This window comes from Molossus molossus, unplaced genomic scaffold, assembly GCF_014108415.1.
Source record: "Molossus molossus isolate mMolMol1 unplaced genomic scaffold, mMolMol1.p scaffold_m16_p_9, whole genome shotgun sequence".
NCBI classification, from domain to species: Eukaryota; Metazoa; Chordata; class Mammalia; order Chiroptera; family Molossidae; genus Molossus; species Molossus molossus.
This window is the reverse complement of record NW_023425403.1, coordinates 90,497,915-90,743,820: the sequence shown is the minus strand read 5'-3', so window position 1 is coordinate 90,743,820 and position 245,906 is coordinate 90,497,915. Positions and strand designations below refer to the sequence as shown.

Below are 245,906 nucleotides of genomic sequence, written 5' to 3'. Positions count from 1 at the left end.
AGGGACTACCCTTTAATTTAGTCAACTCTTTAATTTAGCATTCTATTAATGAGATCAATGTTTTATAGACAGCCACTGTATGTATTTATAATGATTCTTGGGTACTGTAAAAATCCTTTTGGTTTTATAAATGATCAATAATTAAATTACATTCAAGGAAGTTTTAAAATTAAGTATATATTACTGCATTCAAGAGCTTTAAAAATTGGAAATCCATAGAGAGTCTACATGGCAACAATGAATGAAATGGAGTATTGTGAATGACTGCAACACCGAGCTGACTTCATCCCCCACGGCACTGTAGCAGTCTGCCTTCTGTATTGCCCACCGGTCTGCAGACGTCTCATGCCTAGTGCTTCTGTATCCAGTGCCTGGACTATATTCATGGCCAATAAATATTTGCCAAAGAAACAGCCATCATGTTCCATAATCCCAGATCAAAGTTTTTAGTCCAGCAACATATACTTTTGGTGTACTTCCATTTCCACAAAACAATAAAAAACTTGTATCTTCTTAAGACCTTATAAACACAAATTTCAACATTTAAAAATATGGTATACTTTAAGGAAATAATTCTTTAAAACCCTAAAATTTAAGGCTAAGTGACTTTACAGAATCTACTTTAAACTGTAAGCTAAAGCATCTAAAAAGTCCTTCTTAATTTAAACAATTTCTAACAAAATCAGATAAAAGCTGTTAATTTTTTGTTGTGGTTCATCCTCACCCAAGGATATTTTCCCACTGGTTTTCAGATAGAGTGGAAGGGAGGAGGGATGAGAAAAGAAGGGTGGGAGGGAGAAAGGTGGACAGAGAAAGAAACATCAGTGCGAGAGGGACACATCAATTATTGGTTGCCTCCCACATGACTCCGACCAGGGCCAGGGATCAAACTTGCAACCCAGGTAAGTGCCCTGACCGGGAATCGAACCTGGGACTCTTGAGTCCAAGGGCCGATACTCCAATTGCTGAGCCAAATTGGCCAGGGATATTAATTTAAATTTTAAAAAAAAGTTTGATTTTATTAGAGAAACATTGATGTGGGAACATAACATGGACTGGCCTACCAGGGATCAAGCCCGCAACCTAGGCATGTGCCCTGACCAGGAATCAAACCAGCAACCAACTAACTGAGCCGCACTGGCCAGGGCAAAAGGCTGTTAATATTTTAATTTTATTATTATTTTAAAGTAGGTTTTTATTGATTTTATTTTTTTTAATCCTCACCTGAGGATATTTTTCTATTTCTTTTCAGATAGTGTGGGAGAGAGGGAGAGAGAGAAACATCAATGTGAGGGAGACACATCAACCAGGCATCTCCTGCATGACCCCGACCAGGGCCGGGGACAAACCGCAAGTGAGGTACGTGCCCTTAGCAGGAACCGAACCCGGGACTCCCTGGTCCACAAACCAACTCTCTAACCGCTGAGCCGGTTAATTTTAAAAATAATAAACCCTTAAAGGCTTATACTGCTCGTCTGTCAGATGTCACATCATACTACTGTACTATGGATGGTGGCACCTGCTCAAAGAAAAGGAAGTAGGAAGAACTAATGGGAGTATGTACAGAAAGGTCAGGTTCAGAAGCAATCTCTGATATCTTCCCTTACACATTATGAGATGATACCCGGCTCAGGAACCTGCTCTGGTCACATCAGAAAGAAAACTCAATAAAAAAGAGAAGCAGCCTATCATCCCCTGGACTCTTACATAAATGACAGGGAACACAGCCAATGTGTGGAGGCAAAAGGGGCGTCCGCAGCAAGTGAAGCTGGAACATAAGGCAACGCCCCTTCAGCTCAGTGCCCCAGCCCTGTCCCACTCCAGTGGGCTCCTCGGGTCCTATGGAGGTGTACAAGTCCACTCTAAAGTCACACACCCTACCTGAGTACTTGAAGTATACTAGGAATTCACATTTTAGCACAAGGATCTTGACTTTAAAGGGGGGAGGTTAATCTTCATCTGGTGGGGGACAAACCGCAACCGAGGTACGTGCCCTTAGCGGGAACCGAACCCGGGTCTCTCTGGACCGCAGGCCAACGCTCTAACCGCTGAGCCAAACCGGCCAGGGCCCTGTTTTCTTTTTAAAGATACATCACTTTAGAAGTTACTGTGGCAACATGTAATTTCAAATCTTTCCAATGCCCAGCAACCATCATGTTATTACATTGTGACTGTTAAAACCGGCCCTAAGTGTGTGTACTGGCTGAGTTTAACAATCTCGGCTATTAAATGTGGCCTCCCGTCCTCTCTTGATGGGACATCTGACGTGTGTGTCGGCCTTCCTCTCGATCTCACAGCGGCTTAGAGGGTTTGGACTCCTACTTCCTGACTTTGGGCTGTCAAAGCATGTTTATCAGAGCAAGAGAATCCTGAAATAAAAGAATGTGGAAACCCAGGTGGAACAGTCTCTTCTACGACCAACAGCCACATTTTAGTATTAAATAAAAAAGCCATTCCAAATAATCAGGAATGACAGCAATCTACCACATACATCAGATATCCTGCTGAAAAGGGAACAAGTGTTTAAGAGACTCGAACTAAGTGTTTAAAAGACCCAAGCAGATACTGTCAGGTGTGATGAGGTATAAGGTAACTAAAATAATCGGAAAAAATCAGGTTTGTAGTCATACCAAAGGACAGCTTCAAATGACATACAGCTCTGCCCTGGAGACGCTACTAGCAGCCACTGAGTTCCGGATGGCAGGCATGTTACCATGAAAGCAAAAGGTAGGGGGAGAAGACACAGGTGTGTTTTAGGGCAGTCCATACACAAAAAGACAAGGTTTTAGGGAAAATATATGCTACCAACCAAGCATGACAGGCATCCAGAATTCTCAGTTCTATACAGATTTGTCACACCATTATCCATCTGCTTCTAGACACTGAGCCTCACATACTTCGGGACCGGAAGGCGATGGGGAAATGAGACTGGTTCCTGCACCAGAGCCCTGCAGGGTAAGACAGCTGGAGGTAAGGTGGGAAACGGGAGCGCCTTCCTTAATCAGAATTTGACTTCACAATGGGAGTACAAGGATAAAAATTTTCGTAGTGCAGTAGTATTCAACCCCAGCATTCTGGTGTACTGTTAAAAAATCAGATAATACAGAAAAATATTTATCTCAATGGATAATTATTTCCTTGGTTTGCTTTAATTACAGAACCTCTTTAACCCCCAAACCCTAACCCCATCACAAATAATCTGGTTTAATACAAGTTAAGTCTATAAATAAATTTGTTATTTCCCCTAAAACAAAACAAAACACGTAAGTAACTTTTCAAGAATTATTGTTTAAAAAATTTACCTAGACAAATTAAAGTATCAGTCATTTTACCCCTATAACAGATGGTGCTCAAGTTCAAGTATCATTGCCGTATGCCTAACACATCTCCCTTTAGTTGTTCTGTTAGCATGTTGGCTTAGACTCTTCTTAATCACTCTTTTCTTCTCCTTGATAATGTCTATACTCTGGCTTCAGCTCCCATGTGTTTTTGTGGATCCCTTTTACATTCTGAATACCAATTTCTTTTAAGATTTCCTTCAGGTACACCTGAAAAACAAAACAAAAACCCCCCCAGAAATAAAATTATGAGGGCAGAAAACAAAACTTAACATAAAATGATACCTCAAACCACATTTGTGAGTACTAAAAATTTCGATCCTGAAAGCACAAGATTTCTCTATAAAGAGGTTCAATAAACTGCCTTGTGATTCCACACATACACTATATGAAAACTACAGTCAATATATCATCATCTGCATTAAAGGGGCTGGAAGTCCTAAATGCCAACAACCTGAGAACTAGAAGCCTAGATGAAAGGACACTGGAAAATTACTGGTGCCTGGTGTTTATTAAGATGACACTGCAGACCAAGTGTCACCTGCCCCTGAGTTGAGTGGCCTCACTCAGTTCAGTTAGAGAGGGTTAGTCTTAAACCTGTCACTTCAGATGCATATACAAAAAGTGACAAATACTTTTGGAACAATACTAGTCTATGAGGCATACGCATGACAGGTGTCCAGCATTCTCAGTTCTAAGGTGAGTTTTCAAACTTGCTATCAGGACACTTATTTTTTTTTTTTCCTGTGTAATAAGGAAAGTCACTATGTTTACTATTGTACCTTGGCCAACCTCGTCAAGACAGGGTGAGGGATAAGAAATACAACGGTGTGGTGACTGTCGGGGTGGGAGGAGCAGAAGAGGGAGGGAGGTGAAGGGGGATAAATGAGGATGGACGGAGACTTGACCTGGGGTGGAGAACACACAATAAGTGTACAGATGATGTGTTGTAGAACTGTGCACCTGAAACCTGTATAATTTTGTTAACCAGTGTCACCCCCAATAAATTCAATAAAGAGAAATAAAGAAATAAAGAAGTGATAATAAGAAGGCTAAAAACCATGGGGTTGCAGCTTTCCTCTGCTTGGCTCCTCAGAAGGAAAGAGGTAAGTAATAATGTAGAGCAGAACTCTACATAAATTCATTAGATATTAACCAAATGATTACTATATTCATGGAAATGATGGCTACGATAAATGTAATACTAAATCCTACCTCTGCTTGCCAATGCCCAAGGCCAAAGAGCATCATCCCACTATGAACTGACCAGCATAAATTATAGTACTGTACCTCTTTCTTGGAGAAAAGTTAATTATTTAAAAGTGATTATTTTTTCTGCTATAGAACAAACCAATCCAACCATAATTAGTGTGTGTATGCTTCAAAGAACCAGTTAGAACATTATAGTGACTCATCCCACTGATGAAAGATGTAATACATTTTTATTTATTGAAATGAGGCACTAATTAGGAAAATGGCTGATAAGCTCTCACTGAGATAATGTTTAAGGCAGTGCCCTTCTCGGGTGCTAGACGACCTGTCTCAGAACCTCACGGGGCCCTGGCCTGTGTGGCTCAGAGGTTAGAGTACTGGCCCGCTCACTGAAGGATCTGTGTCTGATTCCTGGTCAAGGGCAGGTACCTGGGTTGCAGGTTTGATACCCGCCCCGGTCAGGGTGCATGCGGGAGGCAACCAGTTGATGTGTCTCTTTCACATCAATGTCTCTCTCTCCCTGCCCTCCTTCCCTTCTACTCTCTCTAAATATCAATAAAAAAAAATAGCCTTGGGTGAGGATTAATAACAACAACAAAACCCCACAAAAACAAACAAACAAAAGAACCTCATGGAAAGCTTGTTAAATAAACAGGCCTACTGAATCAAAATCTCTGGGGCCAGGACTGGGAATCTGCATTTTCAAAAGCCCCCAAGAGACCCATTTAACTAAAGTTCCGTAACGCGTGCTTTAAGGATTCTCCCAACTCTAATACTCTAGGACATTTGAGTCCCTGGAGTGTTTTCCAGAGCCTGACCATTGCTGGAGACTGTGTTAACCAACATGATCTACCACCATCTTACGCTGGTATAGTGCCCTACAGTGTATGGAAAGTCCTTTCATTTAGGGTGGGCTGTCATCTAGAAACAACAGCTGATCAGCACTGGAAGCACACGGGTTCTTTCCCTGGCCCTGGATAGGCCTAGTTCTACCACTTGAGCAGCCTTCCCATGCCAGGGGCCAGGCCCCAGCAGATGGCAGCAATGACTCAGATGAGGCCTGGGTTTCTCTGAGAGGAGGTCTGCTTGTCTCCCACACCTGCAGTAACACACCTGCAGTTGGCTTTGCCAAAGGACCTGTGTGCATGAGCAAGCAAAACGACTTGAGACATTGAGGTCCTGTGCATGTCTGCCACCTGCCACTTCAAATTACATTTAAAAAACGGGACACTTAAGCCCTGGCCGGTTTGGCTCAGCGGGTAAAGCATTGGCCTGCGGTCCAGAGAGACCTGGGTTCGGTTCCAGCTAAGGGCACCTCGGCTGCAGTTTGTTCCCGGCCCTGGTTGGGTCGTGCGGGTGGCAGCTGCTTGACGTGTCCCTTTCACATTGACGTTTCTCTCTCTCTCTCTCTCCCACTCTGTCTGAACAAAAAATGGAAAAATGTCCTCGGGTGAGGATAAAAAAACCAAAACCACAAAACAAAACGGGACACTTCATAACTACGCTCTAATTAAACAGGATTCCTAAATGGAAAATGACAGGTCGGGCACAAATGATTTTCAGTTTGGAATTTTACAAGGGTGTCATTCGAGGCATCTAAAGAATGGTTTCTTGTGAGGCTGGCTAAGACCCTGAGCAGTCACAGCACTGGATGCTCGGCAGGGGGTCGAGTGAGAAGAGCCATCACCAGAGCACCGCGGTGGCCTGTAGAAGCGCTCGACTTCAAGTCTAGTGTGCCCATTGATAATCTAGATAAAGAACATGAAAAGCCTTTAAAAAGGGTCACACACAAAATATTAAGTCTTAAGTGTAAAATTCAGTTGCTTTCATGTGTCGTCCACCTTCATTTTCCTAAACTAGTATATTAAAAGGTTATAAAGTATTTCATTTTTAAAATGAAAATGTCACTCTCTTTTTCTTCTTTACAATAAGAGTGGGATCAGATATTCAGTCTGTCAATTTGTTAGGTGACAAATGGGATTAGAGTTCTTTTTTGGGGGGTTAGGTGGGAAGCAAACCTCTGCAGTTTTAGAATGTTCCCAAATGCAACCTAAGACCATTCAACTCTAACCAAATGAATTAACTTGGCACAAAGCATTAGTAGAGAAAGCAGTAGTAGTGACAGGGTAAAACAAGGTAAAAAAATCCCTGCAGGAAAGACACAAGTAGAGAACAGTGAGATCACATCATTCCTCTGTTTAAAATTTTCAATGACTTCTCCATTGGCCTACAGGTTAAATTCCTAACTTTGGACAGGAATCCATTCAGTTCTGCCTTTTACCTTTGGTCTCATCTTCTACTACTTCCTTCTATATGTACTTGCCATTTCTGTGTCTGCAGGTTTCTAGTTTCTTCCATATGCTGTTTCCTTTTCCTGTAATGCTTGGCCCATTCCCTCAAATCGAAACCCCTCATCCTTAAAGATTTGGTGCAAATGTCACTTTCTCAGAGAAACCTTCTCTAACAGTCCCATGTCTCAACAATGTAGCCCTCATGATCTACTCTTATTTACATGTCTCTCCCCATCAAACCATGCTCCTGTACAGTGCCCGCCTGCACATTACCAGGCTCAGCACACTTGTGCTGAACGGACAGGGTGTGCTAAGAGTAAACAAGGGAGCTAAGAGAACTGGAGAATGGTGTGGTTGAGGGCATCACTCAGAAGGTATAGGAATAAACTAAGCTAACTAGTTCTTTTCATTTTTAGAATTCAGGTTCTGATTAACTTATAAAGCAATGACCCAGCTTGAGAAATAAAAGTTGACTGATGAAATTGTATTATCTGGCTGGCTGGTCTGGCCCAGCAGTTACAGAGCGTCGGCCCACAGACAAGGAGTCATGGGCTCCATTCTGGTTGAGGGCACGTGCTTCAGTTGCCGTTCGGTTCCCGGCCCCAGTCAGGGTCGTGCAGGAGCCACCAGTCAATGTGTCTCTCACACTGTGGTTTCTCTCCCTCCCTCCCTCCTACTAGATCTGAAGATAAATGAAAAAAAATATCCTCAGGTGAGGATTAAAAAAAAAGACTGTATTATCTGAATTTGAATGACATTTTTTACTAAAATCTGTATCATAGTGCTAAAATATTGTTGGAGAGAAAGCCAATTGAGGGAAAAATTTTATTTATTAATAAAATTTTTTCTTTATTGATATTAGAGAGAGCGAAGGGAGAGATAGAAACATCGATGAGAGAGAACATTGATTGGCTGCTCCCTGCACGCCCCCCACTGGGGATCGGGCCCACAACCTGGGCATGTGCCCTGACCGGGAATCGAACCAGTGACCTCTTGGTGCATGGGTCCATTCTCAACCAGTGAGCCACACGGGCCGGGCAATATGATACATTTTAAATTCAGAAATATGATAAAGTGTTGTATGAAGGTAGAGAAGGTTAGCACTCCCCTTGACTTGAATGGAAGAGGCTCTCGGGCCTAATGACACCCATACAGAAATGCAATTTTTTAAAAAGGCTGAAACAAACCATAGAATAAAAGTTAAAAGAGAAAACGTTACTATCCCATAATAAACTTGGTAGTAAATCTATTGGTGATTAGTATATTCTATTCATAAGAAAAATATCAAAATTTCATCCATTTATATTCAACATGGTTAATAATTTATTTAGTATGACATTTCATATTCTAAAACTTTTAATTCAGGTCTCATTTCATAAATGAGCAAATAATTACTTTAAAAAAAGTAACAGGAATCTCACAAAGGTCTGTCATTAACCAATATGGTCTGTTAGAAAACTGCTGGTCTTTTTAGTTTTAATAGTACATTCAAAAATAAAAACTTCCCGATGGAGAAAAAATGGAGGGAGAACTGAAAGGAAATATGTGAACAGAGAGGAAATGATAAAGATTTAGGGGGTAAAAAAGACAGAACGGTGCTTTATTAAGTGGTAAATTTGGGAAAGTTTTCAAACATTTAAAAACACTTATTTTGGCCACCAGAGCGGCCTAGTTGGTTGGGCATCTTCCCGTGCACCAGTGGTTGCCAGTGTGATTCCTGGTCAGGGCACATACCTGGCTTGTGGGTTTGCTCCCTGCACAGGAGCTTGCAGAAGGCTCTCTCTCAAAGCCAGTCCTCGTTGACTTTGGATTAGGACCTAAATGAGCTAAGAAAAAGCTTAAATTCCATTCTCTACATACTTGCTTTAGATCAGCGGTTCTCAACCTGTGGGCTGCGACCCCTTTGGGGGTCAAACGACCCGTTCACAGGGGTCGCCTAAGACCATCGGAAAACACATATTTCCGATGGTGATTCATAACAGTAGCAAAATTACAGTTATGAAGTAGCAATGAAAATAATTTTATGATTGGATATCACCACAACATGAGGAACTGTATTAAAGGGTCGCAGCATTAGGAAGGCTGAGAACCACTGCTTTAGATGAATGATTCTTCTTTTTTGTTATTTCTCACCCGAGGATATTTTTTGCATTGATTTTGAGAGAGTGGAAAGGAGGAAGGGGGTGGGGAGAAACATTGATGTGAAAGAGACACATCAATCAGTTAGCTGCCTCCTGCACATGCCCTGACAGGGCTGGGGATCAGACCTGCAACCCAGGTACGTCACGTGCCCTTGACCAGGCATCATACCTGTGACCCTTCGGTGTGAGGGTGGACGCTCTAACCACTGAAGCACGCTGGCCCGGGTTGATGATTCTTAATAATAGAGAAATGAGAAAGCAGCCTGCCTGAGAGAGAAATTAGTTTTTTGTGTTGTTGTTTTTTTAAATAGAAAAGGGATTCCTATTGTTAGGGGGGGAAATGCACACACACACATACACACATAATTTTAATCCTCATCCGAGGATGTTTTTTATAATTGATTTTTAGAGCGAGAAGGAGGGAGAATCCTCACTGTGAGAAACATCCATCAGTTGCCTGCCATCTGGCCCCAACCAGGGATCGACCCTACAACCTGGGTATGTGCCCGGTCTAGGAATCAAACCCACAACCTTTTGGTGTACAGGACAACGCTCCAAACAAATGAGCCACTTGGCCAGGGCTGTTAGAAAAATATTCTCCGTGCTTGTCTACAGATACTTGTGCACGTGTCTGAACATGGAAGAGGCAGTGTGGAGAGAGTCCTGGACCGCAGTCCGGGCACTGGACTCAAGCCCCCAAGCAACTTCCTTCTCTGGCTTTCTAAATTAGAACAGTTACCTTTACCTTTAAGATCCTGAGTCAAACATACATAGTCATATATAGAAAATAGTTTTATATATATTGAAAGAGAAAATAGGAACATGGGTATCTGGCTTGAGCAACTTGAGGAATGGTGGTGTCACTTTAAATAGAAAAGTCTGGAGGAAGCTTGGAAGGGTGTAGAAATCAAGAGTTCCGTTGTGACCACACTGGACTTGAGATTAAAATAAAATGATTAACAGTGCTTAGGTCTTAACTCTGTACCAGGCCAGGTGGCACAAGGTGGGACAGGCAGTGGGCCCTGGTTGGCAGAGTACTCCTACCCCTTCCTCTAGGTTCAGGAATGGGCATATAACCTCTACCAGGTCAATAACATCTTCCCTGGGGTTTTGATGGGAATAATCAGGATATTCTCCTTTTGCTTAGGGGTTGCTAGCTAAGAGGTGCTTCAGGAGATTATCTGGCCACCACATGGCAAGATACTGCCTAAGAATAAAGACAACACACAAGAAACATAGAGTGATGAGGAGAGATGTGGAGAGATGGAAAGGGGCAGTTCTAACTAGATGATATTCGTGTCTGGATCCAGCCATATTTAAAGTTAGATGCATTCCTGAACTTCCCAGCTACTGGAGCCAATAAATTCTATTTTTGTTTAAGCTAGTTAGTTTGAATTTTTATTCCTAGAGTTCCAACCAATTCACAGATCTATAATAGAATCTATTGGTATTAAATTTTAGTTTTTGACAGAAGAAATTCTCAGTATGTCACATTTCCTAGTCATTTTATCCTTTAAAAAATATATCGTCCTGATGCCAAAGTTTGCTTCAATTACTTCTATTTAAGCCTTTACTCTGGCCTGTCTGAAAACAAACTCTGAGGATAGGTTAACATTTCCTTATTGCTGCATTGCTTTATTAAAAGCCTTCTTTGTGTAAATAAACAACAGCCTCTTGAGCGTTATTTAGTGCTGGGGAACTTGAAATATGGGCACCAAGCTGCCTGAACAGAAAAGCCATGTAAATCTTTGCCTAGTTTTTCATGTTCATTTGAACTTACTTTAATAAAAGCATGCACATTGTTCAATAACATTCTGAATGTTAAAAAGTCCACTGGATGAACATGATTGGAGGTGCTGATTGAGAGGGGATGATCAATAATTAAAGATAAATTTCCCTAAATCTTGACCTGAAATTCACTGGGTGCAGCACAAGGAAATGAAGTGGATCCGTTACAGTCAGAGCTGATTTTGGATGACACTTTTAATAGAAACGTATGGTAAGGAACACTGGTAAAGGGGTCTGTGCTAGGAAAGAATGCTAGTGCTCAAAGTGATCTTGGCAGTTGAATGTTTCAAGGGAGCAATTAGATGAAGTTACTAATAGTTGTATTTTAATTTCTTTACACTTATCTTTCTTGTTGAATGTATTATAGATGTCCCCTCTTTTCCCCACACTGGGCCCCTCCTCCCCAATCCTGTCCCCCTCCTGCCTTCCCTACACTACTGTGTCCATTGGTTATGCACATGTGCATAGAAATTCTTTGGTTTATCTCATCCTGCCCTCCCTCCCCCCTTCCCTTCGAGGTTCATCAGTCTAACAACCAATTTGCACTTAATCCCTTCATCTTTTTCACCCATCCCTGCAGCTCCCTCTCACTTGGCAAGCAACCAAAAGTTCTCTGTATTTATGAGTCTGTTTCTGTTCTGCCTCAGTTCCCGCTGGTTTTTCCAGCCAGAAGTGATGGGGACTTCTCTCCCTGGCACTGGAACCCTTGTTCATTTTGCTTGTAGATTCAATTCTTGACAGATACGCATTTCACTGCCATTTTGTATGTTCATGTATTTTATCTTTTTTTTCAAAAAGACCCTTCAACATTTCATATAATAATGGTTTGGTGGTGATGAACTACTTTTACTTCTTCTTGTCTGGGAAACTCTTTATATGGCCATCGATTCTAAATGACAGCTTTGCAGGGTAGACTAATCTTGGTTGTAGGTTCTTGCTTTTCATCACTCTGAATATTTCTTGCCACTCCCTTCTGGCCTGCAAAGTTTCTTTTGAGAAATCAGCTGACAGTCTTATGGGAACTCCTTTGTAGGTAACAAACTGCTTTTCTCTTGCTGCTTTTAAGATTCTTTCTTTGTCTTTAACCTTTGGCATTTTGATGACGACATGTCTTGGTGTGGACCTCTTTGGGTTCATCTTGTTTGGGACTCTCTGTGCTTCCTGTGCTCATATATCTGTTTCCTTCACCAAATTAGGAAGTTTTCTGTCATTATTGTTTCAAAAAGGTTTTCAATTTCTTGCTCTCTCTCTTCTCCTTCTGGTACTCCTGTGATGCAAATGTTGGCATGCTTGAAGTTGTCCCAGAGACTCCTTACATTATCCTCATTTTTTGGATTCTTTTTTCTTTTTGCTGTTCCGATTGGGTGTTTTTTGCTTCTTTATATACCAAATCGATGGTTTGCTTCTTGGCTTTACCCACTCTACTATTGATTTCCTGTAAATTATTCTTTATCTCAGTTAATGCATCCTTCATTTCTGACTGGTCCTTTTTTATGTTGCTGATGTTCTCACTAAGTTCCTTGGAGGTCTCCTTAAGTTCCTAGAAGATCTCACTAAGTTCCTTCAATGTCTCCCAAGTTCCTTGAGCAACCTTACAACCAGTGTTTTGAACTCTGCATCTGATTGATTGCTTATACAATCAATCCTGGAGTTTTGTTCTTTTCTTTCCTTTGGGACATGTTTGTCTCATTTTGGCTGCTTCCCTGTGTTTGTTTCTATGTATTAGGTAGAATTGCTATGTCTTTTAGTCTTTGTAGGATGGCCTATTGTAGGTGTTTTGTAGGGTCCAGTGGCACAGCCTCCCTGATCACCCCTGTTGGGCCCTCGAGGTGCACCCCTAGTGTGGACCTTATAACCTTCTGTTGTAATTGAGTCTTGATTGCTGATGGCACATCAAAGGGAGGGATTTACTCAGGCTGATCTGCTACAAGGACTGGTTGTGCCCACTGACCACTGACCTCTGATTCTCTTGGAGGATCAGCAGTGTAGGGGCCCAACACACAGAGCAAGGCTTACTTCAGCAGGGCTCTGGTAGCCACTGAGTCCACTCTTTGAGTGTGTTACTTGTGGAGGTGGTTGGGTGGTGGTGTTTCGATGTGGTCTGAAGCTGTCCACTGGGTGTGCTGGCTCTGGGGCAAGGTCAGCCTCTGCCTGTGTTCTACCCCAGGTTCACCAGGCATATACTACAGAGTGATCTGCCAATGGCTGCTTCTTGTGCTGGGCTTGGAGGTGTCGAGGCAAAGCCAAGCTGTGAACCAAGCCTGGCTGCTCCTAGTGCCGGGCCTAGGGCTACTTAACGAGAGGTATGGGACTTGCTGAGACCAGATGCTGCTGGTTTGAGAGATTTTAGGAAAATGTGAAGCAGGATCCAGGACAGGCCAATCATACAGTAAAGCCACTGGAAACAGCTTGGGTGGGCCCAAAGGTTGGGTGGGGCAGAGAATCACCAGGGCGGGGGAATCAGTGTGAGCCAGGTTGCTGGAGTCCCAGATATGGAGGCTGTCTGCCGCCCCAGGGAAGGGCTCACCAAAGGAACAAAGGCCTCTGACAGCACGTTTGTCCCGGAGAAAGCTGACCCTCCAGCTCTCACCCTAATGCTGAACAATTCAGTTCTTCCCCTATGTCTCTGGTGCCTTTCAAGCTGCCACCCCTCCAAGCTGGAGCGAGTTCGAGTAAGTCTGTGTGCGGGCCCTTTAAGAGGAGCTACCTAGGGCTCTAGTAGCCTCAACCTCCCTCAACCTCAGTTCCCACTGGTTTTTCCAGCCAGAAGTGATGGGGACTTCTCTCCCTGGCACTGGAACCCTGAGCCGGGAGCCTGGTGTGGGATAGGGACCCCTCACTCCTCAGGGAGGACCTTCACAGCCGAGGTATCCCCCTGATCTTTATCCGCCACATGTGGATGTGGGACCAGCCCTTCCACGCCTCTGTCCCTCCTACCAGTCTCGATGTGGCTGCTTCTTTAATCTCATAGTTGTAGGACTTCCATTCAGCTTGAAGTCAGGCGGTTCTGAATGATGGCTGTTCTGTAGATTAGCTGTAATTTTGATGTCTAATGATTTGTATTTTTAAAAAATATGTTTTACTGATATCAGGGAGAGGAAGAGAGAGATGAAATATTGATGAGAGAGAGAGGCATCAATAGGCTGTCTCCTGCATGCCCCCTACTGGAGATTGAGCCTGAAACCCGAGCTTTTGCCCTGACCGGGACTCGAATCATGACCTCCTGGTGCATGGGATGGTGCTCAACCAACTGAGCCACACTGGTAAGGCCTCAGGACTAATGGTGTGTATTTCTGAAGGAAATCCTATTTTATATATGCTTCTATTTTAAAGATGTAATAAAACAGAAAGACTAAGTGACAGATCAAAAATTGCCAGGGGACAAATAATAGAATTTCTCTGCTAGTTTACTTTAGAGTGGGGGAAAAGCCAAAATTTAAACTGTATAAAAACACTTTTTTAAATGGTTACTGACTGTGTTTCTGACTTTACATCAGTTACCAGAGACTGGCCTTTTAAATTGGCTTATGTGCCCTTTAACTCTGATTGCTTTGCAAGTCACATCCTGGGGAATGAGAAAGAAAAAATGGCCCTGAGGAGAGTCTCTCTAATTAATAATTTTGTTTGCAGAAGTGAAGGTTTTTAGGAAGAAGAATATAGAAAGGGAGGAATTGGAAAATCAAGAAAATACTTAAAATTCACTCAGAATATGTCAAAAATGACATTCAAAAGGCCAGAATAAGGATGTGTTGAAGTGATACACTTCATGGTTAGAAACTTATCAAAGTTGCACTGGAAGCATCTGAAAATGAGAGAATGTCATTAAATGCAGATACCACAGAAATAATTATTAACGTGAATAAGATCTCTTTTCTTACTTTTACACAGGGCTCAAAAATGTGTTTAATAATAATACTAAAAATAATTATTTGTAAAGTACTTTGCGGTTAACAATGCATCTTTCATAAACATTTATTATTTATAGGGATCCTGTAAACTAGGAATAATTTAAATGTTAAATAAAGAATGCATTATACAGTGAACGTATTTAAGTATCTTGTCCAGGATGATTTGGCTAAATGACAGGGCTGGGACTTAAATTCAGATTCCATAGCTCCAAATCCAGTGTTCTTTCCATCACATCAGGAACCGCCCTCCTGGATCACTGATCTTCATGCTATACTGGGTTCCTTCATTCTCTTGTTGGTGCTCAGACTAAAATCAAATTAATAAGTGTGTGCAGACGACCATTAGAACAGACTCATTTATGTCCTGTGAACCTTTTATTTTTAATTTTTATATGTTCTTATTGATTTTGTTTTAGAGAAAGAAGGGAGAGAGGGATAGAAACAGATGAGAGAGAGAAACATTGATTGGCTGCCTCCTACATGCCCCCTATGGGCATCAAGTCCACAACCCTGGAATGTGCCCTGACTGGGAATCAAACTGGACCCCTCAGGCCACCGCACGACCCTCAATCCACTGAGCCACACCGGCCAGGCTGTCCTGTGAACCTTTGAAAGGGGACAGTTACCTACATGGAGATAAGTTAGGCTTTGGCCACTGTCTTTCTAGGTCAATCAATGGGGCTTTACCAACTCAGTCCAACTGTGAGAGGGAGGTAGAGAGAAGACGATGAAATAGGAGAGGGAGAGAATCCCATATTTAGAGATGGGAGGAATCACAAAGAGAATCTACTCCTGTAATTTTAGAACTGGGAGCGACTTCCCCAGACCCCACTGAGGGAAATGGCAGGGCCGGAACCTATGCTGACCACTTCCTGCCTTCTCCTCCAAGCAAGGATGACCACTGCCTTGGCCTTCTGCACTCTTCAAATTGGCCCTTTGCCCTCCATTCCTGACATAAACGAGACGATCTGAGGAAAATATGGGGGCTCTGGATACTGAGGACGTAACCATTTTCCTCTTTCCAAATTAATTCATCTAATACTTATTAAATTTCTACTGTGTTGTAGAGTGTATGACTATTAAGGGATATGAATATACAGTCTTGCCTTCAAGAAACATATGCTTGCCCTGGCCAGTTTGGCTCAGCGGTTGGAGCATCGGCCTGTGGACCAGAGAGTCCCGGGTTTGGTTCCCGCTAGGGACACGTTCTAAAAAAAAAAAAAAAGGAACCGTATGCTTGCCTGGACAGTGTGGCTCAGTGGACTGAGCGTCCTCCCATGGACTGAAAGGTTCTGGTTGGATTACCGGTCAGGGCACATGCCTGGGTTGCCAGCTTGATCCCCAGCATGGGGCGTGCAGGAGGCAGCCCAATGATGTTTCTCACCTCAATGTTTCTCTCTCTAAAATATCAATAAAAACATATTTTAAAAAAAAGAACCTTATGCTTGCTGAGGCAATTCAGAGTCTAAATAATAAAACTATTACAAAATACTTTAGTTTCTAGATCAGCAGTTCACAAGCTCTTTGAGGGTTCTAGGTCCTCTATGAGAACCTGATATAAACTATGAAATCTGCTCCCTAGAAAAATCTTACCTTTTTGCACATATTCAAGAAATGACTGGATCCTCTAAAGCCCATGACTAAAGGAAGCTCTATTATAAGAGAGTCACTGAGCACCAGCACATAAAAATTATCTGAAGACCCAAAATTGAGAGCACTACTAGTTATCCCTTTCCTTTGATGCAAGATGAATAAACTTTAAAAATGTGTCACTGCATGTTAAGGCAAAAGAACTCTTTTTTTCTTTTTCTAATATGTTTTTATTAATTTTATAGGGAGAGGGAGAGGGAGAGATAGAAACATCAATGAGAAACATCAATTGGCTTCCCCCTGCACTCCCCCTATTGGGGATCCAGCCTGCAACCCAGGCACGTGCACTGACCACTCTTGGTGCATGGGACAACGCTCAACCAACTGAGCCACACTGGCCAGGTGCAAAGAAACTCTTTTGTTAGTACCTTCTGAATGTTCCTCTACAAATGTCTATTTTCTTTTTTTAATCCTCATCAATCATTTTTTTCCATTTATCTTCAGATAGAGCAGGAGGGAGGGAGAGACAGAAACATCAACATGAGAGAGACACATTGATTGGTTGCCACCATCACGACCCCAACTGGGGTCGGGGATGAACCACAACCAAGGTACATGCCCTTGACTGGAATCGAACCCAGGACTCTTTGGTCCGTGGGCTGACGCTCTAACCGCTGAGCCAAACCCACCAGGGCTAAATGTCTATTTTCAAATATATATAATTTGTGTGTGTTATTCTATTAGAATATATTGTTTGAATTCAGAGTTTCTGGATTGACGTGTTCATATTTATATAAAACAGAACGATAAACTTCATTAAAACCAGAAGAAACACAACTTAGCTAATTAATTATTCTATTTCAAATCTCTGTTTCTAGCTTGGAATGCCGTTTCTGAGGCTTTGATGCTGCAGAGAGTGAGGTCATTGAGATGAGCTGATAATAGTGCAACATGAGCACTTTCTTGATGTCTATTAAAAAAACTATTTAGGTCTTTTGGAATTTAATTTCTTAATAAAAAAGTAAAAGATTGAAATACAACAGTAGAGAAATTTCTGCAGAAGTGAGAAACTGTACAATCAATGCTGAAGTTTCATAAATCATTTCCTATAGCTTTGAATAAACTGGAAAACAATGTACCAACCCCTTTAAAAAGCAGTGATTTGGTTATGTTTAAAAGTTTTTTAAAACTGGTTATCTTGTTACATATTCTGAAGCAAACAGAACAGTTAGAATTAACATTCCTTGTGTAAACTGGCAAAGTGGACAAATGCTAAAAGAAACTAGATAAAAGGACAGAAAATAAAAAGGTTTTCCATTTAACTTTGAAAGTTGTAAGTAAATACTGTCATAATTCAATTTGATACTTTGCTAACATTAAGTGTAACAAAGAGAAACAAAAGAAAATGTCAAAGGCTGGAGAAAAGATTTGTATCCCTTTACTTGTCACCAGCATTTAAAATGGATTAGAAGTGCAAATTAGTAGCAAATACGCACAAAAGTCTGGAAAAGGGTTAAAAAATGATTATAAAACAAACAAGATATCGAAAACAATTTATTAAATTTTGCCTTAAAAATGGTGACTGGGCAAAGCTCACTGCAGTCCCAACACGCATCGCGAGGCAGTGCTGCCAGTTAAAAGGACCTAGTGCTAGTGCTAGGGAGATCCTGATTTTTAAAATCCGTAAGAGGATGGCCCACAAGAAGACAGATATAAACTCTCTCACTGTGACAGACCAGTATGACTTTTAGAAGAATTTGATTCTTCTGAGACACATTTTCCAATTATAAAAAGGAGTTGAGCTTTTTTGGAGGGAGCTAGGAGAACAAAAGAAACACTAGAAATGAAAAACAAAGATTTCAGGCGTAATGTTATATCAGTCAAAAGGAGGATAAATCCACTTTTTCTCCATATGAAACTACTAATAGTAAATACACTTAAAATTCAAAATAATGAAGCTGATGTTATACACAAAAAAGAAAGCTGCATTAAGACATCTTTTCAGCCATTACTGTAGGCACCTATGAACTCATTCACATAGGATACACCTCTGCACTGACACACTGTTCATGAAATGGGACACATTTAAAAGATCAATGTGAGCATATACATACCACAGGCTGCTTTGTGATATCTACCAAGTCCTTAACATTATAATACTGATGTTTCTCAAAAGCCGAAAATAGCATGTCTAATACATATTGTTTATCAGCTCGAGCACGTTTTCCATCTTCTTTCTTTTTCCTTTCATATTCAATCTATGTGCAAAAAGTAAAAGAAAAGAAGCATCAATTCAACACGCTCACTCTGAAACACAGGATTTTCTGTTTTAGACATCCGAACAGCGGTCACATTCTCAGCTGCAAGGTGGCAGGTTTAGGAGCAGTGGTTCAGAACCTGGGATCCTCATGGCTCCCAGGGCTCCTCAGATCGTTAAGGCTTGAAGAGCTATTAGATCAGTATCAATGCCGATCCATACACCATTTTCATTGTTTCCTAAATTTAGCTTTATGTACTGTGTCCATTTAGCCCAAAAAAGGCCTTCTTTGCCAAATTCTATCAATTTTGTTTTTGATTACTCCAAATACAGTAAGTTGATAACAAATGCAGTTTAGTAGGTGGCACCTTCCAAAACTGTAGGTTTCAGGGGCAGGCAGAGGGTTAAGAGGCTGGCAGATCACAGAGCAGGTTTTCTAGGATGTGACAAGTCTGGGAAGCTCTGGTAAACAGCCAAGAACGTGGGCAGTGACAGGAGGCTGTTTCTCATCCTGGCTCTGGGCAACCTCCCTGAACTTGTTTCTTCCCCTATAGAATGAAGTATACAATGGCGCTTAGGGAACGTATGGACTTATTTCTAGTGTTACCATCCAAGGACTTGTTCATTTGTAAAAAAATTATCTTTTTATTACAAACATGCAAACTTTCAGTTGATTAAGCTTTTAAATTTTCTTAGAAACACTTCATTTGTAAGGCATCAGGAACTTGTTCAAAGAACTACTCAGAAACTGCAGCAGCCCACCTGGTGATCAAGCATCAGCAGGTGACAGCTGCCAGCAGACAATCTGCTGTGCATCCACTGGGATAACTATACTCCAGGGGCTGGCTCCCAAAGCATTGAAATGCATTGCAAAACTTACAATCAATTACTGCACACATTCTAGCCTGATATAGTAAAGCTTACTCTATTTTAACAATAGAGGTTTGTTATCAGAAAGATAACATTTAGTTTTTTACTGATGTTAAGACTAAAAATGTATCTTATATCTAATCAGAAACTTTCAAATTAGTGGCAAGAGGTACTTATGACAAGGAAGAGTATATGTCTTTCAGTTAAATAAAATCAGAAACTAGACAAGATAAAAGGTCTAACAATCGTCTTAGTATTTTTGATATGTAGACCTTGGAAGTAAAACTCAAAATCTATTCATCTCAGAGGGTAGGGAGATAAGACTGCTGGTGTGGAAGGGTACAAACCTGCAACAGTAGTATATGAGCCACAGAGATCTAGTGCACATTGTAATGAATAAAGATAATACTGTACTTTAATGCTGTAATATGGACATAGACAACATTCTACTATAATTACACATATGATAAATATCACTAGGATAATCATATTACAATATATAACTGTATCAAAATAACACACTATATACCTTAAATTTGCACAATGTTTACTCAAGTTAAAAAAGAAATCCTGCCCTGGCTGGTTTAGGTCAGTGGTTAGAGCGTCAGCCTGCGGACCAAAGGGTCACAGATTCGATTCCTGGTTAAGGGCTTGTACCTAGGTTGCAGGTTGGATTCCCCGCCCCAGTCAGGGTCATGTGGGAGGCAACCAATCAATGTGTCTCTCTCACATCGATGTTTCTCTCCCCACCCCCTTCCACTCTATCTAAAAACCAATGAAAAAATATCCTTGAGGATTAACAGAAAAAAATAAACAAATAAAAAAATAAATCCTGCCCTGGCCAGTTTGGCTCAGCGGTTAGAGCGTCAGCCTGCGGTCCGGAGAGACCCGGGTTCGGTTCCCGCTAAGGGCACGTACTTCGGTTGCAGTTTGTCCCCGGCCCTGGTTGGTCGTGCGGGTGGCAGCCACTCGATGTGTCCCTTCACGTCGATGTTTCTCTCTCTCTCCCTTCCTCTCTCTCCCTCCCAATCTATCTTTACAAAAAATGGAAAAATGTCCTCGGTTGAGGATAAAAAAAAAAAAAATGAAAAATAAATCCAGACCTGGCCAGTTTCTCAATGGTTAGAGCACCAGCATTCAGACCAGAGTGTCATGGGTTTGATCCTTGGTCGGGGTCGGGGTCATGTGGATGGCAACCAATCAATGTATCTCTCTCACAATGATGTTTCTCTCTCTCCCTCCTACTTAAAAAAAAAGAAAAAAAAAAAAAAAAAAATCAATGGAAAAATATCCTCGAGGATTAAAAAAAAATCCATTCATCTCTTTAAAATCTTAAGCATGGGCTGGCCAGTGTGGCTCAGTGGACTGAGCGCTGTCCACATGCCAGGGGTGCGGGCTCCATCCCCAGTGGGGGACATGCAGGAGGCAGCTGACTGATGTTTCTCTCTCTCTTTCCCTTCCTCCCTAAAAAATAAGTAAAAACACATTTTAAAAATCACCTTTAAAAAATGCATTTAAGGACAAAGGCAGAGGACAGAGTCTGCCCCAATTCAGCTAGAAAGGAAGCTGCAAGAGTGCAAAGACCAAAAGAGATGGATCCAAGGTCCATTCAAGGAGTTTTCTTTCTCTAAGATCAAGAGAACATAGAACCAAGAGAATGGTTGCATTGTGCAGAAAGAAAGCATGATAGGGCAAAACCCACAAATCCAAGCACAAGGGTCTCTGCATTTAAGAAAAAGTGGTATCATGGAACGCTTTATGGGATTAATATTTTAAGCCTTGCTTTACTGACCAATGACTAAAATATATCTATTTTCCCTGGTTACGACTGTACTTAGTTTGCACTCTGAAATCCACCCCCCACCCCCCACTGTTGCACTGCACTTGAATTGGTTTATGTTTTTGTATTGTGATGAATAGTCTAGAAAGGGGACCTGCTAAAAAAGTAGGAACAAGTCAGGACCAGGGGATGAAGCTGTTATAATCCTCTATTCTGGTCACGTGTGGGATAACAAATACTTAACTTGGGATCCAGACAAGAGAGGGAGAGAGACTCAGACTAAGGCAGGTGGGGAAGGCCTATTCCTTCCCCACAGGGTTGACTGGGGTGTGGGGTTTCATTTAGCCAAAGGCGGTTAGTCCTCAAGAGAAACAAGAGAGGAAGTGGGAACCTAGCAAGAGACCAGTGTTAGGCGGTTGCATTCTCTGTAGGAAGGCAAAGTTGCATGATATTGTCTGCCCTCCCTTCCCAGCTCTCATTTAGGCTGAAAGAAGAGTTAAATTCAGGGAACAGGAACGAGAAGTGATGATATATTCAACTTCCACCCTTAGAAGTCCCTCTCCTGTGTAAAATGACTGGAGACGCTAGAAAGACTTAATAGAAAAATATTTTCAAATAAAGAGCCCTGCTGATATAGCACTGGGCTCACTTCAGGGAGGGCACACACACTATTCCTCAGCAGGAAGAAAAACTTCGGAAGTGTTTGTTATTAAGTTGTCCCAACCCCAGAGCCATCTGTCAGACCCAAGAAGGCAGGAGTTAAAGGTAAGAATTTAAAGTAAGTCAGAGCCCTGGCCGGTGTGGCTTAGCGGTTGGAGCTTAGGCCTGCAGACCAGAGAGTCCCGGTTCAGTTCCCGCTAGGGGCACGTACCAAATAAAATAAAATAAACAAAGAAAGAAACATTAAAATCAAAACTGAAAGATAAGATTATAAATCAGATTAAGTTGTGATTAACAATGTTAATGAGCAGTGAGAAAACTACCGAATTCTACCCAGATCTTCCTTCTTTTAATCTTGGTTTACACGCTTCAATCTCACAAATATTGCACTAACGTTGGTGTTTTCCTACTTTATTTTTATACTCACCCGAGGACATTTTTACATTTATCTTCAGATAGAGTGGGAGAGAGACAGGGAGGAAGAGAGAGAGAAACCGATGTGAGAGAGACACATCGAGCGGTTGCCACCCACATGACCCCAACCAGGGCCAGGGACAATCTGCAACTGAAGCAGTGCCCTTATCGGGAACCGAACCCGGGGCTCTCTGGTCCGAGGGCCGACGCTCTAACTGGTGAGCCAAACCGGCCAGGGCTGTTTTCCTACTTAAAATGAGGGGAAACAAATCAATACCCAAGGGCTGTGCAGCCTAACTTTACTTTGACCCATGAAATTAAAATACTTAAAAGTATAATCTGAAAACCCAGATATATAAAATAATAACAGCAATGACAAAAATATTCCTCATTAGAGAAACTTAACCTTACACTTATTTAAAAACAAAAAGTAAAGTGGAACATCTCTTTAATGTCTTCAGGGCCTACACTATGAGATAACTTATAAAAGATTGTTCTCAAAAATTTTTTTGTACTGAAAGATTAGTTAAATCTTTTTTGATAATTTCCAAGACAGGCTCATAATCCAAATTCTGCTTTGTGTTACCCAGTAGTTCCAATGTATATGTAATTATAAAAGAGATTTAAATAATTTCCATGGTCATTTAATTACTAATAATTTTATAGTCAGGACAAAACTAATGTTCCTGAGGTAACTTTTCTTTGTAAAACTAAACTGCAGAAATGATAATTAAAAAAAAAAATTTTTATTTAATTGATTTTTAGAGAGAGAGGAAGGGAGAAGGAAAGAGAGAAAGAAACATCGATGAGAGAGAATATGGACTGGCTGCCTCATGCATGCCCCCCACTGGTGATTGGGCTTACAACCTGGGCATGTGCCCTGAACCGAGGACCTCTTGGTGCATGGGTCAACACTCAACCGCTGAGCCACACGGGCTGGGCCAGAAATGATAATCTTTAAAAAAATGTTCTTTTATTGATCTGAGCGAAAAAGAGAGAAAGAGAATCGATTTGTTGTTCCACTTATTTATGCATTCATTGGTTAGTTCTTTTTTTTTTTATCCTCACCTGATGACATTTTTTTTTCAGATAGAGTAGGAGAGAGAGAGAGAGAGAAACATCAACATGAAAGGGACACATCGAGTAGTCACCACCTGCACTACCCAACCAGGGCCGGGTACAAACTGCAACCGAGGCACGTGCCCTCAGCGGGAACCGAACCCAGGTCTCTCTGGACTGCAGGCCGACGCTCTAACCGCTGAGCCAAACTGGCCAGGGCCATTGGTTAGTTCTTGCATATGTCCTGACCAGGACAGAACCTGCAACCTTGGTGCATGGGGATGACGCTTTCACTAACTTATCTACCCGGCCAGGGCAGAAATGATAAATCTAAATATTGTACTTACAACTCTGTATTACAAATAAAATTAATTCTATACATAAACTACAAATGATACAAACTAGTCTATTTAGAAGACTACAGTTTTGAGACAATGTTATTTCTTCTCTTTTTAGCTCTTCTCCCTTTGGGCATCCTGTTTTGTACAGGCTTCCTAAGAAAATAATACTCGAAGCAATCAGATATCTAACTTGTTAGCAGCTACCACAAAATATCAGTAGGACAGTTATTAGACTAGAACAACCTTTATATTATGTGAATTTTCACTACTGAGCTTATGTCTGCCCTCAGTGACCACAGATCACTGCACAACTAGTGGTATAAAAATGTCGATTGAGAAAGAAATTCAAATGTAGTCTCCAGTTACAAATTTTCACAATCCAAAATTGCATCATACACAATTTTACTTTCACAATAGAAAACAAATTATTCAAGACTAAAATGCAACCAAATGTTTACAATCCATTATGAATGTGATATAGAGATGTTCAAACATCATTACTGAAATCTTAATCACTAAAATTATAAATGCTACTCACTGCCAATTAAGATATAATACAAATGTCTATAAATTCTAGATTGTTGTTTGCAGAAATACTCTGATTGCTTTGTCAAGACAGTCTTTGTGGAGGTGTTTAACTTTTGAAGGAAGCATGACAGCCTTGATTATCATGATTTGCATTTTAAATCCTTATGAAAGATTCCTGCCCCCAATGCTTCTATTTCGACCTAGTGTGTCCAAGTTAATTCTTTAGTGTTGGTCAGTCCTTGGAGTGCAAATTCAAACAGACAAAAGCGTGTAGTATACTTAGACTACAGTATAGTAGGCAAATACTGCGGAAAGGCCTTTATGATACAGTCCTGCAGGTATCTATTTTAATCAGCAAAATTCCAAATTTATACATATAACTAAAAAGACAATGATAACCACCCCACCCCAATAACCTTAGTTCTAAAGACTAACACAGTTGGTTGCCACATTAAAGGAATTAGAGTATACATAAAAATGAAGTTTCTCTCTAGTTCTTGGTGACTTACCTCAAGATTTTATGTAATAATTCTGTTCCTTCCAACAATAATTTTCTAGTTAAGTTTTTCCAGGAGAAAGAAATCTTTTTTTTCAGTCTGGGGCAGGGGTGCATGAAGGGAATGATAAAGACAAGAAAATAATTCTGTATAAAAGCCTCAGGTCTGGAGGAAAAAGACTTCCTCCAAGGTATCATTTTGGCCCCCACCCCCAACAGGAGATGGCATACAGACTATAAAAAGGTCCTGTCTCTTTGGATCAGTGGCTGCATGCTACAATTATCCAGGGAGCTTGAAAATTTTAAGACAGCTGGCCTCCACATCATATCAATTACTTCACTCTCTGGACGTATTTTTCTTTTTAAAAAAGCTTTCCAGATGATTCTAGGGTATGGCCAGCATTGAGGACCACTAGCTAGACAACAGAGGACATGATTCCTTGTGAGGAAAGGTCATAAGACTGTGGACTACTTAATAAGAATGCTGTGAATTTACACAGGCCAGATGATAATGTCCACAAAGTCAACCAGAACACATATACAGAAGCCTTACCCTTTCACATGTTTTGATAACATACCTCTGTTGGCAAAAAATTTAAAGCATAAACTATATGTATATCTTTTTTTAAATTGTAAAAATGTACTGTTAATATGCATATACATTATAAAGCATACACAAACAAAAATGAAAGGATGAAATAAAAAAAACATTATTTTAAGAGTAAGTTTTAATTTGTCAAAATTATAAAACTATTGTTTTGCTCTTAAAATACAGTGATCTGTCATGTTTTGGATGCTTAGTTTCTAAATGAGTTGCAAACTGATAGTTTCACACCAACAATAGCCAATATAATTAAGGTACAACACACACACACACACAACCCACCCACCCACCCACCCAAGGGTCACTATGCCAGTTATTTTTGACAACCTTCAGCTTCAGCCTTGGGGGATGGTGGAGTGGGGAACTGCAGGCTCCACTTCCAAGATTCCCTCCCAGCTGGTTTACAGCCGGGTTCTGCCAATGGGAGAATGAAAGCAAGGAGGAAGAGGGACTTTTTTCTTTATTTGTGCTTATGGGAGCACCTCCAATAGCAACAGCTTCCCGATCTCTGGTAACAAACCCTTTTTCAAGTCAAGCCTTTACATTTTGTATTACTATACCATTCATCACCAATTCCCTGTGTGAAATCCTTTTCTGCTTGAAATATTTAGGGTTGTTTTTGTTTCTATGATAGACATTAACTGAATCACCAGTGAAGACAGAGATGACAAGCCATATTTACAGTGATATTGATAACTTCCTTTTTGGAAGGGCAAAGTTCTTATTAGATTGGATTACATCAAAAAGCGACTAATAGAGAGATAATCTTAGAAGTGTCAGTTTTTCTACCTTCTTGTTTACATGTAAGTGCTTTATTAGTATTATCTTAAATCTAGTGATTATTTGCAGAAATCTTTTAAAACCATTTGTTCATTTTTTACATTGAGTTTAGTTAATAAAAGATACTATAATCTGTCAATTCTTGAATTTAGCATCAAAACAAAAAGCTGAAAGCAAAAGTAAATGTGAGGTGCTGAGAGCATCCCTGTCGACCCCTCGCTGTGCAATTCCTACCCTTCTGCTGGGACATGACTCACTAGCATAGGAACTGACTGCATAAGGGGGCCAGGGTCAGTTCACATGGTAAATATTTCTTTTGTTTTCCTTTTAATTTCATTTAATTAATTTATTTTTGTTACAGATGTTTCTCCTTTTCCCCCATTGACACCCTCCTCCCTTTCCCGCCCCCCTCCCCCCAGCACTGTTGTCTATGTCCACTGGTTGTGCATATCTGCATAAATTCTTTGGTTTACCTCTACCCCCTCCCCGAAGTTTGTTAATCTGAACACTACTTCTATGTCTCTGGGTCCATTTTGTTCATCTCCTTATTTTGTTCATTATATTCCACAAATAAGTGAGATCATGGGATACTTTTCTTTCTCTGACTAGCTTATTTTGCTTAGCATAATACTCTCTAGGTCCCGCCATGTCATTTCAAAGGATAAGAGATCTTTCTTTCTGGTTTGGCCAATTTGGCTCAGTGGTTAGAGCATTGGTCTGCGGTCCGGAGAGACCTTGGTTCGGTTCCCGCTAAGGACATGTGCCTCGGTTGCAGTTTGTCCCCGGTCCAGGTTGGGTCATGTGGGTGCCAACCACTTGATGTGTCCCTTTCACATCGATGTTTCTCTCTCTCTCTCCCTCCCACTCTATCTGAACAAAAAAATGGAAAAAGGTCCTTGGGTAAGGATAATTAAAAAAAATAAAAAAAAACCCCAAGAGATCTTTCTTTCTTACAGCTTTATAGTATTCCATGGTGTATATGTACCACAGCTTGTTTATCTACTCATCTACTGATGGACACTTGGGCTGCTTCCAGATCTTAGCTATTGTAAATAGTGCTGCTAGAACATATGATCTTCCTGATTGGTGTTGCAGGCTTCTTAGGTCATATTCCTATAACTGGGATCACTGAGTCAAAAATGGCAGTTCAATTTTTAATTATTTGAGGAAACACTATATTGTTGTTTTCCATAGTGGCTGCACCAGTCTGCATTCCCACATGGTAAATATTTGTAAAGCTCAACTTCTTTCCTTTATTAGGTAAAAAACAAGGTAAACACAAGTTCCAATATTTCCCACGCCCTCATTCACTAGGTCCTCTTGTAAATCCTACTTAGACAACATATTATTCCCCAAAGTTTGTTTCCACTACTTCAAAGAATGGGGGAGGGGAATTTAATATTAAAATGTTTGCAAAGTGCAGGATTAAACAAATTCCTAAAGATTCCCAACATTAATATATTAAAGGCAGTGTCAATTTTGAATGCGGGGGGGGGGCGTATAAGCAGAATCTACATGTTCTTTTAACACAGAATCCTTTTCACTCCCCCGCCCCCCCCAAGAGATTCAAACAAAATTAGTGTTTTAAAACTCTCACTTTGGAAACTGGTGACCTACATGAAGTGGTTCAAGGCTCACAAACTTAATGAAGATTTAATACAGAGGAAAGGCCACTAAGGGAGAAATCTGACAGGTTACATGCTGGTAAGGGGAGAGTTGTCAGGGCCAAGCTTTCAAGGAAGAGGTGAATTAAGATGTAAAGCTAACTGTAGAATTCTTTTGAACCCGATCGATGTTTTCTGAATGGCAAGTATGTAGGTATTATATTCCAGACAGTTCATGAACTAAAGTAGTGGTTCTCAACCTTCCTAATGCTGTGACCCTTTAATACAGTTCCTCATGTTGTGGTGACCCCCAACAAAAAAACTATTTTCGCTGCTACTTCATAACTGTACTCTTGCTACTGTTATGTCTTAGGTGACCCCTGTGAAAGGGTCGTTCAACCCCCAAAGGGGTTGCGAACAACAGGTTGAGAACCGCTGAACTAAAGAGATCAATTTATTTATTTATTATTAATTTTCTTAAATTCTCACCCAAGGATATTTTTCCATTGATCTTTTTTTTTTTTTTTTTTTTATCCTCACCCAAGGACATTTTTGGATTTATCTTCAGATAGAGAGGGAGAGAGGGAGGAACAGAGAGAAACATCGATGTGAGAGAGACACATCGACTGGTTGCCACCCACACAACCCCAACCAGGGCCGGGGACAAACTGCAACTGAGGTACGTGCCCTTAGCGGGAATTGAACCTTGGACTCTCTGGCCTGGAGGCTGATGCTCTAACTGTTGAGCCAAACTGGCCAGGGCTCCATTGATCTTTTATTTCTCTCAGATAGAGTGGGAGGGAGGGAGAGAGAGAGACACACATCAACTGGTTGCCTCCCAAACAACCCCATCCAGGGCCACAGATAGAGATTGCCTGCAACTGAGGTACGTGACCTTGACCTGAATCGAACCTGCGAACCTGCAACTCTCAAATTAGTGAGCCAAACTGGCCAGAACTAAAGAGATCAATTTATTTTTTCTTTATTGATTTTTAGAGAGAGAAAGAGAGAGAGAGGTAGAAACATCGATGAGAGAGAACACTGATTGGCCGCTTCCTGCATGCCCCCCCACTGGGGATTTGGCCCACAACCTGGGCATGTGCCCTGACTGGGAATCGAACCGGCAACCTCTTGGTCCATGGGTTGATGATCAATCCACTGAGCCACACCAGCTGGGCTAAAGAGACCAATTTAATGTAATGCTTAGCTCCGGCCGGGTTGGCTCACTGGTAAGTACTACAGTCTGTGTGAACAGAGCAAGGACATTGGGCCAGGTACAGAGAGTCACCAGGGCAGAAAGTCCAGGGTACCTAGCAACAGGCAGAAATGAAAAAACAAGGACCTCACCCCCAGGCTAATCTTTCCTCCCCTAGCATATTGCGGGCTATGCGTTTGGATCCCTGATCTTTCATAAAACTGGTCATTTGGTTTACACCCCTTGACTTTTCTTCCCTAAAGATAACATCTAGGCCTCAGTTGTATTTCAGCTCCAGGTACAGAAAAGCAGCAAATCCAGACAAGTGACACCATGGCTGCCTCAGGACCAGCTGCACTGACTAAAGACCCCCTGCCCTGGTGCAGACCAATCAGGAGACCAGGACCCTGAAGGAGCACACCCGGGAAGCTGATGAATATTCTATTGAGACCCTCCCCTGAGACCTCCCCTAAGATTCCCACCTGCAAGAGAGAGTTAAATACCATCAACTCAAAGGACCCAGCATGTGCTCTCCCCCAGGGAAGCACGCCTGTGCCATTCCTTTCCCCCTTCTTCTCTCTGAGGGACCCCAGGAGACTTGCAACCAGGGCAGCAATGGGCAGTGGCAGCTCATCCCAGGCAGACCCCCTGAACCTGTCCCCAAGGCCCCTTTCTCTGACTTCTTAGTGAGCCAAAGCAGCCCAGCCTAGGACTCCTGTGGCTTCTTCTATGCTAAGCCCTTCCTTGTTTCGCTGTCCTAAGTGTGTTTTCACTGCGGCCAGTAAATTCTTGCTTGCTTTTCTGCACTTTGTGTCTCTTGATGGAAATCCCTCCTTCAAGAAGAACCGAGATCTCGTCATCTCGCCAGTAACACCATCCCAACAGAAAAGCTTTACTGCCCACTGTGACAGTTCAAACCATATATACTGGGACAATTCAAAACAATTTTATAAAGAAGATTAGGATAAAAACACTCCTATTACCCCAAAATGATGACTGTTAAAGTATTAAACTAATCTTCATTTATGAACACTTGTTTCCAGTCTTCTATCTTAAAGAACAGAAATAGACGCTATTGCATATACATCTTTGGGCAACTTGTCTTTCTTTCCACAATTCTCTTCAGAAAGGTTATATCTCTTTATAGCTTATGGAAAGTGAGGTCATTCTTGTCTTCACTGTGATAAAAACATGGACAGGTCCACATGGAATGGCTCAGTGAACTGAGTGAGCATCATCCCATGGACTTCAGAGGTGCTTGTTTGATTCCCAGTCAGCGCATGTGCCCAGATTTTGGCTCGATCGCCAGTAGGGGACGTGCAGGAGGCAGCGGATCAATGTTTCTCTCTCATATCGATGTTTCTATCTCTCTCTAAAAACATCAGTAAAAACATATTTTTTTAAAAAAACAACCACCACAAACATACACGGGAGTGGAAAGTGTACATAGAAACTTGGCCCATAAGTACAAAAAAATAAGCATAGTCAGGGGCTACCGGAGAAGTACACTAATGAAGAAGGGCAAAGACAATGAAGACCTATAATATTTTACACTTGTATATTTCCACTTGTCTTTAGAAAAGCAGTTGGAGCATCGGCCTGTGGACCAATGAGTTGTGGGTTCGCTTCCAGTCAAGGGCTTGTACCTTGGTAGCGGTAGTCCCTGATCAGGATTGTGCAGGGGGCACCAGTCAATGTGTCTCTCTCAAGTCGATGTTTCTCTGTTTCTCTCTCTCGCTCGCTCGCTCGCTCTCTCTCTCTCCCCCCTTCCTTCCACTCTATCTGAAGATAAACAGAACATTATCCTCGGGTGAGGATTAAAAAAAGAAGAAGAAAATTGCATGTATTACCATTTATAAGTAGAAAAGATGAGAATAGAAGAGGACAAAAAAGTAGACCTTTATCTACTTGTTTCAATCAATAGACAACAGAAAAATACATCTCTTGGATAATCTGACAATATTGTCTCCACTTATTGCTTGTCTTCTTCTTCAGTTTACATTTTTCTTAAAGCAATAACCAAAGGCTGTAAAATTAAAGCCTGGTTGAATGCAACTGAACTCTGACTGGCTTTATTTAATCTACATATAGTGTAGCAATTTTAAAAATTTGAATATCTTTAGAAGGGTCATGTGCATTTCAGTTCATTACAGTCCCTAGGATTTTACCTTCTTCAATTTTAGCATTCTGCTCACTGAGGATGCCTGCCTGTTTCTGCAGACATATGGCACCTCTCTCATATAAAATAACGAAGAAATTCAAGTATCATAAAGTAGTGGTTCAAAAGTAAATAAACACATATAAAAATAAATAAAAGCAGAAGAAAAAAAATGAACTAGTAGTTCAGTTCAGTCTTAGAGTTTACTTCTTCCTAAACTCAGCATCAAGATCTTAAGCAACAAAGTAGGGCACAAGATGTCAACTATTAATTGCTACTTGACTTAACCTAGGCTTCATTTTATTTTCTGTGAACCATCACGTTTTTCCTTCCATTACAGGTATTTCAAGACCCAAAACCCTTCGCTCTGTTAGCAATGCTAATGACCAGCAGTAACATAGCATGTTGGTTAATTAAGAGTAAGGCTCCTATACCAGGCTGCTTAGGTCCAACACCTGGACCAACTAATTACCAGCTGGGTGACTGACCTATAAGCTAACCTCTCTGTGTCTCAGTAACTTCATCTGTAAAATGAGGCTAATACTAGTAGTTACTTCAAAGAGTTAGGTATGACAATTAAATGTGTCACTATGAGACACCCAGGACAGTGCCTGGCACAAAGTATACAGATGTATACAATATATGTGTGTATTGTATATTGTAGAATACAATATATATTGTATATATGATATGCTTCAATAAAAAGGTTTAAAAAACATAAGGGCAGTCCTCACTTTGCATGGTAGTGTGAGATAGTAATAATTATCATTGTTTCGTGATCTTTAAATTTTTGTCAAAACATTAAAAACTCTGGTATAAAGGTATAGAAAAATCAGCACTGGCCTGCACATTGTAGGGTTCTGGGTTCGAGTCCCAGTCAAGGGTATGTATCTGGACTGCAGGTTCATCCCCAGCCTGGATCAGGGCATGTGCGGGAGGCAACTGATCAATGGGTATGTCTCTCTCCCCCATCCCTTCCACTCTCTCTAAAAACCAATGGAAAAATATCCTTGGGTGAGGATTAACTAACTAACTAATTAAAATGAGTATTGAGGAATGTTAGCATTCTTTCAAAGGAAATAAAAAGAAAATGAAAAATAGTATAACTATTATTTATTAAGGACACCATAAATTTAAAACATTAGAAACAATGAAAAGTGAAGTGTTTATTTCTTTGAAAAACTTATCAATAGTAGTTTAAATAGTATAACTTAGAATACAGAGCGACAACTTTTCTAAGCGTGGCATATTGTCATATTCCTTACTAAGCCTGGAGAAACCTGATGGCAAGGTATATGATACAGAAAAGAATCAAGACATAATGTAATGAAGACAGACTTACATTGTATTGATGATTGGCAACAGGTTTGTAATTGGTTGTCACAACTTTGTCTAGTTGTTGTGATAGCCTTACAGGTTTAGAAGATTCTTCTATTTGCAATCTGAAAAATAGAAGACATTATTAACAAATTTACTTGTTTATTAAAGTGAAACCTAGAGTTATTCCTATAATTATTCTTACTCAAGAACTAATACTTCTATAAAAAGTAACCTCAGAAGAAAAATCAACCTTAATATAGTACTTATATGACTATAATGTAGAAACCAGACCATAAGCTAAACATACAATCTCATTATAGTTCTACAACTTTCTTCTAATCCTATCCTATATAGTCAAATCTTTACTAAAACAAAGAAGCTAATCATCTTTAAATTTCTGGGGAAAAAACCTGCATGTAAAAATGAATTACCTTAAATCATATGGCCTAAAACCAATCAAGTTATTAATTTAAAATGTCTATTCACTCAATAAGAGATAAGGGTAAATAAAAAGATAATACGTTGGCACTCAGGGTCTAATGGCTGCTTTATCAAACAGTGCAGGTATAGAACATTTCCATCATCAAAGTAACTTCTATGGGACAGCACTGGTCTGTTGTAGGACTCCATTTAAATTAAAATATAATTTAAAATACCACCCTTGAAAAAAAGCCAATAATAAACATACGACACTATCTACAGCATACTATAGAACATTACACTTGATCACCTCATATATATTCGAGGAGCAATCTTAAGTGATTTTTGTTTTGGACAAAATATTACCATATTTCATGACTCACACTTTACCACTTACTTATTTTAAAAATTACATTAATTCATTTGGTATATCAGCACAGTAAATTTAAAAAATGTTTTAAGGGAGGAAAATACAGTTTTTCAAGGTGACTATTTAAAAAAAAGCAACAAAATTTATCATTATACCTTTAGACTTCTTATCAGCAAGATATCAGAATATAAGAATATATTTAAAGCATTACAAGAATAAAATTGCCAGCTATATCTAGCTAAATTAGAACTGAAGAGTAAGAGTGAAATAAAAGTATTTTTGGACAAAAAAGAAGTCTACCACTGATAGATCCGCAATGAGAGAGCTACTCAAGAATTTTTTTTTTCAGTAAAAAGGAAAATGAATCCAAAAGAAACTAGTGAGATGCAATGGTCATAGCAAAGAAATTGCAAACCATGTTAGAAAATTGCCTACTCAATAAATAGAAAAAAAAGAAAGTGTTTTTAAAGAAGTGCAACTAACACAAAAGGGAAAGAAGAGATTAAGATTAATGCATTTTAAGATTTCTAATTTTTCTGCAATAAGCTGCTATTACATTTAGAATTTTAAAAAGTATAGTTTCTTAAAGAAAGAAGAAATCATTTCTTGGGAGGTTAATTTAAAAGCATAAAAATGCTGGTCATTTAAAAGCAATGTGTGTTCAAGGATCCAAGATGGCAGCAGAGGAGAGGAAATTTGGAGACTGACACATTCAGAGGAAAGACGATGGGAAGACACAGACAGGAGAGGACTCTCTGCAGGGACCGTCAAGGAGAGAGCCTAGAACAACAGACCTTTCCCTCATGGCCCTCAGAAGGAGCTGATCCTGTAGAAACCCTAATCTCAAACTTTTAGTCTCCAGAACTGCGAGAAAATACATTTCTGTTGCTTAAGCCTAAATAAATAAATAAATAAATAAATAAATAAATGCGATACATGTTTGACATCATATATTAGTTTATTTGAGCAGGACTTTAAATTCTTTGGTTCAATAGAACAGGAACTAAAAATAATTTTCACTTAAAATTTCCTTCAAAAGCACAACTTTCGGGTTTTATAACATTCTTATTATTTAATTCCTTGGATGAATTTTACTATCTGTTTGCTTCTGCCTATTAGTCAGAAGATATCTGATATCGACCAATTGCTTTTTTAACGTGAAAGCTATACTATAGGCTTTGTTTTTATTATGAAGCCGAATTCACTATAGTCATTTATTCACTGAAATATAAATATATATATTTTTATCCTCACCCAAGGTAGAGTTGGGTGTGGGGGAGAGAGAGGGGGGGGAGAGAGATAGAGATAGAGATAGAGATAGAGATAGAGATAGAGAGAGAGAGAGAGAGAGAGAGAGAGAGAGAGAGAGAGAAACATCTATGTGAAAGGGACACATCGAGTGGCTGACACCTGCACAATCCAACCAGGGCCGGGGACAAACTAACCGAGGTACGTGCCCTTAGCGGGAACCAAACCTGGGTCTCTCCGGACTGCAGGCCGACAATAACTACTGAGCAAAACCAGCCAGGGCTAAATATAAATATTTTAATTCTTCTCATTATTTATAAATCCACAGCTGTATTTTAAATACATAAAATGATTATTTTATAAAGTGTAAGAAGAGTACTCTGGGAGTGTCTGTAGAAACTTATTGTATATATAACCATAAATCAAATGTTACTTTGCTTTTCATGTGACAAATATCTTTCTATGAACCATGAAGAAAGCACTAGCTAGAGGTCTAGAAGGGAGATGTCCACCCAAAGGTGGACCTGGACTTACAACCCTTCAGTGGCCTCTTTAACTATTCTTAGATGAAACACCAGCTTCTTCACACGACTTCATGTCTCTATGGGATCTAGTCCCTGCTCATCTTCCACATCTGCATCAGGATGTAGCTATGTCATGACCAGATTTTAGTAGGAGTCTCCTGCTGACAATCATCCAACAAGTGTTTCCTGGGTGTCTATTTCTGCCAGGCACTGGGTTAGAGGTCGGGAACGCCCCAGTAAAGAAGACTTGCTCTAGTGGAAGACCAACATTGAACAAATGCTTATCTGTAATTAACTGCGGTCCTGAAGCGTGATGGGTGGCAGCATTATGACAACTGATTGCATGCTGCTATGACATAAAAATTAACTCCAAGGTGTGCACTTGAGGGCAAGCTGGAGCAGGAATGCTCATGCTTATAAGAGGTTAGGTAAGAAGACTGGGTGAAAAATGAGTCCTCCAAGCTGATAGGATGTCTCAAAGTGACTAAGAGATCAACCTTTAGAGGGGAAAAAAGTGGAACCATATAGGAATGTTTACCAAGTGTTAAAGCTAAGCATGTGTAACTCCTTAAGAAAACATACATATATATTGCTATGTGGCAGCCTTTTCCTGAACACCTCTTTGTGTTCTAACCTCAGCCCGATCCCCTAATGTATCTCAGGGCTTTGGCCTCTCTAAATGGTAATCTATCTGTTGTGCTGCCACTAAATCATCTTCCCTGTTTCAATCACCTCACTCCACAATGGAATCTTCTGAGATGCTTAAAGACGGAAGCATGCACTAGCTCCTTCCTTCCTCACTAAATGGTTGTTTCCCTTACTTCACAATTTGGAAATTCTTCAGGGTTTCAGTTTGTGTAGGTGTGTCTTTATAAATGATAGCTTATTCTTGTCATACTCTTATACTTGAGTTTATCTGAAGAATTTATTTGCAGCCACTGCATCCTGATATCAGGTTCACGTGGCATCCTTTCCTTTCTGTTCCAATGCGACAGTTCTAAAAAAGCCAAGGCCATCATCCAAAGACTGCCATGCCATTTTTATCCTCAAGGTATTTCTTAATCTTTGAAGTATATAAAGAAATAACACTGAATTAACTTTTTTAAAAATAAAGAGCTCATATAAAAATTTAACCTTTTCATTATACATTTAAATTTTGTTTTAATTAAAAGAGGGTATCGTATGATTCAAAACTCAAAAGGTTAATCTATGGACTGAAAATGACATATTTTTAGAGAACTAAACCTTAAAATACTTTAATTAACTTGGAATAGTTTAAAATAATTTAGCAGGGTTCTTTACTTAACACTAAATAATTCATTTACATTATTTCATGAAGTGTCAGAACAAGCTGCAACTTCATTTTACCCTGTACAATGCACTAAATTAAACATCACTGACCTCAAAATGCCTTCAAAGTGAAAACAAGGTCTATCTGGGCTTGTACAAAATATAATTTGGAAATATCTTGTTGAACAGCAAACTACATAGTGGACTGTTCTGCTACAAACCGTATAGGCTGGACTGGGAGCAAGCTAAAAGCTTCACTATCCAGACCATTTAAAAAACACGTCTTAACTTTTCCAGAAAAATTTAAAATGTGATGTTATTTTCAAGAAACAGAAATAAAAAATAATATTCTGTGATTATTTCGATGCAGCCAAGACTGTTTTACCTTTGTTTTATAAGCCTTTAAAAAATACACACACACTTGGGCCCTGGCCGGGTGCAGCTCAGTTCCGGGTGCAGCTCAATTGGTTGAGCGGCCTCCTGTGCACTGAAGGGTCGTCATCTCGATTCCTGGTCAGGGCACACCACCGGGTTGCAGGTCTGATCCCCGACCAGGGTCCGTGCAGGAGGCAACCAATCAATGTTTCTCTCTCACATTGACGTTTCTCTCTCTCTCTCTCTCTCAAGCCAATAAAAATCACATTTGAAATAATATTTAGTACTAATAACCACCACCCCTTCAGAAAAATTCATTATATACTTCTACATTCTTAGAAGGCTAGGACTCATTGAATTACTAGTCTTCCTAAAATTATTATTTAAAGAGTCAGTTTTACCTCTTCATCTCAACAAAGAAAAAACTCAAGGGCTACATAACTAAAAGCTTTCTGAAATACTAATAAAATAACAACTATTACAAATGATAACAGACATTTATCCTTGGTTGGTTTGGCTCAGCGGTTAGAGTGTCGGCCCATGAACCAAAGGGTCTCAGGTTCGATTCCCAATCAAGGGCACGTACTTGGGTTGCAGATTTGATCCCCAACCCTGATTGGGGCCTTGTGGGAGGCAACCAATCAATGTGTGTCTCTCACATAGATATCCCCCACCCCCACTTTCTAAAAAGGATTTTTCTATCTAAAAATCAATGGAAAAAATATCCTTGGGTGAGGGTTAACAACAACAACAAAATCAAAAACAGACATTTAAAGAGCACTTACTACATGCTGGAAACTGTGTTAAGAGCTTTACCTACCATCTCGATCTTGCTCTTTCCCCATATTAAGCAAAAACAACCAGAACTCAGATCTTAGTTTTACCTCAAGAGTCAAGAAGTTACTCTATACAGTCCCTAAAAAGTATACAGTCCTTTCTATATAGTCTCCTAAAAGGTCAATGAGCAGAATAAAATCTCTACTTAAAATCTCATTGAGTTTAGTTTGAAAGAAGTAATTCTCCCTAATACTCATCTGCCTGCCACAATCAGCCCAATTTCTCTCTCTCTCTCTCTCTCTCTCTCCCTCTCTCTCTCTCTCTCTCTCTCTCTCTCTTTCTCACACACACACACACACACATACACACACACACGCATGTGCACACGAACACCTTCTCCTTTACTACACTGAAAAACAGATTCCTATTCAGTCAATGTCAGTACCTATTAGGCTATAATCATGGTCCCTAATCACCTTTATCAAAATTACTTAAAGATCTTCATTGTACTTTAAGATTCATGTACTATACTGGGAATTCAAATTATTTAGTATACGTATTTTGGAAATATAAAATTCATGTTAAAAAAAAGGAAGAGTAGCATAAACATCCCCTAAATATTTTAAAGGATGAACACAGCTAAGATCTAACAAAATGGAAAAAAAAGCCAAATTCCATTGCTGTAAGTTGTTGGCAGATTGAGAAAGAGAAGTCTACAAATTTTAGCCAACAGAACTTTCATTTACCTCACTGGCATGTATAGTACTTCTCACATAAAAATAACTCAACGAATATTTGTTAAGCAAATGAACAAGTGATACCTTTACTGGACAATCATATTACAAACAAAAAGGCTAATGCCTGATTTTGTACAAGTAGACTATTTTCATGACTAAGCAGAAAACCCTAAGTAATGCTGCATTACTAGTCTGGTTATAAACTACAGAATTAAACAAGCACAAAAAACACGGAACAAACGTTTCCATGAGCAACTGCCAATGTAGGAATTATTTTGTAATGTAAATATCATTATTTTATTATTTATTTGCCCTTTGTGCTATAGCTGCACTTGACTGTAGTTTATGCTATTCTTTTTTGGGGGGAAGGGAGTACGTGCCCCTAGAGGGAACCGAACCCAGGACTCTAGTCTATAGGCTGACACTCCAACTGCTGAGCCAAACTGGCCAGGGCTAAGCTATTCTTAACATAACACATTTCACAGAAGAATGTGCATTGTCTTAAGATTTTGATTTCATTTTTGAAAGGGAGAGACTAAAGCAGTTAAGGAGGTAAACAGTACCTCCCAAGAGGGAAAAGGAGCTGACATTTGGAGGGTGAGAGAAAGAGAAGTTTCGTGGCAAAGAGAAGCAGGAACACAGTAGAGCACAGGTAGTCTGTGAAAGAGAGCAAATACATGAAGCCCAATCTCAGACAATCAAAAGGGAAATTTCAGGAGAAGATCCAGCTTGGGAGCAGGCAGAAATAAAGCTGGGAGAAAGGCCGGGTCAGGTAATTAATCAAGTGCACACTGAGCTGATTTACTAATGTGAAAAGGTTCTGATGATGCCTAGTTTAAAACCATGAATTTATACAAAGTTTCAATGTTTTTTCACTAAGACAAAGAGAGCTTCTTGGAGAAATTGTTAACAGTAGTACATTTTAATCTATTAGAATGTAGATTTAGCCCTGGCTGGTTTGGCTCAGCGGTTAGACCATCAGCCCGTGGACCAGAGAGTCCCAGGTTTGGTTCCTGCTAAGGGCACATACCTCAGTTGCAGTTTGTCCCTGGCCCCAGTTGAAGTCATATGGGTGGCAACCACTCAATGTGTCTCTCTCACATTGATGTTTCTCTCTCTCTCTTCCTCCTGCTCTATCTGAAGATGAATGCAAAAATGTCCTCGGGTGAGGATAAAAAAAAAAGAATGTAGATTAAAGTGGCATTAAAGAAATTTTAGGGCTTTGCCCTGGCCGGTTTGGATCAGTGGTTAGAATGTCGGCCTGTGGTCCAGAGAGATTCAGGTTCGGTGTCCGCTGGGGGCGCGTACCTTGGTTGCAGTTTGTCCCGGCCCTGGTTGGTTGTGCGGGTGGCAGCCACTTGATGTGTCCCTTTCACGTCAATGTTTCTCTCTCCCTCTCCCACCCCCCCACTCTATCTGAACAAAAAATGGAGAAATGTCCTCAGGTGAGGATTAAAAAACAAAAGAAATTTTAGGGCTTGCAACTGACAAGTAATCGATTTATATCCTTATCTGACAGAGCTACTGGAAGGATTATAGATAATAAATATTAAATTACTTAGACAAGAGTTTCTTACAAATATTTATTATTTGTAGGCTTCATGAAGACAGGGACCCTCCCTATATCCCTAGCGCCTAGACTAGGCATGTGATATAAAGTGTTGAATAGGCAAGGGAAAAAAAGGACAAAAAGAAAATGTTTTAGGCTGTATTTAGTAAGAGATGGTAATTTCGTTGTCAAATCATGCGATTTACAGTAATATATGCTAACATTTAGATTTGACAGTTAAGAAAAGAAAGTGTAAAATGTATTAAGGTTTAATTTTTACTCTCTGAGACATACTCAATAAAGGAAAATACTCCATTATCTCCTTTAACTGTTCAATATGGTAGCCACTAGCAATATGCAACTACTTAAATTAATTAAAATAAAAAACTCGGCTCCTCGGGCACACCAGCTACATTTTAAGTGCTACATGCGGCTAGTCGCCAGCATACTGGACAACAGAGACAGAGAACACTTGTATCACATAGAACACTTGTATCACTGCAGAAGGTCCTACTGGACAGCCCAAGAGAATCACAAACACAGATGTCTACAGGGGCCTGTCAAGTAAAATAGAAAGTAACAGAGAGAGGCAGGGGCTGCAGTGAGCTGCAAATGCTCCATCCCAAGCCCCAGCACCAGATGATAGTGAGTCAAATCAGATTTTTAGGTGAAATCATTTGTTAAATATTGCCAGCTAATTCAATTAAAAAAAACACAGGCAACTCCCTCCACCCAATAAAAACAGAAACCCCTCAAAACCAAAAAACACTCACCAGCTATACCAGGCCACTAGGTGGAAACCCTCTGATCTATATATCTACATCCCAGGGTTTTTTGTTGTTGATTTTTGTTTTAAACAAAGCAGCAGCAAAGAATTAAGAATCATAACTAAAAGTAGGAAAGTCATGACACAATGTGTCATTAACTACTGGCATAAAAACTATAGTTTTGTTGAAGAACCAGCAATTCCCTTCATCTCCAATCCCACGCTCCCAACCAGTGGGACAATCCAAGCTCTGGCTGATAAACTCTCCTAGATTGTGCTCAGACCAAGAATTGAAATATATCTTCTATATAATACAGGAATGTGATAATTTTTGACTTTTTATATAACTAGCAATTTCATATGATTCAACCTGATAGTTCCCTCTTAATGAAAGACTTAATACTGAGTTGAATTCTTCTATATGAGAATAATATAATTCAAATTGCTAATTAAGTCCCATTGTAATAGTGACTTGCCCATGATCATACAGTTTGTTTGAGGCAGAGAGGATAAATAATTCAAGATTCCTTGTCCAGTGCTCTTCACCTATATCATAATTGCATCTTAAATACAATGAGGCAATTCAGACATCTTCTCAAGTTGACGAATGTATACTATCCCAATTTAAAATACTTATAGCTATTTAAGAAGACATTATGTCCAAAATATGTCCAGTATAAGAGCTGTTCAGAAGGGGTCTACACCCAGAGAGAAAACGATGATTCACACTGGACTTGATTTTCTCCTAGATTTTTGTTAGAAACAACAGCCACTCACAGGTTTTTGGTATGGCTGAGTTTTTGTAAAAAAATGACAGTTAGTGTAATGAAGACCTTTATGTAAGTGTTTTGTTTTTGTTTTTCTAACTACTGACTAATTTCTGATTTTCACTAAAACAATGTAAGACTCAGTCCTTTATCAAATTTTGTCTTCTTCAGGAAGAGTATATTGCCAGCATTCCAGAGAGTATCTATTTACCTCTGTTAGCTAAAACACAACAATTCCACTCAACAAGACAATTATATCTTATCTCACAGCCAGAATATTTTTACTAGCTTATGTAGTTCCCTTTTCTCTTATGTTTTTCCTTACATAATCTACTTATGATCTTAAACTTGAAGTCATGTTTAGTGGTATCTTTAACTGAAGTAGTAGCAGAACTTCTAATCACCAGCATTCTGGTTGCATGCAAGTACAATAGAGGCCCAATAGGAGGAAGGGGGCCAGGAAGGCAATACCCACAACAATTGATTCGTTATGAGTCTGGGAAGCAATAGGATATCTAAGGTTTGCACTGCCTGAAGTTTTTGGTCAAATGATTATAAAAATTTTGGTCAACTGTAACTTATCCATTGTAATATTTTTTTCCTTTAGTCTAAGTCAGACTTGATTTCTTACATCATTTCACTTTTAAAAGCAAACTGCTTTTCCCTTGGAGAGTTTGGATTCCAATATAAGTGTGTAAGTGATGGGGAAGGGGAAGAAGGAGAGAAGCAGAAAGAAAAAATATAATTTGATGGAAGAAACCCTTGGCTGATTATGCTTTTCATGTTAATCAAATACTCCAGTCACTATTTTAGTATAGGCATAAATAAAGACAGGAGAAAAAAATGTTTAGTTGATCCCCAATTACTACTTCTCAATACATGACCAAGTAGCTACTCTTTCTATGCTAGAAATGAAATTACCCTAAACTCCAATGAATAATGAATGACAAAAAATACTTCAAGAACCTTTCATTTTATTCCCATCCTCCAAACTCCAAAAAAAAGTAATAAGCCGACATAATTTGCTATGGTTTCCAGGGATGGAAGCAAAAGCTTACCCATCAAAAGGACCAGCAGCCCTGGCCAGTGAGGTTCAGTTGGCTGGACGTCACCCCATGCACTAAAAGGCTGCTGGTTCAATGTCCAGGTTGTGACCTAGATCCCTGGTAGGGGAGAGGGGAGCATGCAGGAGATAGCCAATAGATGTCTCTCTCTCTCCCTCCCTCCCTCCTTTCCACTCTCTAAAAATCAATGGAAAAAATATCCTTGAGTGAGGCTTAACCAAAAACAAACAAAAAAACCCCAAAAAGGGACCAGTAATATTTATAACTTAATATTCAAGAGAAACAAAGTATCTTTTATATTCAGATTCATGCCGATAATTTTACATTCTAAAAAATTAGAGACTAAAGCAAACCTATGGAATACAGAATGGCCTTGATAATGCTTAGTATAGAAAGAATGTCCATCACAGTATGGCAGGATCTGAAACCAGTCTCTGATGTTAAGTTCTAGTTCTACCACTAGGGGTGACCTTGGTCAAGTTAATCAACCTATTTAACATCTTGGTGCCCTCAAGGGAAAAAATGAGGTTTAGAACTGAAATAGGTGAGATAATATTTATAAAACAATTAGTGCATGGCCTGTCCCATAATATGCATTCAGTACATTTTAGCTATTATTGCAGTTATTGTTATCACTCAAGTAGCCACATTGAACAGAAAAGTATGGGAGTTATGTAAATAAACACTTTTAATAATTATCTGGTTTACTAATTAAATTTTAAAACCAAGATTTATGGAATCTGTATTCATCCTTTATTCTGATGGGGGATATTGGGCTACAACAGATTAAAAGTACTTTCTTTGATCTCCTCTGATATTTTCAAGGATAAAAAAATTTCTTTCTACATGCCATTCAGCTGCAGATAAAGTATAAAATACTCATGGAAGTGCTAATTAGAACTAATTAAATTTAATCCACAACACCAAAGGAAATAAAAATATGGTAGCTTACTGTTTTGGGTAAACCATACATTTAATTTTAAAAATTCACTGAGTTTTAGATGTAGGCAAATATTTTGGGATTTAATCCTTAAGGCATTCAAATTAGTATCTCATATATGACTCTCAACCAGTAGTGACTAGAACATGCACCTACTTTTCTACAAAAGTAGAAAAATGCATTTGAACAGAACACGCCCTTAAGTTATGCGGATAACTCATTACTATTTTTATTTTTAAAATAATTTTTATTAATTTTAGAGAGAGAAGGAAGGAGAGGGACAGAGACATCAATCAGAGAAAAAATCGACTGGCTACCTCCTGCCTACCCACCCCTGGGGATTGGGCCCACAACTTGGGCATGTGCCCTGACGGGATCAAACCAGCTACCTCTTGGTGCATGGGTCGATGCTCTACTTCTGATCCCACACCAGCTGGGCACTCGTAACCATTTTTAAACTAATGGTCTCAAAAAATGATCTTTTCCTGTCTTCCTTATCATATTAAAATATGATTCAAGGAGATTATATAATTTTCTTCCTAGAAGACAGGATCACCTTCAGAAAAACTGCATACTAGCTACCCAGCAACTGAATGAAATAACTTTTATTCCTCTCCTTTCCTTTATTGTGAACATCTATTTTACTTTGTCTAGTGTCCCTATTTTACACTTCCTGATCTTTTTAGTTTGTTTTCTCTAGATTTTCTATATAGCTCTGGATTATTTCATATGCATACTTTACCTCAATGGCCAAATACACTTAGGCTCATTTCCACCCAAATCCCTCAGGATTAGTTTAGACTTTTATATCCTCTAAATCAACAGTTCTCAACCTGTGGGTCACAATCCCTTTGGGGGGTCAAACGACCCTTTCACAGGAACCGCCTAAGACATAACAGTAGCAAAATTACAGTTATGAAGTAGCAACAAAAATAATTTTATGGTTGGGGGTGACCACAACATGAGAAACTGTATTAAAGGGTTGCGGCGTTAGGAAGGTTGAGAACCACTGCATACTCTGTCCAGCACTTACCTATACTGACCCTCATATACATTTGTGTGTAGAGTGAGGTAGAGGGGTCAATTTAGACAGCATTTGGAGATCTTCTTGATACGATCATTTCACTATATGCAACTCAGAGTTTACCATCCATTTCTTCTCCAGTTATTTTCATAAACCGAAAATGAGTTTTACTTAAGTAATAATTCTAGGGTCTCTACCCTGCTAAGTAACTGGCTTCTGCCTTCTGCCTCCTTGTGGATTCCCCATGCACAGCAAAATCCCACCACGACGCGTGACTCAGGAAAGACGTCGTGAGAACTGCAGGCCAAGTAATCACTGTGGCAGTTCAGTGTGGGACTGCCAAGCTCTTGAATATTCTCGAATCACATATATAACTTGATCAGAAATACTTAAGAATTGGCTAATTTCTCTAAATAAATTGAAATGAAATCGAGATAGTGCCACTAGGTATAAGTCTGCCACAATATGAGTTCCTTTTAGTACCACTTTTATATTTTTGTAATTTTTAGCTTTATAATTTTTATGGTATACAGTAAAATAAATATTAAAGGCACGAGGCAGATACAGAAATTAAAGTATATAGACATAATCAATTTCATAAAATTCCCATTCAATTTGCTAATTTCACTAGCATTTGAAACTGCTAATACACTTTAGACATAAAAATAAAAATAGATACCCTTTATTTTCCCTCCTAAATTTGTCCTAAGAAGTCAAGAAAACTCAAGTTAGGTCTTTCACTATGCCAAAATGATGAACTCTAATGCATGACTTATAAGATAATCAGAATGCAAAAAACTTTTTCTTTTCATTAAGGACTAAAATGCATTCATAATTTAGGGCCAAAATTTGATTTTGAGAGTATTTTTTATTTAGCCCTGGCTGATTTAGCTCAGTGGTTAGAGCGTCGGCCCACAGTCCAGAGAGACATGGGTTCGGTTCCCGCTAAGGCACGTACCTCGGTTACAGTTTGTCCCCGGTCCCAGTTGGGGTTGTGCAGGAGGCAACCAGTCAATGTGTTCCTCTCATGTTGATGTTTCTCTTTCTCTCCCTCCCACTCTATCTGAAGATAAATAGAAAAATATCCTTCGGTAAGGATTTAAAAAAACAAAAAAGATATATATATATATATATTTTTTTTTTTTTTATCCTCACCAGCGGACATTTTTGCATTTATCTTCAGACAAAGCAGGAGAGAAGGGAGGAAAAGAGAGCGAGAGAGAGAAACATCGATGTGAGAGAGAGATACATTGAGTGGTTGCCACCCACATGACCCCAACTGGGGCAGGGATAAACTGCAACTGAGGTACGTGCCCTTAGCGGGAACAGAACCCGGGACTCTCTGGTCTGCAGGCCAATGCTCTAACTGCTAAGCCAAACTGGCCAGGGCCAAAAAAGATTTTTTTATTGATTTTTAGAGTGAGAGGAAGGAAGAGGGAGAGAGAAAAACATTGATGTGAGAGTGAAACACTGACTGGCTGCTTCCTGCACGCCCCCTACCAGGGATCGAACCCGAAACCAGGCATGTGTCCTGACCAGGAATTAAACTGGCAACCTTTCAGTGTATAGGACTACACCCAACTGAGTGACATGCACCAGGGTAATTTTGAGTTTAGTCTTACACGGATTTTACATTTATGGATAACATTCTTTCTTTTTTTTTAATCCTCACCCAAGGATATTTTTCCATTTATCTTCAGATAGAGTGGGAGGGAGAGAGAGAGAGAGAGAAACATCGATGTGAGAGAGACACACTGACTGGTTGCCTCCTGCACGAGCGGCCGGGGACGAACCACAACTGAGGCACATGCCGGTGATCAAACCCGAGATTCATTGGTCTGTGGGTCAATGCTCTAACCGCTCAGCCAAACCAGCCAGGGCTGAATAACATTATTTCAAATTAAAATAAAATAAATGAAAACTTCTACAAATTACCATTAGTATAATAAAATTAACTCAGTTTTATAATAGAAATACTAATGCTTATATATTTATCATACTGATAAAGTACCAAGAATAATTATTACACTAAGATTTTGTTTCACAATTTTGTCAGTTCATGTTGCCAGCCCTCCCAATAACACTCAACTATAATTACTTTTTTGGAAGCTCCCCAAAGTGTTTATCCACTGACTTATTAATAAATAGGCTTCTGATCTGACATTATTTGGTGGAGTATTATGCAACAGTGACATGAATTTACCTGGCCAATATGGAAATTTTCTCTTACACAGAGCCTATGGATAGATTTGTTAATAACTGAATATATCATTTTATCAATTTAATACTATAATATTCTTGTTAGTAGTAGAGAAAAGAAGGCATTATAGAAACTTTTCAGTTTGATTTTTCTAAGTATATAAAATATTACCTGATTCAATTCAAACCTAAGTTTTTATACTGGTCTTAGTACAAAAACAATAAATGTAGCATATAGAAAAAGTGTTTCTAAAGAAGATCTGGGTAAAAATAGCCCTGTTGCTTTATAGACTCTATGTTAACTTATTTGCATTCCTAGCTCTACTTAAAAGCAGCTTTATCTTTTATTCACTTATTTAATACCCTGTAGCTCCTATAAAATGTTAAGGATATTAGGTTATTTTCTTTATGTACCTCTGCTTAGTCATATAATGACTACCATTATGGGCCAAAAGAAATGTATAAAAATGTATTCTGCATCATCAACATGCACAAATGGTACAAACTGTTATACAGGCTACTTATGGCCATGATGCATATTCAAGAAGTGATGGACAAATCTATTTTATCATGCTAAGCTGTTGATATGATCTGGATCTGGGTCATTTATCTTTGTAAATGATGCTTTTGTGGACATCTCTGATGAGGCTGAATACCACTAAGAAAGCAGATAGTCCCACATTATTTTTTCCAGTTGTGGTAATGGTTTTATACCAAGCTCCTCTCTAGTGTTGCTAGCTAAAAGCAAAGGCAAAGGCAAAGTTTGTGTCTATGGGACAGTCCAAAGTAACATGCTCAGATGGCAACTGATCCTACAATCTTTCTTCTAGCACAATTCACTCAACTGAGGCAGGAACAAATGAGAAATTATTTATATGTACATGTATACATTTGAATAAACACATACTACCTAAAACATGCCCATGTTTCTCCTGGTTCAATATTTAGAGCCAAGGAAGAAATAAATAAGGATCGAAATGAAAATATAGATAACTAAAGGGAAGTAGGCTTTGGGTTTAAAAACATGGAGTGTGTTTGATAAACGCAATTTAAGTGTGAAATAAACTTGGTGGTTTAAAGTGAGCCTCTACATGTTTAAAACAGATGGCACAGAAATAATCTTTACATTATTTAATACTAGATCAGATTCTTGAAACTGAACTCTATCACCATGAAAATACTATCTTTTCCAAATAATTCAAGTTACACTATTTGAAATCTGAAGGAAACACATTTTTTTTTAATGTTTTCTTTTTATTTTTTAGAGCAAGAGGAAGGGAGAGAGAGATAGAAACATCAATGTGAGAGAAAAACATGGATTGGCTGCCTCCTGCACGCCCTCTACTGAGGATCAAGCCCGAAACCCACGCATGTTCTGACTGGGAAACAAACTGGGACCTCTCAGTCCAAGGACGACACTCAATCCACTGAGCCACACTCGCTGGGCATGAAGGAAACACATTTTAACAAATGAAAATAGATTCATTACAATAATCTGGTTATTATTCAATAGGAAAGGAGTTGAAAGGGAGACTAGATAATAGGCATGCCATTTACACAGCCTTGCCAGAAAGCTACAGTGTAACACTCTAGGCCTGTTCCCCACTAATCAATGGGGGAAGGGACTGGATAAACAAAGGCAGTTTGGACGCATGCCCAGTGAAGTCTGAGTGACATGGGAGGTACTTACCTATCAGTCACACCTGGAAACAAGTCAGCGGCCAGAACAGGTGTGGCCACTGCAAGGGCTCGAAACCTGAATATTTAAACTTCTGAACAAAGGAAGTTCACTCTCTTCCTCTCTTTCTCTTGCTGCCCACACTGGACAACCCAGCTTGCGGGGCTTACAAACTCTGTATTTGCCCACATGGCTCAAAGACAATGGACTAAATCTGGTCTGATACTGAACTGGACCTGGCGGAAACATGTAATGGAAACTGGATACTGGCCCCACTTCTAGCTCTGCTAAAACGCCAGCTGCCCCTTTCCCACGGCTGGACTAAGGGACACAGGACTTTATAACCCAAGAAATGTAACTGCACACTAATAAAGTCTTTTACCACTTCTCATTCTCCTGTGGGGGCTTATTTCAGCAGTACCCCAATAACCTCACTCCCACAAGTGATGAGAAAAGCTGGCTCAATGATTTCTCCAGTAACATAACTGTTAGTTTAAGTAGTGAATAAAGGAATTTAAAGTGTGTGTGTGGGAGGGGAAATAAATGTGGTAATATGGGTCAAGGAGGCTGACTTAACAGAAATTAGACAATAAAAGACTAGAAAAATTACTGTGATGAGAAGTAATCTGCAATTTTCATATTATATTATAAATCAAAAGCTTATGATCAGAATTATTTTAAATGGTTTAATGCTAAGCACCTAAGATTATTCAGCAGCCCCAACTGCTAACTTTCACATCATCTCTAACTCCTAAAATATTTAGGTTAGAGATGAAATAAACTGCTTATGGTGACAGAAACAATATTTCCCTAGTCAGCCACTGTGATATACACTACAAGTATAAATCATTTTTCCAAATTAAAATTTCTATGATCCTATGACTATGTGATGGGTACCAACAGAATACAACAGTGAGATTAAACAACTTCTATTCAACAAATTTAAAAATACCATTCTGCAAAATTCCAGTTGCATCTGAGTAAAATCAGAATCATTAGCCGCATATCATGTCAAACTGTAGGAAGCTACTTAGGTGCACACTAACCAAGACACTGTTGCCATGGTAACTAAGCAAACACAGCAAATGGCTACTTCATTAGTGACTCCATGAAACTAGAAATGCTGAATATAGATGAAAATAATCTGGCAGTATGAGGCCACCAATGTGTACTGAAATTCAGAGAGAATTTCTGAAAAGATAAGGTAAATTTAAAAAGTTGTTTTAGCAACGTTCAAAAATTAAGAAGAGAGCTTCTGGTCCTAACTAGAACCAAATCAAGCGAGGGGAGGGAGGTGGATAGGGTTGGGAGGGTGGATGATGATGACTTAAGCAGTGGCTAGGCTCAAGCGAAAGTGCTATTTAGGAGCAGTTGCTGTGGTGCCGATACTGACAGTAAAGATGGAAAGTCATTTAGAGTATCATTCAGAATGGCAAAGAGAGAAGGAAGGCCTCCCTGCTGATTCACTGCTTCAGACTTTCCACTGTAAATGGTCTTTCAGGCCATAGGGTCTCGATTTCTCTCAACCAACAGCATGAAGAGAGGGGTGAGAAAGACTCCTGCACGTGATTTAAATGGGAAGAATTTCAACTTTACATTGAAAAATAAAAGATGGTTATAAACTTAGCTCTGATACAGTGACAAAAATTAATGCTAGAATTAGGAGGAGGAGGAAGAAGAGAGAAAAGAATAAAGAGGGAAGAAGGAAAAAAGGGGAGGGCAGGGGGAGAGGGCAGGACAGTGAAGAACAAGTGGTAAAAAGATAGTTATTCAGGCTATAAAAGCGCATGGATGCCAAACTAAGCTATTACAAGTCAGTTGCTAACACAGGAGAACTACAGGAAAGAGTTCACTTTAAAATAAAGATTAATTCAGCGGCATTAAGGAGAATGAAGCAGGGCAGGGCTGGTGTCAGAACAAGGGATGAAGAGAAGCTACACAGTACCAGCTGAAGGACAGAATAGTGAGTACTGTACATATGATAATAAACTCAAAAGGGTTCTGGAGATCTAATACAAGCCAGATCCAGTGTCAGGTACTATGGGAGAAACCAAAATGGAAAAGCTACAAGCTGGCGGTGGAGTGGGCAAGAAAAAGAGCTTCCTGAACTTCTGAGGACTGCTCACCATTTCTGGAATTTGCCACCTTCTTTTCTAGCTCTTACCACTCCTCCATGGAGGCCGGGCCTGTATAAGGCCCAAGAAATCAATACCAGCTAACATCATACGCTTCACCAAATTAGCCTGACCAAATACAGCAGGCTAATGTTTAAGCTGATCATTTTGTATGGCCCTTGAATGACATTATAAATATCCAAATGGTCCTTGGCAGAAAAAAGGTTCCCCACTCATGCTCTAGGTGGTTGCTTCATTTCCCATGTATTCCCTCATCTATCTTGCAGCTCTCGAGTGTGGATTACAGTACTCCCACAGCCCCTAACAAGTCAGCGTCACAAGGGTCATGTTAAAAAAGGAAAAAATGATCCAATGTTACTCAATTCCATCCCACCTAATACATTATTATCTGTCAGGGGCTGTGTTAACAACTGATTTGCACTCACTTTAAAGTCCATTAGCAAAAACTGTAATGAAATCTTCAATGAAAGCACATGACGACGGAAAGACTACTAGAAAGGAAACCCAACTCAAGCAAACATTTGTGATACTGTTTTCTTAAAACAATTTTGTTGAGGTATATTGGACGGCTGATACTTCAATAAGTTTTCACAAATGTATATGATTGTGAAACCCTGTGATATTTGTTTTAGAAAAATGGCCCAGCCTTACAACCTAGGTTCTTCTGCTGAATTTTGTTTTCCCTGTGGAGAAATCAATAAACCCAAACTTTTTATACACACACACACACATTTTAAGTTATTCACTACTTTTTTATTTTTTTTATCTTCACCCGGGGACATTTTTCAGTATTTTGTTCAGATAGAGTGGGAGGGAGAGAGAGAGAGAGAGAGAGTGAAACATCGACGTGAAAGGGACACATCGAGTGGTTGCCACCCACACGACCCAACCAGGGCCGGGGACAAACTGCAACCGAGGTACGTGCCCTTAGCGGGAACCGAACCCGGGTCTCTCCAGACCGCAGGCCGACGCTCCAACCGCTGAGCCAAACCGGCCAGGGCTGTTATTCACTATTTTTGATGAATAATTTCAGGAAATTAAGGACACTACATTTTTCATAGAATGATAACTATGATTATATATATTTATATCAAACTGCTGCCAGTGGAAGTTGTGTTCACGGGATTGTAAGAGAAGTATTCCACAGGAGATTGTAGTGTGGCAAGATTTATTGGGGTGGAAATAGGAGGTTGCCCGTGTCCCAACTCTGTCCATGCCACCATGAAAAACATTCCGTCTTGTCTTCATCAAGGCCCAAACAAAGGCCAGTGTCCAGAGTTTCTGTTTCATATTAAAGCTCAGTCCTTGGGAGCCCGCGTGGTCTGCCATGGGCCTCAGGTGGCCACTGGACCTGCACAGCTATGTGTGTTACTAGGCAAGAGAAAGGCTTTGTTCCCTGGGATTATATTATCTTGGGAAAGACTAGGCACTTTTTCAAAGTAACCAACCAACTTTCCAAGTTTTCATGGGCTTCTAATGGGTCTACTCCCTAACAAAACCATTCTTTCCCCAGGCTAGACTGACAAGCCTCAATTTTGGCACCCCTATTGTGAATGCCTCAGAGAAACACCCCCCTCTTTATTATTTTCTCTCTTCCCCCAGTGATCTCCGGGAAGCAGATGGGTGGTCACCTAGAGTGTATAAAAGCTGAGGCTTCCTGGTGAAGCAAGCTGGCTCATGCTCCCCAGTTAATCGTACTTAATTATTTCCGATTTCCTTTGCTTTCATCATTACTATCTAGCTACCTATACTAACAAAACTCTTCTAAATTTCATATGCTAATAAAATATTTTAAAAGTCAGTATACAGCCCTGGCCGGTTTGGCTCAGCGGTTAGAGCGTCGGCCTGTGGTCCGGAGAGACCCGGGTTCAGTTCCCGCTAAGGGCATGTACTTCGGTTGCAGTTTGTCCCGGCCCTGGTTGGTCGTGCGGGTGGCAGCCACTCGATGTGTTCCTTTCACGTCGATGTTTCTGTCTCTCTCTCCCTTCCTCTCTTTCCCTCCCACTCTATCTGTACAAAAAATGGAAAAATATCCTTGGGTGAGGATAAAAAAAAAAAGTCAGTATACAGCCCTGACTATTTGGCTCAGTGGTAGAATGTTGGCCCTTGGACCAAAGAGTTGCGGGTTCGATTCCAGTCAAGGGCACGTACATCGGTTGCAGTTTGGTTCCCAGCCCTGGTCAGGATTGTGTGGGAGGCAACCAGTCTGTGTGTCTCTATCATGTCACTGTTTCTCTCTCTTCCCCACTCTATCTGAAGATTAAAATGGAAAAAAGAATATCCTTGGGTGAGAATTAAAAGAAAAAAAAGTCAGTATACATTTTCGGGCAATATAATAATACTTAAACAACTGAACAATGATAGACTAGAACTAGTGCAAATATACAAAAGTAGCTGTCCTGTATTCCAGCTATATAATACTTTTTAAAGGAAAACTTTGCAATAGCAATAAAAATATAAATACAGCCCTGGCTGGTTTGGCTCAGCGGTTGGAGTGTCGACCTGCAGTACAGAGAGACCCGGGTTCGGTTCCCGCTAAGGGCACGTACCTCGGTTGCAGTTTGTCCCCGGCCCTGGTTGGTCGTGCGGGTGGCAGCCACTCGATGTGTCCCTTCACATCGATGTTTCTCTCTCTCTTCCTCTCTCTCCCTCCCGCTCTATCTGAACAAAAAAATGGAAAAATGTCCTCGGGTGAGGATAAAAAATATATATATATATATAAATACACAAAGCAACCCTTCCCAAAAATGTTCAAACCTATAAAAAAGAAAACAACATATTGTTACTAAAAGATATTTTAAAAAGGCTTGAGTAAATGGAGAGAACTACTGTGTTTCTGAATGAGACGATTTAAATATGCCGAGAAACTAATTCTTTCCAAATAATTTTATTAAAAAAATTTTTACTAAAATATTTTAAATTTAAAAAATTGTTCTAAAATTAACATGGAAGATTAAACAGGTAAGAAGAATTAAGAAAAAAATTAAAGAACAATAATAATGGGGATCATAATATTCTAGGCATTAAAATGTTATTAAGCCACAATAATTAAAATGGTGCATTTCTTGTATAAAATAAGAAAGATGAAGTAGAGAGACTGCTTAGAAACAGACCCTATGATGTGTAAGAATGAAATCTGTAACAAATTGGTATCACAAACCTCTGAATAAGGGGAGAGAAATTCAAATAATGTGCTAACAAGAGGAAAAACTCCACCCTCTAGATTCTAGAGTCTAGAATATGCTGATAGGGAAAGGTGTCAAAATTTAAGGCAGGCTTAAGAGATATGAGTGAACAGTAACCAATAGTATACTTTTAGAGCTATGGTTACAACATCATATACATTTGCAAATTTATTTTTGATTGGGTAATGAGGTCACATGGTTTAGAATTTGTACGGTAAAAAAGAATACATGATTAAAAATGTCTCCCCCAGCCCTGGCTGGCATTGCTCAGTGATCAGAGCATCAGCCCTCGCACCAGAGGATCTTGGGTTCAAGTCCAGTCAAGGACACGTACCTGGTTTGCAGGTCTGATCCCTGGCCCTGGTCGGGTGGGTGCAGAGAGGTAACCAATTGATGTGTCTCTCTCACATCGATGTTTCTCTCTCTTCCCCCTTCCCTGCACTCTCTATAAGAATCAATGGAAAAAATATCCTCTGGTGAAGATTAACAACAACAACAAAATCTCCCCCAGAATCCTATCCCTGGCGGCAACCAGTGACATGATTTCTTGTGTACACGTCAACATGTATTTGAGCCTGGCCGGTGTGGCTCAGTGGATTAAGCGTTGTCCCATGGACTGAGAGGTCCTGGTTGGATTCCTAGTCAGGGTATAGGCCCGGACTGTAGGCTCGATCCTCAGTAGGGAGTGTGTAAGAGGCACCTGATCAATGTATCTCTCTCACATCAATGTTTCTCTCTCTCTCGCTCCCTTCCTCTTTCTCTAAGAAATCAATAAATACACACACACACACACACACACACACATATATAAACATTTAAAAATATGCTTTCGATGACACTTTATTTTTTTAACAAGTCATTGGGTGGAAATGTTCTGCCTTTACTCTAGCTTTCTAATAACTGGTCTTTGGGAGACAGCTTGTCACAGGCCAATGTTGTTCTTATAGAAAAGATTAATTGTTGGTAGCATAGGTATTTAAGAGATAAGAAATTACCATAGTTAGATTTAATCACAGTTTTCAGGCATTTTATCTCCACACAAAGTAATAAGTAGAAACACAGCCAGTGATTTAAAAATTACACTTCTGAGATAGCTTTGATGACAGATGAAATGGCAATCAGGTTAAATAGAGCATTATATTGTTCTCGTCCATAAATTATTTGAAAACTGCACCTCCTCATTAAAAATTCCTTATTAACCAGACTAATATTTCTCAAAATATGCACTGAGGACACTTACATCAGAATCATTGGGTTGCCTGTTAACTGCATATTTCTAGTCCCAACTCAAGACCTACTGAGTCAAAAACTCTGGGGGCATGGCCTTGAAATCAATATTTTAAATAACTTTCCCAGGAGATTTGTATACATACATAAAAGTTTGAGAATGACTGGGTATTATATAAGCTCCGTAAAAACAGAAACCCTGTGTTTTCTTATTCATTGTAGACATAGTCCCTAGCACAATACCTGACAAAGAAGGTATTCTATAATGTATGTTGAAGATTTAATGAATGTACACTGGGACTTACTGCAGAATATCTCGATATGTTGTCAACACTTAACTGATTTGGAAACTGCAGGCTTCATCCATAATAGAAATTTGAATAGAGTGCAGAGAAATAAGCTTTGGCAATGAACAGCTTAACAGAGTTCATTTAGTTGTATGACTCAGTTTCACAGCAAAGCACTTGGAAAGATGTCAGGGAATTTAATTAGTAATACTTGATTATATACTAAGTTTCAGATAGATGACAGAAGCATATCATGTTAACAACAAGGACAGAGTGACCCAAAGAAAGGGTTCCTAAAGGAGATAGCCTACATATTTTCTATTTTGTGATACAAGTATATCTGCCCTAACCAGACCAGGAAATTAGCAAAAAAGAGCATCTCAGCAACCAAAACAGATGTCACAAGGCCAAGCATGACAGCCCTGGGCACTTGACTCATAGGCAAGCCCATTAGATCTTCACTCAGTCTATTCAGTCTTCTGTTATACATGTTATTCATTCTAATAGAATTTTAAAACTGGTTTCCTAGTTCACAGGAAATTAAAAACACTAAATCAGAACAAACAGAGGGCTGCAACAGACAGTAACACAATCAACATGACCAAATGATAGCTGCTAAGAGAGGAGTGAAGAACCACATAAAACAATCAAGAACTCACACAGGACAGTAATCTGTGGCCATCTTGTGAAAGGGTAAATAACTCTACTCTTCTTGATAGCATCTGAAGGCAGCCATCACATAATTTAAAAACAAGCGCTCACAAGAAAAAACAAGTTAAAGAGAGTGCTAAATCATGTTCCCAATAAATTCTATATATGAAGTATGTATATAGGCACATTATGTAACCTATTTCAGAAAGATTTTCATTCATTAAAGCCAATTACCGTTTTTTAAAGTTACAAACTTCAAAAAGGAATTTAGTTGCAGCTCTTTGGAACACTATCAGAAACAATTCATTCCTCTAAAGTTCCAGGAAGGAAAAAGAGACTAATGTACCAAACCAGTAGAGGTACTTTCAAAACAAATGTCTTTGAAATAAATACTTTCAGTTATTTCTTTGTTGACATGGTTGGCAACAGTTATTCTTATTTCCTATACTTGAAGGACTATATAGCATATATGCTATCATGTACAGGGCAATCACCATTTAGAATCCACAGGGGGATTATTTCTGGAAAAGTCAGGGTGCTGTGTTCCATGAATCACTTCCACGTTGGAGGATAATTTTTTATAAAAAAAAAATCTAGTTTCTATAAGAAAATAGTGCTACTGAAACGCACTAAGAATAACAAAAATATATGTATATAAACTCCTAGTAATTTAATGAGCTGCAATAAAACGCCATATGGCATTCAATGTAGTTGTGTAATAAGTACTGAAAATTCTGTGAACAATAGCATTTGGCCATCACCACACTCACCCCCTCCATAACTGGTGGTGTGTGTACCAGACAGTACTGGTAAACAACAGATTTGTAAATTAATTTTAAATATTTCACATTCATGTTAGCCTCATAACGTGTATGCACGTGTGTTTCTCTTATACAACTGCATCATTTCGGATTATGCAATAAAGACTTAAAAGTTAAGTGTAGTTCATGAAGCAGATTTAGTATTTTTCTTCTTGAAACTAGATAAAATGTTGCATATCAAAGAACAAATTATCAACTGTGAGCAACTCAAGGGCAGGGAAAATGTCATCTTTTTGTTCCTGAGTGCCTGATACATAATAGGTGTTCAATGTTTACTGAATGAATAGGTTTACATAAATTTGTGAAGCTTGGGCTATGAATGGTGTAAAATATTGATTCTGAGGGGAAAGCTCTAATGACCCTATAGCATTAATTTTATTTATTTACTTAATTTTATAGCATTAACTTTAGTTTCCACAGGTAATAGCATCTTTAATTCCTTGTCCAACCATGTAGTCTGTGTCATACCAAAGAAATGCCATTTTAAAGAGAAAATGATTTGAGATTTTAAAATTAACTTCAAAATATTTGTAAATAATGTTAATTCAGTTTTATGAGAATTCAACAAATAAAGAGGGTCACAGTAACCAGGAGAGGAGAGTCACAGTCACAGGAACCAGGAGAGGCAGAGCCCTGAAGGAGACCTAGGAACCTCCCTCAGAGTGAAATATGCTCAATCAGTAACACACTGGATCATCCATCCGCTTGGTCTAACAGTTAAATACCTACAATCAGCCCTCTGTTTACTCCACCTACCAGGCTGATCTACTACACTTCTAAAACACACCTAGTGCTTTACCCAGGATTATGCTGTGCATTCCTCCCCGAATTCCTTCCTTCCCCTCTTTATCTACTGAAAGTATGACTTCTTTCTCTATCAAATCAGTATTTTCTGAAACCAGGTATCTACTGCTTCTGCCAATCTCTCATACTGCATACAACAATATAATATCCTAAATTATTATTTAATGCCCGTGTATGATCCATTTCTCAAAACAGATAAGCTCTAGTTATTTATTAATGTTACACTACTTAGAATACATTAAATGCTCAAAAAATATCTGAACAAATGAATAAATGACACTTTGAAGCTATAAAATATGGGGAAGTAGATAAGTCAACTTGGCAAGCAACAGCTTTAAAAAAATGACTCATAAAACCTAAGTCTCATACCTTTCACTCCTTCCTTTCTTCATTCAATAAATACAGTCAAATCTCGGTTTTCGAACGTCTCCCATTTCGAACAATTCACTTCTCAACCCAACCACCCTTTCATGATGATACCTGTATGATCAGTCACAAGTCTCTCAGGTGACAAACAAAGGAGAGAATTCTAGAGTATGAGTCAGTATACCGCTGTTAACACCTCAGGAAATTGTGCTGTGAATATTTTTATGGTTTTTTTTTCCTTTGTTGTTGCTTATATTTTTATTAAATTTTCATTTATTACTGTACATTTTTATTTCTTTTTTGTCTTTAAAGTGTTTATTTATAGATTAAACAGACATGGACTGTATATAAGAAGGTTTAAAACAGGGAATTATTTGTGGGTCTAGAATGGTATACTTCAATTTACCATATTTCTAATGGGGAAAAATGCCTCAGTTTTTGAACAGCATTCCGGAATGAATTAAGTTAAAACCAAGGTTCCACCATATTTACTGTGGACCTACGAGGTGCCAGGCTCTCTTCCAGTCATCACAGAAACACCAGTGAATGACACAGACAGAAGCTCTCAGGGAGCTGCCACTGGGAATACCATCACTGGCATGCTTCGCTTTGCATAATCGAAGCAAGCCCACACCTCTCTCTCGTTTTTCCCACATCTACTATTTCTCAGTTTGAAATGTCTCTGTTTTAACATTACTAATTATATCCTTTCAGTTTTCCACAAATTCATAACACTCTACAAGAAAGGGTTTTAGACATTCTGAGGCCTTCAAAGTCACACATACACACAAAAACTCAATATAGTGTGTGACAACTATAATATATTAGGGTATATTAAAGAGAAGTAGATCTTCAAAATGTCACAAGTATTAGTTCATCAAAACTACCCAAAGCATTACAGATTTCACATAAACACAATAATAAAACAACACACTCCACAGGCATGTAAAAATCACCTAATATTCTACCACTCTCCTCTAGATATATAGAGCTTTGAAATTTAACTAAGTTACTATATCAAAGTTTATTTTTAAGTTGTAGGATCTGAAACTTGATACAAAATTTGAAATTGAAACAATAAAGCAATTATATATCTTACATAAATCCTTGCTATCCTCTTTATTTTATAATGTAACAGAATCACGGTATTATTATGTAATATTAATCTAAATTGTGGGGTATTAGGGCAAGAATTATCTAATACAGGAGAGGAGAGAAAGAGTTATTAACAAGTTCCCTTCCATTTCCTACTAATAAACCAGGCAACCTTTGAGACTATTAAGACCTGAAGAAGCAGCTTATTGTTCTTCTAATTCATTGGAATCGATTAGGACTAGGTTCAAATCCTAGTTTTGCCATTTACATACTGTGAGCTTGGGCAAAGCACTTAACTTCACTATGACTCAATTTTCTAATTTGTGAAAATAAAAAAATATTTTTTTAAAAGAAATTAAAATGAATATCTAATTAATGTAATATGAATATCTTTCATTACTTATAAACTGAAGGATTCTCTTTTATAACTCAAGTTCTCTTTTTAATACATCCCATGGCAACTGTGTTAGTCTCATGTAAGAGGGACAGATAAAAGACATCTATGAGTCAAGTATTCTTATACTTCAACTAAATTAGTTCCTCCTAGTAATAAGTTAGAGATTTGATGATTCAATATACTAAATGGGACCCTTGTTCCTCAATAAAGGAACATGTGGTATTTTTCCTTAGTCTTCAAGTGCTTTAGGGAATCATAGACCAAAGGTTGAAAAATTCCAGTGCCTGCAATGAACAGGCAAGCAATTTAAATTTTACAAAAACTGGAGAATGTAGCAACTTCCCAGTTTTGCCCATTTTTCAGTGTGCAATGATGCTATATTGAAGGGGCACATTTATATCAGATACAGTATAGATTTGTATAATTAATGTGACAACTTTCTGAAAGACAGTAATGTCTTCTTTAACAAAATCTGTAAATTACCATGATTTTCTGACAGATAAAAATAAAACTCTCGAGGAAAGATCACTTTTAAAAAGTTTGTACAAAAGCACTAGATAGACTAGTAGTAATGGTTCTGATCCTGCCGAAGGAAATATGGCCACTTATGTGGGTCACATTCAGTAGCAAAGTTTTAAATCCTCCCAAAAGATCTCCAACAAATGCAGCTAGGCCAGATCTCCCCACCAGAGCACAGGAAGCAGAGATGGTCACCCTGGACAAGTCTTCCCACAAACTAAAAGGACTACTCAATTTTGTTTAGGACCAATCTATAAACGGTATGATTTCAATGACTTTTCTTCCTTTCTCATTTAAAAAAAAAAAAAAACAATCTGTCTTCTCAAATACCTTAAACAGGAAATCTAATGGCTATTATTTCACATTTAGTAATAAAAGGCTTAAAATCAAATATCCAACTTGACTTATGCCCATTCATTCTTTTTTTTTTTTTTTAATCCTCTCTCGAGGACATTTTCCCATTTTTTATTCAGACAGAGTGGGAGGGAGAGAGAGAAAGAGAGAGAGAAACATTGACGTGAAAGGGACACATGGAGTGTCTGCCTCCTGCACAAACCAACCAGGGCCAGCAAAGAACTGCAACTGAGGTACGTGCCCTTAATGGGAGCCAAACCCAGGCCTCTCTGGACCTGAGGCTGATGCTCTAACCACTGAGCAAAACCGGCCAGGGCTGCCCATTCATTCTTTTTATTTTATTTTATTTTATATTTTTTATTAATTAATTTTTGTTACAGATGTTTCTCCTTTTTCCCCCACTGATTCCCCCCTCCCTTCCCTCCCTGCCCTTTCCCCAGTTTGTTGTCCATGTCCACTGTTCATGCATATAAGTTCTGTGGTTTATCTCTCCCCCACCACCCCCCTCTTTAGGGGATTGTCAGTCTGTACCCCACTTCCATGTCTCTGGGACTACCCCATTCCTCAGACTGTTATGTTCATTATATTCCACAAATAAGTGAGATCATATGAAACTTTTGTTTCACTTAGGATGATACTTTCCATGTCCCTCCATGTAGTCTCAAAGGATAAGAGATCTTTCTTTCTTACAGCTGTGTAGTACTCCATTACGTAAATGTATCACTGCTTTTTTATCCATTCGTCTACTGATGGGCACTTCGGCTGTTTCCAGAACTTAGCTATTGTAAATAGTGCTGCTACAAATATGGGGGTAGATATATTCTTCCTGATTGGTGTTTCAGGCTTCTTAGGGTATATTCCTAGAAGCGGGATCACTGGGTCAAATGGAAGTTCAATTTTTAATTTTTTGAGGTAACACCATATTGTTTTCCATAGTGGCTGCACCAGTCTGCATTCCCACTACCAGTGCACTAGAGTCCCCTTTTCTCCACACCCTCGCCAACATTGTTGTTTGATGAGTTGTTGATGGCGGCCATTCTGACAGGTGTGAGGTGATACCTCATTGTTGTTTTAATTTGCATCTCTCTGATGATTAGTGATGATGAGCATTTCTTCATATGTCTCTTGGTCATTTGTATGTCCTGTTTGGAGCCGTGTCTATTTAGGTCCTCTGACCATTTTTTAATTGGATTCTTTGTCTTCCTTTTGTGGAGTTGTATGAGCACTCGATATGTATTGGAAATTAACCCCTTACCTGATATATCATTGCCCATTCTTAAATTTATTTAGAATTTATAGAATAAAAAGGATCAGAATGGGATAAAAAGTGATGCCTAAAGATAGACATTACGAAGGGGAAAAGAAGTGAAAACAGGAGATGCCTAGATAATAAAGGTAAACTTTCTATACTTCAGTTTTGCCTATGGGGAGCCCTGTTGACTTTTAACTGGGAGTGAACAAAGAGAAATTGTGTACTGAAGTATTTTTATCCTGTGAAGCTGTGAGACTTTGTAGAAATACCTCCACCTGCCAGTATTGCTTCTCAGGACTTATAATTTGAATATTAAGCACAGCTAAATGCATTTTTAAGAGAGAGTATTAATTCAGAAGAGATTCATTTATAAAAGTATAACTGCAAATCCTTAACTGTAAAACGCTGACTTCTGGTTAATTACTCTACTAGCATTTATTGAACATAAAGCTGTTAGAAGAAAGACAAATGAGACACAGTCCCTATAGACAAAAACAAAAGTAATGAAAGTAAAATAAAAAACAAAATGTAATTAATTAGTAAACTATTAGAAAAAGGATAGCAGGGGCTTGGTGAAGATGATGATTATCCTGTGTGGAGAACAATGGTTGCGGAGATTTCACATTTGAGGTGAACCCTACAGGATAATTTGGAGCCTGACAAGCAGAAAATGAAGAAAAGAACACTGTAGATATGAGACATGACAGCTCATGATGCATTTGGGGAAGAGTGAAAACAACTGGTTTTGATATAGTACGTACTTGAGTTGGAATGGCAGCAGAGTAAGAAGGAGCCAGAACCCTGAGGAACACCAAAAGCATGGGCAGATGAGGTGGGTGGGGAGAGAGAGAAACACATCTATTTGTTGTCTCCCGCAGGTGCCCTGACTGGGGCTGGGGACCAAACCTACAAGCCAGGTAGGTACTCGCCCTCCTTGACTGGGAATCAGACCTGAAACCCTTACTGTGCCGGCCAGTGCTCTAACCACTGAGCACACTGGCCAGAGCCAGACATGTTTGTCTTGGGGGAAAAAAACAAAAAAACATTGGATAAAGCACCTTGCCTCACTTTTTATGGCCATTTTACTCCAGTGGTATTTTTGGACTTTTATTAGCACTGTCTACTTATAATACATTTTTTAAAGTATTGTATTTTAATGAAGACATCCAGCTTCTTTCATATAATCCTTTACATAAAAAGGAGTTCAAGGGAAAAGGATATGACAAGGACACACTATGGCAGAGAAGGCTAGCTGTCTTCTGCGGTTAGCTCTTCAGAAGAACTTCCTGTTCCCAGGTATTTACAAAATCTTTGATTAAAAAAGACTTACAGCCCTGGCCGGTTTGGCTCAGCGGTGGAGCGTCAGCCCGCAGACCACTGAGTCGTGAGTTCAATTCTGGCCAAGGGCATGCACCTTGGTTGTGGTTAGTCCCTGGTCCTGGTTGGTGTCATGCAGAAGGCAACCAGTCGATGTGTCTCTTTCACATCGATGTTTTTTTCTCTTTCTCTCTCTCTCTCCCTCCCTCCTACTCTATCTGAAAATAAATGGAAAAATATCCTCGGATGAGAATTAAAAAATTTAAAAAAAGACATTTCACATAGCGTGATATTCTCAAGATCCATCCATGTTGTCACAAATGACAGTATTTCATCTTTTCTTATGGCTAGGTGGTGTTCCTCTGTATATATGTACCACATCTTATATAATTTTATTGACCACTGTCACCTCAAAATATTTAATTTTAAAAAAGATATAAAGCCCCATGTTTAAAAAAAAACACATATCTGGGTACCTCAGGAGAGTCATCAAAGTATCACTGCAGAAGAAAGGATGATAAGACTGTTTACAAGGACAACCAAGGGAATTTCGAGATTATTATCCTTTGCACTTTCTAGAGAGATTCTGAACATTCAGATTTATAAACTAAAAATCCATTGGGTTTTAAAAATTATATACATGCAAATGATGGTGACCACATCCAAGAGTCCTTGAGGACAGAGAAAAGAGTGGATGGAAAGGCTGTAAAGATAGGAGTAACTGAGCCCTGGCCGGTTTAGCTCAGCGGTTAGAGCGTCGGCCTGCGGTCCGGAGAGACCCGGGTTCGGTTCCCGCTAAGGGCATGTACTTCGGTTGCAGTTTGTCCCCGGCCCTGGTTGGTTGTGCGGGTGGCAACCACTCCATGTGTTCCTTTCGCGTGGATGTTTCTGTCTCTCTCTCTCTTCCTCTCTCTCCCTCCCACTCTATCTGTACAAAAAATAAAAATAAAAAATAAAAAAAAAAGAGAGAAGTAACTCAGCTCCCCAGAAATGAATGTGGATAATATCTAGGTGGTTCTAAACAACAACTTCAGGATTTGTTTTGAAGAGAGGATTATTATCACAGACTCTGTAACAAAATCCTCAGATTCTTTTTCTCAGTTCAATTTTTCTTTCTGCTCTATTTCTAATTTAAACTTTACTAAGTAAATTTATCTACCTCAGGGCAGGGATTCAAAAGGGCCTTATGTGCAAGTCTCTTCTATCATGAGAACTGGATTCCATTAGGAATATCGCCAGGAGAGTTCTAGGACAGGAATTCTTAGGTAATTGTCATAAGCATATTTGTTTAGCGTTTATTTACTGATTATCTACTCTGTGTCAGACACCTCATATATTATATAGTTATTATTTTATTTAATCTTTATCATAACACTGACATAAATAAAGGCACAGAGAGGTCATATACTTTGCCTAAGATCACACAGCCAGTAAATGGGGAAGCCAGTCTTTGAACCCAGGCAGTCTGACTCCAGAGCCCAACCTCTTAACTACCTCAACCTATTATCAAAGCATCTTCGTAGATCCAGAATTGCTTTCTAATAAAAACCTTGATCCCTATATAGGGGAGCAATCAAGGGTGTGAATGTCCCTGATGAGTGTTTCCTATCCTATGATGCTTTCTTGGAAAAAAGGTTTTCCTGTAGATCTTATGATTGCTTCCCTAACATCCACTCCATCCCTTCCCTACTGAGGAGTGGTCACATGCTTTGGATGGGACTGACCCTACCTCCTATACATTTCCACAGATGGGCCCTAATCAGTCCATGTATCCTATCTCCATTGACACATTTATTGGTTCAGGGGCAGACTCAGAGCCCATGTTAGCCCATTGAAGGAAGTGAAGGTTTCTGTTCAATGGCCAGTTAAAGACAAGGTCACTGAACTCCTGGGCCCCATATGAATAAGGAGGCAGATAACCCTGAGAGCTGCATGTAGTGCTCTTGCTACCAGGAGATAAGCCAGCATGAGGACAGTCAAGCTGGAGAAAGACAGACCCAAGAAAATGAGAAACAGAGCTATGGTACTGATGATATTGAGAACTTCTAGATAAAGCCATGGGTGAAGGCCATAGTAGCACTGGATTTGATTAATGTGAGTCAATGAATTCCTTTATTTTTAAGCCATTTTGCTTCGAGTTTTCTGATACTAGCAAATGAAAACACCCTGACACTGGGATATTAACCCTTAACTTTCACATTCTCCAAAAACTCTGTTCAATAAAAACTTTCAAATAAGATTATCAGAAAGCTAAAATCTAATATGATATTTTCCTGGTGATAAAATTATAAAATTCCGAGTTACTGCTATGACCTCTACTCTTATTGAGGATTAACAGAGAAATTTTTTTTTATAAAACTATTTTAGTTTATTATTCATTTTTTTGCTTAATAAACTTGATATAAAAGTTTACATGAGCCCTGGCCGGTTTGGCTCGGTGGTTAGAGTGTTGGCCTGCGGTCCAGAGAGACCCGGGTTTGGTTCCCGCTAAGGGCATATACCTCAGTTGCAGTTTGTCCCCAGCCCTGGTTGGGTCGAGCGAGTGGCAACCACTCGATGTGTCCCTTTCACATCGATGTTTCTCTCTCTCTCTCCCTCCTACTCTATCTGAACAAAAAAGTGGAAAAATGTCCTCGGGTGAGGATAAAAAAAAAGTTTACATGAAAATGTTAACACAGAACTATCATATTTCCAATTTTGTGACTACGGGGAAGCACACAATAGTTTATGTTTAGCTATAATCAGTTTGCTCCAGTCTAGAATTTCTAGTATACATTTCCTGACTGCCAGCACTTTTATTATTAACCCTTCCCTTCAGTTGTTGTTTTAAGAGGTTAGCATTTAGTGTATGCAGGCTATTCACGATAACAGTGATCTTATACCCCACTTTACCTGGGACAATTTATACTGTTGTCTTAGTATGGCATCCTTTCTGGTTAGTACTCACCTTCATTCTCAAAAAGTATCTGGTTCTGAACAATAAATTATATAATCATCATATTTATAATTCATCTTGTATCTTTTTAATATAAAAGGATATAGCTACGCCCTAGCTAGGTAGTTCAGCTAATTAGAGCATCATCCCAACACATCAAGGTTGCAGGTTCAATCCTCAGTCAGGGCACATACAAGAATCAACCAATAAATGAATAAGTGAAACAACAAATCGACATCTCTCTCTCTCTCTCTCAAAAAAAAAAAAAAATCAATTTTTAAAAAAAGGATATAGCTATAAGATAATCATCCTACTATATAAAAATTACTTATAAAATAATTATTCTTTATGAAATTTATATATGGAGAAGAGTCAAAATTACAGCACTAAATATATTCAAATACTAGTTAAATGTGGTGAGAAGAAAATGCTTCAGTGTTGTTACTGTGTTAAACAAAAATTTTATTTGCCATAACTTCTTTTGCTTTTTAAGGGTATTCTGGTGAAAACCGGAAGACCTGCTAGACAAATTCAAAAAGAGCTGTAAGCACTTGCCGTAACTCCTTTAGTCACAATCTGGTTCACCCACATGAATGGTATTGCAGACAAATCATGTAAAGATCAACTGAATGAGGGGGTCCTTTTCCTCCTCCCTTATAATAAGACATGCTGAGACATCTTTTACCACAGTATGGAACATTAGGCAGGTACACCATGGTAACCTCTCCCTAGGAAAGAATGTGAATCACAACTTGCTTCCTACTGTCTGGTGTCTTAGCATAGAAAAGAGACTGATTTTTCTCTTTTCTACCTCTCCACGGCCCATGTTCTGTTCCCAAAAGGAAAGGCTTTTCTTGGGATTTTGAAGAAAACTCACAAACACTGAAAGAAGTAAAAACTTTTAAGACAAGTATTTTTATATGAGTTGGTGACACGAACATGCAGAAGTTAAAGAGTTCTATATTTTCTGACTACTGTGACTTTTCTACAAGAAAACACATATTAGGATGCTTGTCTGATATTTATTCCCTTTATATTTAAAAGCATTAAACATATATTATAAATAGTGTGGTCACATAATTTATCATTCGACTATTAAGAAAAAAACTCAATAACAGTGTCACTGTAGCCCTGGCCGGTTTTGCTCAGTGGTTAGGGTGCCGGCCCGCGGACCAATGAGTCACGGGTTTAATTCCGATCAAGAGCATGTACCTCAGTTGCAGTTCGACCTGGCCCTGGTTGAGGTCATGCAAGAGGCAACCAGTTGATGTGTCTCTCTCACATCGATGCCCCCCCACACACACACACACTTTATCTGAACAAAAGGGAAAAAAAGGAAAAATATCCTCAGGTGAAGATTTTAAAAAACAACAGTGTCACTGTGACTGAGAGTACACTGAGAAGCAGTGGAAAGTGATGACAGCACAGTGGACAGTCTCTGTGACTTTGTCACTGTAGTACATAAAAAGATGAACATGGCTGTGTTCTAATAAAACTTTATTTATGGGTACTATAAAAAGAAAAGAAAAAACTCAAGATGCTTGTACTTAAAAACATAAATTTAAATATTCATATTTATCAATTCAAAATAAATTTCCTAATACATTTAGATCCATCCAAATTTATGTCACATAAACAGAAAGCAAAAGAAGCAGTGAACACTTCTTTTCCTTTTGTTTTTTTAGGTTTTCTTAGTAGTTAAATGGAATGGGATTTTATATTATCATATGGGATCAAACAAAACAAATTTACAGCATAAAATTCTCTTCTTTCTTGACTTGAATTTCATTGATTTAGGGGTTTGTATATTTCTTGGGTTTACTGCAAGTCTAATTTCTACCTTTAAATGAATGACAGAATCTTACAAATGAACAGAATCTTACTTACATTTGATTAACATGGGAGTTATAATTCTCATAATATCTAATTTATCAGCTAAAATTTAATAGCTGTGAGTGATAAGAATTTATTACTAAAATTAAAGTTGTGTTAAAGTAACACTAATCATTCTTAAAGAGCACTATTTATAAATATAAAATATACTTTGTAATATATCCATTTATGTTACTTACACTGTATGTAGTTCAGCTGCTATTTGCTAAAATACAATACAGTAAAAACTCACTGTAACAAAAAGACTGATTTAAGGAAAGAAAAGTCTTTGATAAAGGCTTTTTCTTCTAGTATCTATAAATGGAAGACTATTCAATTATTTTTATATTTTGAAAAACTTCTTAATTGTTGATTAAATATATCTACATTTGTTTTATAATAACTATCCCCTTCTCAAAGCAAGATATGTGTGTGAACATGCACACACATGCATATGTACATGTGTATATAAAGCTGAAAAATCAACTCCAGGTCTCAAGTGCAGTTCTCAGTAAGTAATTAAAGAAGCTGAGTGCTGCTGATTCCTGTGTTTCCATATCCAGAGTTCCACCATTCCTTTCTATTTCAATCCATTTCAACCCAACAAATACTTCTGGATATTTAATATTTGTAATACACTACGCTAAGTGCAGAGAATATTAAAAAGAGGGAGCGAGAGGAAAGAAAGGGAAGAAAAATAAAACTTTCAGTCCTCATTTTTATGAATTTCATAACTTTGTAGAAGATGCAACTATGTACACCTAAATGGAAGAAAGTAGACATTTATATAAACCATTAAAGAAGAATAAATAAGTATGTGCAATGTAGAAAAGGAGGACGGCAAGTCCTAACTGTGGTGGGGAGTAGAAGCTATGAGAAGCTTTCCCTGAATAAGTGACAACTGGGTTGGTTTTAAAGGCTCAGAAGGACCTTGGCAGAGTAGATAAGGCGTTCTAGTAGAATATGCATCATGTAACAAAGGCATTAGATATAAAAGTGCCCAGCATACCTGGGATAACAGCTTCTAGTGTGATACAGCTATCTGGTGTCTATATAAAGGATATTACCTGAAAATGAACTTAGAAAGTGAGACAAGAGCCAGATCATCACAAACTTGGATGTCATTAGAAGCAGGCAGTCAGAGGTTCCTGAGAAACTGAGCATGTGTGGGAAATAAGCTCTGTCCTACAGCTTATCTCAAGTACTGAACTGCCAATTCTGTTCTCAAACACTTCAATCTGATGTCACCTACATCTGTAAATCCGCAATGTTTCTATCCTCACCCTACTCCCACTATACTGTCAGTAAATAGATTTTTTAGATAATCCTGTGTATGTCTTCAGGTTCAAAGACTTAACTCTCTGGAGCAAGAATTTACCTACTGGTGGTCTTCTTGCAGTTTAAGTATTTTCTTAAGTTTTTATGTAAATTGTCAACTGGGATTTAAATTTAAATGGACATAGGAACTACAAGAACTCCCCTCTCCCTTTGTCACTATAAACGGTCCTGTGCAATACACAGAATGGTAGGGAGCCAATGGGGGATTCACAGAAGGAAGTATACTCAGGTTAAAACACAAGAGCCACCACCATCAGTCTGACACTAGAGAAGGTCCTGTGGCCTATGAAGTTTGAGATGAGTTCAAGTTCTATTGACCCTATCTCCAAACATCCTCAATACCTAGTCTCTCATCTTCCTTCTAATTAGAACCAGACTGTTTAATCATTCAGACATTTTGTACCTGGGTTATTACATTAGTCTCCTAGCTTAGCTCTCTGTTTCAGTCTTCATACTTTGGCCAGGATGACCATCTAACACAGAGATCCCTTCACCTTCTATCCAGCTTAAAATTCTCAGTGCCTTCCTAATAGCTGTAGCACATACACTTCCAAATTTCTTTCCACATAAAACTCTTTAACAGGCAATTTAAGCATATATATTTCAAACCTTATCTCCTGCCATTTATTCACTCCACAAATATTTACTGACTACCTACATACATACAGTGAGCTATTCCAGACCTTTGGTGCGTATGAGTGAACAAATAGGCACACACGCACACACACATCACAGAAAAAGAAACCATGGGAGTTTAAATTGCACTACAGCAAAGATGGTAACAAATATAAATTATAGAGTATGTTAGAAAGTGTTATGTGTTATGAAGAAAACACAAGTGTGGAAGGAAGTCGGATGGTCAGAGTAGGCCTTATGAAAGTACAGTCTGAGAGGAGACATGAAAGAGGCAAGGAGGTGAGCCATGCAGTCATCTGGAAAGTATGTTGCAGGCAGAAAAGCATACTCAGTACAAAGGCCCAGACGGAAGTGTGCCTAGGTGCTCAGGCCTGTTAGGAGATGGAGGTGGTTAGAGCAGAGAAAAGGAAGAGGAGAGAAGGAGATGAGGATGGGGAGAAGGGGGTGGAATGGTCGGGTGATCATGTAGGATCCTGCAGACAATTGTAAGGGCTTGAATTTTTTTCTGAGTAATACAGCAAGCATTGCAAGTGACATGTGAGCAAAGGAATGGCATGCCCGGACAGATTTTAAAAGAATGGCTCTGGCCCTGGCTGTTTGGCTCAGTGGTTAGTGTCAGTGCGTGGACCAAAGAGTTTGAGGTTTGATTCCAGGCAAGGGCACATAACCTCAATCATTAGTTACGTCCCGGCCCTGGTCGGGGTCATGTGGGAGGCAACCAATCGATGTGTTTCTCTCACATCAATGTTTCTCTCTCTCCCTCTCTACCTTTTCCCCACTCTCTCCCTCCCTCCCACTCTACCTGATGATAAATAGAAAAATATCCTTGGGTGAGGATTAAAAATAATAATAATAATAATAACATAAAATAAAAATAACTGCTTTGGCCATTGTGCTGACAAGAGACTACAATGGGGCAAATGTGGCAGCAGGAACTCAGTCAGGAGGCTATCGCAGTGATCCAGGTGAGAAAAAATGGCAGATCATGTGAGTGATGAAAAATGGTCAGAATGTAGATGTGTAATATGTTAAAGGTACAGTTACTCAGATTTTTCTGACCCACTGGATGTGGGGTGTGAGAGAGGAGTCAGGCATGTGATCAAGGTTTCTGGACAAAATGGGAGGACACAGTTACAACTCAAGGAGAAAGACTGCTGGTGGGGCAGGCCTTGAGGGAAAGGCTGGCAGTTCAGTTTCTGACATGTCTGAAATGTCTATTGGACACTGAAGCAGGCTTTTGGGTATATACGTTTAGAGTTCAAAGAAAAGATCTGGGCAGAAGCTTCTGTTTGTTCTGCTTCGAACAAACCCTGCATTCCAGGCTTGCAGAACTGCACGCAGGTCTCTAATGTGCTGCCCGTCTTTGTGCCTGCGTGTCTCTCTGTAGTCTTCAAGACTTACATTAGGTACCATCCGCTTCATGAAACTCAGATGATTATCATTTCCTGAAGCACCCTGTTTTCTTAAGTCATTTAAGTAACTGAAATATGCAATGGCTGGTATTTAGCATGCTCCAAAGACTAAACAATTTTAATTTCTTTTTTGTTAAGACATAAGCAGCCAGCCCTGGCCGGTTTGGCTCAGCGGTTAGAGCGTCGGCCTGCGGTCCGGAGAGACCCGGGTTCGGTTCCCGCTAAGGGCACGTACCTTGGTTGCAGTTTGTCCCCAGCCCTGGTTGGGTCATGTGGGTGGCAACCACTCGATGTGTCGCTTTCACGTCGATGCTTCTCTCTCTCTCTCTCCCTCTCCCTCTATCTGAACAAAATATCGAAAAATGTCCTCGGGTGAGGATAAAAAAGACATAAGCAGCCATTTCATAAGCACAGGTGACTTGCCTGCTTGTTGTCAGAAATCTTTAGAAAATTAAGACTACAGAAATAATCTTGGCAAGCTGCTCATTAACCAGATTCTGTATTTTCCAATTTCAGTAGTTATTCGAAAACAAATCTTCAAAAAGACTTTACAGGCTAAAAACAGTAAAACATCTTCTGCCTAAGTTCCAGTTATTTTCTGTTAAAAAATTTTTCATTTTTGCTTTTTTTACTTGCTCTGGGGAGGCATTTAAATTAGGGGAATTATTGGACAAGAAAACCAGTCTCTTTGTTTCATTCCTAGGAGACAAACTCTAATCTAATTGAGAAAACAGGAAAAATTTAAAAGATGATGTGCAATTTAGAGACGATCCAGCTCAAGCCGACTCTTTCCTAGATGAGAACACTGAAATGCGAGAGGCTGCCGCTACCACCTCAACAAGTGTTCTCAACTACCAGCTGTGAGGCTACAATATGCCAACATGTAAGCTCCAGGAGGGCCGAGAGTTTTGTCTGTTTTGTTTCACTTGGGAAGTACTAAAACGAACAAATGTATAACTCTAAACTATATGGGGTTGAAATACATTCAATACAAAGTATAATATATTCCTTTAGGGTTAAAAAATTGCTGACTCTTTGAAAGTCATAAAGTTTAGTGTAGCAATAATTTGTAATTATCATCTTTAAATATTAATTACAAAATGGTAGCCACATACAAAAGCAGGGGAGGAAGAACCCTGAAGCTCTAGCAAAGTTATAAGTTTACAAAATGTTCTCTGCAGATCAAGAGAAAAGGATAATATTCTAGTAATATATTTGCTTTATACAGATAGTATTTTAGATAGTCACTATGGGAAGATTATAACCTTTGAAAATAAAATAGTACAAAGATATTATTATATAGATTTAGAGAATCAAGACTTATAAGGACAACTAGAAAAAAAAGTTTAAAAAGTTTGATTCTAGCCTGGCAAGTGTGGCTCAGTGGTTGAGTATCAACCCATGCACCAAGAGGTCGCTGGTTCAATTCCTGGTCAGGGCACATGCCCAGTGGGGCGCATGCAGAAGGCAGCCAATCGATATTCTCTCTCATCGATGTTTCTATCTCTCTCCCTCTCCCTTCTTCTCCCTCTAACATCAGTAAAGAAAAAAAAAAGTTTGACTAGGTTATATATTATCACAGTAGCTTAAAATACCCCAAATAAACAGCTCAGGTTCTAAAAGTTTCCTTGTGAAAGAAACCCTTACTTGGGCTTTTTAAAAACTGAGGTATAACTGACATGTAACATTATATTTCTAGGTGTTCAACATGATGATTTGATAATCATATACACTGCAAAATGATCAACACATAAGTGTAGTTAACCTTAGTCACCATACACAGTTACAAACATTTTTCTTATGATGAAATTTTTAAGATGTACTCTCTTAGCAACTTTAAAATATTCAATAAAATATTATTAACTGTGGTCACCCTGCTGTACACTATATCCCTATGAGTTGGTTTTAAAACCAAACAGCTTTTGAAGAAAACACTTTCAACAATAACCATAGTTGCAGTCAACAGGCAATCTAACTCATGTATTTCAATCCCCAAAAGAAAATATCAGGTATTATTTTAAAGTTAAAAAATACCAACCTCTTTAATCTCATGTAGTTTTCACTTGCAGCAGGTCGGCATTCAGCTCTTTGTACCACTATTCCTTCCAATGAAAGCTTATCTTGAATGGAAAGAAAAAATTTACAAATGTATTCAAAGTTAACATTTATGGTTTTCGAGATTGTATTCTGACACATTAACCACAGTAATAATGATTACAATAAAATATAGTTAATAATAAAAATTAAAAAAACAAAACGAATTATTTTTCAATTACAGTTTACATTCAATATTATTCTGTATTAGTTTCAGGTGTACAGCATAGTGGTTAGACATTTATATAATTCATGAAGTGACACGCCCAATGAGTCTAGTACCTACTTGTCCCCACACACAGTTATTACAATGTTATTGACTATGTTCCTTATGCTGTAATTTATATTTCTGTGACTATTCTGTAACCAATCTGTACTTCTTAATCCCTTCCCCTTTTTCACCATCCCCTGATCCCTTTCCCGCTGTCAATTGTCAATCTGTTCTCTGTATCTATGAGTCTGTTTCTATCTTGTTTATTTTTATCAAAACAAATATTTTTCATTTATAGTAGAATCATTGATCAAAACAAAAAAACCTTCTTGGCTAATAAAAATCTGGGCTCTTGTCAGGTTTGCTTATTGGGCTGCTGCAGCCCCTTGCCAATAGCAGCTTTTATGCACTTTCTCAAGAGGGTGGCTTAAAAGGGCATACATTGAAAAAAAAAAAGTGAATATATACATGCATGTGTACACATACATTTACATGTAAATAAAATTCTAGAAGATGCTGTGACTAGAACAACTAACCTAGAAAATACTGTTGAACTGGGCCGGCCCACTGTCGAGGTTATTCTGTGCATCAGTTCTGCCTGCCAGTGGCTGTGGCTTCTCTTTCCAATGGGATCATTAATCTGGGTGTGTCCAAACTAGAGCCTGCACTGCTATGAATAACTGTCCAAACACAAAGATAATTTTTTCTACCCTTAGAAAGAATTTTCTTGGTGACCCTGATACAAAATTCAAGAGAAACAAAAAAAGGTAACAAAAGTTAGCACCTTCTGTGTGCCTACTAGGTACCAAGTATTGTGATAAAGTCACTTAACGGACCATATCTTATTTGATAATACATATGACTAGCCCATTTCGGTATCAGCTTTATCACAGTTTGGAAATGTATGACCATGATTAGGAATAGCTATGGCTCAGTCATATTTCTGTGAGAATTCACCCACGTTTTGAGAGGAGTCAGGAAATCCTTTGGCTCATCAGCAATGCATTTATGATTCAGCTCTTCAGGGTGAATGCTTCATGCATTCCTCTAACATAAACTAAATGCCTACTATGTGACCAGCACCATCTAGGCATTGTGGAATCAAAGATAATATTATGATACCGTACTGTCTTCAGGAAGCACACAGTTTACTACGCCATAGAGATAAACTGGCCTACTGAAGAGTGCAGACATAACCATACCTACGTGATTTTTACTAAAAAAAATCTTTCATAGGGTGACCTTTCTTAATTTTGTCTTCAATATCTAGTGGACTCACCATTATAGCCCCTATATAGTAACTGTAAAGAAACCATGTAATTCAACGGTTCAAGAGTCCCTCAGTACAACATATGCAACAAATCTCAAGAACAAGCTATCAGATGACAGAAAGAGAAATGATAAGAAGCATGCCTACCTCACACCAAAATATGCCAGGAAGGAATAATAAGTCCCTAATTATTTTTTTTAAATCTAAATTTAAACATCTAAAAATAATTTCCTATCATTAATTTATTAAGATTAAAATTTCAATTTTCTTAAAACAAAAACAAATTTTATATTTAAGTTTGCTTCTCACTAAAGTTCAAAGTTCTATCTAAAAAACTATCTTTAAAAAAATGTTTATTTATTTATTTATGTTACGGATGTTTCTCCTTTTCCTCCCATTGACACTACCCCCAGCACTGTTGTCTACGTCCGTGTTTACGCATACATGTATATAAATTCTGTGGTTAATCCCCCTGAACCCCTTCTTCTGAGGTTTGTCAGTCTGTACCCTACTTCTATGTCTCTGGGTCTATTTTATTCATCAGTTTGTTTTGTTCATTATATTCCACAAATAGATCATGTGGTATTTGTCTTTCTCTGATTGGCTTGTTTTGCTTAGGATAATACTCTCCAGGTCCCACCATGTCATCTTAAAGGATAGGAGATCTTTCTTTCTTACAGCTGCATAGTATTCCATTGTGTACACACACCATAGTTTTTTTTATCTATTCATCTATTGATGAATACTTGGGCTGATTCTAACAACTATAAATAGTGCCGCTATGAACATAGGGGTACATATATTCTTCCGGATTGGTGTTTCAGGCTTCTTAGGGTATATTCCTAGAAGTGGGATCACTGGGTCAAATGGAAGTTCTATTCTTAATTTTTTGAGGTAACACCGTATTGTTTTCCATAGTGGCTGCACCAGTCTGCATTCCCACCAGCAGTGTACTACAGTCCCCCCTTCTCCACACCCTCGCCAGCACTTGTTGTTTAAAAGATTTGTTGATGGCGGCCGTTCTGGCAGGTGTGAGGTGATACCTCATAGTTGTTTTAACTTGCATCTCTCTGATGATTAGTGACATCGAGCATTTTTTCATATGTCTCTTGGCCATTTGTATGTCCTGTTTGGAGAGTAACTATTCAGGTCCTCTGCCCATAGAAAACTGTCTTAACAATAACAAAATCTGGGGAAATTTCAATGTATAAAGTATCATAAATGCTTGAGAAAAGTCCACTATTAAAACACATATGAATCTTTTCTTTTTTTTATCTTCACCAAGGACACTTTTTTGCATTTATCTTCAGATAGAGTGGGAGGGAGAGAAGAAGGAAGACAGACAGAGAGAAACATCAACGTGAGAGAGAGACACATTGAGGGGCCGCCACCCACACAACCCACAACCAGGGCTGGGGACAAACCACAACTGAGGCGCGTGCCCTTAGCGGGAACTGATTCCAGGACTCTCTGGTCTGCGGGCCAACGCTCCAACTGCTGAGCCAAGCCAGCTAGGGCCATATGAATCTTTTTTTAAAAACAAAATACACCTAGAATACTGTTCCTAAAAAAATTTTATTTATAGATCCATGTTATGTTGAATAGCAAAAGAGGTACCTAATACCACCTGTGAATGTTCCTCACTTATTCAGTAGTACTTACTCCATGTGAATAGGTTATTTAATTTTTATTCAAAGGTTTCTGCTGTCGCCCGGCTGGTGTGACTCAGTGGTTGAGCATTGACCCATGCACCAAGAAGTTGCCAGTTTGAGTCCCGGTCAGGGCATATGCCAAGGTTGTGGGCCCAATCCCTGGTGGGAGGCATGCAGGAGGCAGCCGATCGATGTTCTCTCTCATTGGTATTTCTATCTCTTCCTCTCCCCTTTCTCTCTCTCTAAAAATAAATAAATAAATGAATAAGAAATTTTAAAAAATAAATAAAGGTTTCTGCTGTCAAATTCACATTTTTCTCAAATGCACATGAGACATTATGAAAGACCCCATGTTAGGACGCAAACTCAGTCTCTTCAAGTTCAAGAAGACTGAAACCGTATCCAGCATCTTCTCTGTTCACAATGTCATAAAACTAGAAATTAATTACAATAAAAACACTCAGACTTCCGGTCAAAATGGTGGTTGTAGGTACAGGCAGTACTCGCCTCCTCCCACCACCACATCAAAATTATAACTAAACCACAGAACAATCATCCTTCAGAACCACCTGAAATCAAACTGAATGGAAGTCCTACAACTACAAAATTAAAGAAGCAACCACACTAAGACTGGTAGGAAGGGTGGAGTTGCCGACGGGTTGGTCTCACACCCATGTGTGGCGGATAAAAATCAGAAAGGATACCTCAGTTGTGAAGGTACCTTCTGACTAGTGAGGGGTCCCCATCCCCAGCTCAGGGTGCCAGAAAGAGAAGTTCCCATAACCTCTGGCTGTAAAAATCAGCAGGAATTGAGGTTGAGGGAGGCCGAGGCTCTGGAACCCCAGGCATTTCCCCTTAAAGGACCTGAGCATGGACTTACTTGGACTCGCTCCTTTTGAGCTCCAAAGTGGAGGGGAGGCAGCCTGAAAGGCACCAGAGACATACGGGAAAGAACTGAGTTGTCTGGCATCAGGGTGAGGACTGGAGAGGCAGCTTTCTCCTGGATAGCCGTGCTGGTGGAGGCTGTTGTTCCTTTGGTGAGTCCTTTCCCCATGAGGCTGGCAGATAGGCACCATATCTGGGACTCAGCAACCTGGCTCACACTGTTTGCCCCATCCTGGTGATTCCATGTCGAAGAACCACCACCCAACCACCTCCACAAGTGACACACCCAAGAAATGGACTCAGCGGGTACCAGAGCCCTGCTGAAGTAAGTCATGCTCTGTGTGGTGGGCCCCTGCAGAGCTGATCATCCAAGGTAGTCACAGGTCAGTGGTTAGTGGGCACAGGTTAATCTGAGCAAAACGCTCCCATTGACGTGCCAACAGCAATCAAGACTCAATTACAAAAGGGTTTTACAGAAGGGTTTAAAGTCCACATGAAGGGTGCACTTCGAGAGCCCAGCTGGGTGACCAGGGAGGTTGTGCCACTGGACCCTATAGGACATTTACTACAATAAGCCACCCTAGGAAGCCTAGAAGACATAGTAACCCTACCTAACACATAGAAACAAACACAGGGAGGCAGCCAAAATGAGGAGACAGATAAACATGTCCCAAATGAAAGAACAAGACAAAACTCCAGGAAAAGAACTAAATGAAATGGAGATAAGCAAGCTAACAGACACAGAGTTCAAAACACTGCTTATAAGGATGCTCAATGAACTTAGAATTTCAAGGAACTTGTGAGAACATCAAGAAACTTAATGAGGACCTCAGACACATAATAAGAAATGAAGGATGCACTAACTGAAATAAAGAATAATTTACAGGGAATCAATAGTAGAGCAGGTGAAGCCAAGAAGCAAACCACTGATTTGGACTATAAGGAAGTAAAAACACCCAATCAGAACAGCAAAAAGAAAAAAGAATCCGAAAAAATGAGGACAGTATAAGGAACTTGTGAGACAACATCAAGCATATCAACATTCACATCATGGGAGTGCCAGAAGGAGGAGAGGGCAAGAAACTGAAAATCTAGTTGAAAAAATAATGACAGAAAACTTTCCTAACTTGGTGAAGGAAACAGACATACAAGTGCAGGAAGCACAGAGAATCCCAAACAAGATGAAACCAAAGAGGTCCATACCAAGACATCATCATCAAAATGCAAAAGGTTAAAACAAAGAGAGAATTTTAAAAGCAGCAAGACAAAAGCAGTCCGTTACCTACAAAGGAGCTCCCATAAGCCAATTTCTCAGAAAAAACTTTGCAGGCCAGAAAGGAGTGGCAAGAAATATTTAAAGTAATGAAAAGCAAGGACCTACAACCAAGATTAATCTATCTTGCAAAAACTATCATTTAGAATCGATGGCCATATAAAGAGTTTCCCAGACAAGAAAAAGCTAAAGGAGTTCACCACCACCAAACCAATATTATATGAAATGTTGACAGGTCTTCTTGAAGAAGATAAAAATATATGAACAATAAAATGGCAATAAATACATACCTATCAACAACTGAATCTACAAAATGAGCAAGCAGAACACAACCAGAGTCATAGATAACAGAGAGCTTTTTGTTGGTTGCCAGATGGCAGGGGAGTTGGGGGGATAGATGAAAAAGCTGAAGGGATTAAGAAGTACAAATCCCTTGGTTGTTAGACTGACAAACCTCAAAGAAAAGGGGGGAGGTGGGGTGGTAAGAAAGAAACCAAAGAACTTATATGCATAACCAATAGACACAGACAGTAGTGTGAGGAAGGCAGGAAGAGGGTGGGAATGGGGAAGAGAGGGTTAAGGGGGGGGGAGGGATATTTGTAATACATTCAACAATAAAGATAAGTTTTAAAAGAAAAAAGCACTTAAAAACATTCAAACACATGGAGGCTGAATAGCATGTTATTAAACAATGAATGGGTTACCAAGGAGATCAAGGAAGAAATAAAAACTTCCTGGAAATCAATGAAAATGAACACACAACAACACAAAATCTATGGGATGCAACAAAAGCAGTCCTGAGAGGAAAGTTCATAGCACTACAGTCATACCTCAAGAAACAAGAAAAACTTCTAATAGACTATCTAACCCTACAACTTAAAGAAATGGAAAGTAAACAAAAAGAAAATCACAGAGCAAGTAGAAGGAAAGAAATAATAAAGATCAGAGCAGAAATAAACGACATAGAGATAAAAAAAATTAAAAGATCAATGAAACCAAGAGCTGGTACTCTGAAAAGAAAACAAGATTGATGAACTATGATACAGACTCAATAAGAAACAAAGAGAGAGGACCCAAATAAACAAAATCAGAAATGAAAGAGAAGTAATAACTAACACTACAGAAATACAAAAGATTGTTAAAAAATACTATGAACAATTATACACCACCAAATTGGACAACCTAGGCAAAATGGACAAATTCCTAAAATCACAGTCTCCCAAAACTGAATCAAGAAGAGTCAGAATCCTTTAACAGACCAGTAACAACTAAGGAAACTGAAGCTGTAATCAATAAACTCCCAGCAAACAAAAGCCTGGGTCCAGATGGTTCCATAGGGGAGTTTTACTAAACATTCAAAGAAGAACTAACACCTAATCTCCTCAAACTATTCCAAAATATTCAAGAGGAAGGAAGCCTTCCAAGCTCTTTTTATGAGGCCAGCATAACCCTAATTCCAAAACCAGATAAAGACACTACAAAGAAAGAAAACTACAGGCCTATATCCCTGATGAACATAGATGCCAAAATCCTTAACAAAATATTAGCAAATCAGATCCAGCAATTTATTATTATTATTGTTATTATTATTATTCATTACTCACTTGAGGATATTTTTCTATTCATCTTTAGATAGAGTGGGAAAGAGGGGGAGAGAGAGAGAGAGAGAGACAAAGAAACATTGACGTGACAGAGACACGTCGACTGGGTGCCTCCTGCATGACCGAACCAGGGCCAGGGATGAACCACAACCTAGGTATGTGCCCTTGACCAGAATTGAACCTGCAACTCATTGGTCTGCGGGCTGATGCTCTAACTGCTGAGCCAAACCGGCCAGGACAGATCCAGCAACATATTAAAAAAATTATTCACCCCAACCAAGTGGAATTCACCTCAGGGATGCAATGCTGGTACAATATTTGCAAATCAATAATTGTGACACACCATATAAACAAAATGAAAAATAAAAATCATATAATCATATCAATAAATGCTGAAAAAGCATTTGACAGAGTCCAGCACCCATTTCTGATAAAAATGCTCAGCAAAATGGGAATAAAGGAATATAATAAAGATCATATATGAAATACCTACAGCCAACATCATACTCAACAGGCAAAAACTAAAAGCATTTCCTTTAACAGGAACAAGACAGGGATGCCCACTTTTGCCACTCTTATTCAACATTGTACTGGGAGTCTTAGCCATAGCGATTAGACAAGAAAAAATAAAAGGCATCCAAACTGGAAAGGAGGAAGTGAAACCGACATGATATCATACATAGAACACCCTAGAGACCCCCCAAAAAATCTACTAGATTTAATAAATGAATTCGGCAAAGTAGCAGGATACAAAATTAACATCTAGAAATTGATGACATTAAAAAAAATTTATTTTTTCTTTATTGATTTTTTGAGAGACAGAGGAAGGGAGAGGGAGAGAAAAAGATAGAAACACTGATGAGAGAGAAAATCGACTGGCTACCTCCTGCATGCCCTCCACTGAGGATTGGGCCACAACCTGGGCATGTGCCCTGACTGGGAATTGAACCAGCAATCTCTTGGTGCATGAGTCAATGCTCAACCACTGAGCCACACCATCTGGGCTTGATGGTATTCTTATACACCAATAATGAACACTCAGAAAGGAAAACTAAAAAAAAATCCCATTTACCACTGTAACAACAAAGAATATAAGATACCTAGGAATAAACTTAACCAAGGAGGTAAAGGACCTGTTCTCAGAAAACTACAGGACATTGAAAAAAGAAATAGAGAAAGATATAAAAAAGTGAAAACATATACCATGTTCATGGATTGGAACAATCAACATCATTAAAATTTCCATACTACTCGAAGAAATCTACAGATTTAATGCAATTCCTATTAAAGTAGCAAAGGCATATTTTACAGGTCTCGAACAAATACTCCAAAAGTTTATATGGAAACAAAAAAGACCCAGAATAGTCACAACAATCTTGAAAAAAAACAAAGTGGGAGGGATCACAATATCAAATATCAAGTTATACTACAAAGCCATCGTAATCAAAACAGCCTGGTACTGGCACAAGCACGGGCATATAGAGCAGTGGAACAGAACGGAGAACCCAGAAATTCATCCAAAACATCATGTGCAATTAATATTCGACAAAGGAGGCAAGGGCATACAATGGAGAAAAAAACAGTCTCCAATAAATGGTGTTAAGAAAATGAACAGGTACATGCAAAAAAATGAAACTAGACCACCAACTTACACCATACACAAGAATAAACTCAAAATGAATAAAAGACTTAAATATAACTCATGAAACCATAAAATCCTCGAATAAAATACAGGCAGAAAAATCTCAGACATCACATGTAGCAGAATTTTCACTGATACATTGTCTAGAGCAAGAGAAACAAAGGAAAAAAAATAATAAATGGGACTACATCAAACTAAAACGTGTCTGCAAGGCAAAAGAAACCAACATCAAAATCTCTTGGAGAACATATTTGCCAATAATATATCAGATAAGGGGTTAATATACAAAATATATGGAGTACTCATACAACTCAACAAAAGGAAGACAATCTAATTAAAAAATGAGCAGAGTACCGAAATAGCACTCTCTAAATAGGTCATACAAATGGCCAAGAGACATGAAAAAATGCTCAATGTCACTAATCATCAAAGAGATGCAAATTAAACAACTGTGAGATATCACCTCACATCTGCCAGAATGGCGGCCGTCAACAAATCATTAAACAAGTGCTGGCGAGGGTGTGGAGAAAAGGGGACTCTAGTACACTGCTGGTGGGAATGCAGACTGGTGCAGCCACTATGGAAAACAATATGGTGTTTCCTCAAAAAAATTAAAAATGGAATTGCCATTTGACCCAGTGATCCCACTTTTAGGAATGTACCCTAAGAAGCCTGAAACACCGATCAGAAAGGATACATGTACCCTCCCCGCCCCCATGTTCACAGCAGCACTATTTACAATAGATAAGATCTGGAAACAGCCCAAGTGTCCATCAGTAGACGAATGGATAACAAAGCTGTGGTACATATACATGATGGAGTACTATGCAGCTGTGAGAAAGAAAGATCTCTTATCCTTTGAGACGACATGGAGGGACTTGGAGAGTGTTATGCTCAGTGAAATAAGCCAGTCAGAGAAAAACAAGTACCATATGATCTCACATGTTTATGGAATATTTATGGAATATGATAGAAGCTGTCAATCAAAATAGATCCAGAGACATGAAGTAGGGAACAGACTGACAAACCTCAGAGGGAAAGGGGATGAAGGGTTGGAAAGTGATAAACCAAAGAACCAATATGTTTATATGCACAACCAATGGACACAGACAATAGTTTGGGGAAAGCTGGAGTGGGGTTGGAGCGGGGAGGAGGGGGTCAATTGGGGAGAAAGGGGAACATTTGTAATACTTTCAACAATAGAGTTTAAAATAAGTAAATGAATGAATGAATGAATGTTTCTGCTGTAGACACTTTCCATAGAGCACTGGAAAGGGTAAGAAGTTTCCAAAGCACCTGGCCCATTTTAATGTGGCCACCACTTTCATCAGTATTCTTCAATCAGGGTCACTCATACAAAGCAATAAAATTCACTTTCCAAACCACAATTTTTTGAGTATCATATCCCATTTTCAAACCTAAAAGTAGTTTTTTTATTTTTTGTTTTAAACCTAAAATAGCTTTTAAATGTTTCTCAAGTAAAAGGAAAAGTCTTTTCACCAACTGGCTGCTCTTAAATAATGTCACATCTCTGTTTACTTGTTCTCCTCTCCCTTCTCCTCTTAAATAAAATTTAAAAAGCCAATTTATTTATGATACAGCTCACTAAGCAAAATTTAAAGCCTTCATACACCTTAAAGCCTCATAGGAACATGTTTTCATGTTCTTTCCATGAAACCATGCTTTTTTCCTTCCTCAAGACATTGCTTAAGATTTTAGGGGAAAGGCATTAAATACTGCATTTGCACACCACTGCTATTAATTATAGACCATATTCATAATATAGGAACCTTTCCTTGAGACTACTTTGTTGGCCCATTTTGTAAGACCATAAATACTTGAAAAATAATCCATTTTTTTACTCATACATGTATCAAATATTTACTTAGTTCCTTTTAAGTAAAAGATAATGCAAAACGACACCAGGAATAACAAAGATAAATGAAACATGGCTCCTGCCCTCCAGGAGTAGAGTCCAGTGCAGCCAATCACAAATGGTTTGTGGCATATATTCTTTTTTTTTTTTTTTTTTTATCCCACATGACCCCAACCAAGGTTGGGGACGAACAGCAACCGAAGTACGTGCCTTTGACGAGAATCGAACCCACGACTCTTTGGTCTGCGGGCCAATGCTCCAACCTGAGCCAAACTGGCCAGAGCAATTCTTAAAAAATATTGAGAACCACCAATGAGTTTTCATTTACGTGGGTTTTATCTACCATTATTTACCATATTAAACACTAAAACTGATGAATTTTTAGAAAATCAGAGTGAAAAGGGCTAAAATGCTTGTTATTATTATGAAGATAATTTTGATTTCACAGACCCCTTGAAAGGGTTTCAGGGACTCCTGTTCCCAGCAGTTTCCCGATCACATATTGAGAGCTGCTGGTCTAGTAGGATGGTAAGATTGGTATACAAATCATTATAATAAACTATAAGCCTTTTTGATAAACCTCCATTTAACACACTTCCCAAATTATTAAGACTCACAACTCCCCTCTTTTAAATGTAATGACAGGTGCCCACAGCTTACTATATACCAGTGGGTAGCAGGTTAATCGCCAATACTCACACACAGTTCTGTTCCAACTATGCTAGAACCTGTTTATGCTAGTTTTACTCTGTTAGTAATTACGCAATCTGATTACACATTACAGAATCCCATTAATTATGAGTATGGGGGAGGGAGATGCTTCTATGAAAACCAGGTTTAATATTTTGGTAAGACTTCATATAAAGGTACGCTGCTAAAAAACTATTAAATTATGTAGTGGTTTCTATGTTAAATTATGTGGAAATAAGGAGACTAGCAGAGAAACAGAAGGATTCTGCATTCATAATGTTTCACAGTGTCTAAGTTATTGCTCCTTTTTAAATAAACCAAAATTGAAAATCTAACTTAACTATGGGTTTAATTTTCACAAGAAAGAAAAAGCAGATGCTCAATAAGCATCCTATACTAAAAGCAATGACTTACACCAACACTGGTAATTAAAAGTACATTTATAAGTTTTAAGATATAATGTTTAAGGCAGTAGGAATGCATATTAAAATCATTTTAAGATTCCCTACCTCTGAATTTAATTGACCAAGTACTGTGGGATTTGGGCTGTGGGATTCTATTGTACAAAGTAGATTTTGTAAATGGTTATAAGGGCTATAAAACAAAGACATACACAGAGTACTGGAATTACACACACACACACACACACACACACACACACACACACACACACATTATGTCTAGCTGGGGATCAAAAAGAGCTGTGACAGAGAAAACCGTGTTTGTGCTGGACCTTGAAAACTGGGTAGGATTTAGACTGGGAAGCAAGTCAGAGGGCACAGAAGGTTGCGGGAACAGTGTGTGCAATGACTTCATCTCTCTCTGTCTCTCTCTCACTGGGAATTTTAAAGTAAGGGACCCACAGAAGAAATCGTTGGAAGGACACGGTCATGACAGCACTCTGGAGCCATATCAGCTCATTCTACTGAAAACCTTGGAGTGGCTCAGTTCCTACCTTTTCCTAGGCTTGACCATTTATTCAAATCTTTGGATTCTAGGAAATATTCCAAATCCTTTCTAAATTCTTCCCCCAACTCTCCCTACCCCCCCCCCTTTTTTTGCTAGACTGGTTTACCAATTGGTTTCTGCTAATTGTAACCAAAACAATCTTAATGAGTATGAACACACACTTTTGATGATGGTATTTTATTTACGTATAAAAATTTGACTTGAAGGAAGATTTTTATTTATCTTTTGAAATAATTTTCTGTATTGATTTTAGAGAGCAAGGAACAGAGAGAGAGACAGAAACATCGATGTGAGAGAGAAACATAGATTGGCCACCTCCTGCACACTCCCTACTGGGGATTGAGCAACCTGGGCATGTGCCCTGGCTGGGAACTGAACCAGCGACCTCTTGCTGCATGGGCCGACGCTCAATCACTGAGCCACTCGGGCCAGGTTGAAAGAAGATTTTTAAAGGTTAAGTATACAAAGCACATTCTATAAAAAGGATCAAAGGCTTCTAGTTCTGATGCTGTCATAAACAGCAGTGTTACTTTGGAGATGTTATTTCACATCTCTGGGCCTCAGCAATGAAGTTACTGGGATCTCTGAGATCTCTTTATTATTTTTTTTCTTTATTGATTTTAAAGAGTGACGAAGGGACAGAGAGATAGAAACATCGATGAGAGAAAACATTGACTGGCCACCTCCTGCACGCCCCTCACTGGGGATTTGGCCCACAACCCATGGGCATGTGCCCTGACCAGGAATCGAACTGGTGACCTCTTGGTACATGGGTTGACTCTCAACCACTAAGCCACACTGGCCAGGCTGAGATCTCTTTTAAAAAAGAAAAAACAACAACACAACTGGCCTGCCTCTCTAATTGGGAAAATGTTATTATTTCATTAGTGTTTATTTTGTTTGCTCTAATGCTTTCTAAAAGACCTAGATATATTTACATTTTCTTTGAGTAGAAATCAGACAAACTGTTCCTTAGAACGACAAAAAGTTAAGAAGCTGCCCAAGACCTGATAATATACAAACTTCTGTTCTAAGTTGAACCTTCCTACTCTACATCTCAATTTCAGATATACTTTGCATTGAAGAACTCAAGAGAATTAAGTGACTGGCATTTTTTACAAGTTAAGAGCATTCCTAGTTTGAACAAGTTAAAGTAATTAGTAACCAGGAAAGGTGCCTATTAGCATTGGCATGTAAGTTATTCGAGCAGGCATGTTAGGAAGACATTAGGCATCAGGAAGTTGCAGGCATTCATTTCCACAAGACCACTCTGGATCCAGTTCAATGTGGAGGCCTTTAAGAGCACTTACAACTCAAGTTAAAACACAGACGAGTGGGCTTGTAACCAAGACTTTGGACTAATTCATGAGACTTTTGAAACTACTTTCCTGATTCACACTTACAGCACATCTGTCTATCCTGTCTGGAAAAGTAATGAAGAGCAGGTGCATTTAAAAGGTAAATCATTTTCAATATTCCTAGTAATCTCCATTATCCTCATTTATAATCTTTTCCTAGCAGATTTTGCCTGTGGTTCATAGGTAAGGCCTATTAACACAAGCTACTTGGCATCCTGACAAACCAGTTAGGCAAATTTGCAATCCCTCTATTTTAGGAAGGTAATTTTTATTCAAATTTGTGAATTGATGCTCTCTGTTCTCTATTTAATCTTCAGAAATTTTAGGAACAAAAAAGATCATGCTCAGATTTTAGTAAACCTACAGAATTAGGATTTGATTACTTATCTCAAAAGTAACAAATGAGCAGTCAGATAAATATTCTCAAATTTTATCTGTTAATGTAATATGTTTTCTCATAATAATATTCAAATTATAAATATGCTCAATACCCTGGGAATTCCTAATTTTAAGCCAAATACTGAACCCATAGTTTGAGAACTAGATTTAGGATTTAGAAAAAATTTCTACTTCCTCACTCACAGTACTGCTCAACTTTCCCCCTACAGACTGGGAGAAAAGGGCTGTATGTACATTCCTATACAAGGAATGTTGTAATGCTGATCAAAGGGTACCTATGAATTATAAGATTGATCCCCCAGGAATAGAAAGGAAAGTGGTTAGCTAAGGTACAAAATCAAAGAAGGTGGCCATAAATATGTGAAGGAGTTTGTTCTATTAGTCTATAGAAACCATAACAGACTTTTTATCAAAAAATAACTAATGACTGAGCATTTTAAAAACAAACATTCGTATGTTTTAATACTTTCAAAACAAGTTCATAAGTTAACATTCCTCCAATACTTCAGACTAGTTTCCTTTTTGCTTGTTAGACCACATGTATAATTAATCAATATAAAACACTCTTAAATACAGATGTGGGCATGATGTTATATAAACAGACATAACCTCTAATCTCAAAGTTACTTTAAGGAATAAGAGGCCGAATAAAACCCAGAAATAAAATACAGCTTTATTTTTTTTAAAAAAATGAATGCTGTAATGTAATAATAAATGCAAAAGGGCAAGAAAATCATAGTACTATAAATAGTTTGTTTTAGTTAGCCCTTCATCAAAGGGTGCAATCCAGCTTCGGCTGCTGCACTCAGAAAGAGAAAGAATAAAAAATCAACAGCAAAAACTGATTACACAAATAGAAAATACAAATCCTTCCAGGAAAGATTAAGTATCCTAGAAAAAAGACTTTCACTACATTGCTATATTTTATTCTTTTTAAAGCTCACCTGAGGAAATTTTTCCCATTGATTTTCAGATAGAGTGGGAGGGAGGGTGGGAGGGAAAAACATCTACAGGAGAGAGACACACTGACTGGCTGCCTCCCGTAACACCCTGACCAGGGCCAGGGATCAAACTGCAACTGCGGTAAGTAGGTGCCCTTGACAGAAACTGAACCTGCAAATCTTTAGCCTGTGGGCTGATGTTCTAACCACTGAACAACCGGCCAGGGTAATATAGTGCTATATTTTAGTTAAATAGTGCCAAACACTGTGCTAGCTGTGATGAAGGATATAAAAGGAAGAAAAATACAGACACCCATGCTTAGATTACAACATAGTTGAGGGATACAATATTATTAATGAAATACCTATAGATAATCGCTGATATATATTTTTTATCCTCACCCAAGGACATTTTTTCTATTTTTGTTCAGATAGAGCGGGAGGGAGAGAGAGGAAGAGAGAGAGAGAGAAACATCGACATGAAAGGTACACATCGAGCAGCTGCCACCTGCACGACCCAACCAGGGTTGGGGACAAACTGCAACTGAGGTACGTGCCCTTAGTGGGAACTGAACCCGGGTCTCTCTGGACCGCAGGCTGATGCTCCAAACACTGGGCCACACCGGCCAGGGCTATTTTTAAATCACTGATTATGATCCAAGTTTTATTTCTTCAACATGTTTGGTGATAGTAGTAATACCATACACTAATTTAGTTCTTTATGATTTTCAAGTAAGTGATCCTCACAACTACAGGGTAGAGATTATATCCCCATCAAGAACTCCTTTGAGATAAGTTCCCTTTCCGGAGCTCATCAGCGTCTTTAACAAAGTAGTCCTTCAACTCTGTTTGATCATTAGAATCACCTGCAGAGGTTTTGTTTTTGAATACTGGGCTCACTCCAAGCGATTATACTGTAATTGCATTGTGAAGGCAAGAGGTAGTGATATTTTTATAACCTCTCTAGATAATTCTAATATGTAGCAGCCAAGGATGAGAACTGCTGCCTTAATCTTTCTGTCTGTCTCACCCTTTGCCACTTTTCTTGTCCCTGTATCTCTGTTAGTTTTATTTTCTGGGGTAGTAGCTCACAGAACTGCTCAAATATTTCATCAAATGTAAGATACTGTCAATTGTAATATTCACCATTTTAAGTGTCACTAAGAAAGACAAAATACTGCTTGAAACTTTTAAAAGCCAATAATTTTAAAACACACCCCAAATGTCTTACTGTTTCAGAAATGTTAAATGTAAAAAAATATGCAATGTAGCAGAGTTCTCCATTCCTAATTTCCAGTCACTCTGCTCTGAGTAAGAAACTGCATTTGCTCCTGTGAACCATCATATCTTGTTCTGCTATGCAGACTCCTTCCTTTCTCCACCACGCCATCGCACCACTAAAGACACGAGAGGACCTAAAGATAAGAGGATAACAGAACAGCGGTAGGGGACAGCACCTGGGAGCAGAGACCCACTTGGTCAGTGATTTAAAAGTAATACTCCTTTCAGCCCTGGCTGGTTTGGTTAGAGCGTTGGCCTGCAGTCTGGAGAGACCTGGGTTCGGTTCCTCCTAAGGGCATGTACCTTGGTTGCAGTTTGTCCCCGGCCCTGGTTGGGTTGTGCAGGTGGCAGCCACTCGATGTGTCCCTTTCACGTCGATGTTTCTCTCTCTCTCTCTCTCTCTCTCTCTCTCTCCCTCTCTCCCCCTCTCTCTCTATCTGAACAAAAAAAAAAAGGAAAAATGTCCTCAGGTGAGGATAAAAAATAAATAAATAAAAGTAATACTCCTTTCATAAGTTTACGTCATGTCCCTTGTTTTTAGAATGTAGATAATGGTTATTAATTTATAACATCTTCTCAAAGAGAAGGCAAAATTCTGTTCTGCCAAATAGCACTGTAAAAATGAGTTCAATACAATAATACAATTTCAATGTTCATTTGATGGTTAATAGAAGTGCTTTGCTCATCTAGTTACAATAAAATTTTCCAGTGAATAATAATACATAGGCTACACTTCAAAAATGAGAAAACTCATTTTTAAAAACGTTAACAACTCCTGCTTACAGAATTATAAAACACAGGTTTCCCTGAAACACCCATCTCCCAAAGTACATTTAAAACATTAGTTAATATGATTTGTAAATTGTTTTCAAGAAAAGCAAAGAAATATGGATGGAATTTTGCTTTCTAATTTAGTCTGTCATTTTTATTTACTCTTTTTGATACACAGTGCTTTATTCTTCTCTATACTCCTCAAATAAGGCTAAAAATTTGCCAATGTAGCAGTTTCCTAGGCTCCTTTGAAGACTCATTTCAACACTGTAAAACATTTACAAGGGTATTCATCTGACTGGAATTACCCATCCACATCACCTTCCTGCCAAAGTCTCTACCTAGTGAGTCCTAGGAGGATACAAGCACTCTGCATAGTTGGTGAGACACTGTGGTCAATAAGCAACATAAGGTAGGTGAGGAAGTATGTACTTGTCTTAGTACAATCCCAGTACCAGACAACAGCTAATGTAGACAAATTTGATATTTCAAAACAAAACAAAAGTTTGGACATTCAAACATATTTAGATTAAAATGAATACATTCTTGATTTTTAAATATGTTAATAAAATACACTGTGCAATTTATTTTTATTTTTTAACATAAAGACACTAAAGTAAAATAGTCATAGCTGAATATAAAAATGAATGTTTCTCGTTTTCAATTATGGTGATGACAATGACATCATTTCCCATCAGGAGTTGGTAGATAAGATGGGAATGCCTCCCACTGGCTTGGAATAGGTTCTGCCTTATGCAAATAGTGGAAGATTAGCATCACTATATACTGAAAGGTTTAGCTAGAATTTGGTTAGGAATTGGGCCTCATCAATGGATATACTCAGACCAAGAACCTTAACAAAGGTATTACTTTGATCCTCAAAGTTGGCTAAAGAGCCCTGTGTATGTGTAATTTATGGATGGCTAAGACAGAGGTGATCTAAATCTAATAAAGGGCTAAGGTACTGAGTAGAAAACAGGGTCCTTAAAAAAAAAATCATTCTGCCCGCAAAACATGAAATTCTCAAGTCTAGTGTATCTAAGTGAGCTCATCATGAATGTGTGGGTTAAGCTCTTCTGCTGAAACTACTGAATGGATTAGTTCCAGTTTGTATCTGCAGGAAGGCAGAGAAATATAATCACATAGACCATGGATGTTTCCCTTGGATTTAGTGCTGAAGCACCGTTTTCACAGTTAGAGCTGTGTGGGCCTGACTGACATTACCCAGGCAGCTTTTCCCACCCCACATTCCTCCAAGCAGATAAACATAAATTTAGAATAGACTGAAAAAAAGACAAGCTGGCTTTCTCCTAAGGGGTATGTGGACCACAACAGGCAGCAATGATCAACAGCCCTGCCCCCATTTCTGTAAACCTCAGTTACCTTGCTTTGATGGGGAGGATATGGAGTGATGGGGGTAAGGTGGGGCCTACTACGTGCCATTTTTCTTTTTTAAGACTGCAAGTGGGGGCAACAGGATACAAAACAAAAGTTCTATGGTTTCATATCAGATTCTAGGCAGGCACTTAGACAAGGATTCCATGACATTATAGCTGCCAGGCCAAAGGTGGCAAACAAATCACACATGTCAAGTTTGCGGAAGCAAAGAACATCAGAGTGAAGTCTAGGGTGAGAAAAAGTAACCATGGGTTAGAGGCACATGATGGGGTGGTTCAATGTGTCAAAAAACAAGTAACAGAAACAAAGAACAAGCATCAGCCATTTTAAAAAAGAAACAAACAAGCCCTGGCCGGTTTGGCTCAGCGGTTAGAGCGTTGGCCTGTGGTTCTGAGAGACCCAGGTTCGGTTCCCGCTAAGGGCACGTAACTGGGTTGCAGTTTTTCCCTGACCCTAGTTGGTCATATGAGGGGCAGCCACTCAATGTGTCCTTTTCACATCAATGTTTCGCTCTCTGTCCCTCTCTTCCTCTCTCCCTCCCACTCTATCTGAACAAGAAATGGAAAAATGTCCTCAAGTGAGGATAACAAAACAAACAAACAAACATGCAGCAGATGCATATATGCATAGCCTTTGGACACAGACAATAGTGGGGTGGGCTGGGAGCTGGGTGGAGGGGGTAACAGGAGGTGGGGGTGGGCAATGGGGGACATTTGTAATACTCTCAACAATAAAAACAACAACAACAACAAAACAAAACGCAGCAGAAACCAAAAATGAGCGAGTTAGCAAATGTAAGGCAGCCCTGGAGTGATGGCTGAAGAGGTCAGCAGTCCAATTTCTGCTGCCTCACCTTCCTACCCATGGAAGCCGATCCACTAGCAACACTACCTTCATTTCCCCATGAAGAGCACCTACAAATGGACCATTAAGCATACAAAGAAAAATGCTAGCATCGTCTCTACCACAATACTACTATGATGTTCTAATGATCCTGATGTCCCATAAAGTTCATGAAAAGCACTTTTGTTTATTTTGCCATTATTTAATGGCTACTCATGCGCAGTGATGATTAACATAAGAATTCCATGAATACATTTCCAAAGTTGTACAAAAAAACTTCAATCTATTCATTATGTCTTAAAAAGTCATATCCATAAAAGAGACTTGATTCAAAAAAAAAAAAAAGGAAGTCAACATAGGTGAAATTTTTAGACTATAACAGCAAACTCTTCTTAAATAATGCAGGACTGAGAAGAAACTTTAGTCCAAGTGTTGGCCATTAACAAGCTATAAAGTTTTAGAATTCTCTGGAATCCAGTTTTATCTTTGGTAAAATGAAGAGGTTAAATTTCATGGTCTCTAAGCAAAAACTTATGCCTTAGATTTTTAGTTTGATTTCAATGGACTTTTGATAATCTCAATGACATATAAATGTTAAATTCAAGCCCTGGCCTGTTTTGCTCAGTGGTTAGAACGTTGGCCCGCAGACCAGGGAGTCCCAGGTTCGGTTCCCGCTGAGGGCATGTACCTCGGTTGCAGTTTGTCCCCAGCCCTGGTTGGGATCATGTGGGTGGCAGCCAGTCGATGTGTCTCTTTCACATTGATGTTTCCCTCTCTCTTCCTCCCGCTCTATCTGAAGATGAATGCAAAAATGTCCTCGGGTGAGGATTAAAAAAAAAAAAAAGGTTAAATTCAAAGTCTTTATAATTAAAAAAAATAGGACCCTTACTTATGTATTTAATTGATCTCAGAGGGAGAGAGGGAGGGAGGGAAACAATGGTGTGAGAAACATCATCGACTGGTTGTCTCCTGCACATGCCGTGACTAAGGATCAAACTTGTAACAGGTATGTGCCCTGACCGGGAACTGAAATCAACATCTTCTGGTGTACAGGATGATGCTCCAACCAACTGAGCCACACCGGTCAGGGCTAATATAATTTTTTATAACTGGAAAAAAATCTAACACTGTTTAGAGAACATATAAGGTAAGCATTTTTAGAGAATCTGCTCCAATATTTATATTAACATACAATTGAATAATTCAAAAATACCTCTAATGTAAAAGAAATATAAATCAATTTAACACAAAATCAAGTCCTATGATTCAGAAAATAATGTAGTTCCCCAAAATAATTTAGCAGTCAGACGAGTCAAATAATAGTGTATTGGGACAACGTTCACATTTACCACGGGCCTTTAAAATTCTAGAATTGAAAGCTCACTACAATGTTTTGGAAGGCAAGTTACAGGGGATGAAGGAAAAAAAAGAAAGGGGAAAAACACACTCACATGTCATTCCAGCTCCCAAGTTTAAAAAAAAAAAAGCTTAGATTTTGTCCTTTCTCTCATCCTTTGTAAACATTAAAAACAACAAAAAACAACTTTCCCATGACACTATTTTATAGTAAGTATTCTGAATGTGTCTGTTACCTTCACAAACACAAGTGCGTGCACGCGCGCACACATAGTTATATTTTCTACATCAGTCCAAGTCTTGTTTGGCACTAAAACATGTTGAGGATGAAACAAGCTTATACATTTTCCATAAGAATCTTAACCCAAAAAAGTAAATGATTACTGCAAAGGCTGTATATTTTATTTTTTTACCTTTAGGGTTAAAACAAACAAACAAAAAAGAACCTTTTAGTAAAGGATATTAAGAAAATTTATTTTCACTTACTAAAAAATCCTAAAATCAGAATCACATACAAATCCAATTAAATTCAAGTGCAATGTCACAAATAACAGGTTTAAATATTCTCATTTGAGTTTCTAAAATGACTACACCACTGTGAAATGTGTGACTTTTTACAGGAGAGAAAATCCTAGACACCTAGTTCCTTTTGCTTTAGGTTTCCTATTTATAATTTGCTTTATAAAACAAGACTAATTCAATATATAGTATTCTCCAAAAGATGACAGTATTATTCAATATTAAGCATGCCTTATTAAGTAATATCTTAGTAGACATTTAAAAATAAATAACAATGCACACTTAGCTAGAGAATTAAACAGTTGTAACTGTTTAACTGCCAAGAGGAAATTCAATTTATTCTGAGGAACTTTTATTACTTCAAAGAACATATGTGAAAATCTTTCCACAACAAATTCCTTCCCTGATACGGTTAAATGCAAATTATCTTTTTTTTCCCTCGTCTTACTCCAGAAAGCTCCTGCATACATAGCTGATACGCCACCTACTGCAAAACGGAGCTGGGCACGGAGCTGGCAGACCCAGCGATGCTGCCAGCATTCCCATTCCTTCACCAGGCTGGAGCTGAATAAAGGCGTGTTTGTGTGGCAGTTTCTTTTGAGAAAATCTCAAAACCAAGAAGAACAAGCTGAAGTACCATTTTTAAAAATGGAGCGTAAAATAAACAGAAGAGAAAAAGAAAAGGAATATGAAGGAAAACACAACAGCCTGGAAGACACTGACCAAGGAAAGAACTGCAAATCTTCACTGATGACTCTCAACGTTGGTGGATATTTATATATTACTCAAAAGCAAACACTGACCAAATACCCAGATACTTTCCTTGAAGGTATAGTAAATGGAAAAATCCTCTGCCCATTCGATGCTGAAGGTCATTATTTCATAGACAGGGATGGGCTCCTCTTCAGGCATGTCCTAAACTTCCTACGAAATGGAGAACTTCTACTGCCCGAAGGGTTTCGAGAAAATCAACTTCTTGCGCAAGAAGCAGAATTCTTTCAGCTCAAAGGACTGGCGGAGGAAGTGAAATCCAGGTGGGAGAAAGAACAGCTAACACCCGGAGAGACTACTTTCTTGGAAATAACAGATAACCATGATCGCTCACAAGGACTGAGAATCTTCTGTAATGCTCCTGATTTCATATCAAAAATCAAATCTCGCATTGTTCTGGTGTCCAAAAGCAGGCTGGATGGTTTTCCAGAGGAGTTTTCAATATCGTCAAATATCATTCAATTTAAATACTTCATAAAGTCTGAAAATGGCACACGACTTGTACTAAAGGAAGACAATACCTTTGTCTGTACCTTGGAAACTCTTAAGTTTGAAGCTATAATGATGGCTCTAAAGTGTGGTTTTAGACTGCTGACCAGCCTGGACTGTTCCAAAGGGTCAATTGTTCACAGCGATGCACTTCATTTTATCAAGTAAATACCTGTGTCACAAACAAAGGCAACAAGCATGCAGCCAGCAAGCTTCGAAAACCACAGCATCAAAGGCATCCCAAATAATGTGCCCAGCTAGCTCTGCACTCAGAGCCCTGCTGCTAATCAATTACTGTGAGCTAACGGTATGTAAATTCTGTTGCTAAAGATGTCCTTCCTTAAGGTTTCCTGCTGATCAGACTCTCATACTTAAAATGAAAGCAGTGATCTTCTAGATGCTGTAAATAAAGACTGAATGCTTTTGCTATTTGTTTATTTTTCCTAAAGCTGTCTTTTAATCAGAATGTCGTGGGTACTTCCACAATAAACAAGTATGTATATTATCATTAATTTAAGTAAATGATAATAAAGCATCTGAAGAGGTTACAAGATTTAAAATCCTTTCTACTTATGGCAAAAATCTACAAAAAAATTGGTAAAATTAACCATTGAGAGCAAAACAGATGTGCAGATCTACTAAAACAGAACATAGTGAAACCAGAGTGTAAAGAAGGTATTAAAGCTATTAATTTAATTTTTATTGGTAGGCACCAAAATCTTATTTATAGTCTCTGTATTGTATACTTGAATTATAGCTAAATTGATATAGTACTGAAAATTCCTAGAAAACTGCTTGATAAAAATAAAAAATAAAAAGTACTACTAGCTTCTTTGCTTGTGTTAATCATTATAATAAAAAGTTACATGTGTCAATTTTGAAACAAATAGTACCACTTAATGATTTCACACAATATCATGCATTGATGTAGTCAACTGGCAGGCTACAGTAACCCTGGCTGGTCTTGCAAGTGACAAAAATCAGCAAATACATTTCTTTGCAGGTTGACCTCCAACAGCAGATAACTTAGTCTCAACAGAGTATGGTATTAGAACAATTCAGGAGTTCGTTTCCAGAATCACCTTAAGTATGTACTCATTTTTCAAGCTCAAAAATATTAAATGAACATCACTAAACATTATTCTTATTCACTGAGTTGTGTTTAGTGTCTTTATTTCATGCTAAACAAAAAGTTATTTTTTAAAATTAAGTTTTACATATGTCTGTCTCAATGAAAGAATCTAGAAACTTACCTTTAAATGTGAATGTATTTTTTCCTCCCAAATAACAGCTAATCATTTCTATGTCACTTATTTACATTGAATTATAAGAAAAACATTACATCTTAAGTTTGCCTCTTTAAATATAATCATTAAAATTCATAACTAAATTGTACTTTTAATACATTGCAACAAAAGATTTCTGAAAAACTTTATTGAGGTTACACAAATTAGTACATATGCCAAAAGGTGACAAACACATATACATTTAGAATACATTAGCAGCAAAGCTAATATTCTCAGAACTATAACTGGCTTCCAGTTACAACATCTAAGGGAACACAAAAGGTGACTGTACATACAAAAAAAAATTTTTTTTAAATCTATTATACAAAGAAGTCCTTTAAAAAAAATCCACATTAAACACACACACACACACACACACACACACACACACACACAACACTCCACATCAACCATACAATCTTTTTATGTGTAACAAGAAAAAAATGCTTCTACTAAAACATCAACTTTTCTCTTATGTACTTGAAAATGGCTTAATCAGGGTTTAAAGGAACTATGAAAATAAAAAAAATAGTGAAATCTATTTTACCAGTTTAGAAATTGAACTGCTTATATACCTACTCAGCTTATGAGTTGAATTCTCCTTGGCATTTGGACTTTGGTAATAAAAAACACCTTAGTGATTTAATGTCCAAGCAAGGTTTTCTCTAACAGGATTGTATTACAGATAATAAAAATAGCCCTGACATATCTTTTTACAGGAATAACTGAACAAATCTCTTTAGAAGTATTATAAGTAAGGTTTTACATCAATTCGCAAAAGAGAATTTACCTGTTATAACAAATTGTTATTATTATTTTGTTGCTGTTAACCCTCACCTGAGGATATTTTTCCATTGATTTTTAGACAGAGTAGAAAGGAGGAAGTGGGGTACAGAGAGAGAGAGAGAGAGGGAGGGAGGGAGGGAGGGAGGGAGGGAGAAACATCGATGTGAGAGAGACATGCATGACCCTGACCAGGGCCAGGGATCGAACCTGCAACCCAGGTATGTGCCCTTGACCAGAATCGAACCCGTGACCCTTCAGTCCACAGGCTGACACTCCAACCACTGAGCCAAATTGGCCAGGGCATAACAAATTGTTATTGATGGAAACCACTACTTAAAGAAATTTGTCATTCATTTTTTTATAATTACGCTTTTATGTTTAGAAAGCGAGGAAAGGAGAGAAGAGAGAAACATCAACATCAATTGGCTGCCTCCTGCATACCCCCTCTGGGGATCAAGCCCAAAACCCAGGCATGTGCCCTGACTGGGAATGTAACCTGCGACCTCCTGGTTTAATGGGACAACCATCAGCCAGCCAACTGATCCACACCAGAAAGGGCTTGTCGTTCATTTTTATGTCTGTTTCTAAACAAATTGTATCTAGATGCATTTAAAAGTTTTTTAATCCTCACCTGAGGATGTATGTTTATTCATTTTTAGAGAGAGAGAAACATTGATGTGAGAGAGAAACATCAAATGGTTGACTCCCATACATGCCTCAACTGGGAACTGAACCTGCAACCTTTTGGTGTAAGGGACAACACTGCAACCAACTGAACCACCCAGCCAGGGCTGTATCTGGATGCATTTAATTCCTCCTCAAGCTTTTTTTTTTTATCCTCACCCGAGGACATTTTTTTATATTTTTTTCAGACAGAGTGGGAGGGAGAGAGAGAGAGAGAAACATCGACGTGAAAGGGACACATCCAGTGGTCGCCACCCACATAACCCAATCAGGGCCAGGGACAAACTGCAAACATGCCCTTAGCGGGAACCGAACCCAGGTCTCTCCAGACCGCAGGCCAACGCTCTAACCGCTGAGCCAAACCGGCCAGGGCCCTCCTCAAGCTCTTGATAAATCATGATATCCTAAAACAATAATCTAAAATTAAATTTGACTAGATCAATTGCTTTTATGTAACTTTTCATAAATGTATCTCGTCTCTATATATTTAAATATGTTTTCATTGATTTTTTTAGAGAGAAAGGTAGAAACATCGATGTGAGAGAGAACCATTGATAGGTTGCCTCCTGCAAGCCCCCTCCTAGGGATTGAGCCTGCATCCTGGACATGTGCCCTGATTGGGAATTGAACTGCAATCCTTCATTCCATGGAATAATGCTCAACCCATTGAGCAACATGGCTGGGCTCATAAATATACCTTTTAAAAATCAAAATTACTTGCACTTGGATTTACATATTCATAATGTGTTGTACATATATAGAAAATATCCACTTTTATTTTAAAATATGCTTTTATTGATTTTAAAGAGGGAGAAAGGGAGGAGAGAGAAACATTGATAGGCTGCTTCCTGTATTCACCCCGACTGGGGACTGAACCTGCAATCTAGGTTATGTACCCTGCCTGGGAATTGAACACACAACCTTTCTTCAGTGCACAGGATGACACTCAACCAGCTGAGCCACACTGGCCAGGGTGAAAAACATCTACTTTTAAATGTTACTGTTTTCTTTTTTTTTTTTTGGTACATGCCCCTAGCGGGAATCGAATCCGGAACTCTCTGGTCTGCAGGCCAATGCTCCAACCACTGAGCCAAACTGGGCAGGGTGAAAAACATCTACTTTTAAATGTTACTGTTTGCCCTCGCCAGTTTGGCTCAGCAGTTGGAGCGTCGGCCTGCGGTCTAGAGAGACCCAGGTTTGGTTCCCGCTAAGGGCATGTGCCTCGGTTGCGGTTTGTCCCCGGCCCTGGTTGGGTTGTGCGGGTGGCAGCCACTCGATATGTTCCTTCCACTTCGATATTTCTCTCTCTCTCTTCCTCCCACTCTATCTGAACAAAAAATGGAGGAGGTGTCCTCGGGTGAGGATAAATAAATAAAAATAAATAAATAAACGTTATGTTTTCTAAAAATATTTGAAAATACTTTCCATTCAAAACACTCAAGGAATCATATAAAATGTCAATTGCAAGTCAGAGTGAAGCTGTCTTAATTTTGTTTGCAGTCACTGAAGAATTTTTTCCCTCAAATCTTTTCTCCAAAGAATAAATCACAAAGTGACTCTTTATCTTCTTTTTCAGAAAAAAGGTGATAATAAGCAGGTTACTATAACTGCCACGAGCCAACCATATATACTCTTGTATTCGGAATTATTCCATAGTGATTGTAGCACTGTCCTTAAAATGTGAAAAATAAAACACAGGTATGGTGTACTGTATTTCTAAAATGTATATGGCAGCATGCAGAAATGAAACACTTATGAGAGTTTTCAAATAATACAAGAAAGATGATTACTATCCCAGACTGAAGATGATACCGATTAAGCTTTTTCAGTTATTTTTTTAAAGAAAATTACCTGTACATCAAATGCTTTTTTTTAAATCCTCACTCGAGGATATTTTTTACATTTATCTTCAGATAGAGCTAGAGAGAGGGAAGAGAGAGAGAAACACTGATGTGAGAGAGACACATCAATTGGTTGTCACCCACACATCCCCAACTGGGGTCAGGGATGAACTGCAACTGAGGTACATGCCTTTGGCCAAAATCAAACCCAGGACTCTGTTGTCCGCGGGCGACGCTCTTACCACTGAGCCATACCGGCCAGGGCTCAAATGCTATTTTTAAGATGAGAATAAAAGGTAACATTTAGGGGTGGGGAAGGATGGGAAGGAGGATGTCAATGGGGAAAAAAGGAGAAACATCTGTAACATAAATAAATTTTTTTTAAAAAGGTAACATTTACTGTTTTATCATGTACTAGATACTATGCTATGAACATACATTATCTCAATTAATCCTCAATTGCCCATAAGAAAGGTACTATTATTCTTTCCTTCTTACAGATGAAACAGAGACTCAGAAGGCTAAGAACCCTGCTGAGAGCATACAGTTATTAGGAGATAAAGATGGAACCAAGATTCAAAACCCAGGTATACTACTTCCAGAGCCAGAAGAAACCAAGTCTGCTTTTGCAGGCCACTTATACCTCTAACACCTAGAAAATGGCACAAAATAGGCACTGTATGTGGGGACACAGAACACCAAAATACAGGTTTGCCTCACTTCATAAAATCTCACAATGCAAGTATTCTCAATATTTGAGAAAGAAGCTGAATTTTGGGAAAGCAAATGATATTTTTAATGTCATGTCATTTAAAGAACATGATGTGAATCATCTCACAAGAGCAAAGAATATCCCAAATCTGTCTATTGGTTAATCTAGATATTCACTTATCAGGTTAACCGAAAAGGAGGTTAACTTCTTATGACTTGTACAGTCCACATAATTGGCATATTATGAAGAAAAAAATACGCCACAGTGAAATACACATGGGTTCTGGAGTCAGACTTGGGTTCAAACATAATTAACTTTCACTAACTTGCTTACATGACTATAATAAAGATTCTTAATATCTCCATAGTGAAATGGAGATAATAATGATTAGCTGACAGAGCTTTTATAAGGCTTAAATTATATTCTAAATTATATTTAAACTGCCTCATCCATCATACTTCAATAAGCACTGGTTATTATCCCGTGTAAAGGTATCTTCATGAAATAACCATCTATAACAGGCACAAAAATGCACATTTACATTACTTACATTTTCAACTTAGACATAAAAAGGATGGATAACTTTTAAAAAACACAGGCTTAATACTGTGGTGAATACTGTAAGATACAAAATATACTTTAAATCGCTACAGGCAAATACAGTTTTCATTTGTATTAGTTTTAAATTACATATGAAGTTTCTTGGGACTTTGGCCTTCTAGATTCATGTACAAAAACTATAAGAACAAAATAACCATTGCAGCTGCTTCATCTGCAATTTAACATCAGTAAGCAGCAATATATGTGATAACATAATCTTAAAGATATCTAATAAATTGTGATTAAGTGTCTTAAATTGCAATAATGTCAGTCAAAGTTAAAATTAGAGTAGCTGACTCATAATTATCCTTGATAAGCAAAGATGTAATATGGACTACCCAAAACAGAATGCAACTTAGAAATTATTTGTATTTAGCTTTGAGATATATAATGGCTACCTCTGTAGAGCACTCATTTTCTTAATCATATTTTGCAAACAAATATTAAAATTAATTTACTTGTGCCCTGGCCAGTTTGGGTCCATGGTTAGAGCTTCGGCCCGCGGACCAAAGAGTCTCGGGTTCGATTCCGGTCAAGGGCACTTAACTCAGTTGCAGGCTGGTCCCTGGCCCTGGGCAGGGCCGTGTGGGAGGCAGCTAGTTGCTGCGTTTCTCTCACGTCTCTGTTTCTCTCTCTCTCTCCTCCCACTCTATCTGAAAATAAAAGGAAAAAAATAACCTCGGGTGAGGATTAAAAAATAAATAAATAAATAAATAAAATAAAATTAAGCCCGGCCAGTGTGGCTCAGTGGTTGAGTGTCGACCCATGCACCAAGAAGTCGCCAGTTCGATTTCTGGTCAGGGCACATCCCGGGTTGTGGGCCCAATCTCCAGTGGGGGAGAGGGGGCGGGCAGGAGGTGGCCAATCAATGGTCTCTCATTGATGTTTCTGTCTCTCTCACCTTCTCCCTTCTTCTCTCTCTAAAAATCAATAAAAAAAAAAAAAAAAAATTAAAAAAAAATTAAATTAATTTACTTCTGTGAATAAACACCAAGGGAGTGGTGATAAAGAAAAGTATACCAGGCAGAGAGAAATACCTAGGATAATATTTAAAATTTGCTTAAAATAATTTATAAAGAGGTGACTATATTCCTAATTCTATTGACAAAAATATACATAGTTTGAGTTTCTATCAAACAAAAGTCATTGATATAAATACTATAAACTGTTATAAGTTACCTACATTTAATTAAAATTTCCAACAATGTAAAAAGAGTACAATATTAAGCTTTTTGTATATAAAATGTAAAAACTCTAGTTTTATTTAAGTCACTGGTTATTTGAGAAAAAATACTGAATTGGATATTAAAGATTAAGATAATAATCCATTTCTTTATTATATATCTTAAAAAACTGTTCCCTAGCATAAAATATAAGTTCATCAAATGGCACAATACCTAAAGTGTCACATAAAAGTTAACCTAATAGTATAAGTTTTTCCAAACCCAGATTCTAGAGTCTTCAGTGACATTTAAAAGCAAGTTTATACATATATATAAAAAGATCTAGTTAAGCTTTGAAAATTCCTTTTTGAAGACAGACCCAACTTTCCAAAGGAATTTTTGATTATTGTCTTTTAGGATATTTAGAACATATTTTTCTATATCATTAAAATAAAACAGAGCAAGTGTACTGATTTCTTAATTCCACTCCCACTAATTCTGCCTCGTTATAACAGATGTTTATTAACTAATTTTTAAGGTTAAGAATTTTTTAATGATACTAACTTTAATCTCAATGGTTACTTGAATTTGATAACCTTCTATGACCTAATATGGTTTTATAAAGAACTAGAGCATTTAGCATTTACTTTAGGTATCACACCACTTGATAACTTTTTAATTTGTTTCTTTAAAAAAATTAATAAGTATGAATGCAAACACCCATGATCTTACATCCTAACAAAACTATTTTTTATTTTTGTACATTTTTCCTATCTGTGTATAGATATTTTTAAAGAAACACCTATAGAAAGAAAATGGAAAGACTATATATAGTATATGCACAAATAATTAATAAAGGTTTGATGATTATAGGACAGAATCAACAAATAAAAGAACCAGTTACAAGTGACTGATTTAGAAAACAAACGAAAAAAATGCAACCACAGACATTAATGACAAATATATTTACTTGTTTCAACATAGTCAAAAAAATAACATATTGGAATTCAGTATATAAATTCAGCTACCTTGAAAACAGGAAGCAGGCTTTATTAATTAAAATGTCATTCTGGTTCCCAGTTATATTAACCTTCCCTCTTCTTTCGATCTTAGAAAAACTTAAGATTATTTTACTATAAGTCTGTTTGTACTTGAAGCAAGTAAAGAAGGTTCAACACTCTATCTTGCTACGAACAAAAATTGTATATTGTAAAATTTACTAGATGATGGGTATATAGAAAAAGAACAAAGCTAGATATAAAAATTTAACAGTTAACACTGAGGTGTTTGGTGAAGCCAATGCTATGCACTAAGTAAAATCTTTCCCAGTCTCCATTCAGTATCACACTAGGACTTAAAATGTAACTAAAGGATATAATAAAACATTTTTAAGTAGAATTATTTTAATTCTCTTTATCGTTTTGTTTTTATTTTTTTTTTCTTTACTGATTTTAGAGAGAGAAGGGAGAGGGAAAGAGAGATAGAAACATTGATGAGAAAGAACATCGACTGGTCACCTCCTCCATGTCCGCCTCTAAGGACTGGGCCCAAAACCTGGGCATGTGCCCCAAATGGGAATCGCACGTAGGTGGACGCTCAACCACAGCCACACCGGCTGGGCCTCTTTATCTTTTAAAAGATGAATACATACCAAAACAATGATCTTTTTTGGTTTAAGACAGTGGGAAAGAAAAGCAGTTGAGAATTTAAAAACCAAAGTAAAAAGAAACATATCAACTCCATCAATGTTAGGAATTGCTTATGAAGTAAAAAAGCTGAAACCTCTTATACAGAAACTAACCGTTTTCCAACAAGGGGACAACTGCTATTTACATACCTCTTCCCTTCAAAGAAATCATCTATGGTTGTTTCTGTAAGTTTCAGGAATTATGATATTGTAAAAGTCACTTGCCTGGAAAAGGGTGGAAAGTACTATGACTTTTGGATATGGTCCTATAAAGAGTCACAAAGCCAGGTGAACCTTTTGCCTCGTCCTACTGCCTCCATTTTGCTGCCTGGTATGTGAACGTGACGGTTATAATCACAGAAGTCATTCTGATCACTTTCAGAATGGAAGCCACAAGGAACTGCCATCCCAGACCTGGACTTCTAATATTAAAATTTCCTTTACAAAGAAAAATATGTATAATCACTGCTATTTTGGGATGTCTGTTAATCCTAAGAGATAGAGGTGGGCAGAATATGTTTTACAGATGAGGAAGCAGACCCATAGAGTCCAGCAACTTGCTGCAGTCACACAGATAGTAAGCAACCTAAAAAGCGCCAAACTTTTAACCACTGTGTGATACCTCCTTCAGACTGGACACTGGCAACTCGGTGAGAGACTCGGTTGAGAACATGAGCCTTGAAAAAGGCAAGACAAGCCCGGGCGGTGTGGCTCAGTGGTTGAGCATCGACCCATGCATCAAGAGGTCGCCAGTTCGATTCCTGGTCAGGACACATGCCTGGGTTGCAAGCCCGATCCCCAGTGGGGGGCATGTAGGAGGCATACAATAGATGTTCTCTCTCATCAATGTTTCTCTCTCTCTCTTCCTCTCCATTCCTCTCTCTAAAATCAATAAAGAAAAACAATTGAAAAAGGCAAGACAAGGTTAAAGAAAGGTTGGCAGTTCCACTAATTAAACTAGGTCAAGACTTGGCTTAAAACACTGGAATATGCCAAAGTTCCAGTCAGTTTGGTGAGTTTTAAACAGAAAAAGAACAAAAAACCCATTTCTGAGACATGTGGGGGCTACAACCACAGAAAGGAAAATCTAATCAGGAAAGAAAGCTCTGTAAGCCAGGCAGGTTTTCCTCATTCAGGCACAGAATCATTATTGGATTCAATCCAGGAGAATAGCTACTTAGGAATCAACACAAACTGATTCCTAAAAATTTTTCCATTTAACATCTAAGAAAATAGAATATCTTTAAGAAAATGGGAGGTGGGGAGAGTATGTATCACTTAAGCAAAGAAACAACTTTACAGAGTTCTGAGATATAGTCAACTTTTGTACTATATTTCACTCCCTCTCTTTGGGGATGGAGGAGGAGTATGAGGCTGAATGGAGAAGGGCATAATCCTTCTGTTTCCTTGTAGTATCAAGCAATTAAAAATGCTTAGCATCAGCCTGGCTGGTTTGCTCAGTGGTTAGAGCGTCGGCCTGCGGTCTAGAGAGCCCTGGGATCAGTTCCTGCTAAGGGCACATATAACGGTTGCAGTTTGTCCCCGGCCCTGGTTGGGTTGTGCGGCTGGCAACCACTCAATGTGTCCCTTTCACATCGATGTTTCTCTCTCTCTCTCTCTCCGTCCCACTCTATCGGAACAAAATATGGAAAAATGTCCTCAGGTGAGGATTAAAAAAAAAAAAACTACCTCCAGACAGAAAGGTCTGAGGCTTTAACCAGCAGGGCAGCCACTGTTCCCTAAGTGGTTAATATTATCATCTTCAGGTTTCTAAATTAATAAGCTTTTGATAAACTACTCAAATAATTAGATAAAAATTCTCCCAACCCCACCCAACAGAAGGATCAAGTAAAGCTACTCACTTTTTTACAAAATCAGATAGTGACCCAAAGAAAGATGGTGAGTTTTTTGTTATATAACCTGAATTTGATGATCCTTTAAGAAGCAATACTCACTCGTCCACAAATAGATTTATCTTATATTTACTTTTAAATAAATACTAGTTGTTTTTGTATCACACAGCTTTAAAAGATAAAATATACAGTTACTGTGCTTAAATCTTATTTTACACAGCCACCTGGGAGGCAAATTATTTATAAATCATTACAAGACTTAAACACAAGAACACAGGTGTAAAAGAACCCACTGAAAGGAAAAAGTGTTTTGAGAACTGCAAACTACTATATGAAAGATGTCAGCTAAGACCAGTATAATGAAAAAGGTCTGACTGTTGCCTTGGAACCTGAGCATCTTTCAGCTTCTAGTCATTTATGAGGTGGGTATTAATCAAACAGGATGAGGACAAAGAAATGTTCTTTTTCTAGAGCACTCAAGGGAGATGCCTGCTAACCTAGTCCCTACCAATCTTCTATAAAATAAAGAAGACAAGGATAGAACCAATGACAGTGCTTGGTCAACCTATCTGGATTAAATATATGTCTCATTAAAGTTGCTAATGATATGTTCTGCTTGGCTTCACATTAGTGATAGATTTCTTTTAAATTTTATTTTAAGTTGATACAGGTCAAAGCAATTCATTTTCTTAGACCCATAGTTTAAAAACATGTTTGTACTAGACAACTATTTAAAACCATATTTGTAGCCTAAAACCCTTACGTTTAAATCTATTGCTCATCTCTTCAAAATCCCATCCCTCACAATTAGAGCCTCATACTATACATGCAGAGTAACAACAATAATGATAATAAGTATAAAATAAAGAAGAATAAAAGGTCACTATTTACTGAACATTAACTCGTACCAGGCACTTTTGTTATTGCTATGTCTAATTTACAAATGGAAAAACTGAAGTTTGGCAAAGAAATGTGTCTTAGGTTTTAGAGCCCCTGAGAGACTGAGGAGGGTTTTAATTCATCAGTCCAGTCAAGTTCTAGAACTCACTCTCAAATACTATAGCATAGTCCTGGCCAATTTTGCTCAGTGGTTAGGGCATCGACCTGCGGACCAGAGAGACACGGGTTCAGTTCCTGCTAAGGGCATGTACCTCAGTTGCAGTTTGTCCCCAGCATCGGTTGGGGTTGGGTAGGTGACAGCCACTTGATATGTCTCACATTGATGTTTCTCTCTCTCTCCCTCCCTTTCTCCCTCCCACTCTGAATATAAATGCAAAAATGCCCTCGGGTGAGAGGATAAAAAAAAGAGAAAGAACTAGAACTAACTGATGCCATAATATCTGAGTATCACGTTTGTTTTTGATAACTACGTATGTCAAGGAACAATTAAGAGATGGGCAATTTACCAGTAGAAAAATATACTTCTTCTAAAGAAAATGTCATGCCTTCTGAATGTCACTTTACCCTTCTGAAGAAAACGTTCAGACATACATTAAAAATTAATTAAATAATTTTTAATGAATAAAAATTAAATATAAATTTATTTAAGCTATGCATTAAGGTAATTAACAGGCCTAAATTATATAAGCCTGAAAATAATATTTCAATCCATTTGACTACAAACATACGCAACTAGAGAAAACTAAAATGAACAATCATTTTTACATGATGTAAGCAATACCGATCAATGAAATCAGCTTATAACTAACACAAAATATACTTATTAAAAAAAATTTTAGATTTCAACATTAAAGGAGATAAAGATAGCAAGTATAGAAAGGAGAGAAAAGAAAAAGTATGGTTCAATAAGTAAATCAATTCTTCTACAGAAGCATTTAGTGACAGTCAGTTCAGACATTTATTTTCTTCTTATTTTTAATCCTCACCCAAGAATATGTTTTGTTTCATTGGTTCTAGGGAGAGGGAGTGGGAGAGGGAAAGGGAGGGAGAGGGGAGGGAGGAAAGGAGGGGGAGGGAGAGAGAGAAAGAAACATCAGTGTGAGAAAAAAATATCAATTAGTTGCCTCCTGCACATACCCCAACTGAGGACTGAACCTGAGACCCTTCAGCACACAGGAAGATGCTCCAACCACTGAACAACACCAGCCAGAGCAGCCTAAACATTTATTATTTACCTAGAACTCTGAGGAATAAAAGACATATCTATACATGATATATTATGTATTTTATCTACATATAAAATTATAACTATATATTTAAAATAGACAAAAAATATTGAGACTAAAATGCAATAATGAAGCCGAAAAGAAAGTGCATATTTTGTAAAAGTCACCCATGAACCCCCCCCCTTTTAAAGGGATTTAATGTTGAAATCTAGACAATAAAGAGATAAATGAAAATCAATTTATTCAAGAATAAGATGGCATGATCAGAAGACTAGAAGAAAGTACAAATCTATTTAAAATTAATACTAAGGTTAAACAGCAGGGAAATTAGTTGCAGAACAGAATGTTAATCTTTAAGCCTTGATAAAGTGAAAACACAACAAATAAAAATTGAGAAACTGTGCTTTGAGAAAAATAATTCCCTTATTTAAAAAAAAAAAAATGGTTTTTTTAATTGATTTTAGAGAGGAAGGGAGAGGGAAAGACAGAAACATCAACGTGAGAGAGATACATCAATTGGCTGCCTCTTGCACTTCCCCTACTGGGGATGGAGCCTGCAACCTGGGCGTGTGCCCTGACCAGAAATTGAACCAGTGACCTCTTGGTGCATGGGATGATGTTCAATCAACTAAGCCACACTAGCTGGGCTCCCTTATTTTTCATAACAGAAAATCAACAGATTATCAAAAATGTGAAATAATAAAAACAAACAAAAATCCATTGACTCCAATCCCTTAATTCCTCTTCTGTCACTCCCCCCCCTCCCCCAAACCTGGAAATCATTTTTCTCATGGAAAAGAAGCATTTATTTGATATTCAATTCTTTCTGTTCCCTTTCTTCTGTCACTTCAAATCAATTAACTATACTTGTTCTTATCTCCTATAATGGTGGGCTGGGTTATTCAGAACAAATCTCCCACTGAAAACAACTACAAAAGCTGAATAAAATCTTAAAAGTATCAAAAAGGCCACAAAATAGTAAGTAATCACCAAGCTCCAAATATAGAAAAAACAAGAATCCCCAAGGTCATGGGCAACCCGGAGAAAATGATGCTTTGTTTAGAATAGTCTCTCAACTCAAATGCTAGACTTGGAGAGCTTGGGGTGGGAAATGGAAATCAGTCCGGCACCTACACAGGTGGAAAGCCTAACAGGAGTTTCTTACCAAAAAAATGTAAAAGCCAGACTGTACCCTCTGAGGGTACACAGGACGAGGAAAAGTCCCTGGTGAACTGTAACTGGGATGACACTGTATAAAGTTTATAACACTCCTTTTTACTCTCACAAACATTTCAGTTTGGATGGTAAGTCACATGGTCATCCTAACATCACCTAGTTTCAAACCTCTAGCTATCCTATCTGAGAATTGTCAAGCCTTGAACACGGTTTAATGTGGTTGTGGTAGATTGTCTCCAAAGATGAATGCCAACAATTTCTCTATCCCTGTATAAGGAAAATTGTGATAGCTTAAAAAAAGAACCAAATAGGGCATCTAGAAATAAAAAATATATAATAGGTCAAATTTAAACTTCGCTGAATGAGTTTAAATAACAGATTAGACATAACTGAAGAAAGCTTTAGTGAGCTATTATATAGGAAATTTCCAGAATATAGCATGGAAAAAAAGTGAAAAAATAAGGAGAGCTATAATACTAATTCTCTTCTCCCCTCACTTCTCCCAACCTTTATTCTAGTAGCACTGTTCAACTCTAAGAATCTCTGCACCACAGCCCCCCGCCTCCTGGACTGTCAGGACGCTGCCAATCTTCAACACTCTGAAAGCATTTGCACCAAGATTTACACACTTTCAGGAGCTACCATTTTCTGTTAGCATAATTGGATTCACACTCTGATATGTATATATATCTAGTTCCATGTCTCCTTACTCCATGCCTCATCCTTTACTCTGGCGATGATCCAAATCCTTCATGCTCTCAAACCTCTCCACGTTTCAGTATGCAACATGTATGTGTTGCTTGCTTGTGGTAGACCCTTAAATAATACTTCAGGTCACAACTCAAATGCTAGATTCTCAGTGAATTTCTCAAGTATCCAGGATAATCTGGATGCTTTCACTCTCTTGCTCCCAGTGAACTCCTTCCCCTTCCACACTCTTTTAGACACTAACTCCTTGAGAACCAGAACTGTGTGTCTCTTCAAAATACTTGGTTCTCAGGGCTTAATATAATAACTAAAACTAAATCTGTTCAAACTACCTCATGTTATTTGTTTTTCCTCCCAGAATTCTTGAGGATCATGTGATTAAACTGCAACAGTATTCTGTAAAGCACTGTACAAAAGATGGATTTTTATATGCTATACTTATTTTTTAGACAGTGAATCACATAGCTTTTCATCCTAAATTATAGTTGGGAAATATAAACGCCCCATTACTCAATACTATAGAATTTCTTATTCTTCTTACAAAATAAACTATATGATCACATCCATGAGATGGCCTAGTAATGATTCTTTTTCCAAATTAAAAAAAAAAAATTTCTCCTAACTTCAGGTGGAAAAGAAATCTACAGTGTTCCGACATGATTCCTTTTTTTTTTTTATCGTTCCAATTTTAATATATGTGCTGCCGAAGTAAGCACTGCTTCCTTTTTATTAGCTTCAGAGGCACAGAATGAATGCCAGCATGCTCTACAACAGTCATACAGGATCCGCAAAGTACTTAAACCTTTTTATTTTAAAGTTTTGTCTGGACTTCTAAAGCAGGAACTACATAGCACATTATCATTCTGTCCTGTGTCCAAAAAGGTATAACTTGGCTTTTTATTTAAAAAATAAAATTTTTTTATTGATTTTTTTTTTTAGAGGAAGAGGAAGGGAGAGAAGAGATAAAAACATCGATGAGAGAGAATATCGATCGGCTGCTTCCTGCAGGCCCCCACTGGGAATCAGGCCCACCTCCTGGGCATGTGCCCTGACCAGGAATTGAACTGGCAACCTCTTGGTACCTGGGTCGATGCTCAACCACTGAGCCACGCACTGGCTGGGCTAACTTGGCTTTTTATTCATCTCTTCTCTTCTTTCCTATTCTTTTCATGGCTGGAAGCACATGGACATAGGGTAAGAAAACTGAGGTCTCTAGTTCAATTTCTTTCTTTCTTTTTTATTTTTTTATTGATTTTAGCGAGAGAGGAAGGGAGAGGGAGAGAAAGACCAATGAGAGAGAACACTGACTGGCTGCCTCCTGCATGCCCCCGCACTGGGGATTGGGCCCACAACCTAGGCATGTGCCCTGACTGGGAATCAAACCAGCAACCACTTGGTGCTTGGGTCAATGCTCAACCACTAAGCCACACCAGCCGGGCTGGTTCTCTTTTTCAAAATCATTTAAAATAATTCTGCTTCCTCAAAAGAGGAGATCGGACTAAAGACAGTCTCAAATCCAAATGTTTTCAGGGATAAGGCAGGTAAAATATATATGTGAAAAAACTGAGTAGGAAGTAAGAAATAATGGTTACTATTCTAGCCATTGGAGAATGAATGTCCTGCCTAAAATCACCATATTCATTATAAACAAAACAAAAAGCAAGCCAAATGAAATAGTCCTGCAGGCTGGATTCAGTTTCTTACCCCAGTACTATTTTAGTAACCATAACACACATAAATGCATGAATTATATTCATGAATTCACTCCTGAACCTGATCATCTTTCAGCACTTCTTCTACCTTTAAAATTTAACTCAAAGAAAAGGGCCACAAGAGTCATGTTTTTCAAATTATAGAAATACTACTGTCCACAAGATATCAGTTTCAAGCTGGCCTTTATTTTACTCTAATAATGATCCAATATATTTTAATGCCTTGTCTTAAAACATCTTTGATCTAATTTTTTGAACCAACTAAGAGATCTGGTTGACGGATTTTTAGAAAAATGTGTGTTCCTCTTGTGCTTTGATTTCTTTGTTAATATTTTTATTGAAATACAACTTACATTTTTTAAAAAGTCCACAAATCCCAAATTTATAGCTTTGATGAATTTTCATAAAGTAAACACATCCATGTAACCACTACTCTGATAAAAAATATGGTAGCTGTGCTTTAATTTTTAATTCATGGATTCAATAATGAATTTTCCATCCTAGTTTCTTACTTATGATGAGTAACTTTGGTTTCTTCCTAATATAACTTATTTTTTTAACTTTCAAGCAAAACTCTTAGAGTGAACACAACCAGTATTGGTTCAAAAATACTGCAATATTAGAAACATTAAACTTCTTAAAGACTAACATTTAAAAATAAACCAACCAGTCATGGTTCCAGCATTTAAAACATTTATTTTTCTTTCTTCTTTTTGTAATAGGAAGAGACTATGGTTATCTTTGTGAGACACACAGTCGGGTAGGCTCCAATTAATTTTTCTTTCTCCCACTTAATGTCTTTTAGTATTTTTTTCTGACAAGACTTAGAAGCAAGTAAAGGCTTTTGTAGAAAGTGAATGTCAGTTGAATCAGTGATGCAGTTAATTTATTTGAGTTACTTTTCACAAATTTTACAGTCTTGAAACTGTTTTAAAAAATAAGTTTTTTTTTCCAAGCTAATGCTATACTATGCACACAAAATATTTTTCCCTTGCAAGTGTCTTCCTGAGTAAATTATATTCTAATGCCTTTTAAGTAGTTATTTCAAAAATCTGGAGATACAGAGAAACTGCAAATATAAAGGACTAGGAGCTAAAGTCAGAAATAGGGATCAGAAATGGCATTTGAGAGAACCTTCTTGAGATTGTAGTAACTGTTCATGGCAGAATTAAAGAAGTCCAAATGAAGAGAAGGGTAGGGATGTTTACCCAGTGGGACTGAGGGGAGAGTGTGGTGAAGCCCAGTGAAGTATTAGCCGTGTGGTCAGTATTAACCGTGTGGTCTGTCTTACGGGGTAGGAGCAGAGATAACGGAGGAAGGTGATGGTGATCAGCTGTAATGGGAAAAGGAGCTGACTGGGACGGCAGCACAAACAGGCAGCAATTAGAAGAGAGAAAGCAATGTTTGCAGTAAAAACAACAACGGTGTGCTTCGAAACATGACAGCTTCCTATTTAAAATCTATCTGAACCTCAGTCTTAGGATACTGGGGTCTATTAAAGCATGCTTTTCGTGCAGTATCCCTGGGTAACACATTAAGGTTTAAAATCATTTGGATGCACAGTTCCTCAAAAAGAGATAGAAGCTGATTCCGAGACAAGGTTTTAAAGTTCAGGTAGTTTTTTGCAAGGTGATCCCAGAAGACTGAAAGAGAAGTGGGGGAGAGACAGGAAGAGGAAAGAAGTCGATAAAGAGTTTGGAACATCAGTAGCAGCTGTGTACCACTGTGGAAAACTTGCTTAATCCTGCTGCAGAGCTCTGCAGAACTCTGGAAGACAGGTTCAGACATGTGCCTGGACTTATCATGCCCGAGGTTAAGGGAGCTGGGTATTTACACACCAGCCAGCTCCTGTCAGATACCGGCTGAGGGCCGCTCCCAAAGAGTATGTCAGTATCCTGGCAGTTCTGCCCTGCAGGTGGGCAGAGTAGCTGCCAGCAGAGAAAGCTCTCAGGCGGAGGCACAAATGCTGAGATTTAGAAGCTGGCCGTGTGCAGAGAAAGGAAAGGGGCTGAGGGACTATGGGCAGGCACTGAGAGCATCTATACCACAGTCTCTAACCCATGGGAGTTTGTCCCTAAGGTGGGAATGTTAAGAAACATCACCCTTTACCTAGAAGCTGTGAAAAAAAGACTGAGAACAGCTCTAACTCCTCAGACAGTTAAACAGTATAGGTGTTCCTCTCAAGAAAGTGCTTAACTGTGACACATAACAAGTTACACAGTAAGAAAAAAATCTGCTAAATCCTCAGTCATTAAGTTCTACACAGCTCTATAAAAGAAACCGATGTGGTCAACAGCCCTGGGTGGCATGTTTTTTCCCTCTATTAGCAGAGGCTAGAAGGCCACAACTTCCAACCATAAAATATTTGCAAGAAAGGATCTTTTAGATGGAACCAATTATATATCAATATGAAAACAGTATGTGTCTGTAGAGTTTACCCCTTCCTCTTTTGAAATAGCTAATGATACAATATAAGCAAGAAACTGTGGACTGATGCATATACACAGAGTTCTTAAAAAGAACAGACTTGAGCCAGGTTTCTTCTCAAGCACAGCAGCCTTGCAGAGCACCCTGGCTCTGTCACTGCCCCGTCTGTGGCCAGGCCACCGCTGCCTATTTCCAACAGTTGGAAAGAACATGTAAGAATGAGGTTTTATTTCAGAAATTAAAAATGCTTACTAAATCATTTTGCATCGAAGACATAAACTGACCTAACTTTCAAGAGATTTATTTTAAACTTAAATTCAACTTAAGACAAAATCAGTTTCGCTGTTCTTGATCAATTTCTCTTATTTTCCAAGTAACAAACTGCTATTCTAAATTGATGTTTGTATACAATTTGTATATAATGTCCTTATTGTTTATAGTAAAATATACTGATACAGTCCCTCTCTTAAATTAACTATATTAAATTAAATAACATTTGCCCAGCCCTGGCTGGTTTGGTTCAGCGGTTAGGGCGTCGGCCCACGGACCAGAGAGTCCCGGGGTTCGGTTCCTGAAAGGGCACATATCTCGGTTGCAGTTTATCTCCAGCTCCAGGTTGGGGTCGTGTGGGTGGCAACCACGCGAAGTGTCTCTCTCACATTGATGTTTCTCTCTCTCTCTCTTCCTCCCTCTCTCCTTCTGGCTCTGTCTAAATGAAAAATGTCCTCAGGTGAGGATAAAAAAGATAAATAAATAAAATAACATTTGCCTGACCAGTGTGGCTCAGTTGTTTAGCATCGACCCATGCACCAAGAGGTCATTGGTTCAATTCCCAGTCAGGGCACATGCCCAGGTTATGGGCCAAATCCCCAGTGGGGGGCATGCAGAAGGCAGCCAATCAATGTTCTCTCTCATTGATGTTTCTATCTCTCTCTCCCTCTCCCTAAAATCAATAAGAAAAAAATATTTAAGAAAAAATTAAATAACAGTTTTTATTCCATTCATCATATAAATTCTTATATTACCTGCTTCTTTGGTCATATTGCACTGACAAGATTTTCTTCTTTCTGAATGTATCTATTTGTTAACTTTAACTTTATGAAATCTAAAAATAATCCATGCCATTCAGTGAATAGAGCTTAAATACCCCCACCTCCACCCTGACACTGTCACAAGTTTGATATCAGTGCCTCAGTACAGCTCTAGAAATGATTTTCTATTCTGTCACTTTCTTCATCAGTCAGTTCTGCAAAAAGACTGCTTCATGCCTTCATAGTAATACGAATAACTTGACATTTCCTCTCCCTCTCCCTCTCCCTGTAAAATTGCAAACAACTGTGACTTCAGATAGAGTTGGACAATAAACCAGAAAACAGAATGGATTTAAAAAGGGAGGTAAAATCAAGAACCACTGGAATCTGAGCATTACCTAGTTCCCACTGACTAGATCTATGATATTTTGGAATTATTCTTCATTTTATTAGATATCATAATGGTATGGTGGTTATGTATTTTTTATAAAAGAATCCTGATGGAGACGTGTAGTGAAGAATTTAAGGATAGAATGATGTGCGTGTGAGATTTTCTTTATAATTTTTTTTCTTTATTAATTTTAGAGAGGGAGGAAGGGAGGGGGAGAGAGGGATAGAAACATCGATGAGAAAGAACATTGATTGGCCGCCTCCTGCATACCCTCCACTGAGGATTGGGCCTACAACCTGGGCATGTGCCCAGACTGGAAATTGAACCACCAACCTTTCGGTGCACGAGAAGATGCCCAACCAACTGAGCCACACTGTCCAGGGCAGCCACAGTTCAATTTTACACTGCCGTTTTCCCTTTACTACATATTAATCTTTAAGCATAAAATTAAAGAATTAAATCAAGCTTGAATTAAAATGGGTGAGATAGAAGCAGAGAAGATATTATCTTTCTAAATGTAAAATCTTTTTCAAAAGTAGTAAAATGTTTAAAATGTCATATTTATTGCTCCAAATTTTCTTCAGTCAGGACTTGTAGAGAATAAGAAAAATGTGCTTTTATGATTATGGTAAACACCCAAAATTGTTTTAAGAGAGCAATCAGACAAACGATGGCTAGTGAAAAAATAGGGTGCTTAAGAGTAGATATTTTTTGAAAACATTATAAAGATGAAATCTCAAGAACAGTCTCCTCAAGAATTTACGTAAGTACATAAATTTCTTCGGATATAACAAAAGAAAAGTAAAAAAGCAGGAGGAGGGGTGTGATAGAAGCACAGGAGGAGAGCAACAAAAATGACCACTGGGGAGGTGAACAGATTCTGGTCACTCCTGTCGGCTCCTTCAGAAAGAACATTTAAAGTAGTCACCCCTCAACTGCAGTTTAGCTTTCTGTGGTTTCAGTCACCTGCAGTCCAGAAACATTAAATGAAAAATTCCAGAAATGGACAATTCATATATTTTATTTAGTTATTAAAAAATTTTTTTTCTTTATTGATTTGAGAGAGAGAGAGAAAGGGAGAGGGGGAGAGAGAGGAACATCAAGGAGAGAGACATTGGTGAGAGAGAACATCAAATGGCCGCCTCCTGCATGCCCCGCAGTGGGGATTTGGCCCACAATCTGGGCATGTGCCCTGACTGGGAATCGAACTGGTGACCTCTTGGTGCGTGGGTCAATGCTCAACAAGTAGGCCAGCCAGACACAATTCATTCATTCATTCATTCATTCATTCATCCATCCATTGATTCATTCATTGATTCATATCCTCACCTGAGGATATTTTTCCATTTTTTAATTCAGATAGAGTGGGAGGGAGAGAGAGAGAGTGAGAGAGAGAGAGAGAGAGAGAGAGAGACATCGACGACAAAGGGACACATCGAGCGGCTGCCACCCGCACAATCAAACCAGGGCTGGGGACAAACTGCAACAGAGATGCACGCCCCTAGCGGGAACCGAATGCGCAACTCTCTGGACCGCAGGCCGACACTCTAACCGTGGGCCCAGATTGGCCAGGGCCAATTCATACATTTTATTTTATTTATTTACTTATTTTTTAATTTTATTTTTATTACAGATGTTTCTCCTTTTTTACCACATTGACACCTCCTCCCCATCCCCCCTGCCCCGTCCCCGGCTTTGTTGTCCATATCCATTGGTTATGCATACATGCATATAAGTTCTGTGGTTTATCTCTTCCCTCCCCCCACCAACTCTTATGAGGGTTGTCAGTCTGTACCCTGCTTCCATGTTTCTGGGTCTACCCTACTCCTCAGACTGTTATGTTCAGTATATTCAATATATAAGTGAGATTATGTGGTATTTGTCTTTTTCTGCTTGGCTTATTTCACTTAGGATAATACTTTCCAGGTCCCTCCATGTCGTCTGGAAGGATAAGAGTTCTTTCTTTCTTATAGGTGCATAGTACTCCATTGTGTATATGTACCACTGCTTTTTTATCCATTCGTCTACTGATGGACACTTGGGCTGTTTCCAGATCTTAGCTATTGTAAATAGTGCCGCTTTGAACATGGGGGTACATATATTCTTACTGATGGGTGTTTCAGGCTACTTAGGGTATATTCCTAGAAGTGGGATCACTAGGTCAAATGGCAGTTCAATGTTTAATTTTTTGAGGTAACACCATATTGTTTTCCATAGTGGCTGCACCAGTCTGCATTCCCACCAGCAGTGTACTAGAGTCCCCATTTCTCCACACCCTTGCCAACACTTGTTGTTTGATGATTTGTTGATGGCGGCCATTCTGACAGGTGTGAGGTGATACCTCATTGTTGTTTTAATATGTATCTCTCTGATGATTAGTGATGTTGAGCATTTCTTCCTATGTCTCTTGGCCATTTGTATGTCCTATTTGGAGAGGTGTCTATTCAGCAATTCTGACCATTTTTTAATTGGGTTCTTTGTCTTCCTTTTGTTGAGTTGTATGAGCACTCTATATATTTTGGAAATTAACCCCTTATCTGATGTATCATTGGCAATGATGTTCTCCCATACAAAAGGTTCTCGCATTTTGATGGTTATTTCTTTTGCTGTGAAGAAGGTTTTTAGTTTGATGTAGTCCCATGTGTTCATTTCCTCCTTTGTTTGTTGCATTAGGTGATGTATCAGTGAAAATTCTGCTGCATATAATGTCCAAAATGTTGTTGCCTACATTTTCTTCTAGAATTTTTATTGATTCACAAGTCACATTTAAGTCTTTTATCCATTTTGAATTTATTTTTCTGTATAGTGTAAGTTGATGGTCTAGTTTCATTTTTTTGCATGTAGCTGTCCAATTTTCCCAACACCATTTATTAAAGAGGCTGTCTTTACTCCACTGTATGCTCTTGCCACCTTTGTCAAATATTAATTGAGCATATTGCCTTGGGTCCATTTCTGGGTTCTCTATTCTGTTCCACTGGTCTATGTTCTTGTTCATGTGCCAGTACCAGGCTGTTTTGATTACAGTCACTTTGTAGTAAACCTGAAATCTGGTATTGTGATCCCACCTACTTTTTCCTTTTTCAAAATTGCTGTTGCTATTAGGGGTCTTTTTTGGTTCCATATGAACTTTTGAAGTATTTGTTCTATTTCTGTAAAATATGTTGTTGGTATTTTGATGGGGATTGTATTGAATCTATAGATTGCGTTGGGTAATATGGACATTTTAATGATGTTAATTCTTCCAATCCAAGAACAAGGTATATACTTCCATTTTTTTATACCTTCCTCTATTTCTTTTATCAATGTCCTGTAGTTTTCTGCAAATAGGTCCTTTACTTCTTTGGTTAAGTTTATTCCTAGGTATTTTAATTTTTTTTGCTGCGATGGTAAATGGAATTATTTTTCAGTTTCTCTTTCTGTGAGTTCATCATTGGTGTATAAGAATGCAGTCGATTTCTTGACATTGATTTTGTATCCTGCTACTTTGCCAAAGTCATTTATTAAGTATAATAGATTTTTGATGGAGTCTTTAGGGTTTTCTAAGTACAGTCTCATGTCATCTGCAAATAATGACACTTTCACTTCTTCCTCTCTAATTTGGATGCCTTTTCTTTTTTCTTCATGTCTGATTACTGTGGCTAAGACTTCCAGTACTATGTTAAATAAGAGTGGCGAAAGTGGACATCCCTGTCTTGTTCCTGTTCTTAACGAAAATGTTTTTAGTTTCTGCCCATTGAGTATGATGTTAGCTGTAGGTCTTTCATATATGATGTTTATCATGTCGAGATATTATCCCTCTATTCCCACATTGCTGAACATTTTTATCAGAAATGGATGCTGGATTTTGTCGAATGCTTTTTCAGCGTCTATTAATATGATCATGTGGTTTTCATTCTTCATTTTGTTTATGTGGTGTATCACATTTATTGATTTGTGAATATTGTACCACCTTTGCTTCCCTGGGATGAATTCCAATCGGTCAGGGTGAATAATTTTTTTGGTGTATTGCTGGATCCGATTTGCTAGTATTTTGTTCAGGATTTTGGCGTCTGTGTTCATCAGGGATATTGGCCTATAGTTTTCTTTCTTTGTAGTATCTTTTTCTGGTTTTGGAATTAGAATTATGCTGGCCTCATAAAACGAGTTTGGAAGTCTTCCTTCTTCTTGAATTTTTTGAAATAGTTTGAGGAGAATGGGTGTTAGTTCTTTTTTGAATGTTCGGTAAAACTTCCCTGTGAAGCCATCTGGGCCTGGGCTTTTGTTTGCTGGGAGAGACTTGATTACCTCTTCAATTTCCTTAGTTGTTATTGGTCTGTTCAAGTTTTCTATCTCTTCCCGGTCCAGTTTTGGGAGACTGTGTGTTTCTAGAAATTTGTCCATTTCGCTTATATTGCTGAATTTGTTGCCATATAATTGTTCATAGTAGCTGTTAACAATCTGTGGTATTTCTGTGGTGTCAGTTGTTACCTCTCCTCTTTCATTTCTGATTTTGTGTATTTGGGTTTTCTCTCTTTGTTTCTTGGTGAGTCTAGCTAAGGGTCCATCAATCTTGTTTATCTTTTCGAAATACCAGCTCTTTGTTTCATTGATCCTTTGAATTGTTTTTTTGGTCTCTACGTCATTTATTTCTGCTCTGATCTTTACTGTTTCCTTCCTTCTACTTGCTCTGGGGTTTTCTTGTTGTTTGCTTTCTAATTCTTTAAGTTGTGAGGTTAGACAGTCAATTAGAAATTTTTCTTGTTTCTTGAGGTAGGCCTGTAGTGCTATGAATTTCCCTCTCAGAACTGCTTTTGCTGCATCCCATAAATTTTCTGTTGTTGTGTGTTCATTTTCATTGGTTTTCAGGAAGTTTTTAATTTCTTCCTTGATCTCCTCGGTAACTCATTCATTGTTTAATAAAATGCTATTTAACCTCCATGTGTTCAAATGTCTTTGCATGTTCTTGTTGCAATTGATTTCTAGTTTCATGCCATTGTGATCTGAGAAGATGCTTGATATGATTTCAATCTTCTTAAACTTGCAGAGACTTAGTTTGTGTCCTATCATGTGGTCCATCTTTGAGAATGTCCCATGTGCACTTGAGAAGAATGAAAATTCTGTAGTTTTGGGGTGTAATTCTCTGTAGATATCTATTAAATCATTTGGTGTAGTGCTTCATTTAGAGTCTGTGTTTCCTTGCTCATTTTTGTCTAGAGAATCTACCCAGTGGTGTCAACAGGGTGTTGAAGTTCCTTGCTATGATTGTATTGCTGTCGATTTCTCCTTTGAAGTCCTCTAGAAGATTTTTAATATATTTTGGTGTTCCTATATTGGGTGCATTTATGTTTATCAAGGTTATATCTTCCTGTTGGATAGATCCTTTCAATATTATGTAGTGGCCGTCTTTGTCTCTAGTTATGGTCTTCATTTTGAAATCTATTTTATCAGATATGAGTATTGCTACCACAGCTTTTTTCTGCTTTCCGTTTGCATGGAAGATTTTTTTCTACCCCTTCGCTTTCTTTTTTTTTTTAACCTCACCCGAGGACATTTTTCCCTTTTTTGTTCAGGTAGAGTGGGGGGGGGGGGGGAGAGAGAGAGAATCATCGATGTGAAAGGAACACAACAAGTGGTTGCCACCTGCACAGCGAACCAGCGCCAGGGACAAACTGCAACTGAGGTATGTGCCCTTAGCGGGAACCGAAACCGTGTCTCTCTGGACCGCAGGCCTACGCTCTAACCACTGAGCAAAACTGGCCAGGGCCACCCCTTCACTTTCAACCTGTGTGAGTCTTTTGTTGTGAGGTGGGTCTCTTGTAAACAACATGTAGATGAGTCATGCCTTCTTATCCAATCAGCTACTCTGTGTCTTTTTATTGGAGCATTCAGTCCATTTACCTTTAAGGTTATTATTGATATGTACTTATTTATTGCCATTTTTGTTTAGTTTGGTTATATTTTTCTTCCTATTTCTTCTACTAATTATAGCAGTCCTTTTAACATTTCTCGCAGTGCTGTTTGGTGCTAACATATTGCCTTAGCCTTTTTTTTTCTGACTGGGAAGCTCTTTATTTGACCTTGTATTTTGAATGACAGCCTTGCTGGGTAGAGTAGTCTTGGATTCAGATCCTTGTTTTTCATGACCTTGATTACTTCATGCCATTCCTTTCTGGCCTGTAGTGTTTCTTGTGAGAAGTCAGCTGAGAGCCTTATGGGGGTTCCTTTGTAGGTAACCTGTTGCTTATCTCTTGTTGCTTTTAGGATTCTCTCTTTGTCTTTAATTTTTGGCATTTTAAATTACTACGTGTCTTGGTGTGGGCCTGTCTGGGTTCTTCTTACTTGGGGCTCTCTGTGCTTCTTGAACTTGAGTGCCTTCTTCCTTCACCAAATTAGGGAAGTTTTCTGTCACTATTTTTTTGAATATATTCTCTAACCCTTGATTATTTCTTCTTTTGGGGACTCCTATGATGTGAATATTATGTTTCCAGTTGTCCCACAGGTCTCTTAAGCTGTCTTCCTGTTTTTTAATCGTTTTTTTTCCTTTTAGTTTTCTGATTGGTTGATTTTTTCTACCCTGTCTCCTAATTCACTGATCCCATCCTCAGCTTCCTCTACTCTCTATTTAGACCTTCCAATGTGTTATTTCTGATATGTCATTCTTGTTCTCTTCTTGGTGGTTTTTAATTTCCAATTGGTTGATTTTCAGCATGTCTATGTCCTTACTCATGCTGTTGAGCTTCCTCAAGATCATGGCTCTGAATTTTATCTCTGTTAACTTGCCTAACTGCTCCACATTGATATCATTTTTGGTGGAGGTCTCTTGTTCTTTCATTTGGCTTCTGTTTCTGTGTTTCACCATTTTGGCTATCACAGTGGACTTTCGAGCCTGCCAAGTTTTCCCTGTGGGTGTTGGTGTTCTGCTGTTTGTGGCGTCCTCTCCTTGGTTTAGATGAGAGAGGGAGGACCCACGTTAAACACCACTGTCAAGTCTTCCTTTACTAGTTAGAGTTGCTAGTCCAGGAATGGTACAGTTATCCTCTAGCTTTTTGCTTGGAGTCTAGCACTGCAGGTTACTTGAAAAGTTTTGGGTTGTCAGTTGATTGAAAAACCCCCTCAGGTGCTCAGTGTAAGGGGATTTCCTGAGGGTGGGGCAGATGCTTGTTGTTAGTGAGCCTCGATTAGCATTTCAATGGCCCACCGGGTGGGTTGAATCTCCAAGGAGGGGCTGCTGCCTCTCCCCAGAGCCCTGAGAAGGAGCAATATGGCCACCCTCCTGCATGGGTGCAACTCAGCAAAAGCTCTGATCGCCCTCCAAATCCCGAGTGTCCCCACAGAGTTCCAGTCCAGTGTGCCCTCCCTCTGCCGGAGCCCAAGGTGAGTGGCTGTGGCTATTTTAGCGTCTGTCCTGGTTCTGCCCTGTACAGCCGCTTGGGACTTTAATCTGAGAGCGCTGCTCACAGCTAAGGCTGCTGCTGTCCATGGGCTCCCAGCCCCCCTCTCGCGCCTTCCCAATCCTACCAGGATTGGTCAATGTCCCTGGTTATATTGTCCTCGCAAGCTGCTTTTCTGTTGCTTTTTCCCATCGATCTGTCTGTGTTTTAGTTGTAATTCCAGTTTGGTCCTGGGAGACAGTCTGTGTAGCTTCCTTCACTCCGCCACTATTTTGGAATTCTCCAATTCATACATTTTAAATTGCACATTCTAAACAACATGAAGAATCTCAAGCCCTCCTACAGCTGGGACTTGAATCATCCCTTTGTGCAGTGCATCCATACTGTTATGATCCTGTCCATTAGTCACTTAGTAGTCATCTAGGTTATCAGATGAACTGTCACACTATCACAGTGCTTGTGTACATATAACACTTATTTTACTTAATGGCTCCAAAGTCATTCATATAAACTTGTATTACAGTATATTGCTATAACCGTTCTATTTTATTATTAGTTATTGTTGTTCATCTCTTACTGTATCTTATTTATAAATTAAACTTTATCACAGTTATGTATATATAGGATTTGGTACTATCCTCAGTTTCAGGCACCCACTGGGGGTCCTGGAACGTTACCCCTACAGATGGGGGCAAGGTATTTTGTAACTTTAATATCATCAGTTGTTATACCAAATTGCTTGTCCACTAAAAATAATATAGTTTCTCTTATGTTGGACCAGGATTTCTTATCCTTGGCACTACAGACTTTTGGGGCTGAATAAGTCTTTATTGTGAGGGGCTGTCCTATGCATATATAGAAGGATGTCCTGTTCATTAGATGCCAGTAACAGACACTAAGTTGTGACAATCAAAAATGTCTCCAGATGCTGCCAAAATTGCCCTCAGGTGAGTGCCACTATACTAGGTAATATACAAATACATAAATATATATCTAGAAAGCAGCAGGTTAAAAATATAGTCATAACCTGCAGACAGTGATCAGACATATTATTTTCACTAATACAGGACAAACCCAACAGAAAATTTATGAAGAAACTGAAGTTTATAGTAAGTGAAGCTATATATCACAGTGATATATAGCCTTGTTGAGAATCTGTGGATAAAATTCAGCAGGGCAATGAGGGGTACAAATATATATGAATAAAGTAAAATTATATCTTTTTATAAAAGTAACTTGCTCTTATCACTGACAGCACATTAAAAAATCTACCAAAATGCCGAGGGGGGGGGGAGGGGTGGTCATCTACCATAAATCCCTAAAGCTGGGTAGGGATATACAGGGTTTGTTATATTATTCTACTCCAAGGTTTAAAATATTCAAAAATAAAAACTTACATTTTTTTCCATTCTATTTCTCTCTGTTTTCAGTGCTGCCTATTACTTATGAAAATATGCATCCATGCTTTGAAAACCTCTAGTATAATGATTTAGGGCACAGGCTAATAAACTATATGATGTTGGTCAAATTATATCCTATGTAACCCTTTCTTCTCATCAATCAAATTAAATGACGATGGTGCCTACATCACAGACAACAAAGTAAGTGCCCAATAGATTATGTATTTGCTAGCTATCACTGCTTAACAGTAAGAAATGTTGTAAATGTATATGGCTGCATAAAAAGTTTCTTTAATTCTTCTAAACCAAAAGTTATAAGAACATAAAATGGTACAAAGCACGAGAATATATTTCAAGTGTAGGCTTTAAATTCATTTTGGTAGCCTTTCCTATTTGTTGTGATGTAGCTTTCAACACAGAACCGTTTATCAGCACTGGGTGCCCCAAAAGAGGAACTAGTGAGGCTGTGTGAAAAGGAGCTGCTGCTTTCTTACATAAAAACCTTCAAGTGAGCCCTGGCTGGTTTGGCTCAGCAATTAGAGCATTGGTGCGCAGACCAAAGAGTCCCAGGTTCGATTCTGATCAAGGGCACATATCTCGGTTTCCGTTTGTCCCCATCCTCGGTTGGGGTTGTGCAGGTGGCAACCAATCAATGTGTCTCTCTCATATTGATGTTTCTCTCTCTCTCTCTCTCTCCTTCCCTCCCTCCTGCTCCATCTGAAAATAAATGGAAAAATGTCCTTGGGTGAAGATTTAAAAAAAAAACCTTCCAGCAAAACCGGTGTGGCTCTCAGGTGGTTGAGCGTTGTCCCGTGCACCAAGTTCCAGGTCAATTCCCAGCCAGGGCACATGTCCAGGTTGTGGGGGGCATGAAGGAGGCAGCCAACTGATGTATCTCTCTCACTGATGTTTCTATCTCTCTCTCCCTCGCTTTCTAAAAACAAAATTAATAAAAACATTAAAAAAGAAAACCTTCCATACTCTGTGAATGCTTTTAAAAATAATAAAGACATATTGCCTTTTTCTTTTTTTATCCTCACCCAAGGACATTTTTTTCCATTTTTTGTTCAGATAGAGTGGGAGGGAGAGCAAGGAAGAGAGAGAGAGAGAGAGAGAAACATCGATGTGAAAGGGACACATCGAGTGGTTGTCACCTGCACAACCCAACCAGGGCCGGGGACAAACTGCAACCAAGGTACGTGCCCTTAGTGGAAACCGAACCCGGGTCTCTCTGGACCGCAGGCCAACGCTCTAACCGCTGAGCTAAACCGGCCAGGACAACATATTGCTTTTTAAAGTAATGAATAATTTTAAAGTATTAACTTCTTTTTTCCACAGGAAAATAAGGTTTATATTTTTGTTGCTTGAAACTGAATAAGGTTACAAGGCATTTTTTCCATTTCAAATTTTAATATAAGAACAATAAACTTATGCCCAAAGAACTACAGAAGAGACCATGCCTGTGTACAACCAAAACCTTGAATGAGATTTTTTTCTTTCTTTAATACAAACAAACAAAAAGGCCATAAAGTTATTTGGAAAAACCAAAAAAAAATGAGTTTTTAAAAATTAAAATATTTAAAAATTAAAACTGTTTCAAGACTTCATTTTAATATCCTAAGTAAGTAATTTACACTGTAAAATTGATTTACTAAGCTGACTTTGGTTTGTAAAGAAGCCAGGTTCTTTTGAAGAGCTTAAGTATACATGAATCGGAACAAATAACCAGCTTTATAACCTGGAAACTACAGAAAATCAAAAGGAAGAAAAGAACCGTGTTTGTACAGCCCGTCATTTCCTTCAGGTATGATAAAAACGTCCTGAGCTCTTCTCAACTGTTTTACAAAACAGGAAACAGGTTTTTTGTTCGTTTGCTTATTTTTTGTTAATTCTCACCTGAGGATATTTTTCCATTGATTTTTATGATTTTTAGATAAAATGGAAGAGGGAGAGAGAGAGAAAGAAATATCTATGTGAAAGAGACACACATCAATTGGGTTGCCTCCCGCATGACCCCGACCAGGTCAGGGAATCAAACCTGCAACCCAAGCACATGCCCTTGACTGGCAATTGAACCCAAGACCCTTCAGGCCATGGGCTGATGCTCTAACCACTGAGAAAACTGACCACAGCAATGGACAGGTTTGATAATAAAAGCTGAGCATCAAAGAACTTTAAAAATAGGCAACTACAACATACAGTAAAGGTAAAAACTTAAGGATACACAAGGATATACAGAGAACAGAGGTCCAAAATAAGTTAATAGAAATTATCACTGAAACTTCAGTAAATTTTCAGCAATAATATTTAAGTGGAATTAATGAGTACTAGAATTGGAAGTTTAGGTTATATTAATAAAATCACAACAATGACTAAAACTAAAGAAAAAAGTGCCAATATTCCTTGCACAAATTATGTATCAATTCTTCTGAGAATACTATAAATATGATTTAATTCATAAACTATCAGTGTGATTTTTTACAGTACAGATATAGGACTACATTACCAAAATAAAAAAACACATGGTGCCAAGGCTAAAACAGAACTCAAACATCTTCTTTCAACTTTATACTCTTCACTGATCAGTTTTTCTCACCAGAAAACATGGAACTGAATTTTAAAGTTTCTCAATAATTTCTTTTGATCACATAATTTATATTAAAACTCGGAAAGATTTTTTAAAAATTCATGTACTGAAGAAACAGAAGAAACAAACAAAAAAAGGCTTGTCAAATATATGCCAAACTAAAAAAAAATCTCTATTCAATCTAAGCACTGAACTTCTAATTGCTAGAAATTTGGATGACACTGCTTAACATCTCTAAAAATGCTGTTGGTTTCCTCCAGTTAAATTGTAAAGATTTTGTTGTAGGCAATTGCAAACTCATCACAATGAGTCACAATAATAAACACTAACTCCAGGGCATGAGTACCTCTGAAAAGGGAGGTGGGGATGAGACCAGAAAAAGGAAAACAGAATGTCAACTATCTAAAATGTTTTATTTATTTTCTTTAGGGAAAAAAAAAAAAGGTAAATGTCAACATTTATAAAAATATTTCATTATAAAAAAGTAAAGAGTAAATCATAAGTTTTAATAAATTTAACTTGTGATCCCATACCTTAATACTATCCCACACTTCAGTTTTTTCCTTTTCTCCTTCTCACTATTATCCCCAGATTACGAAAGCTACAGTATACACACCGACCACATATTTATGCATGCATACCTAAATGTGAAAGCACATAAAACATGCCTTTTACTCTTTCCAGCCACTGAATAGGAAATATTTTCTACTATTAAGCTTAATTTTTCAGAGCAGACATAGTTTAGGCAGTTGACAATAACTCTGAAAGATGAACCTCTACAGTCAGCTACAAACCTTATTGGCAGTTCAGGAAATATACAAAACACTAAAGTCATACATTTTTGTTTTAGTTTGTTATTCCTCACAAGCACAAAATTGTTAAAAACAGGTATGATTCCATGCCCTGGCAGGTTTGGCTCAGAGGTTAGAGCGTTAGCCTGCGGTCCAGAGAGACCCGGGTTCGGTTCCCGTTAAGGGCATGTACCTCGGATGCAGTTTGTCCCCGGACCTGATTGGGTCGTGTGGGTGGCAACCACTCGATGTGTCCCTTTCACATCGATGTTTCTCTCTCTCTCTCTCCCTCCCACTCTATCTGAACAAAATATTGAAAAATGTCCTCGGGTGGGGATAAAAAAAAAATTAAAAAATAAAAAATAAAATAAAAACAGGTATGATTCCAAATGTTCAGCAGTATGGCTGTTACCCAGAGTACGCAAAAAACAGAGCTCCCTTAACCCTTCCACAAGCGCCTTTAAATGTAATTCACGGGGAGAGTCAGAAAGCCTGGACAGGGTTTGGGGTGGCCGCCATGGAGTGCAGGAAGGCGAGACACCCTGGAGTTGTCGAAGAAGCCACCAGAGCTCAGTAAGCAGGCATTTTCTCAGGCAGACATAGCAGCATTTCTATTACCTATTTTAAAAAGCTTGTCTTAAAATTTTATTTCTAAATATAAGAAAATACAGCAGGGCTAGTCACACAATCTCTTAGAGCTTTTATTCAATCATATACATAACAGAGATTTAATTTAAAAGTGATATCCTCTTGGGATTGTGGGGAGAATTAAATAACATAGTATATGTAAAGGCAGGTTATACACCAACATATAAATGTAGTAAATAAATAGTTAAAGGAAATAGTTTAACAGAGGCTTAAATCCAGTCAAATATATTACTAAACTCCTATATAACCAACAACAAGCACTGAAACAGGTATGCAATCCATTGCTCTGAATGCTGTTGCCCTAAGAAGCACTGGAGGAAGTAATTGTCTCCATTAGGCTACATACAGCCAAAAAAAAATTTTTTTCAACACATCACAAGATACATCAAAATGGAACCTGCAACTTTTCTCATTATAGCACACTCAGTCAGCATTCCTGAGAGTATGGTCAAGATCATTTAGGTGTCCACAAAGTCAAAACTATTTTCATTAAAATACTCAACTGCCCTTTTCACTGTTACCTGCACTGGTAGTGCAAAAGCAATGGTGGGTAAAACTTCTGAGGCTACCACAGATCAAGGCAGTGGTATCAAACTGTACTACTGTATTCTTTACAACCTCCTACTTGCTGTTTATTTTTTTTATTTATTTTTATTTTTTTATCCTCACCCGAGGACATTTTTTGTTCAGATAGAGTGGGAGGGAGAGAGAGGAAGAGAGAGAAAGAGAGAGAGAGAAACATGGACGTGAAAGGGACACATCGAGTGGCTGCCACCCACACGACCAACCAGGGCCGGGGACAAACTGCAACCAAGGTACGTTACGTGCCCTTAGCGGAAACCAAACCCGGGTCTCTCTGGACCGTAGGCCGATGCTCCAACCACTGAGCCAAACTGGCCAGGGCCCTACTTGCTGTTTAAAAAAAAATGCTGGTGTCACTTAAGAATGTTCCTTTTTGTTGTTGTTGCTAATCCCCACCCAAGGATATTTTTCCATTGATTTTTGGAATCAATGACTGATTTCCATTGACTGATTGATTTTATTGATTTTTTTTCTTTAGAGATACAGAAAGGGAGAGGGAGAGAGAAAGAAACATCAATGTGAGAGCAAAACATTGATCAGCTGCTTCCTGCATGCTCTCTACTGGGAATCAAGCCCAAGACCTGGGCATGTGCCCTGACTGGGAATAGAACCAGCAACCTTTCAGTGCACAGAATGACAACCAACTGAGCCACACCGGCCAAGGCAATTTTTTCATTGATTTTTTGAGACAGACTGGAAGGGAGGGAGGGGGACAGGGAGAGAGAGAGAGAGAAAGAAAGAAAGAGAGAGAGAGAGAGAGAGAGAGAGGAAGGAAGGAAGGAAGGAAGGAAGGAAGGAAGGAAGGAAGGAAGGAAGGAAGGTCAATGTGAGGGAGACACACTGATTGGTGGCCTCCTGCATGAGCCCAATCAGGCCAGGGATTGAACCTGCAACCCAGGTATGTGCCCTTGACAGGGAATCTAACCTGAGACCCTTTGGCCCACAGGCTAACGGCTGAGCCAAACCGGCCAGGGCAAGAATCTTCTTGATGAACAGTCAACATTGTTTTATTCAATTGTGACCCTTGATACACATCCTTGAATATTCTGTGACAGTAAATGGAAAGTACACATATAGCACTTCTGCTGAACACCAACACAGGATGCCTGTGTCAAAGAAAAGCATTTGTGTGATGGAGTTGGGAGCTAAAGTAGCTTCTTTCTTCAGGAAGATAATTTTTATTTAAAAGAATAATTGAGCTCTGGCCAGGTGGTTCAGGTAGTTGGAGTGTCATCCGTACACCAAAATGTTGTGGGTTCGATTCCCAGTCAGGGTACATACCTAGGTTGCAGGTTTGATCCTTGGTCAGGTCACATATGGGAGGCAACGAATCAATGTTTCTCTTTCACATTAATGTTTCCCTCTCCCTTCTGCTTTCTCTAAAATCAATAAAAACATATCCTTGACTAACGATTAAAAAAAAAAAAAAAAGAATGAGAGACAAACTACGGTTCTTCAGCCTCAGGTATCTGCAAGATATTTTCTCACAATAAATGAAATAGGCTCATCTTTTCAAAGAAAACAACTGACAGTATTCAGTATTTGTCACCATTAATAAAATTCAACCTTTGAAGTCAAAATTACTAGTTTTAAAAAACTTGTACCTACCACCATAAGCTTGACAGCTCTTTGATATTTAAAGACTTTCTCATTAAATCAATGGTGTTGATGAATGCAAAATTTTGATACTGTATAATAAAATACGTCAACATGTGGAAGAACTACATCTCAGTGACTCAATATTCACCAAATTATGGATGTACAGTGTTATAAAATCACAAGTAAGTGAAAGATCCACTCAAAGTACAATGTAAAACCAGTGGATTTCAATGTACAGTACAAAAAGTTCACCGATAGGGTTTCAGACTCTATATGGCAACTCAACCTTTAAGAAACTACACTTGTAGCCTGGCTGGTACAGCTCAGTGGACTGAGAGGTCCTGGTTCGATTCCTGGTCAGGGCACATGCCTGGGTGCAGGCTTGATCCCCAGTAGGGGGCGTGCAGGAGGCAGCCAATTGATGTTTCTCTTTCCCATCAATGTTTCTATCTCTCTCTAAAAAATAAAAACATATTTTTTAAAAAAAACTATTATTTGTAGAGTTTTGGTATATTCTCAAAAGAAGAATATCTACAATTATCTGAAAATGCTATGAAGTGCTCCACCCTTTTCTAACTATGTATATGCTAGAGGTCAGATTTTCTTCAGATCCTTCAACCAAAATAACATTGCTATACACTGAATCCAGAAGCAGATGAGAATCTAGCTCTTCTTTTAAGCTAGACCAGCGATTTTCAACCTTTTTCGTTTCATGGCGCACAAATTCTGCAGCACACCAAAAAATATATATATATTTTTTTGCTGATCTGACACAAAAAAAAAGGTTTAATTTTTGTTCATTCACACCAGATGGCTACTGTGTTGGCTGTTGTCATCTTTTTTTTATGTTTATTGGTTTTATTTTGTTTTGTTTTAATGGAAAAAAAGAAGCCCTCATAAGAGGGAGGACCCTTTTATTGTCTAGAGTCAAGTAATTTTGACATCTGGTGATTTCCCCTCATAATTGCACCAATTAGACAAATTGACAAATTTATTATTTGAGAGAGAGAGTTTCACCAGAATTTGAAAAGGGAAATTTTGTGGTTTTGATCAAGGGGAAGCAGACATACATAGTTATCTGTCCCTGCCGTTAGCTACCTGCTTTCTTATATAAAAGACTTAAAAAGAACACCTAAGGATAATCCTAAAGTTGACAACTTATATTCATGATTCCAAGAGTCCTAAAGGAAATCTAAAAAAGCTGAAGCAAATGTATGTTACCATAAAACTAGAAATCATGTAGATGGTGCTCTCTGATGGTATGTGTGTGTGTGCGTGCACAATGGATATTTTATATATAGATACAGATATCTATCTATCTATCTATCTATCTATCTATATCTTTATTGTTGAAAGTATTACAGATGTCCCTCCCTTTCCCTGCACCCTAATGTGTTGTCATTTTTTTCTTTGACAATCTAAGGGAAAAGAGGCCAGCGCCCCTGACTAGGTATTGCATGTTTTAAAAATTCTTGCGGCACACCATTGTGCTCTCATGGCACATGGGTTGAAAATTGCTGAGCTAGATGGTTCATGAGATTTGCAAAATGTCATTCTTCCCAGCAATTATTTTTTGAAAATTGTTTTTAAAAAAAATAAAAATATTTTATTAACATGTACTGTATAAAGGGGCCCCTGAAACCAAAAAGTTTGAGAAACACTGTACTAAAGTGATATAAAATAACTTCAATTATGATAAGGCTAAATAAAATCTCACAGTCCCACTGCAAGGCAATAAGTAACATGCATGTGGTAATAATTTAGGCTACAGACTGTAATTCATGTTTATTTTATTTTATTTATTTATTTTTTTTAATACTCACCTGAGGACACTTTTTTTGCATTTATCTTCAGATAGAGCAGAAGGGAGAGAGGGAGGAAGAGAGAGAAACATCGATGTGAGAGAGACACATCGAGTGGCTGCCACCCACACGATGGGACAAACTGCAACCGAGGTATGTGCCCTCAGCAGGAACGAACCCAGGACTCCCTGGTCTGCAGGCTGACACTCTAACTGCTGAGCAGGGCTGTAATTCATGTTTAAAAGCAGTAAGAGGATTTACGGTCAAGATGGCGGTATAGGTAAATATGTTATTCACCTCCTCCCACAATCACATCAAAATTACAACTAAACTACAGAAGAACCATCATTTAGAATCGCCTGACATCGAGCTGAATGGACGTCCTACAACTATGAAATTAAAGAAGCACTGGGCCCACACCCACGAGTGGCGGATAATAATCAGAGGATACTTCGGCTGGGAAAGTCCTCCCTGAGGAGTGAGGGGTACCTGTCCCACACCAGGCTCCCAGCTCAGAGTTCCAGTGCCAGGAAGAGAAGTCCCCATCACTTCTAGCTGTAAAAACCAGCCAGAATTGAGACTGAAGGAGGTTGAGGCCACTGGAGCCCCCCACAGTTCCTGTTAAGGAGCCTGTGCACAGACTTACTTGGACTGGCACCCACCAGACTCCATTGTGGGGAGAAGTAGCTTGAAAGGCACCGGAGACATACGGGAAAGAACTGAGTTGTTTGGCATTGGGGTGAGAGCTAAAGAGGCAGCTTTCTCCTAGACAGACACGTTGACAGAAGCTGTTGTTCCTTTAATTAGCCCTTCCCCCATGAGGCCAGCAGATAACCTCCAAATCTGAGACTCCAGCAACCTGCCTCACACTGTTTGCCCTGCCCTGGTGTTTCCCTGGGGCCTGCTCCACCCAACTTTCAGGCCCACCCAAGCTGTTTCCAGTGCCTTTACCATAAGACTGTCCTGTCTTAGCTCCTATTTCAGATTTTCCTAAATTCTCTCAAAAAAGCAGCATCTGGCCTCATTGAGCCCCATACCTCTCACTAAGTAGCCCAGGCTTGGCACTAGGAGCAGCCAGCTTTGGTTTACAACTTGGCTTTGCCTGGGCACCTCCAAGACCAGCACAAGAAACAGTCATCTGCAATCTGCAGTAGTTTATACCAGGTGGCCCCGGGTAGAACACAGGCAGTAGCTGACCTTGCCCCAGAGCCAGCACACCCAGTGAACAGCTTCAGACCATGGCAAAGCACTACCACCCAACCACCTCCACAAGTGACACACTCAAGGATTAACTCAGTGGGTACCAAAGCCCTACTGAAGTAAGCCTTGCTCTGTGTGTTGGGCCCCTACACTGCTGATCCTCCAAGATAGTCAGAGGCCAGTGGTCAGGGGGCACAGCCAGTCCTTGCAGCTGATCAGCCTGAATAAACCCCTCCCACTGATGTGCCAATAGCAATCAAGACTCAATTACAACAGAAGGGTTTAAAGTTCACACAAAGGGTGCACCTCAAGGGCCCAGCTGGGGTGATCAGGGAGGCTGTGCCATTGGACCCTACAGGACACCTACTACAATAGGCCACCCTAGGAAGCCTAGAGACATAGCAACTCTACCTAATACATAGAAACAAACACAGGGAGGCAACCAAAATGAGGAGACAAAGAAACATATCCCAAATGAAATAACACAACAAAACTACAGGAAAACAACTAAACAAAATAGAGATAAGCAATCTAACAGATGCAGAGTTCAAAACACTGCTTTTACGGAATGCTCATTGAACTTAATGAGGGTCTCAAGAGCATAAAAAAGAATCAGTCACAACAAAAGGAAAATAAAGAACCCAATTAAAAAATGGGCAGAGGAACTAAACAGACACCTCTCCAAACAGGACATACAAATGGCCAAGAGACATATGAAGAAATGTTCAACATCACTAATCATCAGAGAGATGCAAATTAAAACAACAATGAGGTATCACCTCACACCTGTCAGAATGGCCGCCATCAACAAATCATCAAACAACAAGTGTTGGCAAGGGTGTGGAGAAAAGGGGACTCCAGTATACTGCTGGTGGGAATGCAGACTGGTGCAGCCACTATGGAAAACAATATGGTGTTACCTCAAAAAATTAAACATTGAACTGCCATTTGACCCAGTGATCCCACTTCTAGGAATATACCCTAAGAAGCCTGAAACACCCATCAAAAAGAATATATGTACCCCCATGTTTGAAGCAGCACTATTTACAACAGCTAAGATCTGGAAACAGCCCAAGTGTCCATCAGTAGACAAATGGATAAAAAAGCAGTGGTACATATACACAATGGAGTACTATGCGGCTGTAAGAAAGAAAGATCTCTTATCCTTTGAGACGACATGGAGGGATCTAGAAATTATTATCCTAAGCGAAACAAGCCAAACAGAGAAAGAGAAGTATCACATGATCTCACTTATTTGTGGAATATAATGAACATAACAGTCTGAGGAATGGGATAGTCCTAGAGACGTGGAAGTGGGGTACAGATTGACAATCCCCAGAAGAGGGGGTGGTGAGGAAGAGATAAACCACAGAACTTATATGCATGTATGCATGAACAATGGGCATGGACAACAAAACGGGGGACAGGGTGGTGGGGGGGATCAGTGGGGGAAAAAGGAGAAACACCTGTAACAAAACTAAAGAAATTAATTAAAAAAAAAAAAGAATCAGTCAGAAATGAAGGATGCACAGTCAGAAATGAAGGAGGTACTAACTGAAATAAAGAATAATTTACAGGGAATCAATAGTAGAGTAGGTAAAGCCAAGAAGAAAACCACTGATTTGGAATATAAGGAAGCAAAAAACACAGAATCCCAAACAAGATGAACCCCAAGAGGCCCACACCAAGACACATCATAATCAAAGTGCAAAAGGTTAAAGACAAAGAGAGAATCTTAAAAGCAGAAGAACCCAGCCAGTGTGGCTCAGTGGAATGAATGTTGTCCCACATACTGAGAGGTCCCGGTTCAATTCCTGGTCAGGGCACATACCCGGGTTGTGGGCTCAATACCCAGTGAGGGGGACATGCAGGATGCAGCCAATGGATGTATATCTCTCTCCCTCTCTCTCTCTAAAAAAAAAAAATCACTAAAAACATATTTAAAAAATAAATAAATAAATAAGGCAACAAGAGAAAAGCAGTTAGAGTTAGTTACCTGCAAAGGAGCTCCCATACGACTATCAGAGGATTTCTCAAAAGAAACTCTGCAGGCTTGAATAGAGTGGCAAGAAATATTCAAAGTGATGAAAAGCAAGAACCTACAACTAAGATTACTCTATCCTGTTAAGCTATCATTTAGAACTGATGGACATATCAAGAGCTTACCAGACAAGAAAAAGCTGAAGGAGTTCATCACCACCAAACCAGTATTATATGAAATGTTGAAGGGTCTTCTTGAAGAACAACAAAAATATGAACAATAAAATGGCAATAAATACATATCTATCTACAATGGAATCTACAAACAAAATGAACAAGCAGAACAGAAACAGACTCATAGATATTGAGAACTTTTTGTTTGTTGCCAGAAGGGAGGGGGGGTTGGGGGAATGGGTGAAAAAGGTAACCGATTAAGAAGTACAGTTGGACTTCCGGTCAAGACAGCGGCGTAGGTAAACGCGGTATCGCGTCCTCCCACAACCACATCAAAGTTCCAACTAAACTACAAAACAATCATCATCCAAAACTGCCTGAAATCAAGCTGAATGGAAGTCCTACAACTACGGAATTAAAAAAAAAAAAAAGCAGCTACATCCAGACTGGTAGGAAGGGCGGTGGCAGCGGCGCGCAGCAGCGAGACGGGCTGGTCCCACACCCAAGCGTGGCGGATAAAAATCAGGAGGCTCCGGCGGCTGGGAAGGTTCTTCCTGAGGACTGAGGGGTCCCCGTCCTACACCAGGTGCCCCGCTCAGGGTTCCAGTGCCAGGAAGAGAATCCCCATAACTTCTGGCTGGAAAAACCAGTGGGAACTGAGGCTCAGGGAGGCTGAAGCAGCTGGAGCCCCAGGCAGCTCCCTAAAGGGCCCGCGCACGGACTTATCGGACTCTCTCCCTCTAAGCTCGGAGGGGAGGCAGCTCGAGGGGACATACAGGGAAGAACTGAGCTGTTTGGCACTGGAGCGAGGGCTGGAGAGGGGGCTTCCTCGGGGACAAACGTGCTGTCAGAGGCCTTTGTTCCTTTGGTGAGCCCTTCCCGGGAGCGGCAGACAGAAGCCATATCTGGGACTCCAGCAACCTGGCTCACACTGGAAGCCCCGCCCTACTGACTCCCTGAGGCCCGGCCCCACCCCGCCCCGCACAACTTTCAGGCCCACCCAAGCTGTTGCCACTTGCTTAACCATAGGATTGGCCGGTCTTGGATCCTGCTTCAGGTTTTTCCTAAATTCTTTCAAACGAGCAGCATCGGGTCTCAGAGAGCCCCATACCTCTCATTAAGTAATACACAGAAACAAACACAGGGAGGCAGCCAAAATGAGGATACAAAGAAACGGGTCCCAAATGAAAGAACAGAACAAAACCCCAAGAAAAGAACTAAGCGAAATGGAGATAAGCAACCTAACAGATGCTGAGTTCAAAATACTGCTTATAAGGATGCTCAATGAACTCAGTGAGGGCCTCAAGAGCATAAAAAAGGACCAGTCAGAAATGATCAATGCACAGTTAGAAACGAAGGAGGCTTTAACTGAAATAAAGAATAATTTACACAGCTTCAATAATAGAGTACGTAAATCCAAGGAGCAAACCATTGATTTGGAATATAAGGAAGCAAAAAACGCCCAATCAGAACAGCAAAAAGAAAAAAGAATCCAACAAAATGAGGACAGTGTAAGGAGCCTCTGGGACAACCTCAAGCGTGCCAACATTCGCCTCTTGGGGGTGCCGGAAGGACAAGAGAGAGAACAAGAAATCGAAAACCTGTTTGAAACAATAATGGCAGAAAACTTTCCTAACTTGGTGAAGGAAACAGACATACAAGTCCAGGAAGCACAGAGAGTCCCAAACAAGATGAACCCCAAGAGGCCCACACCAAGACACATCATCATCAAAATGCAAAAGGTTCAAGACAAAGAGAGAATCTTAAAAGCAGCAAGAGAAAGGCAGCTAGTTACCTACAAGGGAGTTCCCATTAGGCTGTCAGCTGACTTCTCAAAAGAAACTTTGCAGGCCAGAAGGGAGTGGCAAGAAATATTCAGAGGGATGAAAACCAAGAACCTACAAACAAAATTACTCTATCCTGCAAAGCTGTCATTCAGAATCAATGGACATATAAAAACTTTCCCAGACAAGAAAAAGTTAAAGGAGTTCATCACTACCAAACCGTTATTATATGAAATGATGAAGGATCTTTTTGAAGAAAAAGATAAAATGTATGAACAAACAAAATGGCAATGAATACATATCTATCAACAATGGAATCTACAAACAAAATGAACAAGAAGAACAGAAACATTCTCATAGATACAGAGAACATTTTGTTGGTTGCCAGTTGGGAAGGGGGTTGGGGGAATGGGTGAAAAAGGTGAAGGGATTAAGAAGCACAAATTCATTGCTAGACTGACAAACCTCAAAGGGAAAGGGGTTGGGGGGGTGGAAAGAGATAAACCAAAGAACTTATATGCATAACCAATGGACACGGGCAATAGTTTGGGAAAAGGTGGGAGGGGGGCGGGAGTGGGGAGGAGGGGGTCAATGGGGGAAAAATGTGGGACATCTGTAATACATTTTACATCCAACAATAAAGATGTGAAAAAATAAAAATAAAAAAATAAAGGGGAGCAGAATATGCCACCCCAAAACGTGGCACTTTAAAAAAAAGAAGTACAGTTGGTTGGTAGACTGACAAACCTCAAAGGGAAGGGGGTTGGGGGCAGGAAGAGATAAAACAAAGAACTTATATGCATATATGCATAACCAATAGACACAGACACTAGTGTGGGGAAGGGGGAGAGGGGAGAGGGCTGTCAATAGGGAAAAGGGAGGGACATGTGTAATATATTCAACAATATAGATAATTTTTTAAAAAGAACAAGAAAAAATAAAGGTGAACAAATGAGTCTTCAGAAGAAACATAAATAAATAAAAGCAATAAGAAAATTCAACAAAGAAGAAACGGCTGTAGTTTGAATGCTACCAAGCACACATACATATACATAAGTTTAATTCAAACCTCTGAAAATGATATACCCAATATTACATTCTCAACAAGTGGGGGATATGCACCAAGCTAGTATTTCCCATAAGCACTCAAAATATTCAAGTTAAAATGAAAACATTACCTTTATTTATGCTTCATTTACCACACTTGCAAGACAATACTACACAAGGCAGATTATAAATTCTACAGCATCAGTTCAGTTTTCAAAATGACTAGTAATTCAGCATCTTCAAAGAACATTTTAATTTTTACATTTTTCTTCAAATACATTCTAAGACATATGTATACTGGTATATGTTACCAAATTCAAGCTTGAATGTAAACAAGGCAGGCCACCACCAAATAAATTCTCACATATTTCCAATTATCTCAGCAACTATGTTATCTGGGGAACATATCTTATTATAATGTGGACAGTGGCTAATCAAGTGTCACAGCACACAGTGTTGAACGCATCTGATTAGCAAAGAGAAAGTAAAATGATCTGTGCCTATATATATATATATATATATATATATATGTATGTGTATATGTGTGTGTGTGTGTAATGAGCAAGAAGCAAAGAAATGTAAAATTCAATTTTGAACCTCAGACGTCACAAGAAAAGCAATATTAACTTTGACGGATGAAAATTCATCTTTCTGTCACTAACAAGTCACTCTACTTTAAAACACTCTTAAAAAATACCTTTAGCCCTGGCCGGTTTTGCTCAGTGGTTAGAGCGTCGACCTGCGGTCCGGAGAGACCCGGGTTCGGTTCCCGCTAAGGGCACGTACTTCAGTTGCAGTTTGTCCCCGGCCCTGGTTGGTCGTGCGGGTGGCAGCCACTCGATGTGTCCCTTCACGTCGATGTTTCTCTCTCTCTCTCCCTTCCTCTCTCTCCCTCCCAATCTATCTGTACAAAAAATGGAAAAATATCCTCGGGTGAGGATAAAAAAAAAAAAATACCTTTAGAGTACTAGTAATTCCTAGGAGAAAATAAATATTTCAACATATGTTTGCTTTAACAAGTCCATCCACTATATGCTCAATCCTGTACTAGACACTGCGAAACAAGCATGAGACATGGTCCCCTGTCCACAAGGTTTAATTAAGGGGCAAAATAAGTAATACAAATCTTAGTGCCATACTATTCCAGATGAAGGAAGAATCAACAACGGTTAGAGCAGTAAAGGGAAGGACGATTATGGCTGTAAAAGGTAAACAAATCTCTGGGCAAAGAAAATCAAGGGGAAAAGCACAGGCAGGTATCAGGAAGCTATTGTAAAAAATAAGGGATTCCAGCATATTGGACTACAAGTGGGTGGAAAGGATGGTGACGGTTTCAGAGGACTGCTTTGGATTAAATGGAATAAAGAGAGTATATGTGTGATTTCTACCACAGAAATGACCAAATGAGGCAACTGACCAAATGTGAGCGTAAGAGGAGATTAAGAATTATTATGGCCAAGAGAACAGACTTACAGAATGTCTCACACAAATATGAACAGATGGAAAATAAAGAAATAAAGAAATGAATCTGGTTTCATGTCATCTGAGTTTCACATTAAAAATCCAAGTGGACTGTCTATTTAATCAACTAAAGATGGGACTGCACATCAGATGAAAGACTAGGCTATTTATTGTCACTGCTACCACCTTCGTCCAAGTTTTTGTCTTCTCCCTCCTGAATTACTACAATAGTCTCCAGCTTCCACCCTTTGTCTCTAGTCAACCTGCCAGCCAGAGTGAGCCTTTGTAACGTAAATCAGATCAAATCACTATTCTGTTCAAAACCCTCCCATGGCTCCCCATTTCACTCAAGAGTAAAATCCAAAATCCTTACAATGGCTTACAAATCTCTTTATGATCTGCCACCGCCAACCCTCTTCCTCTCCAGCCTAAAAGCCTACTATTCTTCCACCTTGTCCATCTATCCCACACTGACCTTCTTGCTGCTCCTAAAACATGCCAGGCTTGCTTCCACCTTAGGGTAAATGTGTGCCCTTGGTCTTGGAAACTTCTAGTTGACTAACTCCACATGGCTCTTTTATTTATTTTTTGTTAATCCTCACCTGAAGATATTTTTCCCACTGATTTTTAGATGGGGGGGGAACATCAACTGATTGCCTCTCACATGATGGCCCCCAGGGATTAAACCTGCAACCCAAGCACGTGCCCTTGACCAGGAATTGAACCCAAGACCCTTCAGTCCAAAGGGCGATGCTCTAATCACTGAGCCAAACCTGCCAGGCCACATGGCTCTTTTTAAAGGGATTCAAGACTGTTTAAATCCCATCTTCTCAATGGGCCCACACTAACCACACTATTAAAAATCGTAACCCCACCCAAGTACTCCTGATCCTACTTCCACTTTTTCCTCAGAGAATTTACACTTTATAGTTGATGACAGAATTTACTTATTGTATTTATTTGTTGCTATTTCCTCTTACTAAAATGAAAGTGAAAGGGTTAATAGTGTTTTTACAAAATTAAACTCCATTCTGACCAGCTATTCCTACACGTAAATACCCGAGCAGTTTTCTAAAAAACCTGGGACTGACACCCAGAGGAACCATAAAGATAAGGGGTTAGTGACGGCCTTGGGAAACTTGAAGGGACCCTAACAAAGGAGATTAATGATGGCCCAGACCTCTGCCAGAGCAGACTCCTTACCTCTGAAACCAATTACGCAGTGCCAAGAGAATGTGGTTTTTTTTTAATGTAGTCTTTTTACCTTCTATAGTTTGTAACTATAAAACCCAGCGAACAAAGGGACTTCGCTGCTGAATTCTTTTCGAGGAGTCAGCCTGCCTGCCCCCAGGCATATGCAATAAAGTCCCTTTGCCCTACACTGGCCTTGGGTTGTGGATGTGATCTCCGGCCGGGTAAGACCTTTTAGAAAGCACCATGAAGACTGAAATTCTGCTCAAATATCTCAAGACTAAATAAAAGAGGGCCTGCAAAAACATCGATTTGTTGAATTAATTAACTGCTATAGAGAGGTCATATATAATGAAACCTTAGAGCAAAAGGTCACTGTGTTTCTGTCAGTTCTAACCCTGCACTTTTTTCCCAATATTTTCTACCTTAGCAAAGGTCTCATCATTCATCCAGATGGTCAAGCCAAAAAAACTTGGAAACCATTCATACTTCTGATTCTTCCAACTCCCCACAATCAATTCTTCACCAAAAGGTGTCAAAATTACCTCTACTATCTCAAAACAGGCACTCCACTACACCAGTTCAAACATATTCATCTCTAAACTAGATTATGAAGTCCACAACTGAGCTTTCTTCCTTAGATCTAAGTGGAACTATTTAACAGGTTTTAGATGGACAATACAAGTATGACAGGTGAGAAAGCAACATGAAGAATAGGATACCGGACGATAAAAAAATGAATTTTATCTTCACTTTCTTTCCTCCTATTCATGCACACTTATTCACATACAAGTTCCAGCTCAAATTTTATCTCCACTTTTGAAGCCATTCCCAGTTCCTTCAGGCAAAGTGCATGCTTTTTTTCTATTTGTACATAACTCCACTAGAGCACTTCTGTAGCAATTCTTTTTTCACATCAGTTGCCTAATAACAGGCGTCTAGTCTTATTCTAGTACAGGGCCTAACATTAAAAATATCTGTTAAACAGATGAATGAACACCAACTCTTCATCTAGAACTGGCAATTATAAGAAAACCTAAGTTTGAACAAAAGGGTGAAAAGGACAAAAGAATGAGAAGTTATTAGCCCTGGCTGGTTTGGCTCAGCAGTTAGAATGTTGGCCCACAGACCAACGAGTCTTGAGATCAATTCTGGTCAAGGGCATATACCTCGGTTTCAGTTCAATCCCCAGCCCTGGTCAGGGTCATGTGAGGGGCAACCAGTCACTGTGTGACACATCAATGCTACCCCCCGTCTATCTGAAAATCAATGGAAAAATATCCTTGGGTGAGGATTAACAAAAAAAAAAAGGAAAGAAATAGAAGTTATCTTCCTACCAATAACCAGTACATACAAATACTAAACTAAAGACCTAAGTGGGGGTGGGGGGGAAATAAAGGCCAAAGACATAAAGCATTTCCACTTAGATAAGGTTAGAGATAAGGGTATAGCTAAATTCCCACAAAAATATTTAATAGAGAAATAAATTATTTAGAATTTCACAGAGAAATGTGGAGGTGAAAGAAAGGCTAACCGAAAATAGCCCTTAAAAATAAAACATGTTAGCCCAGTGGGGTGGTGGTTCAGGTGGTTGGGCAGCGTCCCGTACTCAAAAGGTTGCAGGTTCAATTCCAGGTGAGGGCGAATATGGAAGACAACTGGTCAATGTTTCTCTCCCCTTCTCTTTCTCTCTCAAAATCAATGGGATAACACATCCTTGGGTAAGAATTAAAAACAAAACAAAACACAAGTTCTCTCAGATAGGAATACTCAAATAGATATAAATTAATTGTATTCATAAAGTAAAGATTAAGAAGAGAGCATTGTAAAACATACCATCATTCCCTTCTAATCCCATCCTCCCAAAGACAATCAAATATGTAGAATTCAACCATTAGAAAATTTGGCTGAAAAGAGGCCTATGAAAAACCAGCAAAATACGCTAACAGAAGGAATAAAGCTAAAATCAAACTCAACACAGTGGGCGCTCTCCCTCCTGGGAGCACAGGCCCCCCCTCCCACCTCCCCCCCCTTTCCCTTTTCCCCAGGCCTGTGACCTTTACCCTTCTCTCTCCGAAACTCCAAGGCCCCTTCTTTCCCCTCTGTAACTTGTTTCCTGAGCCCATTTCTTCTACCACTGACTTCTACCTCTGTGACTTTCTAAATAAAATTTTTGAAAACAATTTTCTTATTTGGAGAAAAAACAAATAAATATGTTCTCTGACACTCCTGGGGCCCGTGCTCCCAGGAGGGAGAGCGCCCACTGTATTGAGTTTAATTTAAAAAAACAAAAACACAATGAACTCAAATAGGTTTTAATTTTTCTTAGAAAATTCTGTTTTATAGACCTGTTGCACTATTAAAAAGAAATAAAGAGCCTAAAAAGTAATTTTTTTATAAGCAAGTACAGTTGTATGCTTGAGGGAAAACAAAAATATTCAAGATAATGCTGCCTCATGTATATTTCGATGTAAAAAAAAACGTTTAATGTAAAACGGCTCAGTTACTTATACTTTGGCAGATTTAATGACCAACCAAGGTGACACTAGAGTGGTGGCTCTGAAGCTTTTTGGGTCCTATCCTCTTGAGACTGCAATAAGAGCTATGTACCTGTCCTATAGAAAAGCATGCAGACATACAATATACAGCATTTTAAATATGCCACAGCAGTCACAGAGACATGGAACCTAGTTGTAGAACTGATGCCTTAATATGCAGAAATAGCAAATGACATAAGACTCCTCAGAAAAGAAAATAAACTGTTAATAACAACTCTAGAGATTTTTTCTCAGTCATCCAATCAAAAACACTGAACATAAAAATCTCTATTGGCTGAATTTTATCAAGTGATATACACCCAGATAGAGCATTTACTATATACTGTATTGTTCTAAGTGTTTTAAATATACTTATATTTTTACATAAATGCAAATAATTGTTATCCTCATTTCACTAATAAGGAAATTAAAGCACAGAATGTCAAAGAACAATGACACAAAACAGAAATGACTAATGAGATTAAGAAGCAAAAAATTCCCTTATAGTGTACACTATCTAATAGCAACTTAGACCTGTATTTGTATTAGCACAGTTCTACAAAGCAGAACATATTGTCCAAACTCCAGAAGGATGACAACCTTAATCCCTTTCCATTCCTGCCAAGATAATCCTGATATCATATTCACTTGGGAGTACACTGTAACCAGAAATGTGAACACAAAATGTTCAAAAGAATATAACACTAACTAAAGGACTTATAAGATTAACAATGGAAGAATAATTTTGAGGATAACAAATCTTAGCTTTCTAAATTACTATCTTTTGTATAAATACCAGCAATAAATCATGCTTTGAAAAAAACTATCAATATAATATAATAAGATGTAAAAATTCTGAAACAGGGTACCTTATTCTACACGAGAAGTTCAAGTTCTCCTACCTCAAACTTTCTTCAAAGCTCTGCCTCCTTTTTACTATCTTGGTTCCATGCCTCTTCCATTCCAGGACAATCACAAAGTAAAGAAAACCTCACAGGTTCAATAGGTCTTACTAAATCCCATCAATCACAAGACAAATTTCAGACTCCCTGGATGTGTTGCATGCACAATAGACACCTGCTGACTGGATGAATCTTCTCCAGAGGAAAATGCATGTGTTTAACATTTTCTACCTCCCATAACATTACATTACAAGTTATTATAGCATCAGAATAATCCAATAAAACAATTTCTGTATGTTAAATCACATGACTGAAAATTTCTAATTTACTATTTTTTTAGATTCTCTATCCAAGGAGTAGAAAAGAAAAATTTAATTTTAAAAATTAAATTTATACAGTTAAACCAAGATACCACAAAAATTTTATCTGAGCATATTCCTTTTTTAAAACAACAATGTTCTTAACACACTGTAATTTTTACAGCTTTCTTTGTAATGTTTAATAAAGACATGACAAAATCATGGATCTTTTCTTTTATACTACCAAAAAACTCTTTGAAATATTATATATGAGACAATAGCTCCACTGAATATAGGTGGCCTGCTGCTTTAATAGCAATACTCTAAATTCGGTAAAATTTAAAAACCAAGAAATAATAAAAATGAACATATACTCTTAAGTATGCTGCAAAAAAGTTCCCTCTCTTTTTAATTCACAAACACTTGCTCTTGATTCACTGAGCTGTTAAAATATCTCATACCAAAAACACAAAATTGAACTATATTTTACACAGCGCTTCCTGGAAGTCAACACCAATTTAAGAAAGTTAATCTCTGTATTACACAGGCCCTCTTAGCATATAAAGAATATGAGAGCAAAAATTCAAACTAAAATATACCCTAATACCAAGCAGCATTTATTCAAAAAAGAAAAACAACAACAACAACAACCTACAGTTGCTGAATATCAATTTACCAAAACAGGCAAGGATGACCTTATCTTGGCAAAACTCAGAATACTGTTTCTTCAACATCCTAGAAGACAGCTTGATACACCACACTTTTCCATCTGCTTTGTTCTATTTCTTTATGCCCCAAATGCAAATTAAACAGTTCAAGTATCAGCCAAAATTTCATCAGTCACAGTAAAGAGAAGTAGCATGACATGAATAACAGGTAGAAAAATAGGTAGAATAACCTTGGTAATGACCTTAGAGTGCATGTTGAGACAGAAGATCTATTCAACACATACAGGAATCACACTGAACAATTCTATTCTCACTTACCTGATGAGCTCTCAGTAAATACTGTTAATGTTTGTCCTCCAACACTTTGCAAGACAAATGGATGTTCTCTAGGAGCGCTGACTGAAGCTGGTTTCCCACCAATATCATGAATATTTGCAAGATCCTCATTCAAAGTAAATGACACCTAACAGACATATTAAGCAGGGCTTATTACAATAGACTTTTGTATTCAAAAGTACAGAAATTGATTATAAATCAAACAATTTTTTTAAAAATGTGAATCAGATTCAGTCATTTAAGCATTTTTAAATCTTTTAATACCTAGTCATAAAAAGAGACTATTCCCATATGTCAGAATAACAGGGCTAATCTAACTATTATAAATACAAATAGCTTTCAAATATTTTCTCTAATCGAGGGGTGAAGAAATTCTATTTCTAAAATAGGAATACTCTATTCCCATATGTCAGAATAATAGGGCTAATCTAACCATTATAAATACAAATAGCTTTCAAATATTTTCTCTAATCGAGGGGTGAAGAAATTCTATTTCTAAAATAGGAATACAATTTTACCCCTAAGTTCTTTGAGGTCAAGAGACCACACCTTGTATTATTAACATCCTTAAAAAAATAAATATAGCCCAGCCAGTGTGGCTCAGTAGTTGAGTGTCGACCCATGCACCAATAGGCTGCCAGTTCGATTCCCGGTGAGGGCACATGCCCAGGTTGTGAGCCCAATCCCCAGTGAAAGGCATGCAGGAGATAGCCAATCGATGTTCTCGCTCATCAATGTTTCTATCTCTCTCCCTCTCTCTCTAAAATCAGTAGAGGAAAAAAAAAATTTATATATATATAATATATATATAAAATAAATATGTATGTGTATGTATGTATCTCCTAGAAAGTGTATGGCACATAGAAGAAAAACAGTATTTGCTGAATGAATATTTTAAGAGTATTAAGAAAGCGACTGTACTTGAAGAGGGAAAAGTGAGCTACTTGGAAAGCTTAAATATTCCCATAAGCAGACAATACATTTCTTTTTTAGGTCTTAATTACTACTGTATGAATACATGATGCTGTTTTATTTTTTAATATTTTAATAAATACAACTAAGTATGTATAAGGATAACTCAATGTTGAGGTTTAGAATAAAAAGGAATAGTAGGCATTCTTTCAAAATGATTTTTACTATATACTAGATCTCCCCAAAAGAATATCAAATTTTACATCAATGTATAAACATAAAATGCTGATCTCACAACCATGGAGAAAGATTATGAAGTATTTATTAAATATCTCTCTACTGTGCGTTAGGTACCATAAATTATGTCCTAGACTTAATGGGTCAAAATCTAAAACACTCAAAATCCAAATCAAATACCTCTGTATGCCATACTGAAATAATGCTAAAATATTACTGAAGTAACACTAAGTTTCATAAGTACTGAAGAGAGGGGATATTTTAGGTCAAAGTAGAAAAAATGCTAAGAATGAACAACTAGAAAGGAGTCCATTCATTCACACAAGAGTGGCATTTATACTATTATGTCTTCTTGACCATAAGCTACTAGGTTGATGTGGAGTTTTCCAGAATCTAAACACCATCCTCTCTTTACTATTACTAATGCACAGAAAAATAATCTCTGTTTTAAATCATATTTAAATAGAAATAATCTTACCTCAGTCCTTCCTTGATTCCTTAAAGAGAGAAAAGAAAAACATTTTAATTATTTAGATTTCATGTTTTTTCCCCCAAGTTAACACTACTGCATACTTACATAAACTATTATATTTACAGAGCTTATTTACCCATGTCTCTCCTCAACTATCCTATCTGTAATCCTATAGGCAAAACAAGTCACATTAACCCCATATGAGTATTTTATTATGAGTCTGTGTCACTTAATACTATTACAACATGCCCTAATAATATTTTATCCAAATAATAATCTTATTACAAGTCTTTCATTTATTTCTGAGCATTTTTAGCATTTGGCAGCATGTGAATGCATATTTATACAGATATATAGTATTCAGCAAATTTTACTATTTATTTTGTCTAGCTGAAGATTTTTCATTTACCTAACAAAATCTTAAAGATCAAAATTAAATATTTAAATTATAAGCAATTTTCTACACTATAAAAACAATATATGCTCATACATAAACATACAGACAAGTCAAAAGAAGTTTTAAAATAGTCATAATTCCACTGTTACCATGCTGGTACGGTAAATATCCTTCCAGACTATTTCTATATATTTGAATTACATTTTTTTAACAAATATAGAATCAATGTATACTTTATAGAATAGCCTAATTTCAAAAAAAAGTGTATTAAATACCTACTATATGCAAAGTTCTAAGTGTATTGCCCCTATTCCCAGCCAGCAGAAGCTATTAATATTTAATTAAGAGAGCCACAATGTGCCAGGATCAGATTAATTGACTGAGGGATGAGGGTAAGAGTATGGGAGTATTCCAGGATAAGAGAATAATTCAACTAAACACCAGAAATGAGATGGTATCTAGCACATTGTTTCTAACACCAATGCGTAGACTGGGGTCAAGTGGTAAAGAACCTCTTAGGCCAAACTAAGGTGTCCAGAATCTTAAACAGATTTCACTGTAGGACTTCTCAGTCTTTAATACATTAAAATGCAATGTCAATCTTCTTTTTTTTCTTTATCCTCACCCAAGGGCTTTTTTTTTTTTTTTTTGCATTTATCTTCAGATAGAGCGGGAGGGAGAGAGGGAGAGGGAGAGAGAGGAAGAGAGAGAGAAAAACATCGATGTGAGAGAGACACATCGAGTGGCTACCACCCACACAACCCCAATCAGGCTGGGGACAAACTGCAACCGAGGTATGTGCCCTTAGCAGCGGTTCTCAACCTGTGGGTCACAACCCCTCTGGGGGTCAAACGACCCTTTCACAGGGGTTGCCTAAGACATAACAGTAGCAAAATTACAGTTATGAAGTAGCAACAAAAATAATTTTATGGTTGGGGGTCACCACAACATGAGGAATTGTATTAAAGGGTCGTGGCATTAGGAAGGTTGAGAACCACTACCTTAGTGGGAACCGAACCCAGGACTCTCTGGTCCACGGGCTGACACTTAAACTGCTGAGCCAAACTGGCCAGGGCTCAATATTTTTTTTTGTTGGAGAAGTATCTAGAACAGAGGTGAAGAAATTTTAAGAGTTTACATAAAAATATGAATTTCCGCCCTGGCCGGTTTGGCTCAGCGGTTAGAGCATCCGCCTGCGGTCCCGAGAGACCCGGGTTCGGTTCCCGCTAAGGGCATGTACCTCGGTTGCAGTTTGTCCCCAGCCCTGGTCGGTCGTGCGGGTGGCGGCCACTCGATGTGTCCCTTTCACATCGATGTTTCTCTCTCTCTCTCTCTCTCTTTCTCTCTCTCTCTCTCTCTCTCTCTCTCTCTCTTCCCTCCCCCCTCTCTCTCCCTCCCACTCTACCTGATCAAAAAAGTGTCCTCGGGTGAGGATTAAAAAATATATATATATGAATTTCCAGCATCTCTTAAAGATTTGAAAGATTTGGCAAAAATATACCAATTCAGCATGACAACAATCCCCTTGACATACACAGATAGGCAGGCACTGAATTCACTACCATCCCTTCCCTATCACTCCTGAACTTGACTTCTAGAGGCACTGAATTTAACTAACTTTAAGAGAGAGGCACTGGAGGCAAAGCAAAGGAAAGATGCTGAAGGTACGTGCATAATGTTTACTGAACTGAAGGGAAGCTAATGCAAAAACCCAGGTAAAAAGTAATGAAAACTTGAGGAGGATATGACAGGATATTTAAATGGTCAGAAATGACAGAAGAGAAAATGACTGGAAGTGGGCAGCAAGAGAGAAAGGACGGATTAAAGATCATATTGACATTTCTAGTTGGGGTGCCTAGAAAATCACCCAGACGCAATTAGAAAACACTTGATGGGAGGACAACTTCATTTTCATATGTAAAAATAATTTATAATGACATCTTAGCTGAAATGATAAGAAACTGATGAACTCTGGATGAGTTAATTTTCTATAATAAAAATGGTCCTTAAAAACTTAAAACTTATTTTAAAAGGATTACATATTCTTTTGTCTTGGTGTGTGAATACTTGAAGCACACACAATCTTTTGTAGTTCTACAACTAAAATACACCCTTTCCATGAAGACCTGTGGTTAAAATTATAAACATCGACTACTTAAACACAGTAACATCTTCTGAAATGATTGATGTAAACATCTGGCTCATCCTTTCACTGACCACCCCATAATGCTGTGCAGTTTCTCCTTCATTACTATGTGTTCATTTCTCAATAACCCAGTTAGTTCTTTAGACTCCAGTCTTGTTCCTCTTGCCTTTTTTTTTTTTTTTTTTTTTTTTAATTAATCATTTGTCTTTCCTTTTTCTTACTTTTTAAATACTTCTTAGATGTGATGTCATTGGGGCCAGACTTTTCACTAAGCACGTCCTTTTGCAGGGTAAGAAAACCAACCAAATAATACCAAGTCTTTAACTGTGCTACAGGGCTGTTTTGTTTTGTTTTGAATTCCTTTTTATACATCCACCTCTTGGACATGTCAGCTCAAAAACGATGAGGTGAGACCAAATAAGGTGGGTTGCCGAGTGGGTTGAGCAGGGTAGGGTGGTCAGAGCCCAAACAGGACAGATAGGAAGTGCCTGGGGTGGAGGGGACAGCAGGGTAAGGAGGGCATCCACATAAAATTAGAATGGCTCAACAAGAAGTGTGTCAGAAGCTCGCAGGGTGAGGGCATCCACATGGGAGGATAACCGGAAGCAGGCTGCTGGAGCCCTAGAGAGGTAAGAGGCAGGCCTATGAGAGTACAGATTCAGAACAGGGGATGGAAGCCGGAATGCACTGAGGAGAGCACCCCCGTGGAGAACAGCAAAGGCAGCAGCCTAATGAGGGGTGCTATAGAGCCAAGCAGGTGAGGAGAGCATTCATCCATTGTTGGGGGAAAGAGGAGTCTGAACAAATAAGTGAATATATTACATATAACAGGAATCAGGTTTCTCACTTTCAGAAAAGAGGTACAAATATGAATGGGGAGCCCCGCCTGGTTTTGCTCAGTGGTTAGAGAGTTGGCCCTCAATCCAAAGGGTCTCAGGTTCGGTTCCAGGTCAAGGGTACGTACCTGGGTTGCAGGTTCAATCCCTAGCTATGGTAGGGGTTGTTTGGGAGGTAACCAATGGATGTGTCTCTCTCACATTGATGTCCCTTCCACTCTATCTAAAAATCAATGGAAAAATATCCTTGGGTGAGGATTAACAAAAAGAAAAAAAGAAAGGGGAGAAACTAGAACATACCCAGTAGTGTTGGACTGGGATATTGGTGTAACTTCATGATTTTTCATGTATGTCAATACAGAAATAAACACAGATGGAAAGGTGTGTGTGTGCATACACTCCCTAGCTCTGCCCACTGAAAGGGCCTGGGAGCAGATGGAACACTTATCTTAGTTTCTAGAAGGAACCAGGGCTTCTTAGAGAAATGAAGGACACCAGGACTCTGAAATGTACGGGTGAGTCTAAATCATCTATCTATGACAAAAAGTACTCAAGGAATGATGAGATCGTGTCGAAAGGCCACCAAGCTTAACACTATTGAACTGTATACTTAAAAATGTTTAAGATGCTAAGTGTTATGTTTTTGGTTTTGTTTTTTATCACAATAAGAAAAGGGGGGTGAGGCACAGGAGCCAGCTAGCAGCAGCATACACTAGCTAAATTTTGGACAATTTGAACATCAGAATAAATGATGATGGTAACAAATTATAACGCAATAAAGAAAACTGGAATCCACGAGATCATATTAACATAGATAAATAAATGGATAAAGTGGAAAATTTGATGGTGAATAAAATTTTTAGTCTCAAAGTACCACCCCACAGAATACTTAATAATTACAAAGGGGAAAAGAGCCCTGGCCGGTTTGGCTCAGCGGTTAGAGCGTTGGCCTGCGGTCTGAAGAGACCTGGGTTCGGTTCCTGCTAGGGGCGCGTGCCTCGGTTGCAGTTTGTCCCCGGCCCTGGTTGGGTCATGTGGGTGGCAGCCACTTGATGTGTCCCTTTCACGTCAATGTTTCTTTCTCTCTCTCTCCCTCTCACCCTATCTGAACAAAATATCAAAAAATGTCCTCTGGTGAGGTTAAAAAAAAACAAAGGGTAAAAGACTACATTTATAGTGAAAAAGCTTAGAGGACACTCCTTAATCAAGTGATCAAAATTACCACTACCAGTAATGGGACAAAATGAAAACATGGAAACCTTGCTAGAAAATAGTTAGAACCCAGCTTCACCTTTGCAACATTCTTACCAAAGATGCATAACCTGAATCTAATCATTAAAACATCAGACAAACCCAAGACTGTTGACATTTACAACCCTAGAAAAGAATTCCAAATGTTCTAGATTTAAGGAAACTAAAGAGACCTGACAACAGAACCCAACAGTCTTGTGGAATGGATCTTTCTGCTATGACACATTATGAAGACAATGGACAAACCTTGAATAAAGTCAAGGATTAGGCAGCAGTACAATTTGATGTCAATCTACTGATTTGGAGGGGTGTGCTGTGATTATAATGGAGAATGTCCTTGTTTATAGTAAAAAAAAAAAAAAAAAGTTCTTTATTCTATTCTTCCAACTTTTTTGTAGCTTGTGATTGTTTTTAAAAATATTAAATAATTTAAAAGTGTGCCCAGTTTACTTATTCCCTTACTAAGGAATTTGAGAATGTTACTAATTTTTCTCTAAACAATGTTGAAATGAATATCCTTATATAACTTTTGCATCACTAACTTATTACTTCCATGGGATAAGTTCCTAGAAACTGCTAGCTCAAAAGCATGATATTTTATTATTAATATTTCTAGCCTTCTCATTATCCCAGTCCTACACTACTGGATCAATTTGTCTGTTTTTCTATAAGGGCAGCAACAAGAACTAAACATAATGCATGCACAGTAAGCTAACTGGAAGAGAAAACAGTGGAATTTTTATTCTACTTTGTTCTGAGCAGCCATATGTGTGTACACGCACACACGTGTGTGTATACACACACAAACGCACATGTTGCCAGACTGCCTTCAAAAAGTTTGTAATGATTTAAACTCCTATCAATATTATTACATTGTTCTAAACTTAGCCAATTTTATAACTGAAAAATTACCTCATTTTGTTTGCATACTTTTATAGGTGGGCCCCCATATGACACTGAATATTAAATATGTTTAGAAACAAAGCTAGAAATTAAGTCTCTGAGATAAGCCATATTAGTACAGACTGCATGATAGTAAAATACAACATATATCAAAGATTTAGAAAACTTCCAGTTTTCTGAGACAGGATGGTGATGTTTAAAAATTAAACAAGCTAAAGCAAAACTAAAAATTAACTAAAATGTAGTACAAATTAGATGTCCAAAGGTATAAAAATAATCTAAGTACAGCCCTGGCTGGTGTGGCTCAATTGGTAGAGTGTCATCCCGTGCACCGAGAGTTCTCCGGTTCGATTTCCAGTCAGGGCACATGCCCAGGTTACAGGTTTGATCCCTACTTGGGGTGCATGTGGGAGGCAACTGATCAATGTTTCTCTCTCTCTAAAAATCAATAAAAACATATTTTAAAAAATAATTAAAAGAATCCAAGTACAATGGTTTAGGAACATTGCATAAATTGCTTGACAAAATATGGCCCAAATGTTACTAACCTAAAAAGGCTGTTACTCTCATCTTATTCAAAACTGGACTATACTTTTCCAGGTACTAAACCAGAACCAAGCTTGGGAAGAGCTGCGTCTTTTCTCCCTGCCTTCTGTCTCTCCAAAGTCCTCTTCACCACAGCCCTGTCTCTGCTGGAACAAACCACCACACCATGTAAATCTTCCTAGCTCTGACTATTGCACACAAGCTACTGGTTACTTACCTTGGGAGATTAGATGAGGAGAGGTCCATACACATACCACATTAGCACAATGAAGGATCTCCTGTTTGTATTGTGTAGTGTGTGTTGCCATGATAGTAGGTAAACACTTAATGACTAGTTTACATGCCCTGAACCAGTAAGGTATTAATACCATCTCCTTTTTTTTCCCCTTACATTTTTTTTTTTATCCTCACCCGAGGACATTTTTTGATATTTTGTTCAGATAGAGTGGGAGGGAAAGAGAGAGAGAGAGAGAAAAACATCGATGTGTAAGGGACACATCCAGTGGCTGCCACCCACACGACCCAGCCAGGGCCAGGGACAAACTGCAACTGAGGTACATGCCCTTAGCGGGAACCAAACCCGGGTTTCTCTGGACCGCAGGCTGACGCTCTAACCGCTGAGCCAAACCGGCCAGGGCTCCCCCTTACATTTTTTGAGAGAAGAAGGGAGAAGGGGAGAGAAACAGCAATGCCAAAGCAATACATCGAGTCCGGCTGGTGTGGCTCAGTGGTTGAGCATCGACCCATGTACCAAGAGGTCACTGGTTTCATTCCCAGTCACGACACATGCCCAAATTATGGGCCGATCCCCATGTAGGAGGCAGCCAATCGATGTTCTCTCTCATCGATGTTTCTATCTCTCTCTCCCTCTTCCTCTCTCTCTAAAATCAATAAAGGGGAAAAAAAATTTTTTTTAAGCAATACATCCATATGCTGCCTCTTGCACGCCCTCTACTGGGGATCACAACACGGGCATGTGCCCTTGACCAGAAATTGAACCAGTAACCTTTTGGTGCACAGGATAATGCCCAATCAACTGAGTCACACCAGCCAGAGCAATACCATCTCCTTTTAACAGATTAGGAAACAGAGAGGGTACACAACTCACTCAGTCACATAACTAGTAAGTGACAAGGTCAGGATAAAGCCAAGAGCTGAATGACTCCTAAGTTCATATTCAAACCCAGTACACCATACTGCCTTTTTTTTTAAATCCTCACCCGAGGATATTTCTCCATTTATCTTCAGATAGAGTGGGATGGAGGGAGGAAGAGAGAGAGAGAGAGAGAGAGAGAGAGAAACACTTTTGTGAGAGAGATATCAACTGGTTGCTTACTGCACGACCCCAGCCCTGGGACAAACCATAACCGAGGTATGTGCCCTTGGCCGGAACCGAACCTGCAATTCTTTGGTCCGCAGGCCGACACTCACTGAGTCGAACCATCCAGGGCTACCATGTCTTTTAAAACCTTAGTTGTTTTTATTTTTTTACCCACAGACTTTTTTTTTTAACCACACAGATAACCCATAAACTGATTAATCTCCTTCTGACAGTTGATTATATATCTTGTAGTCTTAAAAATATTTGAAGACTGCCCTGGCCAGTTTGGCTCAGCGGTTGAGCCTTGGCCTGCGGACCAGAGAGTCCTGGGTTTGGTTCCCCCTAGGGGCACGTACCACCAAAAAAAAAAATTTTGAAGACATTTTCACCTGACTTGCCCTAAACTGTCTCTTAACAGCTCTGGTACCTGCAAATGTTCCTTACAGGACACTGATATTTTTAGTTTTCTCATTATCCTAGTCTCACTCTACGGAATGAACATATTTGCCCACGTCTCTAAGTGCAGCACTAAGAACTGAACACAGTGTTTGCACTGTAAGCTAACTGGCAAAGAAAAGAGTGCGATTGTCATCCTACTTCACATTCTAAACAACAAACATCTATTAATGGATCCTTTTGTTTTAGCTACATAAGCTTGCTGACTCATATTTAGCTTGAAATGAACAAAAATTCTGATAACCTAGTCATATGCATTGCTAAACCATTCCTCACTCATCCTACACTTATTTAATAGTGAACTTAGAATGTCATAAGAGAAATGAAAACTAAGTAAATTAGTAATATAAACAAGATAGCCAAGAGACCTATTATGGAAACAGTGGTTTTCCAGTATTTCCATAGCAATCTTAGTGTACTAATTACTACAAAGCTGTTCTCATCATTAGAAAGATTTAGATCTTCTATGAGACAAGACTGATTATACATCATGTATGTAGAAAATCTGACAGAACTTTTATCTATATAGAAAATACACATTTACTGCTCCTTATCTGCCTCTTATATTAACATAGAAACCCCTCTTTAACCACAAGATTCTCTTATAAGAAATTCTGGTGGTTTACTTTTTCCTCAACTACCGTTGAGGAAGCTGATTTAAATACACCATTTCAAGTCACCTCTACTGAGGATCATATTTTCAAGAGAACTGAAAGACTGAAGTGAGAAAAGCAAGGAATGAAAGCACTGGTCATGTACCCTAAAGGAGAAAGAAAGAAAAATGGAGAAAAATAAACCATAGCCTTAGAACTAAATATAAGAATGACAGCCCTGGCCGGTTTGGCTCAGCGGTTAGAGCGTCCACCTGCGGTCCGGAGAGACCCGGGTTCGGTTCCCGCTAAGGGCATGTACCTCGGTTGCAGTTTGTCCCCGACCCTGGTTGGTCGTGCGGGTGGCAGCCACTCGATGTGTCCCTTTCACATCGATGTTTCCCTCTCTCTCTCTTCCTCTCTCTCCCTCCCACACTGTCTGTACAAAAAATGGAAAAATGTCCTCGGATGAGGATTTAAAAAAATAAATAAATAAATAAATATAAGAATGACAAAGAGAACAAAATCAGAGTTTTGTGTGTCTCCGGAACCTAAATGAGTTTGAGAAATACTTAGCTATGTGTAGAATAGATTAAAATATTTTAAAACTGCGTCCATATCAAGCATCATCATAATCTGTATGCAGAGCGATCTGGAGGGTTACATACTGAACTATTACTCTTAGCCACCACTAAGAAATCGGAAATCAGATATTTTTTCTTTTTATTTTGTACAAAGATGATATTTAAAAGAAACAGGCATGTATTGCTAATAATAAAACACACACAAAATACTCTATCTGTATGTGGCTTTGGGTGACCCTTAGAGGGGTCAACAATGCCAGCAATAAAATCAAACTGGTATCACATGAAAGAATATACACACACACACACACACACACACACACACTCTTGTTACTATTAAGGGAAAACATATAGTTTATTGTCAAAACCAGGACACTCTGTAGAGTGAAAGAGGGGACACTATTAATAATTACACAAGGAAAATGAGTATACTGGGACTGTTGTAGGCAAACCTGGGGTAGGTCACCCTACGTATATTAGATGCAACTATGTAAACCATCTGCTTTAAACTAAGGGAGAAAAAGAGTTTGGAATTTTCTATCAAGCAATGGTTGATGAAGAAAAATTGCAGCACACCCATTATTATTTATTTACCATGCTTTAGTTTAATACCTTACTTTAGTGATCAAAGTAGTACTACTTAGGTTCGTCTAGCTTTCCTAGAACCTTGGTTTCTTTTTCTGTATTTCTTATCATAGCTCCATCCTCCCCACACCAAAGAAAAATTCTGCATTCCTCAAGCAGGTATTTTCTTCACCCAGAGGTTTCAGAAATGCAATATTCATGGTAAAAATAAATAAAAGTAAAATAATAATAATAATAGAGACCATGTGATTTTACAAAGCATTTTAACAAACCCTAAGCTATTTCATTTTTCTCATAAACACTCTATGGGTTGGTTGGGAGGCATTATTATGCACATTTTACAAACAACAAAACTAAGACTGAGATGACTAAGGTCCAAGGCCAAAGACAACTATCAGCAGCCACTTAGGACCTGAACCCAGTCTTGAGCTCTAGTGTGGTCATTTGATAATACAGTCGTCCCTCACCACTTCGCACTTCGACGTTCACGGTTTTTTCAAACATTATACTATATTGGAAAAATACGGATAGAGTGAAGCAGCAAACATCGAAGCACAAAGTGGTGAGGGACAACCATACATAAATAATCCTACTTCGCGGAAACTCATTTATCGCAGTAGAGTCTGGAACTGATTAACCGCAATAAACAAGGGCCGGCTGTACTATGCGTTCAGTATTTAAATACATTTTTCCTTTACCCTGTCTTTTTTCAGTGACATACGATTCCAAGATTTTATTACGTGGCTCTTATTTCCAGTAAAATCAATTGTAAGATATTCTGAAGCCCAAAACAGAAAAAGTAGATCATTATCTTCAATACCAAGGATTCCAGAAAAAAAGACCACCACAGACTTTGCTTAAAAGTACGCATTCGGCCCTAGCCAGTTTGGCTCAGCGGTTGGAGCGTCAGCCTGTGGTCCGGAGAGACCCGGGTTCGGTTCCCACTAAGGGCACGTACCTCGGTTGCAGTTTGTCCCCGGCCCTGGTTGGGTCATGCGGGTGGCAACCACTCGATGTGTCCCTTTCACGTCAATGTTTCTCTCTCCCTCCCTCCTACTCTATCTGAACAAAAAATGGAAAAATGTCCTCTGGTGAGAATTAAAAAAAAAAGTACACATTTGCCCTGGCCACTTTGCCTCAGTGGTTAGAGCACTGGCCAGTGGACCAATAAGCCATGGGTTTGATTCCAATCAAGAGCACGTACTTTGGTTGTGGTTCATCCCTGGCCCTGGCTGGGGTCATGCAGGAGGCAACCAGTTGATGTGTCCCTCTCATGTCAATGTTTCTCTCTCTCCCTCTCTCTCTATCTGAAGATAAATGGAAAAATATCCTTGGGTGAGGATTTAAAAAAAGTGTGCATTCCTTTTTTCTTTCAATAAAAGTAGAACTCACAAAAAATGTGATTTATCTACAACTTTCCAAGAACATGTTCACTTTATAAACATATAAAGTTAAACATACAAAGAAATCATAACTATTTCCATATTATCTCACTGGATTAACATAAAAGGCCTGTAAAACAGGAAACTTTAGGGATAAGGGTGTAAACACAGATTAAGTGACCTGTACAAAGTAAATGATAGAGCTGGAACTAGAACCTGCTGGAGTTTTCTTACCACTCAAAGGCCTAAATTCAAACCTGATTCCACTATTAAATGTGTAGTTATTTTTTGACAAAGAAGATAATGCCTGTCTCTACCCAACTTTAAGAACTTCGGATATATCCCGGCTGGTGTGGCTCAGTAGTCGTGTCGACACACGCACTAAGAGGTCGCTGGTTCGATTCCTGATCAGGGCACATGCCCAGGTTGTGAGCCTGATCCCCAGTGGGGGGCATGCAGGAGGTGGCCAATCAATGTTCTCTCTCATCGACGTTTCTATCTCTCTCTCCCTCTCCCTTCATCTCTCTGTAAAAATCAATGAAGAAAAAAAACTTCAGATATAAAAGCATGCCTGCTTCTAATCCACATCTTATCAGAACAAAATGAGAGAGAGAGAGAGAAAGAGAGAGAGAGAAACATGGATGTGAAAAACATCTATCGGCTGCCTCCTGCACACGCTCTACTGGGAAATGAGCCCAAATTAAAGTATATGTTTTAAACAAAGGCAAGTTCTGCCCAGCCAGTGTGACTCAGTGGACTGAGCATTGTCCATGGACTGAGAGGTCCCGGTTTGATTTCTGGTCAGGACACATGCCCGGGTTGTAGGCTCGATCACTAGTAGAGGGCGTGCAGGAGGTAGTCAATGGATGTTTCCCTCTCATGAATGTTTCTCTCTCGCCCATCCACAATCTCTAAGAAAAAAGAAAAAAAAATCAATAAAAACCTATTTTTAAATAAATAAATTAAAGGCAAGTAAGATAAAGAACAAAGTACTTAAGGGTATAAACACATGAAGTATCAAAGTTTGTTAAAAACACAGCAATATCCAAAAATGGATAATGTTCTTCCAAAGAACAAAATCCAGAGGCTGTTCACCAAATCCAAACTCCACAGCTGACTGGTTTTAATGAGAAAACTTTTAAATGACACCCTCTTCTACCCTCCTCCAAAAAAAGTATAACCCTTGCATAGAGACAGTGGGCATTTTAAGCTAAAAAAAGATGTCTAGGTTCTATACTTAGGGAGAAAAAGCAGGAAAAATGTATGCCTTAAAAATGTTCACATTCTGCCCTGGCCAGTTTGGCTCAGCAGTTAGAACGTTGACCCGCAGTCCAGAGACCTGGGTTCAGTTCCCGCTAAGGGCATATACCTCGGTTGCAGTTAGTCCCCGGCCCTGGTTGGGTCATGTGGGTGGCAACCACTCGATGTGTTCCTTTTACGTCGATGTTTCTCTCTCTCTCTCCCCCTCCCATTCTATCTGAACAAAAAATGGAAAAATGTCCTTGGATGAAGATAAAAAAAAAAATGTTCACATTCTGCCCTGGCTGGGTGGCTCAGATGGTCAGAATGTTGTCTTGATATGCCACGGTGTGGGTTTGAACCCATTAGGGTACATATGAGAAACAACCAATGAGTGCATAAATAAGTGGAACAACAAACTGATGTTTCTCTCTCTCATTTTCCCTTCCTCTCTCTCTAAAATCAGTAATTTTTTTAATTAGAAAAAAAGATGTTCTCATTCTGATATTTTAACTCTTTTGTAACTAAAGAATAGCTATTATTACTAAATTTGTCACGGTAGTTTTTATTTATTGAACCAATAAAAATTTACTAAGTGCCTATTATGCTAGGCACTGTTCTAGACCCTGGAGATATAACAGTCAATAGGACAGAAATCCTGACGTTGTGGGATGGAGCTTATACTCTAGCAGGACAGATGAACAACATATAAACATAAATACAGTATGTTAGATGGACACTGTAGAAGCTGAAAGAATGGTGGTAAGTTCTACAAGGGGGAATAAGAGAAATAAAGTACTGGGTGCTATTTTATAAAGAATAGTTAGAAAAGGCCTAACTGAGCTAATATTAGGCATGGGGATGTGTAAAGGAAAAGTGTTCCTGAAAGAACAAACAGAAAAAGAACAATTATTAAGCTTGAGATGCTTTTTGAGATATCCAAGGGGAAACATCAAAGAGGTGGTCAGATATATGAGTCTTGGAAATCAGGGGAGAGGCCATACTTGAGATATATCTTTAAATCAACCTGATATGCCAAGAAATCAGATGAGACCATCTAGGAAGTCAGTCAAAGAGAGAGAAGAAAAGAACTAAAAACTGAGCCTTAGGGCCATACTGCATTTAGAGATTGAGAAGATGAGAAGGAGCTAGCAATAGAGACTGAGCAGGAACAGACAGTGAGTGAAGAGGAGAATCAAGAAAGTGGTGTCCCAGAAGTGAAGTGAAAAAAAGGGATTGGGTATAGAAGTGATCAATTATGTTAAATTCTGTTAAAGGTCAATTAAGAGGGCTGCTAACTGACTGTTAGATTTAGAATGTAGATAGGACAGATTGCAAAAATAGGCCACAGATTCTTTGCAACAACTCACACCCAGAGGTGTAACCTATTGCTCCACCCTTGAAATTGGGCTTGGCTATGGGAGTTGCATTGAACAGGACTTTGGCAAACAAGACGCAAGAACAAGCTTGCAAAGTGCTTGTGCACTGGGGCTCCCCCTCTCCTGCTACTAGGAATTCTTTCACCATCCTGTGAATGCGTATGCTGGAGATGATGGCCACTGCCCCAGCTGATAGCAAGCCAATGACTAGACACATGAGTGAGGCCATTCAAGCCAGGAAGACCAGTCAGGTCAGCCCTAAACAGAACTGCCCCATAGAAATAAGCACATAAAATGGTTTTTGTTCTCAACCACGAAATTTGGGGGTGGTTTGTTTTGAAGCAAAAGCTTAATAAAGAGGAAGATAATGATGACAGATAAGAACGATTTCAATGGAGTAGCAGGCATAGAAATCTGGTTAGAGCTGGATTAAGAATGAATGGACAGCCCTGGCTGGTTTGGCTCAGAGGTTAGAGTGTCGGCCCGCAGAACGGAGAGTCCCGGGTTCGGATCCCACTAAGGGCACGTACCTCAGTTGCAGTTTGTTCCCAGCCCCTGTTGGGGTTGTGTGAGTGGCAACCCCTCGATGTGTCTCTCTCACATTGATGTTTCTCTCTCTCTCTCTCTTCCTCCCTCTCTCCCTCCTGCTTTATCTGACGATACATGCCCAAAAAAAAAATGTCCTTGGGTGAGGATAAAAAAAAAAGAATGAATGGACAGTAAGAATGGAACACAAAGCCTCTGGCTGACACCGGCTGAGCTTTGAAGGATTACCTTTCTAACAAGGCCACTTCCTCCACCAGGAAACTACACTGTTACATTTTTTTCCGGGTGTTCTCTACCCTCTTGCAATAGGGGTACACTGGCAAAATCCTTCTACTGAAGCACTTAATTTGACACACCCAGTTATGGCAATCTAAGCACACCTCCTCACAAGATGTGCAAAGGATGGAGGGTTGAGAGAGCCACATACTCTGCTCCTTTTTGCCAGTAAGTTTTACCAATAAATTTGACTTTATATTTACACCTGTCAGTAGGGGGAGCAATACGAGTGTGTTTGTGTATACACATGTGCACATACGGCTCCTTGCAGGGCACCTAACCATCTCTTAACTAACTTTGACATGCTCATTACTTCTCATTTTACAGGTAAAATTCTGAAAAACACTGTAATTCCATTTAAAAGCACTTATAAAAAACTTTTAAACAGCTTTTTTAAATGTCAAAAATATACAAATAACTCACTTGGCAATCCGCAGCTTCCCGACTTCACCCCTTCCAGAGGCTTTAGCCCATTGCTGTGACAAATATTTAGGAACCTAAAACAAAGTAAAATACTAATAAGACTATGTTTTGGATACTAACAAATCATTTTAAACATAAAATGATACACTGCTTCCATTTAACTTTCTGCCTGTAATAAATAATCATTAATATCAAGTTCTCATTGTGTTTTGCACTATAAAGATATGTAAGAAATGGCCCAGCCGGTGTGGCTCAGTGGATTGAGCGTCATCCCATGGACTGAGAGGTCCCGGTTCGATTCCCGGTCAGGGCACATGCCCAGGTTGCAGGCTCGATCCCCAGTGCGGGGCATGCAGGAGGCAGCCAATCATTGTGTCTCTCTCACACTGATGTTTCTATTTCTTTCTCCCTTCCTCTCTCTCTAAAGAAATCAATAAAAACATATTTAAAAAAACAAAGATATGTAAGAAATGGCCCTGGACGTTTTTGCTCAGTGGTTGGAGCATCAGCCTGCGGACCAAAGAGTCTTGGGTTCAACTCCAGTCAAGGAGGGCACATACCTTAGTTGCAGTTCGGTCCCCGAACCTGTTCGGGGTTGTGCAGGAGGCAACCAATCAATGTGTCTCTCTCATGTTGATGCCCACTTCCCACTTTATCTGAAGATAAATGGAAAAGCATCCTTGGGTAAGTATTTAAAATATGTGTGTGTGTGTGTGTGTGTGTGTGTGTGTGTGTGTGTAAGAAATAAGTTTAGTTCTCAAAGAGCCTGAAGTCAATCAAGTTGGTGACACAAAACTAACATGGGTCAAATAACTTAACAATAATGAAGTATTAACTTATGTTCCCAAATAAGTCCAATAAAAGTTCAGTGATGAGAAAGGGTACCAGAAAAGACTTCTCAGAGCAGCATAACACTCTGACATGGTATTATTTAGGAAACCACTAAGTTTAAGATTATTTCAAAAGTTAAGTTTTATTATGTATATAAGACTGTAACTGATCAATATGAAGGATCTGCTAAAATAAAAGAAATTATTAAATATAATAGATAACACTATATAACACTTACCATTTTCCCGACACTATTATAACTACTTTCCATACATTCATGCATTTAATCCTCACATCTCTATGAGGTACGTACTGTTGATTACACCAATTTTACAGATGACAGTCTGAGGCACCCAGGGACTATATAATTTAGCCTAGGTTATATAACTAGCAAATGATGGAGCCAGAATTGGCAGTCTGGCTCCAGAATCTATATAACCAATACACTACATTGTGCCTGTAATTACATATATGCGATCAGAAGGGTTTTAATTTTCAAAATGGTTAAGAAAATATATGTTGAATCCTCCTATGTACCTTAACTGGTTTCTTCTAAGAAGTAGTTTGAACTCTAGAATCATCGCATACCTTTATAATTATCCTACTGTGAAGAGTGAGGTGTTATATATACAGCATAAAGCACAATGCTTACACAAAGCAAGTACTCAATGAGTGTCAAATGTCGTTATTATTTCCCACAATAATCCTGGAATAATAATATGAACATGAATGTATAAATGAGTCAGAGAGAGCTTCCAAAGCTAGAAAGAAAAAAATCTATTTCGCAAGATTTTATTTGCAAAATGAACCACTTGACTATTAGCCAAACAAATTGCAGTGCTTTAAATACAGCAAAAATTCGGGAATAAAAGGGTCAAAAGGGGACCCTCATTTGTTTATTTATATATGCATTCTTTATAATAAAATTATTTAAACACTGCTATGTGCCAGATAGTTTCCTAAACGTTAGGAAAGGAAAAAGGGGGCAGGGAGTCAACAGTGTCAGATACCATGCTGGAATTTGACATCCATTATCCCAATTAACCCTTCAATCACCCCACAAATGCTTCATCATTCCCCTCATTCTATCGATAAGAAAACTGAGGCTCAGAGAACTGAAATAACCCAGTTAGCTAGTATCAGATACAAAACTTAACTCCAGATTGGTCTGGTGTCCTCTTTCTTACACCACTAAAGAAAAGGTAAAAGATCAAAGAAAGAGGGTTCTAAAGATTTCACATCTTAACAAAATTTTAACTACACTGCACTCCACTTATTCAGACAAACTTAGAGGACTAGGCAAACTCCCTATCGTAACTGCATTTACCTATTTGGTCTCTTTTGATAATGGATGAGAAGAAAATCCATTAAAACACAGAGAGGATTTATTGACCAGGTAACTGAAAACTCCAGAGGTAGCTTTAAGGTGGCTTGATTAAGGGCTCAGAGATGTCACCAGGCCTCTTTCACCATCTCTTACATGCTGACTCACTTCTTTGACAACTCTTCCTTTTGTGTAGCAAGGTGACTGCAGTAGCTCCTGAAGAGCAAGAGTCTTTCTTCTCAAAAGTTCCCAGCAAAAATGTGATTGTCTCTCATGGCTCTGAGTAGGTCATGTCCTTCCTGGGGCCTCTCACTGAACCAGAGATGAGATCCTTTCATTGGCAGTTTGCTTTGGGGAGCTTTAGTCACCCCACCAGAATCACACAGACTGAAAAGGGGAGCAGTATTTGTGCAATATTTGATCTGCACAAATACTGTTACAACATCAAATAAAACCTTGAATCCTTAAATTATTACCTATGGCCTCAATCTTGAAATACTGCCTAATATTAGCTTTTGCTTCTTGCTTTGTCTTTAATGTTTAATTCCAGGGAAACTTCCTGTCAATTACTCTAATGCAAAGAGAAAACTACCTTCTACTGGTAGTATCCTACTCTACCAATCAATCACAAGCTATAATATTCCCTAATAAAGTTCTTAGGGGGAAGATGGTGTCTTTTCTTCACTCAAGTTACCAGTTCAAATGAGCCCTATATTTAGATGCCCTAAGACTTCCTCAATAACAGTATCCCTTCCACAATCTATGTCAAGCAACCATTCTGACCACCATTTCCTAACTTCATGGCTCTCTCCTCAGTTCTTCCATCACTTCAAATCACTGACTCGGACATCTTTACACTATCCCCTATCTGGCCTGTCTTCACTTCTCTCTTTAGAGGACTGACATTTCACAGTCCATCATTATAATAACAACACTGCCCCTATGTCCATCATATTGGCCTGGCCAAACCTTAATCCTGATTTAGGCCAATCTGTACTACTACTAATTTCATTTATCTATTTTTTATTTGATTTGATTATATTTCTTCTCTTCCACATTTGCACCTGAACAGCTGAAGGAAAACTCACAATCATGTTAAATGGCCTCATTTGAAATACATGGCTACTAACCTCCAGTAAACTCTTTAAGATGCCTGGCAATTTAACTCCATCTCCCTAATCAATTCCCTCTCCCACATGTTCTCTTCACTCCTCAAACCTCTAACACCTCTTCCTTCCTCCTTCCTCTGTGCTGATAGCCTGATTTCCTCTTCCAAGGAGGAAAGACAGCAATCAAAAGAGAACTTTGCCCAGCCAGATTGACTCAGTTGGTTGAGTGTCATCCAGTGCACTAAAGTGTTGTCAGTTCGATTCCTGGTCAGGGCACATACCTCGGTTGTGGGTTTGATCCCCAGTCAGAAAGCATACAGAGGGCAATCGATTGATGTTTTTCTCACATCGATGTGTGGGTGTGTGTGTGTCTTTCTCTGTCTCTTCATTCCTCTCTCTAAGCATGTCCTCAAGTGAGGATTAAAAAAAAAAAGAGAGATGCCCTGGCTAGTTTGGCTCACCGGCTAGAGCGTTGGTCTGCGGTCCAGAGAGACCCGGGTTTGGTTCCTGCTAAGGGCACGTACCTCGGTTGCAGTTTGCTCCGGCCCTGATTGGGTCATGTGGGTGGCAGCCACTTGATGTGTCCCTTTCACATCAATGTTTCTCTCTCTCTTCTTCTCTCTCCCTCCCACTCTATCTGAACAAAAAAATGGGAAAATGTCCTCAGGTGAGGATAAAAAAGAGAGAGAGAGAGAGCACCTCTAACGCTACTTAGCCACAGTTGAGGCCTTCTACCCTGCTTCCCTGCTCTTAAAACAATACATAAAATATGGCCAACCCCTCCACTTGTACACGAATTTCTTTCCTGTTGCCTAAACATCTTTCTTTCAATTCTACCCTTTCTCTCCTCCATCTCCTTCTCTACTTACTCATTCCCCCATCAGAAAAATGATGATGAGGAGGAGGAGGAAGACAGCTAATACTCAGAGTGCTTACTAAATGTCCCCCACCTCCTGATTTTCACACCACTGAGTAATCTCCTTGAGTGAGAACAGGACCTGTGACTTGCTTCTTTCTATTCAATACAGTATGGCAAAGGTGGTGAGATGTTACTTCTGTGATTAGGTGACTTCAATCTTGTTCCTCACTGTTTTCTAAGTTTGCATGCTTTGATGATGTAAGCTGCGATGATAGAGAGGCGCCTGTGGCAAGAAACTCAGGGTGGGCTCCAGCCAAAAGACAGCTAGGAATTTAGGCCCTCAGTCCCACAACCCGAGGGTTGTTCTGCCAACCACCAAAGCTTGGAAACAACCCTTCCCCAAACACAACTTTAGATGAGAATCCAGCCCTGGCTGACACCTTGGCTGCAGGCTGTGAGAGACTATGAAATAGAGTCTCTAAGCCATGCCTGGACTCCTGATCTACAAAAACAAAAAAATAAAACAGTTGTCCCTCGCCACTTTGCACTATGACTTTTGCGGCTTCACCCTATCGCAGTTTTTTCAAATATATTCATTAAAAAGTTGATCGAGACAGTGAAAATGATACAGCATGCACTTGGCTGTCTGAGTCAATTATACACCCCTGTATTACAATTAAAATTACTGTACGTATGGACTATCGGCCTATGTATTCAAGCACCCCAGGAATCCTTCAACACCAGGTGCAACCAACTAGGGTCTGGAACGGATTAACCACAATAAATGAGGGACAACTGTAAATGTGTGTTGTTTTAAGCTACTGAGTCTGTGGAATCGTTATACAGCAATAGATAAACATGAAGTGACAAGTACTCTTCTAAATGTTTTAGATATATTAACCATTTAATCCTTTTACAATCCTATTACAGATGAGGAAACTGAGGCACAGGGAAGTTAGTAAATCTGCTCAAGATTACACAGCTAGTAAGGGCAGACTCTGTAATTCTTTCCACCCACTGTCCCATTTCTCTGCCTCTCGTATTTTTCCCCCTCACCTGAGGACATTTTTGCATTTATCTTCAGATAGAGAGAGAAATATTGATGTGAGAGAGACACATCGACTGGCTGCCACCCACACACCCCAACTGAGGCTGGGAACGAACTGCAACTGAGGTACATTCCCTTAGTGGGAACTGAACCGGGGACTTTCTGATCCACAGGCTGACGCTCTAACCGCTGAGCCAAACTGGCCAGGGCTCTCTGCCTCTCTTTACAGTAAAGCTCTTTGACAGTTGTCTCCACTAGCTGACTAGAGTTCCCCCTCTGCCACTCTGCTATACTCTACATAGGCTGTCCTCCACCATTCCACTGAAACTGATGACTATGGTTACCAAAGACCTCCATATGGTCAAGTCAATGTTTAGTCTTCATCTTACACATCTATCAACAACATCTGAAAACTGTTTCCTCCTCCAAACACTTTCTTCACTTGGCTTCGAGTCAACCACAATCTCTCCTGATTTATTTTTCTCCTACTTCTCTGGACCTTCCTTTTTGTTCTCCACACGTCTAGATTCTCAACCTCCTAACATCTTAACGTCAGAGGGCTCCGGTTTCAGTCCTCAGGCCTCTCCTTTTCTCCAGCACACATCTGTGAAGTTTCATCCAATCTCATGGCTTTAAATATCATCACTCTCCCCCCAAATCCCAATTTACGTTTCAAACTGCCTACTCAAACTCTCCATCTGAATAGTCAGTTGACATTTAAAACTTAAAATCTCCTCACTAGAACCCCTATTTCTCCCTCACAAATCTGCTCCTTCTACAACTTTCCATATCTCAGTAAAAGTCAACTCCACTCTTCCAGGCACTTGGTCTGAAGCCTTGGAGTTATCTTGAATAGTTCCCTTTTTTCCTTCACATTCCACACATCCAGGCAACTGACACATCCTATGAGCAACACCTTCAAATCATATCTGGACTCCAGGCCTTGTTCATCAATTCCAGAGTTACTATCCTAGTCCAAGCCACCATTATCTCTTGTATAATTATTGTAATAGCCTCCTGATTTCCTTGCTTCCACTCTTGTCCATGTCCAGTTTATTCTCAATACAGCAGCCAGTAACCATCTTAAAACATGAATCAGCTCAAAGCCTTCCGATTTATTTGACATCTACATAGTGCTAACTATGTGCCAGGTACTTTTCTAAACACTTTACAAATATTACTTCACTTAATCCTCATAGCAACTCTACTATTATTCCATTTGCAGATAAAGTAAGTGAGGCACCAAAGAGTTATTTGCCCAAGGTCTCACAATTATTAGTGGTGAAACCAGGATTCTAACCTAAGCAGTTAAGCTCCATAATCACCATGCCATGTTGCCTCTCTATGGCTACTGGCTTCCCATTTCACTCAGAGTAAAATCCTGTAAAGTCTTAGATTCAGCCCCTGCTATGCATTGGTCTCATCTCCTACTACTCTCTCACTCACTTGATTCTAACTATACAGATCTGTGAACATTCCCAGCACCATATATCTGAGGACCTTTGATTTGCTGTTCATTCTATCTGGAATACTCTTCCCCCAGATATCTCAGGGCATGCCACCTAATTTCCTTTAGATCCACCTTATCAGTAGTGAAGCCCTTCCCCACCATTTTTATTTTTTTTTTTTTTTTTCATCCTTACCCGAGGACATTTCTTTGCATTTATCTTCAGACAGACTGGGAGGGAGAGAGGAAGAAGAGAGAGAGAAACATCGATGCAAAAGAGACACATCAACTGGTTGCCACCGCACGACCCCAATTGGGGTCAGGGATGAACTGCAACCGAGGTATGTGTCCTCAGCGGGAACTGAACTCGGGACTCTCTGCTCCGTGGGCTGACGCTCCAACTGCTGAGCCAAACCGGCCAGGGCTATATTTTTATTTTTTAAATAATTTTTGTTTACTGATTTTAGAGAGAGAGGAAGGGAGAGGAAGTGATAGAAACAATGATGAGAGAACATTAATTGGCTGCTTCTTGCATGCCCCACACTGGGGATTGGGCCCACAACCTGGGCATGTGCCCTGAATGGGAATCGAACTGGCAACCTCTTGGTGTATGTGTCGATGCTCAACCACTGAGCCACACCAGTCGGGCTTCCTCACCGTTTTTTAAAAACACATACTTTTATACATTTTACCTTGATTTATTTTTCTTTAGAGCACTTATCACCTGCTATATATGTATTTGTTTACTTTCTATTGTCTGCATAAGGCAAATATTTTGTGTTTTGTTTACTGCTGTATCCCTACAATCTAGAATAGCTTGGCACATAGTAGAAGCAGAGTTGTAATTTTAATGTCTGCATATTATTGAAGAAATATTAGCTAATATTAACATAATGAAGTAATGTTGGATATACCTAGGATACATAATTTAATTTTGATAAGCCTCACCACATTCTCAGGGGGAGACTTATTTCAAGATCCACCTTAAAATACGGGTGGAAAAGGGAAAATGCTAGCAGTGGAGTGGCATTTTCTAACCTGCCACTGTCCCCTCATTGCTCATTCCTTGAAATGCTGTTAAGATAAAGGGGAGACAAGAATGTTTGTGGACGTTGGAACTCTTTTTTTTAAAATCCTCACCGAAAGATATGCTTTTATTGATTTTTTAGAAAGAAGAAGGGAAAGAGAAACATCGATTGGTTAACTCTAGTACATGCCCTGATGGGGATCAAACCTGCAACCTAGGTATGTGTCCTGACCGAGAATCGAACCTGCAACCTTTTGGTGTTTGGGATGATGCTCTAACCAACTGAGTCACCTGGCCAGGGCTGACCATAACCAGCTCAGAAGACTGTGGGATCAAACTGCTGGAGACTGTGGGATCAAACTGCTGGAGACTAATTTAGGCCATCAAACAAGAAAATAGTTCTAAGTGAAGTAACTACATAGCATACACCAAAACAAATTTAAGAATCATATTCAGTATAATAAATTGAATCTAATATAAACAATTGCCAATTTAAAAAAAAGGTTCTGTTCCAGAAGTTAATAAAAATAAGTCTGGAACTCATACTACACTGTAATCATTATTATAATACAATTGTAGGTTTCCAGGTAAACCTACCAGTTTATTTAATTCAAAAGGTTGCCAAAATCCTATACCTTTGCAATGAATAGAATAAAATGAGGACAGTATGTCAATTATACACAACTCTCTACACTGTGATGTGACACCCACTTCCCCATTTAGGACTGAAGGCCTCTTCTCCCACCTGCTGGGAGTGTGGTCATTTGACTTTTAGCCCTCTTTGGAATTGCCTCCATTGATGAGAAGCGCTTTGGTCAAGACCATGCAATCTTCTCAGGGCAAACCACATGCAAAGATTGGCAGACACAGGGTATAGCTCATCCCAACTCAGCTGGGGGGCTGCCTGTGGAATTGTCTTCAGCTTTCCTTGAATCTACATCACATCCTCTGTCCAATCCTACTTAAGTCCCTTTCCTTCCAGGTGGTGTTCCCAACAGCACTCCCTGATAAACCCCTGCATGTTAATCTCCATCTCAGAATCAGCTTCTCAGGGAATCCAATCTTTAACAGGAAACTCCCATGTTTTTCTGAAAGTCAACAGATGAAGCTGATTCGACCCAAGCTCATAGAAATGAAGTTACCTATGTTCTCCAGGGAGATCACTCATTAAAGAGACCCAAGAGAGAAAAAAGACATTCTCTATGCCTGGTATATGTTTTGTATCCAAAGAGACCTAAATCTGAATCACGTTATAGGTCTGAGCAAGATAATTAACCTCCCTAAGCCTTAATTTTACCATCTAAAAAATATAATTAGTAACTACTTCCCAGATGTGCTTTGTAAAATATTTAGTGCATAAGAAATGTAAGTTCCTTTTTATCCTCAAGGCTATGGGGTGTCACCCATCCCAGTTTCACCTCTCCCTAGTATAAAGCTCTCTCTTTGGCAGCCAATGTCCAACTGCTTACTGGTTTGTGAAATAACAAAAGCTGAGCTTGGTGACACTAAGTTGCTGACAAAGTACATAATATTCACAGGGGATGCTGTCCATCCCTCCTGTCCTAATTCTCTCCTCCAACAAATACTAGTCAAAATGCTTTTAAGAGGAAGGTTAATTGGGCCAGAAACACATCTTTTTGCTGGCTAAAAAGTTGTTGGTTAGACCTTCTGCAGTTCTTGTCAATACTTCCACTGTCCATTCCCAAAAAAGAGAAGCATTTCTTATAACTCAGGTCCCAGTATGATATTCATTACTTACAAAAACCCCACCACTCCTAATAACCTTGCCAGCTTTATCTCCTCCTTTTCCCCATCATGTACTTTATACTCCAACTAACCATAACTAGAGAAGGTGATTTTTCCAGAAGCCAAACAACAGAACTATGCTAAAATAGTTTTAAACATCATCCAACATTTTTTCTTGGGGTGGGGTAGGGGGTGAACAGGTGTTTTCTTTTTTTCTCGCCCCCCCCCCCCCCCATTTAAAAAAAATTACAGTTGACATACATTATATTAGCTTCAGGTACAATGTCTAATCACTCCTGATTAGACATTATATAACAAGTGATCATCCCAATAAATCTGACACCATACACAGTTATTAGATTATTGATTACATTCCCTATGCTGTACTTGACATCCCCATGACTATTCTGTAACAACCAATTTGTACTTCTTAATCCCTTAACCTTTTTTGCCCATCCTTGGCCCCCAATCAGGCAACTGTCAAAACATTTTCTATATCTAAGAGTCTGTTTCTGTTCTGCTTGTTCGTTTATTACTAATTTTTTAGATTCAATTGTTTATAGATATGCACTTGTTGCCATTTTATTGTTCATATTTTTTATCTTCTTCTTATAGAAGACCCTTTAACATTTCATATAATACTGGTTTGGTGATGAACTCTTTCAGCTTTTTCTTCTCTGGGAAGCTATTCTAAATGATAGTTTTGCTGGCTAGAGTATTCTTGGTTGTAGATCCTTGCTTTTCATCACTTTGAATATTTATTTTGTTTTATCCTCACCTGAGGACTTTTTTTGCATTTATCTTCAGATAGAGCAGTAGAGAGAAAGAGAGAGAAACATCAATGTGAGAGAGATACATCGACTGGCTGCCACCCAAACGACCCCAACCAGGGCCGGGAACAAACTGCAACCCAGATACGCGCCCTTAGCAGGAATGAACTCGGGTCTCTCTGGTCCATGGGCTGATGCTCTAACTGCTGAGCCAAACCAGCCAGGGCTGAATATTTCTTGCCACATCCTTCTGGCCTGCAAAGTTTCTGTTGAGAAATCAGCTGACAGTTTATGGGAGCTCCCTTGTAGGTAACTAACTGCTTTTCTGTCACTGCTTTTAAGATTCTCTCTTTGTCTTTAATCTTTGACATTTTAATTATGATATGTCTCAGTATGGGTCTCTTTGTATGGCACTCTGTGCTTCCTGGACTTGTATGTCTATTTCCTTCACCAATTTAGGGAGGTTTTCTGTCATTATTTTTTTAAATAGCTTTTCTATTTCTTGCTCTCTCTCTTCTCCTGCAAATGTTGATATGCCTGAAGTTATCCCAGAGGCTCCTTACACGATCTTCATTTTTCTGCATTCTTTTTTCCTTTTGCTGTTGAGTGGTTTTTTCTTCCTTATATTCCGAATCGCTGATTTGACTCTCAGTTTCATCTACTCTACTGTTGATTTCTTATAAATTATTCTTTATTTTAGTGTATCCTTCATTTCTGACTATTATGTTTACACTGCTAAAGTTCTCACTAAGTTCAATAAACATCCTATAACCAATGTTTGAACTCTACATCTAGTAGATTGCTTATCTCCATTTCGTTTAGTTCTTTTTCTGGAGTTTTGTTCTATTCTTTCATTTGGGTCATGTTTCTTTGTCTCTTTGGCCAGCCTCCCTGTGTTTGTTTCTGTGTATTAAGTACATCTACTACATCTCCCAGGCTTGACAGAGTGGCCCATAATAGTAGGTGTTCTGTGGGGTCCAGTGGCATAGCCTCCCTGATCACCCAAGCTGGGCACTCAAGGTGCACCCCCTGCGTGGCCTTTATACTGTTCTGTTGCAGTTGAGCTTTGATTGCATCAATGGGAGGGATTTACCCAGGCCAATCAGCTGTTAAGAACTGGCTGTGACAACTGACCACTAACCTCCAACCACCATGGAGGATCAGCTCTGCAGGGGTCCACCACAGAGAGCAGGACATACTTCAGCAGGGCTCTGGTGTCTACTGAATCCACCCCTTGAGTATGTTGCTTGGGGAGGTGGTTGGGTGGCAGTGGTGCTTCAACATGGTCTGAAGCTGTCCACTGGGTACACTGGCTCTGGGGCCTCCCAGGAGATGCGGGCCAAGGTCAGCCACTGCCTGTGTTCTTCCTGGAGCCATTTACTGAGAGGTATAGGGTTCACTGAGGCCAGATGTTGCTTAAGAGATTTTAGGAAAATCTGAAGCATGAGCCAAGACAGGCCACTTGTATGGAAAAGCCACTGGAAACAGACTGGGTGGGCTTAAAGTTGGGTGGGGCAGGGCCTCAGGAAATAATGAGAGTGGAGCCAACAGTGTGAGCCATGTTGATGAAGTCTCAGATATGGCGCCCATCTGCTGGCTCTGTTGGGGGTAGGGATCATCAAAGAAACAATGGCTTCTGCCAGCACTTCTGTCTGGAAGAAAGCTGCCCCTCCAGCTCTTGCCCTTATGCCAAACAATTCAGTTCCTCCCTGTATGTCTCTGGTGCCTTTCAAGATACTGCCCCCAAACTGAAACTCAGAGGGAGTCCAAGTACAGCCATGAGCAGGCCCTTTAAGAGAAACTGCCTGGGACTCCAGAAGCCTCAGTCTCCCTCAGCCTCAATCCCCACTGGTTTTTACAGCCAGAAGTTATGAGGACTTCTCTTCTTGACACTGGAACCTGGGCTGGGACCCCTCATCCTCAGGGGAGACCTCTGCAGCTGAGATATCCCTCTTAATTTTTTTTTTAAATCCTCACACAAGGCTATTCCATTTATTTTCAGACAGAGTAGGAGGGAGGAAGAGGAAGAGAGGGATGGGGGAGAAGAGGAGGGGCAGAGAGAGAGAGACATCAATGTGAGAAAGACACATGGATTGGTTGCCTCCCGCATGACCTGACCTGGGCCAGGGACTGAACCGAAACTGATGTACATGCCCTTGACTGGATTCGAACCTGCGACTCCTCCTACCAGTCTCAATGTGGCTTTTCTTTAATTCTGTAGTTGTAGGACTTCCATTCAGCTCAATTTCAGGCAGTTCTGAATGATGGTTGCTCTGTAGTTTAGTTGTAAGTTTGATATGGTTGTGAGAGGAGGTGAGTACCGTGTTTATAACTTATGCTGCCATCTTGGTAGAAGTCTCATCCAACAATTTATTTATTTATTTATTTACTTACTTATTATTTATTATTTATTTAACCTCACCCGAAGACATTTTTCCACTTTTTGTTCAGAGTGGGAGGGAGAGAGAAAGAAACATCGATGTGAAAGGGACACATCGAGTGGCTGCCTCTCACACAACCCAACCAGGGCCGGGGACAAACTGCAACCAAGGTACGTGCCCTTAGCGGGAACCAAACCCGGGCCTCTCTGGACTGCAGGCCGACACTCTAACTGCTGAACCAAACCGGCCAGAGCTCTCATCCAACATTTTAAATCATGATTTGCTATAGGCTATGTAGTAGTGGTGTTAACAGTTGGTAACCTAACAATGGCATAGACTGAGGAACAGGGTAATGCAAACTTCAAGCAACTAGCTTCCAGACGAGCTAAAAATTGTGACTACTTACATGTTTTGGCAGGTGATATTTATTATGAAGTTAAATCCAATCATGTCTATTACCTATCAAAACTTGTTTGGATCACTGTTCTCTTCTATATTTAATATATTCGAAACCCTGAAATGGCATTTTATTAGGCCAGAACAGTACAAAGTACTGGAAATTCTTATACCACACACAGTCTTATACCATATTTGCCTTTTGCTGAATAACTCTAGTTCTGCCCAGCCCTGCTGGAAAGTTTCTTCTAACTAATCAACTCCACAGGCTATTACTTTCCCCGTGAAGTCTTCCCTGTTCCCAGCCAAACAATTCTTCCCCTGCTTAAAACTCTTAGAGAGCTTATATGTATAGCTCTTACTGTATTTATCCTGTTCTATACCTGTTTAGTGATGGAACTAATAAAATATGTACAAGATGGCCCATAAACTTTGCAATAAATTATCCTGAAATATCAGAACTCAGGTGTTATTTATAATGAGAAATATTAATGTGCATAGAGCAGCAATTTTCAACCATTTTCATCTCATGGCACTAAAAATCACTGAAAATCTTGAGGCACACCAAAAAATATATTTTTTGCCAACCTGGCCAAAAAAAAAAAAGTATAATTTTGACTGATTTACCCTCCCCAAACTCCAAACTGACTTTTTAAAAAATCAGGTGCCTATACTTGTATATAAGAATTTCTCATACCAAGAATTAACCAATAAGATGCAAATTATTATGTGACATGACTAATAAGAAGCAACTCTATTACATGACCTATATATTTATAGTTCAAGACAGGGCATTCACACCAGACGGCTACTGCTTAACTGGCTGTTGTCATTTTTGTATTTGTCAATCTAAGGAAAAAGAGGTCAGTGCCCATGACTAGTCAGGTATTGCATGTTTTAAAAATTACTGCAGCACACCAGTTGAAAATCGCTGGTATAGAGAAAAGACTTGAAATTGGTATGTGGTTCTGTTCACAAGTTCTTACTGGATAAGAATAAAGATACACTTTCTAAGCAAATGTTATATTTTAATATTACACAAAGGAAGCTGAAATTCAGGATTACAATGTGATTCACTCGCATAATTTATTCCTATAATTCAGAGATGAAAATCCAAGTATGCTCAAGATATGGGCATGAAAATCACACTGGATGTTAACCCCAGTGCAAATGAAACAAGTACAAACTGACAGGTGTTCAAATCAAACCCCACTGCTTATTGGAACTTCTTTAACTAGAGCAGAAATAAAAGTTGTCAAATAAAGGGAGAACAAGAATGGACTTTAGAAGAAAAAGTGTTTGCTAGCCATTCTTGTCCTCTGTCAGAAATAAGGTTGAAAGAGGACAAGAACAAACAAGAAAGTCCTTTCACACCTTGGAAAGATTTGCAAACCTGTTATGTATTTTCTTTGATACATAAGATTAGAAATAGAAACACTGAATGCCAAGCTGATATGAGGAAACAATGATAATACAAACAATAAATAATTAAACATTACAACATTTATAAAACAAGAACAAATCATTGTCTTGAGTTCTTTTTAAAGAGATAAAATGTATTCAAAAGGATAAAATGTGATCTCTATATGAGATCACTAATTTAACTTCTTCATTTTAGATTCATTACATTCTTTCACATTCTCAGTTGTCAATCACTAAATCCTGACAAGTTACTGAAAAAGTTTCCCTAACTCCTCAGACCTCATTGTCACCTATCTATGATCCTGTGAAAATTTTATAATTTTGTCTCTGCTTATTTCCCCTCTAGCTTAATTTTTTTTCTGAATCATTTGCATCCCTGCCTTACTGAAAACCCTCCAAAAGGTTCCTCACTTCCTATAGACTAAAGATATTCCCATTTCACAATATGAATATATGGTGCCAACCTTTTTTTAACACAGCTCCTCTGTTCTAGGTATAATATTCTCTGTTTTCCAGGACCCACTGTGTTAAATATGCATTTCAGTGTTGCATTTCTGTTCCACTCTCCATGGTATATTTCGCTATGCCTCTGTCCACCCATCTAAATCTGGTAAGGTAAACAACATTTACTGAGCATTTACTGTGCTCCAAGCACAAATGTATCATCTTAAGCTCTACTATTTTTTTCAAGCCCTTTCAGTCTGCAAGGGAGATCTCCTTCCTAATGTTTCTGCTCCATTTAGCATGCAAGAGAGAGTAATGTTCATTTACTCCGTTGTTTTAAGTCATATTGATATAGCTGTGGTTAGTCAAATGAGTGCCAGAAACTAAGGCTAGGGTTGAAAGACATCATTCATTCATTCATCACATATGTGCTGAGCAATTACCATGTGCCAAACACAATTCTGGGTTTGACAGGCAAGGTTCCTATGCTCATGGAATGTGACTGTGTGTGTGTGTGTGTGTGTGTGTATACGTGTGCAAGCGCTGGGGAGAGGGAGGTAACCAACAATGAACACATGAACACAGAATCACTTCGACTGGGAAAAGTGCTTTGAAGAATAATGTAACACAGATTTGACATGCTAGTGAATGATCATAAGGGAACTATTTGCCCTGGCCGGTTTTCTCAGTGGTTAGAGCATCGGCCTGCGGACCAGAGAGACCTGGGTTCGGTTCCCCCTAAGGGCACATACCTCGGCTGCAGTTTGTCCCTGGCCCTGGTTGGGTTGTACAGGTGGCAACCAGTCGATGTGTCTCTCTCACATCAATGTTTCTCGCTCTCTCTCTTCCTCCCTCTCTCCCTCCCGCTCTATCTGAAGATAAATGCAGGGGAAAAAAATGTCCTTAGGTTAGGATCAAAACAAAACAATACGGGAACTATTTGAGAGAGATGGACAGAAAGGGCCTCTCAGATTTATTTGACAACCCAGCCATGTGGTAAGATTTTTTTTAAAGTTTAACAAACTATTTTACTTGAGGTTCAAAGACTCATGATCACATTCTGAACAAACATGAATCTCATGAAACTCTCTTAAGAAACAACACTCACCGATATGTAAAAGTAGAGGGCTAACCATGACTGCTGTCTTTACAAAACACTTTTTTTTTGACGGTCTGTTTCAGGAGACCCAGTCGTGCTCTAAAAAATACTCTTGTCCAATGGCCTCTTCCGCCTGAGCCCAGAGCTTTCTCAGCTCCCGAGAACTCCAGTGAGGGCCATCCCCCCGAGAGAACACCTAAGGGTACACAGAGATCAGTTCTCTCTGGACGAGAAACTGCTCGGGGAGCAGACACTCAACTGCCTTTACAGGCTCATGACTAAAATCAGTTTCACCAAGAGAAGATGCAAAAATTCTTCAGTCTGGGGTAAAACGCATCTCAAATCGGGACACCAAGACAGGGCCCCCAAAAACCAGGTCATGGGGAATGGAAATCCATTCCGGGCAGGTTGCGTCTCGGGCTGACACTGTGGTTCCCTAAACGAACTGTCTCGTGTGCAAACGAACATAACAATGGATCGTGCCTCTCAAGGTACACGAAGACGACTGTAAAGAACTTTAAAAGGTGTGACAAGTGGGGTGGTCTCAAGTAACTTCAACTACTCACACCAGGAGCGCAAGCGAGCGCCGCGCGACATTACCTTGACCAGCCACACGCCGGTGTTCTGCTTGGCGCCGGTCAGGTCCAGGTCCCCGCGCTCGGCCATGGTCTGCGCCGGCCGGGCGTGCGGCCAGCAGCGGCTCCGGGAGCTGGGCGCAGCGGGGCGAGCGTCCCGAGCACAGAGCAAGCCGGGGGGAGGCCGACCGCGAGGTGCCGCCGCCCACCTGCCAGGAAGCTGGGAACCCCGGGAAAGAGGAACACGCCGCGGAAGCCGGGAACCGCGCCTGCGCACTGCTACCGTCAGTACGGCGTGCTGGTGCAGACAAACTTCTGCATCGGCAACGTTTTGCTGGGGTGTGGCTACTGATGGTGGCCGTGTCTAAAGACTGTCAACAGAACTGAACAAAGAAAATCTTAAAACAGAAACAGAGAGCTCAAAGAGACAAAGGCTGTCAGTATATGTCGAACCCTGGCCAAGGAGAGACGGCATTTGGAGGACAGTGTTGTAGTCATACACAGAGGAGGTGAATTAGCACAAGTGGACACTGGCGTCACACTAAGTGGCCCGAGTACACTGAAAACATGCTCTCTCTAGACCTGGAAAAAAAGCAGTGTCTCAACCGAGAGGATACCCTGAGCACTTCTGATTAAGCAAGCAGAACACACCCCTTTCAGGCTCCAAAAACCGAAGTTCATGTAACTAACCAGGTTAGTGACAACAGACGTGTAAGAGACAAGCCTGATTGTTAAACTCCCCTGCTTAAGCAGTTTCCTCTCTCTTGTCTCTAGAATAAAATTCAGTCCTCTCTACACAGGCCCTTTCAGTTTGATCCCTGCCCCTCCTACCAACACAACCAACTACACTGAACCCATCAGATCTCCCCAAACATGTCAGTATCTTCCTCAATTTTTTCAGAGCCTGTTCACACTGGACCTTCTTCACTCATACTCTAGTCTGATCTAACCCTCACTCTCACCTCTGTCCTCTGATTGGCAAACTACTACTTAGGTTTCAAGACTGATAGAAATATCACATCCTCTGACACCATTTATCCACTCCCCCCAGAAGAAGTTTGTTTTGCTTTGTATCACATTATAATATACATGTTTACATGCTGCCTTTGCTTTCTAGGCTTGAGTTCCTCCTAGGCTGAAATAATGTTTTATTTATTTTATATTTACAAATTTTATATCTAGCACAGTGCTATTTTATATCTAGCACAGTGCTATTGATGAATTTCAACAGGCTTTGGCCGATGAACATTTGCTGAAGAAAAACAAACAGTAAGATGTTGTACGAATGGCAAGTAATGTATTGAATCATGCATCCGATCCATGCTCAAAATTGAAGAAATTCCATGTCTGTGAGCAAAGGGCCAGGAAAAACCATTAGTTCTCTCAGATCAGCTGGGAAAACTAACAGAAAGATAGAAGACCATGCATGTGTTGAAAATAAAGTTTGCATTCTTGTGTCACAGCTTGGGAAAGGGCTTTAAAACAGAAAGGACAAGTGGGCAAAGAGCTGTTTTAAGCTTTGATCAAATACAAGGAATAAACTTAAATATGAGACTATAAGAGAAGGACATTAAACTAGTTTTAAGCACCCTGGTAACGGACTTTAGAGTAAAGGATTAGGACCTTGGCCTTGATCTATGGGCCATGGGTGTGTGTGTGTGTGTGTGTGTGTGTGTGTGTGTGTGTTTACTGGGATTGGGGGAAGACAAATAACTACAGAATAAAATATGGCTAGAGAATGAAAGATGAATACTAAAAAGTGATTATATAGAAAATAAGAAAAAAGTTGAACAATTTATTGAGTACTTTGTTCTCACTCACTGTTGAATAAAGAACAAACTCCTCCTATCTGTGCTTTTCAAACCCTCTTCCTACTTAAGAAGGGATACTTATGAGCTGGAGGAGTAAAAGAGGACATGGGCTCTTTGAACCAGATTCACAGATTTACTCTGGAGACTGACAGTGTAACAGATATTGCAGCCAAACCTTTCTGAGGACCTATAACATGCCAGACATTGATCATTTCAGCCTGATCCAACTTCATGTTTCTTCCACCATGATCCCACACTCTTCATATCCATTTTCACACATGTTCCCTGGATTTCTGCTCATATAAATTATAAAACTTAAGTAGTTCTTTTGGCGTATAGCACGCCTCCTCATAGGTTGCACTTTCTATGTCACTTCTTCGGGCCTGCTGGAATTTGAGTCTACTTATAGGTCTAGAAGCAAAGACAGTGGTGAGTTGTGGGTCCTGAGGAGAATTAGCATTATCATGGGAGGCAACAGCCCTAGGGGAAGCCATTATTTTTCTCAGACAAGTAGAGTTAATTCCCCACAAGAGGTGTAGGAGGTGGAAGGGTTGCTACCCGTGAAGGTGGGGAGGCTGGTTCTACTGGGGGAGGCCACTTCCACTGACCAAGAAGTGTCATCCAAATTTAGGAGCTCAGTGTGCCCAGCTTTATAGAGTCTTCCCTATTCCAATTTACAGGATCCCGTTCTTTCCTAATCACTGCTCTCACTTTAACAGCAGACACCCTATGAGGCCGGGAGTTCAACTTGTGTTGTAATTCAGCCAGCTACAGAATAAGAGTTTATGTTTGATTTTTAGCAATTTCAGCCCTGAGGCTACAGGAGACAAGGGTTTCTTTCAGGGCACACATTGAAGTTTTTAGGTCATTTGTGCAGTGCTTGAGCTGGGAATTCAAATCCCTGAACTCATCCTTTTCTTTCATCACTTTGTACTTTGTCCAGCAACATTAGAAGCAACCAGCAATCTAATTATATTAGTTAACTTTTTAAAAATGTTCAAAAGTATCACATACACAGTCACTCAGATCCTTGCTTCTTAAAAGTGGTTGATTAGGTGTATCCAATGCAGATATTTCATGGATTGCTACTGTCCATTCACATCATGGACTTTCAGTGTTCTCTTTATTACTGGAAACAGTCATTAGAATATTTAATCATATTAGAGAGCAATTACAGGACCCCAGAATTAATTCAGAAAATTCATCCTTAACATTCTAGAACCACTCTCCATACCAAAATCTGTATGGGGGGGAGGAGAGCAGGTAAGAGAGGGGAGAGGCAGGAGAAGGGGAAGAGGAGGGAGAGAGAGGGAGATTGAGTTTAAGAAATGGGCTCATGCCCTGGCCAGGTAGCTCGGTTGGTTGGAGCACCATCAGAGCACCAAAAGGTTGTTGGTTTGATTCTGGTCAGGGAACATACGGGAGGCAGCCAATTGATGTTTCTCTCTCACATTGGTATTTCTCTCTCTCTCTCTCTCTCTCTCTCTCCCCCTCTCTCTCTCTCTCTCTCCCTTTCTTCCTCTCTCTCTCTCTAAAAAGCAATAAAAACATATCTTCTGGTGAGGATTAAAAATAATAATAATGATAATGATAATAATAATAATAAAAAGGAATTGGCTCACACAATGATGGAGGTTGAGATGTCCTAATATCTACAGCTGACAAGTTGGAGACTCAGGAGACTTTATGGTTTACTTCCAGTCAGAGTCTAAAGGCCTGAGAAACAGGAGAACCAAAGGTGTAAATTCCAGTTCGAGTCCTAATCCAAAGGCAGGAGAAGATCAATGTTCCAGCTTGAAGACAGTTAGGTGGAGAGAGTGAATTACTCCTTACTGAACCTGTTTTCTATCTCAGGCTTCAAAGAATTGGATGAGGCCCACTCACATTGGAAAAGGTAATCTGCTTTACACCATCTGATTTAACTGTTAATCCCTCCAGAAATACCCTCACAGACACACCAAGAATAATGGTGAACCAAATATTTGGGCAACCGTAAGCCCAGTCAAATTGACACATACAATTAGCTATCACAGATGGTCTTTACTCCCCCATATGATTGACTAGTCAAGTTCTTATTAAGTCTTTTAAGGCACAAATGCAAATCAAATAGGAATGGCTAAAATACTCACCACTGGCTGAAAATTTTCCAAGAAGTCTAGCAGTGTTTATTTAAAACATACAATAACCTCTTTTCTCTTAGATTGTCAAATAAAAAATGACAACAGCCAATACAACAATAACTGCCTGGTGTGAATGCCCTGTCTTGATCATAAATATATAGGTTATGCAACAGAGTTGCATCTTATTGATCACATTGCATAATAAGGTTGCATCTGGTTGGTTAATTCTTGGTACTAGAAATCCTTATATGCAAGTATAGGCACCTGCTTTTTTAAAAAACAAAAAGGGTAGATAATTACTACTATTGTTTTGTAAATCAATCAAAATTATACGTATTTTTTTGTCAGATCGGCAAAAATAAAATAACATATTTTTGGGTCTGCCGCAGAATTTTAGTAATTAGTTTATGTGTACTACGAGATGAAAAATGTTGAAAATCGCTGGCTTACACCAACCTATGATCCCATCTTTACTTAGGGCTTAGAATCTGGTCCAGACATCAAGGCAAGGCCTACCTGCTTCAGAGGCAGAACTGTGTTTTAGTTATGGATCTTCTAAACTAGCTGCAGCAGAAATAAATTCCCCAACCACCACCCAACATGCTTGGTTCAAGATGAATGTTCTTAGCATCTGGGCCCTGAACAAGCTCATTAGGATCCTCTAAGGGATGTGCTAAAATTTCAGACACCTGAGCCCAATCCACATAAACAAAATGAGAATTTTTGGAAATGGGTCAGAAAGCAGATATGTTAGCAAGCTCCCTGATATTTCTTAGACGCACCAAAATCTGAAAATCATTGTTCTAATCCCACATGAATAGAGTTTATTAGAACCAGGCCAGACTGCTAGGTATGAGGCATGAGAGAAATTTTACCAGAAAATGTTCTTTGTCATTTGTCTTAGAGCTAGAATTTCCCCATGCCTAGTAAGTTCAGAACACCACAGTTTGAGCATATAACCATTAGCATTATAAGCAACAAAGCCATTAGAGGAGACGTTACAGGTGAGTTGAAAGAATTAGAATGATATTAACAGGTAACTGAGTTCACTCTCAAATTTTGTCCTTGACTATCCACATGGACACAGTGCCTCTCCAGGCCAGAGATTCTCTTTGTTCACACTGACTCAGAAACATTCTAGTAAGTGGAACTATTACCTCCAGGAGAGTTCACATAGGCAAAAAAAAACAAAAACAAAAAACCCACCATCCCCACCACAAAGGCCTTCTTAGTAATCCAGACTTACTAATTATTTGGTTACTAATATTAAGATTTTAATTTACAAATTACAAGTGAATATGGCATTGTAGTAGTTAGAGTTCACCTACATTGGTGATGCCATAGATCAGTGGTTCAACCTTCCTAATGCCACAACCCTTTAATACAGTTCCTCATGTTGTGGTGACCCACAACCATAAAATTATTTTTGTTGCTACTTCATAACTGTAATTTTGCTGCTGTTATGAATCATGATGTAAATATCTGATATGCAGGATGTATTTTCATTGTTACAAATTGAACAGAATTAAAGCATTAATTAATTAATCACAAAAACAATATGTAATATAAATTGTGAAATATTTATTTCTAATTACAAATAAATGAAATTTTGTCTTTAAGCATGGTGTAACATGGGTAACAGTCTTAATATAACAACAGTAAACTACATTGCTACATTTTGTGACAGTATGCATAAAAAGCCAACGTCAGTGTGAAGGTTGAGATTGCTTCTTTCTCACCAGATCAGAAATTCTGGGGGCAGTCCTTGCAAGAGCACAACAAAAATCATCTTCTACAACAGGTCTACTTCTGTATTTAGACTTGATAACCAACAAGCTGGAAAACCCTGTTTCACAAAAATATCTTGTTGGAAATGGAAGAAGAATGCACAACACAGTCTCAAACAGAACAGGATATGACTGCAAACACTTGATGCAGAATTTTGTAACTGGTATTGTAGAGAAATCAGTTCTCGCTGCATTGCTGTTAATAAGTTCAATGAACTCCTCTTGTGCTGTCTCAGGAACATCTTCGACTTTGACTGTGAATGGGCTTCTGGCAAGTACAAATGGGGTGTCAGGTAGATTTGGAAAGTACAATGAAATTTCTTCTGCAAGCATGTGCAAGTGTTCATTCACAGAAATTATCATCGTAATCGTTCAATGTCATGTTCCTCAAAGAAAGCAGATAAGGTAGGAAACACGTAAATTTTATTTTCATCCAATTATTTTTGCCAAAGCTCAGGTTTCATTTGGAATAATTGAATCTTTTCAGACAAATTAAGGCATGTTGCATTTGGTCCTTGCAGTGATAAATTTAACTCATTCAAGATGGCAAAGATGGCAACCAAGTAAGCTATTTTCTGCAATTCACTTTTACGCTGAAAAGTCCTTCGAACTATGGTCTTGCTTTATTTTTTTTGAGATGATACCACACAGAAGGACCAACTTTTATTCTCATTTATCAATGAAACATAAACGTCTGCAAATATATCTGTGCTAAAAGTAGTTGATTCACGACTCCACTGTTTCAGAACGTCCATCACAGGTCTCGGTCACAGCACACCCTTCTTTCGTAGGACTTGCGAGCTCTTCCTCAGTGGTGGCACCCCTTATGAAAACGGCATTGACGTGGACCCTTCAGCATCCAGAAGAGGTACAGCCTTTACGACCTTCCTTCCTTTCCTCAGAGCTCAAGCACACAGGAGGCATCAGAGAAGACAGTGAGATTCTAATACGTAATTAATTCACATTTGTAAAGTATATTATTCAATATTAAAATCTTAATAATTTTATCTGAGTGCTTATTTTCTTGATGCCCACATGAGACTGTACTGTGGGAAAGGAGGAGTGTGAGGAGCCTGCACTGAATTGTGCTGCATGTGACAAATTGCCCTCCAGAAATGTCGAGCACCTTCCAACATGCTCACTGACCAGGCCCTGTACTAGGCAGTGGGAATGGAGAGCCAGACAGATGTGGTTCTTGCCCGTGCAGCTCAAAGCCCAGTGGTGTTGAAACTCCCCCTTTGCTCCTCAGACCTGCCCTGCCCCCCCCCCCGCCCCCCCCTGTTTTACCACTCAGGACACCGCTGCTGCCCGGCAGTGCCATCCCCTCTTCTTAGGACAGGAAGGAGTTTGGGGTCTGGGATGCAGGTGGGCCACCTGAAGTCACACATGCTTTCTTAACTCCCATTCTTTCTTTGTATCCTAGCAACAGCTATGCGGCTGTCAGGGGAGGGCACTGGGGCTGAGAAGACTTTGTTGTACTGTAGCAAAATACCTTGCTTTTAGATAAAAATGAAAATATTTTGTTGTGTTTTACTCACTGTCCTGAGCGAAAGGGTTAATAGTGTTTTAACAAAATTAAACTCCGTTCTGACCAGTTATTCCTGCATGTAAACACCCGAGCAGTTTTCTAAAACCCTGAGACTGACACCCAGAGGAACCATGAAGATAAGGGGTCAATGGTGGCCAGGATCGAGTCAGTGTCCCTGGTTATATGGTCCTCGCAAGCTGCTTTTCTGTTGCTTTTTCCCTTTGATTTGTCTGTGTTTTAGTTGTAATTCCAGTTTGGTTCTGGGAGACGGTCTGTGTAGCTTCCGTTCACTCCGCTGCCACTTTGGAATCCATTTCCCTGGTCTTGCTTTCTGATTAAAAAACGTTTTGAGGACTTCCGGTCAAGACAGCGGTGCAGGTAAACGCGGTATCTGTCCTCCCACAACCACTTCAAAGATACAACTAAACTACAGAACAACCATCATTCAAAACTGCCTGAAACCAAGCTGAATGGAAGTCCTACAACTACGGAATTAAAGCAGCAGCCACATGGAGACTGGTAGGAGAGACAGAGGCAGACGGGCTGGTCCTACACCCACGTGTGGGGGATAAAAATCAGGAGGACACCTCGGCTGAGAAGGTCCTTCCTGAGGACTGAGGGGTGCCCGTCCCACACCAGATGCCCCACTGAGGGTTCCAGTGCCAGGAAGAGAATCCCCATAACTTCTGGCTGGAAAAACCAGCGGGAACTGAGACTGAAGGAAGCTGACGTGGCTGGAGCCCCAGGCAGCTCCTTTAAGGGCCCGCGCATGGACTATCGGACTCTCTCCCTCTAAGCTCAGAGGGGAGGCAGCTCGAGGGGCACCAGAGACATACAAGGAAGAACTGAGCTGTTTGGCACTGGAGCGAGGGCTGGAGAGGGGGCTTCCTCCTGGACAAACGTGCTGTCAAAGGTCTTTGTTCCTTTGGCAAGCCCTTCCCTGGGGCAGCAGACAGCCATCATATCTGGGACTTCAGCAACCTGGCTCATACTGGTAGCCCCGCCCTGGTGATTCCCTGAGGCCCCGCCCCGCCCCACCCAACCTTCAGGCCCACCCAAGCTGTTGCCAGTTGCATAACCATAGGATTGGCCTGTCTTGGATCCTGCTTCAGGTGTTCCTAAATTCTTTCAAACAAGCAGCATCTGGTCTCAGCTAGCCCCATACCTCTCGTTAAGTAATACATAGAAACAAACACAGGGAGGCAGCCAAAATGAGGAGACAAAGAAACAGGTCCCAAATGAAAGAACAAAAAAAATCTCCAGGAAAAGAACTAAGTGAAATGGAGATAAGCAACCTAGCAGATGCTGAGTTTAAAACACTGCTTATAAGGATGCTCAATAAACTTAGTGAGGGCCTCAAGAGCATAAAAAAGGACCAGTCAGAAATGATGGATGCACAGTCAGAAATGAAGGAGGCATTAACTGAAATAAAGAACAATTTACACAGATTCAATAGTAGAGTACATAAATCCAAGAAGCAAACCATTGATTTGGAATATAAGGAAGCAAAAAACGCCCAATCAGAACAGCAAAAAGAAAAAAGAATCCAACAAAATGAGGATAGTGTAAGGAGCCTCTGGGACAACTTCAAGCGTGCCAACATTCGTATCTTGGGGGTGCCAGAAGGAGAAGAGAGAGAACAAGAAATTGAAAACCTGTTTGAAACAATAATGGCAGAAAACTTCCCTAACTTGGTGAAGGAAACAGACATAAAAGTCCAGGAAGCACAGAGAGTCTCAAACAAGATGAACCCCAAGAGGCCCACACCAAGACACATCATCATCAAAATGCAAAAGTTTCAAGACAAAGAATCTGAAAAGCAGCAAGAGAAAAGCAGTTAGTTACCTACAAGGGAGTTCCCATAAGGCTGTCAGTTGATTTCTCAAAAGAAACTTTGCAGGCCAGAAGGGAGTGGCCAGAAATATTCAGAGTGATGAAAAGCAAGAACCTACAACCAAGATTACTCTATCCTGCAAAGCTGTCATTTAGAAGCGATGGCCATAGAAAGAGTTTCCCAGACAAGAAAAAGTTAAAGGAGTTCATCACCACCAAACCGTTAATATATAAAATGATGAAGAGTCTTTTTGAAGAAAAAGATGAAATATATGAACAAACAAAATGGCAATGAATACATATGTATCAACAATGGAATCTACAAACAAAATGAACAAGCAGAACAGAAACATTGTCATAGATACAGAGAACATTTTGTTGGTTGCCAGATGGGAGGGGGTTGGGGGAATGGGGTGAAAAAGGTGAAAGGATTAAGAAGTACAAATTCATTGCTAGACTGACAAACCTAAAAGGGAAAGGGGTTGGGGGTGGGAAGAAATAAACCAAAGAACTTATATGCCTAACCAATGGATACAGACAATAGTATGGGAAAAGGTGGGAGGTGGGCGGGAGTGGGGAGGAGGGGGTCAATGGGGGAAAAATGAGGAACATCTGTAATACATACAACAATAAAGATTAAAAAAAAAAAAAAAAAAAAACGTTTTCAGTTCATCACGAAGCTCAAAAACACATTTTAAAACTTTTCCTGTCGACAACCATCTCACTTCAATGTGAAACAGTAAGCATTGTTTGGCGCATCCAACTCGTTGCATGGTTGCAAAAACAGTTGACTGTTTAAAGTGCTCACCTTTACAAAATTGACAGAACTTATTGCTCTTTTCATTACTTCTTGTAACTCTTGTGGCACCATCTTTGTTGCTAATATTTGCCGATGAATCATACAGTGAGTTTTAACGACTTTTGGTGACTCGTTCAGTACCAACCATTGAAATCCAGATCAACATCCTAGCATAGCTGGAGCACCATCTGTGCAAACACCACAAACCTTTTCCCAAGAGATCTTATGCTCTTTCAGAAATGAACCAACTGTGTCAAATACATCGCATGCAGTAGTTGTCGTTTTAAGAAGTTTGCAAAAAAGAAACTCATCTTTAAAGTCGCCATCATTAATATACCTCATGTAAACCAGTAACCGTGAACAGTTTGCAACATCTGTAGATTCATCAAGCTGGATGCTAAATACTGGAAGTGGAGCAGATTTAATTTCCTGAATTGCCTGATTAAGAATATCAGCAGACATTCATCTATTCTTCTGCAGACAATGTCGTTAAATAAGGAAATTGCACTCAATTTCGTAACAAATTCGTCTCCGATCATAACTCGAACAATGTCTTTGGCCGCTGGCAACAATAAATCTTCAGCAATGGGGTGAGGTTTCATAGCTCTGGCAATTCTGAGTGCCACCAAATATGAAGCTTCAATGGCTGCTACATTTTGTTTGTGGTACTTGCCACCAGTGTCAAGTCTGGCCTTCTTGAGTCCATCAGCTTTGCTTCTAAAATGTTGGTATCCTTGCCGGCAAAGCTCGGATGCTTGATATCAAAATGGCATTTTAGTTTGTTCAGCTTCATAAATTCAGCTGATAAAACTTCACAACAAATAACACATTGTGGTTTCTCAATTCCTACTGTAATTATTGAGGTAAAACCAGACTGTAAAAAATCCTCACTATATTTTCTTTTCTTAACCTTCTTCTCTATGTGATCCATTGTCATGGGATGGCTTGCTAATGCAAATAATATATAGCAATAGCTTTAATAATACAAAAAATGATACATGGCATGATTTAGTCAATACAGATCATTAAAATTTCCTATGATTTACCATTCTCTGTATTTTTTTTTTTTACATACCTGTTACTATCACAAGGGGGCAGTATTCACATCAACCACAGCTGAATATAAAAAGACCGATCACCATCCAGATTAAGTTCCCATGGTATGTATGTGTGTGTGTGTGTGTGTGTGTGTGTGTGTGTATATATATATATTTTTTGCAGTAGTTGATGATTTTACAGTTCATGATTTTACATTTACCCAGTAATTGTAATTCATGAAGTGTCATTTTACCTCCAATACTGCTGCTTTCAACACAGTAGCTGCTCTCTACACATGTGTGACTGGTACGCATAAGTACATTATGGCGCCAACCCTGTCACATGCACCTGTATTTGTATGGGGTGTCTGTGATGGGGTTGGTGTGATGAGGTCATCATGCCAGTACTTGTATGAGGGCATATCTGTATGTGGGCGTATCTGCATGTGGGCGGACCCGCCTGGAGATGGATAGAGGAGCGGTGTCTCTATTCCTAAGACCATCGGAAATATGTGTTTTCGGATGGTCTTAGGCGACCCCTGTGAAAGGGTTGGTCGTTGGACCCCCAAAGGAGTCTCAACCCATACGTTGAGAACCACTGCCGTAGATAGATAATTTGCTTTGACCTCACACCAGGGCTATAACACCCCATCTCTCAATTCTCCCTTTGTTTCCTTCACCTCAACAGTTCTCTCTTCATAGAACACCTGCCTTCTGTGGGAGATTCCTTGTTTCCCAGACATAAACACACAGAAAGAAATTCTCCCTAAAATTGTTTTCATATTGTTTAGTATAGAAAATATGGTCTTTGGAGTTCAACATATTTTTAAGTCCCAGCTCTGCTACATACTGGCCTAATTATTGTAATCTCTCTGTATCTATTTCCTTGCTTATAAAATGGGATTTTTATACCTACCTCATAGAGTTCTGACATGAATTAATGAGAAAGCAAATAAAAAGAATTTAACACTAGTTATATATTTAACTATTTGGTAACTGCATTAATTATATTAAGTCAAATAATTAAAAGGAAGCACAAAGATTTATCACAGTCAGTGAAATGCTGGTAAATTTTAACAATTGGCTTTCCTAACACCACACTTGCCCCCCAAAAAACCCTCTATTTTGTAGTGTTTGCAATTTCTGTGGTGTATGTACTTCTACCATAGCCCATTTCAAGCTACCAACATGACGTGACATGACCAAACACAGACTTGGAAGAGATGCAAGTATAACCATTATATAGTAATTTCACCATGTGGATACATTAGATGTAAATAACTTCAAGAACGTAGATAATAATAAAATAGAGTAAAGAATTAGGAAGTGATGGGTTCTTAGTTTTCATTACCTTTGTGTTTAATATAATTTATTGAATCATTAGTGTTCTGGAAATAGGGAGTAGCACCTGCAAACCCCAAAAAGAGAAGAACCTGGTGTGTTGGTGTCTGTGAAGCAGAGAGGATGCCAGTGGGCAGGGCACAGTGAGGGAGGTGGGGGCAGAGACAGTGCCACCAGTTAGAAAGGGAATGGGAGGCCAGACCACGAAGGGCCTTGGAAGCTTTGTTTAGAGCAAATGAAAACTCAAAGTAGAGTTTAGCCCTGGCCAGTTTGGCTCAGCCGTTAGAGCGTGGCCTGCAGACCAAAGAATTGCAGGGGGGTTTTTTGGGGGGTTTTTTTGTTTTTTTTTTATCCTCACCCGAGGACATTTTTCCATTTTTTGTTCAGATAGAGCGGGAGGGAGGGAGAGGAAGAGAGAGAGAGAGAAACATCGATGTGAAGGAACACTTTGAGTGGCTGCCACCCGCACGACCAACCAGGGCCGGGGACAAACTGCAACCGAGGTATATGCCCTTAGCGGGAACCGAACCCGGGTCTCTCTGGACCGCAGGCCAACACTCTAACCGCTGAGCCAAACCGGCCAGGGCAAAGAATTGCAGTTTTGATTCTGGCCAGGGGCATGTACCTTGGTTGTAGTTTGTCCCCAGCCCTGGTCCGAGTCGTGCAGAGGGCAACAAGTCCATGTGTCTTTCTCACATCGATGTTTCTCTCTCTCCATCTCTCCCTCCCGTCCACTCTGTCTGAAGATGAATGAAAAAAATATCCTCAGGTAAGGATTTTAAAAAAAAAGAGTTTTAAGCTTGAGTATGAAATAATCAGATTTACATTTTAAAAAAAGATCCCTCTAGCTGCTGTGGGGAGAAAATGGATTGGAAGGGTCCAGAATTGAAATCAAGAGACTAGTTCAGACATTGTTGCACTAATCCAAGTTGGAGAGGACAGTGGTTTAGCTTAGGAACGTGGTAGTGGAGATGAAGAGAAGTGGATGAATTGGAAAAATAGATTTAGCAGGTAGAACTGACAGGGTTTTGTGATTCCCAGCTCTGTAGCAAAATAATATACAAGTGATATAATTCAGTACAAGAAAATAACACGGGTTTTTGTGATCTTGCTTCCCAGAGTATGTTGTCAGTGTTGGCTCAACTCTTGTAACAACTTAAGAAATAAAATAAAATAAAACAAAACACACATAGAGCATTGCTCCTTCTGGGAGCTCAGATAAGACTCCACATGTGCTTTGCCTGATGGATGACATAATTCAGTTGAATTGCTGTTGGTAAGTGCCTTATGTCTGATGTAACACACGGCTGCTGTGTCCTGCAAAAAGTCTTCACTCTCAGTAAGACAGTTTAATTGCCCATTAGGGATTACTCTGGGAATAAAGTGTTAAATAAAGCCTAAGAAAATTTAATTTGTCATTGCTGTAATAAAATCCAATTTGTTTTCATATATAATTTTCCAAAATATTCCTATCATCCTTAATATATTTAATACAATTATAGTTAGGAAACAGCACTGCAATAATTGATCTAAGTGTCCAGATAAAAATCACAAATAACAGTAAGTCCTAAAATACCATGTCAAACAGATGGCTCCTCACTAGTGTTCAGATTTCAAAGCTAGAGAAGTCATACACACTGACTATCAATGTGGAATTATGTCTGCATTACTGCTAAGAGCAAGAGCTAGGTGCTTCCATATTGATGGATCAGACTTCCTACCCAAATGCCTGAACCTTAGGGGCAGGGTAGTTTTGTATGCAGGGTTAGGTGAAAATATTAGCTAAAGCAAGGACATGCCTCCCCCATGAATGGGTAGAATACAGAAAAGATGAGTTTAAAACTCCTTTCTATAAGTAAAGCTCTTGCCATTGCTTTGTAAATGGAATTTTTACTACTCTCTCATGAGTTGATCATGGCTCAGTTCCAAAGTGTTCTTGGGGGCCCAGGGTCCTTACATCTTATTTTTTCACCATCTTTTGGGTTGTTCTTTGTCTGTATGGCAGACACAATGTCTCCGTTTTCCAACCAGTAGAAAAAGAGAAAGGAGAAATGATTACACATTACTGTGGCCAGAGTTTAAAAATGTATTTTTTCATAGTAGCATTACTCACAATAGCCAAAAGGTGCAAGCAACTTGAGTGTCCATTGATGGATGAGGATAAGCAAAATGTGGTATATACATACTATGTAATATTATTCAGTCTTAACAAGGAGTGAAATTCTGACACATGCTACAATATGGATGAACCTTTAGGACATTATGCTGAATGAAATAAACCAGTCACAATAGGACAAATTTTGTGATTCCATTTATATGAGGTTTTTAGAATAGCCAAATTCATAAAAACATGGTAGAAAAAAAGAGAATGTTGCTTGCCAAAGCTAGAGGAGTAGAGAATGGGGAGCTGTTTAATGAGTACAGTTTCAGTTTTGCAAGATGAAAGAGTTCTGGAGATGCCTGGTGGTTGCGCAATAATGTGCATGTACTTGATGCCATTGAACTGTAGAGTTAAAAATGAGCAAGATGGTAAAGTTTATATTATTTATTTATTTTTTTATTTTTTTATCCTCATCCAAGGACATTTTTGCGTTTATCTTCAGATAGAGCGGGAGGGAGAGAGGGAAGAAGAGAGAGAGAAACATTGATGTGAGAGAGACACATCAACTGGTCGCCACCCAGACAACTCCATCCCGGATCGAGGACAAACTGCAACTGAAGTACGTGTCCTTAGCAGGAAACAAACCCAGGTTTCTCTGGTCCACGGGCTGACGCTCTAACCGCTGAGCCAAACTGGCCAGGGCATAAATTATTATATGTATTACCACAATTTTTAAAAACACCTAAAATTAAAAAAGATTGTAGTCTGGATTGGGGTCTAAACACAGATTATACATAGTGATTTTGGGGAGATATGTCTTTGTTCTCTCTCATTGTTAAAAAAAAACAGATTAACTTCCGGTCAAGATGGCGGCGTAGGGAAACGCATTATCGCGTTCTCCCACAACCACATCCAAGATACAACAAAACTACAGAACAACCATCATCCAAAACCGCCTGAAATCAAGCTGAATGGAAGTCCTACAACTACGGAATTAAAAAAAAAAAAAGCAGCCACATCCAGACCGGTAGGAGGGGCAGCGGCGCGAGGGGTGGCGGCAGCGGCCCGGCGGGGCAACGGGGCTGGTCCCACACCCAAGTGTGGCGGATAAAAATCAGGAGGCTCCCGCGGCTGGGAAGGTCCTTCCTGAGGACTGAGGGGTCCCCGACCCACACCAGGTGCCCCGCTCAGGTTTCCAGTGCCAGGAAGAGAAGTCCCCATAACTTCTGGCTGGAAAAACCAGCAGAAACTGAGGCTCAGGGAAGCTGACCTGGCTGGAGCCACAGGCAGCTCCCTAAAGGGCCCGCACACGAACGTATCAGACTCTCTCCCTCTAAGCTCGGAGGGGAGGCAGCTCGAGGGGCACCAGAGACACACAGGGAAGAACTGAGCTGTTTGGCACTGGAGCGAGCGCTGGAGAGGGGGCTTCCTCGGGGACAAACGTGCTGTCAGAGGCCTTTGTTCCTTTGGTGAGCCCTTCCCTGGGGCGGCAGACAGTCGCCATATCTGGGACTCCAGCAACCTGGCTCACACTGGTAGCCCCGCCCTGCTGACTCCCTGAGGCCCCGCCCCGCCCCGCCCCACACAACTTTCAAGCCCACCCAAGCTGTTGCTACCTGCTTAACCATAGGATTGGCCTGTCTTGGATCCTGCTTCAGGTTTTTCCTAAATTCTTTCAAACGAACAGCATCGGGTCTCAGCGAGCCCCATACCTCTCATTAAGTAATATACAGAAACAAACACAGGGAGGCAGCCAAAATGAGGATACAAAGAAACAGGTCCCAAATGAAAGAACAGAACAAAACCCCAAGAAAAGAACTAAGCGAAATGGAGATAAGCAACCTAACAGATGCTGAGTTCAAAATACTGCTTATAAGGATGCTCAATGAACTCAGTGAGGGCCTCAAGAGCATAAAAAAGTACCAGTCAGAAACAATCGCTGCACAGTTAGAAACGAAGGAGGCTTTAACTGAAATAAAGAATAATTTACATAGCTTCAATAATAGAGTACGTAAATCCAAGGAGCAAACCATCGATTTGGAATATAAGGAAGCAAAAAACGCCCAACCAGAACAGCAAAAAGAAAAAAGAATCCAAAAAAATGAGGATAGTGTAAGGAGCCTCTGGGACAACTTCAAGCGTGCCAACATTCGCATCTTGGGGGTGCCGGAAGGAGAAGAGAGAGAACAAGAAATCGAAAACCTGTTTGAAACAATAATGGCAGAAAACTTTCCTAACTTGGTGAAGGAAACAGACATACAAGTCCAGGAAGCACAGAGAGTCCCAAACAAGATGAACCCCAAGAGGCCCACACCAAGACACATCATCATCAAAATGCAAAAGGTTCAAGACAAAGAGAGAATCCTAAAAGCAACAAGAGAAAGGCAGCTAGTTACCTACAAGGGAGTTCCCATAAGGCTGTCAGCTGATTTCTCAAAAGAAACTTTGCAGGCCAGAAGGGAGTGGCAAGAAATATTCAGAGTGATGAAAACCAAGAACCTACAACCAAAATTACTCTATCCTGCAAAGCTGTCATTTAGAATCGATGGCCATATAAAAACTTTCCCAGACAAGAAAAAGTTAAAGGAGTTCATCACTACCAAACCGTTATTATATGAAATGATGAAGGGTCTTTTTAAAGAAAAAGATAAAATGTATGAACAAACAAAATGGCAATGAATACATATCTATCAACAATGGAATTTACAAACAAAATGAACAGGAAGAACAGGTACATTCTCATAGATACAGAGAACATTTTGTTGGTTGCCAGTTGGGAAAGGGGTTGGGGGAATGGATGAAAAAGGTGAAGGGATTAAGAAGCACAAATTCATTGCTAGACTGACAAACCTCAAAGGGAAAGGGGTTGGGGGGGTGGGAGGAAATAAACCAAAGACCTTATATGCATAACTAATGGACACGGACAATAGTTTGGGAAAAGGTGGGAGGGGGGCGGGAGTGGGGAGGAGGGGGTCAATGGGGGAAAAATGTGGAACATCTGTAATACATTTTACATCCAACAGTAAAGATGTGGGGAAAAAAAAAAAAAACAGATTAGTTGTCCTGTACAGTTTTCTACATTGTGGATTTTGCTAATTGCATCCCCAAGGTGACGTTTATGATGTTTCTCCCTCCTATTTATTTCCTACAAATTGGTAATTAGATCTCCAGGCATGATCAGACTTAGGTTTGACTTGGGGGGAGGTGAAGACTATTTATTTCATATATGCTCTTGAGCACTTCCAGCATGAGATATATCACGTCTGGTTTTCTTTCCTTTTGTAATTTTGTTATTAATTGATAATTATTTCATTGATCCAGTATTTAATCAGGGATTGCAAAACTGTTATATTCAAATTCTATCATTCCTTCTTTGGAACAACATTTCCAACATCATTTCAATGAGCTAGAAGATAAAAACTTCATTATGGCATAATCCGGAGTGGAGGCAGTGTGAGGTTTTCATCACGTAAAGGCTGGGTAGATGGTCAATGACTACTTGAATTCAAAACTACTTCTTGGACACAGGAAGAGTACTCCAGGAAGGTAAGCTCTCAATCTAGCTACAATATTCTGGCTCCCAGGCTCACATCTTCTTTATATCTAAACCTAAAGCCATGGTCTCTTTATTTTATTGTATTTTTTTTTTAATCCTCACCCGAGGATATGCTCTTATTGATTTTTAGAGAGAGAGGAAGAGAGAGGGACAGAGAGGGAGAAACATCAATCGGCTGCCTCCTACACACACCCATCCTGGGGATGTGCCCTGACCAGAAACCAAACCTGAGACCTTCTACTGCACAGGATGTCGTTCCAACCAACTGAGCCACACCAATCAAGCAAGCCATAGTAGTTTTTGCTTTATTTTTCTACTACATCCTTTGATCTATTATGAAGATGAGCTTCTGCACCACATTAAAATTGGAGCCCCCAAATTTGCAACTGATTTAGCCTAATTGTTTTTATTCCTAGGTATAATAAATTTTTATAGCATTTGCCTGTCAGGCATCCAGAAAGAAAGGTACTGTGATTACTAAGGTAAAGGAAGCAAGTGACAGATAACCGCACAAAGTTTACACAAGTTTGGCTCCTGGACATTGACACCTCACTGGGTTGCCACCAAATGGGAATAAACAGGGCTGGGTCATGAGTCTTTGCTCTGTAACCTGCTGCCCCATGTGGACACATCTCTGTAATGCCTCAAAATCAATGAACTCCAACTAGGAGGACAGAATTGATCAAGATGGAATGACTTCTGAGAGGAGACAGTAGTTAGTAATATTTCTGCTCCATTGCAATTTATTTCTCTGTCGTCAAGACTCAGGTTCAACTTGGCAGAAGAAGCAGCCAATACCAGTTACTTATTTTATATTCTTTTGTTCCTAAGTACTCATCATTAATAAGATAATTGGAATATTTCCTGAATCCAAATAGCATTATGTAAATAGCATTTTAAAATTGATTTTATTGAAGTTCAGGTCAAGATGGCGGCATGGGTAATGCGGTATCGGGTCCTCCCACAACCACATCAAAGTTGCAACTAAACTACAAAACAACGATCACTCAGAACTGCCTGAAATCGAGCTGAATGGAAGTCCTACAACTACAGAATTAAAGCAGCAGCCACATCCAGACTCATAGGAGGGCGGAGGTGGCCAGGCTGGTCCCACACCCACATGTGGCGGATAAAAATCAGGAGGACACCTCGGCTGGGAAGGTCCTCTCTGAGGACTGAGGGGTCCCCGTCCCATACCAGATGCCCCGCTGAGGGTTCCAGTGCCAGGAAGAGAAGTCCCCATAAGTTCTGGCTGGAAAAACCAGCGGGAACTGAGGCTCAGGGAGGCTGAGGCGGCTGGAGCCCAGGCAGCTCCTTAAAGTGCCTGCGCACGAACTTATCGGACTCTCTCCCTCTAAGCTTGGAGGGGAGGCAGCTCCAGGGGCACCAGAGACACACGGAAGAACTGAGCTGTTTGGCACTGGAGCGAGGGCTAGAGAAGGGGCTTTATCCTGGACAAATGTGCTGTCAGAGGCCTTTGTTCCTTTGGAGAGCCCTTCCCTGGGGCAGCAGACAGCCACCATATCTGGGACTCCAGCAACCTGGCTCACACTGGTAGCCCCGCCCTGGTGATTCCCTGAGGCCCCGCCCCACCCCACCCAACTTTCAGGCCCACCCAAGCTGTTGCCAGTTGCTTATCCATAGGATTGGCCTGTCTTGGGTCCTGCTTCAGGTTTTCCTAAATTCTTTCAAACAAGCAGCATCTGGTCTCAGCTAGCCCCATACCTCTTTTAAGTAATACATAGAAACAAACACAGGGAGGCAGCCAAAATGAGGAGACAAAGAAACAGGTCCCAAATGAAAGAACAAAAAAAATCTCCAGGAAAAGAACTAAGCGAAATGGAGATAAGCAACCTAACAGATGCTGAGTTGAAAATACTGCTTATAAAGATGCTCAATTAACTTAGTGAGAAACTCAGCGAACTTAGTGAGGGCCTCAAGAGCATAAAAAAAGGTCCAGTCAGAAATGAAGGAGGCACTAACTGAAATAAAGAATAATTTACACAGATTTATAGTAGAGTAGGTGAAGCCAAGAAGCAAACCATTGATTTGGAATATAAGGAAGCAAAAAAACAAACAAAAAAAAAACCCAATCAGAACAGCAAAAAGAAAAAAGAATCCAACAAAATGAGGATAGTGTAAGGAGCCTCTGGGACAACTTCAAGCGTGCCAACGTTCGCATCTTGGGGGTGCCAGAAGGAGAAGAGAGAGAACAAGAAATCAAAAACCTGTTTGAAACAATAATGGCAGAAAAATTCCCTAACTTGGTGAAGGAAACAGACACACATGTCCAGGAAGCACAGAGAGTCTAAAACAAGATGAACCCCAAGAGGCCCACACCAAGACACATCATCATCAAAATGCAAAAGGTTCAAGACAAAGAGAAAATCTTAAAAGCAGCAAGAGAAAAGCAGTTAGTTACCTACAAGGGAGTTCCCATAAGGCTGTCAGCAGATTTCTCAAAAGAAACCTTGCAGGTCAGAAGGGAATGGCAAGAAATATTCAGAATGATGAAAAGCAAGAACCTACAACCAAGATTACTCTATCCTACAAAGCTGTCATTTAGAAGCGATGGCCATAGAAAGAGTTTCCCAGACAAGAAAAAGTTAAAGGAGTTCATCACCACCAAACCGTTAATATATAAAATGATGAAGGGTCTTTTTGAAGAAAAAGATGAAATATATGAACAAACAGAATGGCAATGAATACTTATCTACCGACAATGGAATCTACAAACAAAATGAACAGGCAGAACAGAAACATTGTCATAGATACAGAGAACATTTTGTTGGTTGCCAAATGTAAGTGGGGTTGGAAGAATGGGTGAAAAAGGTGAGGGATTAAGAAAAACAAATTGGTTGCTAGCCTGCAAACCTCAAAGGGAAGGGAGGTTTTGGGGGTGGGAAGAAACAACCCAAAGAACTTATATGCAAATATGCATAAACAATGGACCCAGACAACAGTGTGGGAAAAGGCCGGAGGGGGGTGGGAGTGGGGAGAAGGGGGTCAATGGGGGAAAAATGAGGAACATCTGTAATACATTCAACAATAAAGATAAAATAAATACATAAAATAAATAAATAAAATCAATTTGTGGTTTTTATTTTATTTTATTTTTGTTACATATGTTTCTCATTTTTTACCCCATTGACACCCTCCTCCCCATCCCCTCGCCCCATCCCCAGCTTTGTTGTCCATGTCCAGTGGTTATGCATACATGCATATAAGTTCTGTGGTTTATCTCTTTCCTCCTCCCTCCCCCCTTCTTCTCAGGATTGTCAGTCTGTACCCTTCTTCCATGTTTCTGGGTCTACCCTATTCCTCGGCTGTTATGTGCATTATATTCCATAAATAAGTGAGATCATATGGTATTTGTCTTTTTCTGCTTGGTTTGTTTTACTTAGGATAATACTTTCCAGGTTCCTCCATGTCGTCTCAAAAGATAAGAGATCTTTCTTACTTGCAGCTGCATAGTACTCCATTGTGTATATGTACCACTGCTTTTTTATCCATGTGTCTACTGATGGACACTTGGGCTGTTTCCAGATCTTAGCTATTGTAAATAGTGCTGCTATGAACATGGGGGTACATATATTCTTTCTGATTGGTGTTTCAGGCTTCTTAGGGTATATTCCTAGAAGCGGGATCACTGAGTCAAATGGAAGTTCAATTTTTAATTTTTTGAGGTAACACCATATTGTTTTCCATAGTGGCTGCACCAGTCTGCATTCCCATCAGCAGTGTACTAGAGTCCCCTTTTCTCCACACCCTCACCAATACTTGTTGTTTGATGATTTGTTGATGGCAGCTATTCTGACAAGTGTGAGGTTATACCTCATTGTTGTTTTAATTTGCATCTCTCTGATGATTAATGATGTTGAACATTTCTTCATATGTCTCTTGGCCATTTGTATGTCCTGTTTGGAAGAGGTGTCTATTCAGCTCCTCTGCCCATTTTTTAATTGGGTTCTTTGTCTTCCTTTTGTTGAGTTGTATGACTACTCTATATATTTTGGAAATTAATCCTTTATCTGATGTATCATTGGCAATGATGTTCTCCCATACAGTGGGTTGCCTTTCCATTGTGATGGTTGTTTCTTTTGCTGTGCAGAAGCCTTTTTAGTTTGATATAGTCCCATGTGTTCATTTTTTTCCTTTGTTTCTGTTGCCTTAGGTGATGTATCAGTGAAAATTCTGCTGCATGTGATGTCTGAAATTTTGTTGCCTACATTTTCTTCTAGAACTTTTATGGATTCACGGGTCACATTTAAGTCTTTTATCCACTTTGAGTTTATTTTTGTGTATGGTATAAGTTGATGGTCTAGTTTCATTTTTTTGCATGTAGCTGTCCAATTTTCCCCACACCATTTATTAAAGAGGCTGTCTTTACTCCACTGTATGCTCTTGCCACCTTTGTCAAATATTAATTGAGCATATTGCCTTGGGTTCATTTCTGGGTTCTCTATTCTGTTCCACTGGTCTATATGCCTGTTCTGTGCCAGTACCAGGCTGTTTTGATTACAGTCGCTTTGTAGTATAACCTGATATCTGGTACTGTGATCCCACTTGCTTTGTCCTTCTTTTTCAAAATAGCTGTTGCTATTCGGGGTGTTTTTTGGTACCATATGAACTTTTGAGTTATTTGTTCTATTTCTGTGAAATATGTTGTTGGTATTTGATGGGGATTGCATTGAATATATAGATTGCTTAGGGGAATATGGATATTTTAATGATGTTAATTCTTCCAATCCATGAACAAGGTATGTGCTTCCACTTGTTTATATCTTCCTCTATTTCTTTTTTCAATGTCCTACACTTTTCTGCAAATAGGTCCTTTACTTCGTTGGTTAAGTTTATTCCTAGGTTTCTTAATTTTTTTGCTGTGATGGTAAATGAGATTGTTTTTTCAGTTTCTATTTCTGTGAGTTCATCATTGGTGTATAAGAATGCCATCGATTTCTTGACGTTAATTTTGTATCCTGCTACTTTGCCAAAGTCATTTTTTAAGTCTAGTAGATTTTTGATGGAGTTGTTAGGGTTTTCTATGTACAATATCATGTCATCTGCAAATAATGAGTTTCACTTCCTCCTTTCCAATTTGGATCCCTTTTATTTTTTTCCTCATGTCTGATTGCTGTGGCTAAGACTTCCAATATAATGTTAAATAAAATGTTTTTAGTTGCTGTCCATTCAATATGATGTTGGCTGTAGGTCTTTCATATATGGCCTTTATTATGTCAAGATATGATCCCTCTATTCCACATTGCTGAGCGTTTTTATCAGAAATGGATGCTGGATTTTGTCGAATGCTTTTTCGGCGTCTACTGATATGATCATGTGGTTTTTATTCTTCATTTTGTTTATGTGGGGTATCACATTTATTGATTTGTGAATATTGTACCAACCTTGCATCCCTGGGATGAATCCCACTTGGTCATGGTGAATACTTTTTTTGATGTATTGCTGGATCCGATTTGCTAATATTTTGTTCAGGATTTTGGCGTCTATGTTTATCAGGTACATTGGCCTGTAGTTTTCTTTCTTTGTAGTGGCTTTCTCTGATTTTGGAATTAGAATTATGCTGGTCTCATAAAACAAGTTTGGAAGTCTTCCTTCTTGAATTTTTTGAAATAGTTTGAGGAGAATGGGTGTTAGTTCTTTATTGAATGTTCAGTAAAACTCCCCCATGAAGCCATCTGGGCCTGGGCTTTTATTTGCTGGGAGAGTCTTGATTACCCCTTCAATTTCCTTAGTTGTTATTGGTCTGTTCAAGTTTTCTATCTCTTCCCGGTCCAGTTTTGGGAGACTGTGTGTTTCTAGAAATTTGTCCATTTCGCCTATGTTGCTGAATTTGTTGCCATATAATTGTTCATAGTAGCTGTTAACGATCTGTGGTATTTCTGTGGTGTCAGTTGTTACTTCTCCTCTTTCATTTCTGATTTTGTGTATTTGGGTTCTTTCTCTTTTTTTCTTGGTGAGTCTAGCTAAGGGTCCATCAATCTTGTTTATCTTTTTGAAAAACCAGCTCTTTGTTTCCTTGATCCTTTGAATTGTATTTTTGGTCTCGATGTCATTTATTTCTGCTCTGATATTTACTCTTTCCTTCCTTCTACTTGCTCTGGAGTTTTCTTTTTGTTTGCATTCTAATTCTTTAAGTTGTGAGGTTAGACAGTCAATTAGAATTTTTTCTTGTTTCTTGAGGTAGGCCTGTAGTGCTATGACCTTCCCTCTCAGGACTGCTTTCACTATATCTCATAGATTTTGTGTTGTTGTGTGTTCATTTTCATTGGTTTCCAGGAAGTTTTAAATTTCTTCTTTGATCTCATTGTTTAGTAACATGTTATTTAGTCTTCATGTGTTCAAATGTCTTTGTATATTTTTGTTGCAATTGATTTTTAGTTTTATCTCATTGTGATCTGAGAAGATGCTTGATATGATTTCAATCTTCTTGAACTTGTAGAGATTTAATTTGTGTCCTATCATGTGGTCTGTCTTTGATAATGTCTCATGTGCACTTGAGAAGAATAAAAATTCTGTAGTTTTGGGGTGTAATTCTCTGTAGATATCTATTAAATCCATTTGGTCTAGTGCTTCATTTAGAGTCTCTGCTTCCTTGCTCATTTTTGTCTAGAGAATCTATCCAGTGGTGTCAACAGGGTGTTGAAGTTCCTTGCTATGATTGTATTGCTGTCGATTTCTCCTTTGAAGTCCTCCAGAAGATTTTTAATACATTTTGGTGCTCCTATATTGGGTGCATATATGTTTATCAAGGTTATATCTTCCTGTTGCATACATCCTTTCAATATTATGTAGTGGCCTTCTTTGTCTCTACTTATAGCCTTCTTTAAAAATCTATTTGATCAGATATGAGTATTGGTACCCCAGCTTCTTTTTTCTTTCTTTTTGCTTGGAAGATTTTTTTCCATCTCTTCACTTTCAACCTGTCTGAGTCTTTTGTTGTGAGGTGAGTCTCTTGTAAACAACATGTAGATGAGTCATGCTTTCTCATCCAATCAGCTACTCTGTGTCTTTTTATTGGAGCATTCAGTCCATTTACCTTTAAGGTTGTTATTGATATGTACTTATTTATTGCCATTTTTGTTTAGTTTGGTTATATTTTTCTTCCTATTTCTTCTACTAATTATAGCAGTCCTTTTAACATTTCTTGCATTGCTGTTTGGTGCTAATGTATTGCCTTGGCCTTTTTTTTTTTGGTCTGGGAAGCTCTTTATTTGACCTTCTATTTTGAAGGACAGCTCTGCTGGATAGAGTAGTCTTGGATTCAGATCCTTGTTATTCATGACCTTGATTACTTCATGCCATTCCCTTCTGGCCTGTAGTGTTTCTTGTGAGAAGACAGCTGAGAGTCTTATGGGGGTTCCTTTGTAGGTAACCTGTTGCTTATCTCTTGCTGCTTTTAGGATTTTCTCTTTGACTTTAATTTTTGGCAATTTAATTACTATGTGTCTTGGTGTGGGCCTGTCTGGGTTCTTCTTACTTGGGGCCCTCTGTGCTTCTTGAACTTGAGTGCCTTCTTCCTTCACCAAATTAGGGAAGTTTTCTGTCACTATTTTTTTTAAATATATTCTCTAACCCTTGCTCATTTTCTTCTTCAGGGACTCCTATGATGCGAATATTATTACATTTCCAGTTGTCCCACTGTTCTCTTAAGCTGTCTTCCTGTTTTTTAATTTTTTTTTCCCTTTGGTTTTCTGAGTGGTTGATTTTTTCTACCCTGACTTCCAATTCACTGATCCGGTCCTCAGCTTCCTCTACTCAGCTGATTAGACCTTTCAATGTGTTCTTTATTTCTGATATGTCATTCTTAATTTCTTCTTGGTGGTTTTTGATTTCTAATTGGTTGATTTTCAGCATGTCTATGTCCTTACTCATGCTGTTGAGTTTCCTCAAGATCATGGCTCTGAATTCTAGCTCTGTTAACTTGCCTAACTGCTCCATATTTATCTCATCTTCGGTAGAGGTCTCTTGTTCTTTCATTTGGCTTTTGTTTCTGTATTTCGCCATTTTGGCTATCACAGTTGGCTTTGGAGCCTGCCAAGTTTTCCCTGTGGGTATTTATGTTCTGCTGTTTGTAGTTCCCTTGAAGGGAGGAATCATGTTACACACCACTGTCAAGTCTTACTTTCCTGGTTAGAGTTGCTAGCCCAGGAATGGTACTGTTATTCTCTAGCTTTTTGACTGGAGGCTATGAGTAGATTTCTTGAAGAGTTTTGGGTAGTCAGTTGATTGAAAAACTCCCTCAGATGCTCAGAGTAAGGGGATTTCTGGAGGATGGGGCACATGCTGGTTGTTAGTGAGCCTCAATTTGCATTTCAATGGCCTTCAGGTGGGGTTGAATATCAGCGGGACGGGTTGCTGCCTCTCCCCAGAGCCCTGGGAAGGAAAAAGATGGCCACCATCCTGTATGGCTGGAACTCAGCAAAAGCTCTGAACCCCCTCCAAATCCCTACTGTCCCCACATAGTTTCAGTCCAGTCTGCCCTTCCTCTGCCAGAGCCCAAGGTGAGTGGCTATTTTAGCGTCTGTCCTGGTTCTACGCTGAAGAGCCGCTTGGGAGTTTAACCTGAGGGCACTGCTCACAGCTAAGGCCACTGCTGTTTTGGGGCTCCCAGCCCCCCTCTCACCCCTCTGCAATCCTACCAGGATTGAGTCAGTGTGTCTGGTTATATGATCCTTGCAAGCTGCTTTTCCGTTGCTTTTTCCTGTCGATTTTCTATTTTTATAGTTGACAGTATTACAGATGCCCCTCATTTATCTCCTTTTTTTCACTCCAGGCCTCTCCAGCACTATTGTTTGTGTCCATGGATTATGCGTATATGCATATATGTTCTTTGGTTAATCTCTTCCCATCCCATACACACCCCTTCCCTTTGAAATCTGTCATTCTGTTCCATGCATCCATGCCTCTAGCCTTGTTTTGTTTGTCAGTTCATTTTGTTCATTAGATTCCACATGTAAGTGAAATCATATGATATATATCTTTCTCTAAGTGGTTTATTTTGCTTAGCTTAATAATCTCCACATCCATCCGTGCTGTCTCAAAGGGTAAGAGTTCCTTCTTTTATACAGCCACACAGTATTCCATTGTGTAAATGTACCACCGCTTTTTTATCTACTCATCTACTAATGGACATTTGGGTTGTTTCCAGATCTTAACTATTGTAAATAACACTGCTATAAACATAGGGGTGCATATATTCTTTCTGATTGGTGTTTAGGGATTCTTAGGATATATTCCCAGAAATGGTATTGCTGGGTCAAAAGGCAGTTCCATTTTTTATATTTTGAGGTAACTCCACACTGTTTTCCACCGTGTCTGTACCAGTTTTCATTCCCACCAGCAGTGTATCATGGTTCCCTTTTCTCCACATCCTCACCAGCACTTGTTTGTTGATTTATTGATAGTAGGCATTCTGGCAGGTTTAAGGGTGATACCTCATTGTGTTTTTTGTTTGTTTTTTTTTATCCTCACCCGTGGATATTTTTCCATTTTTTTGTACAGATAGAGTGGGAAGGAGAGAGAGGAAGGGAGAGAGAGTGAGAAACATCGACGTGAAGGGACACATCGAGTGGCTGCCACCCGCACGACCAACCAGGACCGGGGACAAACTGCAACCGAAGTACGTGCCCTTAGCGGGAACCGAACCCGGGTCTCTCTGGACCACAGGTCGACGCTCTAACTGCTGAGCAAAACCGGCCAGGGCCTCATTGTGTTTTAATTAACATCTCTCATGAGTAGTAACCTTGAGCATTTTTTCATGTCTATTGGCCATCTATATGTCCTCTTTGGAGAAGAGTCTGTTGAAGTCCTTTGCCCTTTTTTTTTATTAGACTGTTTGTCTTTCTGGTGACAAATTAATTAATCCCTTATCAGATGTATCATTGGCAAATATGTTCTTCCATACAGTGGGTTCCCTTTTCATTTTGTTGGTGGTTTCTTTTGCTATGCAGAAGCTTTTTAGTTTGATGTAGTCCTATTTGTTTATTATTTTCTTTTGATTCCCTTGCCTGAGACAATATATCAGAAAAAATATTACTACAAAAAATATCCGAGATTTTACTGCTTAAGTTTTTTTCTAGAATTTGTACGGTTTCATGACTTACATTTAAGTCTTTTATCAATTTTGAGTTTATTCTTGTGCATGGTGTAAGTTGGTGGTCTAGTTCTATCTTTTTGCATGTACCTGTCCAATTTGGCCAACACCATTTATTGAAGAGACTGTCATTACTCCACTGTATGCTCCTGCCTCCTCTGTCAAATATTAATTGACTGTATTTGTGGGAGGTCAATTTCTGGGGTTTCTGTTCTGCTCCGCTGATCTACATACTTGTTCTTGTGTCAGTACCAGGCTGTTTTGATTACAATGGCTTTGTAGTATAGTTTGATATCTGGTATTGTGATCCCTCCAACTTTGTTCTTCTTTCTCAAGATTGCTGCAGCTAGCTGGAAGAAAGAAAGATCTCTTATCCTTTGAGATGACATGGAGGGACCTGGAAAGTATCATCCTAAGTGAAACAAGCCAAACAGAGAAAGACAAGTATCATATGATCTCACTTATTTGTGGAATATAATGAACATAACAGTCTGAGGAATGGGGTAATCCCAGAGATGTGGAAGTGGGGTATGTAAGGAATCGGGGGCACCGCCGAAAAACAGAGAAGAGACTGGAGAGACAATCAGCCGAATAAACAGGGATCAGGCTTTATTGGGTACACTCCAGGCACTTTCACAGACTCCGGGGATCGAGTCCTAGAAGCCGCGCCCGATGCTGGGGTCTGTGCTTTTTTATATCTGCCCGTTGCAGCTGAGATTTGTCCGTTAGGGTTTGACCTTGCGGGGGCTATGCATGGAGCCTCTGGAATGTGAGTCAATAAGAGCAGGGTGGGAGTTAGTCTACAAGCTCAGGGCAGGCCGTCCGGAACAGGGTGGGAGGCAAGGCTGAGCAGGCAAAACAATGGTCGAGCAGTTTGCCTGGCGCCAGTTCCCAGGCTATCAGACAGGGTAGAGACTGACAATCCCCAGAAGAGGGGGTGGTGGGGGAGAGATAAACCATAGAACTTATATGCATGTGTGCATGAACAATGGACATGGACAACAAAGCTGGAGACAGGGTGGGGAGGTAGAGGGTGGGGGGAATCAGTGGGGGGAAAAGGAGAAACACCCATAACAAAAAGAAATAAATTAATTAAGATTGCTGCAGCTATTTGGGGTCACTTTTGGTTTCATATAAATTTTTGGAATATTTGTTTTAGATCTGTGAAGTATGCTGATGGTACTTTAATAGGGTTTGTGTTGCATCTGTAGATTACTTTGAGTAGTATGGACATTTTAATTATGTTAATTCTTCCAGTACATGAATACAGAATATGTTTCTACTCGTTTGTATCTTCCTCTATTTCCTTTTTCAATGTCCTATAGTTTTCCGAGTACAGGTCTTTTACCTTCTTGGTTAATTTTATTCCCAGGTATCTTATCTTTTTGGTTGCAGTGATAAACGGGATTAATATTTTAGTTTCCCTTTCTGAGATTTCATTGTTGGCATATAAAAATGTCATCAATTTCTGGATGTTAATTTTGTATCCTGCTACTTTGCCAAATTCATTTATTAAATCAAGCAGTTTTTTGGTGGAGTCTTTAGGGTTTTCTATGTACAGTATCATGTCATCTGTGAATAATGACAGTTTTACTTTCTCCTTTCCAATTTGGATGCCTTTAATTTTTTCTTCTTGTCTGTTTGCTGTGGCTAAGACTTCCAATACTATGTTGAATAAGAGTGGTGAAAGCAGACATCTCTGTCATGTTCCTGATCTTAAGGGAAATGCTTTTAGTTTTTGCCTACTGAGTATGATCTTGGCTGTAGGTTTGTCATATATGGCCTTTATTATGTTGAGGTATGATCTCTCTATTCCTGCTTTGCTGAGTGTTTTCATCATAAAAGGGCACTGGATTTTGTTGAATGCTTTTTTCTGCATCTATTGATATGACCATGTGATTTTTTTTTTTTTATCCTCACCTGAGGACATTTTTTTTTTTCATTTTTGTTCAGATAGAGTGGGAGGGAGAGAGAGGAAGAGAGAGAGAGAGAGAGAGAGAGAGAGAGAAACATCGACGTGAAAGGGACACATCGAGTGGCTGCCACCCGCACGACCAACCAGGGCCGGGGACAAACTGCAACTGAGGTACATGCCCTTAGCGGGAACCGAACCCCGGTCTCTCTGGACCGCAAGCCGACACTCTAACCGCTGAACCAAACAGGCCAGGGCTGACCATGTGATTTTTATCCTTCATTTTGTTTATGTGATATATCACATTTATTGATTAAAATAGATTTTATTATATTAATTATTTTACAATTCCTTCCAGCTTTCAGAGACCTTGAGCAATGAATCGTTTGTTGTGAAAAGGATGTTAATTACTTTCCCTGGGGTCAAACATCCTTTTTATAGATCATGAATACAATAGCCACTAATAGCCCAGATAAAAAATTGATCATTAGACTTATAATAGTTAGAATATTTTTTTATTTAACTCTAATGCAAATTTGTTTTCAATAGATTTTTTTCCTCTTCTCCTAATATCTACTAAATAAAATAATTACTGTGAATCTTTACGCTCAGCTTATTCATTATCGTTCTTAACTATATGAGGCTTCGTTCCCAAAATCTCTTCCCTCTATGATTAAAATGTCTCTCTCTCTTTTTTTCCAGCATAAAGTATGGGTCGCTGATGATTTACAAAGTATACCTTATAGTCTTGATTTCCTGTATTGGTTGTGGTGGTGGGGTTGACAGGTGGTAGAGAGAGAAATGCTAGGATAAAAATTCCTCTCCATATGCAGACAGATTTAACCAATATCCTCTTGTGTGAAGAGGCCGACTAGAGCAAATATATTGCACCCGCTATAGTATTATTTGAATTTAGATAACTTCTTATGTAGTATTAAAACTCCACCAGGCAAGAAAAATGAAAACTACAATACTTACGTTGAGAGAATGCTAGAACAAGCTATTATTGTTACTACCTATCTTCATGGGAAATTCCAGTTGCTGCCATTGACTATGATTCTGGGTGGCTTTAAAATATATCCTAATTTTCTGGCCAGTTTGGCTCAGTGATTAGAGCGTCGGCCCACGGACCAGAGAGTCCTGGGTTCAGTTCCTGCTAGGGGCACGTACCTTGGTTGCAGTTCGTCCGCAACATGTGGGTGGCAGCCACTGGATGTGACTCTTTCACATCGATGTTTCACTCTCTCTTTTTCTCTCTCTCCTTTCTGCTCTAGCTGAAGATAAATGTCCTCGGGTGTGGAATATATATATATATATATATATATATATATATATATATATATATATCTCCTAATTCTTTGATATTTCTTTCTTCAAAATGTGAAGCCTAGTACTCCTCTTGATATAGACCAGAGCTAGAGACTCATTTCAGACAATAAAATATGATGACAGTGAAGTTATGTGATTTCCAGGGCTAGATAATAACAAGGATAGCCTTCATTCTCTCTCTCTCTCTTCCTTAAGGAGGCTATTTTATTAAGGCTATTGCAATAGGGGGAACACTCTAGATCTGAATATCAGAGTTTCTCAGCGGGGTGGTTTTCATCTTAGACTTTTGTAGGGAGGAGTTAAGTTACAGATGGGGTGATTTATAGCTTGCATCTTTGCAAACAGAAGTCTCAATCAGTGATCTGAAGAGAAAAATTTTTCTCTGTAGTGAGCTGGTTTCAGGGGGCAATCACTTAAACCAATCATGAGACAAAGAACAGGAGGTTGAAGAATGACATTGGAGGGTCTGCCTCGTCAGTGGGTTCATGCAAAAGGACAAAGGTCTGTATTCATCTTTGTCAGCTCACTCATTCCAGGGGAACCAACCACCATATTGACACTCCAGCACCCTGTGGAGATGTCCCCTTGTGGAGATGTTTATCTATAAAGAGGACTCTAGGAGGAGGGTGTCTAGGGGGAAAAAAGGAGAAACATCTGTAACAAAAATCAATTAATAAAAATGGGGGGGAGGAGGACTCTGTGGAGAGAAACAAGTAACAAGTAGACAACTATATGAGTCCCTTGGAAGCATCTCTTTCTGCCTCAGTCAAGCCTTCAGATACTGTCAGCCCTCTGGTCTTTGAACCCTCCAACTGAGGTCCAGCCATACAGAGCACAGACAAGCAAGAGATAACTGATCCAGGCTTCTCCTCTGAATGCGTAGATGAACTCAGGTTGGTAGAACTCCCTACTCTCTCCCCCATGTTCCTTCAAAATCTCTTCTTAAAATTCAAGAGGCAAATAAGATAGCATCCAGGAAAATAAGTGTGCTTCCTCTAGGGATATCCACCCAGAGACATCTGAATAGCCAAAGTTTTGTTTTATATGAAAGAAATGACAATTACAGCCCTGGCTGATTTGGCTCAGCAGTTAGAGAGTCGTCCTTGGACCAAAGAGTTTTCAGTTCAATTCCGGTCAAGGGCATGTACCTTGGTTGCGGTTCAGTTCCCAGCCCTGGTCAGGGTCATGTGGGAGGCAACCAGTCTATGTGTCTCTCTCTCTCTCCCTCCTTCCCTCCCACTCTATCTGAAAACCAGTGGAACAATATCCTCGAGTGAGAATTAAAAAAAGAAAGAAAGAAAGAAATGACAATTTCATGAATGAACACAGATTTAAAATGCTTCTTTTAGGACATAGAGATGACCAACCAATAAACATATGAAAAGGTACTCAACTAATCATCAGAGAAATGCAAATTAAAATCACAATGAGATATCACCTCACACTTATCAGAATGGCTGTCATCAACAAATCAACAAACAAGTGTTAGCAAGGATATGGAGAAAAGAGAACCTTCAGGCACTGTTGGTAGGATTGTAAAGTGGTATGAAAACCACTTTGTAAAGCCACTATGAAAACAGTATAGATGTTCCTCAAAAAATATGACCCAGAAATTCCATTTCTGAGTATTTAGGCAAAGAAATCAAAACACTAACTTGTAAGATATATACACCCCTATGTTCATTGCAGTGTTATTTACAACAGCCAAGATATGAAGCAACCTAAGTATCCACTAATAGATAAAGAAGATGTGGTACACATGCAATACAGTATTACTCAGCCTTAAAAAAGAATGAAATCTTGTGCTGGCTGGTATGGATCAGTTTGTTGGAACACCATCCTGTACACCAAGAGGTGGTGGGTTCGATTCCTAGTCAGGGCACATGCCCAGGTTGCAGGTTCTATCCCTGGTTGGGATGTGTGCAGGAGGCAGCTGATTGATGTTTCTCACATCGATGTTTCTATCTTCTTTCCCTCTCTTCCTTTCTCTAAGATTAATAAAAAAAGAAGAAATATTATATATATAAACAAAAAAGAGTGAAATTTTGCCATTTGTGACAATATGATAGACCTAGAGGATATTATGCTAAGTGAAATAAGTCAGAGAAAGACAATACCATGTGATTTAGCTCAGATGTAGAATCTAAAAACAAAATAAAAGAACAACAAAAACAGAAACAAACTCATAGATACAGAGAACCAATCAATAGACACCAGATGGGAGGGGGATTGGAGGAATAGGTAAAAAGGTGAAAGGGATCAAGAAGTACAAATGGCCAGTTATAAAAGTAGTCATGGGGCCCTGCCAGTGTGGATCAGTGGTTGAGTGTTGACCCATGCACCAGGAGGTCGGTCACTGGTTTGATTTCTGGTTGGAGCACATGCCCAGGTTGTGGGTCTGATCCCCAGTAGGGGCATGCAGGAGGCGACCAATCAAGGTTCTCTCTCATTGATGTTTTGATCTTTCTCTCCTTCTCCCTACCTCTCTCTCTAAAAATTAATAAAGGAAAAAAAATCTTAAGAAAAAAAAAGTAGTCATGAGGATATATAAGTACAGCATAGGGAATATAGTAGACAATAATATTGTAAATACTATGTCTGGTGTCAGATGGGTACTAGACATTGAGTGGTTACTTCATAATTTATATAAAGTCTAATCACTATGTTGTATACTTGAAACTAATATAATATTATTTGCAACTGTAATTGAAAAATACATTTAAAATAAGAAAAACAAAAAGAAAAAACCTTTTAATCATGCCTCTTTGCAACACGATAAATCCATTTATTTAGTACACAGTTCCCAAATACTCATTTATAATGCAACAGGGCCAATATACCATAGTCTAATTGTAAAATTTCTAATCTAATGAATAAAACAAAACAGCCACGGCCATAGGGAAATTCAGTTGTGTATGTTTTAAAATGAAAATACTAATGAGAATTTTGAAATTTGTGGTTTAGAACCTTGCTATTCAAAATGTGGTCCCCCAGACTAACAATATCTGATCACTTCAGAGCTTTATTAGAAATGCAGAATTAGAGCCTTGCCCTAGACTTACGGAATCAGAAGCTGCATTTTAACAACCTCCCCAGGTGATTCATAGGCACAGGAAACACTGAGAATGGGAGTGGGAGTGGGACTGGGCATGGTTCTTTCACACATTCACTTATTCAATAGATAGTCCTCGAATATTCATCGCGGTGAAGAGGGCAAATCAAAAACTTTCAAGTCCCTCCCAGCTATAACGTTTTCTATTTTTAAAATCAAATACCTTGATAGGTAGAATAACTTTTCCTAGGCTTTTCTCCTACCATTGTGCAAGTGCATAGGAAGACAGGTGCCAGAGGAAGTGGAGGGAGAACTACCTCGGGGTGAGAATTCTACTCGCCTGAAATTGGAGCAGAAGTGTGCGCACATACATTAAAACACCCACTGCTGCTGCTGACAGCTTGCTACAAATGGCCTCCGGAAGGCTTCCAAGTTCTCTGACTTGACTTTCAAAATTGCTCTACAAATCACTGTGAAATTTCACAGCATTTTGCAAACAGTGAAATTCTGACAGCATGTCAAGCATCCACTGCTGTGTCTTCAGAAGTTGTATCTCTAATATGACCTAGGGGGCATGCCAGAAAAAAGGGGAAAGGTTCATTTACAAGGAGAAAGCCAAAACTTGCCTATATTCACTACCAGCCATGGACTAGAAACCTTTTCATCTTTAAAATTCCATTATCAGGCCCTTAGGCAGAAAAAATGAACATGGGGAGGAGAATAAAAGGACAGAAAAAAGGAAAGTAAGATGAAAGAGAGGAGTACAATACCATCAAAACTAACCGCCGTTTGGTTCCCAGATGCCTCAGGCTGCCTGTCTCTGTTTTGGTCTGGCTCCTTCATTTAGCAGCCAGTAAAGAAAAAGCTAAAACTATTATTTAAAAATGTCATTTTCTTTCCCTTAGAGGACAGATTTCCGAAGCAATTCTTTTTAAAGGTTGAAAATTGATTTGAGACAAGATACTTCGTAAATTTTATAAAATCGCTCCTTTTTGACCCTTGTAAGTAATGTTGCTGTTCATAATCACATGAGAACAGGGTGCTACTCTGCCATAACATCTCTAGTCCCATAAATTTACATGAATGTGATTAAACAATATGGTTTGGATTATTTGTTGGAGTAATTTTGTTAAACTAATTATGCTGCTGTGTATCAGTACTTTTAAATCTTAATGAGCCCCTGACATAGTCATATTAAGAACACATCAATAAAATTTGTTAAATAAATAAATGAAATAGAGTTCAGAAAGGCAACAGAAAATGTAATTTAAATCCCCATCTGTCGAGGACTCAGCAATTGGTTATCTCAGCAAGGCTATATTAATGAAAAGGGATAACAGTGATTTATGTCCTCTAGTTTCAGTTTGACTCGGATTGCTCAATATTATTGTCTTTTGGGAGGCAAGATTGTTAAAAGTAATGCTGGATGTGGCAAACAAAAAATGGTCAATTACCTATGTAACTGAAAAATCCTCCCAAACCAAACATTCACATAATGAACTCAGTTTGTGGGTTTAGAATGATAATGAAGAGAAAGCAGTGTTTGAAGCCCTAAAGTGTGTGTGTGTGTGTGTGTGTAAGCTCGGCATCTGAAGCACATTTTATAAAAGTGCACGGTTCAAAGAAGCTGCTGAATGTTTTATGTTCACTACGTGCTCATTAGTAACTGCTCTCATTTCTCCTGTTTACTTCTTTTCTTACTGATCTTCAGGATGCAATTAAAATCCCAGAGATGTGTGGTTTCTGCAAGAGAAATAAACAGGACCTGACCCCATGTGACCTGTAGCATGAATAGAGACCAGGATTTCATCTTCTAGCAATTCGATTTGGGGTGGTTGCTAAGGAGACTATTTGTATCTGTGTCCTAGGTGCCATATTGCTTGGAAAGAATTGCAGTAGCTTTGCCCGTTACTTTCCCAGAGAGAGCACCTGAAAACTCATTAGGACAGCTAGCATTTTAAGATTTTGCTGGTCTCTTTAATGTTTTGAGTGCCTCTGGCTTTTGAGTGTAACTTGTAAACATGTTGGCATCTAAATCAGCACATTCTCAGAAACAGCAGCGCAGTTTTGTTAGAAAATAGGACCTGAAAAAAAAAAAGAACCTGAGTGGTCAGACTCTGGGCACCAAATTCTCTGACCAGGCCTGTGGCACCGGCCTGCTTTGTGGTTTGTGTCTTTGTTTTGTTTTTCAGAGCTTCTCACGGTGCTAAAGGTCGAAGTCTGGAGACCATGATTAAATCCAGCCTTGTTCCTTGCTCTGGGCAAGTACCCTCTCTGACCCTCAGTTTTCTTATCCTTAACGCAGAAAAATAGTGATCCCTCACAATGTTGCTCATGAGGATTAAAGAAGGTAATGAGAACATGTGGTCAAAATCTACTTGTAAAATGCAAAGCAGATGTAAGCTGCTGATCCAGAGGAGGTTCCCCCTGGCTAACTTAGCCACCGGCATTGTCATTTAGGAGCCCTTGGGATTAGCACCTGTGGCAAGAAGTAGCGGGAGAAGTTGAGTCGTGAATGGGTGCAGGCCCACAACAGCCTCCGCCAGCCCTACGGGGAGCTCTGTAGCTAGAATGGCCCTTCAGGATTGTCCCATATGGGCTAGAGGGTCAGGCATTTTCCCACCTGTTATGGACTGAATGTGTGTGTCTCCCCAAATTCATATGTTGAAGCCCTAACCTCCAATGGGCTGGTATTTGGAGGTGAGGCCTTTGGACAGTGATTAGGTTTAAATGTGGTCATGAAGGTTGGGCCCCATGATGAAATTAGTGTGTCCTTATAAGAAGAAAAGACCAGAGCTCTCTCTTCTCACCATGTGAGGACACAGCGAGAAGGTGGCCATCTGCAAGTCAGGAAGAGAGCCCCCAAATCCAAGCATGCTGGTGCCCTGACCTTGGACGTCCAGCTTTCAGAACAGTAGGGAAATAAATGCCTGCTGGGTAAGTCGCCAGTGTCAGGGCTTTGTTACAGCAGCCCGCACTGACTGTGACGCTCTTCACTGGTGACTGGAGAGGGCTGCCCAGGGAGGGCCGTGACCTCTGCCTGTGCAGCTCAGGTGGTGCTGGAAGGGGCGAATTTGCCGAAGGCTGTCTGTGGGTGACACATCCCAGTGGACATCACAGCGCCATTATTATCTCTCTTCCCTGAGAAGAAACCTCACTCTGTCCAGGTCCTTTACGTCAGGCAGGAAAAAAGCTTATTGCTGACTTCATGCTTCGCTCATTCACCTTTGTTGGGCTCCACTCCTCTCCCCTTTTGCACAAATCTCTTTAAACCATGGTTTTTAATGACGTTTTCCATCTTTGAGACATCCAGGGGTACGACACTTGTCTATTATCTATGGTGGTTTTTGCACCTGTGATTTTCCCCAGGCGAGAGTGGTGCAATGATGGACTCATTCTTCCTCTCAGGACAATGTATTAGCATCTCAGAACAAATAAATAATCACATCTATTCCCTGTGGAGTTTAACTCTTACTTCAAAATTCGGGAAAACTCTGTTATTCTTTTTCTTTTATTAAAAAAATTTTTCTTTATTGATTTTTAGAGAAAGAGGAAGGGAGAGGGAGAAAGAAAGAGAAACATCGATGAGAGAAAACATTGATTGGCCGCCTCCTGCATGCCCCCCACTGGGGATCAAGCCCACAACCTGGGCATGTGCCCTGACCGGGAATTGAACCAGCGACCTCTTGATGCATGGGTCGACAGTCAACTGCTGAGCCACACCAGCTGGGCTAATTACAATTTTTATTTATTAGTTTTAGAAAGAGAAAAGCAGGGAAAGAGAGAGAGAGATAGAGAGAGAGAGAGAGAGAGAGAGAGAGAAAGAGAGAGAAACATCAATTTGTTGCTCTATTTATTTATGCATTCCCTGGTTGTTTCTTATATGTGCTCTGACCAGAGATCAAACCTGCAACCTTGGTGTATGGGGATGATGCTCTATCTAACTGAGCCACCCAGCCAGGGCCCCTGTTACTCTTGTGTAACAAATACAAATGGATTTAAGCAGATGAATACTATGGTAAGATTTGCAACTTAGATTTCTCAAGCTAGACTGTGGACCAGTTGGGGAAGTCTAAGAGCAGGGAGTTATGGAAGGACTTCCACTCAACCACTGTAGCTTAACTGCGTATTTATTTCCTATTGCTTCTTTCCCCAAATTCCCACTAAAAGGATGCTACATGTATTTTTTTTTTTTAAGTACAAATAGAGTAGTGGAGGAGAGCACAAATGAGGACCGAGTTCAGCCCCCTTTTGGAAGCTAAAGAATAGTCAGAAGAGTGGAAACAGACTCAGCTGCATGAAGAAAGGTACCGTCTCGGTGCTTGGGCAAAGAGACCTCTGCATCAGGTAGTCATGTGTTCAGCTCCAAATAATGGGATATATAACAAGCAGAAGCTTCAAATATATAAGGGTTTATTTTCCTCACATCACGGGAAGCCCTGGAGAAAGTGGTTGCCAGTGTTGGTTCAGCCATCCACCTACGCCAAGCTGTGTCTTTCTGTTCAGCAACACTTAGCTTGTTGACTTTTGTTTACCTCCTGGTCACAAGTTGGTCCCTGCAGCTTCATATAATGTATTGTGTCTGCCTCAAAGAAAGAACAGATAAAGGGGAAGCTGAGTAGCAGTCACATATGTCCCTTTTTATTCTTTTTAAATAAAAACGTTTTTATTAAATTTTTTAGATAGAGAAAAAGGGAGGGGGGAGAGAGAAAAATCCATGAGAGAGAAACATTGATTCGCTGCCTCCTGCACACCCCATACTTAGGATAGAGCCTGCAACCTGGGCATGTGCCCTGACTGGGAATTAGACCAGCAACCTTTCAGTGCATAGGACGATGCTCAATCCACTGAGCCACGCCAGCCCGGCATGTCCCTTTTTATTCTAAGTCCCTCCACAGATTTGCCTACAACAAAAGTGGTTATACGTGGTCTCTCGTGGCTACAAGGGAGGCTGGGAAAGTAAGTACCTCATCTGAAGCCAGGCACCTGGTTACCTAAAAGGTAACTGATGCACTGTTAGCAAAGAACAAGAAGGCACTAGACATGGCACAGGTGTCTGACAGTGTTGGCCACAGATAGCACGACAGGTGAATGCCTTGCCTAAAAGGCATCAGGTCCTGTGGAAGGGATGATGAGCAGCTGCAACCCTTCAAATGTGATAACCAGCTGACAAACCAGGTGGAAACCTGAGCGGATTGTTCCCTACACGCCTCCTGCCAGCCTCCACCTCACCCCCTCCCCTGACCGGGCAGGACGAGGGAAGAGGCTCTGGATTAGAGGGCGCCAGGCTCAGCAGAGGGCAGGGGTGGAGAGCCAGACAGAGGGAAGGTCTGTGCGCGGCGCTGCGGCACCCAGGAGGTCGTCTCACCCTCAGATGCCAGCAGCTGTGGCCACATCCAAGCAGGAGCCCGAAGTTTCCGCTCTGTAAAAAAGAACGTCCGTGGAGACAGACCTCTTGCTACTGCCTTTTCGCTGTTGTTTTTATAAGTCTTAAGTGTTAGTGAAAAAGAAAAAATTCAATTTTATATATTTATTAAAACTGTGGTAAAAACAAAACAAACAAACAAAAACCAAACCCTACACACTCTCTAACAAATTCTTAAATCTACCGACTTAAAATTTTAACTGTACAGTATAGTATTGTTAACTGCATGCCCAATGTTATACAGCGGTTCTCTAGAGTTTTTTCGTTGTCACGCATGACAGAAACTCTACCCAGTCAACAACTGCCAGTTTCTCCCTCTCCCCAGCCCCTGGCAACCAGCATTCCACTTTCTGCTTCTCTGAGTTTCAGTGAAATAGTTTGACCAAAGGCTTAAGATATAAGCAAACCAAATCAGGCCCTATTTCAAAACAACCAGTTGTGAAGTAGGCTATTGAGACTGTGTTCTAAAGAAAACATTCAAGACGAGGACTTCCAAAATAAGACTAGGATGGAAGAAATCAAACCCTTTTGTTTGGCCAGGGCCAATCAGTAAAAGTCCTGATGCAATGGCCTGTAATAAGAGACCCAAATGATTGGGTGATGGGCTGAAATAATCATCCTGATAGAGGCTCTCAGGCGTGGTGCTCCCAGGCCTGAAATGTCAGTGGTCAACCTGCCCCACAAGCGTGGCCTGTCTGAGAATAAACATGGCTTCTCTGGGTTAAATCATTAGAACTGTGCCCTTGGGAAGAAATAAAAATAAAAAATAGGTTGTAGCTATGGAGAAGGATAAATAAACATAGATGGATAAACAGATATAATGAAAATGTAAATTTCAAGTCTTAGTATTGTTTCATTCTGTTTATTATGAGTATTCTGATTAGTTTTATAATCACTGAAATATTATGCCTTTAAATACTTGCCTTTAAAGTAATTACTGCATTTAAAGAAATCTAAGGCATTAGACTTGCAAAAAATTTAATTAACTAAATTTGCAGACTAATGTTTGAATGCCTGGGAAGACTCATTTATAAAGTTAAGACTTTAATTTATTAGTTGTATAAGTAGTATCTGTATATTTAAAGGAACATTAATTGAAATAATAATAAATTTGGTATTGAACAAAGTACAAGTAACAAGTATTCTTCTCCAAGGGGAAATTCCTAGAGACAATTCAACACAGTGAAACTTTGAATCAACTTGCACACACAGGGAACCCAATCAACTTTTTAAAAAACTGTTTTATTGAGGTGTAATTAACCTACATTAAATTGTACTCATTTACATGTACTATTTAATTAGGTTTTTTTATATGTATATACTTGTAAAACCAAGTCCACTGTCAAGATCATGAACAATTTGATCATCCTCAAATGTTTCCCCATGCTCCTTTGTGGCCAGTCATCCCTGTCCACACACCAGTGCCCTGGCAAAATTGGTCTGTGTTCTGTGCCTACAGATTAATTTGTACTTTCTAGAATTGTATATAAATGGAATAACAAAGTGTGTACGTTTATGTCTTGCTTCTTTCACCCATTATAATTATTTTGAGATTCACCTATTTTTTTGTTTTGTTTTAAATCCTCACCCAAGGATATTTTTCCATCCCTCTTCAGATAGAGTGGGAAGAAGAGAGAGAGAGAGAGAGAGAGAGAGAGAGACCAATGTGAGAGAGAAACAACTGGTTGCCTCCCTCCCTCATGACCCGACCAGGGCCGGGGACCAAACTGCAACCGAGGTACGTGCCCCTGACTGGAATTGAACCTGTGACTCCTCAGTCCATAGGCTAATGCTTTAACTGCTGAGCCAAACTGACCAGGGCCATGTTGTATATGTTAATAATTTACTCTGTAATATTTCTGAGTAGTGTTCCATCATATGCATATACCACGATTTCTTGACCCATTCACCAATTGATACATTTGTGTGCAAGTCTTTATGTGAACATGTATTTTCATTTCTCTTGGATAAATATCTAGGATTGAAATGGCTGGGTTATATGGTAGGTATTTGTTTAACTTTTTTAAAAAATGTTTTTATTGATTTTTTTTTTTTTAGAGAGAGAGAGGAAAGGAGAAAGAGATAGAAACATTAATGTGAACAGTGCTTGGCCGCCTCCTGCATGCCCCCTACTGGGCATCGAGCCCGAAACCTGGGCATGTGCCCTGACCGGGAATCGAACCGGCACCTCTCAGTCCACGGGGCGACGCTCAATCCACTGAGCCACACCGGCTGGTCTATATGTTTAATTTTTTAAGAAACTGCCCAACTCTTCTCCAATGTGGTTGTCACATTTTCTATTTCTACCAAAACTGGGAGTTCCAATTGGTTTATATCCTTGCAACATCCTTGGTATGATTGGTCTTTAAGCCATTCTATTGGGTGTGTGATGATGATATTTCATTGTGATTTTAATTTGCATCTTCCTAATGACTAATGATGCTGAGCATTTTTTCATGTACATACTTACCATCCATTTATCTTTTTCTGTGAAGTGTTTTTTCAAGTATTTTGTCCTTTTAAAAAATATTTTTTTAATTGATTTTAGAGAGAAAGGGAGGGAGAGGGAGAGAGATAGAAACATCGATGAAAGAGAACATCGACTGGCCGCCTCCAGCATGCCCCACGCTGGGGATCAGGCCCACAACCTGGGCATGTGCCCTATCCGGGAATCGAACTGGCAACCTCTTGGTATATGAGTTGACACTCAACCACTGAGCCATACCAGCTGGACATTTTGTCCATTTTTTACTAGGTTGTTTATTTTATACTAAGAGTTCATGGTATATTCTAGGTAAACTTCATCAGATATGTGTTTTCTAAAAATTATGTTTCAGTCTGTAGTAGTTTTCTTTTTCATTTTCTTAACTATCTTTTGATAAACAAGTATTTAATTTTAATAAATTTAACAAATTTTTCTCTTATAATTCATGCTTTTTGTCACTTAAGAAATATTTGCCTATGCAAGGTCATTAAGAGTTTCTCTTATGCTTTTTTTTAGGAGTTTTATAGTTTTAATTTTTACACTAAGTATATGATTAATTTTAGTCAATTTATTTAGGGTGTTAAGTAAGTGCCAAAGTTCTTTATTTTGTTTTGTATGACAATCCAATTCTCCTAGGATCATTAATTGAAAAGATTATCCAAGATTGTCTAAGATTAACCATTGAATTGCCTTGACAACTTGTCCAAAATCAATTGACTATTTATGTCATAAATGACCATATCTCTATTCTGTTCCATTGAACTATATGTTTATCTTACTCTAATACCTCACTGTCTTGATAATGGCAGTTTATTATAAGGCTTGAAATTAGGTACTATAAGTCCTCTGATAATTGATCTTCTTTTACAAAATTGCTTTGGCTATTCTAGGCCCTTTGTATTTTTGTATGAATTATGGAAACATTTTGTCTATTTCTGCAAAAAAACCAACAACAACAACAACAACAAACAAAACCTGCTAAGATTAGATTAGTTTGGAAAAAAAATACATTCTTGGAAAAAACTGCCTCCTTGATAATATTGAGTTTTCTGATCAATGAACATAGTGTATTTCTTCATTTATGTATGTCTTTAATTTCTCACACCAATGTTTTGAGTTTTCAGTATACAGGTCTTGCACATCCTTTGACAGATTTATTCTTAAGTTTTTAATATTTGTGATGTGATTATAAATGGTATTGTTTTAAATTTCAACTTATGAGTTTAGTTAGTGTATAGAAATCCAATTGGCTTTTAGTACTGAACTTATGACCTGTGACCTTGCTACACCCAGTAAGCTGGGACAGTTGTAGGACTTGTGTTATGTGTTTTTCCTGTTCTCACGAACAATTGTCCAATGCTGCCTGATGCTGAATGTCTGAAAACCACTGTTTTATATATTTTTTTCATTTATGTGATTCAAACAGAAGAGTAAATCTGGTCACTATTATTCAACAGTGGTTGGAAACAGAGGAAACCAATCAGATTTTTAGTACCTTGCTTTTTAATATGATTGGACAGCTTGGGATCACTAAATATTTGATTAAGGCTTCCAACATGAAAGATAGAGATATAAACGAATGAAGAATTTAAAAAGAAGAATTAATTTAATTTTTTTTTTTTTAATCCTCACCCGAGGACATTTTTCCATTTTTTGTACAGATAGAGTGGGAGGGAGAGACAGGGAGAGAGAGAGAGAAACATCGATGTGAAAGGGACACATCGAGTGGCTGCCACCCGCACGACCAACCAGGGCCGGGGACAAACTGCAACCGAGGTACGCGCCCTTAGCGGGAACCGAACCCGAGTCTCTCCGGACCGCAGGCCAACGCTCTAACCGCTGAGCCAAACTGTCCAGGGCTAAAAAGAAGAATTTAAAAGAAAGTTTATTTTAATTAATATTCTCAGATTACTCAGCAAAATAAATATAAAAAGGTACATACAAAGAAAATAAATTGTAAGAGATTCTGGGGCAAGGCAGAGGTTAGGGAACATGCCTCAGATAAGACATAAGAAATAAAAATGTTCTCTGGCTCTTCAACAACCATATTGGAAACAGAAGACAGTTTCAACATTTGCAAAGACAAAATTTTCAACCCAGAGTTCTATTCCCTGCCAAATTATCTATTAGATTTGATGATGAAATAAAAATATTTTCAGCCATGTAAAATATCAAAAAGGGGGATATCTGTAATACTTTCAATAATACAGATTTTTTTTTAAAAGACTCCATACTGATTATGGGACTAATTCATCCAATGACACTATAAATTCTTTAATTTTCTTCCCATTTCCCCACAAAGTGTTATAAACCAAAAAGATTTTTCAACTTGAATAGCATTATAAATTTAGGGGACGAGGCAGAGACAAATGACAAATCTGAATTTAAATAAAATATAGACACAAGGACTGGGGGAAAAAAGTACACTGATGCATAAAAAAAAAGAGAAAAAGGAACCTCTCATGTACTTTTTCTCAGGAAGAGAGATAAACCACAGAACTTATATGCATGTATCCATGAACAATGGACATGGACAACAAAGCCGGGGACAGGGCAGGTAGAGGGCGGGGGGATCAGTGGGGGGAAAAGGAGAAGCATCTGTAACAAAAATAAATTAATTTTAAAAAAAGAATTTATATATATTTTTTGTGTTTAATTAAGTTTAGGCCATGGGCTGATTCCGAAGACTGTCACAGGGCTGTTCGGAATCAGACGCCAGCTGGCTAATAAATAGCTCTTATTTGGACTTCAAAAAAAAAAAGTTTAGGCCATGGGTTTATTTATTTATTTTTTATGTTCTATTAGAGATGTCTTCACATTCTGTAAGGCTGAATTTTAATTTTAAAGTAGAATATCAACTTTGCCCTCAAAATTTCACAAAGCAACTAAGTCATGTGGAGTATGACAGTCATTCACAATCTATGTGTAATAAAGAATAGAAAAAGTATGGAGAAGAAAATAGTGGAGAAAACAGAAGCATCCAAAACGTGTGTTCTCACTAGTCAGGCAAATTATACTGTCCACTGAAAAATGTCTACTTCCAAGCCGTAAGGACAACATTTTATCAAGTGACTGAAGCTGAAAGTGCGTACTTTTAAAATATTAGAAGTGTAAGAGCACAAACCACTACTGCAGTCTTAAGTCTATTGTAAAAACACGCAGAAAGCATTTCCAAGCCGTGCACAGAGCGGTGAGACTGCTTCAGTGAAATCTCGTTATCATGATCTTCCAGACCAGTAGTTGAAGATAAGTCTGTACTTCAGTCAGTTGTGATTAGAGAAGAAGGAAACCTTCATATTACAGTGCTCATTTTCCCATCAGCCAGACCATTGGCAGAGCTAGAAAAATATCTCGTTCCTCTTTCAACTTCACTTGAAAGTAAGTGGTAATTTAGTATTTCTAATGTGCAGTATTGTGATCACGACAGCAACCCAGGGGCTGGGGGATGTTGTTCTGTGCTATAATAACTTCTAAATAGGCCACTAAAATTTATGATAATAATTTAAACATTGTAATAACATTTCAGATTGATTTATATATCCTAAAAGTCCATCCTATGATGGTCCTATTTATTTTTAGTCTTGCCTTTGTCAAAGTATTTATTTTAACATATGGCTGCTAAGCATTTAGCCAATAGTATTTGTTAACTATTTCTGTTAGGTATATATTTTTATATCTACTAACATGGTTTTTCCTCTCCTGCCTTGCCCTATTTTCTTTCTCCCTGCCAATTTTCTCTCTTATTTTACATGTGTTTTGGTTTCGGTTAAATTTTAATTTAGTCCACTAATTGCAGGATATCAAGACAGGATGTGATTAATATAGAAGATGAATAAAGTGCCCTAGAGATACATGTAGGGACTTATGTGGCTTTGGACCATATTTTAGGGAGAAGGGGAGAGATTTAGGCTAAGCAGGTATTTTATTGTTCAGAAATGTAAGTATAAGAAGGTTCAGAGGTTGCCTTGGCAGGCGTGGCTCAGTTGGTTGAGCATCAAGAGATTGCCGATATGCATGCAGAAGGCAACTGGTCAATGTTTCTCTCTCTCTCAAGAAAAAGAATATACATATATATTATATATTAATGTATCCATATATTATATATATATTAAAGGAATGTTCAGAGATTGAGTAGCTACAGTTGTGTACTGTTTGCAGATATTGACATTCCACACCCATTCCCACCACCTGCTGGCATGACCGGTTGCGCAGCACAGACTGGGAAACTAAAAACTGCATTCCCAGAATCCTTTGCAGCTAGGATTTACAGTTGACGCTACCCTTGAACAACTTGGGGGTTATGAGTGCTGACCTCTTGTGCAGTGGAAAATTTCTGTATAATTAGTAGATATATTTTAGGCTTCCCTGATTAGATGAACACACATAAAAAGTTGGCTTGGAATGAAGACTGTGGAGAGAGAGGCAAGCTATGAATCATCTCTTGGCTGGTTTGGATGATGGCGGAGGCAGTGCAGTCAGGCAGCAGCTGTGCTGGATTCTTGAGCCTGCAGCTTTCTGGTAGTGGCAGGGGCAGCAGCCATCTGGGAGACCCATTCTGCGGTTAGGGTGGTTTTCGTTTGTGAGTCTAGGTATTTGAGTTTCTTTCCCCCTTCTCAACAGTTTTGTGAACTCTTTATACCCCTTAATAAGTGTCTGTACTTACCTAACTAGAAAGGATTCTATTCTCAACCATTTGGGAAGCTGACAGTTCAATTTTGTTTTGTAACATGCTAAACCTTTACCTACATTATCTGATTTAATCACCCTCTGACCAAGAGGTAAAAGTACTGTTATTCATTTCTATTAGCAGAGGAAGAAGCAACTTTTCTAACCTGTTCTGAAAGTAGAGAAGGGATTTTGGAGGTTGAAAGAATAGTGTCTTTATACTGTTTTGTGCTCTTTGCCCAGATTCCCTATTGTTAATACTTTACCACATTTGCTTTCTCGCCTCTCTTTCTCCATGCACACAGATTTTTTCCCTTCTAAACCATTTAAGACTGAGTTGTAGACATGATGACCCTTCAGCATGTGTGTTCTAAAAACCAGGACACTCATTTAACAACAGTACAATGATCATAGGCAGGAATTTAACTCTGATATCATACTATCCTCTGATCTACAGACTTCATATTTTGCCCGTTGTTCCAATTATGTCCTTTATAGAAAAAATGCAAATAAAAAATATTTTTTCTATTCCATGATGCAATTTAGACTTACAAGTTGCATGTATTTGTCGAGCTAATGTAGCTTCCCTTAACTGAAACAGTTTCTCAGTCTGTGTTTGTATTTCATAACCTTAACATTTTGAAGTGTACAAGCCAGGATTTATCTGGGTGTTTCTTGATGATATAGTTTTAAATATATATATTACATGTATTGCAAAGACTTCAAACAGACACGTGTGTAAAGTAGAAAGTAAAAGTTGCCTCTTCTCCAACCCTTTCAACATAAATAACTGTTGTTCACAATTTGTCTTTTAGAACTTCAAAACGTTGCTTAATTTTTTTTCTTTGTTAATTTCAGTATGCAGTACTGAAAGTTCAGGAACATTTTCCTACGTGGTTGAAGTAATCAGCACCTTAAAATTAATAAGAATTCCTTTCATATTATCTAACATATTATCTAATGTCGATAGTAGTCGACATTCAGTGTCCCCCAGTTTTTCCAGAAATGTCCTTCACAGTTAATTTGTCCATTCCAAGATTCAATCCAGAAGTGGACATTTGCAACTGGTAGCTATACCCCCTTTTTCCCTCTTTCAATTTTTATTAATTTATTTTTGTTACAGATACTCTCCTTTTCCCCCACTAGACACCCTCCTCCTGATCCCACCCCTGCCCCCCAACTCTTTTTTAATCCCAAAGAATCATAATGTTGAATAGTAAGGAACACTATTGTAAGAAAGCACCAATCTTTAACATTGACCCTGGGAGTCTACCAAGAAGAAATATTTGGAAGAGTTTCCAAGAGACTGAGGTCGCTGTTATGCCAGTGGCAAGAGCCCTCCCTCCAGCTGTCATTCTAGCCAAGGTCCAGCCAAGACACAACTAACTGGTCTCCATGCTTAATTTTCTCTCTTGCAATGTAAATAAGAAAGTACCTGGCCCCTAGGGTTTGTAAGAGAAAGCTCATCATTCATCAAATATAAAGTATTAAATACAAATATACTTGCCATAAAAAAATTGCCTCTAAAACAAACAAGAGGAAAACTCAAACCACAAGGAATTAGATAATAAATACTTTACTCATACAAAGGAAGAAAAGTCTATAATCTGATGATGTTTTGTCTTTTAATTTTTTTTCAATTTTTTCTTTCAATCTTTTCTTTTTATATCACATTGGCAGTAGGTGAGAGTTCCTTAGCCCATATATATGAATAGGACACAATGAAATAACAGTATATTTATAGATCTTAGCGTGGTGGGAGTGAATTTACACTTCGGTTTGTTTGGGGGTTTATTCCAGAACTTTTGATCTCCTGTCATTTCACATGCGCTGGGTCTAGAGAGAAGAATCCTTCGCTTATTGCTCCCTTGTTTGTAAGCATGTTAATAAGCCTACAGCGGCATATTTAATGATGATTCATGAACAGATTTCATGATATTTGGACATGAACACCTGGGAGAACGCCGTGTGATGATGGAGCAAGGATTGGAGTGATTCGTCTCCGAGCCAGAATCACCAAGGTTGCTGGCAATCACCAGGAGCTGGAGAGGCAAGAAAGGAGCCTCCTTCGAGCCTTCAGAGAGAGCATGTCCTCACTGACACCTTGATGTCAGGCTTCAACCTCCAGAACAGTGAGAGAATAAATGTTCTAGGCCATCCAAGTTTGTGGTAATTTGTTACAATGGCCCCAGGAAACTAATATAACATTGCAGTGTTCTCTGGCTTTGGGGAGCTGACTCACTCTAATCAAAATCACCAACTCCTTTATAAACTCAAATTTTAATTTATTAATCTACAGTGGAAAATAGCTGCAGGGCAATAGGCATTCCCTGACAGCACACCAGTTGGCACGTGGCCTAAAGTATAAATCAGGAAGAAGGACAAACTAATATTCATGAAGCATATGACATGTTTCAGGTGTCATAAATAAATATAAAGTTATAAATATAAGGGCTTTGAAAAGAGAGATACTGTGGCATGTCACTGGGGGAACTGAGCACACCGAGGAGCTCAGGAGGGTAAAGCTGAGGAAGGGATCTGGAGGAACAACTGGAGTTAACAGGGGAGGGGGACAGGGGAGGGGGACAGGGGAGGGGGACAGGGGAGGGGGACAGGGGAGGGGGACAGGGGAGGGGGCAGCTCCGAAAGCCTCGCATGCTCGAGGGCCTGAAATAAGGGCCCGGTGCGCTGGGGAGCGGGTGGGTTGTATAGGTTGAGGCAGGACAGAAAGCGAGAGGTGATGCATGCTAGGGTTCCCAGATGAAGTTCAGGTTTGTGACTTTCTCATAAGGGCAATGAGGAGGTGTTCAGGTTCGCTTTAGGAGGAGTGACGTGATTAGATTTGCATTTTGAAATGCTCCTCTGCTTGCAGTGAGGGTGCAGATGGCAGGGAAGGGGAGAGTGCGATGCCAGCAGAGGCCCAGGGATTAGGACTGGACACGCCACACTGTAGTTTATACTCTGTGAGACCCCACGAAAGCCAGCAGAGGGCCAGGCCCTTTCCCCTAGTGCCGGAGGTCCCTCAAACCACACCCCTCCCCCCAGACCCAGACTTTTTCTTGGAGAGAACTAGGCCGAAGCATTTGCCTGAGTTATCCAAGCGCGCGCATGCACACACACACACACACACACACACACACAAGAACAAAAACAAAAAACTGAAATGGTTATTGCGATCATTGAACTGGGTTATGATTGTGGTGTTGACTCTTACCCTTGCTACCCCAAATGATGGGAACTCGTAAGGTCTGATCTGCAGTGGGATATAATGCATAACATTCTGTTTCTACACCCGAGAGTAATGTGAGTAAGTAAAGTCACAATCCTGACCCAGGTGAAGAGTAAACGAACACTCACAGCGTACCATGAACAGCTTTTTAGGTCAGACTACAGACATCTAATGCAGTCTTTGGATTGCCTGTGGCACTCCCTGTGTGAATGCACTGTTATTCCATTGACTATTTTTCTTATTTATTGGTACATAATTCTCTTTCTGGTGTTTCGCTGTTATTCCAGCATCTAAGAGGCATATCCAAGTACACTTTGGAGAGTTTTTTTTAATGACATTGAGTCTTAGGAGGAGGGTTTCCTGGTTTAAGAGAAAGCATATTCAGACACGAACAGATCTTGGCAAACTTCCTGAAAGATTGTTCTAATGCCATAATTTTATCAACAGTCAGGCTACGTCTTAACAACACCTATTTCTGCCTGGGAATGATACACTATACACATTACACTCACACACGTTCTCTAATTTTTTGAAAAAGTTTTTGTTTGTTTGTTTTATAAAACATATGTAAGTTCCTAAAGAGGGAGAAAATGTTCTTCGCTGGGCCGATCAAGGAAAGTATGCACTTGTTTGAATGACGTGTGTGAGTGAGCTACTAGGGCAGGAACAGTTCTCACCAGGTTGCTCAGGGGAGTACCTCCCCAGCCAGGGAGGGTTTTGCTGAACTTGCATTTCAGAATGAGCCCTGAGGCAGAACGGAACCTTCTGCATTACAGAGGGGGGACTTGGGAGTCGGGACATGAAGTGGGGATGCTGGGAAGGAGGCCCCAGAAGCCAATGACAGCGAGCCTGGGATGGGGAAGGAGGGACGTCCAGGCGCAGAGCAAGTGGAAAGGGATTTGGGGAACGAACATACCATTTCCTAGAGTTCATAAAATCCCCTTCCGTTCGTGTCCCTGGTGCCTCAAATGATGTATCTAACCTCTTACTGGAGATGTGATTGATCAGCCTGGCCTCTCTCCCAGGCAGGCAGCTGCATGGCTTCAGGAGCTGTTCCAGCCCGGCCAAGGGGAGCGGAGAGCCAGTCCCGCTGGCCGCGCGGAAGGGGGGCGAGGGGGCCGCGGTGGCCAGGGGCGCGCAGCAGGCCCCGCGTGCTGCTTTGGTACCAGCTCTGCCTCTGTTGTCAGCCTCACTTCAAAACCCACGTGAGCCGGTCAAGGGGAGGGAGGAGGCCACTTCCAGCGAGCCGAGCCCCGAGGTTTCGGTTGCATCTTTGGAAAGGGGCCTGGGAATCCTTGCAGACAGTCCCTGAAGGGTCGAGGCACCGTGTAACTATGCTGAAGAGAAGGCCCAGCCCAGCCAGAAAATGGGAGAAATGACCCGGGGAGTGTGGCAGCCACTGTGACCGGCAGGGCCTGCCGAGGGCAGGAAGGGCCTGACTCCGCTTGGGCTGGGCGCGAGGCTTGGAGGATGAATAGTAGGTCGCTATGGAGACCAGACTGCGCAGGGTGTTTCTGTTTCCCAGCACTGCAGGAACAAATAACCACAAACCAGGCCCTTGTAACAACAGAAACGGATTCTTTCCAGCCTGGGGACCAGAAGACTGCAAGGCACAGGCAGGGCCACGCTTTCCCGGTTCAGGGGAAGGGTCCAGTCCTTGCCTCGTCCGCCGTCGGTGGTGGCCAGCTTCCTTGGCTTGAACCTGCCTCCCTCTTCATGCGGCTTTCTCCTCTTTTGTCACTTGTAAGGATGCCTGTCATTGAATTTAGGACCCACCTGGATAACCCAGTGTGGTTTCATCTCAAGATCCTTACATCAATCACATTAGCAAAAGACCCTCTTTTCAAACAAGGTGACATTCACAGATTCCAGGGGTTAGGATGTGGACATATTTGGGGGGAGCACCATTCACCTCATAACAGAGGGCACTCCTTTCAGAGGAACCCGAGCGAAAACACAAACTTAAAAAAAAAAAATTTTTTTTTTCCCTTTATTGATTTTGGAGAGAGAGGAAGGGAGAGGGAGAGAGAGGGAAACATCAATGAGAGAGAACATGGATTGGCTGCCTCCCGCATGCCCCCCACTGGGGATCTGGCCCACAACCTGGGCATGTGCCCTGACTGGGAATCAAAGCAGCGACCTCTCGGTGCAGGGGTCGGCACTCAACCACTGAGCCACACCAGCCAGGCACAAACTTCTTAACAAAAGGCCTTTGATGATCATGTCTCCACTGTGGTTCAAGCCCCATAAATTTGCTATTCCTCCGACTTCAAGCTGTGCTGAACTGCTCTCATTTGCACAGATGAAAGGGTTCCCATGCCTTCCTGCTTCTGTATGTGCAGTTCTTCCCTTCAGTTTTAATTAACCAAGTTGGTTGTTGGAATGAGAATCAATAGGATGAAATGGTTGTGGGAATGGGTTTAGGGAATGAGACAAACAGACTCTTTGGTTCCATATGTTCGCATTTCATCAATAAAAGCTTGTTTTGGACAATCTGGCTATATCCTGGAGGTCCCTTTACCATTTGGTCTGGCTTTATGTAAGTAGCAGTTAGAAGGCTTCTCTGTGTGCAATGTAAAAAGTTCCTTTCTGAAATTTGATTTCATATTTACTCACAAATAACAGCTGCTCGCAAAAGTCTTTCACTTTTGGGTAAATTATAAGTTCGCCTCTGAGCACATAAATATTCTAGAGGTTTGTTTTGTTTTGTGTCTCCGGAGAAGTGGGACAGAATGAGCAAGATATTCATAAGGCTGCGGATAACTTGTTTTGGATGCTCTCAGTAGACTGAGGAACAGCAGCTGAGAGGGAGAAATGCCTGAATTTCAATGGGTATAGTCAACATGAAGTGAATGACAAAGTTGCCAGCCACAAGATAATGTATTCATATCTTTCTTTTATTGCTTCATTGTAATTAAAGCCTAAAGTGAATTATGAAAATATACAAACAAACATCAACTTTCTTGCACCTTGGATTTATGCCTGGCATGCTGTAAAATTGTAGTGGGATATGATTGCTTATGCAATTATGCATATTATACTACAATGGAGGGACTTTAATATGTCATATGGAGTTCCCATGTGATAAAAATATAAGTCTATCAACACAAAGGCAGATGAAAAGGGTATCGCTTATTAAAGATCAAAGATAAACTAGGAGAAATTAAGGAGTAGCCAGGAAAAAGAGGCCGTTGTGGCCAGACACAGAGAAGGTGTAGATTATCTGGCACATAGAGAAGGGGTGATTGGGGAGCAGGTCAAAAGAGGAAAACTGATCTATTGTTATTTGCCCCCAAATTATTTTTTGCCTAAATGTAGTGTGATCACTGTCCACACTCACCCCAGAATGTTTCATAGTGATTCCCAGCACTGTTGCTATTCTGTGGTCTGGACACCATTGTTCACACCCCATTTCCACCGGAACAAGGGACACAGCTCTTTGTAAGCTTCTGAAAGGGAGGAGGGAGTGAAAAAAACATGGCTCACCAGCTTTCCCGTCTCCATCCTGGGACAGTGTTGGAGCAGCGAGAACCCACCAGTGCCAAATGTAGGCATGGACTTGAAGGCAAAGCCTCCAGGTAGGAGCAAGCTGATCCTCACTCTCCCTCAGTGTCCAGAAGCCCTGGCATAGCCAGCACTGACCTCTGGAGCCTGCTGGGTGGCCCAGGGCCTAGAGATTCCATCAGTGTGAAGGAGGAAAGAGACCTGGCCCTGTGGCCTCTGGCTCCGCCTCCATTCTGCTCTAGTCAGGGCAGAGGGGCAGACCTGCTGCGCCAGGACTGTGGCCAGAGACATGGTGTAGGACTGAGGTTTGAGAGAGACTTAGACAGACTTCAGCCATTTGCTGTCTCTTAGATTGAATGTCCATTCCTACAAGTTACAGACGATACTACCAACACCCAGGGTTACTGTGAAGACAGGAGGGTGCATCCTTTCATTCCTTCTTTCATGCATTCACTCAAACAATATTTTTGGGTGCTCTGGTGGGCAAAAATCTAAGGTGACTCTCCAACAACCTGTGCCTTTGTATAAATGCCTCTCTTTGAATTTGGACAGGATCTATGAATGTGACGGGTGTCACTCCCATGATGAGGTTGTGTATATGGCAAAGGTTAAGGAACGTTACTCATCAATTGATTTTGAATTAATCAAAAGGGAAATCATTCTGGGTGGGTCTTGAAAGTGTCAGAAAGATTCTCCTGCTGGCCTTGAAGCAAGCCACCATGCGTTCTGTGACTGCAAGGAAACGAATTCTCCAACAACCCTGGCAGGTCAGAGGAGGACCTGGAGCCTCAGCCGAGACCCCATTCGTGGCCATGACACCACCTTGATTATAGCTCGGTGAGACCCTGGGCTATGTGCCAGGACTCCTGATCCCCAGAAACCAAGATATAATAAAATGTGTGTTATTTTTAGCCACTACACTCCAGGTAATCTGTTCTGCAGCATCATGCTGAGTGCTGGGGATCCAGTGGTCCACAATGCAAGCGCTAGCCTGCCGGCAAGGGACACAAGCAAGGGACTGGATACCTACTGCCGATGAATGAGTCAAGTAGTAGTTTCAAACCTCCTCCTCCTGTTGCTCCTTCAGTGAGTGTGGCTCCTTCACTGTAGCCCTTCTGCCCAGTGGGAAGGGAAACAGAGAGTGCAGGAAGGAGGGGTGACATGAGAAATCCTTTCTGGCAGGTGGAGAAGGAAAAACAAATCCCACTTGGTTCTGTAAGGATAGGCAGAGGAGGAAGAAGGCAGAGGGGCTGTCTTCTTTCCCAAAGTTGGGGGAGGGGGAGAGGGTTTAAATAACCAGAAAGGTTTGGGGAAATTTCAGAGTAGGAGGTATTGTTCCTCTGTTCTTTGGGTAAATACTGGGAAATTTTTTAGTGCCCTTAGAAAAGTGCTGAATTTAACACGACCTTGCTTGGGCGCTAAGTTGTAAATGGATCCAGGCAGAGGGAGGGCCAGAAATAGGGTCCCCCTCGCTCCTCTCCCCCACACTGCCCAGCCCTCCTGTTTGCAAACTTATCAACACTCAGCTCTTCAGTCCCGCTTACTTCTCCAGAGACACAAAATAAAATAAACCGGTAGGATGTTTTTGTGCTGAGGCAAACTTCTAACTTGCCCCAAATGAACAACTTCTGCAAGCAGCTGCTATTCGTGAGTCAACACGAAATCAAATTTCACAGACCTTTTCGCATTTCACACAAAAGACGTGGTTTTCAAATGGAAGAGAACAGGGTGCCTTTAATTAGCAAGGTCGAGTGTTTTCTCTCACTGGTGTGATGGCGGCTCTAATACAAGGTCAGACCACTATCTGCAAATAAAGTGTCTTTTTCCTCCTCCCCTCTTCTTCCTTCATTCCCCACTGTCCTCTTGCCGTCCTCTCCTTCTCTTCCTCTTCTTCTCCATCCTCCCATCCACCCCCTTCTCCGTTTTCTTCAGCATCTGAATCTATCTGGAGTGTAATTGGCCCAACATAAGCAGTACCTGAGAGTGCTGGTTTTCAACCTGAGAGAGGGGTGCAGTTTTGCTCCCCACCAGACATTTGGTGGTGTCGGGAGACATTTTCGGTTGTCAGAACCAGAGCTGGTCCTACTGAGGGCTGGGTGGTAGAGGCCTGGATGCTGCTCAGCGTCCTGCAGCGCACGGCAGCCTCCCACAGTGAACACCCCGTGGACGCAGCTGAGAGTGCTGCGGGGCAGGCGCCCCTGCCGAGGGGGCGGGCTCAGGAGCAGCACCCCAGGAGGGTGGGAGGCGGAGCAGTGGGGGAGGGGCAGAAGGACCGCCCGAACTGAGACCTGCGGGCACTGGGCCTGCCGGATCTGACCGGATCTGACCGCGAAGCCTCGAGTGGGAGGGCGCTGAGGAACAGGGATGCCTGCAGACCTGAGCCTGGGTCAGGAGGAACCTTTCAGCAGAGCACAGACTCTGCACTTCATTCCCGGACCCGAGGGAGACGCTGGAGGGTGCCGGGCAAGGCTGTGGCCGGCGCAGGTCCGCCTTCGCGCTTACCAAGAATCACCACTCGCATCAGATCTGTGCGAGACCTCAGTGAGGACCGAAGGGCGCCTGTTGTTTCTAGTTTAAAACCCATCTGTTCTCGTGACTTTCCTCACTGTGTGGAGGGACATAAACTGCCCTCCTGCCGATGACGGAGGAAATGCCAGAGGGAAGAGAGGGGAGGGGTGGTCTTCTACCTGCAGCGTGGCCATGTGCACCGCCCTGGTCTTCGTTGCCTTATTCGTCCACCGCCGGCGACGCTCTTGCTCCTGTGGTTTCCCTTGATGAACCATGACCACGCACCAGCTCCTTAGAACTGCGCAGTTCTGCCAGGTTCTGCTTCAGCAGCTGTCACACATGAATTGTGGTATTAATTGAGATAAAAATGGACTATGAGAAAAACTCGTATGTGCACACGTAGTATCATCACTATAGGAACGTAATTAGCTCATCCAAGTCAGTGGGAAAAAGCAAAACACGTATTGAAACCAGACGTTGGCTCAATACATCAGTGTGGAGAGATGAGCAGCGTGGAGAAGAGGGGCTGCCTTCATCCGTGGGTTAGGCCGAAACACTGGTGTTCAGAGAGAGGTGCCCTCAGAGCTGACTTTTCCTGGGCGGCACGGCGAGCCTTCTCCGTGGACTTGCCCCCCCACATCCTCCCACCGGGCTGGAGCCAGGCGCTTCGCCTTCTGTTCTGCGGGCGGTGAGGAGGAGGGTTCTGCAAATAAACTGCCTCACCGGCTGGTGCAGGGCAACCACGGCTTAAAAACGTCTCTGATTTATCCGCGAGATATTTGCCAATAAATATAAATTAAGCAAAAACCGGAATAAATTTAAGAGCAATTTCTACCAGTAACTATGTTTGTTTTTTGTGGTTTAACATTAGTGACTTTGCGAATGCTTCTACCTTCACATTTCTTTTCCTTAACTGTAGGTGACAATGGCAATCCTCTGTCTAGAACCTTCCTTGGCTCCCTCTATTTTCAAAATGATGTTCAAATGTCTGGCATCCAAAGTCTTTTACAAGCTAATCCCACTTACTCTGCCCCCCACTTGGGATCTCAGCGTGGAATCGCTGCAGCGGTCATGCAAAGGGCCCGCCACTCCTCATCCAGGAGGCCCATGCTGACGTCTTGTTGTTTCTAACAACACTGTTTCCTCTGTCTAGACTGCCCCAGCACTCTACCTGGAAAACTCCTCTGGCTCTTTAAGATTCATTTCAAATGCTGCATTGGTTGTTTGGGGGTATAGAAAAAATGACTGTGCTTGGAAACCCAGATTTGGGGAGTAAGAGCCAATCTCCTTGTCCTTTGACCTGTACCTGATTGTCAGTTTCATTCTTGCCTTGGTCATTGCAAGTAGATACCTGCCCAGCTCACAAGGACTCCCCACTTTTGGGAATTGCCACCCCGATCCACAGGTCTCAGGAATGGGCCTCTGGCAGCTGTATTTGTGTCATAGGACCCACAGTGTTTGGGGCTAGTGCTTGACATCCTGTAAGATTCTATTTTCTGAAAAATTTTAATTGGGATGCTGGAATAATTAGGTCATACTCGTTATGTGGCTGGAACTGCCACTTATAAATGTGGCAGCTGTGAAGCAGCCGTCTTCACTGTGAACCTACAGGGGATGCAGAGGACATAAAGCCGTGGAGAGAGAGGAATAAAACAAATCCATACGGAGGAGCAGAGTTGGGAGACGGAGAGTTGACTTGGAAGCTCACAGACCTTCATTTTAGTTCCTTTCTGAAGCACATCCCAGCCACATTCCTGTTCTTGTAGTCTATGAAATAATACCCTATCCTTATAATAAATCCTTGCCATTTAATTTCTTTCCTACTCAGTTGCAGACCACAGCACACTAGGTGCATTTGATGATGCAAATCCCCTCTCCTGGTTTTAATTACTCTTCCTCTTTCATCTTCAACCCTTCAATTCCCACTTTCTTCTTGCAAAGCCACTGTGATTATAACACAAGTCATTTATTCATTTTCTTATGGATGGACATTTAGGTTACTCTTTTTTTTTTAAATTCCCTTTTATTGCTATTTCAAAGAAAGCCATTAAGAATATTCTTGTATATGTCTACATCGCACATAAGTAGGAATCTTTCGGATATACTTACAGGAGTGGAATTGCTGAGTTGGAGGTTATGCACATATTCACCTTTACAAGATAGTGTGACATTGTTTTCTAAATTAGTTGTACTAGTTTGTACTCCCACCATCTTTAATAGCCAATAAATAACAAAACTGAGCACTCAGCATATGCCAGGCACCCACTGATAGAAGTTTCTACAAAACTAAACATATTTTTGCCGCATGATCTGGCAACTGCCGTCCTCTGCCCAAAGGAGTTGAAAATGTTCGTCCACACAAACCCTGCACGTGGACATTCATAGTGATTCTATTCAGAATTGCTGAAACTTGGAAGCAACAAAGATGTCCTTCAGTAGGCGGACAGGTAACTAAACTGTTGTACTTCCACCCAATGAAATATTATTTTAGCACTAAAAAGATATGAGCTATCAAGTCATGCAAAGACATGGAGGAGCCTTAATTGCATACATGTCATTACACATTTGTCCAAAACCATAGAATATACAAACCCAAGAGTGAAACCTAAGGTAAACTAAGGACTTTGGGAGGTTATGATGTATGTGTCAATCAATGTAGATTCATCAATGGTAACAAATGTACCCTCTGGTGGGGGACGTTGATAATGAGAAAGGCTATGTATGTGTGGGGGCAGAAGATTTATGGGAAATCTCTGTACCTTCCTCTCAATTTTGTTGTAAACCTAAAACTGCTCTAAGAAAATAAAGTCTCAAAAAAAGGTTAATTGATGCAGCCACTATGGAAAACAATATGGTGTTTCCTCAAAAAAGTAAAAATTGAATTGCCATTTGACCCAGAGATCCCACTTCTAGGAATAGACCCTAAGAAGCCTGTAACACCAATCAGAAAGAATATACGTACCCCCATTTTTATAGCAGCACTAATTACAATAGCTAAGATCTGGAAACAGCCCAAGTGTCCACCCGTACACGGATGGATAAAAAAGTTGTGGTACTATGCAGCTGTAAGAAACAAAGATCTCTTATCCTTTGAGATGACATGGAGGGACCTAGAAAATATTATCCTAAGCGAAACAAGCCAAGCAGAGAAAGACAAATATCACATGATCTCACTTATTTGTGGAATATAATGAATATAACAGTCTAAGGAATTGGGTAAACCCAGAGATGTGGAAGTAGGGTACAGACTGACAACCCTCAAAAGAGGGGGTGGTGGGGGAAGGGAAGAGATAAGCCACAGAACTTATATGCATATACGCATAACAGATGGACACGGACAACAAAGCCAGGTATGGGGTGGGGAGGATGGGGAGGAGGGTGTCAATGGGGGAAAAAAGGAGAAACATCTGTAACAAAAATAAATTAATAAACATTTTTTTTAAAAACCACAATGAACTTCTACTTCACTTTCAGTAGAATGGCTGTAATAAAAAAGACAGACAATAACAAATGTTGATAAAGATGAGGGGTAATTGGAACCCTCATATATTGCTTTTGGAAATATAAAATGGAGAACAGTTTAGCAGTTTCTCAAAATTAAACATATTGCTACCATATGACCCAACAATTCCACTTTTAGGTATATACCCAATATAATTGAAAGCGTATTCACACAAAATTTTGTACACAAATGTTCATAAGAGCATTATTTATAATAGCCAAAAAGTGGAAACAACTCAAAGGTCCATAAACTGATATATTGATAAACAAAATGGATATACCCATACAATGGAAAACTGGTAAGATATTACAACATCAATGAACTTTGAAGACATTATGCTAACTCAAAGAAGCCTAATGCAAAAGGCCAACTGATCTATGATTCCATTTATATGAAATGTCTAGAATAGGCAAATCCATAGAGACAGCAAGTGGACTGGTGGTTGCCAAGGGCTGGGGGGAGGGGAGAATGAGGAGTGACTGCTGATGGGCTCAGGATTTCTTTTTGGGGTGATAAAAATGTTCTGGAATTAGTGGTGATAGTTGCACAGTTTGTGAATATACTAAAATCCACCGAATTGTAAAAAAAAACAAACAAAAAAAAAAACAGGTTAATAAAATAATATTTACAGAAGGCTTAGATAGTGACCACAAAATTAATATACAGGATGGGGCAAAAGTAGGTTTACAGTTGTTCATATGGAAAATAATAGGATAATTAATAGACAATAATATAAGAATAAACTCTGTTTCATGTACTCATGACTATACACTTATTTTTGCCCACCCTGTGTATATGGAGCATTTATTAAGTTAAATGCTAAATAATTACTATTTATTAGAAATTCCTCTGATATTGTTCACAGAACACTCATCTTGAAAGATACTGTAAGTGCTTTATGGTTAACTTGTTTGAGAAACCTCATGTTCATTTCCCCTCTTTTTTTATTGTGAAAGTATTACAGATGTCCTTTTTTCCCCATTGACCCCTCCTTCCCACTCCCACCCCCCTCCTGCCTTCCCCAGCCTAATGTCCATGTAGATTGGTTGTGCACATATGTGTATAAGTTCTTTGGTTTACCTCTTCTCATTCCCCCCACCCCCATCCCTCTGAGGTTTGTCAGTCTGTTCCCTACTTCCATGATTCTGGATCTCTTTTGGTTGACAACTTATTTTGCTCATTATGTTAAAAAAATAAGTGAGATCATGTGGTACTTGTCTTGTCTTTCTCTGACTGGCTTATTTTGCTCAGCATAATACTCTCCAGGTCCCTCCATGTCGTCTCAAAGGGTAAGAGATCTGTTTTTCTTACTGCTGCATAGTACTCCATTGTGTATATGTGCCACGGCTTTTTTATCCACTCATCTACTGATGGGCACTTGGGCTGCTTCCAGATCTTTGCTATTGTAAGTACTGCTGCTATGAACATAGGGGTGCATATATTCTTCCTGACTGGTGTTTCAGGTTCTTAGGATATATTCCTAAAAGTGGGATCACTGGGTCAAATGGCAGTAGCATTTTTACTTTTTTGAGGAAACACCATAGTGTTTTCCGTAGTGGCTGCACCAGTCTGCATTCCTACCAGCAGTGTGCTAGAGTACCCTGTGCTTCCCCTCTTTTAAAAAAGTATATTTTTATTGATTTTAGAGAGAAAGGAAGGGAGGGAGAGAAAGAAACATCAATGGGCTGCTCCTGCATGCCCTCTACTGGGGATTAAGCCCAAAACCCAGGCATGTGCATCCCTGAGAATTGAACTGGTGATCTCTTGGCACATGAGAAGACACTCAACCGACTGAGCCAGGCCCATTTCCCCTCTTGTAGTCAGTGCTCCTTAGCAAGTTATAGGCTCTGAGATACCCTGCACTATAGAAACCTGTTTAACTTTGTTTAACTCAGTTATTTATTACATTTATTTGACTGCAAACCCTTCTGTCAGGAAACATGTATTATCATCCAAGAGAGCAATTTCTGGGGAGCTTATTTTAAGAAACACAGATATAGACAATTTACTTGTTCATTCAACAAATATGAGCACCCACTGCACATGGTACGCACGCTCGTAGGGAGTCAGGAGTCCAGGTGCTTCACACACCAGTGGGGGAGCCGGCCGGCACCACGCAAGGAATCATCAAACACATTATTAAAAACTGTGACGTGCTATGAAGGAGACGTGGGGACTATGAGAGAGTGTAATTGAGACTGGGAGAGGGTCAGGAAATGTTTCGTTGACAAAGTGACAGTTAAGGCGAGTCGGGAAGATACGTAGAAGCCAGTCAGGTAAGGAGTGGAGGAAGCATTCTAGGCAGAAGGACAGCGAATGGAAACGCCTTCCAGAAAACAGTGAATGGGGGTATCGAGAACATTTCTTAATTTGGGGGGAAATCAAGATTTCAGTTTTTGGACACTATTAACTTGAGATGCTGTGACATATTAATATACACTTGGTCTCTGCTCCCAGTTCCTGGCATAGAGCTTCTCAAACCCTTGCAGCTTCCTGAGTGATGGGGGAGAGGAGCATCTTTTGTTGTAATAAGCCCTTTCCGACCGTACCTTAGTTTATTCTAGTGTGGGCTCTCGGAGGATGGGGCTGGTCACTAGAGGAAGTGACTATGTGGCGAGAGGGTGCAACGTGTAGTCCACCCCCCCACCCCCCAGGCCTCCGGGGAGAGGAGAGAGGCTGAAATGGACTTAATCACCAGTGGTCAAGGAATCGATCAGTCATGCCTATGTAATGAACCCTCCTGAAAACACTAAACAACGGGGTTTGGAGAGCTTCCAAGATGGTGACAACACGCGGTGATGGGAGGGTGGTCCGTCCAGAGAGGGCATGGAGGCTCTGCAGACCTCACCCTCCTCCCATGCCTTGCCCTGCGCATCTCTTCTATTCGGCTCTTCCTGAGTTGTGTCCTTTGTAATAAACTGGTAATGATGAGTAAAATGTTCCCTGAGTTTTGGGAGCCCTTCTAGCAAATTATCAAACCCAAAAAGGACGTCATGAGAACCCTTGACTTACAAACAGTTGGCAACCTGGGACTTGTGATTGGTGTCTGAGGTGGGAGCAGTCTTCTGGGAATGAGCCCTTAACTTGTGTCACAATTAAAATGAGTGGTAGAACATCTAGTCAGTGTCCAGAGAGAATTAGAGAATTTCTTGGTGGGGGAATAAAACTGGTATCAGCAGCATTGTGAATCTAAAAAACAAACAAACATATTTTTTTTCCTTTTAGATCCCATGCGATATACAAGGGGAATGTAGTGAGTAACTGGGCATGAGTTTGGAGCTCAGAAAATAGATTTAGTTTAAATAGCTAAATTATAATTTGCTTATATTTCAATAAATTTTACTAAAATTATAGTAAAATTAGTGATGGGTGCATGAAAAATAAATCATCAAATTTTGTGCCTATTCTAATCAGGGGAAAAATATCTGATTATGCCTTTAATTTAGTCTTATTTTCCTTAACAAGAACAAAGCTCATTCTGGTGATTAAGGCTCTTGAAGCCCCCAGGAGTCCCAGCTGGCAGCCTACTAGCTATTCTAAAGCCAAAGCGAAGTATTGTGTCTGCTAAAAGCCAAAGCGAAGTATTGTGTCTGCTAAACAATGGAGTGATTAATGATGTGGGGAAACTATTTTTCCTTTATTTGCTTCTCAACATGATGGCTCTGTATGATGAAGGATGGCTGCTGAACATGAGTACTACAAGAGCAAAAATACATGAGCCGATATACCTGTGTTGTATGAAGAATGCTCAGGTGTTTAGCAGAGATGCTGCAAAGATCAAAATGGCATCTTAAAACATTTAGACAATTCTTAATGTAAAACTCCTAGAAAACGATGACATCCACATGGAGCTTTGGGCATCTCAAGAATACTAATGGGGGTGAGGGGGGTGGAAGAGGGTAGAGGGGGATACATGATGATGAAAAAAAGAATACTAATAAGAATTGGTTATTGCAAGGACATGTGCTGGACACGTTTTTCTGGTATAAAGCAATGGTGGGAATATTTTTGTGGGGGAGAGGACATGGGAATGTTGGGGGCTAGCAGCATTGGAAGTAAGATGTGACTGCTTGGCCCACATCCTTTGTCAAGATGCTTCAAATTCATCCTTGATATCTCAGGTCAAATTCAAGGAAGCCTAATCTGGTTAACTGCCACCCCCTGCCCCCTATCGGGTCATTTCCCTGTCGTATGCTCTCAAAGAAGCCAGTCCTCCATTCACAGTGTGTAATATGTTGTGATTAAATCATTCATTGTGTCTGGGAATGGAGATCTCAGTCTACAGCTCCGATGAACAAGGAATATAACTTAATTTATATTTCAAGATCTCATTCAACCATGGTGGTAGAAATACAATTTCAGCTACTTCGGGGTCCCACATGGTTCTATAGTTCTGTAGCATTAAGCTTCTATAGTTAGAGAGGAAGAGGAGGAAAGGAAGATATTGGGAGTGGCCGCTTTGTCTTCAGTGATATCTGTCCATGAAGTTAAGATACCTGGAGTCCTACCTGGTTCTGTGTCCTTAGGCTACGGGACAAGAGCAGCCAGAGAACCCCCAACAAGCTTTCACTGCCACGCCTCCTCGGGCAAGGACACAGCGGCCCTGTGTCCTTAGGGAGAAAGCAAGAAGAGGAAAGGACACAACCAGAGAGGAGAAAACTCTGGTTAACATTTTTTTTTTAAAGTAGTTATAACATACATATACTCTGTTTGGAAATGTGTAGTGGAAGTTATGTGGGAGAAATAATTAGCCAATCTTTACCAGCTCTGTCAGTCTAGTGTGGAAGCTTAAACCTCGTTAAACACACACACACACACACACACACACACACACACACACAAATTCTCCAAATAGTGAAAGCAGCCCAAGTGTCCACTGATGAATAGATAGATAAAGTATGGTCTATACACATACAATGAGCTATTGTTCATTCTTAAAAAGGAAGGAACTCCTGTCACATGCTACAATATGGATGGACTTTGAGGACATTGTGATAAGTGAAAAAAATCAGTCACCAAAGGACATACTGTCTGATTCCACTTACATAGGTGGAGTCAGATCCAGAGACAGAAAGCAGAGTGATGGTTACCAAGGACGGGGGAAGAAGGCACTGGGGAGGTGTTCAGTGGGTACAGAGCTCAGTTTTGCAAGGTGGAAAGAGTTGTGGAGATGGATGGTGGTGATGGCTACACACCAATGTGAATGTACTCAATGCCCCTGAAGTGCACACTTAAAATGTTTAACTCCGTATTCAGTGGATATCGGCTGCTTTAATAAGAGACACAGCACAGGATCTTAAACAAGTTTTATGTTATGTGTATATTATCACAATAGAAATATATTCAAATGCATGTGTGATTTGTTGTTTACCATCTTTCCCTCTAGCGGGAAGATAAGCTATGTGAGTGGAACCTCATTCATCTTATTTCCTGCTCTATACCCACCACCATCTAGTGCAGTGCCAAGCACGTACCGATAACTTCATAAATATTTGTCAAGTGAATAAATAGTCCTTGGAGTAAGACTTTGGGGGCATAGTTTGCTCAGAAAATCAGTGTCCCATATAATGCATGACTTAGGAAACACTGGCAGGGGATTGCATAGTTTGCTAATGATAATGTTCAGTTGCCATAGTGCTTGGGTGTTTGTGAACGTAGATCTCGATTAAATATAGAAAGAGGAGAAGTCGGTATCATTTTACATACCTATAGTCATGTTCTTAATCACCTGGTCCCCTGTAGAAGGCTTCTCCTGATGAGCCCTGTAAAATGATAATTTTTAAAAAATGTCTTAAATATTGTATTTTCATAGATTTGCACAAATACCTTATAGTTTAGCCTATAAAATTAGACCTAAAATGAACATATCAAGAGTTTAATTATAAAAATAAAAGAGAGAAAGGATGTAGCAGCGAAGTGGGAAAGGAGAATTGGGGAGAGAAACGGGGGGAAGGGATGCTCTAGGGAAGCAAGCAACTGCAACGGATGATGATATGTATTAAGATTAAATATTAATGTGCCTTTGGCCCAGCAAGCTCATACCTGGGAATCTATCCCACAGAGATAAAACCACTATTCATAAAAACACATGTACATGGGCTACTGCAGCATTGTTCATTGTGACAAAAACACTGGAAACAAAGCCCATGGTTGAATAATGTTGGCATGCAAGCACCATAAATTATTATTCAGCCATTAAAAAGACTGAATGAAATCTAAACCAATTGACTTGGAGAGGTTTCCACGCGGTATTGTTGAATGAGAAGAGAGAGGTGCAGAAAAGTGTATATAACGTGATCTAACTTTTGTAAAGCAAAAAAAGTGACAGAAAACCCTCCAAATCTCTATGCGTAATTTGGTGAGTGTGAAGAAACTATGGGAGCGTGCATACTCGGTTGCTGATCTGGCCTGTGTGTGTACTGGTGTGGGAATAGCCGGTGGTGGAGGGGAGAAAGAAGAAGAAAAAGAAGGAGAGAAAGAAACAAAAGAGAAAAGCAGAAGCACTTCACTAAAATAATTAAAGCACATATAACACACATTCATATAAATTATATACATTTTGTAGTACAGATAGAAATGTTTAAAAATTATGCAGGAAACGTTAACTAGCTCCTTCCTCAAGTCAAGGGGCAGCTCTTTGGTTGGGATTCCAGAGGCTCAGAAACATTCTTCTTAATGGCAGAGAGATGAGGGCTCTAAGCAGCACCGGCCTCTCAGATCGAGGCTCCGGACGGCCGGCTCTCCTGGCTTCCGACTGGCGGGGAAGGGCCTGCTGCCTGGCCGGCAGGAGCCAAGTTACTTATTTATAATCATAGGACGGGACCTTATTAGAGGCTTCCAGGGGTAAAAGCATATATGAAAATTGAGTGAGAAGGAAGAAATATGGAAACAACTTTTGAAGGATAGCATTTTTTATTCACTTTGGAGTTTATATACTTATAAATGGTGATAAAACTTACAAAGAGCGAACTTTGAAAGCAAAAAAAAGAGCCCCGATCTAGTCTCCAGGGCCAGGAAATTGACTTCTTCCTGAGAAAATGATTTTGAGCCAAGATTAAAAGAATTAACTAGATAAAGCAAGGAAAGGTGTTCTAAGAGGAGGGGCCAGCACACACAAAGGCCCCAAAATGGGAGGAACAAGCCATGTTTGAAAAATTGAAAAAGGTTTAATTTAAGCAAATACATAAATTAGTTCTCTCCCAAGGACCTGATCCTTATGGCTAGTGAAATATAATCTAACGTTTGTACGAGCTTTGAAAGACACCGTTTATTGGAACTATCACTGTATTCATCTGGCAGCCCAGAGAAAGCCAGCGTTGGTTTGGGAAGATCTAATTCTTCCTCACAGAAGACCTGGGTAAATGAGTCAGATCGTTGTGGGTGTAGCCTTAGAAGAATTTGGCAAAGCTGAGTGCCTTGTGTCATTTTATTTGTTTTTGTTTTGTTTTGTTTTGTTTTTTGGTATGTGCCCTTAGCCAGAACCGAACTCTCTGGTCCACAGGTCAATGCTCCAACCGCTGAGCCAAACCAGCCAGGGCTCATTTTTTAATTTTAAATAACATTAGAAAATAGTTCAATAAGATTTGTCTATAATATATTGAAATGTAGTGGCTTTGAAGATCACTTGCCTTTTTACATTAAAGGAACAAATCAGCAGTGGGGTAATGGATCGGCCCTGTCACGTGTGAGGTGAGAGCCACAGTAATTGTTGACTCACAGGGACCCATTTTCATATATGACGCGTGAAAATCGGTTTTATTGCTTCATAGTTTCACCTCTTATTAAAGCTCTGTGAAGTATGAGTCATAGTCAAC

General features: G+C 39.6%; 2 protein-coding genes, 1 non-coding gene and 1 pseudogene across 6 annotated transcripts; 2 read left to right on the top strand and 2 right to left on the bottom strand.

The window, feature by feature from the left end:
- Positions 1 to 2,813: 2,813 nt before the first annotated feature.
- Positions 2,814 to 178,677, bottom strand: GTF2F2 (general transcription factor IIF subunit 2). Of its 4 annotated transcripts, none has more exons than XM_036249991.1 (9): positions 178,480 to 178,677; positions 161,977 to 162,050; positions 147,123 to 147,141; positions 145,478 to 145,622; positions 72,704 to 72,785; positions 32,357 to 32,456; positions 18,383 to 18,526; positions 3,303 to 3,548; positions 2,814 to 2,948 (listed from the first exon to the last, which is right to left on the bottom strand). In XM_036249991.1, the coding sequence occupies exons 1-8, from the start codon at positions 178,543 to 178,545 to the stop codon at positions 3,429 to 3,431; spliced, it is 750 nt and encodes a 249-aa protein (XP_036105884.1). In that variant the 5' UTR covers positions 178,546 to 178,677; the 3' UTR covers positions 2,814 to 2,948; positions 3,303 to 3,428. The 4 variants fall into 4 exon arrangements, with proteins under 4 accessions (XP_036105884.1, XP_036105886.1, XP_036105885.1 ...); XM_036249993.1 differs by having other exon boundaries at positions 3,333 to 3,548; positions 178,480 to 178,574; XM_036249992.1 differs by lacking the exon at positions 2,814 to 2,948 and adding an exon at positions 2,955 to 3,082.
- On the top strand, positions 7,916 to 8,010 carry LOC118623119 (annotated as a pseudogene).
- LOC118623105 lies at positions 65,898 to 65,960 on the bottom strand. Its single transcript, XR_004958209.1, has one exon. It is a non-coding gene; the product is annotated as a U7 small nuclear RNA (small nuclear RNA).
- Positions 94,151 to 96,032, top strand: KCTD4 (potassium channel tetramerization domain containing 4). The gene has a single exon (XM_036249990.1). The coding sequence runs from the start codon at positions 94,343 to 94,345 to the stop codon at positions 95,120 to 95,122; it is 780 nt and encodes a 259-aa protein (XP_036105883.1). The 5' UTR covers positions 94,151 to 94,342; the 3' UTR covers positions 95,123 to 96,032.
- Positions 178,678 to 245,906: the final 67,229 nt, after the last annotated feature.

Bases quoted from the DNA above. Each gene is read 5' to 3' on its own strand.
- KCTD4 (XM_036249990.1), top strand. From the start codon at position 94,343: ATGGAGCGTAAAATAAACAGAAGAGAAAAAGAAAAGGAATATGAAGGA.
- GTF2F2 (XM_036249991.1), bottom strand. From the start codon at position 178,545: ATGGCCGAGCGCGGGGACCTGGACCTGACCGGCGCCAAGCAGAACACC. The intron at 18,527-32,356 runs GTAAGTCTGTCT...TTTTGCACATAG, and splicing joins TTGCCAATCATCAATACAAT to ATTGAATATGAAAGGAAAAA. The intron at 3,549-18,382 runs GTATGTATATGC...TTTGTTTTTCAG, and splicing joins ATATCACAAAGCAGCCTGTG to GTGTACCTGAAGGAAATCTT.